Below are 277,137 nucleotides of genomic sequence, written 5' to 3'. Positions count from 1 at the left end.
CTGGTTGCTGGTCCGACTCTCCTGGATTACGGGGTCGATATAGGTGTCAGTGGGTCCAGTCCACCTCCTGTGCGCTGATCTTCATGCCCCTGCTTTGTTAATGTTCACATGGATAAAGTCATAATCTTTAGAATGTGTCATGATCTGCAGTGAAGGAATCTGGATGACCGAGGGGGTGAAACATCTCCTGTGTTGATGGTCAATCGTGTGACGGTAAGAGGGGAAGAGAAGCTCCCGACTTGCTGAGATTTAGGAGTCAGGGTCAGAAGAGTCAGAGCTGAAGATACTGAAGCAGTCATTGGGAAGAGAAGAACATAAATGAGGAGAAGTTTGGAGAGAAGGTGATGGAGGAGTGATGAGGAGAGACAGTGTTGGACCAGTGATGTTGGAGGTGAAGAAGAGGAGGACGACAGTGATGGCTGGTGAAGGTGATGGATGAATGATGAGGACCTGATGTGGCTACACCAGATGAGAAATATGGATGTGAACATGAAGAAGACGAAGGGAAAAATGCTGGTGAAAATGGCTTAGATGGAGGTGAAAGAAAGAAGAAGGGATGAAGAGGAATTTTCCAACCTGGAAAGTCATAGAAAACATGTGAGTTACTGTTTCTCCAGGAGGTGAACGGTGAAGTCCATCCCTCATACGGTGATTAAATTGCGTCCCTGTATCTGTAGCGCCCTCTGCTTGTCAATATCTTCCTGAATAGCTCCTTGTCCTCTGCTTCAACTGTAGCGACTCACATTTGGGTATCACACTCACCATCAAGAGAGGTTTTCACCCGTCGTGCAGAACTTAGCTCAGATTAAGAGTCTGCGATTTTCCTCGAATGGAAAACTACCCAGCAGCGTGTGTGAGATTATTCCACCTGCAGTGTTCCACCCTGCTGGAGTCGTTCCTCACACCAGGTGGCGCCGAGGCTCGCCACTGTTGACCTCTGAACTCCCTTATCGCTGCTCAACACCTGAGACCGTTTCAGACTCTCCCGCCGAAGAAGCCGCTGAGAAAAGAAAGCAGCATCGGAGCGGAGAATGAGCCGCTCACGGTGTTCGAGTTATTCTCAGGGTGGAACACCAGAGTGCCGCCTCACCTCATGACGTTGGACTTTGATCCAGTCTCTGAGGCTTTGGGTGTCTCCGGCCCCACTTTGGCCATCGCAGTTTTGCTGCCTCCAGCTGAAGCAACTCTGCTACTCCAACCTTCCTCTCTTTTCATGCTCCACATCTGCGGTCTCCCACAGACGCTCCAGGCGGCGGATGTGAAATCTCTCCGGCAGATCGGCACCGAAGGAGGACTGGCTCCCAGGACCAGAGCTAATTAATCTCCGTGATGAAGCCGTGAGAGAAGCTGAGTGAACCAATGTTCCTGAGCAGGTTGTCCGGTGGCGGAACATCTGCTTCCAGGAATTCCCTTCAGCGACTTCATTAATCGTTGAAATGTCTCAGCGTTAAATTGGATGGAGGGAGCTGGTGATTTGAATATGGACGTCTGAAATGAAGGCTGCTCTGAGTCACGGTCTCTTCCAGAACTGGGTCTTGATTCAGGTGTTGCCTGTGACATGCTTTATTCAGCAGCCACCTGGAACACACTCGTCAGTAACTCATCCGTCCTGAGGTCGAGAACGCTGCAACTGAAAAGGTTGAGCCTTCATCCGGACACGAGGTCTTCAGTGAAGAAGCTTCAGCAGAAATGTGCAGTCACCAGTCAGTTGGACCGTGACTCCAGGTGCCATCACATCTGTGAAACTTCATTTGTGTCTTTACTGTCGCGAGCCCTTACACCAACCCCCCGCCCCCGCTGTTGTCCCACGTCTTGGATGCGATAATGGAACTCCCTGGGAAAGTGAAATTGTTTTGAGTGTGCGGCTGTCTCCTCACTGATGAAACACATTTGTTTGAGAGAAAATAGGTCTCCTCTCAGTCCCTCCTCCGGCTGTCAGAGTCCAGATCGGCTCTCGCTAGGTCAGACTATCACCATCGGAGGGAGCACTCGTCTCCGCTCTCCCAGGCTACTGCGACAGTTTTTGTACATTCAAATGCTCTTGCTGTTTCTGGTTCCTGCTAACGTGTTCTCTCTCTCTCACTAAATCACATTTGCTCACCTGCTTTCTTCTGCAACTGTGTTCCCTCAAGTCGTCTCAGCTAATTTGGGATTTCAGTGTGGGTTTATAGCACCTGTCAGAACACTGACACACGTGAGGAAGCAAGCGAATGTGGTCAGAATGAGAATATCTCAGCCAAAGCAGAGGCACGCAGGAGAGCAGTTTCACGATACTGTACGTTAATCCGAGTCCATAAAAGTCTGTCTCCAGAAGTTGGAGGAGCATGTCGTGTTGCAGGTCTCCTCTGGCAGGCTGTCCCAGACTCAAGGTTCCCTCGACAGAGATGACTTTCTTGTCCCTCTAGATGTAGGTCTTCAGTCTGGGGTGACCCACCTTAGGGTTTGCATCTAAGGTGGTCTATAGAGGGAAGTGTTTGACAAACAAGATGAAGGCTATGTGTGTGTGATCAAGAGTCATGTTGTACAACCAAGACTGGAAGACAAACAAGCGTCATCTTTTGATGCATGAAAGCCGATGCTGACATCAGAAGGAGGCATTTAAATCACATGCCGCTGTCCATTTTCTCTTTACTCCCAAGTCCACACAGTGATGGCGGAGCTGAGCCCAAGTGAAGAATGAACTTGCACAAACACCAAATGATAGTTCACCATTGCAGCTCAAGCACTTTCAGATCACCAAAGCATGGTCCGTTCAAAAGCAGCTTCTGATGTCACTATGTCCTGGAGAGAAGTCAAGAAGATGCAGGAAGAGTCTGGGAGACATCATTTGGCTACTTCGGTTTCAAAACTCGCACTTGGAACTGGGCCAAATAAAGACACCGGCATAAAGAGGCTGAGTGAAGGAAGTCTGGACTCTGTGGAGGAGGGTCATGGTGTCTGAGACGCTGTAGAAGGACAGGAGCCCTGCACAGTGATCCAGGTACACTCCCACCATGGAGGACGGAGCACTGGAGACTTCACTTGTGACTCTGTTGTGTGTCTAAGCTCCAGGATTTGTCATTATATCCAAATGAACTTTCTTCTCCCAATCTGCTGATGTCCTTGTATGAGACTGAAAATTCGACTCCTCCTGTCCCCTCCACCTCCCAGTAACAACGTCCAGTCAGAGGCTCTTTACTCAGGACCTGGTGATAATCAATGAATCTGTCTGGATGATGTGGAGGAAACTGATCTTCTCTCATGTTCATCACGCTCCTGTTTCCTTCAGACAACCTCAACCATGAGTCTGCAGTGTTGGGATCCATGGTGATGTCCACAGAGTATCTGAGGAACTCATCTCTGGTCTTGGGCTCTGGAGCGAGCATCAGTGAGATGTTGGACCAGGTGTCTCTCAGAAGGTCCTGGAGTCGGGCTCTGCTGGCTGACACGACTGCTGCCACTTCCTCATGACGGACCTGAGGACGGACGTGGGTCCTAGAGGAGAGCGTGTCTTCACTGACCTCTGACAGTGAGGACAAGTTCTGGAGAAAGACCGTGTGACTGTCGATGAGTGACAGCTGCTGCAGCTCAGCATCTTTGCTCTTCAGCTCAGTGATCTCCTGCTCCAGCTGCTGCTGAAGTCCTCGGACTCGAACCATCTCTCTCTGCTGCTGGGATCTGATCTGCTGCTTCTCATCAGATATCATTCTCTGGAGGCTCTGGATCAGATGGTTGAGGGTCTCCTGACTGTCCTCCACTGTTTTATCAGCAGAGATGGTGATGTTCTTCTCCTCCTGCTGAAGCAGCTTCACAGCAGAGAGAGGAAGAGCTCTCTCTGCTGGATCCTTCCTCGACTCTGATCCACCTCTTTCTCCCGCTCTCTTCTCTCTGCTGCAGCCGTAACTGTGTCGTGGTCTTTGTGTTGGTCCTCAGCACAAAGGTGACAGATCAACTGCTGATCATTACGACAGAACATCTTCTTCTCCTCATCGTGTTGGGAGCAGATGATCTCCTGGAGCTGCTTGGATGGGTGGACCAGCTTGTGTCTCTTGAAGGCCAGAGCTTCTAGATGAGGCTGGAGGTGTTGCTCACAGTAAGAGACCACACACAGCAGACAGGACTTGAGGGCTTTCATCTTCCTCCCAGTACAGACGTCACAGGCCACATCTTCAGGTCCAGCATAGCAGAGGTCAGCAGCGTCAGTCTCTTTCAGCTGCTCCACTAAGTCAGCTAACACAGTGTTCTTTTGCAGGAGAGGCTTCGGTGTGAAGGTCTGTCTGCACTGAGGACACTGGCAGATGTTCTTCTCTTCTCCATTGTCCCAGCAACGTTCAACACAGGTCTTACAGTAGTTGTGTCCACAGGGAAGAGTGACTGGATCCTTCAGGAGCTCCAGACAGATGGAACAGGAGAGCACTTCTCTGGTCTTCTCCATGTCACCGCTGACTGAGTCACTTCCTTCACAGGTGAGCTGCTTTTAAAGTCACATGATCCTGCCAGAATCTGGTTCCACCTGTTGGTTCCACATATTTTTAGGCCTCCTTGAAACCACGTGATGTTTCTTGTCAATGATCCTGGTCTGAACTTGTTAGTTGCCAGCAGAGCTGTGGACTCAGTCACTTGACGTGGGGTCACGACAGTGAAGGCTGAAAGTGGGCTTGGGCTTGGAGGTGTGTAGCAGAGGGTCAGCGACGAGACCTTCCTCCCCTCACGAAACAGGTCAGTGCGTTTTATAATTGCACAGCATGACGCCGGGATCATTTCTGCAGACTGTCCAACACCATGACAGGAAGTAGGTCCGCACGCACTTGTGCCCACAGTGATGTTTGCTGCCGTCTCTCTCGCTGCTCTGCCGTGTTCCGCTTCACCTAACATCCAAACAAATTTCTCACTTCTGTCTTCCAGACCAGGGGTTCTTACCCTTTTTCACCTTTTCCAGAACAAATGAATCCATGTGAGAAATTGGGTAGTATTTCTTGGTGAGCTCTGCACCAGTCTGGCCCGGGCTGCAGTGGCATCCGATCTGTGCCTTGACAAGGGAACTTCCTGACCCCTCCACAAACATTCTCCCCTTCTTTTTCTTTGCTTTTCTTTCCAGCGTGTGGCCACAAGTAGCGTGAATGTGCATCATAGTAGACAAATAAAAATAGGAGGAAATAAAAATTAAAGAAAAACTCCCTCCTTTGTTTCGTGTTTCACATCAGCGGAAGCACAAGTGATTTATGACGGCAGAAGCATCCTCCAGTTACGTGTCCTCTAACTGCACCCCGATGACTTCAAACAGAAGTGCATGCAGGAGGATGATGGCGAACGCTGGGGACAGCAGGTCTGCCGCTTCAGGGTTTCGGCTACATGGATACAATGGCGGCTTAACTGAGCGCTACGTTCAGAATAATGATCTCTTTATAACAGATGAAATCTCATGTGCCCAAACGTATTGAAACAGTGGAAACATCGAAACAAGCAGAAAACACATCGCATCATGAAGATGGACTTGATGACAGAGTGTTTTTTTTTCTCAAAAAAATCCCAATAGAAACATCATGAAAACTGATGTTTATTGCTCGCAGAACTAAACTCGTTCATCCAGCTGGACAAATGAAGAGACGGAGCAGGTGAGGACAGCAGCAGACTGAAGAGAGATTCACTTCTCTTCATTAAAAACCAGCGTTTTTAATGTAATGTTGTTTATTGTTGTATAGTCAATTCAATAAATGTCAAATGTGGGTGGGTTGTATAAATGCATGTTGGGTGAACCATCGAAACACTGAAAGCAAAGTTGCATTGAGGATTCATTCATTCATTCTTATTCAATAGGCTTGTTAAAGCATGTTTTTAGTCACTATTTTAGCCGGGGAACAGTCAACTGGAATCAATAAACATTAAGCGTCTATGGAATGAAAGCAAGGACTCAAATGTTTTGACTAAAACCAGACTAAAATACAGTGAGCCTTCGTTTGACTAAAACTGTACTGGACTGTTGTGACTTTTAGTCGACGAAAACACAATGAACAAACATGATATGTGAATGAATAAATGTGACGTAGAAAACAAATTCAGGACTCAGCTTTGGATTGTATTTTGCAACAAGCAAATGGGAGCAGGAAAGGCCCATGGGTTCTGTTTCCGCACCAGTCCTGCGGCGACGAAACAACTACAACAACTGCTGTGGAATTGATCTGAAGTTGAGCTGTGGACAGGTGCGGCAGGTGAACTCTGAACAACTGACTCTTGAAGCACGCGTGACCACTCCTGGATTCTGTCCTCTGTTTGAAGTGGACTTTTGACCAAAGGTCTGCAGCGTGTTCGGTTTGGAGTTTCATTTTGCACTTCTACTTTGTTACTTCCTGTTGTCCCTTTCCGTGTTTCCTGTTGTGTATCCTTTTGTCTCCTGCTTAATGTCAACGCAGCTGGGACTCCTTCCGCGGATCACACCAGCATGTACATCTACCCTCGAGTTCCAGTCTGATTTGCCAGATGGTCATTTTCGTGTCCCATGGTAAAGTCTTTTCTCGTTGCTCCATTCTCTGGCGACCCTGTTTCTATCTCTGTTTCTCCTCCTCCTGGCTCTCTTGCCTGTCAACTCTCTCTCTCTTCTCACTCTTCGACTCGGTTCGACTGACTGTGTGTGAGTGTTTTAGTTCTACCGTGTGTTATTTATTTCCTCTGGTTTGTGCATGCGTGTAACCACTAGCGAGCGTTCACAGTTTAGCCTAGCCTCATACGGATAGATTCCGATTGCGTGTCTCACTTGTTTGTGTTCTGACACCTGCTTTTCTGTTTCAGGTTTATCCCCCCTTTCGTGTTTGTCCTCCTCGCTCCGCTTCTGGTGTCGACGCTTTCAGTTTTCAATATTGTCTGTGTATTTTTTGTGTTATTTGTATTAAAACTCGTGCTAACTGTCAACCTCGTTGTCCGAGTCTCCTGTGAATTCGCACCCATTCTGCATTTGGGTCAGGCTCCTTCAGCAAACATGACAAAACAGACGTCTTGAACCTGGAGGTGGGTTTGGGTTCATCCTGGTGGTCTGGATCATTTCAGCAGCTGAGGAGTCTGAAGTCACACACAGACACACAACATGGCTGGAACTGGACTCTTGAAAACACACTCTCACCTCTCTGTTCATCTTTTACAGGACGCCCCGCCTCCCTCACGGGGCGTGTTCCTCTGTCAGAGTGTGTTTCTGTGAGCAGGATCAGAAGGAGCTGAGCTCAGCTGGAAGATTCACCTGCAAACATGGACACACGTCTGCAGACCAGAGGAGAGCTGCTCACAGGTCAGTGACCTTCAGACTGTCCACACAAGAGGGTGAAGGGATGAATCAGGAGTGTGGTGGTGAGGTGAAGGGATGAATCAGGAGTGTGGTGTTGAGGTGAAGGGATGAATCAGGAGTGAGGTGGTGAGGTGAAGGGATGAATCAGGAGTGAGGTGGTGAGGTGAAGGGATGAATGAGGAGTGTGGTCCTGAGGTGAAGGGATGAATCAGGAGTGAGGTGGTGAGGTGAAGGGATGAATCAGGAGTGTGGTCCTGAGGTGAAGGGATGAATCAGGAGTGAGGTGGTGAGGTGAAGGGATGAATCAGGAGTGAGGTGGTGAGGTGAAGGGATGAATCAGGAGTGAGGTCCTGAGGTGAAGGGATGAATGAGAAGAGACTAATTCTCCACTGTTGATGGAAACTCAGCTGACAGCTGTTGAGTTACGGAATTGAATGAAAGAAGAAAACATGTAAAGCAACAGGAAGTGAAGTCAAGTGAACAAAGTCAGTGCAGAGCTGAAGTGTTCTCATCTCAACACAATCAGAGTTTATGACTCTCCTGACTGTAATAAACAGTTATAAACTTGGACTGTGGACAGGTGTGGCAGCAGCAGGTGACCTCTGACCCTGACTGTGAAGGGCTGACACTTCCTCTGTTCTGTGATCCTTGAATGAGTCCAGGTGAGAAGCAGTGATGGACTTCAGGTGAGAGAGAAGCAGGCGCTCGAAGGACTTCATGACCACAGACGTCAGTGCCACCGGTCTGTAGTCATTCAGTCCTGTGATCCTGGCCTTCTTGGGAACAGGGATGATAGTGGAGGACTTAAAGCAGGCAGGAACATGACAGGACACCAAGGAAGTGTTGAGTTCATGACTCTCCTGACTGTAATAAACAGTTATAAACCTGGACTGTGGACAGGTGTGGCAGCAGCAGGTGACCTCTGACCCTGACTGGGTTGTGAAGGGCTGACTCTTCCTCTGTTCTGTGATCCTTGGACTGAAGCAGTCAAAAGTGTCCGAGTGGCAAGAAGCTACATGGCTCAGGAGGCGCACAACTACACAACTCGCTGCACTACACTACAAGACACAACACACATCTACAGATCTTCCAGCTTTTAGCAAGGAGAGCAGCAAAAGTCACGTGTCTGAACACATCCAGTCAGACAGACATGGCAGGTCCAGTCACACATTGTCCATCTGGTTACACAGATTTTTTACCATACAAGTTGTGTTAAAGTAAAGTTGCACGTTTGCTAGTTGAGTTACACATTTATAGATCAAACTACACATTTACAAGTCATATACTTATACACTTGTTCCATGCATTTGCAGAGTTTAGCTACAATAATGGCTCCATAGTCAGACGTCATGTGAAGAACAGCAGCAGCGTGTTCTGCTCTCAGTCAGTCTCAGTGAGTGAACACATGAATGTGGATCTGAACACTGAAGAGAGTTTGGAGCTGATTGTGTTGGATTTGATTGATGAAGGTGTTTGAAGTGCAGCACCAGCTTCTATCCAAGTTTCTCTGCTGTGAGGACCCCAGACTGACACACACTCCTCAGGAGATCAAGTGTGTGCTCCTCTGTCAGGACGTCAGGCTCCTGTCCCAGTCAAACACCACAGAGATCAGATGTTTGACAGAATCAGAATCAGAATCAGAATCAGAATTAGATTTATTGCCATGGTCAGTGGGGCGCCCACTGACTAGGAAAGTGTCTTGGAATAAAGTGCAACAAAAAATAAATAAAATAAAATAAAATAAAATAAAATAAAATAAAATAAAATAAAATAAAATAAAATAAAATAACAACAAGGCTGTTCACAAATTCAACAGTGTGACGGCCGAGGGGAAGAAGCTGTTCCTGTGACGGGAGGTTCTGGTCTGGATGGACCGTAGCCTCCTGCCAGAGGGAAGAGGAACAAACAGTCCATGACCAGGGTGAGAAGGGTCGAAGGCTCTGATCCCACCTGCACGTCTCTGGGTCCTGGAGACATACAGGTCCTGAAGAGGTGGCAGGCTGCAACCATCACCTTCTCAGCAGAACGTATGATGCGCTGCAGGCTGCTCTTGTCCCTGGAGGTGGCGCTGTTGTACCAGACAGTGATAGAGGAGGTGAGGATGGACTGGATGATGGCCGTGTTGAACTCCACCAGCAACTTCGTCGGCAGTCGTAGTTTACGTAGCTGCCTGAGGAAGAACATTCTCTGCTGGGCCTTCCTGATGAGGGACCTGATGGTTGGCTCCCATTTGAGGTCCTCAGTGATGGTGGTTCCCAGGAAGCAGAAGGCGTCTACAATAGGAATGGGTGAACCAGCCAACATGAGAGGGGACAGAGGAGCTGTGACTCTCCTGAAGTCTATGACCATCTCCACTGTCTTCTGGGCGTTGAGCTCCAGGTTGTTGTTGCTGCACCAGGACACCAGCCGCTCCACCTCCCTCCTGTAAGCCGACTCATCTCCATCTGAGATGAGCCCCATGATGGTGGTGTCATCCGCAAACTTGGTCAACTTCACGGACTCGTGGCTGGAGGTGCAGCAGTTAGTGTACAGAGAGAAGAGCCATGGAGAGAGAACACAGCCCTGAGGAGACCCGATGTTGAGGGTCCGAGTGTCGGAGACAGTCGTCCCCAGCCGCACACGTTGACTCCGGCTGGTCAGGAAGTCTGTCATCCATCTGCAGAGGGAGTCAGGCACGTCCAGCTGGCGAAGCTTGTCTTCAAGCAGAACTGGAAGAATCGTGTTAAAGACAGAGCTGAAGTCCACAAACAGGATCCTGGCATAGGTTCCTGGACAGTCCAGATGCTCCAGAACGAGATGAAGGGCCTGGTTCACTGCATGGTCCACAGATCTGTTGGCTCTGTAGGCAAACTGCAATGAGTCCAGGAGAGAAGCAGTGATAGACTTCAGGTGAGAGAGAAGCAGGCGCTCAAAGGACTTCATGAGCACAGACGTCAGTGCCACCAGTCTGTAGTCATTCAGTCCTGTGATCCTGGTCTTCTTGGGAACATGGATGATAGTGGAGGACTTAAAGCAGGCAGGAACATGACAGGACACCAAGGAAGCGTTGAAGATGTCCGTGAACACTGGAGCCAGCTCAGCAGCACAATGCTTCAGGATGGCAGGGGAAACTCTGTCCGGACCCGCAGCCTTCCGAAGGTTCAGCCTCCTGAACTGAGTGAGCACGTCCTGCTCCATGATGTCAAGAGAAAGAGGGGGAGGGGGGAGGTGAGGGGGTGGCTCATCAAAAGTGACTGTGATCTTTGCTGTCTCAGTGACATCGTTGGTCTTAGTTGTGTCACTAAGAGACAGCACAGTCCTTTGTTGTGAAGTGGAACATGGGGCTGGAGAGACCACAGAGGTGTTGGTGCAAAATGGCTGCTCAAAGCGACAATAGAAGTTGTTCAGGTCCTGTGCAAGAGTGAGGTTGTTCAGAGTGTGGGGGGCACGTGGCTTGTAGTTAGTGAGCACCTTGAGCCCTCTCCACTTGACGTGAAGCCATGAATGGTCCGAGGCTCAGCATGAAGTTGAGCTGAGACCGAGGTCAGTGAGGTGACAGAGCACAAGCAGTGACTCAGATGAGCATCAGGTTCTTCCATCCACCATCAGACCACGCCATACTGACGTCACATGCGAGGGACTCTTCTGTCCACGTCTTCTTTCTTCTCTCATGACTTTGTTCTGCTGCTGCTCTGAACCTGATGACTGAAGTTTGCTTGTTGACAAGAAGCACCAGTGATGCTGCTGTTGTGTTGGTGTGAAGGTGTAGACAGAGAGGAGGAGCAGCTGGTGATAGCAGGGAGCCAGCTGAATATCTACAAGTGTCATCTTCTGCAATCTTCTGATCATGTGACTTCTCTCTTCATTCAGGAAGTGGCGCTGGAGTGTGTGCAGGGCGACTGAAGAGGAGCCTGCAGAAGAAGTTCCACAGTGTGTCTGAGGGGGTCGCTAGAGCAGGAAACTCTGCCCCTCTGAATCAGATCTACACAGAGCTCTACATCACTGAGGGGGGCACAGAGCAGGTCAACCAGGAGCACGAGGTCCGACAGATCGAAGCAGCAACCAGGCAGCAGACCAGACCAGGAACTACCATCAGACCAGAAGACCTCTTTAAAGCCTCACCTGACACAGACCCACCAATCAGGAGCCTGCTGACGAAGGGCGTGGCTGGCATTGGGAAGACCCTCCTGACACAGAAGCTGACTCTGGACTGGGCTGAAGACAAAGCCCACCACAACTTCCAGCTGGTGTTTCCTTTCACCTTCAGAGAGCTGAACCTGCTGAAAGAGAAGCAGTTGAGTTTGGTGGAACTTGTTCATCTCTTCTTTCCTGAAACCAAAGACTCAGGACTCAGCAGCTTTGAAGGAGTCCAGGTTCTGTTCATCTTGGACGGTCTGGACGAGTGTCGACTCCCTCTGGACTTCAACAGTCGGGTCCTGACAGCAGCTACAGAGTCCACCTCAGTAGACGTCCTGCTGACCAGCCTCATCAGGGGGAAGCTGCTTCCCTCAGCTCAGCTCTGGATCACCACACGACCTGCAGCAGCCAATCAGATCCCTCCTGAGTGTGTGGACATGGTGACAGAGGTCAGAGGGTTCACTGACCTCCAGAAGGAGGAGTACTTCAGGAAGAGGTTCAGAGATGAGGAGCAGGCCACCGTCATGTCTCACATCCGGAGCTCACGAAGCCTCTACATCATGTGTCACATCCCCATCTTCTGCTGGATCACTGCCACAGTTCTGGAGGACATGTTGAAGAGCAGAGAGACCAGAGAGCTGCCCAAGACCCTGACTGAGATGTACATCCACTTCCTGGTGGTTCAGGCCAAAGTCAAAAAGCTCAAGTACCATGGAGGAGCTGGGACCAACCCAGTTTGGGATCCTGAGAGCAGGAAGATGATGGAGTCTCTGGGAAAACTGGCTTTTGAGCAGCTGCAGAGAGGAAACTTGATCTTCTATGAATCAGACCTCACAGAGTGTGGCATCGACATCACAGCTGCTGCACTTTACTCAGGAGTCTTCACACAGATCTTCAGAGAGGAGAGAGGACTGTACCAGGACAAGGTCTTCTGCTTCATCCACCTGAGTCTCCAGGAGTTTCTGGCTGCTCTTCACGTCCACCTGAAGTGCTTCAACTCTGGAGTCAACCTGCTTGACTTGCAGCAAACATCCAAACTGGCAAAAATCTTCGGACATCACATAAAACAGTTCTACCAGACAGCCATAAATGAAGCTGTAGAAAGTCCAAATGGACATCTGGACCTGTTCCTGCGCTTCCTTCTGGGTCTTTCTCTGCAGACCAGCCAGAGGCTCCTTCCAGGTTTGTTGACACAGACAGGAAGTAGCTCCTGGACCCATCAGGACACAGCAGAGCTCATCAAGAAGAAGATAAGGGAGAGAGTGTCTCCAGAGAGAACCATCAATCTGTTCCACTGTCTGAGTGAAGTGAAGGACACTTCTCTAGTGGAGCAGCTCCAACAGCAGCTGAGATCAGGAGCTCTCTCCTCTCGTAAACTGTCTCGGGATCAATGCTCCACCCTGGCCTTCATCTTACTGTCCTCAGAAGAAGATCTGGACGTGTTTGACCTGAGGAAATACTCTGCTTCAGAGGAGGCTCTTGAGAGGCTGCTGCTGGTGGTCCAAGCTTCAAAGAAAGTCCTGTAAGTGGCTGAAGCACAAATCTGATATGGTTACAGCCCTAATGTGAACTGAACATGGATGTTTGATTTCCTTCTTCATTTTATTCAGAGTGAGCAACTGTGGACTGTCAGAGAGAAGTGGTTCCCTTCTGTCCTCAGTCCTCAGCTCTCCGTCCTCTAGTCTGACACAACTGGACCTGAGTGGGAACTGGGGCCTGAAGGATGCAGGAGTGGAGCTGCTGTCTGCTGGACTGAAGAGTCCACACTGTCACCTGGAGACTCTCAGGTCAGAACACATCATCTGTCCAGCTTCAGAGCTGAAATGTGAAAGTCAGAGGTGGAGACTGCAGCTTCAGAGAGTCACAGTTTTCTCACCACTTTGCTCCAACACTCCAGTGAGCTGTGTTGTGCTGAGTCAGCAGAGTTGGCATCAAACAGAACATGGTGTGAGGTTGAGAGGACCAGAGGAAGATTCTGATCAATGAGCAACTGAATGTAACGATGGATGATCAGAGACACATCAGCATTCAAGACTGATGACTCCGATTCAAGAGCCACACGTGTGTCCTCCACATTGACAGGGCTTTGTGTCACATCCAAATGAAGCACCACGCACTGCTCATCCAGAACAGCGCTCCTCCCCGCAGCAGTAATGGGTCGATGAGGCGTCATGAAACAGTAGTGCAGGCTTGATGAAGCAGTGTCCTGCCACTAGATGGTGCTCCTGGTTTAGAAATGATGTGAGGTGTCATTAGATTTGTCCTTCAAGTCCAAACATTTGACAGCAGACACCAGAGATGTGTGAACATCAAGAAGAGGAAGATTCAACAGTAGACGCTCCTACATTTCTACCACAATGATCTCCTGAATGGAAAGAGTTCAGTGGCTCCTCACATCAAGTCTTTCAAGTCTTGTCACAATAGAGGATTGAAAAAGTCTCACTTGTTGATGACACTCGTCTCTTTCACAGACTGAGCTGCTGTGGACTGTCAGAGAGAAGTGGTTCCCTTCTGTCCTCAGTCCTCAGCTCTCCGTCCTCTAGTCTCACACAACTGGACCTGAGTCATAACTGGTTCCTGGAGGATGCAGGAGTGGAGCTGCTGTCTGCTGGACTGAAGAGTCCACACTGTCACCTGGAGACTCTCAGGTCAGACATGTTGATCAGTATTTATTGATCTGGAAACACCTTCTGATGTTACAGCTCCATTTCTAGATTTCACTTCATCTTTGGCTCAGAAATTCACTTCCTCTTTATCTGCTCATTTTCTGATTTTTCCGAAGAAGTCTTTTTGAAACAACGTGGACTGTTTAGTGCCAAGTTCTTGTCCATCATATTGATAGGTGTTAGTCATGTTGCTGAGAAAACACTTGCGTTTACTACTTTACTGCAGTTTGTCTTTGTTTCTCTCACGTCTCCATTTCTGCTTCACACATTGATGTTGAGAACAATGTTCATCAACTCCAATATACGATAAGTATTTCACCCACGGCAAAACATGACTCGGCACTTGATGGGGAGCACAGCGGTCACCAAGTTTGTGCTGATCCCAGGGGGATTTTGGTTAACGCCACTTTGCAGGTCCTCTCTACATCCTGAAGATTTTGAGGCCTTTTCTTGGCAACTCGAAGCTTCCCCTCCCTCCTTAGATTCTCTATAGGATTAAGGTCTGGAGACTGACTAGGCCACTCCATGACCTTCATGTGCTTCTTCTTGAGCCTCTCCTTTGTTGCGTAAGCTGTATGTTCTAGGTCATTGTCCTGCTGAAACACCCATCCACGACCCATTTTCAGTATCCTGGCTGAGGGAAGGAGGTTCCCACCCGAGATTTCCTAGTCCAGGGGTGGCCAACCAGTCAGAGGCTAAGAGCCACATTGTTTTACTTTGTTGCTGAAAAGAGCCACATCCTACAAATATATAAGGTTGTAACGCTCAACCTGAACAGCTGGTCACGTGACTGAGCGTCAGTATAGTGGTTAAAGCTCATCCCTGTGGGTCACAAGGTTGCTGGTTCATGTCCAGCGTATGTCTCTTGTGCATGCATTTTTAAAATTCATACTTTTTACCGTGATCCTCCTTGAAATATCAACTGACGTAGATGGTGAAGAGCCACATGAAACTGGGAAAAGAGCCGCATGTGGCTCGGGAGCCATGGATTGGCCAGGCCTGTCCTAGTCCATGGCCACATTCATGCCCGCCTCGTTCAGGTGAAGTCGTCCTGTAAACTTTGCAGAGATGTTTCTTGAGGGTGGGGATGGTGCTCTTGGGTCCGATTCAGCTGTTTTCTCCCTCCAAGCATGGTGAGTCGGGTTGATGCCAAAGAGCTCAATTTTATACTCCTTTCAATGGCAAACCTCAGACCTCAGACGGGCCTGTACACGTGCCTGCTTGAGCAGGGGGACCGTGGGGGCCCTACAGGATTTCAATCCATGACGGCGTAGTGTGTTACCGATGGTCATCTTGGTGACTGACCTTGACAATTGTAGACAGTTCCTTTCTTTGTAAGAGGCTGAAGCACTTATTTTCCCCACTGCAATCATCATCTCTGCAGCTCATGTTCATGATGGAGCTGAGTTTGACTTTGAAATGTTTTGTCATCATCATCTCCATGTTTCTTTCCTCTTGTTGCTCTTTTGACCAATAACAGGAGCCAAAAACACTGTGGCCTCACAACAGTCGCAGTGTTTCACACGTGTTTGATCAAGTTGATCCTGACTGATATAAAAGTGCTTCAAACATTCCAACAATAATGTGATGATGATCTTCTGAATGGAAAGAGTTCAGTGGCTCCTCACATCTTTCAAGTCTTTCAAGTCTTGTCACAATAGAGGATTGAAAAAGTCTCACTTGTTGATGGCACTCGTCTCTTTCACAGCCTGAGCGACTGTCTACTGTCAGAGAGAAGTGGTTCCCTTCTGTCCTCAGTCCTCAGCTCTCCGTCCTCTAGTCTGACACAACTGGACCTGAGCTGGAACTGGGACTTGAAGGATGCAGGAGTGGAGCTGCTGTCTGCTGGACTGAAGAGTCCACACTGTCACCTGGAGACTCTCAGGTCAGACATGTTGATCAATATTTATTGATCTGGAAACACGTTTAGAGACACTTCAGTGATTCTTCTGATGTTACAGCTCCATTTCTAGATTTCACTTCATCTTTGGCTCAGAAATTCACTTCCTCTTTTTCTGCTCATTTTTTGTTTTTTTCCAGATAAATGATCCACTTTTCTGAAGTCTTTCTGAAACAACATGGACTGTTTAGTGGCTATTTCTTGTCCATCATAGTGACTGATGTTTGTCATGTTGCTGAGAAAACACTTGGTTTTCTCTTCTTGTCCAGGTGTTTTCTGCTTCACTACAGTTTGACTTTGTTTCTCTCAAGTCTCCATTTCTGCTTCACACATTCCTCCAGTGGATTTATGGATTGATGTTGAAGATATTCAAGATGTGTTTAGTTGTCAGCTGCACTCTCAACACAGCATCTGTGATACAATGAAAAGCTCAGATGAGGAGAACCGTTGAATAGCAGAGAACACAAAGTACGAGTAACATGCAATGCTAGTGCTGGAGAGATAAAATGGTGGTAAAGAGATAAAAAATGACAAGAAAAATGAAATAAAAACCTTCTTGCACACTAAGTGAGGTGGATGACAGATCCAAGTCAACATATCAAGTATCACCCAGAGTGGTCTATTGCAGGTTTAGAGTTCAGACGTCTGACAGCTCGGGGGTGGTAGCTCTTTTTGAGTCTCTTGGTCCGTGCAGGGAGACAGAGGGCAGCAGAGGGAAAAGTCCCTTGGCCCGGCTGTGTATTGTCCTTGGTGATGCTGCGTGCTCTGCGCAGACCCCTGCTGTGATATATGTGCTGGATGCCATCTCCTCTGCCGATCGCACTACCCTCTGCGGTGCTTTGCGGCTCTGGGCAGTGCAGTACCCGTAGCACACTGTGATGCAGCTCCTCAGCACGCTCTCCATGGTGCATCTGTAGAAGCTGGTGAGCATGTTGCCGTTCATGCCAAACTTCCTCAGCCTCCTCAGGAAGTCCAGTCTCTGTGGGCCTTTCTTCACCACGTTGTCAGCGTGTAGTGTCCAGGACAAGTGGTCAGTGATGTGCACGGCCAGAAATGTGAAGCTGCAGACCTGCTCCACCTCGACGCTGGTGATATGGATGAGGGGGTGCTGGCCTGAAGTCCACCATCATCTCTTTGGTTTTGCTGACTTTAGAGAGAGGCACTTCTCCTGACACCAGCTGCTCAGTGACTTTATCGATTGAGGACAATGTTCATTTGCTCCAATAGAATCATCATCTCTGCAGCTCATGTTCATGATATTGGAGCAGAATCACACTGTTTTTCATCTGAGCTCTTTTCTCTGTTGTGTCCACTGAGTTTGACTTTGAAATGTTTTGTCATCATCATCTCCATGTTTCTTTCCTCTTGTTGCTCTTTTGACCAATAATAGGAGCCAAAAACACTGTGGCCTCACAACAGTCGCAGTGTTTCAGACATGTTTGATCAAGTTGATCCTGACTGATATAAAAGTGCTTCAAATATTCCAACAATAACGTGACTTTTTCATTCCTCTATTGTCACAATAGAGGATTGAAAAAGTCTCACTTGTTGATGACACTCGTCTCTTTCACAGCCTGAGCAACTGTGGACTGTCAGAGAGAAGTGGTTCCCTTCTGTCCTCAGTCCTCAGCTCTCCGTCCTCTAGTCTGACACAACTGGACCTGAGCTGGAGCAACCTGAAGGATGCAGGAGTGGAGCTGCTGTCTGCTGGACTGAAGAGTCCACACTGTCACCTGGAGACTCTCAGGTCAGACATGTTGATCAATATTTGTTGATCTGAAAACACATTTAGAGACACTTTAGTGATTCTTCTGATGTTACAGCTCCATTTCTAGATTTCACTTCATCTTTGGCTCAGAAATTCACTTCCTCTTTTTCTTCTTCTTCTTCTGATTTTTCCAAAGACATGATCCACTTTTCTGAAGTCTTTCTGAAACAACATGGACTGTTTAGTGGCTATTTCTTGTCCATCATAGTGACTGATGTTTGTCATGTTGCTGAGAAAACACTTGGTTTTCTCTTCTTGTCCAGGTGTTTTCTACTTCACTACAGTTTGACTTTGTTTCTCTCAAGTCTCCATTTCTGCTTCACACATTCCTCCAGTGGATTTATGCTTTGATATTGAATATATTGAGAACAATGTTCATGTGCTCCAATAGAATCATCATCTCTGCAGCTCATGTTCATGATATTGGAGCAGAATCACACTGTTTTTCATCTGAGCTCTTTTCTCTGTTGGGTCCACTGAGTTTGACTTTGAAATGTTTTGTCATCATCATCTCCATGTTTCTTTCCTCTTGTTGCTCTTTTGACCAATAATAGGAGCCAAAAACACTGTGGCCTCACAACAGTCGCAGTGTTTCAGACATGTTTGATCAAGTTGATCCTGACTGATATAAAAGTACTTCAAATATTCCAACAATAATGTGATGATGATCTTCTGAATGGAAAGAGTTCAGTGGCTCCTCACATCAAGTCTTTCAAGTCTTGTCACAATAGAGGATTGAAAAAGTCTCACTTGTTGATGACACTCGTCTCTTTCACAGCCTGAGCTACTGTGGACTGCCAGAGAGAAGTGGTGCCCTTCTGTCCTCAGTCCTCAGCTCTCCGTCCTCTAGTCTGACACAACTGGACCTGAGCTACAACAGGGACCTGAAGAATGCAGGAGTGGAGCTGCTGTCTGCTGGACTGAAGAGTCCACACTGTCACCTGGAGACTCTCAGGTCAGAACACATCATCTGTCCAGCTTCAGAGCTGAAATGTGAAAGTCAGAGGTGGAGACTGCAGCTTCAGAGAGTCACAGTTTTCTCACCACTTTGCTCCAACACTCCAGTGAGCTGTGTTGTGCTGAGTCAGCAGAGTTGGCATCAAACAGAACATGGTGTGAGGTTGAGAGGACCAGAGGAAGATTCTCTGATCAAAGTCCAACTCACTCATGAAACAGTTGCTCTGCTGACCACCCACACAGAGGTCTAGTCTGTAGCAGGCTCCACTGCGCCCCCCAGATGCTGCTCTCTTCAACATGGGCACTGGAAAGTGAATTTGTTGAGGGGGACACTTCCTGTCTGGGACGGTTAGCAGGCGAGTGAAACCAGGACAAACGTCTCCTCACTTCATCACACCTGCTCCTCCACATATTCCTGCTGATCACAGATGGTTTCCGTCTGCTGGCAGTGTCCACACCTCAACAAGGACGGTTCCACTAACAGAGCAAGGCTGAAGCCACGTCCACCACTGGAGCAGTCCACATTCTGAACCTCCAGACACACAACATGGTGACATTCACACTTAGTGGCTTCAAGTTAGCGACTGAAGGCTGCGAGTTTTGGAGACGATTGAAGACTCGCTTGTTCTGATCAGAGCTGAAGTGAAACAAAAAGTGGATGGAGTTCAGAGAGTTCAGTCGACACAATGACCTCCACACATGCAAGAGAATCTTCACTCACTTCCACCACGTGATAAACACAAGAACCTTGAGATACTGTGGAGGCAAGCAGCCGGTGACCTGAGCACCTTCAAGTAGCTAGTTTCAAGTGTGATCATCAAGAAGAGGAAGATTCATCAGTAGAAGCTCCTACATTTCTACCACAATGACCTTCTGAATGGAAAGAGTTCAGTGGCTCCTCACATCAAGTCTTTAAAGTCTTGTCACAATAGAAGATTGAAAAAGTCTCACTTGTTGATGACACTCGTCTCTTTCACAGCCTGAGCTGCTGTGGACTGTCAGAGAGAAGTGGTTCCCTTCTGTCCTCAGTCCTCAGCTCTCCGTCCTCTAGTCTGACACAACTGGACCTGAGCTACAACAGGGACCTGAAGGATGCAGGAGTGGAGCTGCTGTCTGCTGGACTGAAGAGTCCACACTGTCACCTGGAGACTCTCAGGTCAGAACACATCATCTGTCCAGCTTCACAGCTGAAATGTGAAAGTCAGAGGTGGAGACTGCAGCTTCAGAGAGTCACAGTTTTCTCATCACTTTGCTCCAACACTCCAGTGAGCTGTGTTGTGCTGAGTCAGCAGAGTTGGCATCAAACAGAACATGGTGTGAGGTTGAGAGGACCAGAGGAAGATTCCCTGATCAAAGTCCAACTCACTCATGAAACAGTTGCTCTGCTGACCCCCCACACATAGGTCTAGTCTGTAGCAGGCTCCACTGCGCCCCCCAGATGCTGCTCTCTTCAACATGGGAACTGGAAAGTGAATTTGTTGAGGGGGACACTTCCTGTCTGGGACGGTTAGCAGGCAAGTGAAACCAGGACAAACGTCTCCTCACTTCATCACACCTGCTCCTCCACATATTCCTGCTGATCACAGATGGTTTCCGTCTGCTGGCAGTGTCCACACCTCAACAAGGACGGTTCCAATGACAGAGCAAGGCTGAAGCCACGTCCACCACTGGAGCAGTCCACATTCTGAACCTCCAGACACACAACATGGTGACATTCACACTGAGTGGCTTCAAGTTAGCGACTGAAGGCTGCAACTTTTGGAGACGATTGAAGACTCGCTTGTTCTGATCAGAGCTGAAGTGAAACAAAAAGTGGATGGAGTTCAGAGAGTTCAGTCGACACAATGACCTCCACACATGCAAGAGAATCTTCACTCACTTCCATCACGTGATAAACACAAGAACCTTGAGATACTGTGGAGGCAAGCAGCCGGTGACCTGAGCACCTTCAAGTAGCTAGTTTCAAGTGTGATCATCAAGAAGAGGAAGATTCATCAGTAGAAGCTCCTACATTTCTACCACAATGATCTTCTGAATGGAAAGAGTTCAGTGGCTCATCACATCAAGTCTTTCAAGTCTTGTCACAATAGAAGATTGAAAAAGTCTCACTTGTTGATGACACTCGTCTCTTTCACAGCCTGAGCAACTGTCTACTGTCAGAGAGAAGTGGTTCCCTTCTGTCCTCAGTCCTCAGCTCTCCGTCCTCTAGTCTGACACAACTGCACCTGAGTAAGAACTTGGGCCTGAAGGATGCAGGAGTGGAGCTGCTGTCTGCTGGACTGAAGAGTCCACACTGTCACCTGGAGACTCTCAGGTCAGAACACATCATCTCCTCTCTTCAGTTCTGCTCCACCACTGGACGGTTCTTCTGCTCTCATGGTTTTCTCCTTCATTACAGTCTGTCAGGGTGCATGATCTCAGAGAGAGGCTGTGCTTCTCTGGCCTCAGCTCTGACCTCTAACCCCTCCCACCTGAGAGAGCTGGACCTGAGCTCCAACCATCCAGAAGGACCAGGACTGGAGCTGCTGTCTGCTGGACTGAGGAGTCCAGACTGGAGGCTGGAGACTCTCAGGTATGGACAGAGCAGCAGAACTGACTGACTGAGCTCCAAAGAGCTTCAGACTGAACATGTGATCCAGGAGCAGACAGAGAGGATGTGGGTGTGTGAGGCTGCTCAGACTCTTCATCTGAACTGAGCACATGAATCCAAACACATGACATGTTCTCCTGCTGGACACCAGTGGAAGCACCAAGGAGACAGTAGAGACTGAGCAGCTGTTTAGAGATCCATCTTTGTTGTCATCAACACAGTCATGAAAGAGTCGTCCACTTAGCAGCAGGAGATAATAGTCCTGAAACATCTGAAGTCACATGGATCTGCTCTCATCCTTCTCTCTCTTTCTTCCTCCAGGCTGGACGACTGTGGACCAGGGTGGTTATAGATCTGACCAGAAGAAGTGTGAGTGTCTGATTGATCCATGAGAACTGCTGGACTCTGTCAGCTTCTAGTGGAGCAGCTGTGATGTTGGTGACATCATGTGAGCCTTGAATCTGCTGCTGGAACTTGTCTTCATCAAGTCCAGGTCACTGGCCAGAACACTGCTCACCAACATGGTGTCCAGCAGAAGCTGGTTGTCCAGCAGCAGCTAGTGAGGAGCCTCCGTGCAGATCTAGAAGCAGCACTGTTGACTTTCCTCATCATCACATATGGAGTCATTCACTCTCTTCACTCTTTGACTCCAGAGTCACATGAGTTTGGAAGATCATCACCTTCTCACTGGAGAAGATCTCAGTGTTCTTCCACCATCCTCACCACACCTGTCTTCTTCTGTTTCTATGGCAGTGACTCTCACAAGAGACGGAGGGAAAGAAGAGGAGTCTGAGTTTGGACACAAGCTTCTTCCTGGAGTCTGAGCTGCTCTGATGCTACTGGATAGAGGGTCTGTCACATCAGAGAGAACGTGTCATCAGGAGCTCACAAGTCTCTCACAGAGCAGCAGTGGGGATGAACTTTGACCTTCTTCTCTGTCATTTGTCAAGACTGACTCTGAGTCTCAGCAGCCACTCCGTCATCACGGAGAGTGTCCAGCTCTTCTGATCCAGCAGTTTGATGTGGACACTTTAGGAGCCTGTATTTCAGAGACATGAACTTCAAAAGTGAAATATTTTCCAGGGTGTGAGTCTTGGTGAGTCACTGATGTGGGGCAAAATTTGGTGTGATGGATCCAGAATCTCCGCCATGGACGATTCAGCAGCCACACGCTGACTGGTTGACTGTCAAGGTCATTGAATGACCTCAGTTTTGCACAGTGATCAGGATTATTTACAGATTAATACAGACGCTGCAAAACATATGAAACCAGAGGCAACAGGAAATGGACCAGAGATGAGCAGAGGAAGGTGGAACAAGTGAGGGCTCGTTGAAACGAGAGCAGTGTGGGAAGCATTCAGATGGGCAGCAATCCAAGCAAGGTTGAACCTCCTCCTCTGGTGTGAGCTCTCTGTGACCATCTCTGGTGTTAGTTACCAGGTCGGTTTCAACCTGTATCTTTCATCAGCAGCAAAATACACTGAAAAGAATCATTCATCATCCACCTTGTTTCTGAACTCTTTATTGTCTATTATTTTTGGGGCCCTTGTGCCTTTCTTTTGACACCAGACCCCGTGTTTCCCATATTAAAAAAAAGTGCCAAATGAACCTCCAGATAATAATAAATAATGAAAGTGGGGCAAGATAAAAAGGTCAGGAGACTCAGGTTCGAATCGTGATGTTCATTCTTCTTCTTGACACAAACGACCAACGCGTTTCCCCACACAGCCTCTGTATATCCCCTCGGTCAGGTCCCGACCCATCATCCCTCTGGGTGAGAGGCCACACCTCCCGAGTGCCCACCACGAAAGGTTATTAAGTGACCTGACTATCAGTGGATGCTATTGGAACACGCCCCTTACACGTGAGTTTGATATTATGACACTGGGAAGGCAACTACTAGCTGTGTTCCAACACATTGTTCAATTCACCCTGCCAACAATGGTCGCAGTATATATCACAGACCCAGTACAAAACAAAAATATCCAGCCCGTCGTACAGGGTTCGGTCTGAGCTGGTGATGAGGTCGAGTTTTTGTGGGTACAGTGTCATGTTCCGTGTTGCTGTCCATGCTTTTATTTATACGGTTTCCTTTGTTTTCCCCATCTTAATGGCCGCGCAGCTGGAGCTGGTCAGACACTCATCAACGATCCAGGAAATCTACACCCGAGTTCCAGACTGCGGAGCCAGGTGGTTGATTTGCATCATGTGATAATTGGATTTTCTCGTTGCCCTGTTTCTCAAAGGTTGCGTGTGTGCTTCACAACTTTCTCAGCCACCTCCTCAGTTTCTCTCACCCACTTTTCTGTCCCCCGTGTTAGAGTTTAGTCCTCGTGCGTCTGTGTGATTCCTCAGGTGCCTTTGCCAGTGCAGAGCGTTTTGTCAACATTGCGGGGTTTGTCGTGGTGAACATTGGCAAGTAGAACAGAGACGAGGTGAGCAGACCGTTCCATGAAACAGCGAAGCCGCGAAAGGTGAAAAGTGTTAGAGTGAACGTTCACTGTACTGCAGCGTGTCGCCAGACTCCAGTAATTACAACCAGTGATGCACAACCTTTTCATCCTGCATTCACTCTGCCTTTGCATCTGTCATCAGTAATCTCTGTCGCCACGGATCTTTGGAAGAGTTAAAGCTGTAAATATGAGAATATGAGCGTGAAGTAGAAAGGTTGGCATTTAAGATATTGTCTCCATCCTGCTCCTTTCCTTCCTCGGACACAACCGCTGCTGTACAGGGCGTGTGTGGAGTTAATATTGTGTACAGCCAAAATAAACGGTGATCATTGGCTCATGTTCTAGACCTTGTTATGAAGCTATGAAGGGCCCTTCAGTCCAAAGCCGTCACACTCTTTCAAAAAATTTAGAAAAATGATAAATGATGTGACAATATTTTGCAAGAGTGAATAAAAGTGGAGGCACTTGAACAGTTCTGTAATAATAATAGCATCAGAATCATGAGGTCACACCAACCCTCGGACACTTTTGTTTTGGGTTACCTGAGAGCACCTCGCTGTCAGGTAGCAGATAAAAGTAGAGGGGAACAGATAGATGATGAATAGATGTACTGCACTATATTACTTTCAGATTTGTGGCAAGTCTCAGTATTTTGATACACAATGAGTCTGTCACATTCAAGTGTGTGTGTGTGGCTTGATGCTGACAGACCGTTAAGTAAAGTACAGTCAAACATCATGAAGATTTCTCCCTGAAAATTTCATGAATTTTGTCTAAAACACGACATTGTTGTCATGAATGAGAAAAGACAGAGGGTGGTGTTGGGCCTCAGGTGTGAAGGGAGGACGGGGTCAGGGGAAGCTCCTTTACTGTGGTTTTGTTGTTGTTGTCAGTCACAACAAGCCCTCTATTCACTCTCCAAAGGATTCTCTTCCCACATCAGGAGGCTTCCTCAAGAGCTTCTCAACAGCACACACAACTGTTTCTTCAGCTTTAACAGAGCAAAACTACTTTCTCAAGTTTGAATGATGAAGTCAGTGGCTCACCTCAAACTTAGACTGGACTCACAAGAGCGAGAGCTGAGGTGGAGCATCACCAGGTCTCCACAGTTCACAGTTCTGATTTACTTCAGAAAAGCCACACACCTGACAGAAGCAGACTTCACTTGGCAGTGACTTTGGACAAGTAGTGAGGGATTTAAGATTGTGTAGTAGAGGGAAGGTTCCAGTCAAAATGGGACTTAAGTCAAGTACATGTGTTCAGAAATGTTGAGAAGTTCTGCACTAAATTGTCAGTTTTCTTTGGCCAATAAAACTGACCTTCAAATGTTAACATAAACGCGTCATAGAGAGTCTGTCAGAGATAAGTTTGTAAGATAAGCAGTGCGAGGAAAATACTACTCATGCTGCGGAGAGGTTTTCAACAAGAAAAATTCACACTAGCGATAAAAATACTGAGGCTAGATTTTGAAGGTGGGAATAAGAGTGTGGAGAAAAAAAAATCAGGATAAAGAAAAGAAACAGTGACGGAATATTTTTAAAACAATGAACTCGAAAAATTCAGTTTCTGTCATCGACATAAATATTGAAAGAGGAAAAAATAAATATAAATATAAAAAACATAATAATAAAAATAAATAAAAATAAAAAACATAACAATCACAACTGTAAATGCTTTTCACCCCCTCTACTCTTCACTCAGTCTCCTCCTCCGACCTCCTACTAATCACCATCTCATCCGCAAACATCACAGCAACTCCACCCTCACCTCATCCGAATTCCAGGTCTGCAGCAGCTGGACCTCATTGTCTCAACGACTTGATGGAACGCTGATACACGCTGGACCACGGGAGTGTGTGTGATAAATAATTCTCCTGAGCTTCTCCTGAGGTCAAACCGTCATGGTGAATAACACGTCTGCTGGTTGGCAGATAAATGATCCCTGCGCCGGCCCAAAAAGAGTCTGCAGCCCTGACCCCACCACCATGGTCCCACCTTGACCGAGACAGTCGATAGCAGCGGGGAAATCCCGACATTTCAGAGTCTATGCCTGCGTCAGATGAGTGTAGCCATCCGTCTGGCAAATGTTGTTGTGCTCTGCTCCGTCATCCTTCTCGGATGAAGAAGAGCATGTGGCTGTCGCTGGCTGCAGACGCATCAAGTGACCTCTGACCCTCACTGTCCACAGAAGAGGGGTCGGTGCGCACACATGAAATGGGGTCCCTGCCTGTGACGGAGGAAGAAGACCTGCCAGGGCGCGATCCACGCCGACATATTCAGCTCATACAGACGTGGAAACACACATCTCCATGTCCAGGACCTGGAGGGGACCTGCTGAGCTGGAACGCTGCCAAGTCTGGGATCAAACAAACACCATCACCTGGGAATGTTCCAGGAATAATGAAGTTTGAATCATCCTCATCTTCTTCTGAATTCAGTGGTGCCACGCGAGGATTGCTTCACACCAGTTTCTCTTTCCTGTTTAATGCTGACTCATGAATACGTCAGGAGCAAAACTGTGTTCTTCTCTGTACTGGTCAGAGGTGGAAGAGCACTGCATGTTGTTAGAGTAGAGGTAAAAGTAAAGGTACTGTGGTGAAAGGTGAAGTGTCCTGTGAGCTTCTGTAGTAGCTTGAGTAAAAGTTTTGAGCGCTGCCAGCAGGTAGATTCCTGTCTTCACAACCCACTGGTGCTTGGGTCATGTGATTCCTGTCAGTCCTGGTAAGCTCGGATCTTCTGTCATCTGGGGACCTACCGTGAACTATATAGAGCACATTCTGCAGCTGACTGAAGGGCTCCACCTTCCGCACTGTGAGGCAGATAAGCAGGGCTGCGGGACTGACTCCGCCTGCAGGGTCGTAGCTGATGGACCCAATTAGACTGGCTCTGCTCTGGCGTCTTATCAACATCATCCCTGAGAATGTAACTCATAAACACAGTTTCCTTAATGAATTGGAGGAATTAAGGAAGGTTGTTGAAAGCAAATGGAGAGGATGATGATGTTGCTCGACCAAAAAAAAAAAAAAGACGTGTCTTTCCGAATCGTTGCTTTTGCATAAAAATAAATCTCTGTCTCTCTCTCTCTTTATATATACATATATATATATAATTTTTTTAAGATTTGTTTTTTCCCGCTCGTGCTAATTTTAAAATAGTTTTGCCTGTCTTTTGGCTCAGCTCACTTTTCCTCACCTGAGTTTTGTGGTTTTATTCAATTATTTAAAAGTCCATATTGTCATGAGGAGTCTGGAGTCAGGAGTTTAATCCAAACTAAAACCTTTGGGGCAACACTGGAGGACGTAGTCAAACAAGTGGAGAACAGACCTAGACGTAGAAAAGACTTGACTAGATGAGACCAGATCAGACTATCACTTGACTTGACGTGGAGACTTGACTAAACTTGAGAAGAAGACAGTGGCTTCCTGAGGACTTGATGAACAGGGCAGATAAAGGGGAAACCAAGCAGGACACCAGGTCCAATCAATGAAGGTGACTAGAGGGGGCGGAGACACGAGAGACTGGGCGCTCACAGGAAGAGCAACCCTACCAAAATAAAAGCATGCATTAACAACAGAATGTTCAAACTAGCAGTTAAAAGTGACATTCAGTCTTTATTCTCGTTCTGTTGACCAGAGAGTTGCCACGATAAGTTACATTTGCTTAACGTCAGTGTCATATATTGTTTGGTTTTTTCCCCTGTGATAGAACAAGTGGTCTGTGGGAACTGGAGCTCTTCTGTGATGAAAAATGCTTCCATGGGAAAGTCAGTCTAAAAGCTTCCAGCGAGGAGACATGTCAGATTGATGCATTTCCTGCTCCGTCTCCTCCTCGGGGGAGTCCTGTCCCCTGCAGCAGGTGCTGCCAGGCCAGACAAACTGAGAGGGACCAGCTCCAACAGACTGACCAGCTCAGATATGAGGAGGCAGAGTGGCTTTACTTTGGACGTGTGTGAGTAACGCTGCTTCCCCGCCTTTCAGTCATGCCCAGTGTGACAACCGAAACCTAAGGTGAGAGAGGAACCTTCAAAGGTTAATGAGAAATTCAGAGGAAAAAATATGTTTATTTTAAACTCTTGGTCTGTTCATCATTTTGATATAATCCCTTTCCAACAAGATGTTTGACAGTGTTAAAGTCTTAAACTACTTCTGTAACTTAAAAAAGAATCAGCTCAAGACGCGACAAAGTTGAGTGAAAAGTGAGGGTGAACCTCGTCTGAGAATTGACTTATTTAGCTTTTACATTGTTTTTACATTCAGCGATTTGTCGAGGCCATCATTTTTAAGATTTTTTCACATTTTTAATTTAATCCTCAATCATTGGGTCACTTTTATTCTTATATTCACACACAAGTTTCCATCTTCTTTTGTTTCGCTGTCTCAAAATGATGTGTTGTTCTGGGCCAGAGGCAGGAATACACCATGGACAGGTCGCCAGTCCATCACAGGGCACACACACCATTCACACATACACAACTAAGGGTCAGTTTTACAGTGTCCAATTAGCCTAGTGAGCATGTCTTTGGGAGGAAACCAGAGTACCTGGAGAAAACCCACACAGGCACAGGTAGAACATGCAAACTCCACCCAGAAAGGTGAGTTGAAGCCAGAACCATTTTGCTGAGAGGCAGCAGTGCTAACCATTCCTCCACTGTCGTCCACATAAACATTTATATTTAAATAAAAATTCATAGACTTCACCATTGTTGGTGCACAGTGGAGCACGCATAACCATGGTAACCACTAGAATTATTCACATTCAGAATCCAAATCATCTTTATTGCCAAGGTCAGTCAGGATCCCACCAACTAGGAAGGGGTTTCGGAATATTGTCAAATAATAAAACAAAATCAATAAATAAACCACAAATACCATAAAATAAAAATAATAATAAAAAAATAAAAATAAACAATAATAATTGAAATAACTAATAAATAAATAAACCACAAACAGTCAAATTCATCGGTCTGACGGCGGAGGGGAAGAAGCTGTTCCTGTGACGGGAGGTTCTGGTCTGGATGGACCGTAGCCTCCTGCCAGAGGGAAGAGGAACAAACAGTCCATGTCCAGGGTGAGAAGGGTCAGCTCCGGTCCAACAACTTGCTTGTTTTCTAATCATGGATCAAATGAGACGTGATCCTGAAGGTCTTTATTTTGCAACAAAATCTCCATGAGGCAGCACAGATCCCTGTGTATGCACAGTTGATGAGTGAGAGCCCTGCTCCGTAAAAACATTTAGAGCTGAGTGAACACGTGAGAGTTTAGTCTACAGCGTGACTTCTCATGTGTATCTTCAGGGATTGTTTCAACGTGTAACCTTTACCGCAGACAGGGCAGATGAAAAGATTCTTCCCTGTGTGAAGTTTTAGATGAGAACGAAGGTTCCTGCCCTGTGAAAAGCATTTACCACAGAGAGAGCATCTGAACGGTTTTTCTCCAGTGTGCACTCTCATATGTAGCGTCATGTAATTGCTGTGCGCAAAACATTTACCACAGTGAGAGCAGATGTAAGGTTTTTCTCCAGTGTGAATTCTTCTGTGGGCTGTCAGCTGATATCCCAAGGTGAAACATTTGCCACACTCCAAGCATTGGAAAGGTTTTTCTCCTGAATGAGTTTTCATGTGAGTCTTCAGGATGCATTTCTGCGCAAAACATCTACCACAGTGAGAGCAACTGAAAGGCCTTTCTCCAGTGTGACTTCTCATGTGGGCTGTGAGCTGTCCACACAGCATGAAACATCTACCACACTGAGAACATTTAAAAGGTTTTTCTCCCGTGTGAATTCTCATGTGGGCCTTTAGATGTCCACGCCACATAAAACATCTACCACACTGAGAGCATTTGAAAGGTTTTTCTCCAGTATGAGTTCTCATGTGTCGCTTCAGCTCCCTGCTCTTCGAAAAACATTCATCACACTGAGAGCAGTTGAAAGGTTTTTCACCATGGTGCCTTCTCATGTGGGCCCTTAGCTGTTTACTCACCATAAAACACTGACCACACTCAGAGCAGCTGAACGGTTTTTCTCCAGTGTGACACCTCATGTGGGCATTCAGATCACATCTCTTTCCAAAACATTTTCCACAAACGGAGCAAGTCAAAGGTCCACTGCAGGTTTTCATGTGTAGATTCAGTCCAGACTTTGAGGAACATTTCCTCCCACATCCAGAGCAGATCAGTGAATCAGGATCATCATCGTTCTTTGCATGGACATGAACCTTTGGATTCTCCACAGACTTAGAACCTGACTGAGTGTCACAGGTTTCTCTCCAGTCCTCACTGTCATCCGTGTCAGAGTCAGAACAAGGCGACCTCTGGTGGTCAGGGAGGAGAGGTGTATCCAAGTCACTGGCTGCTTCTGCTCCTCCACAGGTGTCTCCATCAGCTTCTGTCTTCATGTGTTGAGTCCAGCTGCTGGTTGCTCCATCATCTTCACTCTTCACCTGGACCGGAGTGAGGGAGAACTGGGTGGCCTCTTCTTTGATTTGGTCTAGATCTTCTTCTTCTGGTTCTTCTTTAATGAGAGGAGGTTCTTGTCCCTCCTGATCCAGACTGGAGCTGCACTCCTGCTGCTCAGTAGCATCTTCTTCTTCTTTCATCACCAGCAGCTGCTGGACACCTGCAGGGACACACACACCAGTTACTCAGTCATGAAGCCTCTAAGCAGAGGCTGTTGCCCTCATCTCCGTCTCTGTTGCTCTCAGCAGCGTCTTGGATCAAGGCGCGGGAGCACATGAGCACATGACATGTGTGTCTTCGGAGCGCTAACTTTCACGTTAGAACGCTCACGATTCTTTCTTTGTACCATACGAGACTCCAGAGAGTCAAGACTTCAAGGCCCTCTAGATGTGACAAAACCAGATTTGATGGCCTTTACTAGTCCCACAGGTATCTGAATTAACAATAAGTGGCCACTGCAGGTTCTTCAGAGATTTACGAGTCTCTCTAGAAGCCTGAGCACACTTCCGAGAACAATGGTTAAGTTAGGTAACTCTTTACGTCACCTCGGGAGAGATGACTGTATAGAGAGAACTTCTTTGTAAAATGAACTTACCCAGAAAAGTTCGGGAGAGTTTCTTTGTTTTTAGCAATGTTTTAATTGACTGGTGCAACTTATACTGTGGATGGAGCCACACATAGTGATGTAAAACTGAGACTCACTCTGAGAAATGAAAAGTCTAAATGGTGGCACAAACGATCAGAATTGTTCTTCTCTCGGCTCCTTCCAATAGAAGAGTTGTTGTATGTTTAATGTAGGATTGAAATACACTAATAAAACCACTTCAAATATCCTTTGGATCGGTGCAGTGTGTGTGTGTGTTGATGTTCTCGTGTGAATCACCCTTTGACAAGACACTGATCTTATGAGGACGTTTTGCTTTGTCAGGACATTTTGGCCTGGTTCATGTGAGCCATGTTTTTTGGATGGTTAGGTTTAGGGGGAGAGGGTGATGTCAATGACGGTCCTCACTAAGATAGGAAGACGTGTGTGTGTACCTGCTCTCCGGGTCTCCATCTGCAGCAGGATCCTCTTCCTTCCGTCTCTCCTTCACAGCAGAGGAAGATGTGGTGGAAACTCGGCAGCAGATGATCGTCAGTTACCATCCGCCCTTTAAAGGAATCTGTCAAAAAACGGACGATCCACAAACAAAGAGCAGGAAGCCACTTCGGAGGAAAAGAAAATGGAGGAGTGGGCGGAGTCAAGCGCACAAACATCCGGGTAACTATCTGTCTTCACTCGGTATGTAAGAGTGGTACGTTTTGTTCTTTGTAGTTCAAAATAATCTTGACATTAATATAATCATTTTATTTTAATTTAAGTTATTCTTTTTTTAAAATCTGTGCTAATCGTGACGTTTCATTTCCGGGTGAGGGCAGCAAGTGACCCGGATGTTTATGCGCTTGACTCCGCCCACTCCTCCATGTTCTTCTCCAGAACTCTGCAGCAGCTTCGTGCTCTTTGCTCGTGGATCCTCCGGCGGATGAAATGTTCTTCAGAGGTGGAAAGATTCATAAGTGACGATCATCTGCTGCCGAGTTTCCACCACATCTTCCTCTGCTGTGAAGGAGAGACGGAAGGAAGAGGATCCTGCTGCAGATGGAGACCCGGAGAGCAGGTGCACGCACGCACACACACACACACGCGCGCGCACACTCACGCACACGCACACACTCACGCACACGCACACACTCACGCACACTCACACACGCACACACTCACTCACACACACACGCACACACTCACACACTCACACACTCACTCACACACTCACACACTCACACACACACACACACTCACACACTCACACACGCACACACTCACACACTCACTCACACACTCACACACTCACACACTCACTCACTCACTCACACACGCACACTCACACACACACACACATTCTCACACTCACACACTCACACACTCACTCACACACTCACACACTCGCACACTCACACACACACACACACACACACACTCACACACTCACACACTCACTCACACACACACACACTCACACACTCACACACGCACACACTCACACACTCACTCACACACTCACACACTCGCACGCTCACACACACACACACTCACACACACACACACTCACACACTCACACACTCACTCACACACACACACACACTCTCTCACACACACACGCACTCACACACACAGACACACACACATACACACACACGTAAATTATAATGCTAAACTATTGAATTCAATATTACTGTCTGCGTTAATAAACACCAGCCCTGAAATTCTTCTCCAACTCAGCTACGAAGGGTTTTCATCAACATTCTATCCGATTCCGCTACTTTCAGTTGATAAAAGAGCGAGAGAACAGCGTTTTCTATTCGTAAGCGACCGCACGTGAACCTGTATGAAAACTGGGGCTGCTGCTTCCTCGATGCTCATTTCACCCTGAATGACTCGCAGCTCAGCTTCACTTCCTCCTCCATCCAAACACGAGCATCCTTTATTGATGTTGAGGTTATTCTCAAGAGTAAGGATGCACCAGTTATCTGAAGCTGAAGATCATGGAAATAGCTTGGCTGAATACTGAATGTCCAGTGATCCAAAACATTTTTAAATGTTGCATGAATAGTCGAGAGCACATTTACATACATACATGATGTTTAAATTGAATTGAATGTTTTTGACATTTTGTGTTTGTTTCAGTCTGCTGTTCTAATAAGAAGCATCGCCATGCGACAGCGGGAATTGCCTCTTCAAACTTGACATCACGGACAACAAATAAAGAGGAAACATTTCCACTTGACTTGAAAGGCAGTGAAGTCGACTCTTGTTTTTCATGACCGATTGTTTGGTGCGTCACTACTTAACAATGTTCTTGACAGCATCTGTTGAGTTGGTCATTGGCCGCTGTGATGTTAACATGTTCCAAGTTAGATTTAGATTTGACTCAGCTTTGAGTGACTCTGGTGTGTGTGTGTCCCTGCAGGTGTCCAGCAGCTGCTGGTGATGAAAGAAGAAGAAGATGCTACTGAGCAGCAGGAGTGCAGCTCCAGTCTGGATCAGGAGGGACAAGAACCTCCTCTCATTAAAGAAGAACCAGAAGAAGAAGATCTCGACCAAATCAAAGAAGAGGCCACCCAGTTCTCCCTCACTCCTGTCCAGGTGAAGAGTGAAGATGATGGAGCAACCAGCAGCTGGACTCGACACATGAAGACAGAAGCTGATGGAGACACCTGTGGAGGAGCAGAAGCAGCCAGTGACTTGGATACACCTCTCCTCCCTGACCACCAGAGGTCGCCTTGTTCTGACTCTGACACTGATGACAGTGAGGACTGGAGAGACACCAGAGACACTCGATCAGTTTTGAGGTCGGTGAAGATTCCAGAGGTTCACGTCAGTGAGAAGAAAGATGATGATGAATCACTGACCTGCTCTGGATGTGGGAAGAAATGTTCTTCAAAAGCTGGCCTGACTCAACACATGAAATCCTGCAGGAGACCTTTCACTGAGTCTGGCGACGCTGATGACGCTGACGACAATGAGGACAGATGGAGAGAAACCAGTCACACTCGATCAGGTTCAAAGTCTGTGAAGAATCCAAAGGTTCGTGTGAGTGGGAAGAAAGATGATCACGAATCACTACTCTGCTCTCAATGTGGACAGTGTTTCCCACAGACTAAGGAACTGAAGGCTCATATGAAAAGTCAGCATGCAGAAAAACCTATCAGCTGCTCTCACTGCGGTAAACGTTTTTCAAGGGGATGGAGCCTGAAAACTCATCTAAGACTTCATACTGGAGAAAAGCCTTTTGTGTGCTCTCAGTGTGGTAAATGTTTTGCACAGAGTGGACATCTGGAGTCCCACATGATAAGTCACAGCAGAGAAAAGGCTTTTCATTGCTCTCAGTGTGGTAAATGTTTTGCACGGGGCGATTACTTGAAGATGCATATGAGAAATCACTCTGGGGAAAAACCTTGCAGATGCCCTCACTGTGCTAAATGTTTTACACATATCAACATCCTTAAGACTCACCTGAAACGTCACACTGGTGAGAGTCCTTTCATCTGTTCTCAGTGTGGTAAATGTTTTACGCGGAACCATTACTTAAAGAAGCATATTGAAAATCTCCATGGTGAAAAATCATTCAGCTGCTCGCACTGTGGCAAAGGTTTTTCACGGGCACATTCACTGACTGCCCACACACGAATCCACACTGGTGAAAAACCTTTCAGCTGCTCTCATTGTGGGAAAGCTTTTCAGAAGAACAATGCCCTGGCGATACACATGAGAAGACACACTGGAGAAAAACCTTTCAAATGCTCTCACTGCGGTAAATGTTTTTCAAGGAACGGGACCCTTAAGAGCCACATGCAAACTCACACTGGAGAGAGTCCTTTCCTCTGCTCTCTATGTGGTAAAAGTTTTACACGGAAAAGTTCCCTGAAGACGCACATGACGCGTCACAATAGAGACTAAACTTTCATGCGCTCTCATGGTGGTAAACGTTTTTCACAGAGGACAAACGTAAAATAAACATTTCCTCCTCTTAAATAATAGTTCAATTAAAGTATGTGTGTGACCTTGATGCTCAGAGAATAGACCGTCTGGGTGGTTGGTTTCACTGCAGCAGAAGAAATGTAACCGTCAACTCTGTGGTGAAAACTCGACAGGTGAGCGCACCTCAATGAAACCAGCAGGGCTGATGAACCAGCCCACCTTAGCAGTGGTTGGATTTTGGTGGTGTTGTATAGGTCCATTTGGATTCAGGAGCGGTGTTGAGCTTCCCCATTGACTTTTGATAGGTCAGGCAGCACATCTGGTCATGTGACCAACTCCAGTTAAACCCTGCACAATCACATTTCATGTGTCTATTGTGAAGGAAGCCAGATGCACCAATCATTTGATGGTTTTCTCTTGCTTCTGCCTCATTTTCTCATGTGTCTTATAGGAAGTTTGGAGTGTTACCGCCATCTGATGAAATACATGTAGGGCGATGATATTTTGGGATCAAGCATTCGAGCATGGATGTAAACGGGAGTCCTGGGGGAGGTTGGCGCCGTCCCATTGTCTCTCGAGTTCCCTCTTCATTTCAAACAAGTTTCATCCAGCTGCTGAAAACAATGAGTCTGAGACAACAATTGCCCGAACCAATGTTTTTGCAAGAGATGACTGAAATGTCAGAAGCAAGTCAACTTTTATTGTCCGAAAACTGGTTAAACAACAAAATGCAAACTCAGACCCTCAACAGTAGAGAGTGTGTTCTTTGGTTTAAAGGCATCACTCTTCTTTCTCCGGATGAAAGCCGCATCTCTGTGCCCCAAAAGCTCCATCTTTGTGTCATCTGACCACAGAACAGAGGGCCAGAAGCTTTGATCTTTCTTTACGTGTGTCTTTGCAAACACATCTGAGGTGGACACTGGTGACGCTGACGACAATGAGGACCGATCAACCTCAAAGTCTGCGAAGAATCCAAAGGTTCGTGTGAGTGGGAAGAAAGATGATCACAAATCACTGCTCACCTCACCTGCAACGTGACCATGGGGCGAGTCCTTTCGTCTGTTCTCAGTGTGGTAAATGTTTTACGCAGGACCATTCCCTAAAGTTCTCCATGGTGAAAAACCATTTCGCTGCTCGCACTGTGGGAAAGGTTTTACTCAGGTATGTCAGCTGATTGCCCACATGAGTCCACACTGGTGAAAAACCTGTCATCTGCTCTCACTGTCTGAAAGGTTCTCAGAAGAACAATGCCATGAAGATACACGTGAAAAGTTACATCAGAGAAAAACCTTTCAATTGTTTTTCCAAGGAACGGGACTGTGAGAGCCACATGCAAACTCACACCTCTGCTCTCTGTGTGGTAAAAGTTTTTCACGGAACAGTTCCCTGCTCAGAGGAGCTTGGCAACTGTTGATTCTGTTGAAAATAACAGTTACCTTCTGTGTTCTTATGAACGGATCGCAAACAGGATTTTCATGAACCACATATTAAAGACCAGAAATGAGATCAAAGTGTGTTTGCATTTTGAGGAAAGTCCAGTATCCAACATGGCAGGGCTTCAGAGTAACTCTCTGCATTGGTGGCATGTGACTTGTTTTGTTTTTTTATTTTTCAAAAATAAAGTTTTGCTGTTTATTAATTTTAATTCCTTTCACCTCACGACAGTAGTGGAGTTAATAATCTGGGTCAAGAACTGAGTTGGGCTGAGCTCCAATTCCTTCCTTAATCCTCGGAGTTGCACACTCTCACGTGGGGCAAGAACTGTCCCAATTCTCTGGAAGTTAAATTGAGGAACGTAGCTACCTCAGTTCTGAGGAACTCCGCGACCTTCGGTATTGAGGAACAGCCAGAATCCTTTATGTAGGATTCAGAAATAGTCACAATAGCTCAAGCTACATCCTTTAAAAATAGCCATATCTAAGTTGAATACGTCACTGAAAAAACCTGCCTTCTGAAGGTTTAGCAACGATCGTGAATCCAAACGGACCTACACCACCAAAACAAACCAAAGGTTTCCAACCAACCCTCAAAGCGTCATCGAAGAATATCGAGTTTTCACTTCAGGAAAATTCTCATGTGGGAGCACTTGGTGGAGGGAAACAGCTTTTCACTTGGTGCAGAAACAAAGTTGTTGTGTGGGATTCCTCAGCGAGCAGTGGCTGTTCCTGTGCTGCGAGTTCATGTTAGTCATATTTGTTTTATACAATGTCTTGCACATGCTTTGATGCTCTTAACCATGATCATGGTCATTATTGGCTCATGACAGCACAACTGGATTGTTTGCTCTTCATGACCGAAATGAGACGTGAACCAGAGTTCAAGTTCTTTATTTTGATAAAAAAAATTTCAATCATATATTTTTGCGTACACACAGTTGATAAATAAGGCCCCAGTTCTGTGAAAAACATTTACCACAGACACAGCACAGGAAAGTTTAGTCTCCAGTGTGACTTCTCATGTGTATCTTCAGGGAGTGGTTCAGCGTATAACCTTTACCACAGACAGAGCAGACGAAAAGATTCTCCCCGGTATGAAGTTTTAGATGAGACCGAAGGTTCCTGCCCTGTGAAAAACGTTTACCACAGAGAGAGCACCGGAACGGTTTTTCTCCGGTGTGAATTCTCATATGCAGCGACATGTAATTGCTCTGCGCAAAACATTTACCACAGTGAGAGCATCTGAAAGGCTTTTCTCCAGTGTGAATCCTTGTGTGGGCTGTCAGTTGATATCCCAGTGCGAAACATTTGCCACACTGGGAGCATTGGAAAGGTTTTTCTCCTGTGTGAGTTCTCATGTGAGTCTTCAGGTCCCATCTCTGCGCAAAACATCTGCCACACTGAGAGCAACTGAAAGGCTTTTCTCCCGTGTGACTTCTTAAGTGGGCCGTTAGGTGTCCACACTGGGTAAAACGTTTACCACACTGAGAGCAGACAAAGGGTTTTTCTCCTGTGTGCGTTCTTGTGTGAGTCTTCAGGTCCCTGCTCTGAGAAAAACATTTACCACAGTGAGAGCAGACGAAAGCTTTTTCTCCAGGGTGACGTCTCATGTGAAGATTCAGATCACGTCTCCTTCTGAAACATTTTCCACAAACAGAACAAGTCAAAAGTCCACTGCAGGACTTCAGGTGCCGTTTTATTCCAGACTTTGAAGAACATTTTGTCCCACATTCAGAGCAGGTAAGTGATTCAGGATCATCATCTTTCTTCTCACCGAAATGAACCTTTGGATTCTGCACAGACTTTGAACCTGATTGAGTGTCACAGGTTTCTCTCCAGTCCTCACTGTCATCCGTGTCAGAGTCAGAACAAGGCGACCTCTGGTGGTCAGGGAGGAGAGGTGTATCCAAGTCACTGGCTGCTTCTGCTCCTCCACAGGTGTCTCCATCAGCTTCTGTCTTCATGTGTTGAGTCCAGCTGCTGGTTGCTCCATCATCTTCACTCTTCACCTGGACAGGAGTGAGGGAGAACTGGGTGGCCTCTTCTTTGATTTGGTCTAGATCTTCTTCTTCTGGTTCTTCTTTAATGAGAGGAGGTTCTTGTCCCTCCTGATCCAGACTGGAGCTGCACTCCTGCTGCTCAGTAGCATCTTCTTCTTCTTTCATCACCAGCAGCTGCTGGACACCTGCAGGGACACACACACACCTCAGTCACTGAACAGTCCAAGTATTTATGAAGTCTTGGTCAGTCAATGACGATTAAGAGCTTGACACTTTAGAAGTGGTTGAGAAACCATCTTGAAACCATGTTGCAACTGAAGGTTGTCAGTCTCTCCCGTCAGATAAACGGCAACATGAAGTGTCAGACTTCGTGCTGCGACCCAGACCACATGGCCTCCCGGGCCTGTTATGCTGAAGCAAACCCTGCTGCATCAGCCCCTGTGGCGCCTCACCAAACAATGACAACCGAAGCTGCGGCACCAAGTCGCAAAAGTGGCTCCCATTGCAACAGTGGAGTGGACTGGCTTCATCCAGCTGCTGAAAACAATGAATCCGAGACACCAATTGCTTGAACCATTATTTTTGCAAGGGAGCTGCCCAGCGTTTCCCCCACATTGGAGCAGAATCTCGCACTGTGCAACCAACTCCTCCCCCTCCTGAACACAGGGTTCATTTCATTTTAAACATTGCAAGCCTGCAACAGCACCAGCGCCTGCTTTGCTCTGACAACGGAAGAAAGGTCGACTTAATAAACAGCTCCATGGCACATCAACACTTCTGTTTTCACCCGGGAATGAAGCAAACCACGCCTCCTCTTCCCTGCAAAACTGGGAGTTCGGCTGCAAGATGGTAATGTGTATGTAATGTACTGTATTGACTGAGAGAAACACAATGAGGAACTGCAGAAAACTAGTGTGGAGAAGTGTAACAACAAGATCATAAAGATAAATGATTCACTCACATTGTCAAAGGGATCATCATTTGTGCTCTCACTGTTTCTAACAATCCACACTTTCATTGACTAACGGGACGAGAAATCAAGATGGAATTCTTTGAGGAACAACTGCCATATTTTCTGGGTCATAAATGGCATTATTTTTCAAATGTCAACTGGTCCCGGGACTTACACTTGGGTGCGACCGGTCGTCTGAAAAACACTGCAAAGATGACAATCTGTCTGGGACAAGAAATGAGAAAAAGGGAGGCAGAAACGATAAGAATGGCTCTTCCCTCACGCAGCTCCCGTTCCATCACGTGGGGATGGAAGAGCGGTCCTGAGTTTGAAGCAAGATTGAAATCAACTTCTATTTCTACTGCTACTGCTCATATACCTTAAATTTGTGTAGCTCACGTTCGTGTGCGCGCGCGCGTGTACCTGCTCTCCGGGTCTCCATCTGCAGCAGGATCCTCTTCCTTCACAGCAGAGGAAGATGTGGTGGAAACTCGGCAGAAGATGATCGTCACTTATGAATCTTTCCACCTCTGAAGAACATTTCATCCGCCGGAGGATCCACGAGCAAAGAGCACGAAGCCGCTGCAGAGTTCTGGAGAAGAACATGGCGGAGTGGGCGGAGTCAAGCGCACAAACATCCGGGTCACTTGCTGCCGGAAATGAACCCTTGAAACTGCAGCTTCAAAAACAAACTATAATTTGAACAAGTTCGACAGCGGATCGTACTTTTGCTCGTGCTAGTTGATAATTACGTTTAGACGGAAACCGAAAGAGCAACGAGCAGCACAAATTCAAAATGCATATCAATGTGGACGCACCCAGATCTGCTTCTTCCACTGACTTATGTTCTGTTCACAGCAGTTCCAGTCGCGTTCTGGGAAAAAAAATGCTGTGATTTTGAATAAAAAACGGACATAGCGACAGACGGAGTAGAAGCAAAGACACGGCTTAAATACGCGACAGTCAAATGACAGTGACGAGAGAAAAGCGCGTCAGTAGAGAAGCACATCCACATCGATAACGGTTGTGTCATTGATGATAGAGGCGCCAGGTGGCGTCGTAACATACACACTGGGTGAGTACATTCACTCCCATTTACTCTGGGTCATTCTGAGGAATTTACATTGCGCCTTCATCTCTCGTCTTTTTCAAGCCACAGCCTTTTGGGAACGATGATATCGAAACTGAATACGTTTTCCTCCTCCTCCGGTGGAAACAGCAATGTGTATTTAAATGGGAAGCTAACACATTAAAGAAAGATTGGTGGCCGAGTCAGCGTTCGTGTTACGTAGAGTTTTGTTTTTCTTTTTAAAAACGAAGTAACTATTCGTCTTTAGTGTTTGAGCGCACCGAAAAGACGCAAAACTTGTTGGGAACTGGAGGAATATACACCTTTAATGTATCATCTACGTGTTTGTTTACTCGTGAGAATGACGCGTAAAAACCCACAAGTTAAAATCCAAAAGAATGTATTCCCTGACAGAGCTCTGGCTCCACAACTGCGCCTGACTTACCCTGAGCTCCAGTGGTGTAGAGTGACCAAGACTATCTCTCCTCTTGTTGTTGCCCATTTCCTGGACTTTTTTGAGTGGAAAACTGTAAACAGGTGATCCGGTCCTCTCCTCTGATTGGCTTGCTTCTGCTGGTGGACTGGCTGGTCCCATCTCTGCCTGGCTCCATCATTCCTCCTCCTGACCCATCGCTGTCCCAGAGGTTCCTTATCTTCCACATTCCTTCACTTGGGGGAAGGTAGATGTTGGTCCCCACAAACTCAGACTCAGCTCAAGCTGTTTGGACCGGTTCTGGGTTGGATGTCTCCTGGGTTCCTCCTTGGTCCTGTACCAGGTGGTTCCTGCCTTTCATGACTCACTCTTCCATCCAGGCATCTTTCCCACACTATCCTTGTCAAACACACACCTCTCATGCTGGACCAAACTGAGGTGACCTCAGCCATGATCACTGCGTCTGTTGGAGTCAATCTTCCATAAGCCCAAGAATTATAAAGCAGTTGATTCAAGAGCAGATACTTGATGAATATGATCATGAGTAACATATCCTGATTCCCAGAAACCGAAAATGAAATGTAAAACGCGACCGTCCAATGAGAGCTCGACTGTTTAGTCTTTTCCCCCTATTGGTCCCTCCATCTTCGTCCCGCCCCCTGGGCAGACAGCACGTGACACGGAAGACCAGAGGATCTAAAACACCGTTTCCTGCACGTCACAGTGGTGACGATCAAACTCACCTGACGAGGATTCATGCGCTTTGTATCTGCGCTTTGTTACGTCCCTTCCTCAGTAATAGGAAAATATCAAGAAGGTGGAGCTTGTGGTTTTTCAAGTTATTGAATCAAGAAAACGTCACAAAATTTTTACACAATAAAACAAAAACAAATAATCACAGATATCGAATAACAACATACATTTTGACCAACACACACACAAAAAATATATACAAATCAAAAGTGTCTCTTATAGTAAAGAGCCGTCCAGATTGGATCTGGATTTGGGGCTTTAACACTTGTCAAATCAGGAGGTGGCTGCTGCCGATTGGTGGGGGAGACCAAGGAGACCCGGCAGAACTGATCACGGTCAATAACCCCAAACAGAGCCGGGCCGTGACAGCTTCAACAGAGGAACTCAGGGTTCTGCTGCAGCTCGCGGTCGCAGGTCATGGCCCCGGTAACTGACATGGAGGTACGCGGATCCTGCTTCATGAAACCCAAAACAGGAAAATTCAGCTCACTTCCAGGAAACCCTTTTCACTTAACCACCTTTCAGCTCTTATATCAACAAAATGCAGTTACAGACACGAATTAAACATCATTGTAAAAATCATTTAAAGTTCTTCCTGTAATTCTAAACTGGAATATCTTGGAATATCTCTAAACTGCGACTGGTGATTGAGAGCAGACAAACGTTTTTTCTCCACTATCAAATCACAAGCGAGCCCATCAGTTCTGCCTCTGTGAGGGCAGCACAAAGGTTAGACTGCAGTGTGACTTCTCATGTGTCTGGTCAGTGAGTATTTCAGTGTATAACCTTTACCGCACTGAGAGCATCGGAAAGGATTTTCTCCAGTATGAAGTCTCAGGTGCGTACTAAGCTTCTTGTTCTGAGAGAAACATTTATCACAGTGAGAGCATCTGAAAGGTTTTTCTCCAGTGTGGCTTCTCATATGTATCTTCAGGGAACTGTTTAGTGCGAAACCTCTACCACACTGCGAGCATATGTAAGGTTTTTCTCCAGTGTGCCTCCTCATGTGTGTCTTCAGGTTGTGTTTGATTGCAAAACCTTTACCACAATGAGAGCATATGAAAAGTTTTTCTCCAGTGTGACTTCTCATGTGTATCTTCAGGTGATGGCTCAGAGGAAAGCATTTACCACACTGGGAGCATTTGAAAGGATTTTCTCCAGTATGAATTGTCAGGTGAATCCTCAGACTCCCGTTCTGAGAAAAGCGTTTGCCACAGTGAGAGCATCTGAAAGGCTTTTCTCCAGAGTGACATCTCATGTGAGTCTTAAGGTTTCCTCTCAGTGAAAAACATTTACCACAGTGAGAGCATCTGAAAGGTGTTTCTCCAGTGTGAATTCTCATGTGAAGATTCAGAAAACATTTCCTCAAAAAACATTTTCCACAAACAGAACAAGTCAGGGGTCCACAGCAGGATTTCAAGTGTAGAGTCAGCCCAGACTTTGAGGAACATTTCCTCCCACATCCAGAGCAGGTCAGTGATTCCTCATCATCCTTCTTTCCAAGGACTTGAACCTTTGGATTCTCCGAATACTCTGAACCCTCTCTCCAGTCCTCACTGTCATCCGTGTCAGAGTCAGAACAAGGCGACCTCTGGTGGTCAGGGAGCAGAGGTGTATCCAAGTCACTGGCTGCTTCTGCTCCTCCACAGGTGTCTCCATCAGCTTCTGTCTTCATGTGTTGAGTCCAGCTGCTGGTTGCTCCATCATCTTCACTCTTCACCTGGACAGGAGTGAGGGAGAACTGGGTGGCCTCTTCTTTGATTTGGTCGAGATCTTCTTCTTCTGGTTCTTCTTTAATGAGAGGAGGTTCTTGTCCCTCCTGATCCAGACTGGAGCTGCACTCCTGCTGCTCAGTAGCATCTTCTTCTTCTTCTTTCATCACCAGCAGCTGCTGGACACCTGCAGGGACACACACACCTCAGTCACTCAACAATCAAAAGTAATTACTAAGTCAAGTCAGTCAATGAGAAAGAAAGGGCTCGATACTTTAGAAGAGGTTTGGAGTTAAAGTTCCGGATAAGCAGCAGCAAACTGTCATTAAAAAGGTCCTGCCAAAAACAGATTTGAGATCAACAAATCTCTTCCGTCAGATAAAAGAGCAGCCTGAAGTGTCTCAGACCACACACTCTCCCCAGGCCTGTTACGCTGAAGCAAACTCTGCTCCAAGCTTCATGTGCGCTGGCAGTGCCTCATGAAGGAGAAGTGGCGTGATAGTCAGCCTGTCATAACAACATCTGCAGCTCGATGAACTGTCCTTAAATAAAGAAAACAATGATATGAGCAGTCATAAATAGATTATTATCAACGTGACTTTTAGGTACTATACACCACCTCAGATGTAACACTTTTAGTCGAGAGTCTAATACTTTGGAACTGAAATTCAATGTTGTTTCATTCATTACCGACACAAGCAGCGCGAGGTTCTTTTTTAAATCATGCAGCAGGGGGCGCAGTGCGTCGTCCTGTGGAGGAGTTGCGCTAGTTCACACCGACAGCCACCCGTTCAAAGAGACGTGGCCGGGATGTGTTCGCGACAGCGGCGGAGACGGACAGAGAGAACGCGTCTCCGCGGCATTAAAGCAGCACCTCACAGCAGGCTGGAGCGAGTGGTGCGCGGCGCAGCGGACTCCCGCCTTTAGATGGCGCCAACGCCACACGTTTGGAGCAAGTTCATTTCGAAATAAACGGTGACGCGCTCAGCAACAGCTCAGCCTTCAGTGACTGGAGCAGATCTCATGACTCAACTTTCCACTGCAGGCTTCCGAGGTCAGGACAAGAACCAGAACAAAGGCATTTTGGCTCCCTGGCGCCAAAAACTACAGGTATAAGTTCAGGTTGGGAGCTGCACCTGTTCAGGTTTGTAAACAAATAAATAACTTTATAAAGCTTTTTTTTTTGTTCTATGAATCACTCGTTTCTTTAGCTGTTACAATAATATAATACATTCTGATGAAGTCGAAGGGTTTTCTCAGCATTTTTTAAATCACACATTTTTAAACGCCTGGCAGCAGTAACTGAATACGTTTAAACTGTTGCTTCATTATTAAATTTTGTTGAATTGTGTATGTGTGTGTGTGTGTCAGAAGGTAGAAGGAGATGATCTTCACAGACCCGTCACCTCACACAACAGAGATCCTGAGGATGAACATCCAAGCAGACCTGTGCTCTGAACCTGACCAGATGGGGAGGAGGCACAGACCTCAGTTAACATCCAAGAAAACGGACTTTCCTCCGGGTCAGAATCCGTCGCACTTCGAGCCAACACTTGGCACAACTCTCAAGTTGCCTCTCCTACTGAAATTTTCTGACAGAAATGTTGACTCACATCTTTGCTTGTTCGGATATGTTGCCATTAAAACACAGCTAAAACTCCGCTCATTGTGATGTTTCAACATGAGGACGGTCCTCACGAGTTCGAGCCTGGAGGCTTCATGGTTGGGAGGTCATGGTTCAGGTTCACTTTCGAGTGGAACGGTGGGGAAAGCACCTGCTCTGCGGGTCTCCATCTGCAGCAGGATCCTCTTCCTTCACAGCAGAGGAATATGTGGTGGAAACTCGGCAGCAGATGATCGTCACTTATGAATCTTTCCACCTCTGAAGAACATCTCATCCGCCGGAGGATCCACGAGCAAAGAGCACGAAGCCGCTGCAAAGTTCTGGAGAAGAACATGGAGGAGTGGGCGGAGTCAAGCGCACAAGGAAACGCCCGGGTCACTTCCTGCCCTCGCCGGGTGTTTACAAACGTCCGAACGTAGCTGTCAATCCAGTCGCTCTTGATGGTTCATGATGATGTTTTGCTTGAACGTTTGCTCGTGTCGCAAAGGTTCGCTTCCGGGTGAGGGCGGGACGTGACCCGGATGTTTGTGCGCTTGACTCCGCCCACTCCTCCATGTTCTTCTCCCAGAACTCTGCAGCAGCTTCGTGCTCTTTGCTCGTGGATCCTCCGGCGGATGAGATGTTCTTCAGAGGTGGAAAGATTCATAAGTGACGATCATCTGCTGCCGAGTTTCCACCACATCTTCCTCTGCTGTGAAGGAGAGACGGAAGGAAGAGGATCCTGCTGCAGATGGAGACCCGGAGAGCAGGTGCACGCACACACGCACACGCACACACACACAGACACACACTTTACTAAAACAGTTATTCTTGAAGCTTTAACCCTTAAAACGAGGGTTAGTTTATTAGAAACTCTGGGTCTCACAAAGATAGAAACAGAAGGACACACACAGGAGTGAACGATCTGGACACAAAAATAATACTTATGCCACTTGTCTTCAACTTTCTATCCCTTAGTGCCACATGGCACTCACTCGCTCGGTGGGATGTGACTAAGAGCACCGCATCCTTTGCCACTTTTGTCTTTGGACCATGCCATTGAGGGCTTCATGCGTGGTGACGTCATCGCTGGAGTTTTAACGTCACAGTGGCTGAGGTCAGCGCGCAGTCAGAGACGTTTCCCTGCTGGGCAGCAGGACTGGCTCTGATTCTGTGCACGTCTTGGGTCACACCTCTCTCTCTGTCGACTTGCTTATATCACACCACTTTTCAGTTGTTGTTTCGCGAGGCATCGCATGGCTGATGAAGCTCGGTGCAGGCTTGGTCTAAGCGTAACGGGCTGGGAAGGCCATGTGATCTGGGTCGCAGCACGTAATGTGAGACTTTATGCTGCTGTCATTAGTGTTGTAGACAAGACCACACCAACCGAGACCAAGACAGTATCAAGACTGGGGAGCATTGGGACCGAGACGAGGCCAAGACATTTGGAGGTTGCGACTGAGATAAGACACGTCTGTATAAGGAGTCTCAGACTGAGCTGCAGGAGGAGCCAGAGTCCTTCTTTTACCAATGATGACGGTTTTCTCTGTTGGTCTCGGGCCGGTCTTGAATAGAGATCCCGAGTCCGCCCAGTCCGAGACTGAGACAAGGCCAAGTGGGAATGCATTCGAGACCCTAAAAAAGTGGTCTTGAGACCAAGACCAATCTACTACCACACCGGCTGTCATGAATGACAAAAGAGATGGGTAGAACTCAGACCCTCAGTTGGAACATGCTTTCAACATTCCTTGCAGAAGACAGTTTGGTGATGGTTATCTGGAGTTTTAACTCCGAACCAGCACTCAGGAAGAAATGGATTGTTAAATGATATGTGACTTGAACTACAGCGACTCAAACAAAAATTTATATTTTGACGTTTGACTGTTGAGTGACTGAGGTGTGTGTGTCCCTGCAGGTGTCCAGCAGCTGCTGGTGATGAAAGAAGAAGAAGATGCTACTGAGCAGCAGGAGTGCAGCTCCAGTCTGGATCAGGAGGGACAAGAACCTCCTCTCATTAAAGAAGAACCAGAAGAAGAAGATCTAGACCAAATCAAAGAAGAGGCCACCCAGTTCTCCCTCACTCCTGTCCAGGTGAAGAGTGAAGATGATGGAGCAACCAGCAGCTGGACTCAACACATGAAGACAGAAGCTGATGGAGACACCTGTGGAGGAGCAGAAGCAGCCAGTGACTTGGATACACCTCTCCTCCCTGACCACCAGAGGTCGCCTTGTTCTGACTCTGACACTGATGACAGTGAGGACTGGAGAGAAGCCAGTGACAATCACTCACTTTCCACTGGGGAAAAACCTTTCAGATGCTCTCACTGCAGTAAAAGTTTTACACTGAGCCGTTACCTGAAAAAACACATGAGATGTCACACTGGGGAAAAACCTTTCAGATGCTCTCACTGTGATAAAAGTTTTACACAGAGTCATTACCTAAAGAAACACACGAGATGTCACACTGGGGAAAAACCTTTCACGTGTTCTCAATGTGGGAAATGTTTTTCACAGAGTGGCCACCTACGTACTCACCTGAGAATTCATAATGGTGAAAATCCTTTCATCTGCTCACATTGTGGTAAGTGTTTTAAGATGAGCCATTACCTGAAGAAACACATGAGAAGTCATACTGGAGAAAAACCTTTCATATGTTCTCACTGTGGTAAATCTTTTTCTCAGAACGGGCACCTTCGTACTCACCTGAGAATTCATACTGGAGAAAAACCTTTCAGATGTTCTCACTGTGGTAAAGGTTTTTCACAGAGCACAAATCTAAGCGCTCACCTGAGAATCCATACAGGAGAAAAACCTTTTAGATGCTCTCAGTGTGGTAAACATTTTTCACAGAACACAAATCTTAGTACTCACCTGAGAGTTCATACTGGAGAAAATCCTTTCGTCTGCCCCCAGTGTGGTAAAGGTTTTGCACGTAACCATTCCCTGAAGAGGCACGTGAGAAGTCACACTGGAGTCTAGCCTTTGTGCGGCCCTGTTTCTCAGAGAGCCGGAACAAAAGGACTCTTTTGAGAGTTTATGCTGGAGAAGCGTCATCTAACTAATGGTGTCATGTGAAAGAGTCATGTTCATCCATGAGAAATATACCTGAAAATATTCCTGCAAAATGCGTTACCCCAGACAGGATAAGAGTCGGTTCATGTCTTGAAGCAAAGGATCATGGTATTGATGACGTCACTTCCAGCGAACACACTGAGGACCTTTTGACCGACATGAGGAGCTGCCCTGCAGGTTTGTGCTCAGTGAAGCAGCTTTTTCAATGTCAGAATCTGTGAATCTCTTCGCTGGAGCTGCTGTCACTGAAGTCAATACTGTGATTCTGCCACTTACTTAAACACCAATAAACTCCTCTTGGATGAGTAAAAGTGTGGACTTTATTGTGAATGAGGACAAACATTGGAGCTGAGGGAGGAAGAGAACATCTCCACTTGTGGACAGTGACAGAGATGGTGGAGATGGTGTCGGGTCACATGATCTCGCCATTACACGATCTTATGGAGCACAGCGATCATGGTTCATTGCTTCAAACTGGAAGGGACTCACAGCCATGACTCACTCCCCATGTTTGTATTTGTTTGTTGTCATGTTTTGAAAACATATTTGTTGTCCTTGTCCTGCTTTGTTATTCTGTAACACAAAATAGGAGGAGACCAGTACAGTAGCTCAGGATCCCAGAGTTACAGTGTTGAGATGAAGCGTCACCTTGACTACTGGAGCCAAATGACCATGTTCTTCCATTTCTGAGTAACTTTCTCCCATGAGGTCAAGCCGCCTGACGTCCACCTTGTCGTGGCCACTCCCGCCATGCTTTTGTTTTGTCAGCTATTTCCTGCTTCTGTGTGTGTCTTTCTGTCTTGACAGTGTCGGATGCGATCGGCAGCTGCCGTCAATGTCTCAGTGATGAACTTCCACCTCAGAAGGAGAAGCTGGAGGATGATGCCGCGCCAGATCGGGAATGCTTCTACACCCCGGTATGTGTTTGGACTCCTGTTTTGAACATTTTGGGACTCTTACTTCCCCGTTGTTACTTCTTGGTTTGCCCTGTTTTTTGCCTTTGCGCCTGAGAGTTTTCGTAAGTTTATTCTACTTTATGTTCTCTTGTTTCTTAGTTCCTCGCCACTCGTGCCCGACCTGTTGTGTGTTTCGGGACTCTTTTGATTGCTCCCTGGACTACAAGTAGCTCGCTCCGTTGGAGTCTCCCTTAGTTATTTATTTGGACTTGGGCCGCGTCCCATTTGTGTTGACTCTGTCGTTTTTTGTAATAAACTCTATTTGTGGACATATTGGTATCTGCCTTTCTGTACTTCCTGCGCTTGGGATCCCTTCATTGCCTGAGCCGTCACACACACCTGCTCTCCTGCGCAGGGTTGTTGATCGTGCAGACGGCTGATCTGTCAATGAGAGCTTCAATCTGCTTCACATTAGAGAGTTTTTCAGTCAGCAGCTCTCAAAGTCAAGATGAAATGAAAAGTGAATTATTGGTTCAGGCAACATTTTTAAGTATTTTCGCATGACATCAACCCCGTAACTGTTCCTGTTGCAGTAAAACAAACTTTTTTTTCCTCAGCATTTACTTACTTCAAAGTTCTTCTTCAACATCCACCACTGTCAGTGGAAGCCCCTCCAATGAGTGATATATATCCATGCACTACATCTGTGTAGTTGTCCGGTTTTTCAGGGGATAAATCACACTGGACATGCGGAGGGCTGGAAAACTGATCTATCAAATGTGATAGGTTTGGCATTAAGGGGTTCAAGAGTCACAGACAAGGCTGGGTGCTTTTGTGCTGGTTCAGGCCGCATCACCAGGAGGCACTGTGACCCTGCCTCCTCTCTCTCTCTCACTCTCTCTCACTCTTTCACTCTGTCCTCCTGAGTTACACCTGAGATGCTGAGCCGTGGGCTGGATCTCTTATTTGTCTCAGTGAGCATGGGAGCCTCTAAAACGTATCGAGCGTCATCAGAAATGGGGGAAGCAACTGAAAAGTACGGGGTCAGCCTTTGTGAAGCGACAAACCTTCCTGTGAAGGGACCTTTTGGCCTGAGAGTTTTCCTCCAATGGCTTCTGGAACCGACTGCAATGGATGGTTTTCAAACTTCAACAGCAACGTATCATCAGTGCAGGAAAAGAAGCGACGGCGTCAAGGGCTGCTTTTCAGCTGGGTGGAGCCATCATGAAGTACTGCAGCTCACATTCACCCCATCAGGCTTTCACTTGGATGTTTATCATCAGCTTCATGCAGTTTCTTTGTGTTTTTCTATAATAGAATCAACAAAATAAAGAGAACTTGGAACACAGTTTCAACTCAACCAACAGCTGATGAACACACTGCTGTGGCCATGTATGCATTTCTGATGATGGGAAACCTCTCAGGACGCCTGCGCTCATGGGGATATTGACATCTTCATTTCTCATCTTCAGGTGAATGAAAGTTGCAATATACCTCGCCACCACTTAGAGGAGCTGTTTCTGTCGGCTGCTTGCTCCTGAAATAAAGAACACGGTCACTTCTGAGTTTGAATCTCACATTTACAATGCGATTTCGGTCGGTTTGTTCACGGGTGCATTTTGTGTTTTAAAGGTCTGCGCGAGTTGCAACGCTTCATTTCCGGGTAAGGACCGGAAGTGACGCGGATGTTTGTGCGCTTGACTCCGCCCACTCCGCCATGTTCTTCTCCAGATCTCTGCAGCAGCTTCGTGCTCTTTGCTCGTGGATCCTCCGGCGGATGAGATGTTCTTCAGAGGTGGAAAGATTCATAAGTGACGATCATCTGCTGCCGAGTTTCCACCACATCTTCCTCTGCTGTGAAGGAAGAGGATCCTGCTGCAGATGGAGACCCGGAGAGCAGGTGCACGCACGCACACGCACGCGCACATGTTCTGTACAAGTACAAGTGTATTAACAGCGTGCAGTTACCTGGAGCTTATTCGAGCTTATTAAAGTTTCCATAAACGTTTGAAGTGAGGCGCGGCGTTAGCCGTTAGCTCTGTTAGCTCTGTGGCGCTGACAGTCTCTGGCGTCGCGGCTCCATCCTTCTGTGGTGAAGGTGTGTGTGGTCCAGTTAGAGTCGCATCAGGTTGGAAAAACAACTCAGCTGCGCGTTTGAGCGGCTTCTTCTCCGTGAGTGAGTGGGTGAGTGGAGAGGAGCACCACGCTCAGCTCCGCTGCCACTGATAGAGGAATCGCCACATCAGCATAGATCTATAGTGTATAGAAAGAATGTGAGTGAATCCACGTCATCTCCTGACGTTGGGAGGTGGTCAACATGTTCTAATGCTTGATGGTTTCCTGGCATCACGTCGCCCACCTCTGTCTCCGGACAAATGAGGTGGAACTGGAGTTTCCCGTGGCTCACCTGACCCAGTGTGTTGGTTGAAAAACGCCCCGAAATGATTTGTGCCAAACGTGTTGTAACATGCCAATACAATGTCATTGTTACAGGAAACCACAAGGTCCGGTGATGATGCAACTGAGCGAGAATGATGGCCAGGAGTCTAGTCAAGGCATCAATATCATGAATGAAAAGTGAAACACAACGTTGAATCCCCTTTTGGCAGCTTTACTGCAGCCTGTTTTTTTTTGTTTTTCATTTTTCATGGAGTCAAGCAAAACATCATTACATGAGGCTCCAGAACCGAGTAGGAGTTGTGTATCCTTCATGCAAATGTTGGAGATTATTCCACTAAGACTACTAACTGACTTTTGGTTTCATTCTTCCTTTCAATTCTGTTATGTCACTGCTATTTTGAAAGTATATGTTGGTGTCTACTCCTGTATTATTAGACAAAATAGCCTGGGTTTCATGGAGTTTAGACGAAAGTGAAGCCGATATTTTCAACCCTTTGAAGATGCTCTGTTGTGTCTCTGCTGCCAAACTGCAGCCTCTCTTTCTGAATCTGAACAATAAAAACAATATCAACTACTCTATACTTAATTATTCATGTACGTTTTGCATTTTTATGGTAAGTAGATCTACTGAAAAAACTGTGGGCTCCCTGTCATGTTTAGAATATTATATTTTGAAATATCTGCTGGGGAAAAGTTCCGAATTTTTCTTTTTGATGGTTATGTTGTTAAAGGTACATAATCTAATGTCCTCTGGTTGCATACTTTTCTCAGCTTTATTATAATAAATCAAGTCATATCACATATTCAGATAATGCAAAAAAAAGCATTGTGCGGTCAGATTATTGCATGTCGCCCTCCTCGACTGAGTTTCATCATGAAACATTTGAGCTTTCAACACAGTATCTAGTGAGTCAAAAGCATGTTGAACGGAAATGTGTTCATCTTGATTTCTATTGTTTATTGTGATGCTTTTCTAACCCATATCACTCATCCTTATGTTCAGTGACTGAGGTGTGTGTGTGTGTCCCTGCAGGTGTCCAGCAGCTGCTGGTGATGAAAGAAGAAGAAGATGCTACTGAGCAGCAGGAGTGCAGCTCCAGTCTGGATCAGGAGGGACAAGAACCTCCTCTCATTAAAGAAGAACCAGAAGAAGAAGATCTAGACCAAATCAAAGAAGAGGCCACCCAGTTTTCCCTCACTCCTGTCCAGGTGAAGAGTGAAGATGATGGAGCAACCAGCAGCTGGACTCAACACATGAAGACAGAAGCTGATGGAGACACCTGTGGAGGAGCAGAAGCAGCCAGTGACTTGGATACACCTCTCCTCCCTGACCACCAGAGGTCGCCTTGTTCTGACTCTGACACTGAAGACAGTGAGGACTGGAGAGAAGCCAGTGACACTCGATCAGTCAAGTCTGTGGAGGATCTAAAGGTTTGTGTCAGTGGGAAGAAAGATGATCATGATTCGCTGATGTGCTCTGTAGAAAAGCCTTTTGTCTGTTCTCATTGTGGTGAAGGCTTTATGCAGAGCAATTACCTAAAGGAACACATGAGAAGTCACACTGGAGAACAACCTTTCAGCTGCTCTCACTGTGGCAAATGTTTTTCTCGGAGAGCGAACCTGAAAACTCACATGAGAGTTCATACTGGAGAAAAGCCTTTTGTGTGCTCTCACTGTGGCCAAAGTTTTACACAGAGTGCTCATCTAAAGGCCCACATGAGAATTCATACTGGAGAAAAACCCTTCAGATGTTCTCAGTGTGGTAAATGTTTTTCGCAGAGAGGGATCCTTCGGACTCACCTGAAACATCATCTTGGAGAAAATGCTTTCAGCTGCTCTCAGTGTGGCAAAGGGTTTTCACGGAGAGGGAGCCTGGAAACTCATCTGAGAGTGCATACCGGAGAAAGGCCTTTTGTCTGCTCTCGGTGTGGACAAAGTTTTACACAGAGTGGACATCTAAATGTACACATGAGAATACATAGTGGAGAAAAACCTTTCCGATGTACTCACTGTGGTAAATGTTTTGCACAGATCCATTACCTGAAGATACACGTGAGGATTCATACTGGTGAAAAGCCTTTCAGATGCTCTCACTGTGATAAATGTTTTACACATGTTAGCAACCTTAGTACTCACCTGAAACTTCATACTGGGGTAAATCTTTTTGTCTGTTCTCAGTGTGGTAAAACTTTTACACGGAACCATGCCCTGAAAAAACACATGAGAGGGCACCTTGGAGAAAAACCTTTTTGCTGCTCTCACTGTGGTAAAGGTTTTACACAGGCGTATCTACTGACAGCTCACACACGGATTCATACTGGCGAAAAACCCTACAGATGCTCTCAGTGTGGTAAACATTTTAAGTGGAAACATTCTTTGAACATACACATGAGATGTCACTCTGGAGAAAAACCTTTCAGATGCTTTCTGTGTGGTAAAGGTTTTACGCAGAGAAATTGCCAAAAGATGCACATGAGAACTCACACTGGTGAGAAACCTTTCAGATGCTCTCAGTGTGGTAAAGTATTTAAGTGGAACCACTCCTTGAACATACACATGAGGTGTCACACTGGAGAAAAACCTTTCAGGTGCTCTCAATGTGGTAAAGGTTTTACACAGAGCTATTCTCTGAGGATACACACGAGAAGTCACACAGGAGAAAATCCCTACAGATGCTCTGTGTGTGGTAAAGGCTTTACGCAGAACCATTCCCTGAAAATACACATAGGAAGTCACACAAAAGAAAAACCTTTCAAATGCACTCAGTGTGGTAAATGTTTTTCACAGCGAGGGATCCTCAGTACGCACCTGAAACTTCATACTGGAGAGAATCTTTTTGTCTGCTCTCACTGTGGTAAAAGATTTATGCGAAATTATTCCCTGAAGAGACACATGAAAACTCACACCGGAAGCTAACCTTCGTGCTGCTCTCACTGTGGTAAGTGTCTCTCGCGCGGCAGGAACTGAAGGACTCTGAAGGAAGTCAGATTATCCTGAGTCTGGCTTTGGGCCAGAATTTCTTGAATTTTGTAGCCTGAAAAAGCTTCCTTAATATTCCACTCACCTCTGTGTAGAGCAACGCAGGAAGAACTTCAGATGACGTTGTATGTTGTTGAAATCATGAATGTCCATCTGCATGCTATGTTGGTCCCAGGTCTTTGTTGATATCTGCACTGAAGAGATCTGAGTTCTCATCATCAAGATAGCATGGAAAAGTGAATTATTGGTTTAGGCAAGTGTGACTGACGTGACAGGGCTGATGGAGAGGCCTCAGTTTAGTGATCTGACCACTGGGATTGCTGAGTCATCAGTTGAAGTTCAGAAGGTTTGTTTCGATATTGCCAGCTGAACTATAATAATGGAGATCTTTTAGATGTTGAGCTGTATTCAGTGGATTTCATTATTGCACTTTTTGTTTTTCATTGGTTTGAGCATTTATTTTATTCAGAGTATGACCTATATACTGCACTGTGTGATAGCCTTGTGTCGTTTTTAAGTGATATATAAATAAACATGGAATGGTAAGATGCAGCAGGAACAAATGTTGTAAAAGAAATGGACTTTTCTGCAATGAAATAAAGACCTTAAAACCCGGATCACATCTCATATGAGTCACGATTAGCCTAAGATCCAGTTGGCTAACGTGCGTGGACACCACACAGGAAGCCGCTGGTGAGACACACACTCTGGTGTGACCAGCCTCGGCTGAGGGGGCGCTGCGACACTCCGGTGACCCTGCGGTGCTCAACTCAAGATGGGTCCATCCATCTATCTACCCATCTATCCATCCATCCATCTATCTCACCTCTCTGAGCACCAGAGGTCGCCTTGTTCTGACACTGATGACAGTGAGGACTGGAGAGAAACCAGTGAAATCCAATCAATCCAAAGTTTCATGACCGTGGACAGAGAAGCAATGATCACAAATCACTGACCTGCTCTAGTGAAAAGCCCTTTGTCTGTTCTCAGTGTGGTCAAAGTTTTAAGCGCAATGGACATCTTATGATACACATAAGTCACACTGGAGAGAAACCCTTCAGCTGCTCTCAGTGTGGGAAGTGATGCATACAGAGTGAACATCTAAAGTTCATATGAGAAGCCACACTGTAGAAAAGCCCTTCAGATGCTCTCAGTGTGGTGAGCGATTTAAGCGGAACCATGAAAAAGCACATGGAAATTCATATGGCAGACTGACCTTTGAGATGTTTTCTCTGAGGTGAAGGGTTTTCACCAGGCACGAGCTGAAGGACTCTCTCGAAAGCCAGAGAATCTGAGTGATAGCAGGGTTTATTGCCAAAAAAATAAAGTCAGAAACAACAACAGGAGACACAAATAAAACAGCTGAGGAATAGAAACGGCTGAACAGAAAACCATGAGTGGTCATAGTTATACTTGTATACATTGAAACAGAGAACATGGTCGTGAGGATGGTGGCGCTTCTCAGTTAAACTTCAAAGATAAGAAGAGGAACTAGCCAAGGTGAAAGATTCAGAGATGAAACAAAGGGAGGAAAGTGTCAAACTAAAAGTAAACTCAAAAAATGCTCAGTGGAGATCTCAGCTCGGAAAGATAAGGGTCAGTACAGGCAGGGAGCAATGCTGAATGCTTTCACTGTTGAAGCTACAAGGATCTCATCGGCCAGTTGTGAGGAGACATTCGCCCACTTGGGAGCCAAAGTAAGAGTCAGGAATATGATGATACACTCAACGCCAGACGACATGGAAGCTGATGATTCATTGACTTCATGGGGGACCTCATCAAGAACCAGGTGGGACACAGTGAGAACTGATCGACTCTGCACAGAGGATCGGCCGGCTGCCTGCAGAGGGCGCCAGACCACGCCCTGTTTTTATGAAATTCCAACAGGAAGTGATGAAATCCAAGGTTGTCAAGGCAGCATGGCTGGCCAGCGACGTCACTGTAAACAGTCAGACCAGGAAAACACCCCACCACCATGACCCACACAAGGTTTATAACCACAGGAAGAAGCAAGTGGCGGTGAGGAAGTAGTTCCTGCAAAGTGAGGCAGCGGCACACATTCTCGCGAACTCCAAAGCTGTGGGTTCAGTTCAAAGAGGGTGGGCCTGGGGATCTACCAAACCCCAGAGGAGGCTGTCCGTGGCCACTGCGCATCACCAAAGGAGGAAAGCAAAGAGGCGGAGGATTGGAGGAGGAGTTCCACCTTCAGAAACTCTCTGAAGTCATCAAAAAAAAAAACGGTCAAAGAAGTTTAACAGCACGGTCATGATTCACTCACATGTTCAAGTGATCAGCATCTGTGCGATGACTGTACCCATCAATCTACACTCAGGTTTACTCACATGACTCTGGAAATGAAAATGGACTGAGATCAGAGACACTTGAACCAGTCTGGGTAAAAAGAAAATACAAAAAAGGGTCAGAAATGATCAGAACTGTTCGTCTCCGTGAGCCAGTGTTTCTGTGTGTTTGGTGTGGGATTGAAATATGTGTTCGTACTGGAGACACCGCCTGACCACGTTTGCTTCACAGTTTAGAAAGTCAGATTATATCCTCAGCCAGTGGAACTGACACAGACGTGAACTGAAGCAAGAACAGGAACAGCAGACTTGTGCTGTCACTGACGTCTTAACCGTGAAGGTGGGAGTGAGGAGCGAACTCCGTGCAATGGTTCACTACCTCAGTCACTCGTGCGCAGCCAAGCTCAGTGACGGCAATGAAGCGGCTGCTTTATATGAAGCGCTCGTCTATATATATGAATTATTAGCGCATTCATAAGACACACTGTGGTGCATTTCCAAGACCTCTTACACCAGTGACTCTCAACCAGAGGACAGAGGCCCATGGTTGGGCCGCTAGAAGTGTTTTGTTTTCCACCTCTGGGCCGTGAGACGCCCACTGAACTGACTTTGACAGCTGCAAATCTGTGACAGTTACCAGCTATGGAGAAGTTCCTGAGAAGAAAAAAATGATAAAGAAAGTGATGGCGCCCCCTACAGTAAAGACTATTCACCTGTTTTTAAAATGAATTAGAACATTTTATGGCAATACTTTCATTTCCACTTTGCTTATCTTCTATAGTTCATTTATAACAAAGAAAAATTGTTTATGCTATTTAGACGTTTGTTATTGTATTTATTTTATATATATTTTATGACATTTGATTTATGATGCAGTTTGCATTAAGTGTATTTTTTTTTCTTTTTTTCTTTAGGAAATTTGCTGAACATGACTTGCAGTTGCTTCTGCTGCTGGTTGGCCTTTTCCATGGCAAATATCTCGGCGCTGATCACATGGTTTCACATCATTTCACAAGGCTTTGGTTTAAATGGTTATTCTACACAATACAGCGATCACAGTAATGAATCAGATCTATTCCTTGAATGGGCAGCGGAACCATCTGTTCTGGGGAAGGTGGGCCCCGAGATCAGAGAGGTTAAGTCGCCGTGTCACAGACAACATTATGAATGTTACCAACAAGGTTTATAAAGCATCATCATAGTGTTTTCTAAAGTGTTACACAAGCATCACCAGCCACTCACAGTGAAAGAGCGACTCAGTTGTTTACTCCCTGGAATGACCTTGGCCTTTTCCTCGAGAAGCTTCGCTCTTCCAGCTCAACAGAGCTGCCACACACCTCCTGGGTCGGAGGTCGACTCCAGGTTTACAGCAACATTGGAGGAGCTGCGCTTGAGAGAATCATCTACATGTCCTCTTCAGTAGATGTCTTCGCTCTGGCCTGGGAACGCCTCGGGATCCCCCGGGAGGAGCTGGAGGAGGTTTGTGCGGACCGGGAAGTTTGGGCTTCCTTGCTCCGAATGCTGCCTCCGCGACCCGACCCCGGATAAGCGGCAGAAGAAGGTGAAGGTGAAGGTGACTGCATACTGACTTGTGCCAGTTTGGTCACTTTTATTCATGTAGCATTCACACAAGTTTGAATCGGTTTGTGCGCTCTCATAATAATATCACACTTACTCATTCCGCTTTGTCTTACTTGCACAGCATTTATTGTTTGTTTGGATCCTAGAGGATAAACGTTTGCTCGAGTTGCAAAGGTTCATTTCCGGGTGAAGGCAGGAAGTGACGCAGTCACCCCGCCCGCTCTGCCATTTTGTTCCCCAAAACTCTGCTGTCCGTGGATCCTCCGGCGGATGAGATGTTCTTCAGAGGTGGAAAGATTCATAAGTGACGATCATCTGCTGCCGAGTTTCCACCACATCTTCCTCTGCTGTGAAGGAGAGACGGAAGGAAGAGGATCCTGCTGCAGATGGAGACCCGCAGAGCAGGTACCGAGCTGCACAAAATCCCGTGTATATGAAACGAATCATCTTTTCTGGAGCTGTTTATTCAGATGACGAGAATAATGTCGAACACTATGCTCTCATTCTGCGACAGATGAAGCTCTCGTGAACTCGCTTTATTTCTAGTGGTCATTCTTGACTCCATTTCACGCGTGTCTGTCGTGTGATCAGTCGTGACAGAGACTCTGAGGAGTGTTGGAACTACGCGTGTCACGTTTTCCCTCTCATGTTCGTCATTGATCGCTGCGAAGTTATTTAAATTCAGCGGAGAGTCGAAGGACCATCACACGGCGCCACCGACGCTCCTGACATGTTCAGTCCATCGTCTGCGGTTGTTTGAGCGTGTTTTGGGTCCGTGGTGACACAACGACAACAACAACAACAACATCTGAGTCAAACGGTGGTGAACAGAGATGAACCCAGTAGCCGTTGCCATGGTAACACTCTCAGCTGGGCAGCTGCTTTACTCTGCTGACCCCGATTCATGGGAAAACAAAAATGTTTTGTTCATCTTCCATCATGTGTTTATGCCACATAAGCAACAGTTCTTTCAGCTGTGGCTCTATTTTCTAAACTTTCACACAGTTAAACACCCATTCACACCAAATATACTCTTGATTAAATAGAACCACTCCAACTTTGATCCCTGTTGAGCTCTCATTCAGCCACGGCGCTGAGGAGCCATGAGCTCCGCGTGGTGCTGCTGCTCACCGTGGAAACCAGGGGTTCGATGTGGAGTATGCAGCGATATCTGTGGATGCTCACAAAAGGCGTGGCGGAGATATTGTGTATTTCTATCTAGTAAGATCTGTCGACATTGTTGTGATGTGACAAACATGTTTTTTGGCAGGTTTTTTTGTGATATATTTGCTGATATAATGGGCCGCTGGATCCAACAGAACCAGCCCTGACTCAGAACTTCAGCATCTGCTAATGTGGTTATTGAGATTTTTTTGTATTTAAAATTTTGTATTATAAATTTTGTTTAAAACTACAATGACGCCTGGAGGACAGGCAGCAGAACTAAGTATGTGAATCGCCAAACAGTGACTGATGCAAGGCAGCGGAGTGTAGCCGGCCAGGAAGGTGGAGTGCTCAGAGTGGGGTGTCTTCTATGTGGGAGAAATAACCTACACTCCGCTGTAAATTGGCTTGATATTGATTGCTCAATAGACATTTTTCTATTGCACATATGATAAAAAGCATCGTATTGCAAGTGTTTCATTATGTACAGAACAGGGCTGTTCAAAATAATCATTGTTTCTCGGGATGATCCGATGGATCGGCCGATCACAACAACCGATCACGTGTGACATGAAGCATCGCGTGCAAGTGGTGATGCGTCCACTTTGTTTACATTAAGTGAAGTTTGACTTGCAATGTCGGCTCTGCAAACTCTGGTTTTTAAGGAAGAAGGTGAAGGAGAACCAAGAAAGATACATTGCTCTCAGTCATCCGTCCGTCCGCACCCTTCCCATTCTTCAGAAATACTTTGGATTGTTGAGTGACTGAGGTGTGTGTGTCCCTGCAGGTGTCCAGCAGCTGCTGGTGATGAAAGAAGAAGAAGAAGATGCTACTGAGCAGCAGGAGTGCAGCTCCAGTCTGGATCAGGAGGGACAAGAACCTCCTCTCATTAAAGAAGAACCAGAAGAAGAAGATCTAGACCAAATCAAAGAAGAGGCCACCCAGTTCTCCCTCACTCCTGTCCAGGTGAAGAGTGAAGATGATGGAGCAACCAGCAGCTGGACTCAACACATGAAGACAGAAGCTGATGGAGACACCTGTGGAGGAGCAGAAGCAGCCAGTGACTTGGATACACCTCTCCTCCCTGACCACCAGAGGTCGCCTTGTTCTGACTCTGACACTGATGACAGTGAGGACTGGAGAGACACCAGTGACAATCGATCAGGTTCTGCTGAGAATCTGGAGGTTCATGTCAGTGAGAAGAAAGATGATGATGACAGTGATAATTCAAAGACCGGACTGAATCTACCCGTGAAAACTTGCGGGGGACCTTTGACTTGTTCTGTTTGTGGAAAATATTTTGGAAGTAGACGTAATCTGATTCGCCACATGAGACTTCACGCTGAAAAAAAACCTTTCAGCTGCTCTCAGTGTGGTAAATGTTTCTCGCAGAGTAGACAGCTAAAGGTTCACATGAGAAGTCACAGTGGAGAAAAGCCTTTTAGATGCTCGCAGTGTGGTAGATGTTTTGCCCATAGCCAAGTCCTGAAGGCCCACATGAGAATTCATACTGGAGAAAAACCGTTCAAATGCTCTCTGTGTGGTAAAGGTTTTACACAAAAGAGTCTGTTGACAACTCACACAAGAATACACACTGGTGAAAAACCTTTCAGCTGCTCTCATTGTGGTAAATGTTTTTCACACAGTGGGTCCCTTAAGACTCACCTGAGACTTCATCCTGGAGAGAATTCTTTCACATGCTCTCAGTGTGGAAAGGGGTTTACACAGAGATATTACCTGAAGAGACACATGAGAATCCACACTGGAGAACATCCTTTCAGGTGTCCTCAATGTGGCAAAGGCTTTACGCAGAGCCAATACCTAAGTGTGCATATGCGAATTCACACTGGAGAAAAACCTTACATATGCTCTCAGTGTGGTAAATGCTTTTCACAGAGAGGGAGCCTTAGTACTCACATGAAACTTCATACTGCAGAAAGCACTTTCACATGCTCTCACTGTGGTAAAGGTTTTAGGATGAGCCATTACCTGAAGATGCATATGAAAAGTCACACTGGAGAAAACCCGTTCAGATGCCCTCACTGTGGTATATGTTTCTCACATAACAGGGGCCTTAGAATTCACCTGAAACTTCACGCTGGTGGAAACCTTTTCACATGCACCGCGTGTGGGAAAAGTTTTAAGAGGAGCTACACCTTGAAGGTGCACATGAGAGGTCACACTGGAGAAAAGCCTTTCAAATGCTCGTATTGTGGTAAAGGTTTTTCAGAGGGCAGGTACCTTAAGAGTCACCTAAAACTTCATACCAGAGAGGATCTTTTCGACTGCTCTCACTGTGGTAAAGGTTTTACACGGAAACACTGCCTGAAGATACACATGAGAAGTCACACTACAGACTGAACGATCATGTGCTCGGCCTGTGGAGCATATCTATCGCTGTGCTGGGGCCTCATTTACCAACCGTGCCTGCAAATAAATGTGCTGTACCTTGCATGAGGAAATTGCGATGCAAAGAATGGCATTCATTCATTTTTTGTTGCCCAGGAACATGTGTAAATCCACACACAGCTCTGATCATGCGTACAGACAGAAACTAGAAGCAGAGCGTCTAAGTTTGTGTGTCTGCCTGGAAAAGTCTGCAACATCATCTCAGCTTCACAACTTCACAGTCTGAGTGTTTCCCGATCTTTGAAGAGATCGAAAGTGTGCGCGAGGGAATAATCTCAAGACCCCTTTGTGCGATGATTTATTTATTTCACTCCAACAACTTTTTCTACGTACATGTTGGTCAATGTGGCTTTAGGTACTGCAAGTCTGTCTTGAGACTTGATTCTGGAGAAAGTCTCGGTTGACGTCTGTGCTGAAGAGGTCCACACGCTCTCAGCAGGGTTGTTGATCCTGATGTGGGCTGTTCTGTAGAGTCCAGCTTCAACCAGTAAATGCAAATGAGATTAAGATGCCATGGGACAAATGTTTTCATGTAATATAAAATTAAAATAAAGGACTTCAAATCCCAACGTCTCACTTGTGTCGTCATTAGTCCATGAGCAAGTTGTCATGTGACCTGAATAATGCAAAAATAAACTGGTGACATCAACAGCTGCTCTGTTCAAACCATGATTCAGCAGCTCAAAGTACGTGTAAGACCAAAGCGCGTGTTCTGTTTTTCCCAAACAGAATTCAACCAGATGTCTTGGAACATAGTTTGCACACTGTTGAGGCATTAAAAACGATTTGTTATTACATGCAAAGTTGTTCACAGGGGGTCGTAAAACGAAACACAAAACCAGTTAAGCTTGTATGGTACATTGACACAAAGCCAGTAAGTGGAGAGGAGACTTGATGAACGTATTGACATGGATATTATTGAGGAGGTGGAGGACCTCACCTCATGAGTCGACCCGGATGTGATATTATCAAGAGCTGATGAGGAGACAGGTGTGAATGGTTTGCAGTAAGCCGCACCTGAAATGGGGCTATCATCGTTCCAGCTCCCAGGGGGCGTCCTCAACTGGCTCCGAGTCTCTCCGGCGTGACAGAACTTCTCACCCTATCTCTCACCTGCCTCCTGTCGGAGAAATCTCATTGCAGCAGATTTTATGTGGGATCTCCTTCTTTGGTTCATGACCCACAGCTCATGACTATAGGTGAGGGTCTGGATGAATACTGGTCGATAAAGAGAGCCCAAGAGCTGAGTTCATCAGACAGCACACGGAACATCACGTTGGATCCGGTCACTGCATGAGTCATCTCTTTTGTGTGAAGGAAACAGGAGAGCCACAGACGTGTCGTGTCGAAATCCTCACCGCCCATTCAGTCGTCTTCATCTCCTGAGTAAAGAGGCTCTGACGGGATGTTGCTACTGGGTGGAAAAATACTGTTTATGTAGCTGTGTCATACAAGAATGGAGCCTCTGCAGTTGGATCGACCGTTGCATTCAGACACAACAACATTGAAACTGCAGTATCTGGCTCTCCCCGCATGTCTCGTCACGCTTCCAGGACGACTGCAACACCAGCATGTTTCCAGATCGACAGGGACACCACTGAATGTTTGGCTCTCCATCACAAGTTCTTCAAGCGCTTGAAACAGCCTTCATTCTTAAAGGGGACCTGCGTCATTGTGTTCTGTTGTGGATGGATCTCAAACACCAATTGGGACTGTGGTTCTCAGAGAAAATTGACCGTTGTGCAGGTGGTTGTCCAGCAGGACTTTGGACCCATTTCCTGAGAGCTAAGTATTGCAAAAAATATATTTTATATCTCATGCCTCTTGATAGCATACAGCAGCTTTTGGACCCATCTGGACCCATTTCCTGGAAACAATTGAGCAAATATCAGAAGTTTTTTCACCAACATGATTTCACAATGACAATGACGGTGAGAATTTATTGATGGTCCCGAACCAAGAGCGCAGCCTGTGAGACTGTTGGCCTGCAATTAGTGATCCATATTTGGGGACACGGCAGAGGACGACACGGCCAAAACAAGAGTGGAAGTATCCAATATCCTTCTGACTTCACCACAGTCAAACAAGTGCCCATCTCTCCAGTTAGCTTGAAGCTAATTCTATGCCTCAGTGTTACAGTAGTAGTACTGCCTCCCAGCGCAGTTCCAGCACAGTTCCAGTACAGTTCCAGCCAACTTCCAGCGACTGGAGTGACCCCCCTCTTCTTGAGGGAGTGTCTTGTGCAAACTGAAGGTGGCACTTTCTCTTCATACACAAAGTCCAGAGTGACTAGTTAAAGCTGGTCTCAACTGCAGTTGTGTTCTGAGTAGTGGTGGGACTTTAACAAGTTGATTATGATTCAAGAATTACAACATTATTATCATTAATTCATTACAACACATTTTAACATAATTGAACTGAACAGTTTGCTCTGCAGACGACAGGGAACCTTTGTCAGTGCAGGAGTTCCTGCTCCACTGATCCCACTGATGCAGCAGACACCTGACAGCTAGGATGAGAACAACAACAAACATGGAGGGATGTTTTTTGCTGCACAATGACCAGGGTTTCCACTGCTCTGAATGTATTTAAAATTCTTATAAAATTGAAATTCTGACATAAATATTTTCAAGACATTAAAAGAGCTAAAGTTTAAATAAGGTGATATGAAAACCACCATCGTGATTTATTGTGCTATTGTCAAACTGATTCGGTAATATACCAAATTCATTCAAATTGAAAAATGTGGCTTCAAATTCTCTAATTGAAAAGAGCCACATGCCACAAACATGTCAGGCTGTGAGGCTTCACCTGAGCAGCTGGTCACGTGACTTAGCGGCAGTACAGCGGTCCAAGCTCATCCCTGTGTGTCACCAGGTTGCTGGGTCACGTCCGGCGTACGTCTCTCGTGCATGAATTTTTAACATTCATACATTTTACCATCATCCTCCTTAAAATATCAAGCGGTGTAGATAGAAATGTGTGCACCATTTATTTTACTTATGTAAATATTTTTAAGTGGCTCATGCCACCAAATAACGCAGCCCCGCGTGTCTGTTTACTTGTGAGAATGACGACAGAGCTCTGGGTCCACAACTGTGCCTGACTCAGCCTTAGCTCCAGTGGTGTAGAGTGACAAAGACTATCTCTGGCCCGAACCCTTTTAATACACTTTTCAGTTCATCTTGAGGTGTAGTCTACGCAGATTGGTCCTGGACTCCCATTTGCCATGGTGCCAAATTCCTGATCCTGTGTTGACACCCCTTGGTTTGGAGCGACGTTGAGGGGGAAGGCAGATGTTTGTCCCTACAAACTCAGGCTCAACTCAGGCTGTTAGGACCGGTTCTGGGTTAGATGTCTTCAGGGTTCCTCCTTGGTCCTGGTACCAAGTGGTTCCTGTCTTTCATAACTCACTATTCCAAACTCATGTGACTGTGGAGTCAAAGACTGAAGAGAGTGAATGACTCCGTATGTGATGATGAGGAAAGTCAACAGTGCTGCTTCTAGATCTGCATGGATGCTCCTCACTAGCTGCTGCTGGACAACCAGCTTCTGCTGGACACCATGTTGGTGAGCAGTGTTCTGGCCAGTGACCTGGACTTGATGAAGACAAGTTCCAGCAGCAGATTCAAGGCTCACATGATCCACCAACATCACAGCTGCTCCACTAGAAGCTGACAGAGTCCGGCAGTTCTCATGGATCAATCAGACACTCACACTTCTTCAGGTCAGATCTATAACCACCCTGGTCCACAGTCGTCCAGCCTGGAGGAAGAAAGAGAGAGAAGGATGAGAGCAGATCCATGTGACTTCAGATGTTTCAGGACGATTATCTCCTGCTGCTCAGTGGACGGCTCTTTCATGACTGTTGATGACAACAAAGATGGATCTCTAAACAGCTGCTCAGTCTCTACTGTCTCCTTGGTGCTTCCACTGGTGTCCAGCAGGAGAACATGTCATGTGTTTGGATTCATGTGCTCAGTTCAGATGAAGAGTCTGAGCAGCCTCACACACCCACATCCTCTCTGTCTGCTCCTGGATCACATGTTCAGTCTGAAGCTCTTTGGAGCTCAGTCAGTCAGTTCTGCAGCTCTGTCCATACCTGAGAGTCTCCAGCCTCCAGTCTGGACTCTCCAGTCCAGCAGACAGCAGCTCCAGTCCTGGTCCTCCTGGGTGGTTGGATCTCAGGTCCAGCTCTCTCAGGTGGGAGGGGTTAGAGGTCAGAGCTGAGGCCAGAGAAGCACAGCCTCTCTCTGAGATCCGACACCCTCTCAGACTGTAATGAAGGAGAAGCAGTGTTTTAGAAAACCATGAGAGCAGAAGAACCGTCCAGTGGTGGAGCAGAACTGAAGAGAGGAGATGATGTGTTCTGACCTGAGAGTCTCCAGGTGACAGTGTGGACTCTTCAGTCCAGCAGACAGCAGCTCCACTCCTGCATCCTTCAGGTTCCTGTTCCAGCTCAGGTCCAGTTGTGTCAGACTAGAGGACGGAGAGCTGAGGACTGAGGACAGAAGGGAACCACTTCTCTCTGACAGTCCACAGAGTCTCAGGCTGTGAAAGAGACGAGTGTCATCAACAAGTGAGACTTTTTCAATCCTCTATTGTGACAAGACTTGAAAGACTTGATGTGAGGAGCCACTGAACTCTTTCCATTCAGAAGATCATCGTCACATTATTGTTGGAATATTTGAAGCACTTTTATATCAGTCAGGATCAACTTGATTAAACATGTCTGAAACACTGCGACTGTTGTGAGGCCACAGTGTTTTTGAATCCTATTATTGGTCAAAAGAGCAACAAGAGGAAAGAAACATGGAGATGATGATGACAAAACATTTCAAAGTCAAACTCAGTGGACCCAACAGAGAAAAGAGCTCTGATGAAAAACAGTGTGATTCTGCTCCAATATCATGAACATGAGCTGCAGAGATGATGATTCTAGTGGAGCAGATGAACATTGTCCTCAACAGTTTCTCGGCTGCATCACGGACGACAGGGGGAGGAGCAGGCCAGTGGAACTGTCCAGCGCAACATTTACGGACCAGTTTGATGCTGACAACACCACGCCTCCACGACACCACACATGGACAGCGAGGACGCTGTGCTCTGCACAGACACAGCCACTGTACGACAGGTGTACAAGAAGGTCAACCCCTGCAAAGCTCCAGGGTCTGACAGCATCTGTGGCCAGGTGCTGAGAGCCTGTGCTCATCCACTTGCCGGAGTGTCTACAGACATCTTCAGTCTGTTCCTGAGCCAGTCTGCAGTGCCCACCATCTTCAAGACCTTCACCATGGTCCCCATAACTCAGACCCCCACAGCATCCCGTCCTCATGACTATAGGCCCATCTGTCATCATGAAGTGCTTTGAGCGGATCATGAAGAAACACATCTGTGGCTCCCTTCCTAACACCCTGGACCCCCTGCAGTTTGGTACAGAGCAAAGAGGTCTCAAGCTTTTCATTGCATCACAGATGCTGTGTTGAAAGTGCAGATGACAAATAAACACATCTCGAATGTCTTCAATATCAATCCATAAATCCACTGGAGGAATGTGTGAAGCAGAAATGGAGACTTGAGAGACACAAAGTCAAACTGTAGTGAAGCAGAAAACACCTGGACAAGAAGAGAAAACCAAGTGTTTTCTCAGCAACATGACAAACATCAGTCACTATGATGGACAAGAAATAGCCACTAAACAGTCCATGTTGTTTCAGAAAGACTTCAGAAAAGTGGATCATTTCTTTGGAAACTGAATCAGAAAATGAGCAGAAAAAGAGGAAGTGAATTTCTGAGCCAAAGATGAAGTGAAATCTAGAAATGGAACTGTAACATCAGAAGAATCACTAAAGTGTCTCTAAACGTGTTTCCAGATCAATAAATATTGATCAACATGTCTGACCTGAGAGTCTCCAGGTGACAGTGTGGACTCTTCAGTCCAGCAGACAGCAGCTCCACTCCTGCATCCTTCAGGTCCCTGTTGTAGCTCAGGTCCAGTTGTGTCAGACTAGAGGACGGAGAGCTGAGGACTGAGGACAGAAGGGAACCACTTCTCTCTGACAGTCGACACCAGCTCAGTCTGTGAAAGAGACGAGTGTCATCAACAAGTGAGACTTTTCCTCGATTGTGACAAGACTTGAAAGACTTGATGTGAGGAGCCACTGAACTCTTTCCATTCAGAAGATCATTGTGGTAGAAATGTAGGAGCTTCTACTATTGAATCTTCCTCTTCTTGATGGTGACTCCTGAAACAAGCTACTAGACAGGACAACAGTCATGAAGGTGCTCAGGTCACCGGCTGCTTGTCTCCACAGTATCTCAAGGTTCTTGTGTTTATCACGTGGTGGAAGTGAGTGAAGATTCTCTTGCATGTGTGGAGGTCATTGTGTCGACTGAACTCTCTGAACTCCATCCACTTTTTGTTCCACTTCAGCTCTGATCAGAACAAGCGAGTCTTCAATCGTCTCCAAAAGTCGCAGCCTTCAGTCGCTAACTTGAAGCCACTCAGTGTGAATGTCACCATGTTGTGTGTCTGGAGGTTCAGAATGTGGACTGCTCCAGTGGTGGACGTGGCTTCAGCCTTGCTCTGTCAGTGGAACCGTCCTTGTTGAGGTGTGGACACTGCCAGCAGACGGAAACCATCTGTGATCAGCAGGAATATGTGGAGGAGCAGGTGTGATGAAGTGAGGAGACGTTTGTCCTGATTTCACTCGCCTGCTAACCGTCCCAGACAGGAAGTGTCCCCCTCAACAAATTCACTTTCCAGTGCCCATGTTGAAGAGAGCAGCATCTGGGGGGCGCAGTGGAGCCTGCTACAGACTAGACCTATGTGTGGGTGGTCAGCAGAGCAACTGTTTCATGAGTGAGTTGGACTTTGATCAGAGAATCTTCCTCTGGTCCTCTCAACCTCACACCATGTTCTGTTTGATGCCAACTCTGCTGACTCAGCACAACACAGCTCACTGGAGTGTTGGAGCAAAGTGATGAGAAAACTGTGACTCTCTGAAGCTGCAGTCTCCACCTCTGACTTTCACATTTCAGCTCTGAAGCTGGACAGATGATGTGTTCTGACCTGAGAGTCTCCAGGTGACAGTGTGGACTCTTCAGTCCAGCAGACAGCAGCTCCACTCCTGCATCCTTCAGGTCCCTGTTCTCACTCAGGTCCAGTTGTGTCAGACGAGAGGACGGAGAGCTGAGGACTGAGGACAGAAGGGAACCACTTCTCTCTGACAGTCCACAGCAGCTCAGTCTGTGAAAGAGACGAGTGTCATCAACAAGTGAGACTTTTTCAATCCTCTATTGTGACAAGACTTGAAAGACTTGATGTGAGGAGCCACTGAACTCTTTCCATTCAGAAAATCATCATCACATTATTGTTGGAATATTTGAAGCACTTTTATATCGGTCAGGATCAACTTGATCAAACATGTCTGAAACACTGCGACTGTTGTGAGGCCACAGTGTTTTTGACCCCTATTATTGGTCAAAAGAGCAACAAGAGGAAAGAAACATGGAGATGATGATGACAAAATATTTCAAAGTCAAACTCAGTGGACCCAACAGAGAAAAGAGCTCAGATGAAAAACAGTGTGATTCTGCTCCAATATCATGAACATGAGCTGCAGAGATGATGATTCTAGTGGAGCAGATGAACATTGTCCTCAACAGTTTCTCGGCTGCATCACGGACGACAGGGGGAGGAGCAGGCCAGTGGAACTGTCCAGCGCAACATTTACGGACCAGTTTGATGCTGACAACACCACGCCTCCACGACACCACACATGGACAGCGAGGACGCTGTGCTCTGCACAGACACAGCCACTGTACGACAGGTGTACAAGAAGGTCAACCCCTGCAAAGCTCCAGGGTCTGACAGCATCTGTGGCCAGGTGCTGAGAGCCTGTGCTCATCCACTTGCCGGAGTGTCTACAGACATCTTCAGTCTGTTCCTGAGCCAGTCTGCAGTGCCCACCATCTTCAAGACCTTCACCATGGTCCCCATAACTCAGACCCCCACAGCATCCCGTCCTCATGACTATAGGCCCACAGCACTTCCATCTGTCATCATGAAGTGCTTTGAGCGGATCATGAAGAAACACATCTGTGGCTCCCTTCCTAACACCCTGGACCCCCTGCAGTTTGGTACAGAGCAAAGAGGTCTCAAGCTTTTCATTGCATCACAGATGCTGTGTTGAAAGTGCAGATGACAAATAAACACATCTCGAATGTCTTCAATATCAATCCATAAATCCACTGGAGGAATGTGTGAAGCAGAAATGGAGACTTGAGAGAAACAAAGTCAAACTGTAGTGAAGCAGAAAACACCTGGACAAGAAGAGAAAACCAAGTGTTTTCTCAGCAACATGACAAACATCAGTCACTATGATGGACAAGAAATAGCCACTAAACAGTCCATGTTGTTTCAGAAAGACTTCAGAAAAGTGGATCATTTCTTTGGAAAAATCAGAAGAAGAAGAAGAAAAAGAGGAAGTGAATTTCTGAGCCAAAGATGAAGTGAAATCCAGAAATGGAACTGTAACATCAGAAGAATCACTAAAGTGTCTCTAAACGTGTTTCCAGATCAATAAATATTGATCAACATGTCTGACCTGAGAGTCTCCAGGTGACAGTGTGGACTCTTCAGTCCAGCAGACAGCAGCTCCACTCCTGCATCCTTCAGGTCCCAGTTCTCACTCAGGTCCAGTTGTGTCAGACTAGAGGACGGAGAGCTGAGGACTGAGGACAGAAGGGAACCACTTCTCTCTGACAGTCCACAGTTGCTCAGGCTGTGAAAGAGACGAGTGTCATCAACAAGTGAGACTTTTTCAATCCTCTATTGTGACAAGACTTGAAAGACTTGATGTGAGGAGCCACTGAACTCTTTCCATTCAGAAGATCATTGTGGTAGAAATGTAGGAGCTTCTACTGATGAATCTTCCTCTTCTTGATGATCACACTTGAAACTAACTGCTAGACAGGACAACAGTCATGAAGGTGCTCAGATCACCAGCTGGGGCCTCATTTCCGAAAACGTGCGCAGATTTCAGACTGAAATACGGAGGATGAACGAATGAATCTAGAAGCAGGAATCCAGGCACATTTTTTCTCTCATTCCCAAACCACGTGGGATTGAGCGCAGATGTTGGGCTCTCCAGATGTTGGGCTCCCCATCGCCTCCCTTCATTTAAACAAGCGGGTCACATGTCCTTGCGCTGAGATTCTGCTCTTTCACGAGCAGAAACTCCAAACAGTCGATAGAAAAATCATTTCATCGAAGGCTAAACAAGTGGCTGCACCATGACAATGTCACTTGGAGCCTCATCTGGCTCTGTGCTGGAGTGAAACACCGTGACTGAAACGCCTGACCATTGAACACCACTGCTGACACGCTGTGTTCAACAATAGACAGAGCGCCACCCGCTTGTTGAGTCTGATCCTCAAACCTGTAGTTTTTCTTCTTCTTTTCTCTCATCTGCCTGTAGTCAGTTCCAACCACAGAGGTGCTGAGAATGTGTGGATGGTGTGTTGAAGCTGCTCACAATGTTGCTTCATTGTGTTTGTGCATCACATTTCTGCTGCATGTTGATGGAATGAACATGTTTCCCCTCTTGACTCGCCAGTTGTGACGTCAGTAGTGGACAAAGATTCAAAGGAGCTGAAGGTCAGCAACACACAAAGGACTCGCACACGATCTCACACAGACACAAGTTCAGACACAACTACTGTTCTGAAAAATAGGGACAGAAATGATCAGAACTGTTCTTCACTCGGCTGCTTTTCACTCTCGGAATCAAGTCAGAAGAATTATAGACTGAACTGTATGCATTTGGATGTGACACAAAGCCCTGTCAATGTGGAGGACACACGTGTGGCTCTTGAATCAGAGTCATCAGTCTTTAATACTGATGTGTCTCTAATCATCCATTGTTACATTCAGTTGCTCTTTGATCAGAGAATCTTCCTCTGGTCCTCTCAACCTCACACCATGTTCTGTTTGAAACCAACTCTGCTGACTCAGCACAACACAGCTCACTGGAGTGTTGGAGCAAAGTGGTGAGTAAACTGTGACTCTCTGAAGCTGCAGTCTCCACCTCTGACTTTCACATTTCACCTGTGAAGCTGGACAGATGATGTGTTCTGACCTGAGAGTCTCCAGGTGACAGTGTGGACTCTTCAGTCCAGCAGACAGCAGCTCCACTCCTGCATCCTTCAGGTCCCAGTTCTTACTCAGGTCCAGTTGTGTCAGACTAGAGGACGGAGAGCTGAGGACTGAGGACAGAAGGGAACCACTTCTCTCTGACAGTCCACACCTGCTCAGGCTGTGAAAGAGACGAGTGTCATCAACAAGTGAGACTTTTTCAATCCTCTATTGTGACAAGACTTGAAAGACTTGATGTGAGGAGCCACTGAACTCTTTCCATTCAGAAGATCATTGTGGTAGAAATGTAGGAGCTTCTACTATTGAATCTTCCTCTTCTTGATGGTGACTCCTGAAACAAGCTACTAGACAGGACAACAGTCATGAAGGTGCTCAGGTCACCGGCTGCTTGTCTCCACAGTATCTCAAGGTTCTTGTGTTTATCACGTGGTGGAAGTGAGTGAAGATTCTCTTGCATGTGTGGAGGTCATTGTGTCGACTGAACTCTCTGAACTCCATCCACTTTTTGTTCCACTTCAGCTCTGACCAGAACAAGCGAGTCTTCAATCGTCTCCAAAACTCGCAGCCTTCAGTCGCTAACTTGAAGCCACTCAGTGTGAATGTCACCATGTTGTGTGTCTGGAGGTTCAGAATGTGGACTGCTCCAGTGGTGGACGTGGCTTCAGCCTTGCTCTGTCAGTGGAACCCTCCTTGTTGAGGTGTGGACACTGCCAGCAGACGGAAACCATCTGTGATCAGCAGGAATATGTGGAGGAGCAGGTGTGATGAAGTGAGGAGACGTTTGTCCTGGTTTCACTTGCCTGCTAACCATCCCAGACAGGAAGTGTCCCCCTCAACAAATTCACTTTCCAGTTCCCATGTTGAAGAGAGCAGCATCTGGGGGGCGCAGTGGAGCCTGCTACAGACTAGACCTATGTGTGGGTGGTCAGCAGAGCAACTGTTTCATGAGTGAGTTGGACTTTGATCAGGGAATCTTCCTCTGGTCCTCTCAACCTCACACCATGTTCTGTTTGATGCCAACTCTGCTGACTCAGCACAACACAGCTCACTGGAGTGTTGGAGCAAAGTGGTGAGAAAACTGTGACTCTCTGAAGCTGCAGTCTCCACCTCTGACTTTCACATTTCAGCTGTGAAGCTGGACAGATGATGTGTTCTGACCTGAGAGTCTCCAGGTGACAGTGTGGACTCTTCAGTCCAGCAGACAGCAGCTCCACTCCTGCATCCTTCAGGTCCCTGTTGTAGCTCAGGTCCAGTTGTGTCAGACTAGAGGACGGAGAGCTGAGGACTGAGGACAGAAGGGAACCACTTCTCTCTGACAGTCCACAGCTGCTCAGGCTGTGAAAGAGACGAGTGTCATCAACAAGTGAGACTTTTTCAATCTTCTATTGTGACAAGACTTGAAAGACTTGATGTGAGGAGCCACTGAACTCTTTCCATTCAGAAGATCATCATCACATTATGGTTGGAATATTTGAAGCACTTTTATATCAGTCAGGATCAACTTGAACAAACACCAAGTCAACAACACAGTGGTGATGAACGAGCGACTCAAGTGTTGTTGTTCAAGAGGAGACTTCATCTTCACCTCCCTCTCTAACACAGTGCAGCAGAGGTTTCTTCAGAAGAGCAGACTTTCAGAGCAACTACTGACTCATTGGTTCATGCTGATGTTTGGAACATGAGCAAGTGAATGTGTTCATGTGATGTTGGTCTGATTTGGATCCTCAAGATGAAGTGGAACAGGAAATGTTCTTCAATATTCAGTTTCAGAGAAGAAAGTAGCTCAAGATGTCACTTCAGCAGATGAAGGTCATGGTTGTCTACTTCCTCTGCAAAAGCTGTGTCTCCAGTCTTCAACTCAAACATCATTTCTATTGTGTCCTGCAGATGGAAAGGTCCATCTGGAGGAGGAGAAGGTTGGAGCATTTCTTGGTTCCTCTTTAGAACTTTGACTACAGGAGGAACCTGCTGAAGACTGATGCCACTGAGAATCAGCTGCTTCATTGAAGAGCAAACTGTGACTCTCTGAAGCTGCAGTCTCCACCTCTGACTTTCACATTTCAGCTCTGAAGCTGGACAGATGATGTGTTCTGACCTGAGAGTCTCCAGGTGACAGTGTGGACTCTTCAGTCCAGCAGACAGCAGCTCCACTCCTGCATCCTTCAGGTTGATGTTCTGACTCAGGTCCAGTTGTGTCAGACTAGAGGACGGAGAGCTGAGGACTGAGGACAGAAGGGAACCACTTCTCTCTGACAGTCCACAGTCGCTCAGTCTGAATAAAATGAAGAAATAAAACATTCATGTTTAGTTCAGATCATCAGAGATGGTTCAGTTGTTTGATCCACTTACAGAACTTTCTTTGAAGCCTGGACAATTGGCAGCAGCCTCTCAAGACCCTTATCTGAAGCAGAGTATTTATTCAGGTCAAACACGTCCAGATCTTCCTCTGAGGACAGTAAGATGAAGGCCAGGGTGGACCACTGAGCTGGAGACAGTTGATGTGGCAAGAGACATCCAAATCTCAGCTGCTGTTGGACCTGCTCCACTAGAGAAGTGTCCTTCACTTCACTCAGACAGTGGAACAGATTGATGATTCTCTCTGGAGACAGTGTCTCTTTTATCTTCTCCTTGATGAGCTCTGCTGTGTCCTGGTGGGTCCAGGAGCTACTTCCTGTCTGTGCCACCAACCCTTGAAGGAGCCTCTGGCTGGTCTGCAGAGAAAGACCCAGAAGGAAGCGCAGGAACAGGTCCAGATGTCCATTTGGACTTTCTACAGCTTCATTTATTGCTGCATGGTACATCTGTTCTGTATGACGTTTTTTTCTAAACCTTTGTTCTGAGTTCAACTGACTCAACAGGTTGACTCCAGAGTTGAAGCACTTCAGGTGGGCATGAAGAGCAGCCAGAAACTCCTGGAGACTCAGGTGGATGAAGCAGAAGACCTTCTCCTGGTACAGTCCTCTCTCCTCTCTGAAGATCTGTGTGAAGACTCCTGAGTAAAGTGCAGCAGCTGTGATGTCGATGCCACACTCTGTGAGGTCTGACTCATAGAAGATCAAGTTTCCTCTCTGCAGCTGCTCAAAAGCCAGTTTTCCCAGAGACTTCACCATCTTCCTGCTCTCAGGATCCCAAACTGGGTCGGTCCCAGCTCCTCCATGGTACTTGAGCTTCTTGACTTTGGCCTGAACCACCAGGAAGTGGATGTACATCTCAGTCAGGGTCTTGGGCAGCTCTCCGGTCTCTCTGCTCTTCAACATGTCCTCCAGAACTGTGGCAGTGATCCAGCAGAAGATGGGGATGTGACACATGATGTAGAGGCTTCGTGAGCTCCGGATGTGAGACATGATGGTGGTCTGCTCCTCATCTCTGAACCTCTTCCTAAAATACTCCTCCTTCTGCAGGTCAGTGAACCCTCTGACCTCGGTCACCATGTCCACACACTCAGGAGGGATCTGATTGGCTGCTGCAGGTCGTGTGGTGATCCAGAGCTGAGCTGAGGGAAGCAGCTTCCCCCTGATGAGGTTGGTCAGCAGGACGTCTACTGAGGTGGACTCTGTAGCTGCTGTCAGGACCCGACTGTTGAAGTCCAGAGGGAGTCGACACTCGTCCAGACCGTCCAAGATGAACAGAACCTGGACTCCTTCAAAGAGTCCTGAGTCTTTGGTTTCAGGAAAGAAGAGATGAACAAGTTCCACCAAACTCAACTGCTTCTCTTTCAGCAGGTTCAGCTCTCTGAAGGTGAAAGGAAACAGGAGCTGGAAGTTGTGGTGGGCTTTGTCTTCAGCCCAGTCCAGAGTCAGCTTCTGTGTCAGGAGGGTCTTCCCAATGCCAGCCACGCCCTTCGTCAGCAGGCTCCTGATTGGTGGGTCTGTGTCAGGTGAGGCTTTAAAGAGGTCTTCTGGTCTGATGGTAGTTCCTGGTCTGGTCTGCTGCCTGGTTGCTGCTTCGATCTGTCGGACCTCGTGCTCCTGGTTGACCTGCTCTGTGCCCCCCTCAGTGATGTAGAGCTCTGTGTAGATCTGATTCAGAGGGGCAGAGTTTCCTGCTCTAGCGACCCCCTCAGACACACTGTGGAACTTCTTCTGCAGGCTCCTCTTCAGTCGCCCTGCACACACTCCAGCACCACTTCCTGAATGAAGAGAGAAGTCACATGATCAGAAGATTCCAGAAGGCGAAGCTGATCAATCTTCAGATCGTTCTTCTCATTAGCTCATGGTCTTTCAAGCTCAAATGGACTTGTAGATATTCAGCAGGTTGAATGTTCTAATCCTCTTACTGCTCCACAGAACATCAGCAAGCTTCTCCTCCTTCATGTTCCTCAGGATGTTCATGAAGATCTGCATGAGAGCTTCTCTGCTGCTCCTCATCTGCTCCTCGTCACACTTCAGCTCTTCCTCACCATCCAGGTTCTTCTGGTCATCTGGACTGAGGAACCTTTGGGCTCTCTTCAGCTCCTTCTTCACCAGAGTCATGACAGTCTCCTCAAACAGCTGAAACACAAACATGTGACCTGATCATGTGACAGAGAAAACCTGTTGACCTTCAGAAGTCACCAGAATTCTGCTTCCAAATCCCCTGTAGGGAGGCAGGTCTAAGTCCAAGTCAAACATGGACCTGTTGGAACTGTGTCGTGGTCAGGTCACAAAAGAGGTCTCAGTTTCAGCAGAGAATGTTCTTTCTGAGGCAGCTACAGAAACTACGACTGCCGACGAAGTTGCTGGTGGAGTTCAACACGGCCATCATCCAGTCCATCCTCACCTCCTCTATCACTGTCTGGTACAACAGCGCCACCTCCAGGGACAAGAGCAGACTGCAGCGCATCGTACGTTCTGCTGAGAAGGTGATGGTTGCAGCCTGCCACCTCTTCAGGACCTGTATGTCTCCAGGACCCAGAGACGTGCAGGTGGGATCAGAGCCTTCGACCCTTCTCACCCTGGACATGGACTGTTTGTTCCTCTTCCCTCTGGCAGGAGGCTACGGTCCATCCAGACCAGAGCTTCAGTCAGGGCTCTTCTCCAAACAGGTCTAATGTCCAGGACTCAGAGCTTCCATGAAGCAGCAGAAGCAGCTGACTGGTGAGTTAGCAGCTGTTGGAGCTAGTAGGAGGAGCTAACACTTGAACGTACCTGCAGTGTGGAGTCCAGATCTGTCTGATGCTGCTGGACACAATGGAGACTGAGAACATCTGAGAGCTGCTGATCCTCTCTGTGAAGAACATCAAAGGGAGGCAGTGAAAAGACTCTCAGTGTTCAGAGCCAGACTCCATGACTCTCATGTGCACAGTTGATGGAGCACATTTGATTCCAAACTCTTCACCCTCTTCAGTCATGTCAACACTCTTTTATTTGTGCACTTTTCTGCTTGTCAGATGAAGGAGACAAACCAAGACTCCGAGACCAAACAAAGACTCAGAGTGAAGGAGCCTCAGAGACCTCTGTACAGACCCAACAATCCCATCAGTGGAGTCACAGAGGGACAGAAGAGCTCACCTCTCTCCTGAAGACTCTTGTCCACCTTTGAAGTCCAGAGGAGGATCCATCGACGCATCACTCTTCAGAGACTGACAGCTGAGTTCAGACTCTTCTGGTTTCTCCTGATGGATCCTGATGGAGACACAACTCTGATCAACACTTCAACCATCTGACCACGCGATGACCTCTCAGTGTTGCTCCTGCTCTGTCTCTCACCTGCTCCTCCTCTGATGCTCCTCTCCTCCTCTGAAGTTAATAATTCTTCCCATAGACGCATCACTCTTCAGAGACTGACAGCTGGGAGCAGGTCCAGGTCTGTGTCCTCGTCCAGCAGCGTCTGATGTGAGTGGCTTTGATCTGAACACACAGAAGTTGCAGTGTGGAAATGATTTCAAGTGTTTGGAGCTCTGACAGGAGAACTGATCTTCTCACCTCTCAGCTCTGGTCTGGCTGCCATGGTCCTCACCCAGAGGGGCTTTAGAGGGAGGAGCTTCCTCCTCTCTGTCCACACCTTCACACCAACACAACAGCAGCATCACTGGTGCTTCTTGTCAACAAGCAAACTTCAGTCATCAGGGTCAGGCTCAAACTCTCTTCGGTGATCAGATCCACGTTCACTGACTGAGAGCAGAGCAGCTGCTGCTGTTCTTCACATGACGTCATGTGTCTGGCCTGCCCTCAGGTCTCAGCCTCTCCAACATCTGTCTGATGTTCATTATGATCGGACCTTTCCTTCAGAGTCCACTGATCCAACTGTCTCTACTGACCTCACCACGGTTCCATCTGTCACTTGATCAGAGTTTCAGCTTCAAGACCACATGACTCACACAATCTCCATCAGCCTCTTATACTTGATGTGCGAGACTGTGTCTCCACCTCCAGAGTTTTCTGCTCAGGATGTGAAGGAAAACAGATTTCCAATGCAACAACCTTCAACATGTGTCAGAATGTTGAAGAAACAAGTGACTCAGTTGATCACAACAGACGACGTCTGTGGGACCAAATCTGAGGTGCAGCCTTTCAAAAGTCTGATATCTATTGTGTTCAGGAACCAAAGCCAAATCAATATTGTCTATTGAACCACCTCTAACTCTCCTTCTGTTTCCACATGTCTGTGCTCATGTTGTTTTCTTTCACATCTAGAGAGACACACGTTTGAGGAGGTCAGATCAGGACACCGTCATAGAGCAGGAGCTTCTCTGGAAATGACTTGTCGCCCAGTGCAGTGGAATATTGGAGGGAAAAGACACCATTCAATGGCGCCATTCAACCCTGCATGTTCATGTTTGCTGCCTTAGTTCACAATGTTCCACTGCACTGGCCCACGACTCATTTCCAAGGGAGAGAACAAACTCAAATACGTTTTTTCGAATGTCAAAGGTGACGTCAGACTCATGAGGCTCAAGTCAAACCAAGTCACTGACCTGTGAGCGAGGCTCCTCTCCTCAGTCTCGGGTCCATGTCGGAGCTCAGTTGTTCCGGTCCAAAGTTGTGAACTCAGATTGTGTTCGATGTCAGTGTGTTGATCCACAGCAGTGAGTCCCGTGTGTGTGTGTGTGTGTGTGTGTTCCACGACCGCCTGGATGATCGGAGCTGGAGAGACTGGAAATATTGGAGTGAAAAACAGCCTTCAGATCAGACGGGAATCGAACCGCACCCTCTGGTTCAGCGCGTCTCTTCCTTTCACTTTCACTCCCCTCCCCCACACATGTCCAGGAAACAGCAAGTCACTGCTGTAACTGTCGCAGCAGTGTAGTTGCACACATAAACGGTCTTTCTGCGGATGAAAACACAATCCCTGTATTCCTTTAATCGTTTTATTGCGTAATCCATGGAAATACGGATTTTAGTAGTAGTGAAGTATGTTGAACTTTGACCTCCAATTACTGAAACGTTTGCAAACCTCTGTCAAAACCAGCATCATATCCTGACAGAGGAAGGTGTGTCTGTCACATGACAACGTTTGGAGACATTCTACTGTACATTTTCAGATGTATAGGATTTGTAAAAGCCATCCCAACGTATCGCTTCACAAGACGCACAATGTTGCACACCTCGACTGAGTTGGCGCAGCGTCAGACTCGATTGACTCATTTGACAGCCACAGTTTCACAAAAGGCCTTACGACAATAATAATAATGTGTAGTGAGAATTGTATTGTGTCCTAATGTGATTGCCGTAGTGACTGGTGACGTGTGTGTCAGTACATGGACACTGGAGCGACCAGAAATCCACATGTGCTACCTGTTGTGACTCAAATCAATCATAGAAACCAACACGGCACGTCTCTTCTCATGACATCACGCGACTTTAAATCTCGTTTTTTAGTGACCCCCATTGCCCGTCGTAGCAATCGAGAACGTACATCTTTCAATTAAATTTTAATTCAGTGAAAACACGACGCGGTTGGGGTGACTTTCCTGCAGTACAAACTAAACATCGATAGAGGGCGGTAAGTAGCGTGTGCTCCCGATGGTGTTCCGTTTGACCACAGAAGAAGCGACGACGTCACCAACGTAGCATGTAGCGGCTGGAGCCCGCTCGCCTCATCTCTCAAACCAGAAGTGAATAAAATGCAAATTTGTCGGTTGGCGGTGAGCCTGTGCATCGGTGGCGATAGAATGGGCTCAGACGTTTGTGTTTACGCTCGCTGTGTAAATAGTCTTAGCTAAAGCTCAAGTTGGCGGCGGCGGCTATAATCGGGTCGCAACTCGTCCGATCCGCGGATTGAAGCCTACCGGCGGGGAGGCGATGTTGGACGCGTGGAGGTGAGTTTGTGGAGCTGTGCTGTCGGCCGGTGAGCGGGATGGACACCTGGACCCCCAACCCCCGAGCCAAGCCCTTCATACCCCGCCAGCAGAGGAGCTTGTACCTCACCTGGAAGTACAAACTGACCAACAAGCGCTCGCTCCGTCGCCTCTGCCAGGTGAGTCCTGGTCTCTCATCTGCGTGTGGGTCCGAACAGTCTGGGGAAACCCACTAAAGCATGACATTTGGTGGATGACTTTTTTGTGATCTGATCTTACAAGGCCATGGTGTGATAAATATACTCACCTTCACCTTCTTCTGCCGCTTATCCGGGGTCGGGTCGCGGAGGCAGCTTTCGGAGGAGGGAAGCCCAAACTTCCCGGTCCGCACAAACCTCCTCCAGCTCCTCCCGGGGGATCCCGAGGCGTTCCCAGGCCAGAGCGGAGACATCATCTCTCCAGCGAGTCCTGGGTCTTCCCCGGGGTCTCCTCCCAGTAGGACATGCCCGGAACACCTCCTCAGGGAGGCGTCCAGGGGGCATCCGGATCAGATGCCCGAGCCTCCTCAGCTGGTTCCTCTCGATGTGGAGGAGCAGCGGCTCCACCCCGAGCTCCTCCCGGATGACCCAACTCCTCACCCTATATCTAAGGGTGCGCCCAGCCACCCTGCGGAGGAAACTCATCTCAGCCGCTTGTATCCGCGATCTCATCCTTTCGGTCACTACCCAAAGCTCGTGAACATAGGTGAGGGTGGGAACGTAGATCCATCGGTAAATCGAGAGCTTGGTCTTGTGACTCAGCTCCCTCTTCACCACGACGGTCCGATACAGCGACCGCATCACTGCTGCCGCTGCACCAACCCGTCTATCAATCTCACGCTCCCCTTTTCTCTCACTCGAGAACAAGACCCTGAGATACTTAAACTCCACCACTTGGGGCAAGAACTCTCCACCGACCCTGAGAGATAATATACTCTGTTTCGTTAGAGACCCGCGTCACTCTAGACGGCGGACATCGTCCTGATCCCCTCGCGGGTGGTAATGTGTGTATTTCATTAGGTAGAAAAGCCGGGAATGAAATAAGCCATTTGCTACTTAGCTGAGACATCAGTGTTTGTCTGCAGGCTGGCGCCGTGCTGTTTCTCCTGGTCACAGTCATCGTCAACATCAAGCTGATCTTGGACACGAGGCGAGTCGCCAATGAAGAAGCAGCGCAGGAATATGGTGCGGAAATCGGTGATGCTTTTGACTGATTTTCATGGGCGGAGCTTCAACTTTGTCCTGTCTCCGCTCCAGAGGATGTCCTACCCAACATGGAGACGCCGCGCCGTCCGGCGAAAGGACGAAAGGTCCTGGACATCGAGGTGTACTCCAGTCGCTCCAAAGTCTATGTGGCTGTTGACGGAACTACTGTGAGTTCTCGCTCGCTCACTTTAAATCGGGGTATCTTTCCCTCTTTTCATCTTGGGGCCCACCTTTTCCAGGACAAATGGACCTGGGGCCCGTTCATGGAAGACAACTGATTCATTACTCTTGATCACAGTTGTCTCCAGTAAAACCATATTTACTCTACTCACACGTAGACAAACCAAAACCTCGTGAAATGACAGGAAAGCATGTGATCAGTGCAGAGATATTTGTCATGGAAAATTCAAACCTGCCACTGAACCATCTGCAAGTTGTGTTCATCAAATTCACTGAAGGGAAAAAGACTGAGTTTGTTGAGAAAACTGTACATCTGAATGTAACACAGATAATTAAACAAGGTCTAAATAGCCTGAAATAAAAGTCACATATTCTCCAAATAGTTTTCCCACTGCTGGAATAATAAGGCCATCTAATCCTTAAATCGAGTAAGAACTGCTCCATAGGTGGCAATAGTATCAAAAGGGCGCGTCTCAAGGCCCAGAGGCCTGAAACAATAAAACCTTCAGCGGCCTTCTCGGAGGCTCTGGTGGCCCAACCATGGGCCTCGGCCCTGTGCTAAGGCACCGCTGGTTCATTTATTACGTTGCATCCCAATGACCAGAGCTACAGAATTCTTCAGACAGGAAGTGGCCATAGACGTCTGAGCATGTTGAACGTCTGCTACACATTCATCAGCTCAAGTTAACATGTTTACAAAGACATTCATTTTGAAATGCTGCTGCAGGAACAGCAAGTGTCGTCCGCTTGTTGTTGTTGTTGTAGGATTCAGCGATGGAGTCAAATGCCAGAGAGTCAATGTCCCGCCCTCGGTACTGTTTTGAGGTCGAGGTGGAGTTTTTCTGACTCTGGGCCTCATTTGTTCAGGTGTTGGAGGACGACATGCGGGAACAAGGCAGAGGGATCCACGTCATTGTCCTGAACCAGGCGACGGTGAGTTCTCAGCTCAGCTTCTGTCCCTCTGTCGCTTGACTCCTCATCCTCCGGCGCTCTCTCACTTCAGTAAAGATGTCAGTCACCAGCTCTGTAGCCCAAAACTTGCCAGCAGCAGCAGCAGCAGCAGCTCCCATCATGTTTGGTGTTTCAGGGTCATGTGATGGCAAAGAGGATCTTCGACACCTACTCCCCCCACGAGGACGAAGCCATGATCCTCTTCCTCAACATGGTGACGCGCGGCCGAGTCCTCATCTTCACCATCAAGGTACGAAGACAGACTCGTGTGTCCGCCAGGGAGTTTTAACGTTGCTCTTCTCAGGATGAAGGGACGTTCCACCTCAAGGACGCAGCCAAGAACTTGCTCAAGGGCCTCGGCAGTCAAGTGTCCCTCAGCCTCAGCTGGAGAGACATGTGGACGCTGGTGGTGAAGAAAGGAGGTCAGGCGTCTGTTTTTGTTCATCTCATGTAGTCAATATATGTAGAGTAACACCTTTGCAAAGCAGCACTTTATGCCAAAAGGCCTTGAAAAAGTCATGACTTCATCGAACACCAATGGGCTTCATGGATTGGTTGCATTCAATGTTCTCAATCACAACAGGTGTTTGTGTTGACTGTGAGTGGCTGTTGCTCGTTTTCTCTCAGGTCAGGTTTATGGTGAGAAGCACTCCAAGTCTCCAGCTCTATCCACGTGGGGCGACCCGGTGCTCTTGAAGACGGAAGTGCAGCTGACGGCTTCTGAAGGTGAAACTCACAAACGTGTCCTCACCACGAACCTGCAGCTCAATTCCAACGCCGCCTGTTTCCGTGCAGAGGCCGAGTGCCACTGGGCCGACACGGAGCTGAACCGACGCAGGAAGCTCTTCTGCAGCAAAGTGGAAGGATACGGCAGCATCTGCAGCTGCAAAGACCCGGCACCCATCGAGTTCAACCCCGATCCAGTAAGACTCAGTTCAAGTGTCCGTTTGTCTTCCTCATCTCCAAAATTCTTACTCCCACGTGCTCCACTCTCCACAAACCGTCTGTCCTCCTTTGACTCTTAACTTCTCCATGTGTTCCCCTGATGTACTCATGTTAGTGACTCGGGTTGAAAACTTCAGAGCCCAAGTCACGTGGCCACAGTTGAATTCTTAGGTCATGAACCTTTGCTCTCTTCAGCTGCCCATCAACAACGTCTTCAACGTACCAGTTGCTGTCATTGCCGGAAACAGACCCAACTATCTCTACAGGTGAGTTGTTGTTTGTGTCCACTGAAGTGACAATGGACCACATGAACGTCTGTGCCGGCATGAACACAGTACGACTGCGGAAATTATGCCGCGGGTATGTTGGGGTTTTGTGGCCGTAGAATAGTCAGAAACATTTTCATGAGCTTTTTTCTCCTCTTTTTTTCCAAGATACATTCTTACAATTTACTGTATGTTGCTGTTACTGAACACTGTCAGGGTTATTCAAGTTATTCCGTCTGTCTGCTGAACTGATCGAGGGAGAACTCCAGTCAATGTCCCTGTGTTTTTAGCTAGTCTGTGTGGTGCAGCCTAGTGGTCTCACGCTCACCCATATTCACTGCATTTTAATTGAGACTGGAGTTTCACTCTTAATGTGAAACAGCGCTACACAACTTGCATTCCAACTAAAACCACATCGTACTGTGGGGAAAAAAGTAGAGTTCAACTCAAATACACTGGTCCTTTGTTAAGTGGTGACTGTTGAAGCACCTCTGGATAAAACATGATTTTATAAAGTTGTCAATGATATTGTATGGCCTTTCTTCCATTAACTGATATCTGTTTGTTGAACAAAAAATACTGTAAAATGAACATGCTAACATTTACTTGGGAAAATAATTCAGTTAGAGGCAATGAAGGAAGAAGATGATAAACTTAAAGTCAAGCACAATAATGTGCTTTATTTAGAATGAAAATGGTAACTGTATTTTTGCTCTGACCTCATGAGAGCTGTGTGACTTCACACCCCTGCACTGACCCTTGTTGTTTTTCAGGATGCTCAGGTCACTGCTGTCCGCTCATGGCGTCAACCCACTGATGGTCACCGTCTTCATCGACGGGTACTATGAGGTGGGTCGCATGGAACGCAAATCTTGTGAGGAGTCACACAAGTCGGTTGCTGCCTGCTTTGTGTGACTTGTCTTGGCCAGCTCCTGTCAGTCTCTGACAGAGGACTGAGCTCCTCTATAATGTGTGTGTGTGCGCGCAGGAGCCGATGGATGTGGTGGAGCTGTTCGGTCTGAAGGGAGTCCAACACACGCCTATCAGTATTAAGAACGCTCGGGTCTCGCAGGTGAGAGGTGTGTGTGTGTGTGTGTGTGTGTGTGTGTGTGTGTGTGTGTGTGTGTGTGTGTGTGTGTGTGTGTGTGTGTGTGTGTGTGTGTGTGTGTGTGTGTGTGTGTGTGTGTGTGTGTGTGTGTGTGTGTGTGTGTGTGTGTGTGTGTGTGTGACGTGAACTCAGTTTCATGTATGTGTGTGTCGCAGCACTACAAAGCCAGTCTGACAGCAACGTTCAACCTTCACCCGGTGAGTCTTTTCTCCATGACCTCGGTCCAAATCTCGTGACGGTCCAAAGGAGATCTAGGAACCTTCTTAATTCTCCAGGAGGCCAACTATGCCATCGTGCTGGAGGAGGATCTGGACGTCTCCATTGACTTCTTCAGGTACAGGTGTCCTATTCTACTCGCGTCACTCTGTCTGTTGATGATCGAAATGATATTTGCAGCCGGGTGGTTCTCCCCTTCGCCTCAGCAGCATAGGAGACTCCTCCCCTGCGAGTTCCGCCCCACCTTCTTCTGTTTCTCCACGAGGGGGCAGCAGACTCTTTACTTTACTCCTGTACTGTTCCTTGTTGCCGCGCAGCTCTGGCTGCTCTCATGGCCTCTCGAGTGTGTCGATGACTGATCATAGCACTGTGGATTCTTTGTTTGGCACATGCACAACAATGAGGAGGGAGCTCCCCAAAGCTTTCACATTCGCCAAGCATTACAGCGCAAACTGCGTGAGGCAGAAAAGAGCAATAATAGGGGAGAATATGAAATAGGAATGCGAATTGTAACGATGAAAACCTTCTGTAGAAAAAAAAATATTAAGGTAAAAGATATCTTAACTGATCCATCCCAGTCAGTCTCTGACAACATTTGGCTTTGGTCAGATTTCATTTGGTTATTCAAACCCTCTGCCTGTCTTCCTCTTCATCTCCCACACCCTTGGTCCTGTGCTCCCTCCTCCACAGGCCTCTGTCCCACCTGACTATGAGAACCTCAGTATCATCATCTGTGACTTTTCAAATCCAGAGACTCTTCACCGTCGCATTTTCTTCTGCCCTCTGACCCCCAGTTTCCTGAGTCAGACCATCCACCTGCTGGATGAAGACGAGAGTGTGTACTGCATCTCCGCGTGGAACGACCTGGTGAGTTTGGATCTCCTCAGCTGCAGACGGTGGATTGATAAGCTCTAATGTGTCACCATACAGTGAGTCTGTGCAGGTTAGATTTGATTGGGAACGTAGATGATGTTTAACAACTTGGTCGAAGTATTACCTGAGGACACTGTCCTCCACAAGATGCCTCCACATCTGGTTCTGCTCTGAGTCTCTCCCGGATGACTGAGCGTCTCTGTGAGAGAGTCCAGACTGAAACCCCATACTCCCACCCCAGCCCACCCCACCCCACCCCAGCAGAACAAACGGACCCCTCAGATATTGTTGAGGGTGAAGCACCAGTGCAGTGTTGACGGCCCACACTCTGGAGAACGTATTTATCCTGTGTGGTGTGATGGAATCGAAACACATCAGTATCTGCTCCTCACCTGCTCGCCCAGTCCTTTTCCACAATCGAGACACTGGGTGATGTAAGCTCTCAGCTTTCGCACGACCTGCAGGTGAAATCAAAGCAGGGTGCTGGATCTGGTTCTGCCTGCAGAGAATCCCAGCTTGATTTCATCCCTCTGACCTCCGTGCAGGGTTACGAGCATACGGCGGAGGACCCGGCCCTGCTGTACAGAGTGGAGAGCATGCCCGGCCTGGGCTGGGTTCTGAAGAAGAGCCTGTACAAGGACGAGCTGGAGCCCAAGTGGCCTACGCCAGAAAAGGTTCAGGACTTTCTTGTCAAGTTCACTAGATGGTTTCAAGAGTGAAGGTGTAAGTGTTTGCTTTGTGTTTGGTTGATCTGTCGCCGTGTGCTCCTCAGCTGTGGGACTGGGACATGTGGATGCGGATGCCGGAGCAGCGGAAAGGCAGAGAGTGCATCATCCCAGACGTGTCCCGCTCTTACCACTTCGGCATCATCGGGCTGAACATGAATGGATATTTCCATGTGAGTTCCCGGGTGTTTTTTTATATCGCGCCGCTGTTCGCCAGAGATGATTCGTGTCCTTCTCAACTCTCGTCCTGCAGGAGGTTTACTTCAAGAAACACAAGTTCAACACGGTTCCCAACGTCCAGCTGAAGAACATCGAAAGGTTCGTGGCGCATCGCAGGCATGCCGTTGATACATGTGGCAGGAACTGCTCCCAGAAAAGATGAGCGATCAATATATCTGTCGTGAGACCAGTTTATGATCATCAAATAGGCTCTCTGTGCTCATGAGACACTTCTGAAGGTCAAGTCTGGTGGCTGGCGATATTCCGCCTGCATTTAAAACAGGTGCTCTGCTTTGGTTCCCATTTGGACTCGAAGTGTTCAGTTGTCAGAGGCATCCGAAATGTCAGCAACAACCATGGAGTCCAGACAGAGGAGAAGTTAGTTGCCGAGTGACGGAGGAGATCTTCCATCCAATGTCTGGTGCTCGTCAGAAGTCATCAAGGTAGTGTGAGATTCTGGTGAAGGCCTCACAGAATGAAGAGATAGATGAAGCTGCTGAAGATGGCTTCAGTAAAAATCAACTGGTCATAGTTGTTCTGGGAACACACAATTTGTTGCAGCGTTCAAAACACATGAAGTGGCTCAGTTTCAACCAGACATTGAGTCTTGGTTTAAGTTCCTGCTGACAATGTTGTTTGTCATTCTGTTTCTCACAGCTTGAAGATCGACGCTTATGAAGTGGAAATTCAAAACTTGCTGAGGTAAGAGTGAAGTCACACAGCTATAACTCCAGGAGTGCAAAAAAAACCTTAAGCTCTTCTCACCTCACTTGGATGGTTTCGTAAGTTTGTTAGCTTGAATTGGGTCAAATGGACAGGGAAAGTCAGTCGAGGTGCGCTGTGGCGCAGCCTGCCCTCGTGCTGACTGTACTCACATTGGAGTGGAGGGCAAGCAGATGGTCTTCCCTGCCGTCCGAACAGCGAGCTTGGTGCCCGAGTGCTGCTTGTTGAAGGAAGTCTGTTCAATGGTGCCACCTCCTCCTCAGGCCATAATTCTGCCTAATACTGCAGAGAAAGCCTTTGTCAGTACAGAGTGGTGGATGTATTCCAGGAAGAGAGGAGATGACATTGTAAAGTAGAAGATCTCCTCATGTTGTTCAGAGAAATTCTCACCAGGTTCCCATCGAAAGCTCATGGGACTGGCACTTGAAACTCTCTTCAATCTCTTCATGGTGTCCCTCCAGAGAGGCAGAGGTCCTGGACCACTCCAAGAATCCCTGCGAGGATGCGTTCGTACCAGACACAGAAGGAAAAGTCTACATCATGTTTATCAAGATGGAGACGGAGGCGGACACAGCGACCTGGACCGAGATGGCTAAGGTACGCCAGACATTCCTGCGGAAACGGACCCGGGCACTGACTCCGGTCTCCTCTCAGTGCCTCCACATTTGGGACCTGGACGTGCGCGGATATCACCACGGTCTGTGGCGACTCTTCAGGAAGAAGAACCACGTGCTGGTGGTGGCCACGCCCATCTCTCCGTACTCGTGAGTCCCACCCACCTCGTACAACTGCGGATCGCTCTCAACAGTTGTGTACTAAATGTCACTTTCTAAACATCTCCTCAGTGTGAAGAAACCAGCCAGCGTCACCCCGGTTCACCTGGAGCCGCCACCCAAAGAGGAAGGAGCACCGATGGATCAGATGTAAACACACACTCACACTCGGGTGCAAGCCTTAGCACACTTTAGCGCGTCATGAACGGCAAGTCATACTGGATGATGGTCAAAGGTCCAAATCCGTCCAGAAGTGTGGTCACTTCCTGCCCCAGAATCAACCGCGGGACAATCTCCAACCTCGACTGAACATTCTCACACTACTGATGTCTCCATTCTGGTCTATTTATTTCATCCTGCGATCGCTCCCCGGCTCTCGTCGCGCGAGTCACGTGTACATACATGTAAACATGCCAAATCTATATTTTTGACAAAGAAGGATTCACATATTTTTCAGAGTTTGAACGATAAAAGTGACTTTCGATCGCGGCTTCATCAACGGTCTGTTTCAGTTGTCAACTGCCACTCAAAGTCCAGTATGAGTTGAACCGAAATATTTGATAACGTTGGCCACCCTCGACGGAAGGTGCAGACCTCCTGGAGCCCAGGACCGCAGCACCATGCGTGAGCTTGGAGCTCACATGTTGGACCTTCGCGAGGATTGGCCCCAGGTGTGGCCCGCGTCTCTCTCAGCATTGCTTTGTTTCCCGCTCCTGAGCGTCCCAAGGATCTGTACCACTGATTGGCCCGAGTCAGGTGCAGTTTGAAGTCAAGATGATGTCAACATTTGGACGAGACAACTGGTGGGTTGTCTGCTGCTTTGACTTCACCTGGGATCGGGATCAGAATGGCCCAGCAGCTGTGCTGTGCAGACACCTGCTGGAGCCAGACCAGGCGGTCCAACATTCAGGAGCAAGCCACTGGTTCTTTCTTGATGGGACCAGGTCACACCTTATCCACTGAGTTAAGGAAACTTGGACAGAACCAGCTCAGGTTGCTGCTTTCCTCGTCTTCGATAGGAAACCCGTGGTGAGACCTCAACCTCTGGAAGTGGCAGGCCCAGAACAAAGTGCCAGCGATCAAACTACTATGTGATGCAGGAGCCCTCAAGTCACCCGGTTATTGTTGGTCTGTCTCGGCTCTGACCTGCTGGGTTTTACGACCCTGACATGCTGCTTCCTGGAGCCAGCGCTCTGCCTTTTTATGGCCACAAACGCTCTCTCACTTCCTGGACCCAGGATCATTCTGCCTCTTGTTTCCAGTTTTATCTGTGAAAGGCTGCAGTCTGTGACTATTTGTTGAGAGAAAACTGCAAAGTGGAATGTCACATTTTTTGGTTACGAGACGCCCATTCACAAGGATTGCCCAGGGTCCCTCTGGGTCTGGGTCTGGCCCCCGTGTGCCCCCACGGAGAAGACCAGAGGGAAAGCTTATTTTAGATTTAATGACTGGAAAATAACTGCGAGTCAACATGTTTGTCTTAACATTTCACTCACCATTGATGCTCTGGAGACGCCAGAAGCTTTTATATGAGTGTCTCCATCGATCTTGGAAGCTCCGCTGACTCTTTCACGAGAGCTGTCGAGGTTTCGAGGTGTCGAGTTTTTTTTTTTTTTTTTTTTGCTTTGTTTGTTTTGATAGTTTGAAGTGCTGATCTGTGAAAGAAAGAGTTTTAAAGTTGTGTTAAATAAAGTTGTTGGTTTTCCACATGGTTTCAGAGTTGTTTTTCTCAGTCTGATGCTTGCACCTGCTTGGTTTAAACTTGCTGCTCCTGATCGGTTGGAAGTAGACCCTGCTCCAGCACTGCACTTCTGGGGTTCAGGTTGACGCCTGAGCTTGATGGCATAACCAAGGCAAACCAGCCATTGACCCAGTGTCTCTATATCTCTTGGAATGGAAAATTAAAACGGTGAAGGGGAAAGTGTGTTTAGAAAATGAGATGCAGCCTTACAGTATTTTACAATGGACCTTTGTTTTTCCTCTTCTGTGTGTTGTTTTACTTTTTTTTTCTGAGAAGAAAAAATACAAATTGTTATAGAAATTGTCTGAAAATGAGTGACTAAAACAAAAATGAATTAAAAAAAAAGTACCATTAAATACCACCAAGCGTTTTACCAATGACAGTAAAATCTCTTAATATGTTGGCGTAAAGTTCAAGTTGAAAGGTTAATTTAACAATGTAAGGGTAGAATTTTGAAACGCCAACTGCCTCCAGCTAAAAACTAAATATTTTATATATAATATTTGATTTAAAAAAATAATAATATATATTAAAAAAAAAATTATATATATATATATATATATATATATATATATATATTTAACAAATATATATTCGGATTAAAATTTTTGAACGTTTTCGTTTTTTTTTTTTGAAAGGTTATTGTTCATACTTTATTCATATGTATTCACGTTACAGCCTGCGTTAACTCGCCCGGTTCCCCACAATTGTCTTGTCAATCTGGGCGCTCCTTGGTGTCGCCCCGAGTCCAAGACCAGGTGGGGTTGCATGTCTGCAGTTGTTTTCCGCTGCAATGGAAACCGGTGCAGTAACCTAAGCTCGCTGATAGATGGCCCCAGGAGAGGCGGTCCTGTTCTGGTGGCAGGAACCGAACACAGCTGTTGAATACCAAGGCAGTATTCACTCCCAACCTCCAGCGCTCCTACTTCCCCGCTCTTGTGCGTCGTAATCCAGTGTAATGGAATGAGGGGACGCCTTAACGTCATTGAACACCAGTGGTTTCTTGTCAGTGTAGGAAGTGGCTTTATTTGATTTGTTTTGAAAGTCTCACCAGGTACTTTCCTGACCACATGAAGGAACAATAAATAAATAGATAAACAAGACAGGAGATGAGAAATATTTGCATGCGTAAGACTGGGCCCTCAGAGAGAAAATGTTTTCCCTGGTAAAATTACATGTTCATGGCTCGGGGACGGTTGTATGAGTCGAAGTAGCAGTTGAGGACAAGTAGTTGTAATACAAAAAGTTGGTGGTGAAGTTCTCGTAAAACAGTAGTAGTCGTAGTGGGATTAGCAGCAGCAAGGGGAGGGAATAGTAATACAAGAGGAAGATGTAATTATTGTGATAGCAGTGGAACAGGAAGATGTACAAGTACTTGTTCCCGCAGTGGACGTAGTTGGTGCAGAGCAAATGCAGTGTGAAGGATTGGAGTTGCAGTGCTTGTCGTACTGTGTTCATTTGAGTGTGAGTATTTCACGTGAGAGGAACTTTCTTACGCTGAGTTTAATGATCCACTCTGGAGACATGCACCCTCTGAATGCTGATGGTCCCGGCCCGCTGAGATGCCGCCGAGCAGTGGAGACGAATGAGTCCTCCGTCGCCAGTTTGTTTGGGGAGCGGAGGAGTCATACGTCACCTGGAGTCCTACCCGTGGAACAGTTGTAGAAAATCAGTTCTGCCTCCGAGCGAGTGATTTATCGCGACGCTTGACCCAAAAGTCACGGTGCCACATTTGTCCTTGCGTGGGAGTGTGGACTCCTCAGCCATTTGCATACATTTCCCTGTAGGCTTGTGCCGCTGGCTTATTGTCATCCTGACACACAGAGGCTGCTGGTTGGATTCCAGGAAATAGTGGAGCCACACTGTGATGAAGTACGACTCCGGGAACATGAAGTTCTGTTGCGCTCAGCCAGAACATTAGTTGATTTGTGTGGGTGGATCTGTTGTTTCTGTGCCTCCGTTTGGTTTGTCTCTTTCTGTCTGTTGATTTCCTATGTAATTCTTGCGTCAATTATTTGTGTTTTCTGTCATGACTTTTAGCGACGTCGACAGATTTGTGTTTATTTTTTCTACAATATTTTGGATTGTTGTGAGGGATTGATGTCTGAACCCCCTGCAGTTGTACAATGACGTGGCTAATATACGGATTTTTACGGGCGTACAATAATCTCCGACATATCGAGCCTTGTTACATCGAACCGATGACATCACAGGCGTTTTATTACCCTGAAGTGCACCTTCTCACTAGGGATACGCCGATTTGTCATGGATCATGATCGGCCGATTTCAGCGTGATCCCGAATGTCGATCGCTACCTGTCACTCCAGATCACAACAACTTATCACGTGTGACAGTGGTCGCACTGATGAAGCCCCGCTGGTCGTGATGCGCCCGCTCCTCCCCACTGGCTGCTCACTCAGCAGCAGCATGTCTGCTGTGGAGCTTCTTTCAGTCTCTTTCAGTTTGCATCCTGCAGCACATGCAGCGGACAGTGCTGTGCAGGGCAGCACTTCAAATGAAACACGCCATTTTAGGCTCCAGCACTTGACGGAGCACGGAGAGTTTTCTGGGCTCATGAAAGTGAGACCGCTGGTTCCTCAGCAGCAGGCCGTCAGCGACGGTAAGTAGCGCGTAGCAACACGTGCCAGTCCGAGCATGACATTCGGAACGCTAAGAAATAATGATTAATTTCACCGAGTTAGATGACCAGCTTTTCTCAGGTGTTGTTTACGTGGAGACGCAAACGGAAACGACCGGAGCCGTCGCCATTTTGTAGTCAGGTGCACCTGAATCTGAAACTTTAGAAAACGTCCGGAGCGGGAACTTTCATAAATGCAGTGCTCGCTGTCCTGCTACAGTATGTGAATATTTCACGGACCCAGCTCAGTCTCTAGAGTCTCACCTGCGACGAGAGTCTCACATCCAATGTTTCTCACTTGTCCTTTTGACAGAATAGCTGCTGCATTCAGCAAGGTTTTTATATATATATATATGTGTGTGTGTGTGTGCGTGTGTGTATGTATATCTCCGGCAAAAGTGCCCCTCAAGTACAGCTATTCGAGGAATGCACACACACGATCAATATTCCATGGCGAAGCTGGCCAGCTCAGAAATGACATTTAAAAGGGGAGTGGACGCAGGCACACTTTGACACAAGCCAGTGCCTTCTGACTGACAGTCGTAAATGAGCAGGATTGTGTGTGCGTGCGTGCGTTATACACCGGATGACAGACTTGCTCTGAGCACCGCGCAGGTGTGTAATTGTCTGCGTGGTGAGCACTTTGCTTGTTACTGGTGAAAACAAACTGACTGTGAGAACAAATAATCTTCATCGTCGCTGCTGGTTGTGTGTTTGTTCTCCGCTCGATCCATTACCTTCACTCAGATACACAACACGCTAACCACTGCAATTCACATCCCAGGGAGTTTTGAGTTTCCTTGCCATGAGTCTCTCACTGTGACGACGAGAGCACAATAATGACCTCCACAAAGGAATCTGATTATCTCAGTGCTTGAACGCAACATGCCAGAGACTTGAGAGTGCAGTTTTTTTGTTAAATATGTAAACCCTTTATAAGTGTTTTAGCATTATATATTGACATTCTGATGGGTGATTATATTTATTTTATTTTTATTTTATATTCATTTATATTATTGTTTGTTTTATTTATTCTTTTACGTATCCTTTTTATATTCCTTCATGTCTTACTGACATAACAGATTTTTTTTTCCTATTTTTTTCTTTAAAATGATTTTACATTTTTGTGTGGTGTTTTTTTCAAGAAATGGGTTTAAACCTATTTCATATATTTTGTTTTCACAATGACTCTGTCGATCTGAAAAGTTGGCAGTGAGCCGATGATGAAGGGGCGTTCCTCATTTCAAAAGACGTTTCCATCCTCAGAGTCACAGATAAGGCTGTGGAACTTCTGACTTATGATCATTTGTCTTCTACCAAGTTGGTTCTGTTGTGATAAACATAATACTAATTCAGCGCAGTGTTGCACAAAGCCAGAACCAGACACGCGCCACGATGGTCTCACGACAGTCGTCGGCTCCTGTCGCTGGTCCCTTAGCTGCAGGCAAACGAGCTCATCAGAACTGTTATGTGACGGCCCCTAAAAGATGTAAAGCCTCATAAGAAATGGGTGAAGCCACTTATCAAGAGACAACTGGCAACCATCGGCCTCATCAGTACCCTGCAGCTGTGCAGGAACCTTTTGGCCTCAACCAGTAGCAGTATCCAGGGTAAAAGAAAGACACGGCAGCGTGTGAGAAGCAGAGTCAAAACTCTCCTGGGAACGAGTAAGTCCCTTTGTTTACCCACACGCATTCTATGTTTTGTACGGGTGATCCCTTCCAGAACAACGCGGTTTGAATTCAAATAAGGCTGTTGTCTACTTGAACCTGCTCTTTTGCTTCAAAAAAAAAATTGTGAGACTTCCTCCTCTTCTGTGCTTGTCTACGTCACAAGATGTGTTTGACCCAGTTATGACAACCGAGCGCCACACTTGTCTGCACATTTTAACGGAAATATATATTTGAATCTCCGCAGAATAAAAACGCAGAATGTCACCTATCTATTTATGTCTTGATGCCGACGACCCTCTGTGAGTACAGTTTCTTTAACCGCATTCAAGCTCTTTGTTTTTCCCCCTCGAGGTGTTGACGGTGTGTTTATTTCTCTTCTGCCACTGAAGGAGGCCAGAAACGTGTTTGTGCACGAGCCGTTTTATTGATGAGTATTTACAAATCATGGTGGTAATAGGGAGGTGCACCGTCGTAGACCAGAAGATAAGTCGGCATCGCTGTCCAGTCGTCCAGCAGCTTAGGAGAACCTCTTGTCCAACTGCGAGAACAAGTATATGGCTGTGATCATGGCGCCGATCTGTGGAACAAACAAGTTTAGGATCTGGACTCCATTGGCGTCGGCCTGCCGTTACCTGTAAGCCGCAGATTCCTGCACCGATGCTCCCGACAATCTTGAAGTTCTTCATGACCAATGTCACGATATGGTCGTAACAGCCCTGTGGGACAAGACGCCGCGTCACTGAGCCGCCGCTAGGCCGGCACACCTGCCACACTTACCGGCAGATTAGCGTTGCTGGCTTCGGCGAGGGGGCAGGATGTGGCATCAGGCAGGCAGCATGGAAGTGGCATCATATCTGGTTGGTTCTTGGTGAACAGTGAACCCTTGAAGTCGGTGTAGTTGTTGAATCCACAGCACTTGAACTGAGCGGCAGAGGGTTACTGGGTCAGAGTGAGCGTGTAACTCTGTAAATACTCTCTACATACGCGAGTAATGTGGAGACTTGACCGCCTGGGCAATACTCACACCTGCTGCATCTGTTCTAAATGTACTTTAAAGGAGGAGGTTCTCAACACCATCTTACTCCAACAACCCAACGTAGCAGATACTGTCAAGAACATTCTCTACAAAGCCCAGCTCTACTTGTGACAAAAAGAGGGGAAACCATTGGGGAAAATGTGAAAAAAAAGTTAGAAATAAACAGGTTTGAATTTGCACAAAAAACCTGTCAAGAAGACATTTAAAAAACTTCTAACTTGGAGGTGATAAAATGAGAGAAACAGAATGTACAGTCAGAAAGTTGTGTTGAAGGTAGACCAGATAAAGTCGGCTGTCGAAAACAGAAAAAAGCAACAACCAGAAAATGAACAATGTTTGGAGAGAAAATTAAGCAACACGCAAAAGGTCTTTCACCTTTAAACTGGAGAAATAAAAGCAGCAGGTAAAAGGAAAGAAAAGAATGGAAAATGTACAGGGGGGAATACATTTGAGATTGTGTTATTATGAAGGAAAATTTGGGAAACCTCTGTTATTTAAAAGAGAAAATGGTTTTGATGGTGAAAATGATGTTGCGGAAACAATCTTAGAATGGATTGAAATTTGATTTTTTTTCCCCACATCAAATTAGTAGTAAGTACCAATATTTGGACGTGGCTCAGTCTTGTTGGAAAATGTAGCCAAAGAAAACAGAGGAAATGGTTATATATGTGGGAAGACTGCTGTTCAGGTGTCATGATAAAGGAAGAAAAAAGAAAAGGTGATAGTAAAAAAGTGTAAGAGAAAAAAAGCTGTCACAAAGATAATAAAGAAGAAAAAATGTTTTTTCTTTATCCCCTTCAGTAAACTCAAGTGAGCACGACTATTGGGAATCTCTAAGCTCAATAACGCTGTCAGTTTTTTTTTCCGGTGGCGAGACGAACCATTCTCATGGTGTTGTCCCACATCAGCGTCACAAACTCGTCGTCTGCGTAGTCTTCTTTCAGAGCCGACATGGCCCACTTTTCCAGGATGGACTCCGCCTGTCGGGGGGAAGGGACAAGTCCAAATTTGGTTGGAGTTTTGTCGCGGAGTATGTTGCGTCTGAATGCCATGAAAGAATGGTAGTTTAAGAGTCATTCAGGAGAGACTCCAAACACAACAACAAGCCAGTCAGGTTATCTTGTTTGGACTCCGTAATGAGGCGCCCGGTGGCTGGTGTCACTGGTCACGCAGCCCGCCACGCAGAGGCAGGGCTGGCACGCGAGAAAGCCCCGCAGACGTTTGAAAACTTGATAGATGTTGGATCCACATTCCGCCAAACCCAGCTCCGTCCACATATATTTAATAAATCTCTCGCAAGGCACCTGGGAAATAAACGGCCGTCCGGAAAAATGGAAATAAATCAAAGCTGAGCCGTGACTCCCCGTTTTTTTTAGGGAAGTAAACGTGCAGCATTTACATATATATTGATGCTCCTGCTGGTGGCAGTCAGGACACGTTCGGTCAGGTGTTTAGAGCCAGTCAGAGGGAGTCTTTTGTTGTGCAGGACTCGCAAACACACCTCTTCCGCCTGCGAGTTCCCCCCGATTTTGATTAATAATGGCGCAGACACACAAAGGCCGTTTGATGAAGAGTGTGTGTTGACTCCGTATGTGCATGTGTGTGGAGGCAATCTCGCAGGGCAGCATGTTCTCACGTGCCAGTGAAGGCGCCTGGGGGGCTGGGGATAGATGCCACAATTAAAAGTGCCCCCACAAGAAGCCGGGAGAGTGCTGGAGATCAGAGCGGGTTATTACCAGCCGGCTAATTCATCACTGTCACTCGCCGCTCGCGCCCCGCCACGTCCTGCAACGCACGCACACGCCTGGCAGGACAAAGGCGCCGCTAACACACCACAGCGTCCAGGCGAAGGGGCGATAACGCATCCATCAATACAGCCGCGATAAGAATCTTCAGCCGCGTGTCTTATTGATCTGCTGTTGGGCTTCCAGAAAATAATTGTTGGGATGTTTTTGGGGGGAATGACGACCAGTGCGCGACACCACTTGTACTTGTACTCCCCATGTCGGGTTAGGGGTAGTCTTGCTTACGCTAAGGAACTCTTGGTGAATTTTCTGGTCCCGTTTGACAAGTGGTTCCGACAGAGAAAGGTCTTGTTCCTTCGACTGGAAGTGCAGAGCTTTGTCTTTTGGCTCAGCTATTTCTTCCCCAGGGCTGAGCCGAGAAACAGCCGCCCACCCTTCACAAACGTCGCTCACATTCAACCGCACTGTTCGATGCTCACCTGCCCTCACCTGCCCTCACCCTGCCCTCACCCTGCCCCCGCTGCGATCGCTCGCCGCCCGCTCGCTCACACGTTCCACCTCCACATAGAAACCTTCCATTGGATCGCCCGCCAATCTTTCTTCTCCAACCCCAATCTCCTCGCAGCCCGGTGCTAATCTCAGGCGACACCTCTCGGCTTGCGTCATCATTGTTCGCACGCGGCTATTGATTGGCGTCCCTTTTAGAGCGCAGGTAATTGGTTTTAATCCGCTCCCACTCGCTGATGAGAAATTAAAGCAGCGATCAGCACCGGATTAGCTTTCTTAAGAGCACCTTCCTGCGGCGGGTCGGAGTGAGGCGCCATTCATTCAGCGTCACGTCACATCTATTTCATTAATCCGCCGTGATAAATCTTCGGCCTGGCGACTGGCCGATCAGGAACATCTCATAATGGCGGCTGGAATTGGTTATTAAATCTCTGTTATTCTGACCAGCTGAAGGTTATTGGCTCGCTGCTCGCACCCGCCGGCGGCCAAAAGGCAGATTTGCGTGGCGGCGGATAGATCAACACTTTATTTATCGCTTCCTTTGGTTGTCTGCGTCGCCGCCTCTTAGGTATTGACACAGGAGACTCATATATATGCTTATGAGATGTATAGCGGCCATATTCATTATTCTGTGTTTGTGAGTCTTATCGAGGCAGGGGACCGCTGAAGTCATATCCGCGATGGCGGCTGTGATGTCCTTTGTGTTTGCGATGAACGTTAGCTAACAAACAGCGCATTTAATGGACCCCGCCGTCTCCTTAACAAAGACAAATCCAGGAGTCCAGCATTTGGAAGCTGGCCACTGCGCCAGGTGGGGCGCTACGTTCACGAGTTTCTGCGTGTAGACCGGTCGCTACGTGTTGTCGGAAAGGTGTTGGACTTTTTTTTGTAGACGTGGCGTGGTTCTTAAAGGTTTGGATCGCTGCTGGATATTTATTTTTTAATGTTGAGATCACACCAGTGGTAGCTTTATAAAAGTTTGGGTGGTTTTATTTTACTTCTGGATGGACTCCTCAAGTTTAAGCCCCTGCAGATCTAACTAGTAACAAAACCACCGCAGATCTCTACATGATGGAAGCCACCTCTGATCGAAACTTTGTGAGGACCGCCACAGATCTGAATCATCCCGCCAGACTCCAATAAATCCACTACTGGTGGAGTTGTCCGTCAAACCATCACTGTTCAAAGCGTAAATAAAAACCAAAGTGCCACAGATGTGACCTGCAACCAAAGCCACCACAGGTCTAAACTTACTTTGACCCACCACGGACTAAAACAAACTCACATAAATCCACCACAGATGTTAAGGTTCGCTGAAACCACCGCTGTTCAAAGCAACCACGGATCACAAGCAAATTGAAACCCCCAAAAGAAAGGAACCATAAATCTAAACTCAGATGAAGCCACCACAGATCTAAATAGGTCACTGAATTGGAATTGAAGCTGAAGTGAGTCTCATGTGCTTGATCACATAACTGACTTGAGCGTCCCTACAGCTGGACCCCGTGGAACCTCCTGGTCCCTGGAGTCAGAGTTGATACAAACCATCTGAGCTTTCCAGAGCTGTTGTCATTTTGGACGTCTCACTTATCTGTCCTGTCTCTTGAAAGGGACGTGGCGGAGTTATTCTCTCCATCGCGACCTCACTCACTCACTCACTCACTCACTCACTCACTCACTCTTTTGAAATCCTTGTAATTATTATCCGCTAAATGGAAATGGAGCGTGTGAGAGAGGAGGCTGGGATGTAAATAGGCTGCTTTGCATATAAAATGCTTCAGCTTCAATATTCCAGAGTAATAAATTGCTCAAAGTGAGAGACAGCGGCGGCCGGGGGCGATCCGGAGTCATTAAGTAGCTCGACGTACTGAGGCAGACATAAAGAACCTAATTCAATGATGGCGGCGGAATTTACACGGAGATAAAACCCAGAGTGAGAGCAGGACGTGCCAGGGCAAGGGGGGCGCCGGGAGCCGCGCTGAAACAAAGAGAGGAACTTACAAATGAAGAGTAGACCGCCATGGCCGCCGCCACTCCCACCGCCGCGATGAAGATGATGAGAATGGCCGAGAAGAACTGCAGGGAGGAGACAGGTTAGAGGGGGGGGCGCCTGAAATCACCACAAGAGACAGCCGCCTGACCTTTTGCAAAATCACTAGACATCTGAACTAGCAGAGCCGCCACAGTGCTGAAGGGATTCGCTCAGATGCTTGACCAGGTTTGACCTCTCACCAAATGCTCTTCGGAGACGAAGGAGCTACGTACCGTCATCAGCAAGCACTTGTTCTCCTTGTGAGCGCTGCAGCCGCCCAGCAGGCCCAGCAGGCACAGGATGCCCCCGGCGGCGGTGATGATGTATCCCACGATGACGTACTGGAGGATTTGTTTGGGGAGCGGCCCCAAGAGCTGCAGCAGAGAGCGCTTGTCCACGATCACCCAGATCCCCGTGGCCAGCAGGACTGCGCCGCACAGCTGAGACACAGAAACCAGTTGATCAGCACAGCTGCCACCATTGCAAGTTAGGAGCTCGGCTTCAGCGTCAGACCACCAGACTGTAGTTGCACTTCTCTCAACCGCCTGAGTGGCAGTCATGAGCACAAGTGAAGTTGGACGTATTAACAAAAAATTTAATCTGGTAGAGGTTGCAGGTTCAGTGGCTACCAGGCTACAGTATTGTCGGATGTCATGTGATGTGCAGAGGAGCATAAATCCTTGACTCTCGGTGAGTTGTTGGCTCATAAGACCGAGCGAAAACATCAGAAATCGGGTGCAACTGGTGAAGCTGACCTTCTCGGACATGACTCGCTCAACTGGTTGACCAGGTTTCATCAGTTTGTGTCGAGTGAATCCTCAGCCACGCACCTCACCGTGAGTGAGCGGGTGTGGTATCGATCGGGAGCTGCTCTCACTGTCTCAAAGAGAATTTAAGTCTTTGTGTTCGGCTTCAACGTGACGCGGGGAATGTAGCGCCATCATCATTGCTGGTCAGTGTCAGGCCCCAGCTCTACGTTTCTTCCAGTTTCAGCCGCGTGTCGTCCTGGAGAGGAGCATTCGCGGTTTGGTGGCATTAGATTGCATCATGGCTGTTTGCTAATGCTGTGGTTTGTCATTGTGACCTTCAGTTCACACCTGCGAGTCTGACACAGCCATGACTCGTTGGAATCATTGGGGGTTTTACATTTTATTTGTTTAATCTTTTTTTTTTTTTCAGGTTTTGAAAACTGCTTCCTCTGCATTTCATGATTATTATTTTTTAATTGATAGATCAAATTGCAGTCTACTGTTCTTTAATTCAGCACATGTATCATAAAAACTTGATACACTGCGGCGACGCGTTGATGATAAGGTTACACCGACCAAACCCTGGATTATTTCTGCGGTCCTTTGTAATAGAACTTTGCCATGTTTGAGGCACGGTCTCTCCTCTCTTTAGCCCTCCGTTGCTGAATTTGTCCTCGAAGTTGAGGCTTCTTGTGTCTTGGATCCGCACTCGTCTCCCTTCTGGATACGTTTTGGGACTCGGACTGGTCCAGGTCGTGACTGAAGCCACTCCACGTGGCTGTGATGCTGGTGTCATCATGTTTACCTTCTCTCTTCCCCCCCTCCCTTCTCGGTGCAGACCTGATACAGTCTGTCAGACTCCATCAGCTTGGTCGCAGTCAGCAGAGCCCCAGTTCTTCATCAGACGCCTCCCTCTCGGGACTCGCTCCCCCTGCTCTCTGTCTCCTTCCCATCTATTTCAGAGGCTCTGCACCCTTTGCTGGGGGTGAATCTTTCCCTTCAGCGAGTGCTAAATGCGATCCGACAAGCATATTGCCGTCTGCATCCATCAGAGCTTCGCCAGGTGTAACCACGGCTGGCACTTTTTAAGACGGCTAATTCTTTTCTCACGTCTTGAGGCAGCGAGGGGGAGACGTGGAGCCTATCCACTTCTGGCCGGACAATGGAAGAGATGGGAAGATAAAGAGACAACACAGAGAACAGTCCGCTCTGACGGAAATGGAATTGCGTCCGAGAATGAGAGAGACGTCATCCATCCGCCTGATCGAAATCAGACTCTCCGCCAAACTAGGAGTCTTTTTCCGACACAAAGCAGAGACGTGGAAATTCTTGTTCGCTCTCCTCCGGGTTGAAAGTTGAACAAAGCATGTTTTGGAATGAGTATAGCTTGTGGGGCATCACAAACTCCGTGTGTCCAGTTTCATTTCCCAACAATTCACGAGCGGCTCCCAGTAAACACTAATTCGTGCTCATGCTAAGCTAATGGCGGGCATTTGGATAAGAGCGACCACTGAGCCATGGACGGCGACAAGGTCACTTTCATTGCCAACTGCAATTGGGGTTTTGTGTGACTCAACACTTGATCTCAGACAAATCTTTGGAGCTGTTTTTCATTTTCAAGCCCAATGTTTTTTAGGGAAAAAAACCTTTCTTTTATATCCTTCATTTTCACTGGAAACCTGTCTGGTGTGTCCCATGTCCTCCTCCTTGAACACCTCACTGTGTTAGCGGAGCAGAGGTTCTTCCCTGACTCTCTCCTGGATGACTGTGCTTCTGTGTCTCAGAGTGTCCTCTGGGTCACTCCGAAACTGGCCACAGGTTAGAGGAGAATCCCGGTGGCGAGAAGCAGTCTTCTGGCTCAGCTCTTTCTTCATTGCAGCCCGTCTGTCCATCTCCTGGACAGATGACTCCTCCAGTTAGGGAAGGATCTCGACTTCAACCTGTAGAGGAGGGTCCAGAACCCTCTCAGATTCAGAGGAGCTGATACTCATTCAGGTCTAAGCCGGCAGAACCACTCAAGGCGGAGATGAGATCCGCACCAAACACAGGACTCGCTACATTTTCTTTTGACTGTGTGGTTGTCGTTTTCTTGCTTTGTGGTGGCTTGCATCTCACCAACGACCACTGTCAGAGCTTCTTTGGAACTTCCACGAGGACAATTCTGTCACTTTCCACAATGCAAAGACCTCTTTATATCTGGTATATCATTGCACTGGAGCAAGACATCTCACCACCAGAGTGGGTTTTCGTACTTGGCCCACTATTAGCCGTTAACGTCGATGCCTCTGTGGCACTCCTTTCTTCTGCGGTTGAGACGAATGGGTCACCGTCTTTCAACTGAGATCTATTGGCATCATCCACTTTTCATGGCAACTGTATTTTATTTTGACACTGCACAACTAAAAAAGCAGACTATGTTTCATATATTACGTCGATCGCCGTCATTCAAGACTGGGGTCTAGTTTGGCAACGCAACGCTTTGTTCTGACTTTCATTTTAATTTATATTACATCGCATATTTTCATCACTTTCTAATTGGTTCATTTGAAGCTTCTTGCAGTACACTGATTTTACTCCTCATAAATGCACGAAATACATCTTTACTCTTGTTATTCTCCATTACTGCGTGAGAAACCCACCAAATTCAGCATCCAGTCATTAGGTTTGGTTTTATTTTTTTTTCTAATTTATTTATTTTTAGGATCTATTTTATTTGTTTTTTAGATGTTCTCTTTGTTTCTGCTGGGCCGGACATTTACTCACCGATATAAGAAAGTTGAAAACCATCATCATTAGCTTGAAGAATCCGAAGCACATCATTTTGATCTAAAAGGAGACGAAAGATTAGTTCTGGAAAAAGGTCCCTGGGCAAAGCGGCGTCGACTCCCACCTGAGTCCAGAGCAGATTCAAGCGACGGGTGTTGAGAAGGTAACTTGGTCAGGGGAGCCAGGGAGACTGCAGAGGTCCATTGATGCTGCGGTAGAAGTGCGAGGCCACCCAGTGGGCGTGGCCGGAGAGAAGGCTGAGGTGCAGCGGAGCGAAGGGGGGGGAGGGCTCAGGTGGCGGCTCTGACCCCTGCAGGTGTCACCGAATGCAGGAGGAGTTGAGGTTTCGAAAAGATGGTGTGGTTTAGCCGAGGGACGCTGCGGAAAGAAGAACAAGATGCTAAAAATAACTTTGAAGGAATGTGACGCAACACCGCCGGAGAGTCTGCGACCTGGTGACAAAGGAGTTGTTTCGTCTTTCAAAGGATTCAGAGCTCACATGGTAACAGAGTAACGGGTGGCAAAGCTTCCCTGCAGTAACCCCCCGCCTTGAAATGGGAATGGTTGCGCTACAACACAGCACGCCATCTTCCTCAGCAGTGTTGCGTTTTTCTGTGTGGATTTGTTTCATCCCTTTACCACGACTGCCGAACGCTCTGCCTCTGAAAGTTCTGCCGCTAAGCTCGAGAGATGCTAATCTCGCAAAGACGGCGGAACTGTGTCGATGGAGGCGCGGGGAACTTGGGAAGGTTCCCGTGTGGGAGATACTCACCAGATGAGTACTAACACAAGTTCCTGTAACTGAGTGTCCCGGGTGCGAACCGAGGGCCTTCTAGACATGGCGCCTGCTGACGTCAGCATTCATCTCCATGGAGTTCCTCGGGCACTGGAGGTCTATTCCCAGGTACTGAAATGTCGTCCCAACAGCTATGTGTTCGGGGGGCAGTCAGACCGACCTGGGTGTGTGAGGAACATATAGAGTCGCATACGAAAGGACACCGGCGAGTTCCAAGGCGCCGGTGTCGTCGTGACTTTGAGGTCAAGCTCATTAAAGGACAAAAGCATGAAAGAACCTGGAGATGGAAAGAGGCGGGTGCTGAGGCGGCTTCGTGAAACAATGGCCATATTCCCAGAGATCACAAGATGGCACCCTCTGCCCTAAAATCCTTGGCTTTGAACTAGCATTTCAGTGACACCTCACGTCGACGGACGGAGCTCTGAAAATGAGGAATGTCTCATGATGCGAAAGCCACTGTCGAAGTCGTCGACTTGTGTCCGAGTGTTTATTGACAGAAACAGGTGTGCAGTGTTGGTCAGAGTGCAGGGAGCCGAGGGTTTGAATCCTGGTGAAGAAGCTTTACAAAGGTGGTGGCTGGTATTTTGTGAATAGTCAGTCACTTTTCCATCAATGAAATGCTTGTCCATGCTGTTTCCTTTCTTAGTCTCCAACAGTCATGAGCTGCCCGTGTCACGCTTCGAGCTTTGACTCCTTACCGCCCCGGTGGTCGCTACCTAAGCTGTGTGTTTCACCTCAAATCATGGCTTGACTCGTTGTTAGGCTTGACTGACAGGTGGTTTAAACTTCAGCACTTGTGGTCCGTCCACAGAAATGAAGGCAGCGATGAGGAGAGTGCAGCAGGATGGATGATGGTGAAGGTGTCAATGGAGGAGGAGGATGGCAAGAGGTGGTGGAGAAAATGAAGGAGTTACTTTGGAAACTCATCCAAGGATGTTTACTACACTCTTCATACCATCATCAACGTCTTGGACCCCAGAATGTATTTAAAAAATATTTTTACGTTTGATTTCAAAGTACAAATGAATAATGTTTGACACTACGAAAGCTGAGAAGAACCATCTGCCTTTGTTCTCCTTTGTTCTTCTCAGGCTGCGGTGGCTCCCTCTGACCGCTAGAGGGCAGCGCTCGTCTTCTCTGACCACTTCCTTTGTGTCAGTCCTGTGAAGGAAGGCTTTGTCCCTCAACGTTCAAGCTTTACAGTAGGAACCTGTTTCCCGCCAGAATCCTCCAAATTCATTGACTCTTTGTCTTGTTCTCCTGCCGCACGTTTGAAAAGATAGTTGGAAGGATGTCGACTGGCTTCCTCTGTCCTCCCCTGTCCTCCCCTCACTCCTCCCCTCCATCCTCTCCTTCATTCTCCCCTCTGTCCTCTCCTCTGTCCTCCCCTGTCCTCCTTTGTCCTGCCCTCACTCCTCCCCTCCTTCCTCCCCTCTGTCCTCCCCTCACTCCTTCCCTCTGTCCTCCCCTGTCCTCCTTTGTCCTCCCCTCCATCCTCTCCTTCATTCTCCCCTCTGTCCTCTCCTCTGTCCTTCCCTGTCCTCCTCTCACTCCTCCCCTCTGTCCCCCCTGTCCTCCTTTGTCCTGCCCTCACTCCTCCCCTCCTTCCTCCCCTCTGTCCTCCCCTCACTCCTTCCCTCTGTCCTCCCCTGTCCTCCTTTGTCCTCCCCTCCATCCTCTCCTTCATTCTCCCCTCTGTCCTCTCCTCTGTCCTTCCCTGTCCTCCTCTCACTCCTCCCCTCTGTCCCCCCTGTCCTCCTTTGTCCTGCCCTCACTCCTCCCCTCCTTCCTCCCCTCTGTCCTCCCCTCACTCCTTCCCTCTGTCCTCCCCTGTCCTCCTTTGTCCTCCCCTCCATCCTCTCCTTCATTCTCCCCTCTGTCCTCTCCTCTGTCCTTCCCTGTCCTCCTCTCACTCCTCCCCTCTGTCCCCCCTGTCCTCCTTTGTCCTGCCCTCACTCCTCCCCTCCTTCCTCCCCTCTGTCCTCTCCTCTGTCCTTCCCTGTCCTCCTCTCACTCCTTCCCTCTGTCCTCCCCTGTCCTCCTTTGTCCTCCCCTCCACCCTCTCCTTCATTCTCCCCTCTGTCCTCCCTGTCCTCCTTTGTCCTGCCCTCACTCCTTCCCTCCGTCCTCCCCTTTGCCCTCCCCTAACTCCTTTCCTCCGTCCATCCCTCTGTCCTCCTTTGTCCTTCCCTCACTCCTTTCCTCTGTCCTCCCTTCCGTCCTCTCCTCAGTCCTCCCCTCTGTCCTCACCTCCGTCCTCCCCGCCGTTCCCCCCTCCGTTCTCTCCTCTGTCCTCTCTGTCCTGTCCTTCCATTGTCCTCCCCTCCATCCTCCCCTTCATTCTCTCCTCCGTCCTCTCCTCTGTCCTCCCCTCACTCCTTCCCTCCGTCCTCTCCTGTGTCCTCCTTTGTCCTCCCCTCACTCCTTTCCTCCGTCCTCCCCTCCATCCTCCTTTGTCCTCCCCTCACTCCTTTCCTCCGTCCTCCCCTCCATCCTCCCTTCCATCCTCTCCTCACTCCTTTCCTCCGTCCTTTCTTCCGTCCTCTCCTCAGTCCTCACCTCCATCCTCCCCGTCCTCCCCTCCATCCTCTTCTCCGTCCTCCCTCCGTCCTCTCGTCCGTCCAGCCCTCCGTCTACCCCTCCGCCCTCCTCTTTGTCCTCTCCGTCCACCCCTTTGTCCTCGCCTCCATCCTCCCCTCCATTCCCTACATCCACCCCTCTGTCCTCCCCTCCATCCTCCCCTCACCCCTCCCCTCAGTCTTCCCCTCTTTCCTCCCCTGTCCTCCCCTGCATCCTCCACTGTCCTCCACTCAGTCCTCCCCTCTGTCTTCCCCTCTATCCTCCCCCTCTGTCCTCCCCTCTCCTCCCCTCCGTCCTGTACAGTAGGAACGCTTGTGTTCCCCGCCAGGATCCTCCAAATTCTTTGACTCTTTGTCTTGTTCCCCTGCCACACATTTGAAAAGACAGTTGGAAGGATGACGGCTGGCTTCCTCTGTCGATGAGTTGCGCGCCATATCACTTGAATGGTCGTCTTGTGCGTTATGACAATCTCACCACGCTGTCGTTGAGCCGCCGCTCCTTCATCTGGGCCAGAGACGCACCTGTCTGGCTTTGTTAGCCGCTAAACCCTTAATAACCGGGGGTCTGCGGCCGTCCCTCCGCGCACACGCCCTGGCTTGCCAGGGTTAATGACCGGAGGCCGCTTCTTCATCACCAGTGACGGGAGAGACGGAGAAGCTAAGAAGCACAGGTCCTTTAATGAGGTCGGTATGATGGAGTGTAATCGGCGGCGCTGCAGGGCGACAGCCGCAGATCTCCCTCCTGAGCACTTGACACGACATGCGCGAGCGACTTGGTGGTCATTAAAAACCCCTTTCTGACTCGAGTTTCCTTTTTTCTTTGGAGAGTCGGAAGACTCTTTTGTGGAGTTTTAATGCTTCCCTGTTTGTTAAACCTGGTCAACACTGAGAGACTCACACCTGCTTTGTTCCGACTGCGAGTCATCGAGTCCCATATATGTATTTCTTTTGAGTCCGACTCTTTTTCTCAACTGAAAATTGAGGCTTCACTCGGCACTCAAGTCATGAGGACTCACCTCTGGGACTCACTTTCACAGTCTTCTGAGTCAATTGACTTGCCTCCATTTGAGTCATGCAAGGTCGTAGATTCACTCAGCAACATGACTCAAAAGAACCTGGTCAAGAAGCTGAGCGGGACTGGCGTCACGTGAGGACTCGCATGATCGGCGTGTGACTGCGCCAGAGATGATGATGATGATGATGGTGATCTATGCTCACACCGGTCCTGACCCCCGACGCCCCGCGGTGGCAGCGCTCCCACATAGACAGAGAAAAATGGCGACGGATGAACGTCCCGTCACGCCGCCCTCAGCCACAATAACAACTCTAATTGTCTCCCGCCAGTGACTTCATCACGCACTCCATTATCGTCCTTCAGGTCCTGGTGCGTTCTCCTGGAGCCCGGCATGCCAGGCAGCCGGTGTGGCACCTCTAACCTTCATCGTGTCCCTCGCGCTTCCATTTATCACACGTGAGCAGTGAATATGAATCCGCTCCATTAGGCGGTGGTCGGGTCCGGGACCATAAATCTAAAGTGTAAAGTGGTGGCTAATTGTGGCTTGAGAGGAGGAGGAGGAGGAGGAGGAGGAGGAGGAAGGGCTGATAGGAAGCGTGGTGCCGCTGCCTTGGGCCCAGCAGTCTCTTTTGTCCGCTGACTGATGGAGCGCTGCGCTGACACCGCTTTCAATCTCGTCATCTCCAGCGCTCGAGCGCACAGCTCCGATACCGTTTATTAGCCAGGAGGCTAGTTTGGTGTGATCTGGCTCAACGCTGCTTCCACCATCCTCCCCTGTCCTCCCCTCCATCCTTCCATGTCCTCTCCTGTCCTCCCCTCAGTCCTCTCCTGTCCTCCACTCAGTCCTCTCCTGTCCTCCACTCAGTCCTCCCCTGTCCTCTCCACCATCCTCCCCTGTCCTCCACTCAGTCCTCCCCTGTCCTCTCCACCATCCTCCCCTGTCCTCCCCTCCATCCTCCCCTGTCCTCCACTCAGTCCTCCACTCAGTCCTCCACTCAGTCCTCCCCTGTCCTCCACTCAGTCCTCCCCTGTCCTCTCCACCATCCTCCCCTGTCCTCCACTCAGTCCTCCCCTGTTCTCTCCACCATCCTCCCCTGTCCTCTCCACCATCCTCCCCTGTCCTCCACTCAGTCATCCCCTGTCCTCTCCACCATCCTCCCCTGTCCTCCACTCAGTCCTCCCCTGTTCTCTCCACCATCCTCCCCTGTCCTCTCCACCATCCTCCCCTGTCCTCCACCTAGTCCTCCCCTGTCCTCTCCACCATCCTGCCTGTCCTGACCCTGTCCTCCCCTCCATCCTCTCCTTCATCCTCCTCTCAGTCCTTCCCTCCGTCCTCCTCTGTCCTTCTCCATCCTCCCCTTTGTCCTCGCCCGTCCTCACTCATCCTCCCCTCAATACTCCCCCGTCCTCTCCTCCATCCTCCCCTACGTACTCCCCTACGTCCTTCCCTCTGTCCTCCCCTCTGTCATCCCCTCTGTCCTCTCCTCTGTCCACCCCTTCATCCTCTCCTTCATCCTCCTCTCCGTCCTCCCCTGTCCTCCCCTCCATCCTTCCATGTCCTCCACTCAGTCCTCCCCTCAGTCCTCTCCTGTCCTCCACTCAGTCCTCTCCTGTCGTCCACTCAGTCCTCCCCTGTCCTCTCCACCGTCCTCCCCTGTCCTCCACTCAGTCCTCCCCTGTCCTCTCCACCATCCTCCCCTGTCCTCCCCTCCATCCTCCCCTGTCCTCCACTCAGTCCTCCACTCAGTCCTCCCCTGTCCTCCACTCAGTCCTCCCCTGTCCTCTCCACCATCCTCCCCTGTCCTCCACTCAGTCCTCCCCTGTCCTCCACTCAGTCCTCCCCTGTTCTCTCCACCATCCTCCCCTGTCCTCTCCACCATCCTCCCCTGTCCTCCACTCAGTCATCCCCTGTCCTCTCCACCATCCTCCCCTGTCCTCCACTCAGTCCTCCCCTGTTCTCTCCACCATCCTCCCCTGTCCTCTCCACCATCCTCCCCTGTCCTCCACTCAGTCCTCCCCTGTTCTCTCCACCATCCTCCCCTGTCCTCTCCACCATCCTCCCCTGTCCTCCACCTAGTCCTCCCCATTCCTCTCCACCATCCTGCCTGTCCTGACCCTGTCCTCCCCTCCATCCTCTCCTTCATCCTCCTCTCAGTCCTTCCCTCCGTCCTCCTCTGTCCTTCTCCATCCTCCCCTTTGTCCTCGCCCGTCCTCACTCATCCTCCCCTCAATACTCCCCCGTCCTCTCCTCCATCCTCCCCTACGTACTCCCCTACGTCCTTCCCTCTGTCCTCCCCTCTGTCATCCCCTCTGTCCTCTCCTCTGTCCACCCCTTCATCCTCTCCTTCATCCTCCTCTCCGTCCTCCCCTCCGTCCTCCCTTCCATCCTCCCCTCCGTCCTCCCCTCCGTCCACTTTCAATTCCCACCTCCAGCTCTCCGCAGACTCGGCAAGTCTCACTCTGTTTAGACTCCGTTTAGTGGAGAAAACCCCAGGGAGGCTAAAGCTAGCTGACGCTCAGCGGCACTGGCAGTTAGCCGAGATACATGTTAGCACACAAAAAACACAGAGGCTGTTGACAGACGAGCCGGTGCTCCACAGTTGCCTCAGTCAAAACAAAGAAATAAAAATATCTCAATAAAATAATACATTTTGACTGTTGCGGGACATGGCTGCTGAGCACAAGGGTCTGCATCACAAATGGAAAATAGAAAATAAAAATCAATCAAAAATAAAATGTCATCATATTTAGGTTGATCCCAAAGCTTAAAATAAATAAGATTAATTATCTTAACAAATCATGACTGTAACATAATGAGAGTGAGAACCAAAAAAATCCTCAGATTTTGTTTTTCCAATTAAAAAAAAGCAAATGGAAACAGTTGACCACTGGAAATAGAAAAAAAAAAAAGTCAAAATAATTACATGAAAATATGAAATGAAGCAAATGAAGCTGTCTCGGAGTGACACTATGAACAGATACAACAGATGAATCCTCATCACCTTCAAAACTCAAGAGGTTGATGTCGGAAAATAAAAAAAAATAAAAATGCACCATCATCATAGAAACAATCAAATAAAATGCGGTATAAACATGGCCTGAAATATGGTGGCACTGGACCTTGTCCGTCCAAAAATGTCCATCAGAAAAGTCTAAACCTCAAAAAAAGTATTTGAAAATTAACTACAAATAAAATAATCGACTGGAGATCAAAGAAATTCAGGAAATGAAGCAAAGAAACATGAAAAGTGAGTGAACCTAAACCTCAGACTCACTCATATCACTCATCCTGGTTCTCAAGGGTGAATAAATAGATCAATACAAGTGGAACGTGGTGGTGCTGTTTTATTGCTTTGCACTGGCCACATGGACCTCGCTCTCACCTTCTCTGATGGAGATCAGGCTCCTCCCACCTCCATGAGGAAGGGCTCTTCCTCCTCCTCCTCCTCCTCTCTTTTGTTTCCGCTGTTTGTTTGTGATGCGAGTGAACACGCAGCTGATAACTGTAACTAGTTTTCTTCGCCTGGATGTGAGAGGAACGAGTCAAGCAGAACATGTGATGGTCCCCAACCCAGCCTCCACCTCTCTCACTCCCTTCCTGCTCTCCATCGCTCAGGTTTCACTTTCTGTCCATCCATCCATCTGGCATTCATCCAGCCATCCATCCATCCATCCATTATTCTTCCACATTCATCCATCCATCCATCCATCTACCCATCCATCATTATCCATCATCCACCATTCATCCATCCACCCACCCCTCCGTCATCCAACCACCACCCATCATCCATCCATCCATCCACCCATCCATTATTCATCCACCCCTCCACTATCCATCCGTCTGTTCACCAACCAGCGTCAGCCACAAGTATAAAGCCTCCTCCAGAAGCTGCATCTCCAAATAAAAATTTCATCGGAGAAGTGTGTAAAAAACACATTTGTGATTCAGTGGACACAAGGAGGCGGCTGAGGGCCGTTCATCACAGGACACATATAGCGGAACTGACTGCACTGGGCGCCGTATACTTGAAATATGAACCTCATAAAAAGCACGGCAGAGAGAAGAACGGAGAGATGCAGGAGCTTGTTTTTGATGCCACGGAGGAGGAGAGAAGACCAGCCCTTTGTCTGTCTCTGCGAGTGAGTGTCAGCTGCTCCACAGATGGCATTAGGCTCATTAACTTTAATAAATCAAACATCAATTACGCTGGAGGTGAGGCTGAGTGGGAGGAAACATGAGTGCGGCGGTGCAGACGAGAGCGTTGGCTGTCTGAAGGACAAAGGAGAGAGACCTGAGTGAAGAAAGTGCAGTCGTCGCATGCCGATCTATTCCCTTTGGATGAGTCTTAAATGTGGACCAAGACTCAGTGGTCCTCCAGGTTACTGCTCCTCAGAAACTCTGACTCGTTCTCTTCCATTCATCCATCCATGCACCTATTCACTCATTCACTTCCATCCATCCATCCATGCACCTATTCACTCATTCACTTCCATCCATGCACCTATTCACTCATTCACTTCCATCCATGCACCTATTCACTCATTCACTTCCATCCATGCACCTATTCACTCATTCACTTCCATCCATGCACCTATTCACTCATTCATTTCCATCCATGCACCTATTCACTCATTCACTTCCATCATGCACCTATTCACTCATTCACTTCCATCCATGCACCTATTCACTCATTCACTTCCATCCATGCACCTATTCACTCATTCACTTCCATCCATCCATCCATGCACCTATTCACTCATTCACTTTCATCCATGCATCGATTCACTCATTCACTTCCATCCATCCATCCATGCACCTATTCACTCATTCACTTTCATCCATGCATCGATTCACTCATTCACTTCCATCCATCCATCCATGCACCTATTCACTCATTCACTTCCATCCATCCATCCATGCACCTATTCACTCATTCACTTCCATCATGCACCTATTCACTCATTCACTTCCATCCATGCACCTATTCACTCATTCACTTCCATCCATCCATCCATGCACCTATTCACTCATTCACTTCCATCCATGCACCTATTCACTCATTCACTTCCATCCATGCACCTATTCACTCATTCACTTCCATCCATGCACCTATTCACTCATTCACTTCCATCCATCCATCCATGCACCTATTCACTCATTCACTTCCATCCATCCATCCATGCACCTAGTCACTCATTCACTTCCATCATGCATCGATTCACTCAGTCACTTCCATCCATCCACCTATTCACTCATTCACTTCCATCCATGCACCTATTCACTCAGTCACTTCCATCCATCCATCCATGCATCGATTCACTCAGTCACTTCCATCCATCCATCCATGCACCTATTCACTCAGTCACTTCCATCCATCCACCTATTCACTCATTCACTTCCATCCATGCATTGATTCACTCAGTCACTTCCATCCATCCATCCATGCATCGATTCACTCAGTCACTTCCATCCATCCATCCATGCATCGATTCACTCAGTCACTTCCATCCATGCACCTATTCACTCATTCACTTCCATCCATGCACCTATTCACTCAGTCACTTCCATCCATCCATCCATGCACCTATTCACTCAGTCACTTCCATCCATCCACCTATTCACTCATTCACTTCCATCCATGCATTGATTCACTCAGTCACTTCCATCCATCCATCCATGCATCGATTCACTCAGTCACTTCCATCCATCCATCCATGCACCTATTCACTCAGTCACTTCCATCCATCCACCTATTCACTCATTCACTTCCATCCATGCATTGATTCACTCAGTCACTTCCATCCATCCATCCATGCATCGATTCACTCAGTCACTTCCATCCATCCATCCATGCATCGATTCACTCAGTCACTTCCATCCATGCACCTATTCACTCAGTCACTTCCATCCATGCATTGATTCACTCAGTCACTTCCATCCATCCATCCATGCATCGATTCACTCAGTCACTTCCATCCATCCATCCATGCATCGATTCACTCAGTCACTTCCATCCATGCACCTATTCACTCATTCACTTCCATCCATGCACCTATTCACTCATTCACATCCATCCATGCATCGATTCACTCATTCACTTCCATCCATCCATCCATGCACCTATTCACTCATTCACTTCCATCCATCCATCCATGCACCTATTCACTCAGTCACTTCCATCCATGCACCTATTCACTCATTCACTTCCATCCATGCACCTATTCACTCATTCACTTTCATCCATGCATCGATTCACTCATTCACTTCCATCCATCCATCCATGCACCTATTCACTCATTCACTTCCATCCATCCATCCATGCACCTATTCACTCATTCACTTCCATCCATGCACCTATTCACTCAGTCACTTCCATCCATGCACCTATTCACTCATTCACTTCCATCCATGCACCTATTCACTCATTCACTTCCATCCATCCATCCATGCACCTATTCACTCATTCACTTACATCCATGCACCTATTCACTCATTCACTTACATCCATGCATCAATTCACTCATTCACTTCCATCTTGCACCTATTCACTCATTCACTTCCATCCATGCACCTATTCACTCATTCACTTCCATCTTGCACCTATTCACTCATTCACTTCCATCCATGCACCTATTCACTCATTCACTTCCATCATGCACCTATTCACTCAGTCACTTCCATCCATGCACCTATTCACTCATTCACTTCCATCCATCCATCCATACACCTATTCACTCATTCACTTCCATCCATGCACCTATTCACTCATTCACTTCCATCCATGCACCTATTCACTCATTCACTTCCATCCATGCACCTATTCACTCATTCACTTCCATCCATCCATCCATGCACCTATTCACTCATTCACTTCCATCATGCATCGATTCACTCAGTCACTTCCATCCATCCACCTATTCACTCAGTCACTTCCATCCATCCACCTATTCACTCATTCACTTCCATCCATGCACCTATTCACTCAGTCACTTCCATCCATCCATCCATGCATCGATTCACTCAGTCACTTCCATCCATGCACCTATTCACTCATTCACTTCCATCCATCCATCCATGCACCTATTCACTCATTCACTTCCATCATGCATCGATTCACTCAGTCACTTCCATCCATCCACCTATTCACTCATTCACTTCCATCCATGCACCTATTCACTCAGTCACTTCCATCCATGCACCTATTCACTCATTCACTTCCATCCATGCACCTATTCACTCATTCACTTCTATCCATGCATCGATTCACTCATTCACTTCCATCCATCCATCCATGCACCTATTCACTCATTCACTTCCATCCATGCACCTATTCACTCATTCACTTCCATCCATGCACCTATTCACTCATTCACTTCCATCCATCCATCCATGCACCTATTCACTCATTCACTTCCATCCATCCATCCATGCACCTATTCACTCATTCACTTCCATCCATGCACCTATTCACTCATTCACTTCCATCCATCCATCCATGCACCTATTCACTCATTCACTTCCATCCATGCACCTATTCACTCATTCACTTCCATCCATCCACCCTGGCACCTATTCATTCGCTTCCAACATGCATCTGTTCACTCGTTCACTTCCACCCATCCATCCATGAACACTCTTGCAGCCACGTTTCTATCCAACCATCCAAAGTCACTGAACCAAAAGAAAGACTCTGCTGAGCAGGAACAAAGCATCAGTGGCGATGTTGTCCTCTCTGATGGGCTGCCGTGATTTGAATGTTAATACAGCAAATGAAGTCTTCAGAGGAGCCTGGTGTTTGTGAGAGCAGCAGCTGGAGCTTCTCCAGCCGCCGCAGCAGCGGCAGAGTCTTTGTGTAAATATCAGGTCGGCTCCCACTGGACGGCCGGCATGTGAGGGGAGGGGGGTGAGGGAGATGATAACCATTAACAAGGGACTCGCTGGGTCACCCCTGATTTTATTAGACAACTGGAAATGGGATGTCGGTGGCAGAGGTCGCCGTCTTTGTTCAGGAACTTATAGAATCCTCCTGCAGGAGGTGGAGCCCACCCTCCCTCCATGCCCCCTCCTCAGATGCCGTCCTTCTCTTTGTCCTGTTCAAAACCAAACGTGGTTTCTGACGCCACCGCGCTGCGCTCCTGTGGCACAACCGGAGCACCGGTGTTTGGGGTTGGTCCACGGTGGAAAGTGAAACTAGACCTCCAAAGTCGCGTCGGCCATGCTTTGGAGGGTTCGGTTTGATCCGATTTCCTCCCTTAGTCCACTCAAAATCAGCGACCCTTTGAAGAGGCAGTGTTGGCCATTGTCCACGGCTGGGATGTGGCCCACGTGCCGAGAGTGGGTCTCTTGAGAGACCAGCCGGGATCTTCTCTCACGTCGCTCACCTGCCGAACGTTTTCTCCCCTGCTTCAGTGGCTTTTCCCTTCTTCTCCGCTGAGGTTTCCCTGCGCCGAATCCAAACCATGGTCTGATCCAGGAGCTGCTGACAAGTCACCGGGGGCAGCCACGTGACCGTGCTCATCTGGGGGTCCCTGAGTTCCTGTTTGCATTTCACAGGTCTTTGTGATCCATACGTTCATCGCCACTGGAGGCTCATTACAAGCTGGAATGTTGAGGTGGCTCCAACCTGCTGCTCCACACCCTCGTCCCAGGAGACCATCGGCTCTGGAGTTCCTCACGCTCCGGCTCTCTCCACCATCTGGACTAGGCCAGGACAAAGTACGGCTCGGGGGCCATATGCGGCCCTTTGCCTTCATTTATGGGGCCCTCACGAAGTCTGAGCGAAAACTGAGCAAAAGAGAGAAGAGCCATGGAGAGAGAACACAGCCCTGAGGAGACCCGATGTTGAGGGTCCGAGTGTCGGAGACAGTCGTCCCCAGCTGCACACGCTGACTCCGGCTGGTCAGGAAGTCTGTCATCCATCTGCAGAGGGAGTCAGGCACGTCCAGCTGGCGAAGCTGGTCTTCAAGCAGAGCTGGAAGAATCGTGTTAAAGACAGAGCTGAAGTCCACAAACAGGATCCTGGCATAGGTTCCTGGGCAGTCCAGATGCTCCAGAACGAAATGAAGGGCCTGGTTCACTGCATGGTCCACAGATCTGTTGGCTCTGTAGGCAAACTGCAATGAGTCCAGGTGAGAAGCAGTGATAGACTTCGAACTGCGAATCAAGTCACTTTAAAGAGTCACTCTTCTTGATGAACACGTGCATTGGGATAACAGGTCGCTCATTCTTTCCAGTCCTTAGGTGACATGAGTATCAGTGGGGTCATCGAAATATGAGTCATTCACTCTGATCTTCTTCAGTTGGCGTCTTCCAGATGTGAGACTCAAATCACTGATCGCTCAACGAGTCACTTCTATTTGAGTCACCAAGTGAGACAGATTCATTTTCAAACGCCCTCGATCCAGGGTGAACGAGTCACTTTGAAGTGAGCGAGTCACATGGCTCAAAAGTCGTGATGCAGTATCTGGAGATTTTCTCGGTGAGTGACTCACTTTTTTTGAGTCGTGTGACTCGCCTGACCAGCACTTGGAGGAAGGAGGTGAACACTCCAAACAACCAAAACCTCGATGACAGAAACCCAACTGGTGAATCATGCGAGTCAGTGAACCGCGCACGCACGCACACGCCTTGCATCGCCGGAATAATCAGTGTGTTTCACAGCAAAGCCATTAACGTGGAGGTTGTTGGAACAAACATTGGGAGTGTGACGTGTGTGTGTGTGTGTGAGTGTGAAAGAGAGCGCGCTAATTTTGTTCTCATGCTCGACCAATCTCAGGGGATTCACCCGTTGTACCTCTGTGGCGACAGTGTGCGTCAGTGTTGATACAACACACACACACACGGACACACACACACACCTCCCTGAGCCATCACAGGTACACGAGCTGCCTGTCTTCTGGTAAAACAGCTACTGAATCAACTCTTGACCAAACTGATCATGATGTTTGGGTCTGATCTTCAGCGTGTGCGCGCGCGTGTGAGCCTTTGTTCAGGAGCGACACCTGCAGTGGCGAGCGGGAACAAAGAAACGGCGGTTCCTCGGACGGGCAGCAGGGGGCGCTGTGGGACGCTCTTCCGTCAGGCACAAAGGCGCTGCACGGCAGCAGCCCAGTATAGGCGCTTATAGATGGGGAGAACAAAAGAAACTCCTCATCCTGCTGCCGCACAGAAAAGATCCTTGGAGGAGTTGAGGAGAACTTTGCAAGCCACAAAAGAGCAACCTTGTTGGAGCAACACTCTGAATGAATGGTGACCTGCCCCTGACATCCTCATCTGGCAGTAAAACAACTGAACAGAGGAGCGAAGGCAGCGACACAAAGATGCTTCTGTGGGAACAAAGAGCAGCGACCAACAGGCTTTCCTTGTCTCTCAACTCACAGGTTAATGAGTCCCTCGGATCGGCATCACCAAAGTGTCACCCCATTCTCACTCCAGTCTCAGAAGTGAGTCACTCCGTCATGAGAATCTTTGACTCACCTGAGTTTGCAATTCAAAAGGTGCCACTCCAATCGTTTTTGAAGTGTCACTTTGACCCTTGAATCATTTTCAAGAGCCTCTCATCTGGGGTTGAAGAGTCTGCACTTGGATCTGTCCAGTCATGTCATTTCAGATTCCAATCCCTTTTAAAGAGTCATGTCTTCTAATATTCTGATAAACTCTGGTTAATGAGTCTTTTTCACTTCTGAGTCACTTGGATCTATCTGTCATTTTAAGAGGCCGTTTTTTCTTTGTTTGTTTTTTCCATTGCTTCAATATACAACAGAATATTTTGTCTTTTGGCTCATTGAGGTCCTCCAGTATCAGGGATGTGCAGCTCAAACTGTTTTCGAGATTCCATTTTGTTAGGTTCGTGAATGGTTTTGATCCTGGGAGTCAGTTGGATCTGTCGCCAAGCAAGACTGTGAGACTCGATTCATCATTTCTAAAAGAGAAGCTCCAGCCACTGTGATCTGCTGAGTCAGTTTGTTTTGATACACGTGTCAGATAAACGATTCACTTGTGTCAGAACAATCATTTTCAGACTCGCTGTTAAGATTTCATTTCTCGAATTCACATAGTGAGCTTGTTGATGAGTCACTCTGATCCTGAGTCCACTGTGAGAGAGAGAGTTTACCACTGAGTCCCAGAATCTCTGGTCACTCGGATCCTTGGACAACTGTGATAATGCCTCAATACATGCGACTCAAGCAAGTCATTTTTCAGACTGCTTTGTCTTGCCAGGCGTTCAAATAGCGAGTCACTCAGGCTGTTTGTTGAGTCATTTATTTGAATTTACTGGTAACCATGTGCCAACGAATCACTTTGACCACCTGAGTCACCTCGGATGTGTCGGCTTGTGGAAGTAGAGCATCTCGAATCTCTGTGAATATTCCACAGAATAAAGATGTGGTGGAGAGTCGCCTTGATCTTTTGAGTCACGTGGATCTAGTAAACCAAATGGAGAAGACACTCCCCCTTAATACTGTATGATGTGTTATTGAGTCACTCTGATCTTTTGAGTCACTGGGGTTGGACAGTGCATTAGAGATGTGCAACTCATTGCCAAGAATCTGGGTTACTAAATCACTTGGATTCCCTGAGTCCCTTCTGAAAGTCAGTTTGATCACCTGAATGACTTGTTATCGATGAGTCACTTTGATCTTCTGAGTCATCCTGACTGACCGGCTCGATAGGCAGTATCGCTCTCTGGTGTTCCGCCACTCTCCTCCTGGTTCAGCTCATCTGTTCGCTGACAGCCGCGTGACTCGTGCAACACCGCAGCATTAGTGCGCGCGATCATTCCCACCGAGTCTGGGAAGCGACCCCGCGCGTTCCTGTGCGTGTCTGGTTGTGTTATGACGCCCACAAATCAACCTCGACTCAACAATGCCGCTGGAAATATGCAAAAACTGCTCCGGCATAGATTCATGGATGTGCGCACACAACTCTGCATATTTATGTCACTTGTCAACAGCGCATTCAATATTTAGACCCCTGATTTAGTCGGATCCGATAAATATTTGTTGTCAGAGAGACGCCGCTGGTTTGTGTCGCTGTGCTGCTCACCACAGCCGCGTCACCTGGACCTGGTCTTCCTGACCCACGTCCCGGGCCCATGCATTCACTGGCCTTCCAGTCCACCTTTTGGTGAGCACTGCTTCTGTGTTTCATATTTAAGGCGAGGCAGTTTTATTGTTGTGTAAAACCTCCCAAGTTGTCGAGCCTCCAGAAGGTGGTCGGACAACCCCCATATATCATATACCATTATATCAGATCAGATCTGACCTTGGAGGAGTATAAATGGCTGAGAGGCGCCCCCTAGACGCAAAGCTCGCGAACCCTCAAACAAGTGTTCCCCTCGAAGACAAAGAAGAGAGGCATGATGGGAATGGTGTTTTTCAACAAGTGGCAACACAGTAGTAAAGTTGGCGCCGGCTGTAGCTGAGTGTCGCGCAGGGAAGTTGGGGGACGACCGGTCAATTTGTGTTCCAGGACGAGAGGCCGTGTTCCTCCTCCATCCGTCTCCCTAATGACGGGGCCCCGGGCCGTGGCTGCAGGACGGATGGCCTCTTTGGCGTCTCCCTCACCGGCAGCTCTTTTTTACTCTGCATGTTTTCACAGTATTCCTCATCTCTATCTCAGGCGTGTCATAACACAGCGGCGCCGGCTTTCATCACTGCTCCGTGTTTACCCGCCCCTGTATGTCGGGGCGAGGAAATGAAAGCAAACATCAGACTGCTATATGATCTGTTGAGGGCTTTTCTCCTCTGCCTCCATATATTTATGGGAGATATGAAACTGCTGCATCTGTCTTCATGGTAAACCCCGTCGTCTGTAAAGTGCATTACACTTGGTGCAATTTGGTGAGCGGTTCTTCCAGCCCAGGTGTCTTTTTGCCTCAGTACTTTTTGTCCCGCCTGGTGTTGGCCACGCTGTGCAGCTATCTACCCGCCAAAACGGTTGATGGTCGATGGGAGGCTTGAATTTTGAGGTTGTCTAAAAAAAAACAAAAAGTGACTCCTTGTTCGGGAGGTGTCCTTGAATGCAGCACGGTTGTTTGTCTGCTGTGATCCAATGTGGGGGCGTTTTCGGAACCACTTTGCGAGCTAAACCCATCTGTGAAAGACGGCGCACGATGGCAGTCGGAGATGTACAGCGGTGCCTGGGTTAACTAGCACAACTGGCTCTGAAAAGACTTGTGACTATGGGAACCAATGGGCTGACACATTTCAGTCGCAGATGTTCAGTCCATCCTGTTTGTTGAGGGAATTATATTCCTTAACGTTAAGAGGGAGTGCCTGTAACCCAGTGGGGGTGCAGATGGGACAGAACCCAATCTGCAATAGCAGTGTACGTATGAGGACTAGGTGTTGAAAGTTCCTCAGAACTTATCACAACTGTGGAGCTTTGTTACCAGGTCGGACCGGTGAGAGGGCAGTGCGGATTTGTGGGGTTGGGTCTTCCGAGTGAGGTGGCACATTGACTCGAACTGTTTCCCTGCTCGGGGTTGAATCCAAATGCCTCCAAGGAATAAAGTTCTGTGTCTTCTGAGAAAAGTAGCTGTGTTTCTCCTTCCTTATTCGAGAGACATGTTTGAATGAAAATGTCTCCTGGCCAGACACATTAGCATGGGAGGTGGGTGGTCTCATGGAGCACTGGTTCCAGTTTCACCAATGCCAAGTTGGCGTTTCCAATGGCTGCCTCTCGCTGCTGTGTTCTTTGACGATCGTCCTCCCGGTTAATCCATATTCAAGGTGGACTTGTGTACATTGAACAAATGCAGGCTAGTTTGTTTCAGCCCTGCAAAGGATTTGTCGCCACCACAGTATGGCTACAGATGAGGAGTTACTGGTGGAAGACGGATTAAGGTCATCATTGGTGGTCACCGCGTTTTTAACAGTGAGGTAGGTGGATCGGTGGACTGAGTTCCCACTGAAGGCCCAAATGTACCGCCCGTCATTTGGTGGTGAGCCCAACAGACAGACAATCCAGGGTTTACCCGTCAAGACCCCCACGCATAGAGTGCTGGCCGCCAACTTACCGTTCTCCAGGCCTGTCTTTGATTTTCCTCGCTGCTTCTTTGGTCCTTTGTCTGGAATCTATTTGTCGTGTGAAAACCTCAGGTAGCTTTTAGGGTCATTGGAATGCTCAAAGCAGAAAGGTAGGGTCCCACAGGAGGGGACAGGTTATACGTCCTGGACGACTCCTAGGCTTGTCCAACAGGTAGGAGACCCTGGGGCAGACCCAGGACACATGTGAAAGACCATGTCTCTTGGTTGTCCTCGGAACACCTCTGTGTATCCTATAGGAATTTGAGGCAACTGATGGGGAGAGGGACGTCTCAGCCTCAGATGATCTGAGAATGCTTTCTCAGCCCGGGTGGTAGAGAGGCAGCTCAGGGCACAGGGCTTGCCATGACCACCTCTGCTCCAACCAGGCAGGTGGATTCCGGAACACGCTTAGTCCACATTGGTGTTGAGAAGGACAGAAGGAACTCGGGATGCAGCGCTTGGTCGTCTGCCCTCTGGATCTGAAATGCAGAAGCATTACGCCGGTGACGGAGGTAAACAACGTGAGTTCGTCTTGTCAGGGAACAAAGGAGGCAATACTCTTCAAGCATGCTGAAACGGAGGGTTTAGCTTTTGTTCAAGACCTCAGCTCTCCGCCTCCATCAGCCGCAAATATTGCACTGGGCAGCAAATATGCAGCCCGAGAGCCGATGGCATAAAGCTCGCGCTCAGCAATTGAATCCTAGTCTCACAGCGGTGCTTACTGGCTGCTGACTGACAGTCCGCCGGAGTCGCTGAGCAGGTGAATGTTCTCCGGACAAACTCCAAAACTCCAGTAAATCAACAGCAGCTCATTAGTGTCGATTCCCGGGCAAGAAGCACTGATTATTTCCATTCTTGCCCCAGGATGTTGGAGAAGTGCACTCGTGACAGCGGCGTGTGTGTGGCGTGTGTGTGTGTGGCGTGTGTAATAGAAAAGGAGATGTGGAAAGGAAGAAAGAGAAATGGGTCTCCTCCACAGGGACGGAAGGAAATGGGCATGTTGGGGTGAAAAAGATTGAGTCCTGACCTTGTCTGGAGGGACTGGAGGGTCCTGACTTTGTTTTCATTTAGAAAGAGCTGTGTGTGTGCGCGTGTGTGCGCACCAGCATGCGTGTGCACCAGCGTGCGTGTGTCAGAGCTGCTGCACTAACTGCTGCCATTAGGTGGCCGCACATCAAGCAAAGGGAGTTTTTAGTCAGAGGTTTCCAGGTTCCTCAAATGCACCCTGGAGATGTCTTTGTCTCTTGCGATGTTTTTGGCGCCAACAAGCTGCTGCTATATTAGCATGTTAGCACCATGATGTAACGTGGGAATCATATGTGATGTTCATATTAAGGGCTTTTTTGGTGTCCTATAGTCCAGATGTCTCCCACCCCCTCACTGCACCAAGAACTGAGTCAAACTCATGACTAGATATTGTCACGTATTTGTGTCTTATTTGTGCCTCTCTATGCTAACACCAGCTAGCAGCGCTAACTTGTAGTTTGCTAAGATGGCAGTTTATGTGATTGTGGATTTCAACGGTCAGTGGGTACCAAAACCTGCTGCTGTCCTCATGAAGACCACCGACAACGTCTGAATCTTCAACTTCATTACTGCTTTATTACCGGGTGTTATTGTGGAATAACAATGAGAATGAGATCGATTTGGATCAAAGTTTCTCTTCAGGAGGACAATATCTATCCAGCACGCCGGCGAGCCAGAGTCATTTACCGCTGACCTTTTCTCTCCAGATGGTGGCAGATATTTGAACTTGCTCAATCCTTCGTGATATTAGCCGACGTGTCTGCAGCCTTCCGTCATATAGAAGCAGCTTTCAGGCGGCGAATGGTGATTTTACATATGCAAATGACACATTATTCATATATGGTAAGCCAGCTTGTTCCCGTTATATTCAGCGCTGACATTTACATTGACTCTGACTGTTGACGTCTGAGATGTCTTTCGTTGTAATAACCTGGCTGTAGCTGGCTGAAGTTCTCATCCAAGAAAATGTCACCCAAGCGCAGCAGCAATGTGGAAGAAAAAAACAACTGAGATTTTGGATTGTAGAACCTTCTGACTTAAGTCGCCATGAGATGATTATTCTGCCACCAGACTTTCTTTCCATGTCTTCCAGAGATCCTGACAAGAATCTAGAGCCAACTCTAGCGTCAACAGAGGCTCCACTCCAAGTGCACGATATGACAGTGGAGCTGATGGCAGGTCGGGGTTCTGGCTGTGAGTTGTGGATGAGTCTGTGTAGAAGACCAAAAGGACATTTGTTTCGTGTGGACAGGGCTGAGGAACAAGGGCTTTCTTCGACTGGCCTGTTGAGCAGGTTGATGCCTCCTCTGACTCTGGGCACAGGTTTTTGTTGTTGCCTTCAACCAGGGCGCAGATATTGTCAGTGAGATTTCTGGAATTGAAAACATGACCTTGTCGTTGAAAGCTCATGCGATCGGGCGCTCAGTCGAACCTAGCATCTCCTCCCAGCTGGGCTTTCATGTCATGCTGGTGCTCGACTTGACTCTGAGAGCCTTGAACCACTCCTCCTCTTCTCCAACCAGGACAGGACCCTGACTGAGAGTCTTCTGTGTGTGAAACACGTCATACATGTCAGCACAAAAACAAAACAAACAAAGCCCACAGTTGAGATACGTAATCATTTTGGCTAATGTTCGATGTGTTGTGCGCCACCATGTGGTCAATAAGCAAATGACCAATAATGGAAATGCATTGTTGAGGCCATTCTACTGTGAACATTGTTGTTGTTGAACAAAATGATGTGATACATCATAAATGTGTGCAATGTACACAATGCTCAGGTGCACACGTGTATATTCTTATCTTGATATAGTTGGTGAACCTACATTCAATTGTGCACAATAGTAAATAGAGTAATTGTGTCCCCTCCTTTATTTCCATGAATATTATTATAACATTATTACAACATACAAACCTTTCTCCCGGACTAAACTAGACTAATATGTTACTGAGTTTTTGTCGCCCAAAACTAGACAAAGACTATTACCAGTCGACACGACCGAACTAAAACTGAGGCGGCTGCCTCGACAGCGCTGCTGTGTTCATCGTGCGTTTACCGTTAACGTTGGCGGTGACAAGATCTCCATGAGCCACCAAAGGCCTGTGGTGGTCATGTTACAGCCGGGTTGAATCCCGAGGACATTCCCTCCCTCATGTTCCCCCCACCGCCCCCCCGTGTAGGAACACGTGCAGCCTGAGATCACTTCAGACAAGTGGACGTGAAAATCCATGCCGCTCCCCGCACACACTCACACGCGGGAGGCGGCGGCGGCGCAGCCCTGCGGAGAGGGAGCCATTCATATAACGGTTATCGATACCTGCTCCACTGGCAAACGCTAGATTTGCGCGGATAACGATCTGGAGGTGTAATTAAGACTGTGGCTGCTAATTGCCCTGCAGGGACGCAGCCGCGAGGCTGAGCCACACGTTTGTTTGTTCCAGGCGATTTTTTTGAGATGTGGAAGATGGAAAAAAGTATTTCCCCTGGAGCTAAAAAGGAGCAGCGCGTGGCCCTTCCGCCCTGTGGATCCGGCCCTCTGCTGGCCAACAGGACTTTGCTTTTTATGGGCAGGAATCAGGACTTGGTCTTCCTCCTGTCACGCTCTCATTGTTGCGCTTTTAGTTTGTAACCTTCGGTTGTGTTGTGTTTCCTGTTTCCCTATGAGCCACCAAGACACCTCCCTCCCTCATCACACCTGACTTCCCTTCCTCCCCTCCCTTGCTTCTGCCTCCTTACTCTCAAGACCAACCGCTGTGTCATCAGCAAACATCATGGTCCGGGGGACTCCACCAGAGAGGATTGTAGCACCTGATACAAGGTGGGTCCAAGGAGCTTCAGTTGAACATTTTGGTTTTCATTCCCCTGGCACATGGTCACAAACGTGTGAACGCACCGCAAGTATCTCCCACAGCACCTTCTCATGCCAAATCTGAGCATGAATTTTGGCGTGCAGTTTAATTTTCCTTGGCGGAGTGGCCCGGAACGCTGAGGCTGTCAGGTGTGTGACGGACACCTGGAGATGGATGCACTCCGGGGATGGTTAAGGTTACGGAGGAAGTGTCATGGGGGAACTGCAGCGAGGGAAGCGTGAAGGATGTGGGAGCCCAAGGTGAAAGAGGTGTGATGGAGTGTTAGAGCCTGTGTGTGAGGGGACGGGTGAGTCTGATGGAGCAGGTCCAGGACTGTCTTCCCGCATCTCTTCTGCCCGCAGCACATTCAGGACTTTGAAGAAATCCCCTGAAGCTTGCGTCGATCTGAGCCATAATTCAATTAGAAGCAGCCGCAGTCTGTTGGGTGCTTCATTATTTAAAGGCAGAGAGCGCTTGGGGCGGGACATGCTAATTGGACCTGGAGAAACTCGCGAGAAGTGGACGCACTCTGGGGCAGGCTGCTCCCCTTGTGTTCGGGTCGACTTTTTCATTTTGAAAGATTCCATCACGGCCGATCAGGATGTGGTGTTTTCATTCATGCAGGGGCAGCTGTGACTCATTCCCCAAGCCTCCTCACCTGTCCTCTGATGGAGGAGGAGTGGGTCTACTCTCAGTCTCTCCTGGACGACAAGAGCTTCTCCCTCTAAGAAAGACAGAAAAACCTCTTGGGGTCACTACAAAGGGAGAAGGGACATCTAGACTTTTCATAAAACCCTGAGAGCTGTCCACCAGGGCTAGATCTGGTCTCTGTCCTGGACTGGACTGGACCCTCATCCCAGCTCAGAACTGACTGTGTTTTCTTCAACGGGCACGAGTTTTATCGTGGGCCATGGAAACAAATATTCCCCACACCTGAACTTCTCTTGCTCAGTGCTTCTGCATGAAAAAGTTTCCAGGCTTGAAAGAAACAATCTGATCGAAATGCGTCGGAACAGACGTCACGCGGCGGGAAGAGGGAGAACTAAACAAAGAGCTGCTGCCGCAGCGTGACGTTCTCAAACAAGACGTATAGCTGTTTGGGCCGAGCCAATAGAAATGGGAATTGCCTGAACTGGTCGGGGGGTATTGCGGGTGTACCTGGTATAATCTGATGTGGCGGCATCCCGGGAGTCTCCTGGGGTCCAGGGGAGTGAGAGATTGGCTGTCAAATCAAACACGGAGACCCCCCCCATCTGTCAGAGCCCGCAGAGGCGACCACAAACCCAGCAGCAGGGTGCGAGGAACGCTTCCCTCCTTTGCTTTTGTGTGACCCACTTCTGTGCTCCCAAAAGAAAGATGGAGGAAAATACTTCATTAAATATGATGCCCGTCAGTCTGCACCTGAAGCGTTTCAGTCCAGTTCATTCTAACAGGAATCCTGAGGCACGTCCCGCAGCTCTGCCCCCTTTTACTTACATTTAGGAGGTGAGATTTGGTGAGCAGATGAGCTCCCAAGTGTCCAAGGAATGTGGCCTCACACCTCCTCATCCATCCGTACGACCCAGGGAAATGAGCCGTTCATCGACCAAGAGGAGCCCACATGTAGTGAGTCCAACTGTATCCAGCCTCAGTCCTTCAGGTCCCACGAGCTGGCTTAGGAATCGGGCTTTGGTCTGTCAATGCTGCTGTCGATTCAGCACAGTCCGCAACCTTCCACACCCTTTGGCAGGTGGAGAATCAAGTCTTGGGTTTTGGAAAGTTTTGTCCACGAAAGCTGTGCAACCTTGGATAGGTGAGCCGTAAGATGGTGGCCAGAGGGAAGTCACGGTTGCAGACCCTGGTCCCAGAGGTTCTGGCCGAACGTTCAAACAGTTCTCATCTCACCGCCATTCAGACAATAAAAAGAATGGCTGAAATGGTTAAATACTCTCGACCCCTATAGACAAGGTTATCTGGGACTCACAGCCGCGCTGATCCACTGTAATTACAAACTGCTATAAAACTGCGAGGAAATCAATAGAGCGGCCATATTAGACAGAAGAAAATCGATGGTGAGGCCCACGGTCGCACGACGAGCCTAAACATCCTCATTTCTGGGATTCCACCAAACAGTTTTTTTGTGGAATACACCGCTTTAACAGACATGCCAGGCAACAAGTCCTTCATTGGCTTTTGGAAGGGGTTTCGCAAGTCAGTGGGACTTGTTTAACCAGCATCCACAGTCAGCATCTCATACCCAAGAGGTCATTAATGGGGAGCTCAGGGGGGTGGAGGGGTGGCTCAGGGTCGGCAAATGACTTCATGGCTGCTGTGACTTGGATCCAGACTCGGTAGTTGTCGCCACAAGATGATTTGTTTTTTTTCTCAGCGAGGATAAATAATCTATCGTGATGTGATCCAGATGGTTTTGGACCCAAAAACAGGAGAGAGAGGAGGATCAAGAATCCAAAACGAAAACCATGAGGACCGACACAAAAGGAGGAACTTGACAAGATGAGATCAGACTCGATGTTGAAAACACCTGACACGTCGTAACTTGACGATGACAATGACGTGAAAAGACATGACGTATCTTGACGTGACGGTGACTTGACTTGATGGTGACTAGTTGCTAGACATGAAGGCCTGATTTCACTTGACTAGAAAAGAGAAGACAAAACATTGACTTGACAAACTTAACTTAACTGGACGAGAAGAGAAAATGATTTGAGTTCACTGTGACTAGTCAAGATGGCACTCGACTACATGGTTATCCTACTGCTTTCGGAGCGTGTAGCAGAGCCTTGACCTGAACTGAAAATGGAAAAAGAGGCACTATTATACTGAACAATGAAAAAAAAAATTTGCAAAATAACTGCCTGAATATTATTTGACCAGATAATGGGACTTCTGCTGCTGAACCTCTGCACACAGCGTGTGGGAAGTCACCTTCATCATTACGCAGGACTGTCAGCTCCGTGGTTGAGGCCTGAGTCGCATGGCAACAGTTACATCCCAACATTGTTCTCTGATGTTGATCAGCCTAATAAAGGCAAAAACAGGTGAGTTCCCAAACATCCGCACGTGCTGCCGCGCTGCGCTCCTCCCCAGCACCAGTCTCCTGCAGCTGCGGCTGCTCACCTCAGTGTTCTGGGAGTTTCTTAAGTCGTTCTACAACCATGTCCGAAAGCCATCAGACCCTTTACCAGACCAGCATTCGTCATTTTCGCGTGGAGTCGCGCTGTACACATAGTCTCCGGCATCTAGTGGCGAGTCATCTGAGGTGAGAAGCTCACCCCACGCGGAGAGCTTCCAGAGACAAGGTGCAGCTCTCCACACCAGTCTGTCACATGTCGGACTTCAGAGCCGAACACAATTCTAAGCCCCGTATTTCCCCAAGCCACGCAGAGCCACAACATAAGGATGAAAGAGCCGCATGCGGTTGCGGAGTCGTGGGTTGCCGACCCCTGATTTGGGGTCATGAAGCTCTCGGTCCAAGCTGCAGACCCTCCCGCAGCAGGCAGTGTGTCTACTGTGCTTCTCACATTTGGATCACGCACCATTTACCCCTGAGCTTTCACAGATCTGATCCTCTGACGTGGCTGGAGGTGAAAGCCCTTCCTCAAACAGGACTCGCCCCGCAGCACCCCGCTCTCAAGTGTGGTGGAGTGGGACAATTAATAATCTGCAATGTGTGTTTGTGTAAGTGGATGTTGATGCTTCCTCACTGGAATGGACTCCATTAGCGCCGGCGTGATGGATGTGACCCTGCTGACGGCTTCTGGAGCACCATTTGACACAGATTACATTACCCACACGGCAGGTGCTCAATCCGTCTCCTGCCGTCGGCCACTGCTCATGGCGCTCCTCCTCCAGAACGTTGCTGCTCTCGGATTCATAACAGCAGCCGGGACAAGCAATTAGCCGCTGCTAATGCCGCGCTCTTCGATCCCTCACCCGCACGTGTTTGCCGCGGCTGGAGACTGATCGATACGCTTTCAGGAGGCGCGAACATATCGCCGCCACTCAGGCACGTACGGCTGCCGCGTCAAACACCAGTCGGGAATTAGATCTGAATCCGACCCGACGAGAGTGGATCTCAAACCGAGAGAAGATCACTCTCCCTCCAAGAATAAAACCAGCAGCCAGAAACTCTGTTTGAATATGAATCCTAAATGTGTTTCACTTAAAAAAATATATTTAAAATAACGGTTATATTATAAAATTCAAAAGCATTTGGCAGAACAAAATGATGAGAGAAAATCTATAAAAAAGTGAAATATATAATATAGTGAAAAGAAAAATCGAAATAAATCTTTTATTTATTTATTTGTTGGATACAACAGGAGAGATGGAGAGGAGAAAAAAAGGAAGAAAAAAGTAGGAACTTGGAGGAAAAAAGTTATGGTGGAAAAAGGAAATGCTATCATCGTGATGTGATACGGTTGAGATTACATGGATTGAAAAAAACAACAAACAACAAAGAAATAAAACAAAGAGTACAACGGCCCACAGAGTAGAAAATATATTAAAAATATTATTATAACTATTTGAACGCTAGCGACCGCTACCGTCTACTGTGCCTCCACTTCACTGCTGAAATGGATGGTTTTTCCTTCTCTTTTCCTTCTCTGTCACCGTAGGAGCTGGCCTTGCACCGTGAGGGGTTTTTCAACTCTCACCTGGACGCTACACACAGCTAAGTTTGTGGCACGTATTAGCTCATCAACACTGAATTTAACATGCTAATCAGTCGTGCATCTCAAAAAGGAGGCGGGGCTACTGCTACCAGTAGCACAACAAAGCGTGAGCGGCCCTCCATCAGGCGCTACAGTGTTAGCATCTCCTTTGTCCTTGGACACGTTTCATACAAAATCTCATGCACTGATTTGCTTTCATTGTTTTGGGAAAAGACTGTCATGTTCTGTGTTTTCCCTCGTGCTTTTATTTTGTTGTTGCCTGTTCGTTTCTGTTTCCGTTTCCTTGTTTTTCCTCAGCTTCCCGAGCCACTCGGCTGGGATTCATTTGTGGATCAACCTCACATGGATTTCAACACCTGGGTCCCAGCTCGTGTCGCCAGATGGTTGCTTCGCTTCCTCACGGTAAACTCCTTCGATCCTCGCGTCTCTTGTTCTCCTGTCGTTCCAAATTCCGTGCGCGTCTTTTCTCAGCCGCCTCCTTAGTTACTCTCGTTCCTCCGCCTTTATTGCTTCTTGCTGCTGCTGCTGTGCATGTGAGTGTTTTTTATTACTTTGATCACTTTTTCTGTTTCTCCGCGTTATAGTTATTCCTCGTGTATGTGTGTGATTAGATCCACTGCTGAGCACTTTTTGTTACCTGCACCTCCGAGTGCATCTTCAGTTGTCCCTCTTTGTCAGGCTTCTTATCAATCTCCTGTTTTCTGTTTCTCCAGGAGTTTGGTAACTGACGGCCTTGGTTTACCGTTCCTGTTCGTCTATTGTGTTTATATTATTCATATTAATAAATTGTTAAATCACTCTCCCGAGTCTAATGTGAACCTTCAGCTACTGGGTTCCACATCCTTGACAAGCCATGACTTTCTTTCAGCAGCACATCCGAACCACCTTTAACTTCCTGGAACACACAGACAAGTCGACAGTTCCGACTGATGAAAGGAAAGATGGAAGCCCCGCAGGGCACTTGAGGTCTGTCGCTGGCACCGTTGCTATGTTAGCGACGGCTTCATGAACAGCCCGTGTATCCAGGCGCTTTATCAGAGCCTTTATCGCCGCACTTCTGTTAGCAAAACTTGCCCTAAAAGGCTGGAAATGCTCTCTGTTCAGGTGTGTGCTAAAGCAGCGCCATAAATGATCACTCCACTTCGACAACTCTGCTCCGCGAAACCAGCAGTAAATCTCAAAAGACAAAACTGCAGCTGGCGTTGTGTAGACAAAAGGCTCCGGGATGAGTTGATGCCTCTCGTGTCATTTTTAAAGAAGCAAGACACCGACATGTCAGCGAGGAGAGCAGGAAGGAGAAGGCGATGAACAAAGGATGAGCCGCTGCTGCTGCTGCTGCTGCTGCCGCTGCGGAGATACCGGGGGATGAGCTCTGCTCCGGGGATTATAGGGACGTCACTCAGTCACTTATAGGGACGTTTGTTGCCACACCAGTCTTCATTTTGAAAGCTGTTAGAGACACGTGGTTCTCCAACTACCAAGGAGGAAGAACACAGATCTGCTGGCAGCATCAAGGTGTGGCCCAGGGCTCGATGTTGGAACCACTGTTGTTGATGGATCCATGTGACCAGACATCACATCATTGCTGTTCAACTGAGGACAAACCCTTGACTTCCTTCAGTCTGTGTTTGATGAGATTCAATTCGATTGGATCGGATCATATCTGAACTGGATGAGATCCGATTGGATCAGACTGGATCGGATTTATCACACCGGCTAATGACAACCAAGACGCTGACACACACTAAAGACATTACAGACACACAACAAACATCAGAGACGTTAAGCTTCAGCATTAAAAAAGTGATAATAAATACCCGTCATATATGAACACATTTCATGACGAAAAAAATAAATAAAATATAAACAGTTATAAGTGACTTGATAACATATTGAATATGATGCAGTATACATAAAACCATACATAGATAGATAGAAGATCAGTTCAACTCAATTCCATCTCACTTCAGTTTTCAAGCAGACGTGAAGGTTCCTGCCACTCAGGAGACTTGAATATACCTGCCAGGCCTGTAGGTATTTCAGGCTCCCATCAGGGCTTGTTCTGATGTACTTTCCACATTCATCTGTGGTCAACACAGGAATGTTGTTTTCTTTACTTTTTTTAAGGAAAAAAAAAAAAAAAAAAATCATCAACCTCACAAAAACTTCTTGCTCATTAAAAAAAAAAAGCCTCAGACAGAAGATGTATCCTCAAACGGTACAATTGAACTGAATCTGTCCAAAATATTTGCAGAAAGCTTCAGTCAGAAGCGGTTAAAGAATGAAACATTTTCAAAATTGACGTATAAATGTTCATAACGTCATCACTATCGTCACCAAAACAACGACAAGAGAAAACAAAATGTGGATACAAAGATGGCTGTAGAAAAAAAATCCAAAAAGACGTCACTAAAACATCAAGAAAAAAATAGGATGAAAATACGGTGCTAGTTTCATCTTGAATTTCCATTTATGAAAAAAACAAACACTTTACTCTGGATCATCAAGTCAAGAAAAATGGTGAAGCTAATCAGCCAATGTGGTTCAGAGTTATTGTTTTGGCATTTTTAAAAAGTTGCGTCCCTGCTGATGATTAAAGAAGATGAGAATCACAGAGAAAAGAGACGATCAGCGGCAAAAAAAAAAGTTCTGACAAAGGAAAGGAAGGAAGGAAAGCAAAGGAAAACCATTGAGCACTCACTTCCTGAACCAGAACCAAGGCAACACACAATCATGACAGGTTAAATCCGGTCGGCAGTCTGAGCGACTCGTGTCGCCGGGGTGTCGAGTGTCGCCGGGGCGGCGGATGTGCGGAACCCACAGGCCTCGCCGGCACATCAGCTCTGGGCCGACAGGAAAGCGCCCCTCTGCTTGCTCTGACCGTTTTAGGAAGCCTTCTTTTCACCGTGGGCCTGTTTGTGTAACGGCGCCTGTGTGTGGTAAGCAGATGCCACCCTGAGCACCGACCCTCGATCATGGGCGCTTAATAGACCATAACAATAAAAGAGGCATCTCAAACCAGCCCAGGGGAAATCAGCAGCCAAGACCAGGGAAAAACACAGCGGCCTCATTCCACGTCTGCACTGTTTCACTTGGGTCTCTTGCTTCCTGTTTTTCTCGTCTGATCACAGTGACTTACGACTTCTGCAGCAGGAGACTGTGTGTGTGTGCGTGTGTGTGTGTGTGTGTGTCGCTGGGTGTTGCATTATGCAGCGCACTTGTTAACATCCGTCGCGACAGTGCTGTGACTCCCTGCGCCGCTCAGCGGCTTCATCAGAAAAAGGAATCAAAACAAATAACAAAAGGAATTTAAATAATTCAAAATAAACACATTGACAATAACAGATGTTTTGAAATACAACACACTAAATTAGAAATGCAAAAAATATTTCCAGTCATACAGTAAAAAAAAACCATCTCAAGGGTTTTCAGTTAAAATTGCACAAAAATGATACAATAAACAAAATCATAAAGCATGGAAATGTAATGATGCCAAATGTGAATATGGCAAATCAATAATAAATAATGAAAAAACAAATAAAATTAATTCATTAAAATGTTCAGTATAATTAATACTACTACTATAACTACTACTAATAATAATGTTTGCTTTGAATTACAAGTAAAAAGAAGTCAAATAAAAAATATTAACTAAAATATAATTTAAAATAAGAATATAACATGATGAAAAAAAAAACGTGTTTTTTAAACCCTACATTGCGTTTAAACTTAAAATAACAATGAAAACTTTGGGTCATAAAAAGAAAGCAATGTGCTATTAAATCCATTAAAAGTACCAGAGAAAGTTCTGCAGTTCTCTCGTGCCACCAGCAGGGGCGCGGGACTTGCCTGTGTTTGACTGGTCGGCTCGCGTGCGCTTCATTTATCAAGCTGGCGCTGGAGGGTGTGAACAAGTGGCCTCTCCAGACGAGCGTTTGCTTGTGTAGCCTCGCATCAGCTGAGTAACCGTCATAAATATTGATCAGCGGCCTGACGGCGCTGGGCTGGACGTATGACCCTGGATTCCACCGCTGTCAGTCTGCACGCAGCCGCCATGATTGACAGCTTGGGCTCTGACAGTGATAAACAAGCGTGCGCACCGTGACCCCCGGCGCACTGACGGATGATGAGATTCAGGCCCATGTTAAAACAAGAGGAGTCCCTGCTGTCGAAGGCAGCATGACTCCTCCAAGTCACCTTGTTTTAGTCTCATTCAGGTTCCGTTTCCGTTTGTCTTTGGTGGGAAACACAACTTCTTGAGGGCACACCATGGGGATGTTTGTGTTGGTCCCCACAGGTTAAACCTCAATTTGAAGGTGAAGACTAACTTGGTGATTCTAACTGGGTTTCAGTTTGGTCCAGAGTCCTAGTTCAGGTGAGCCATGTGTTTTGGATGGTTGGGTTTTGGGGGGAGGCTGGGGAAAGGGTTATGGCCAGGAGAGGTCCCCACAAAGTTGTGTGTGTACAAACGATGACTTTTCGATGACTAGCTCGTGTGTCGCTGGATGTGTTTATGTGACGTTTGAGAGTCACCTGAATTTATTCTGTCCTGACTCGAATGACTCACAGGACATCTGAGTCTCTTTGATGGCTGATGCAGGCCGGTGTCCTTGAGACCATGTGAATTGTGACCTGGCCAGTGAGTCATTGTTTTGCTCAACCACTCGCCAAACGAGGATCAATGATTCCTGTGACTCAGTCCAGAGTGACTCCTCCAGACAAGAGTGCCACAGGCGGTCGGCCAGGTTTCACTCCACAAGCCAGTGGTCTGTGGCAGGATACTAGCAAGTGCTGGGCGAGTCACGAAAGTCAGCAGAGATTTTGATGTCAAGGTTGTATGATTCAGTCCTGAGTCAGTTCAGTGACTCGTGTCCTGTCTGGTAACTCCAGAGGACAGAGTGGCCATGTCTCTCACGAGCCAGTGACTCAGTCACAAAGGGACCAGGGTGAAGGTCCATTTGTTTCTAAATGTTGCTCTTGAGGCTAATTGGACAAGAGTGAAGAAGCAAAGAAGAAAGGAGACACGGTCAGTAGAGCAGAGCGGCGTGTCAACGAGGGTTGGCACTCGCTGTTTTCTCTCTTCTTCTGATGCTATTCGGGACATTAGCCTCTTTCATCTGGTGCTCAGCTGAAGTCCCTCTGAACGCCCAGGTGGAGGGTCGAGCCCAGGTCCAGCGGGTCGCAGAATCCAGACTTATTCTGTCATCCATCGCGCTTGCGTCGTCACGTGGGCTGGATTACTCCATATTCAAGGCCACGGCTGCATCTGAACCCGCGCCTGCCAATCCCTTTCAAATTTGCCATTAAGCCGTGAATAGGGCCGTGGGGAATGAGCCGCAGGCAGCCTGTCTGATGGAGAGCTGACCCTCGGCGTCTGCGGCAGAGGCTCGCTAAATTGAACGGTCCAGAGGTTGCAAATTGAGACCGGGCTTTGTTTGGCAGCCGATAGGCCCGGGTATGATTCATGGGCCCATTATCATGCTGCTCCAGATACGTTCGGATCCTGCCACGACCGTAATGGTCCGAGAGGCGCAAATGGAGACGTGTGGTGCGTCGCTGTCGGGCTGATGGCCGGATTCTCGCCGAGGCTTTTGTGCTGCCGTGTGATGAGACGGAAGATTTCCTCTCCTCCATCTTCACCTTGGGTCGTCCGGCAGCAGCAGCAGGCGCCAGACACCGTCGCACCGTGTGGTCAGCGCGCGGAGAAATCGCATTGTGCTGCCGCTAATCTAATGGCTCCTGTGTGTCCTCTGCGCTTTCATTGAGTTGCGGCTTGTGCGACATCCGTGTGACTTGATGTCTGAGTGAGTCATTTCAGAGGAAAGACAATCGAATCAACCTTCCCTTCTTCTCCGATCTGCTCCGACCATAGCCGAACTGCAGGTCCTTGTTATAGCCGTTTATAACATATAACAAATGCACCTACACCAGTCACAGACAGCTCAGTGAATCCTACTCATGGATCAGTCCCACAGGGCTAAGTGAGTCCCTGTGACACCTCCAGGTGTCAGTCTACCTGGGTAAGGTTCAACTTCCTCCCAAAAAAATCTCAGGCAGTGTTTTCTGACTCTAGAAAACTCAGAAATGAAGGAACAGGAAGTGATGGCAGCTGTATGATGTAGCTTGATGCCAGAGAGAGAGGCACTCAAGTCGAGTCAGAGTAGCAAACTTTCAAGTCTCTCAGACTCTTGACAAACAGCATCATCTGATTCTACACTCCTCTGAGAGAATAAACACTGATGACAAAAGTTTTATTCTGAAGCCCAGTGACAGGAAGTGATCTCACCTATATGGTTTGAGAGTCAACAAAGGTCAAAGGGGTTTGTCACATAGCAACTCTTCAGGAGGAAATTCTCTTGGAGTGGAACAAGACTAGTCTTGTCATGTCATGGAGTCATGACTGTGACTCATCGAGACTCTTAGTATCTGAGAGTCGCACAACCGAGTCAGTCTCAGTGACTCAAATTATGTCATTGTTTATGTGTTATTTTATAACTATTATAGTTTGTTTATATTTACTTTACTTTTATTTATAAATACTATTGATATACTTTTATTTATTTTATTTTACTTTTTTTCTTTTTCCCCACCAAATTAAGGGCCCTTTTCTCCGCCCTTCAGTATTTTAGCTTGACGGCCCCTCGCTACAGTCACAGTATATCACGTGGCCCCTTGGTGAGTAGAACTGCCCTCATTTTCAAACGTTCCACGTGAGTCACGCTAGTGATCGACTCAGAGCAAGTGAAGTCATCCTGGAGTCGGCAACTCCTGAAATGACTCACAGGTACAGACAGAGTTAACGACTCCTCAAACCAAGTCGGCTCTGTGCAGCGTGATGCTAGCCAGTGACTCTCGAGTCAGAACAAGTCTTTCTGAAGGAGGAGTTACATGACAGTGTGGTGAGACAAATGGTTCAAGATGTCTCAACCTGTCATTGACTCATTGATTCAACCAGGCACCTTCCGTCTGGCCTTCTTCTTCTCAGCGGTCAGGTCAAGGAACTCACGTTGGTTCCCTCCTGCCTCCACTGTCTGTTATGCTGTCATCTGAAACACAGCACAAAGTGAAGCGTCCTATTTCACTCAGTTACCAGTCTGAGTCCCACATGTGTGATGTCACGAGGAGACGTTAGACGCGCCATTGTCAATGTTGATCCGATGCCGAGGTCGGCATTAATTCCAGTCCACCAACTGGCTCCTGACCTTCACTCGTCGGTCACGTGGTGCTTCTGCTTCATCCGTTAATTGTAGCCACGACTGCGGTTGTGCTCCGCTCCACTCTCTACACAAGTTCAGAAAACTCACATCTGCGCCTGGCTGAAGGAGGGCTACCGTTTCCAGTCCAGCTGGAACTGGTGGGTGGAGATCCTGGTGGCCTGTCAGCGATGCCTTCTGTCGGCTCTCCTTTTGGTTCTTTGGAAGAGGATCTTGATATTTTCACAGCACCAGCTTACTTTGAATTTGAAGCGCTCGTAACTCTCAGGGCTTCAGGCCAGTGCCTGGGCCGAGGATCAGCACCTCTCATGTTGTCGGCTGTGGGGGGAATGTCTCTCTCCTCTCTGGACGCTCTGCAGCGCCGTCATTCATGAGGCCTCGGAGGTGTGTGTGGTGTGTTGTTTGGGTTGTGAGAAAAACAGCAAGGTTTGAGATGGTAGAAATGGAGGAGGTTTTCTGGTCAGAAGAAAGTCTCAGCCTGTGTATTTCAGCTGCTGCCCCCACGGTTTGACACTCAGACCTTCATGTTGAAAATGCACGCCATAACAATATGACCGCCGAATTCTTGACCGGCATGTCGAAAGCCTCCTTCCAGTCTTCAGTGTTTGGAGCCCGAGAATAGTCCAATTAAAACAGCAGTGTCACATTGGTCCTCACCAAACTTCATGCACCCTCTCGCCTGAAGGTCTCATTAGGTCACTTTTCAACATCTCCGTGTCAGCGTCTCCCTGCAACACCAGGAAAGCCTGCGCCTCACACACACGCCTGCTGCAGGAGGCAGCGACCGACGTGTCATACTTCATCATCGTCCCCTCACCTTCCCCAGCAGCCCAGCCTCATCACACACACACACACAGGTGCAGGTATATATATAAATATATATATATATATATATATATATATATAGAGAGAGAGAGAGAGAGAGAAAGGTCCAGGCAAATAACAGGGAGCAGAGGGGAGCGGAGCCTGCCGGGATAGTGATCTGATGACACTGTGACAGCACCGGCCCCGTGAGACAAATGGACAACATTATGACCAACATCAAAAGTGAGTGTGAACGTGAGGGGGGTGGTGTAGGGTTTGCAGGAGAGGCCTGGGTTGGACTTGTCTCCCCTTCCTTCCTCACGGAACACGCTCGCCTGGCTTCCCTTCTTTGTCTGCAAAATGGCACGGGTTCCCATCGATAAAAATGAGGCTAAGCTAAGCAGCATACTGGAACCTTTTTAGTGTCGATCCATGGCACAAGACCTGCTCTTCAGCTTTCTGCCAAGATCCAGTGTCACTTTAAGGGAGCAGGTGACTCGGCAGGTCACCCGGAACGTTAGTGGAGGACAGTGTGTTTCTGCCCAGTGCTGCAGTCAAAGGCTTCCAAGAAGCGATAATGTCAGTGATGGATTCTGCGGCTGCACCTCGCTGCTTCCTTCATCAGCTTGAAGGACACTTAATTAAACACACAAAACGTCGAGTCTTGTCAGAGCGCGTGTGTGTGAGCCAGAGAGCAAACACTCCCATTAACTGCTTCACTCACTCATGCTCACTCCCTCCACCAGCCTGATACCTCCTCTGGGCTCCCACGGCAACATCCTTTCAGACCGATCCTAGCAGCTGCCATTTCATTTGGCCATTCCCACCTAAAGCTGGCCCCATGACGCGTAAGGCTAGAAGCGATCTGCTCTATGGACCTGAGGCCTAGTAGGTGAAGTCACGCCCTGCTTGTGCAAGCTTTTAGCTAGGAGGGCGTCTGGGCGTCTGCAAAACATGAAAAGATGGACGCCCGATTCTCATCCGTAGCTTGGCCGCCAGATTACGCTGGTATATGGATGAGAATCAGGCGTCCATTTTTTCATGTTTTGCAGACGCCCAGACGCCCTCCTAGCTAAAAGCCTGTGCTTGTGGATGGTAGTTTGCTGGAGAGCCTTCAGCTGGCAAGGGCCAAAGACCACACTGTCTTCTGACAGTTATAGGAGACTGGAATGCTTTGGACTGAGAGGTGCCTTCCCATCACCTCCTGCTCCTTTGGGGGAATGGGGGAATTCCTCGGTCAGCCCTCGGACTTCCACCCAGCAGAAGAACTCATCAGTCTGGTAGACAACCAAAACATCTTATTTCCTTTGCCGACAGGAACAGCACAACACTTGGGACGTAGCCTGGTGCTGCACGTCGCTAAAGACACGTACATGGTTTCTGTGGGTTGCTTGGGTCAAACTTCAAAGTCGATCTGGTTGTTTCACATCGGATCTTTGATTGTGTTTTACTGGTGAAATCGGCACCAAAACTGTTGAGAGAAAAACAACACAAACAAAGAGAGAACACAGTCAAAGAGGAGTCACCTCCCATTCCTCACACATTTGTAGCCAAGTAAATCCATGAATCAATTCCATCGGTCCTTCAAACAGGGCTGGAAGTGACAGTGAGCAGGTCCAAAGACTTCTGGCGGACGCCACTGTACGACAAAGGAAGTGGCCATGTCGGGCTGGACCAGTCGTAGCTGGAACTACATGAAGTCTTAGGCCAAAGTGGTCTCTCCATTCAGCTACTCTAAGCAAATGCACATTCTTCACTTCACTGTCCAGTTTAATTCTTTAGGGTGGGTCGGTTGCCAATAGTGGGTTTCACTGGGACCACAGCAGTTCTGCAGGGTCTCTACGGCAGGCTTGCGCATTTAAATGCACACTTGGGTTGCTGGAAATTCTGTGACTGTAGAGAGGGCGGAGAATCGGGTCAAATAGATGGACACTTCTGGGGTGGATGCTTACATTCTTCTATTGTTGGACATTCCTTTGAATTTGATGGGCAACCTTATTGACAGGTAAAGGTAGCGTTTTTGCTCCTGTTGATGCAAATATAGGGTTCTTTAAATCGTTGAATTGACTGTCTCTGCCTCCTCTTCAGTGCCACTGTGGCCCCCCCCAAGTCCGGTGTACGTCTTCAGCTGTCTCTCCTGGATGACTGCATCCACCGGTCAGTGGAGAGCTCAGCTCGTTCTTCACCATGATACGTGGTCCTCAAGACCGAGCTGAAGCTTTTGAACAAGTCCCTGCTCCTCCACCTATGGGAGGCCCTCATCTCCAACGTGAACAGCACATTTGGCTCTCCAAACACATCTTGGTCTCGCTGGCGGACGTCTCTGTGAATTGATGCTGGAACCGCTGTAATAAACCCTGAGATATCAGAACTTCAGCCGAGGAAAACTCTCCCGCACATGAATAACTGCACTTCAGACATCCTTATCAGTTCCTCGTTGCTCCACTCAAGATCACCTTTGTCTGTAATCCTCAGTGATGATGTAGTTTGAGGAGGCCGGGAGACAAATTGGTGGTGATTATGGCGGAGATGCCCTTCACTTCTCCTCCTCCTCCGTTGCCTCAGACAATCATGATTCTTGTGGAACACAATCGATACACACACCTGCTTTCTCCTGCTCACTCTTATTCCCCCAGGTTGATGTAATCTTCCCCTGATGCAGAGTCATTCATCCTCGCCGCAGCCTGGCTCCTGCGGGAATAGCTCAGATAGACGGTGGAATTTTCCAGCTCACGGAGTAAAACAATGAAGTGGCTCTCGGAGAAAACAGTTCACCAAAGAAGAGCTCAGCCAAACACGATAACGGGACCTTGTCAAGAGCGAGACACACACGGATGGATGCCAGGGACCTACAGCAGGGACCTGGGCAGGTTGGCTCTTCCCAGGGAGCCGACTGATGAAGAGTCTGGCAGTTCATCTGTTCATCTTCACCCGGAAAAAGTCTGTCTGTCATGGGCTCGCCAAGGTTTTTCTTTTCCAACAACAAATGCCGAGATGTCAAAAGCATACGAAAGCATCTGCCACTACCTGTGGAAGCTCACCAGCCTTCTTGAGGAGCAATGAACCAAAATTTCAGCCGCATTCTCTATAGACTGAGCTAGACTCCACACGTGCCACGGTGATGGAGCAGAAGACTTGAACTGAACGCAAAGTCACGAAGACCCTGGACCTCGAGAGTCGAAGGTGTTAGAGACACATTAGCTGAATTAGTTGAGAGACTGCAGCGTCCAAATTGTTTCTATCTGGTGAACTGAAACATGACGGAAACCACGGGAATTTTATTGCGCCCACCGACTCCTGGGATCCAAACTACAAGATGGAAGGACGCTGTCACGAACCCCCACCCTCACTTTGGTTTGAACTGCTTCCTGCTCCCGCCGATCTCGCCGCTTCTCCTCTTCCCGCCACACACGCACCTGAATCGGATCCTGCAATCATCCGCTTCACTATATGAACGTCGGCCAAATGACAACCGGCGTCAGTTTGTCACATGTGTTCTCGCTGGTATGACCCTCCGTGTTCGTCTCGACATCTTGAATGATTCATCTCCGGACCATGGACATTTTGCCATGCGCAAGTTCGTGAGTTTTTACTGATTGATCTCCTATTGTTTTCGGGTGTGTCCGTGCCTGATGACCTGGTTCCTCTTCCCGCAATCCTGTGGACTTTCCTCGTTTCCCTGGATTTGTTACGCGCTCTTGGACGCTTGTTGTTGTATCTACCTTTGTCTGTTGGACTCTTTCGCACTCAGGGACGCCAGTTGAATGTATCCAGTTGCTTGTTCTGCCTTTGTTGGTTTGGACTCGGTTGCCATCTCGTGTTGAGCTTTTGTACCGCCTTGTTTTTCCTGACTCCTTCTGGTGTAGACGTAGAGTCATTCTGTCCAGAAGTTGAGTATTCGGTTCATTATTCAATTGTTTGATTTAACCTTCGGACTAAGTCTCCTCCCTGCTGCACTTGGGTCTCCCCGCTACGTTCCTCACAGACGCAATGGTACGTCTCCATGGAAATCATGTGAAAGACTTAAGTATTCGGTAGGCTGGAACTATGAAGTACCGCAGCGCACAGATACACGTTTACGAGGAGATGATGGAAATGCAGCAAGAACAAGGGTGCAGTGGCCAATTTGTTCACCCTGGGACTTTGACCGACTCTTGTCCCACACTTGAAAACAGAGGAAGGAGGCATCTGTTCGTGTCCCACTGCATTCAATTTTCACAATGTGTCTTGGGCTCTAAAGTTTGGAGATTTTGGTTCTCAAAGACTGTTGTTGTTTGTGAACCAGCTGCTGGAATCCCTGCTTCTCTCTGTGCACTGCAGCTCAGGGTCCCATTTCACTGACCACTAAAAGGGTCACCCAGTCTCCTGGGAGGGAGGCCAGGTAGAACAGGACCAATGTGAAGTCACCAATGAGGCGGAGTCTGAGCCGTGCGCCGAGGGCCAGCCGTTGTTCTGGACTTGCCTGCGACTTGCTAGACTGTTCCTGAGCAACAGCAGGAGCTCCACTGGAACACGGGTACCAACTGCAGGGAGGTCACCATCGCTGGTTTACTGCGAGTCCACCTGCTTTCCGCATCTCCACTCTGAATTGCCCTGTTTAGCCATGAACCTGGAGGCAGTTTTGTGTGTTTGACCACAGCCACATGTTTTGTTCGCTCAAGCCTAAAGGTCACTGATGTGGTGCCAATTGTTGCTCTAATGAATCGATGGGGAACAAGCAAAAAAACAGCTCTGACATGTGGTTGTGATGCTGCGTTGTTGACCTTTACCGGCCGTGTTTGTAGAGAAATTAAACAGCCACTCCAGCGATCAAATCTCTGCGGGGATTATAAATCCAATCTGCCGCTCCTTTCATACACAAACACGGAGCAGATATGCTAACGGTGCAGGCCTCACCTCTCTTTTGTGTCTGTGCAGCCGGCGGCGAGCTTTAGTGGCAGTGTAAAAGAGCATAAATCATTTGATCTCTTTCCAGCTGAAGGATTTTGTTTGTCTATTCAGAGGCGTTTTCATAAGGCTTACTGCGCCTTCTCATGGAAATGCCTCTCTTCCTTTTCCAGCTCATCCTTTGTACAAGTTCTGCAGCAGCAGAATGCTTTGACTTCCCTTGTCCAGCATCTGACGTCCAGGCCGTCTGGTCCCCTGAGTTCCCACCGGGGTTCTGGACAGATGAGCTGGCCCTGCTGCCGTTTGTCCATGTCGGGGAGCAAAATCAATGCTGCTGCTGATCAGCGTGGCTTCAGCCCCTCCAGAGAAAACCGGACATCGGCATTCCCCGCTTGTGGGTGACTACCTTGACCCCGAGTTTTCAGTGTAGCTGGGGAGAACAGCTTCGTACAGGAGAGCTTGCTCTTTCAGACCAAGCATCACTGACCAGATGATTGCTGAGGAAGCATCTTCATAGTCAACCACCTGAGCACATCCTCCTCAGTGGGACCTCCAGCTCGTGGCCCAGCAGAACACCTGGAGTCCAGGAGACATCCTGAGAAGGTCCATGATCCACGTCTACTGGGTCCAGCTGAGGTTCTACTCGGAGTCTGGAACAGATAAGAGTGGAAAAGGCTCAGCTCCCCAACACAGATCCAGCCTCGATGACTTGAGATCCGTCTGTCCATCGCCAACTTTGCTGCACTCATGAGCGAGACATTCCAGAACCCTCAGACTTGGAGGCGCTCTCTCCCCTCAGGTGTGGAATTCAAAAAGGAGCAGATTTTACTGTTCCATTTCCATGAAACCGAGGAAGGAGGCAGGAGTCTCGATTCAAGCTGCGTGAGTGCGAGAGCTGGCCGCCTGCTCTCACACACACACACACGGACTCGTGAGTTTGAGGGCTGACTAATTAACATTGATGATCACACGTCGTCCTCACTTTAGCGGTGTGTGTCGCGGTGACTAATTGCTACATGATCACAGCAGGAACATGGAGGATGAGAGCAGGGACTCATCCAGTCTGTGTCTCACAGTCTCACTCATACACCAGCAATGACACGCTTTTTGCAGCTCGGGAGTTCAGCTGTCTCCGTCAGCGTGTGTTTAACTCTGCAGCAGAGGTTTTGCTTTTCTCCTTGCCTTTGATCTTCAATAAACTGATGAGGATCCTTTTATTTTCTGTTTCTTTTCTTCAGTTTTCTCACATCATTTTGTTTATTGGATTAAAAGCTTGTTTTATGTTTCCAAAATGAATCAGAATTCTATTATTATTTTTATATCAAAAAGCAGTGCTTTGTTCAGTTAGCCATCATGCTAGCTCGCTAGCTTTGCTCTGTGTCAACGGAGATGGAAACGGCTGAAGCTGTTACGGTTTTGTGTCGGATGCAGTGTTGGACGTGACTCCAGACTGCTTTGGAAAACACTTGAAGTGAAACTGAATGACAAACAGAGCATTTCTTATTTTGTTTTGGGACACAAAATCATCATCAAAGGAGATGGAATTAAAGGGAAAAAGACGGTCCTCTGCCTGGCTCTCTTCCGAGCCTCCACACACGTGAATCATTTCCAAAGACGGCGGCGAAGCGATTTTCCCTCCCAGGTGCGACGCATGTAGGCCAGCGGCTTCAAAGCAGCTCTGAGTCTCACACACCTCAAACTTCACTCTGGAACGTCAGAAATCTCACCAGGAGATTGTTAGGGAGAGTTCTGTTGAGGGTCGTTGAACCGCGAGAAGCTCGGGACAGTCATTGATCCATGATCTGAAGAAACTTGCACCTCCATTTTTGGCCACAAATCTTCATCTAATTCAAATGCATTTTTAATCTACTCCGGCTCGTGGTCGCTCATTAAAATTCACAGTGAAGGAGGCGCTAAATTCGCTTCCTGACAAAAGCCATGATGTAAAGCAGAACATCAGCCGCAGTTTTGAGGAGATCTTCACATGCATTCGTCCCCCTCTCCTGGTTTGATGGTTTCCCCCTCTCAGCAAATTAGAACGTGACCCAATTTCGCTCACTTTTCAGCAGACTTTGTCTTTTCCGCGGCCGCCGTCTGTGGGAGTTAGATAACGCTGGCGCGCTGCCTCCTGGTGGGCGTGAGGCTCCCGTCGCTGCGCATGGCCTCTAAACGTGCAGGATTCAAACATGCACTATTGATACGCCGTTGCATCATTCAGAATCCGCAGGCAGGCAGGCGGCGCCGAGCGCACGACGTCCAGTCCTAAGTTGTGTGTGTTTGAAGTGCGACCTCGCTCGATCAATCCCTCCCGACTTTCATCTTGTCTCCCTGGACTCCTGCTGCGCCTCCTCTCTTCCAACCGTCCAGCGAGCCATCATTACCGCGGCTGCATGCTGGGCCTCCTGTTCCCTTCTATGCCCTCTTCATCGTCTGCCAGGCGAGTGTCACCGATGGCTGAAGCACATGTTGTGGCGAAGCAGGCGTGGAGTCATCAAAGGTCGAACTCTTTGCTGGGGAGGGACGTCTTTCCCACCAAGCCAGGTGCGTCTTCTGATCACAGTCATGTTGGCACCGGGGTATCAGCCACAGGAAGCTGACTCAGCATCAGTGACACCACACGAGGCCTGTTGCTGGTGGACGCCGATGGGACTATGAGTGCAAGGATTCTGCCGGAGCGCTGACCACGGATCACGTCCTTCCTGCCAGGAATTTCACGAGATCACAGCAAGCCAAGACAGCGCTCGCAGCACGGAGGCGCATCAGTCGATGGTGCTTTGTGTCCCGTAAGACTCCAGAAAGAAACATCATCCTGACTAAATGGCAGGGTCATGCTTGCTCCTGGCGACACCCAGAGATATTAGGGGCTGTAAATATTGCACATGTTTAGCATTTATGACGGTTTTCAGAGTCTATTTATTACAGTGACGCTGCCCAGGCATCAGGAGTTTCCCATCGGATAGTCTTAAAAGAGTGACGATAATGGGGTGTTAACCTTCCATTCTTGGTCAGGAAAGAGCAAAACCCAGTTCAAAACAGCTGACTGACAGTCATCCTGTGTGTGGCCCCTTAAGATTGAGTTCTGGAAGGCCCTAAACTGTGAGCAGCTCCTCCTGCTCACCGTTGCAGCAGACGACCAGACAGCGATGGAGGTGGAGACGACTTCCTTTTTCTTGTTTCTTTCATGATTGCTTCTGCTGCCACTTGCCAAACCAGGGAAAACCTTTGCCTTTGGTCACACCGCCCATCGAGACCAGGAACACAGCAGAGGAGCAAGAATCCACCTGTAGACTTGATATCTATTTCACTGTTTGCGTCTTGTTGGTGTGACTTTCTGTCTCACACTTTGTGTTTCATTACTCCGACTTTTTTCTTCCACTAGATTCACGTCCCTTCGAAGGTGAGCAGCTAAACAGCTAAGCAGCGAACAGCCTCCGAAAGATTTGTTTTCAGAGTGGAGGGTAATTGGGAGTGGGATCACGGATTGCACCTGATTTTCTACGTTCTCAAGCGAAAAAGTATTGGTGGTCTTCACCATGAAGAATTGGAAGATGCACTCTAAATTCCCAAAGAGAATTCAGGGTTTGGTCCATGAAGATAAAGAAAGCTCACTGGCGTTTTGCATGCTGCAGTACTTAATATACAGCGCTACAAGTTTAGCATTTAAATTGCAAACCTTGGATGCTGAGACGAACCACACTCCCAGGTTAATTACGCTCCCTAACCTCGGCCAGCCACCGAGCTACTCTGCTGCAGCACATCGCGTTATCGTGTCCGGGCCGCTGGCTGGCTGCGCATCTCACTCCTTTGTTTCACAGAACTGGCAACACGCCATCGCCGCTGATGCCGTCTCTGCTGCTGCTCTGGAATCAATAAAAATCGCTTCTGCGGTTTCCGTCCTCGATTTCCTCTGAGGGTTTCTCCCGCGTGGAAATGTGGCTGAGCGATGGGAAACGGACGCGGAGAATAATTGCTACCTTTGAAGGGAGAGTGAAGACGTGAGACCTTTTCCCTCCGTCCCCCAAGACCCGTGATTCATATCCGAGACGCTGCCGGACTGAGAACGGCCAGGGCTGCGTGCCAAAGCAGCAGCTCTCGAACACAAAACACACAGAATGCTGCGTGTTGATGACGACCGCTTCCACTCCACACATTGAAATCCACTTCCTGTTGAACTAATGTGAGCCGTAATGACAGTGTGAAAGGTCAAGTGATTCATGAGTACGGTGCATTCCATATGCGCTGTACCAAGAACTTGACTTGTCGGACTGGATGCACTACAGTTGGAGCCGCATGAGAGAGAGAGCTCAGACTTGAACATGACGTTAAACAGTTGCAGGAACAGAAAAGCACCGTCCACATACAAACCAGTCCCTCCGTGATTTACAGACTGTTTTTATCGATTGTTGCAGCCAATTTTGCAGCAGATTATAAAAACATTGCAGTGAAAGTTGAGATCGTATTTGGTTCTGCAACAACATGCCAGCAAATAAGGACCTTTGCAAATGAGCTTGTGAAAATAGAGTCATTTTTTTGCCTAAAAAAATCTCCCACCCCCCAAAAAACAGCTCCTCACCAGGGCGGAGCCTGACAGGGGTTTGACAGGGGTTCGCCATCTTCTGAAGCGACTGAATAAAGAGAACACAGGGCGCCACCAAACTGGGAGTCGAACAGACAAACCAAGTCAAGGACCAGAATTTGACACCAAAATGAGGAGAGAGAAGAAGCCTCTGGGGGGTGCTGAATGACTCACTGAGTCAGTTGAAAAAGTAGCTCATGGGTTAGTGTACATATCCATATGTCCAGTCAGGTGTGGCGTGGATGCTAATGTGCAGGCAGGAGAAACTGACACTGACAGAAGACAAGGTCAGAATGAGTACATTTCAGAATGACTTCTGGCAGGACTTGGAATGTATCTGAAGATGATCTGGTGATGAACTTTAAGCATATCTGCTTCTTCATATATTGCAGAAAGTTCTGGACAAAGTTCTATTCTTTCTTGGAGCACCATGTTCCTGGCCTTCAGGAGAGGAGGGACGATCAGGGTGCTGTGGTCTCTGCTTATTATGGTCAATTATTAGTGACTCGTGTCCAGATGTGTGTGAAGACAGGTCTGTCAAGAGTCGCCATGCAAGGTCTCATATTCCAGTCAGCTGCCATTGACAAGCTGAGTCAGCAAAACGCTGTCTTGGCTTGACGTTTGCGCCACTCGCTCTTGAGAGAACGTGAGAACCATTTGAATCCAGAGAAAGCCACTGACGACCAAAAGAGGAACCCTTCAGCTCACCCAGTCTGGAAGGCAGCATCACGTGACTTCTCATCTGTGCTTCGTGTCCTCCTCAGCTCCAGCGCCGCTGATCCATCCCGTTTAGTGAGGCCATACACAACAGTATGAACTTCACATCCTCATTTCCTGGGGTTCCTCTCCTGTATTTCGCCCTTCTCCTGCGCTGACTGGAACAAACACACACTTGTTTCCCATGGCTGCCTATAGGAGCTAAATGTTTGATGACACTATTGCAGCAGCTTCCTGTCTTCAGACGGGATGCTTCGCTGATGGAGTGTTAATGAGACGAGGAGGCGGCTCTTGAAGTCCTGAACACTTCGCCAGCGATGGGTGGCGCACGGAGGCATTAGCAGCAGCAGACGGAGGAGGATAATCGATGATGTTGCAGGCACCCCTCACCCCCCTCTGTGATTTCTGAGTCAGCATTTCATGGCCTGTCCACTGCAAGAATGAACAACTGTGTAGCTGTTTCGGCGGAGATGTTGGCACGGGTCATTGGAGTGGACGGATGATGTAAGCAGATGAAAACACCTCCACTCAAATCTAGTAATGTCCTGGCAACCTTCACACGGAGGTCTAATGGAGTCGATATCCAAAATGTCAGAGGGAGATTTTAGCTGCGTGAACAGTGGAAATGGATGGATGGTTGATGGGTAGATGGATGGATGGATGGATGGATGGTGAATGAAGGGTGAATGGATGGATGGATAGATGGATGGAGGGGTGGATGGATGGATGGATGGATGATGGATGGATGGATGGATGATGGATGTACGGATTGATGGATGGATGGATGGATGGATGGATGGATGGATGGCTGGATGGATGATGGATGGATGGATGGATGGATGGATGGATGGGTGGATGATAAAAGGATGGATGGATGGATGGATGGATGGATGGATGGATGGATGGATGGATGGATGGATGGGTGGATGGATGGATGGATGGATGGATGGATGGATGGGTGGACTCAGCCCACTCTGCATGTGGATGGTGGTTCGTCCAGTAGATCACAGATCAGGTCAGTTCTGAAATGGTGGCTGAAGCGGAGGAGTCTGACGTCCAGAGACAGATGCTGTTGGGTCTGTAACTTTCCTCTCTGCCGCTCTCCCACACACCAGCTGGCTCTCTCGAAGTGAACCCATCAGTCGGCCACTTGATAAGAAGTTTGTGAGTTCTCTGATCCGGCTTCTCCGCGGCTGCTCTCTGGCGATTGATCTCCCGGTGATGGAATCATCTCACAGCAGCTCTGGATGAGCCGTCTGAGCCAGAGATTAGCTCCCAAACACAGAGAGAATTAAAAGCCTCATTAGCAGCCGACAGCCTTGTGAGCGAAGCACAGAGAGGCTCGATCTGCAGTTTCCTGCTTCAAACTGAGAACAAAGCTCAGAAAGAAAGGCTGTGCTTGGACCCATGAAAGTGATCCGACTTCCAGAAACCTTCACATCCTTGGGAGAGGATTGAAGTTGTGCAGCGTGATGGGGATGGTCAAACCCACTGAACCTTCTTTGTCATGGGGCTCGACTTTTGAACGTGCTGAAGCTGTCAAACGTGGGGTTGAGCGCCCCCTCAGTGGAGCCGCCCTCCTGGCTGGCCTGGCTTCCATCTTCGTTCGCTGTTGAGAGTAGAAGTGCTCCAGTCAGTGGACAAGCTCTGTCTTTCCTCTCCACTGTCCTCATGACTGGACATGCAGCACTGCTGTCCCTCTGTCTCTCTCCACCGCCCCAAGGTCTCGTCTCATCTGGCTTTGATTTGGTCCCCACCGCGCTTCACTCTGCGCGTCTCAGAAGCCTGAAACGTTCCTCCTGCTTATTCAAGAGCGAGTCGTCCCCTGACAAACGGCTAAACAAGAGCAGACGACATACAGAGGCTACATATGGAGCAGAGCGATAGCAGCAGCATGGGAAACGGCTGGAGGCGACTTGGGCCTGCGTGTGTCTGTGAGCCGTGCAATTAGTGGCAGAGAAACACATTTGGCGCGTGCACACCATCCATATCTCACTGCTCGCTCTAAGTGAATCAGCTCTGACGGTTTTCTTGGAGCCGCCGGCGCCGATCTGACAGGCGGAGTTCATCAAAACTTTACGGCTGATGGCAGCCTTGCTTAACTCTGAGCAGAGGAGGAGCTGAAGATCAGAGATGTTAGCGCCTGTCGAAGGTCGGCTCCCTCCCAGGACATCTCCCACTGGAGTATAGCTTTGGGCAAGAGCTTGGGGGGACACTCTGGACAGGTGTCCAGTCAGTCACAGGGTTGTGTAAACCTCTTAACCAGGTCTTTCTCCTTGAACAAGTTGGTTCAGACAAGGCGGATCCCAAGCACAGCGAGTCGTCTGGTTGGCTTCAAACCACGGAGGATCAAATGATTCCTCTGGCGAGTCTGACGTCCCGCTGAAGAGGGGGAGAAGCGAGGACGTCTCCCTCGCTGTGCCAATCCAGCGACCGCTTTTCGTCCGCTGCTGTCGTCAGACGTCGGCGTGTCAGCGACGAGTCGCCGTAAATAACAACGATCTGATCAGTAGAGATGGGATAAGATACAATTGTGAGGAGTCCGATTTGGATACTGCTTAACCATTCGGCTCCTTAGTGATGCCCTTATTCTCAAGGACGAGAAATAGGTCAATGAGGACCAATAGATTTGTTTTCAGATTAGAGCAACTCCATTCATGATGCCACTTACTGAAACTGTTTCAAAACTGTTTGAAAAGCTCCATGGCTTCAGCATCAGAGAAACAGGACTGAGTCCCATACAGAAATGGCGCCTGTGACGCCTGAACCGTGGAACAGTCGACAGAGAGCTGCAGCTCTGTTCATCTGAGCTCTTCAGCGCCACGCTAACTGTTAGCATACCTGCTAGCTCTGCGGTGTCCACCGTCACTGATCCAACACTCTTTCCATCACCAGACCACTGAGTCCTCGGATCAGGAACGGCCAGTGCTTCCAGTGCTTCACCTCCAACTCTGAAACTAGTCACTCGTCTCTCTCCCAGCTAAGGGGGCAGAGAGTGAACGGTAAATAGCGAGTTCTACACCACCACTAATTCAGGAAAAACGCTGTTATGATGCAAAGCCGGCGCTCTGGAGCCAAACAGAATTAACGCTCCTTTGATGTGCACAGACGCTCGGAAGCCAGAGGCAGGATTTTCAGACAGCTGTATCCGTGTGACTCATCCCTCCCCTCCTGTCTGATCCACTTCAGGAGCACAGCAACAACTCTTTCTTTCCACCTGTGCTTTTGCCTCCGCTTCGTCCTCTGGACTGTTTTTTTGTCTCTGACCAGAAAGGTCTGGCTCACTGGCAGCTGCCGACGTCGACCTCTGGCAAGGTGCTAATAGTGTTGGATGGTTCATTAGTTTCATTTCATTCAGTATGGAAATTTGTCTTTCAAATTCAGTTGGCTTGAATTAGCTTATTTGAGAGGGTTGGCTAGTTCGTCAGCATCATTATCATTAAAACCGCATCTCATGATTATTTATTTTATGTGACATCACTTTCCTCTGAATCTAAAGGCACAACTCCCATATACGTGTCATTCATACTTCAACGTTTGGAAGGTCTGTCCTCGGGACTCCTCCTTGGTAAGACACGTTGAGTGGGTTTCCACCACCAAGTAGGGGGCGCTAAAGGCCCAACACGAGTAAAAACGAACCATGAATTTGTGTTGAGTACGTCGAGGTTTCTCGTCCCACTTCGCCCCACGTTGGGCGCCAACCGTGACAGTTTAAGAGGAAACATCTTGGCAACAGCCATCAAACACTCGGCACATATTTCAATTCTGGCAGCAGGCGTTTCCCTGGGTGAAGTTCCCTGCCGTGTTCAGAATTAGCATTACGCCTTTCTCCGCCACTATCGGGTGTTGGCTTTCAAGTCAAGCCCGATCATGTCAACTCCTCACCAAGCGCCAGAGTGGTAATGTCCGGTCCCTCACTGGTGGCAGGAGATTAGACCTCCAGGTGTCTCCTCATATCCTGTGACCTACTTCCACATCAAAGACCGGGCCGTCTCCACGCCGACCCACGCTTGATGGTTCATGCATGTATTCTCTGTTTCCGTCACATCGCAGGGGAAACTCCCGGTGTTTTTGAAATCTCCATTCTCCTACGACACGGCGCACATCAGGTCCACGCTCAGAGTGAGAACTGCACAACGTATAATTACGTGGAAGAAAGGGTGTGTGTACAAAGAAAGAGAAGACGCCATGGACATGAGAATGTAGCAGACTTGTCTGTAGACACGTTTGGACGACCATTAAGATTTATTCTTCAGGTGTTGAGCCCCCCGTTGTAGAATTGAATCGCATATAATAAGCCTGATTTTATGTTCATTTTATTTTATTTGTCACTATTCCTTCAACTCTTGTCATTGGTTTTATCTGGGTTTGTTCCGAACCCCATGTATGTCCATAACTTTGTGAGCAAAATTGTGAATTGTACACAGTTGAATAAAAAGAAAACACCACGACAGGAGGAGCAAAAGGCAGAGCGGCGCTGGTCATAATCGTGGTTTAGTTTAGTGAATCGTGTTTATGAGTGATGACTTCTAGTCTCTCCAACCCAAAAGCAGATGGTCACATGACCCGGAAAAACAAGTTGTCACAAGATGGGAATAAAGAACGAAGAAAGAGGACAATGAAGACCTGAATTATTTTTATTTTTATTTATTTGCACTAAAAAATAGCAGACGTATCTCAAACACTGAAAACAGTGTTGCTAAAAGATAGTAAATTAAATTAAATTAAATTAAAAGCAGGTTGTTACAACATAAGTCTTTAAGCTTGACTTCAAAAAAGCAATGAAATAAAGTAAAATAAAATAAAATAATAAAGGCAAGAATAAATAATAAATAAAAAGAGTCGACCAAAGAGAAAAATAAAATCAGAAGTCAAAACAAGTGAATACAAAAATGCACGTTTGTCATCAGGAGTGTCACAAAAGTCAACCTTACGTGCCACTTACAAGAAAAGAAAAGAAGTGGAGGTAAGAGAAAAAAAAACTCAACTAAAAAAAAAAACACCCAGAAGTGACAATAAGGCCCAAACCAAGCCTCTGTGCTGTGGAGTTGTGACGTGTGGATCGATAACTGTGAGGTGAACGTGTCCTGGAGATAATCCTGGAGTGATGTGGGCATCAGAGTGTGTGAAGGATTCTTCAAATCCCTCCGATTAATCCGGACCTGCCCGAGGGTTCCGGTCTGGTGCTCCTGCATGTTTGCTGGAGATAAAGCAGAGAGCAGGAGCGACGGGTCTTGTCTGGCCCAGTGGTGGGGTCAGGACCACGTCCATACTCGCACCAGGGCACGTGCACGTGAGTGGGCATCGACGCGAGAGGCAAAGGGGTGTCAGACGGGTCTGCTGTGGAGGCCCGGATCAAGGTGACCAGGGTGAGCCTTGACCTCCTGTTGAGGTCAACACAGGTGTGGAACAGAGGTCATCACTGACAGGACAGATGAAGGAGGTTCACTGTGTCCTCCGTCACCACAGGGATCCATGAAGAAACTCTCCCACTTGAAAACAAGACGTGTTTAAAACCAGCCATTTTACTTTCACGTGGTTTCCTTTCATGCCAGCCTCGAGCGGTGTTCCCCAGGGCTCCAGTCTGGGGCCCCACCTTCTCTGCATCCACCTCCTCCCATTCATGACCACCGTCCTCCGTCACTGCCTCTGCACCAGCAAAAACAGAAGGTGACATAAAAACTTGAATATAGCCACCATGGTGGTTTATTGTGCTGTTGTCAAACTGATAAACAATATTTGCTTGTTTAAATGGATGTACGGCTCCATCATTGGTTTCACTAATATTCTGATGCGATTACACTGCGATTTGAGATGAATAAATGACAAATTCGCTAAGTAACTAGATGTATTTATTTTGTGATCGCATCCCACCCCGAATACACGATCAGAAGAGGAAATGACATGGAAATAATGGGAATCATCATTGGAATCCATGGCATGAAAAATAAAATACACCTGTCCATTATCATATCAAAAGTTAGAAAGAGAAAAAAATCATCAATCGTTGAGAGGAAAACATTTTCTGACAAATAAAAGTGATCAATAAATAAAACAGAAAAACATCGAATGATGCTGTATAGTAGGAAATCATACGAGGCGCGATACACGGACCCTGGCACCCGATGAAACAAAATAATGATAATAGTAAGTGAATAGTGAACATAATGAATCTGAGCAAAAACACGTCGACAACAGGTCAGAAACCAGAGAGTTCAGGTCTGATCTGACACACGTGTTCCCGCCAGGATCCTCCTCACCTCCATGTTCAGCTCTGCTCCCCTGCTGTGAGCCACAGAAGCCCCTCCTCTGAAGAGGCCTCGCTCCTGTGAGCAGAGACTGGAGGGATGAAGCCGCTCAGCTGGAGGACTCCCTGGAGCCCCGGCCCTTCCTCCTGGGTGGGGAGTCCTGGCTGATGGTGGAGACATGAGACTGTCACTGCTGCCCCCTGAGCCTGGTCCAGAGCTGCTCTCAGACATGTGATTCCTCTGACCCAGTCCCAGACCTGTCTTCCTCTGGAACCCACCTGATATTCATGCTTGTTATCACACATTCTAGGTGTCACGAGAAGAGACGTGCCGTGTTGGTTTCTATGATTGATTTGAGTCACAACAGGTAGCACATGTGGATTTCTGCCTCATGGAAAACCCGCTCCGGTGTCTATGTACTGACACACACGTCAGTCACTACGGCAAACACATTAGGACACAATACAATTCTCACTAGAATAGGTTTGGTGGGTCGACCAGAAATGATGCTTCACTTTGGTTCTCACATCACTGACGCTGCACCGGCACTGCACTACGTGGACCATACTATACTGTATCACTATATGCTATTAATCACGAGTACGACACTGTACTGTACTGTACCGTGCTGTGGCAGACCAACTATAACAAAGGCAGCTTCCCTGTAGTCGATTCAAAGAACTATCTCACCCACTTTACTGACTGGGTTATATACTGCGTGCCATAAAACTATATAGCTGTACTGTGCTGTACCAACTCTGCAAGCTGCTGAATAGAACGCTGCACTCTCTGCAGCTACACACTGGACCGACCCAACCAGACTTAGGCTACACTATACTTTACTATGCTACACTATGCTATTCTGTACTATTCTATTCTATACCATGCTATGCTATGCTATGCTATGCTATGCTATACCATGCTATGCTATGCTATGCCATGCTATGCTATACCATGCTATGCTATGCTATGCTATGCTATGCTTTGCTATGCTATATCATAATGTAAAAGTGAATGTTTTGGGTGCTTTGTTAACTGGTTGTGCATTGTTTGTTGTTGTATTTTATTTTGAAAGTCTCTACCGGAAAGTACATTTTTTATTGCTTGACAAAGACGAAAGAAAGTTTGTTTCCAGTCATCCATTTTTTGTTGAGGTATTTTTTACTCCGCAAAGAAGAATTGCTGTGCACGATCCAAGTCTGCCGTTGATGCAAAGGAGACCAAAGTGGTTCGTTCGTCTATATTTTGCGTTATATTTCCGTGACAATTGAAGTTGTTCTTTGACTGAGCTAATGCTAATGACTGTGTCTGGCATACATAATGTACTGTGCTTCACTATGATAACACACTGTACTATACTATACTATACAGTATGATACAATATTACAGTGTACCATGCTGTGTTGTACTGTTTCATACTATAGACTGTACTATAGAATAGTATAATTTTCCATAGAATACTGTACTATAGTCTACTCTATTTTTCTATAGAATATTGTATTATACTATAACAATACTATATCCAAACTATACTGTTCTATATTATATGATGCTCTACTATAACTATACTACACTGTAGTGTATGATATTAAAACATACTATATCATTCTGTACTGCAGTACTGCACTACAGAATACTGTATTACTCTTTTCTGTAGAATACTGCACTTTACTATGTGATCCAATGGTGAGTGATCCTGCATGCTGCAGTGTTTGTACTGAAGTAAACCACATTATAAAATAATGACCCTTGCAATTCTTGTATTTACAAAAGACAGGATACTAACAACACTGTACTTCAGTGAAGGTACTATGCCAACCACACTGCATCATAAGAACTGGACACTGACACAGTCACTCTCATAAACCTCACGTCTATATCGCAGTACTCCTGTAATATCGATTCTTTGCAGGGCTGTACACTCTGATCATAGTACACCACATTTAGCCTACGATCTTCTATACCAGATGGAAGTGCACGGCAGCTCAGACTCATCGAAGTTCTCCGTGCGTCTCCAACGCATCGAACTGCTCAGCACTTCTGACCTCCAGCGCTTAAACGGCCAGGTGCCGATGTAAAGTTGAAGCCAACCGAGTGGTGTTTTCGGTGAGAGGAGGGGGAGGTGGGGTCTGCGCCTCCTCCGAACACTTTGTCCCTGAATGTTCTTCCAGACATGTGATGACGCAGCAGTCTGTCTGCTGTCTGCTGCTGCGTCATGAGCGCAAATCCTCCCCAAAAACTGCACCGCTCCCTCTCAGCATCCGCCGACCGTCCTCCTTCACTTTTATTTCCCTCTTCTTCAGGAATCCAGCGGCAGAAGCTCTCCGCGTCTGGATTATTGTGGCGGGATCAAGACGCGGTGCCATGCGGTGTTTTGCAGCAGCAGCAGCGGCGGCGCGCCGCAGCGCGCTGTCCCGTCCCCGCCGCTGGATGCTGCCGGCATAATTTCCAGACGGCGGCGGGAGGAGGATGGTGGAGGAGGAAGGTGGGGTCTGCTCACATCGCCGCTCGCCTCAGCACCGTCTAACCATCCGCCCGGCCGAGGTCTGGACCGGCGCTACGGAACGGACACGTGGTCGCGCAGCAGCAGCCGCCGCCAGTCTGGAGGTCCTCTGGGGTGAGTTGGAATCCAGGCTCACGCCAGTCATGCTTGTCCGCTGCTCTCCGTCATCTGCTCTGCCACCCCGTTAAATGGCTTATAAAAGTTGACGGTGTTAAAATGAAACTTTCATTTGAAGTGGTGAGTCTTCAGGAGACGTCCCAGACCAGAGCCAGGACTCCAGACTCAGGCGCACCTTCTCCAGCTCCCCATCCCTCCAGATATCTCCTGCGAGAAGTGTGACTCTTTCACGTGGACGGGCCTCGGGCAGCTGCGACTCTCACTCTGTGGATTTTCACATGGTGAAGACTGAGTCTTGCAGGGATCAAATCAGAGCACTATTTTTGTGGATTTAAAAAGAATCGGGTGTGCTCTTCAGGGTTTCTGTTTGGGAGCAGACTTTCCACCTCAGGGATCAGACGCTCACCATTTGGAGCGCGTAATCCGACAGACACAAATCTCAGGCGGAGGTTCTCAGGGATCTTGAACTTTCTGTGACCGATCTCAAACCCAGGCGGTTAAATCTCAGGCGACGTCTGTCTTCATCAGCTTCGGGGGCGGCTCATGCATCAGGATGGCGGGCGACAGCTTTCAGTTCCGAGCGCTCTTCGAGTATCGACGGCAGCACGGTGATGACATCAGCCTGCAGCCCGGCGACCTGCTCACCGTGGCCAAGGCCTCGCTGCCGGAGGAGCAGGAGGGTGCTGAGCGCAGCCCCAGGGGGTGGCTGCACGGGACCAACGACAGGACCAAAGAAAAGGGCGACTTCCCGGGGACTTTTGTGGAGTATGTCGGGGCGTTGAGGACTGGCCCGCCTGTGGCGAAGACCTGCTGGCCAAGGACTGTGGCGCTGACCACGGAGAGCCTCGGAGCGTCATCGGGTAAGTCCATGTTACTGTGTTACGGTCTGGTTCTTGCAAGGTTTCTGCCTCTGCTCTGCTGAAAGCTGAGGCGACTCCCCTTGGTGTCACCTCCTGGCATCGGCCAGTGGAAAGCTTCAGGGGAATGTTGAGGTCTGCAAGGTCCTCAGGTGGAGAGTCACAGTTCAGGGTTCATGATGAAAAATGCCATTGGACTGAATCCTATGTCTGTCACGAGCAGGAGACCATGAGCCTCGAGTTGAGAGCTGGACCCGCTTCGCGGGGTCCACCTGAAGATCTGAACTCGTTGTTGTAAACCAGATCAGGTCCGTGGACTGGGCTCACCAGCTGAGACACCTGGAGAACTGGGTGGTCAGTGTGTCAGGTGGTCAAGCATCGCCTCACACTGGTGACTTCCCCAGTTGGAGCGAGGCTTCGTGCATGAGGAGGAGGTGACACGCTGAGAGCGAGATGAAGCCTGAAGCGGCCGGCTCTTGAGCTGAAGTGCTGACTGCTGTTTGCCTGTTATCTCGTGTCAAGATGTGGAGGACACGTCCGATTAAATGGGTCACATTTGCTTGTTGAGGCTTCACTTGGAAGCCGAACGTCACAGGGTGCGGATTCACTCTCGCTCGACAAGAGCTCAGCCATTTGCTTTGACTCATAGCAAACACAGAACCTCTGTTTTTGAGAAGACGTTCCGAACCTTCCGTTACTTCACGAGGACGACGTCCTGTGTCGCAGCTCTTAGACACAGTTGGACTTGCTTCATTAACAATGACTCGTCAATGATCTTTGCTGGGTGTGTCACACTGAGGTGTGTGAGGCTGCTTGTGGGGACCTCTCATGGCCATCACCCTTTCCCCAGCCTCTCCCCCTAAACCTTATCATCCAAAACACATGGCGAAACCTGAACCAGGACCAAACTGGAACCCGGTTCTTTTGAAGTCTTCATCCTCAAATTGCCGCTACACCTTGTTGGCTCCGGCAAAACACATAAGGGCCCCACAAGGAGGTGTTTTCCCCAGATATTGGACCCCTCTAGGATAGATATGCACAAACAGAAACATCTTTGAGTCCATTATGACGATACGCCATCCGCCGTGTTTATCGTCCTCTGCAGTGTTGTAGGCCGAGTCCATTCACCTGCAAATATGGAGCCTGATGTAGTGACTACATGACGCCAGCAGGGGGCAGACACCTGGAGCAACACTGCTGGGCGGTAGGAGCCTGGGCAGGAGCGATATATACGATATATAATAGCAGCACTGGGGTTCAGGCTCCTTCTGTAAACAACATCGTCGTCCTCTCTTGAGAGATAAGGAAGCGTGTCTTCAATGCAAAATCCGTAAAACAATGTCATTCATATTGGCGCCACCTGGTGACGTCACAGTAGACACACAAGGTGATTACAGTGAATGAATATAAAGGATGGGGAGTTGGGCGTGTTGTCTATAAATAGCAGTAAACAATAATATATCAGGTTGAGGTAAGATAAAGTGAAAATGGCTGCGATGGCGGTACGTTCATTATTCTCATCAAAACAACGGTCTTTTCCATCAGTTCTGACTGTGTGTTCTGGCAACGTGCATCCCCTTTCAGACGGGGTGAATCGCGTGTGGTCACGTGACTCCACCCAGCCATCCAGCCAGAGAAAGAGGGGAACGTTCAAGATACGAACATCGCTAAATGAACGTGACCGTTCACCCATCGGGTCATGCAACGACAGTGATCGACGTCACGATGGCGCTCCGCCTCCACAGCGCAGCCAAACACTGACCTTGTTTCATGCTCGATCGACAGCTGCAGGCTGTCTAACCGCTTTTGTTTACGTCTCTTGAAGGCATCACAAATACGTCCGGGAACATGGTCAACGGAGCAACCAGCCGAAATGTTCATTTTCAGATCCAAGTCAAACAATAACTTGAGGAAATGGTTAGCACAAGGACCCACGTGTGTGAAGCTACTCGCCTACTGAAACACTGAAAAGGAACTTTTACTTATCTCGGGACAAAATGGATGGTTTTTATTAATTTATGGGGATACTGACAGGAGGTCATATCGAGTGAGAAGAAACTGTTATGCAATGAGAAATTACATGAAAAAGTAACTCTTCTCTGTGCCCAGTTTGACACTCATCTCTCGAGGGCCCCCGGGAGTCACCCCTGGATTCTGGCTGTCGCCTCTCAACACGTGTCTGGGCGTCAGTTCAGCAGCTCCTCCCGCATTAATACGCTAATGTTGTTAGCCGCTATCACGTCTTCAACACCAGGTCGATGAGCTGCTGAATTCTTAGTTCACCACCATCGGCGTGTGGAATGAGTTCCTGTGACGGTCGTAAACCTTCAGTCCATCAAACGCGGCGCCTGCGCGCGACTTGATTCTCAGAAGGAATCGATGCGGAGACGAGGCGAGGGCTGATTTAGAGCCGCGACCACTCACGACAAATGTTTCAGCGAGGGAGATATACGGTCATCGACCCGTAAACTCCTGATTATTCCGACGTCATCTGAGCTCGGCTGCTCGCAGCATCCATCTCTATTGAGCGCTGAACGCACGCGAGTGCTTCACTTTAAGAGCCACGTTCATCTTGTTGCATGTTAATGACCTTCCAGCTGCCAGGAAGCTCATCTTTACTCCGTCTGCAGACGACACACCGACTCACAAAGGAAGATTCACAGCCTGGATGCAAACTTCGTTCTCTGGAACTGATGTTGTAGCGTCGGCTTCTTTTATCAAGGTTTGACTCAAATCTTAAACGGCATCGTCTGAGTCCGTTGTGGGATCATCGGCGATGAAGATAAACCCGCCTGTGCCATGTCACTCATGGCTTCCTGACGCCACACAATCTCACCGACCGTAGCTTGCTGCTAACGCTAACTGGCGAGTCAGCAGGGGAGCGATAAGACTTTCTGTTTTCTGAGCCGCTCCACCGTGCCGGCGCCGCTGTCATGCTGATCAGCCTGGCGATGAGAGGAAATGAGGCCAATGTTGGTCTCGACGCAGCAGGAAGTGTATGCTCGGCAAAAAAATCCCTTATTTATTTCGTAAAGTGAAAACTTTAGTTGCGTTTGGAGTGGAGTGCAGTCAAACTGGTAGATATCCTTGTTGGAAGCAACATTCAAGACATAGACAAAGCACAGAAACACAGTGAGCACTGTAGTTACAAAGGACATAAAAAATAAATGAATGAAAAATTGAAAACATTTTTTTTTTTAAACAAGAAAATCTAAATAAAAAATGAAGAATTAAAAACAATCCAATAAAAAATAATGGACATAAAATAGAACCGTAATGTGCAGAAAGGACCAAAACGTGTGTCTAGTCCAAGTTACATCATTATTCTTTTTCTTGTTAAAAGTCAAAGAGAGTCATAATGCAAAACTTTCACTGTGGAACTGATTTTTTTTTTTTTTTTTTTTTTAGCGCAGTGCGTCAGAGCTGCAGGTCAGTGAGCTGCTCGCTGGAGCGACAAAGTTCTCTTTCCTGACCTCCATATCAGACACAGGAATTTGGGATTGAAACAACTATTTTTTTTATGCAAGATCAGAGAGCCCACAGTGAGGGGTTCTATTCAAATGGTTTTTCATGAACGGCACCTGTTCATTTCAAATTTCAGTGACCTACAAACATTGCCAGACTGACAGTATAGAACATGCGCAGCTTAGATCTACTTGAGGAGCCGTGTTGGGGACGAGCCGAGGAAGGGGAGGGATGGGGGGGTGTTCCTGGCCATACACCTTGGATTTTTATTCTATACTTTCACTCTGTGTGCCTGTGTTTTATGATATATTTATTTATTCTTGCATTTATATGACAGTCTTTACTTCTATATATTACGTATTACATTTTCAAATTACACACACACACATGGTCATTGTGTCACCCTGGTCATTGTGTAGTGAAAAACCTCCCTGAACCAAAGCAAACAGCTGCTTTTGTTTGCTTTTGTTCAGGGAGGATTCCTCCATGTTTGTTGTTGTTGTTCTCATCCTAGCTGCCACGTGTCTGGTGCGTCAGAACTCCTGCACTGACAAAGACGAAGCTCTCCGCTCCACTGGATGCTCCAGGCGAGGGAAGCTCGGTCACCTGAGAGGGACTTGGAGTAGAACTGCTCCTCCAAAGAACAATCAGTGTTGGGACTCTGAAGAGGAGAAGGTTGAGGTCACGGTCCAGTGTTTCCTCACTCATTCTGTTGGGGTCACTGTTACCTTGTCATTGTGGACGTTGCAGGGCTCTGATCTATCCCAGGCGGACACCCTGGACAGCTCTCCACACAATCAATCCCTGGCGTCATGACCCCTGTGGGAGGAAACCAGAGTGTCCGCATCAGAACGCTCACCCTTCCTGCAGTGAGGCTGCTGCCGTCGCCTTGTGGTTTGTCGGCGGGAGATTTACGGCTGTGCTCGGCACGTGGGGCTGGGGACTCACTGCAGCAGCAGCAGGGCATGATGGGAAAGCTGCCCACACCGTCCGCCGGCCATAATGCCTTTGTTTTACCAGCGACTTAGTTCAGCCTGGAGCCGCTCGTCAGTCGCTGGATTTACTCGCCAACAACACGCATGTGTTATCGATCCTCACGTGAGCGGTGTTCATCGTGGGGGTTCGGTAATTGCCGCCGTAAACTCCCAATTAACACCAGCGTGACGCTAACGTCCTGAGTCCCTGCCTCCGCGACGGAGCTTGAATTATTTTTACAACGGCCGGAATTAAAGCGGGCAAACGACGCGCGGCCGAGTCGATGGAGTCACTTGAGGCCGTAAAAACACGGCGAGGAAGATGAAGACGAGGATGGATAGAAGGAGAGAGGGAGGTGGAGGGGGAGGAGGGGGGGTGGGAGGGGGTTAAAAGCTTGCAGTGGAGGAGGAGGAGTCTCTTCTGATGTCCTTCTTCATTTCTTTTTAAACATAAAACCTGCACTCCAGTCACTGCACACGAGTCAGGATTTACAGACGCCACTGCATTTCTTTCTTTTTTTTTTTTCTTTTTTGTACGGTCCATTCAGTTGAGGCTTTCCCCCATCCCATCCACGTATGGAGAGGAGCATCAAGGACAAGTCTCAGGAGTCAAACCTCGGTAACAAAAGAGAAATACTGGTCATACAATGGTGAACAGTCAAACATAAAAAAATGGATAAATATAACTGAATTGAAAAGAAGAGAAAGTGGCCGATTACACAAAAATAATTTAAAAAATCAAAACAAAATCGTGCACAGAGAGACTATAACAATAACAATAAAAAATAAATAACAATAATTATAATAAACAGTGAAGCACTTTGGTCTGACAGTGGGAAAAAAGTGCCGAGAAAATACATGAAACTGACACGTTTATATGTGAGAAAAGAAGTTAAAACATCTTAAAGAAGTGAAATGAAATGTAAGATTTTTGCCAAACTAAAATTCCACCAAGGAGAGGTTTCCCTCTGTATTTTGAGTCGTCACCCATCCTCACTCCCGTGGCGTAATGTTTGGACCTTGGGAGAGCGCCCTCAGCGCCGCATGTTGACGCATTAGGAATCCCATGTTGTTGCTGAACTTAAGAGCTTCAGCTGGTGATTCAACGTTGGAACTGAAATGTTACGACCATTCAGTCAGAGTTTGAGGCTGCTGATCTGCTGGCTCTGCCACACGTCCTGAGAGCAGCTTGTCTCTTCTTTGTTATGAAGGTTGACTCTTTGCTGCCTGATGCCTCTACCTCCTCCTCCTGCTCCTCCTCTTTGCCTTCCTCCTCCTCACGGACTCAGAGTTTGTAAGATTCTGACTATGAGCTTTAGAAAGTCCTTGCTTTGCCCTTTTTTCTGTCACGCTGTCTGTGCTCAGGTGTGAGTGTGTTGCGACCACGTCTTGGTCTCCACCAGCCCGAGTTCTGGCTGCGGCCTGGTGTCTTCACAAATTTCAGCGGTTCGATGCGGAAAGAAGTTTCCAGTTAGAGTTTCAAAATCTGTCTCCAACACCAACAAGTCATGTCCAACACCAACAACCACAACAGAGTGGTGATGAACCTTTGACTTCAATGACGCGATGCTTGATCCAGTCATTCCTCTCATGGCACCGCTTCCGCTCATGGTTCTGCTCTCGATGAACCCATTGGAAAAGTGCCGGCCTGGTGCCGAACTCTCCCTGAACCCACCGCCTCGGACACACACTTGCTCTCGGGTTGAAGTCCACTGATGTTGCGGCACTTTCTTCTCCGTCATTCTCTTTGTTGTCGCCTGACTGTCATGTAATGGTCGCCCCCCTCCGGCCCTCCACTGTGTTAATATTGGATGACTTCCTGTCGTTTCTGGGCCCAGTGCGTTGAAATGAATTGAGTTTGTCGGGCTTATATAGACTCTCCAGTGTGTGCTGACGTCTGTGGGAGGTGTGGTGGGTCGACCTGTGGCATCATTACCATTTCTTTTTGGAGCGTTGCGGCTGTTTGAAAGAAAGTTGTGGTCATTTATGGTCATGGAACAACATGATGGGAAATTTGCAAATGAGCTTGTGAAAACTAAAGTCAGTTTTTCCCTTCAAAAAGCTCTAGATATCAATGATTTGAACCAAATGTGCAAAAAGCGATGAGTGTTTCCAGTGCAAAGAACACACACAATAAATAAATAAACGTTCATACCAGAAAAAAAAAAAAAAGATAAAATAAGTCTTTTTCATGGCGATGTTCCGTGAGTGCCCTGACAGCGTGCAGTGAGCGCTGCTCACAAGGGCGGAGCCTGACGGAGGTTTGGATGGGCGGAGTCTGAGAGGTAAAGGTGTGTGTGAGCGGCTCACTAAAACAGCAGCTGCTGATCTGTTCCACAGGGATGTAGAGCTTCAGAAACAGCCTGGGGGGAGACGGATGTGGAGCTCAGCCATGTTTGTTTATATCCGCCCCGTACTGTACAGTGTTCAGGCGAGGCTGTTACGCTTCTTAGTTCTGTCACCAAAGCGACTTCCACCTGCCTCTTCTGGGGCGTTACACCTGGGAGGTCCATCTGTTCGGGGCAGCGCTGTTGTTCGTCTCGGCAAGAGGCTGGTATGTTGCCTTCTAACCCGACAGACTGCTCCTCTTGTCTTCGACTACATGTCCAGGGAGCGTCTGGGCTCCAGGTGCTATTACTGCTCGTGCAAAACAATAATAAAACAATAACAATAATTCGCCTGAGGTCGGCTCCGGCTAGCTTTCGCTTGGTTATCCTCTTGCTAACGCTCAAATTCGAATCTTTTTTTTCATGCTGCGCCGTCCTAAGTGTGAGCTGCCATTCATCTTCCTGGACGGAGAAGTGTTGCCAAACAGAGGCTGCCTGCCGCTCACGTCCACACCTGCAGGCTACAACAAGCCGTGTGACTTTCTGGAGAAATGCCCGCTGCGTTCCGTCATTTTCACAGTGTGATGTGAAGTTCTAAAACATTTCTCACCATGTGTAAATATAAGCAGCTGAATAACCCAATAACCTCACCTAATTTTGCTCCCCTTTAACATATTCACATCGGCTAAATCCGCGCGCGCGCCTTTGTCTCGGCACATTAGCACAGCCATGCGTCTCCTCCGCCGGCCGCGTCCGCAAAAGATTCAATTACTCGCCATTTTCAGGACAACATCCGCGGCTCTCTCTTTTTTGAAGAAGCACTCGTCGTGTTATCCACTCCGGCTCCTCTGGACCGAGTGCTCCCGCCATCTCTTACGCTTCTCATTTAATAAAGCAGCACTTCACTACGCCATTACCTCCAGAACAATCTCCGGCTCGTTCATCTTCCGCCGTCCCGCCCTCGCTACCTTATCTCATCTCAATCCTTGTTATAAAATTTTGTTATACGTCTTGCATTCAGCAATTTATTTTCCCCATTTATCATTGCGATTCCTGGCGCCCGGGGCACCCCCTCCCCACCTGCGCCCCCCTCGTCTCCAGGCACTTTTCTTTCTGCTAGTTTGTAGCCGCCTGGCTGTTTTCTCAAATCAGGATCAGAAAGTCGGTGATATTTCGACTCCCGCCGTCTTCATTTCACACCTAACTGGAGTTTATCTCTCCGCTGCTGCCGCAGGAGGAAATGAGGAATTCATGTCTGCCATTTCACAGTTACATTAAGGGGGAAAGCGTGAAACTGTCTGAAAGTTTTGGTCAAATATGTTTTAATTGCATGTGAAAAAATGATACCAAAATGTATCAAATATTTAGAGAAATACTCAAGTTATTATTGTATAGATTTTCTTAATTATAAGTGCCTACAGAAATGAAAAAATATGGATACAACCCCATGAACGTGTGGATGAATGTCCAAAAAATATATATTTTTTTAAGTCACAAAAAAGGGAGTAGATGTATTTATTTATCATTCCGTAAAAAGGATTTTGTGAAAAAAATTATTAGCTGGGATATATTTTCATAATTACAATTAAATCAAAATATTTATTTACCTCAGGTAAATCATGATAAAAACAGATGAAAAAATATTATTCTAATTTAATTGTATTTTTAAAAATACGAAGAAAGAAAAGAAAAACAGAAAACATACAATAGGAATGAAAACATATCTGAAGGATTAAATAATAATTAAATAAAGAATATGAATGAATTCATAAAACAGCTGGCTAATAGTTGATCTTGACTACACAGCACCAGTCGCTTATTGTGGTATTTACAATGATATGATATTTTCAATGAGCAGTTGCTGATGAGGAAACGTCGTTTATAGCTCCCCCTGCAGGCTGATCCGTGTGCGGACACACACACAGTCCTAAGAGTCTCATGTGTGAGTCCTTCAGCTGCCACCTCAAAACAGGAGCAGGCAGCAGAGACGCAGCAGAGACGCAGACACAGCGTGGAGACATGACAGATGGGAGGAGGAGCAGCAGGCCTGTGTCTTACAGTGTGACTGCAGTTCGATTTAGATCTTGAGAACCTGACTCCCGCATGATTCTCTCTCTAAAGCAGAACAGCTTCACTGGTGGAGTTTCACAGCAGAGGCGAGGAGGATGAGGATGGTGATGAAGGTGTGGGCTGGTATTCCTCCCGCTCTCATCCAGATTTCATTTCTTTAACCTGTTAGGTAAAGAAGGGCTTGTGTCGCTCGAGTCTCTTGTTGTTGTTGGTTCATCGTGGCGGCCGACTCACACACACACACACACACACACACACACAGTTTAATATGTATGTAAATAAGGTGTCGTCAGGACGTCTGCGAGCTGGTGCTGTCTCTGCAGGCTTCATGTCAAGCTTGTGACACGTGTGTACCTGGTTTAGCTGGGGACATTTTCACCGGTCCCCACAAGTTCAAGCCTCAGTTTGAGGATGCAAACTTCAGAATAACAGGGTCTTTTATAATTGGGTTTCAGTTTGGTTCAGAGTCCTGGATCAGGTGAGCCATTTGTTTTGGATGGTCAGGTTTAGGGGGACAGGGTGATGGCCAGGAGAGGCCCTCACAAGGGTATGAATACAAATGTGTGTGTGTGAGACAGAGATTTCTCCTTCCATCGTTACGCAGCATTTTCAGCAAGGCAGCTGTTTTAGAAACTTCATAAGGATTCCATTTGATGCCAAGGTGTCTTCGATTTCTGGACAGCTTTATTTGGGCCGCTGCCCCCACGACGTGACGGCAGATGACTTTGAGAAACGGATGGGACTAAACTGGTCTAACACTTCTGGGGTGTGGGCTCAGAACCAAGACAAGCACCAGTCTTCGATCATGGATTCCTGGAGTGTGAATCGGATCAGTGGCTCATGGGTTAATGGCCGGACGCTGGGCGAGTGAATGGGCTGGCAGCTTCTGCATGTCTGGCTCTGTGAGGGTTGTCAGTCCCTCCATGTGTAAATGTGTGAGTGTGCAGTCTATCACAGCCATGTTTCAGTAAACACAAACACCCTGAAAGCAGAAGCTCTCCTGATCGGATTTACTGCAGGCTGGAATGTTTGACCCACTTCCCAACTGCCGCTCTCCCAGAGTCCCCTGCAGCTGAGAGAGGGACTCAACTCAAGTCTCCGCTACACCTTGTTGAACATATTCCACAGCCCCCAAAGCCCCAAAAACACGAGTGAATCAGAAAGTGCTTTCAGTGAGGAGAAGTGAGGGGACAGCGAGGGAACTGGACTTGAGGGTCCAGGAGGTTGTTTTTCGGCAGGTGACCGCCCAATGAGGGTGGAGCTTCGAGGAGCAACAACTATAGTTGAAGGTCTGGGATGTTGGATTAGATGGAGCAGTTGTAGTTGAAGACCCACCTGGACAGATGTTGCTGTGGTTGGACTCCCCACAGGAAGGAGTGCTTGTTAAATGCAGAGGTTGCTAAGGACAGAAATTGTATTTGAAGGTCCATGAAAACAAAGGAACCACCAGGACGTAAAGAAGGTAGCTGAGGTGGGCATCGAAAATGTCGAGCTGAAGGTCACGGAACTGAGGCCGAAGGAGAGGAGTCACACAGGAGATGGTTCGTGGACTTTGTTTGGAGCTCGCTGCTACTGTAGTAGAAGGTTGAAAAGAACGTTGGAGGACACGTATGTGCTGAAGGGATGGACGTTTCAGGACCTGCCGTCGGAGATGGAATTTCTTTCACTGGCTCCAGGAGAGGACTCCTGAAGTTCAGGGAGTGGTGCTGACGATTAAAAGGTCTTGGAAGTCGGCGTCTGAGAAGTTGAAGTTGAAGGAACACGGGAACTCTTGTTGAGGTGGATGGTCCCTCTGGAGCGTGTGTGGAACAGATGGCAGACGGTTGAGGAAGAAGCAGTTGTTCCAGTCTCTGTGCTTGGAGACGGAGACGCCGTGGAACTTCCACGTGACGCTCACGAACACGGGGTTAGTGTCAGGCAGCGGTGTCTCCTCCAGCTCTCTGGAGAACAATCTTGCTGCTGGTGTCACTCAAACTGCTGCTCAATATTCCAAACAGCAGCTTTTATTACAGACTCAACCACCAACCTGATAACACTAATTGCTGCACGACAACCCAAACACTTTCACCTCAGACACACACACACACACACACACACACACACACACAGCAGCTGACAGGCCAGACGATTGCAGCTCTCCTGCTAATTCCTTATCTCTGCCTTCAAGCCAGGATCCTGCTTCTTTTCTCATTAATGCCTCTTAACTCCCTCCATCCCTCCATCGCTCTGCTCGCACGCTCCACTCTCTCTCAGCTTAATGACAATTCCACCTCCAGATTACTTTCCTTTCACACTGACACGGTGGAAACTGTAGTGCTGACTGACGCAGCATGAACTCAGCCGCTGCTTGTTCTTCAGAAGAAAAAAAACACCCCAGTTCCACCGTGGGACCCCGGTCCCTGTCCTGACAGGAGGAGATAAGCTTCTCGTGTTTCAGCGCCTGATATCACAAGCACATAGGCGACAGAGAACGAATGGAGGGTTTATTCACCGCCTTGAGTCACAAAGTGTCTTGACACCTGGCAGAACTTTTGAGGAGGGGATCCATATTTCTACACAAGATTTGCTTGCGTCCTATCCCGGACCCCGCTTCTGTGACCCCAGTTCTGAGGTCCAGGTGTAGGCAAGGTGGCACCCCTTGTTGGGTGGCTCCCTGTTTCTATCTACGTCTTCTAAGATGTCAGCATGAAAACTCACCTCGACACACTGGTTTACCTCTTACCACATCTTTCCTCTGCATGCAACATGCTGTTTCTGGCAGCAACCTGTTGGTTTCTCTATCAACGTTAGGATCTTTATATGGGTTTATGAAGTTCATTCTCTTAGTAGAGGCCAGATACCTGAACAACAACCCAAGCCCACCCCAGGTGTTGATATTGTCTGTCATTTTTACAAACACTGTCTTCATACCGTATTTACTGCCTGAATTTCAGGAAGGTACTCTATGACTTAGAGGTCCTCCAATACATCGCTGAGGCCGATATACCATCTGTATATTCTCGGTTCACACTGCTATCAGCCTCCATCATATCGGTCCCATCCGATATTTGCCCAGTTGCAGCCTCTTCTGTTAAGAATATAGCTGGCTGCTCATCGTCTTCTGCAAAGAGCAAGTGAAATCGACTGCCTTTTTTTGGGCCACTGACTGAATTACATGTGGTTCAGAGGGGTTATTGAACGGTTTTACCGTTCAACTTAAGCAGCAAAACCATTCTCCTCCATGTAACCAAAGCCAAATCTGGCATCAGGCCAGAAATTCTGACAGATAATGGTTATCGTGTTTCCTAGGCCACCAGATGTCAACATCGGTATCGACCCTAAAAAGGGCGTATTCGTCGACCCCAAGTGTGGCTTTATACAGTGTGTATCGCCCACTGTTTTATCTGGTGTTTCCCCATTTGTTCCGCCCAGTCTGGGACATTAATAGGTGGCGCTCTGGTGCCATTTGATGGTTGGTCCCGGTTTCCTTGCCAGCGGCCACAGTCCTTGTATATAGACCCAGATTTGGCTCCGTAGACAGGTAGTCCCATAACAGCACCACCTCATGTCCCCTCATATATGCAGGATGCGTGTGTGTGTGTGTGTGAGAGAGAGTTTATTTTAGAGAAAACAGATGACAGATGAGAGGAAGTCATGTGAGCATGGTGTCGGGCATGTAGGAGGTCTTTAAGACTGAAGTGAGGAGGTGATACCAGCTCCTCTTTGTTTGCCATGCTGACGGACAGACTGAGTGACGACGTGAGAGAGTAGTCCCTGTGGACCATGATGTCTGCGGATGATGTGGAGAGAGTTGCTGAGGGTGTTGTTGGGAGTGACTTGAAAACACAAGGTGGAACAGTTCTGAGACAGAGTTAGACAGACTAGATGGTTTGGACACTTGGAGAGGAGAGACAGTGTTGAACTGAGAGTGTTGGAGCGGAAGACCACCGATGAAGTCCAGAGGAGAGGAGTGATTGGGATGGTGGGAACCCCAGATGGCACAGACCTGAGAAGAAGAGCAGCAAGTTGTCGGTGTGTTTGGGAGGATGGTGTTTTTAAAAAGTGCAGTCATTATTCCAAACTTCAGAACCCTGTGCTCCTCAGAGCTCCTACCAAGCTCCAGGAGAAGATACCTTCAGTGAGCAAACCCAAAATGATGTCTCCTAAAACGTTCCCTCCACTTCCACCCCCTGGTCCCCACTGGACAGGCAGTGGTCAGAAACACATACTCATGACTGGCTCAGAATAGATGTTTTTTTTTCTCTCTCTCTCATCCATTTTTCATGCCTCTCGCCTCCCGACACTTCGCCTCTCTCCCTCACACATGTGGCACACCACCAACCAGCATAAATATTGGATGTCCTAGGTCCTCTGCTTGCAACAACACTGTCAGACCTCAGGGACACACACACACCTTCTGCTGAACGTTCTGTGTTGGTGCCGTTGTGGGTTTTTGATTCCAAGTTGAAGCTCAAGTGTCAGCATTCGCCCCCATTCAGACCACGGTCTCTGTCTTAGAGAAGCTCATCCATCTTCCACCTTTGCAGCCTGAGAAAGTTGGGCCATAGACATAATGAACAGAACCAGGGACCCAGCTGGTTTGTGCTGGAGCTGGTGTCGGCCGACCTGTTTGGGTGTGACATGAGGGAGTGCGACGCCTCGTTCACTGTCTCGCCAACACCAGCGCTCCACTTTATTCACGTCTGCTTTGGATCCAACTGACTCGTAAATACTGCACATCCCAGGACTGAAGTCAGGGAGCTGTGGCTCCGGGCGTATTCTGCTCAACGCTCTCATGCTGAGCGGCTACATTTTTACAGGTGAAGTCGCAGCCCGCTGCTCCGCAAGCTCACTGCAAACTGTGCCATGGACTTCTAAGGCACGTCTCTTGCCTCGCACCACTGTACAGTGCAGAGATTTCAGCTGAAAACATGAAGCTCTTGGATCCGTCATCATCTCGCCATCAAAAGCTTTGGTATCAGAGCCCCACACCGGATCAAGTCGTGGGCAAAACACTTCATTTTAGTGACTCACTTCATTAACTCTCCTTCAGGAAAAAGAACTCATCTTTTTTTGAGTCTTACAGGTCTTAGACACGCAATACTGCGATTCAATTGTAATTGCAGTTGGATTTAAACGTCAATTTAATTGACTTTACCAACATATTACAAATAAAACAAAGTGTCAGTTAAACAATTTTGACCACATTTAGCAATGTTCTGTTTACAGACACACTGCATGCAGTTTACTGCTTGAATGTGTTTGGACATCATTGCATGGTATCAATGTCCAACCTCAGAGCCTCTGATGCCTGAGTTAGATTCATGCATAACAACCATATGAACCTTGAGAGTTGGCCTGGTGTTTGGCACCATATGAACAAGTAAAAGCTCAGCAAAATATCTCCACTGAGGGAAGAACGCAGGCACTCTCACCAGGAAGATTTTAAAAACAGTTTTTTTCAAAACTTAACAAGAGTAACGTAAAACAAATGACTCTCTCCAGCACATGGAACAGGTTCTGCAGCGTCCTCCTTGACACCCCACAGGAACAGGGTCAGAGAGACAAGACACACACTGCACCAGCAACATGGTTTTAGCAGAGAAAAAGTACCTGCAATGGGATCATACCCCCTGTAGAGCCCACATGTATTTTTGTGTGAGGTCTGGCGAGGCGCAGGGTTGAAAGGGGGAAGAGACAGAGAGATGGGGCCACAGGGAAGGGAGGGCACCCCAGATGAATGGGAAATGGCTTTGGACATTGTCACCATTCTTCAACCCCGCTGCTGAACGCTAAGTAGTTGAAGGTTTTGAATGAACGTCAGCGACTGAACCACATTTCTGTGGTCATTTTGATGAGAGGAGAACTGTGCCAAAAACAAAGCTCTCCAACTTAAACCGCACCTGTAAAGAGTCTGCTGGACTCCCAGATGAGAGAAGTGTGTTCCACGTGTTACGTACAGTCTTCAGCCGCCACCATTGTTGGAGAACCGCAGCTGGAGAACCGTGGCTCACACCGACTGAGCACGCGGGAAACAGAACTGAACCAAACTGTGAACCAGTCGTTCTCTGAACGGGAAACAGAACTGAACCAAACTGTGAACGAGTCGTTCTTTGAACGGGAAACACAACTGAACCAAACTGTGAACGAGTCGTTCTTTGAACGGGAAACAGAACTGAACCAAACTGTGAACGAGTCGTTCTTTGAACGTGAAACAGAACTGAACCAAACTGTGAACGAGTCGTTCTTTGAGCGCGAAACAGAACTGAACCAAACTGTGAACGAGTCGTTATGTTCGGGAAACAGAACTGAACCAAACTGCGAACGAGTCGTTCTTTGAGCGGGAAACACAACTGAACCAAACTGTGAACGAGTCGTTCTTTGAATGGGAAACAGAACTGAACCAAACTGTGAACGAGTCGTTGTTTGAACGGGAAACGGAACTGAACCAAACTGTGAACGAGTCGTTCTTTGAACGGGAAACAGAACTGAACCAAACTGTGAACGAGTCGTTATGTTCGGGAAACAGAACTGAACCAAACTGTGAACGAGTCGTTCTTTGAACGGGAAACAGAACTGAACCAAACTGTGAACGAGTCGTTATGTTCGGGAAACAGAACTGAACCAAACTGTGAACGAGTCGTTCTTTGAACGGGAAACAGAACTGAACCAAACTGTGAACGAGTCGTTGTTTGAACGGGAAACACAACTGAACGAAACTCTACACGGGAAAGTTAGTCATGACAAGACGTCCGGTAGTGCCTTTCAAAATTCGCTAAAAAAATGACGGTGACGTGAGGAAACCGTATCTGCGCATGCGCAAAAGTGAACTAATCACTCCGTGAGATGACCCGTAGTTCTCAGTTCATTTTGAAGATGAACAAATTCGTTCAAATGAACGACCCATCACTAGCCCCATCCCTAAATGTGAGCATTACGCTGACGCTCGTGGTGGCGCTAGTGTGAGGGTTTGGATGGTTTGGCAACGTTACCGAGATGTAATCCTGCCGACCTTCCAAAAAGATGCTGCCCACCGCCACGTTGACAGGATATGGAGGGACTTCCATGAGCAAGAGAGGATTCCTGTCTTCAACTGGCCGCCATATTCACCAGACCTATCGAACACCGATGGGACGTTCTGGATAGGTGTGTCCACTTTCGTAGAACGGCCGGCAACTTTAAGTGACTCTGCAGGAGGAATTTGACAACCCACTGATGTCCATGTGTCGCGACATACATACATATGGGCACGCGTTAAATTCAACCATCGACCCCCGTTGTGTTCTTCCTGCCGTTACTCCTGGATTTTTGTTTGGAAATGGGTGGTCACAAATGACAAAACACTTTTCGATAAAGTTGTACCGTTACTTTTGGATTGTTACTCCATTTTTGAAAATGTGTGTGTTGATATTTTTGTTGAGTGAAAATTCAATCTGCAACAAAACTATTTGAACCTTGGTCCTCAAATCTGGGGGACGTTGACATGGAACTCGAGCTCGGGGCCAACTGTCGTAGACAGTCAAGATGTTCGGCATTTGTGTGCGGGGAGGGTCGACTGCTTCTGTAGTCGATCAAGAAGAAATGGGGAAAAAAAACGAAAGCGTTTAAAGTGAGTCCCAGCTTCTTGGGGCTGGAGGCAAGGGACACTCACTCACAAGTCATTTGTTCACCTGCGGACCCTGCTGCTCCCTCGCTCTCCCTCTCGCACACGACCCGCTGAAGTGAATGAAAAGCTGCGGTGTCGGACAAAAGATGAGAAGATGAGCCCTAATGGTTTTAATAGTCCAACATCAGCCCATTAAGACGACGACACACGCGCGCACACACACTCCGTCACGTGTGACAGGGACAGACGTTTCAAGGTTGTGCTGCGAGTTACTTGCATTTCCTGCCGCGGGAGTCTTTTCCACTAGGTCAGCATTAAAGTCGGGTCTTAAGGAAAGTGACGTTAGCGATGATAAATGACTTACATGTTTCATTAATCACGCGGCTGAAAGGTGTGCGGAGGGGGGAGGGGGGGCGGGGGGAGGCAGGCGAGCTGCCGAGACGCACAACTGCTCCTTTGGCCTCTCTTTGTTTGTGGAAGCGGGCGAGTTAAGGTGGCGAGAACCTGCGATCAAAGTGACAAAGTCAAATAACCGCCGGCTTGTTGGTGATTAAAAAAAAAAAAAAAAAATGACAGAGATTACGTGACTTGAATTCGCTCAAGTCGAGCCAATTAGTGCGACGGCCGAGTCGTTTAAGCGACAAACGCCGGCGCTTTTCCTGTGCGTGTGTTTGAACCCTGTCATGCAGCCGGGTGACGGGAACGTCTGGGTAACACCAGCGTTCCAGTCCGCTCCAGTCTGAATTCGTGGCCGAGTCGCTGGAATATGGAGGAAGGGTTTCTTAGCATTCTGGAACGAGTCTGGGCTTTTTTGACTAGTTCAATCCACTAAAGTGGAGACTTGAACTGAGTCACTCCTGAGATGTGATGGGCCGAGATCTGTTCCAGACTCCACGCTGATAGAGTCATAGTAATGAACCAGAGAGTGGAGAGCTGAAGACAACAAGTCATTTCTGTGTCTACCTCAGCTAATAGAGTCAAAGTAGTGAACCAGGGACTCAAAAGCTGAAGTCAATGAGTCATTTCTGTTTCTACCTGAGCTGATAGAGTCATAGTAGTGAACCTGGGACTCAAAAGCTGAAGACAACAAGTCATTTCTGTGTCTACCTCAGCTGATAGAGTCATAGTAGTGAACCTGGGACTCAAAAGCTGAAGTCAATGAGTCATTTCTGTTTCTACCAGAGCTGATAGAGTCATAGTAGTGAACCTGGGACTCAAAAGCTGAAGTCAATGAGTCATTTCTGTTTCTACCTGAGCTGATAGAGTCATAGTAGTGAACCTGGGACTCAAAAGCTGAAGTCAATGAGTCATTTCTGTTTCTACCTGAGCTGATAGAGTCATAGTAGTGAACCTGGGACTCAAAAGCTGAAGTCAACGAGTCATTTCTGTTTCTACCTCAGCTGATAGTAGAGTCCGAGTGATGAACCAGAGACTGGAGAGCTGAAGTCAACAAGTCATTTCAGTTTCTACCTCAAGCCAATGGTAGAGTCCGAGTGATGAACCAGAGACTGGAGAGCTGAAGTCAACAAGTCATTTCAGTTTCTACCTCAAGCCAATGGTAGAGTCCGAGTGATGAACCAGAGACTGGAGAGCTGAAGTCAACAAGTCATTTCAGTTTCTACCTCAAGCCAATGGTAGAGTCCGAGTGATGAACCAGAGACTGGAGAGATGAAGTCAACAAGTCATTTCAGTTTCTACCTCAAGCCAATGGTAGAGTCCGAGTGATGAACCAGAGACTGGAGAGATGAAGTCAAGGTTCTTCCCTGATAGTTTGACTAGTTTTCAAATGATGTTCTCGACGTCAAATCAAGAGTAACACGTTCCCTTCGTCCTGGGGAGAGCCCTGCGAGTCAAATCTGTTTCCACCCAAAACGGACTGAGTCTCAGACATAAGGAAGTCTTGAGAGCTGAACTGAATGAGTCAATGTGAGTCGCTAACAGCGAGGCTTTGGCTCCCCTCCCCCGCTCGATTGCCTAAATCCCACGTCCCAAAGTTGGCGTCAGCCTGACAGCCAGATAAGATGTGGGGTTGAACTCCAGTAAACACAGCAGATTTATTTGGAAGTGACGTGTCGCCGCTGTAATCTCCGCATCGATAAAGCGCTGGGATGGAAAGGCACACGGGATTAGTCTCTATCGCTGGCGCTGGTGGTGTGGAGGGATGGATAAAGTGTGTGGATGCAACATTCAACGTGTCAAGCATAAATACATTCTAGAAAGGCAACCAAGAAATGTTACCAGCTGAGTATTGGTTCTCCTACAGTCCAGCCTGGGTACTGCAGCCAGTCAGGCGCCACTGTTGGAAGGAACGGAATGGCATTTTTACGGATCAAAAGTTGGTTTGGAACTGAAGGCTGGTGACTCCAGGTGAAGGAGCAGGCATCCTCTGGTCAATGGACTGCTCAGTCTTTTGGCTCAGCTCTTTCACCACAGACTCAGACCAACCAAACCCGGGACCTCTAAACCAGTTCTAAACACGTGTCCCCTCAGAACAATCCCTCTCAGGCTGACACACTCTCGTCCAGAGCTCAGAAGTGCGTAATAAGCAGCGGACCCCCTGCTGAGAGGACAATGAAGCTCTTCGTGTCGACATCTTCCTATTCATCTCGCTGGCAATTTAATGGCCCATTTCCCGACCAGAGGAGGCGGCTCCCCGAAAAAGATGAATCCCCATCTCCGCCTGGGGGAGACGCCGCCGCCGCTCCTCGGCGAGCGTGCGTGCGTGCGTGTGGAAATGAAGCAAGCAGGTGTGGTGGGAGATAGACTTCAGAGAGGTGAAGGTCTCCCAGCGACTCGTGGAGGTTTAGATGAGCGTGATCCTCGCAAATTGACCAATTATGCCACGGAAGAATATGGAGTGCCGGCGGGAGACCGTGAGATGATCCTGAAATGCAATACAAAGAGGGTTTGTTCGGTTTTCAAAGAAGCTTGGAGCCGACCGCGAATGGGACTGGGTCTGACCTGTGTGACCCAGATGAAGTCAACACGTTCCAGTACCCGCCGGACCACCTCCCACGTCCACCAGAGTGGTGTGTGGCCGAGCAGACACAGCAGGAAACGTGGCTTGGACAGTGAAAGTGCAACCCTGTGTACTAAGCAGAACCTGGAAATAGTTTCCACATGAAAAGGTGTCACTTGGTGTAGAACTGAGAGGGGATAAATCCATGTGGCAGCCAGTGCACCATCTCTGAGCCATGGTTTGTCTTTGCCCAGCTGGACCACAGAGGCATAGATTCAGGTTGACTCAGTAAGTAAGTAAAGTGCCCTGTGACCTGTCCACCTAAAACAAGGATTGCACTGAAGCCATCCAGGTTTACATTTCTCTGCTGCCTGTCTGTTGCAGCAGGACACCAGACAGTGATGAAAGAGGTGGTGACTGTGGGAGTGGCATCACCAGAAGGTCCAGCCCTTCAAGGCTACATCAGAAGAACACCCTTTAGAAGAGCTTCACTGAGGTTCTGATATGGTTTCTATAGCACGGTTGCCTCCTGTGGGGAGGAAGAAGCATCTTGTTTTGCTCACTTGCCCCAGGACTCTTGCTGTGGCGGGAACGCAGCGTTGTGCATTTGACTTAATGAATGTGCTCAGAGGAACTTCAGCACTGCAGTTGCATGAAGAGTCTCCTCCAGGGGTCGATCCGTGCGCAGGCTCGTGCGTGTCCCGAGAGCTTCCCGCTCCACTGCTCCCCCGGTGACACCACTCGGTAGCTTCCTACACGTTCTGCATCAGAGCAAGGACGCTGACCTTGCTCTGACGCCAAAGCCGCGGCGTATCACCCGAATGTAAACGCTGTGAAACAGAATCTTCAATTTAAAATCTGGATTTCACATCCGGGCACCAGGGCCGCTGCCAATGAGGCTTCTGTATTGTCTGAGCAACATTTTTTTTAATTCATGTTTTAGTTCTATCTTTTTCTGTCACACTGGTGGCAGAGACACGCTGGAGTTTTTGCCTGCGCTGCTTCTCCGGCAGATTTGAAGTTTCATTTACATGCAGACGGATGACGTGCAAACTCATGTCCTGACACAAAGCATGAGGATTAAAGAGGCGCACACTGTCCAGCCAAGGTCCGCTGAGGCCTTCATATATATATATATATATATATATATATATATATATATATATATGTAAAATATTGTGATTTTTTTCCACTTCAGTTTTATGTATTGTTTATATGACGATTGATAAACGACGATTGATTGTTTAGTCCTGTGTCTATGTAGATACCTGGGCAGTAATGAAGGACCCAGCAGGTCCACTGACACTGTCCCCAAAGTTGGGAACTTGGATTCACTTTCTCTCTCTCTCTCTGTCTCCGCTTGTCAGCTGTCATCTCTCGCCGCCGGTAAAGCAGGACGAGGTCAGGGAGCCGTGATGGGGGTCAACAGCAATCTGTCACCGTGGGCTGGGGTGAGGGGGGGGGGAGGGGAGGCGCCCGTCGGGTTCATCTGAAGAGAAAAACGTGGCGAGAAGGAAAGATTGTAATCCTGAGTGATTACAATCACAATCGTTTGGTTTGGGTTATGTGGAAAGTTAAACCTGGTCAACATTATGAGCGACTTATGGAAGAAAGCAAAAGCTCCGGGGGAGGAGAGCGAGATCCTCCGCGTCCCAGCAAGTCTTCAGAGGACTGGCAGGGAACCCACCTCCTCTGGGCCCCGCCCACACTCGTGTGTGTGTGTGTGTGTGTTGTTGCACCTCAGCTTCTCTAACAAGCATTTTTGTCTGGAACGTTTTTCGCTTGACAGATTATTGTTCCAACGTCGACACATGGCCTGGAGAGGCTTAAATCTGCGAGTGTTCCTGCGCGTGTGCGTGTTATGCTAATGCAAATCACGTCTCCGTCACACACGGTCTCACATCAGAGGCCGTTGACTGCCGAACAGAGGATCTCACACATGCACCAGCCAGACAGACAGCGTTCCCTCCTCTGCAGTCGCGTTCATGTTGGGCCTACCGAATGAAACACAGCAGAAAATCCCACCGTCTTGGGTCCCGGGGGCAGCAGCTGAGTTGAAGAGGCCCAGACTCCCCAGACACCTCCACTCGGGGAACACCGGGTCCCTCCAGGAGCCGCGCTGGGATCGACGTCACCATGATAAGCCTGAAGCTTCAAAACCTCAGACACTCCCTTTCATCAGGACATGAAGGAAGCCTGGTCAGAAGCAGATCAAAAAACTTGTCTCCTGCCCCACAAGTCCATGGAGAGGTCAGCAGGGGTCAGCAGAGTCGTGTGCCAGCTGATGAAACTGTTCTAACTGGCCTCTAACTACTCTTCAGTGAGTGGAGACCCAGTGTGGAGTGTTAGTAACTCAGCAGCAGCTCACGCCGTCGGACATGAAACCAGGAGTTGTCTTTGAGAATGAATGAATTACGTGCGGTCTCTTCTGGTCATGCTGACTAAAAGAAAAAGAAAGCTCCACAAAGCCTCAACAGTTGTTTTTTTAACCTTTTTTTTTCAAGATAACATAAGAAGAATGAAGATGAAGGTTGAAGGTCTCTCCTTCTTCTTCAGACATTTTTACTGAATAGTCTGTGACAACTTTGTTCGTCTTTAACCCAAAACATCGATATATTTGTATTTATTGTAAATATATTATTTATTCCAAATTAATTTATAATTTATTTGGTGTTATTTATTAATTACATTTCTAATTAAATACTAAAAGTTTAATTCATTCTTTTTTATACAATTTTTATCATTAGAAAATGTATCTAAATACTAAAAAATGTTGTTTTATATAACGTTGAACTTCATTGATGATATATTGTGAACATTTGTGTACTTTTTTTGTTGCATTTTTTTATTTTTCATTATTTACCTTTAATAATTATATATATAAATAATTTATCACACTATATTTATGTATTTCTTTTAAACCATATTTTTAATATCCTTTTTGTGTGCTCTTGTTTTGGGGGAAAAAACATAAAACAAAACCATTGTATCTGAGGTCCAACGACCGTCGACTGGAAGCCTGACAGTGACTTGTACGGAGTTCTGCTCCTTGCTGTGGCAGAGTTACGGGAGCTGTCATGTGACCGGCTTCTGGGAAGAAGTTGGAAAAGTAAAGTGTGACCAGATGGATGGAGGACGGACGGAGGAGAGAGTCAGGGATGAGAGGGACTGGAAGATTAATCTGGACGGAGCTGGACGCGAGGGTCCGAGAGCGTAACTCAATTTTAGACTGGGATGGATCCTGTGCATTAATAACTGTGTGTGTGTGTGTGTGTGTTCTGGTGGCTGATGTGGGATGTCTGAGTGGCTTCTATCGATCCGCTTCTGTTTGCATTCCTTTAGGAGTAAACGCCACATCACTCAGATCAATGAACTGTGTGTGTGTGTGTGTGTATCATGTTACTGCTGGCTAAAGTGATGAGATTGGAGGAAAGTGTTCCATCATGGTGGATTCCACCACACGCACGTGTTCGTACACCACCATGACGACACAGTCGATCACATGAGCAGGGAGTTCTGCTCTCCTGGTCACTTGTGGTTGTCCTGTGACACCTGGTCCAGGTGTGTGTCCTCGCGCACGGCTCCAGGTCTTCTGGCCAGTGATTCAGAGCAGGAGGCCCATGTTGAAGTCACATGATGTCACAGCGACTAGCAAGCATCTCCGCGAGTCGCCGGGTCCAGCACCTGCGACCCGCAGACAGAACAGAAGTGGCTGCAGCTGAGTGAATGAGCTGTGGAAATCCACTCACCAGAGTGGAACCAGCGACCCCTCGGGCCCCTTAACAGCCGTGTGATTGAGAAGTAAATGTTCCTCTGTCCAGATGAAGGGACTCACGTGCCAGCAGCAGGTGAGGCGAGCGGTGAGCGGCGGAGCGGCCGCGACCCTCCCGACCGCTGAGGCGTGACGTCCACTTCCTGGCGCTGATCTGAAGGCTTGAAATGACAATCTCCTCTCTGTCATCCTTCAGCTCGCATCACCCCACCTACCCCCCGCCCCCCGCCACCCACCGCCTCTTTGTTCTCTCGTGTTGTCGCCTCAGAGTGGATCCATGAATGTAGCTCGGTGAACGGCTGATGAAGGTGTGGTGAGCGTCACGTCTCCCGCCATCGTCAGAAAGCAGAAACAGATTTGACCCTCAGTGGAGACTTCACTCCTTCACTCACTACCTGAGGAAGAGGCTGTGGCCACCAGTCGACGTGGTCAACACTTGAATTGCTCGATGACAAGTCGACTAGTCGTGACTCTCTGAAGGCCACGAGGCCAGAGTGGCCCAAGACCTGGAGAGTAGGGGTCCATTTCTCCAAGGACACTTCACTTTTACACCACATTTTCAGCTGCTAAATGAATGAAAATCTGAAACAAATACAATCAAATGAGAAAGAACACCTGCCAACATGCAGTAGCAATGGTATACCAGTCATGACAGTATGTTTTTGGACAAAAATGAGGAAAAATGGAACTCGTCACAAAAACAACTCAGCCATAAACAAATTAAAATAATGGGTTAAAAAAACTTTTAATTGCTATTAATTTCTATTTTTCCTGTATAATACCTATGTTTCCAAGGGCTCGACTCTTATTTTTAAATTTTACAGTAAAGAGACAAAAACACTGTTCAAAACTAAGAAGTTTACTGCTACATTTAATTGTAAAAAGAAAGAAGGAGAAATGGAAACTAAATGAATCCTAAAATGAAGATGAAATGAAATGAATGAATTCAAGAAATAAAAAAATATATTAAGCAGTGAAGCAACAATCCTCATCACTAACCTGACAGCATTAAAACACACTTCCACGTTCTGTGAGGGTTATGGAAAAGAGAGGTCCCCACAAGGACAGGCATACAAACCCATGTGTGTGTGTAGCCGAACATGTGCCGCTTGTGTTTGTCTGAGCGTGTTTTGTGCTCCGGCGCAGTTGCTTTTTGTTTGTTTGTTTTGCACCTGCGTCGCGCTTCAGCTTCTCTTCTTGTTCTTCAGTGTACAAAGTGGGTCATGGTGCGTCGGCAGCCATATGGTCTCTATAGGAGCCACTAAATCCACCAGCGTCCGTCTGCTGCAGTCGCTCTTCGCTTCTTCATGGTCTCTCTGCTCCTCATCCCTCCTGTCTTTGTTCTCTCCTGCCTCTCTCTCTCTCTCCTTCCTTCCTCTGTCATCTTTAACATCTCGTTCCTGCTGTCATTCCTTGTCCGGCACCTCTCCTTTGTTGCTTCTCTGACCTGCTCTGTTTCCTTCCCTCACTCCTTTCACTCCATCAGTTTTCAGTCACGACATCCCTCCATCCTCTCTCTGTTCCTCCCGTTTCACCGTTTCTCTTGTGTTTATTTCCTTTCTGTCTTTTCTAACTTGCTGGCTTTTCCTCTCTTCCTCCGCCGCGCTCCTTTGTCCTCCGCTGTCTTCTCCTCATTCCCTCTCTCCCTCCTCCGGCTGAGATATTGCCTTGGTGATACGTTGTGACAGTGATGTTAATGGAAGCACTGTACATTTAACCACTGGGATCTCCGGAGTTTTCCTGCTGCCACACACACACCTCCTCACACACACACACACATGAAAAAAAGGGATAAACTGGAAGACACAGGTGTGTTCATCTGTAAACAAAGGCTCTCTGGTTGTTTTGACTTGACAAAGATTGAATATGATTTTGTGTGTGTGTGGGTGTGTTGTTGTACTTCTATCTTTGTGAGAACCTGTGAGAACAGGTTTTTTATTGACTGAAGTGAGGACATTTTGGCTGGTCCTCCAGACCAGAACGACAAAATAGCTCAGTTATTCTGGTCCAGAGTCCTGGTTCAGGTGAGCCATGTGCTGAGGGGGAGAGGCTGGGGAAAGGGCGATGGCCATGACAGGTCCTCACTAGATAGGAAGACTAACATGCGTGTGTGTGTGTGTGTGTGGTGGCTTCTTTATCCCACTTTGTGGGGGACCAATTCTTGACAAAACATGATCCTTGTGAGGACCTTTTGCCAATGTGGGAACCATTTGGCTGGACCCCACAAGGTGAAGCCTCAGTTGGAGGGTGGGAGTTTGGTCCAGAGTCCTGGTTCAGGTGAGCCATGTGTTTTGGGTGCTTAGGTCCCGGGTGGGAGGTCCCCACAAAGGTGGTGCGGCAAACGTCTGTGTGAGTGTCACTCCACCGTGTGACAGCCAGGGTGAGTTGCACGCACAGAAGTGACACGTCTGTCAACACACAACAAAAGAGCAGGAGGCAACAAAGAGCTGATGGAGAGAGTGGGCACGTGAAAATACCACGCCTTTATTTGACCTTCAATTAGCCTTTGTTTGACCTTGTTAAGATTCAAGCATAGCCTTCAAAACACCAGCCAAACAGAAAGTGGATGGAGAGCTGTGGAGCTGTTTGAGATCCGGCAGGACTGGAGGCTCATCTGTGATCCTGTGTTTGTGCCTCTGAGAGAGGAACACGTGTGTGTGGGTGTGGCAGCACGCAGCACACTGTCACACACTTCAGCTCGGTCGTGTTATGGATGAAGAAAAAGAGTGACAGTGCAATGGAGAATACTTCCATATTTACTGAATACTTTATCCATCGCTATGATGAATATAGAAACACTACAAGAAGTACTATTTTTCATGATGGTTATTGGGTCAAAACAACTTTGAAACATTGATGTCGTCATGAATAAAAGACTTGTCGGGAACACCACGGTAAAATAATTCATGATTGTTGTTTTAATGTGAATCTTTCATGTGTCCCGCTCGCAGGTGCGGAGGCGGAGCCTGTGTCGGAGGCGGCCGTCGTGGCGGTCTGGAGACTGGCGGACGCCGTTGAGAAGCACGGTGAGAGCAAAACCACCTTCTCATCCAGAGGAGTCAAATCCAGGTGGTGCAGGTAGAGGGTTTCTAGTGGTCATCGAGGAGTCTGAAAAGGAAATGTGAAAAGAATATAGATCTATAGTTTCATAACAATGTGGTCTATATACGTTATTAACTGGATTGTATGGATCTGGGATGTTTGAATATGACCTATGTTTGAAGACCAATTCCAGGTCCTTTAAAATGCCCCCGTCCTGCTGCTCATCCTCTCCTCTTCTGTGTCCCGTCCAGGTCCAGACTGTGCGTCTGTGTACGCAGCCGGGCCGAGCTCCGGCGCCCCCGCAGAGCTGCGTCAGGCGCTGGACTCAGGTGAGACTCTTCCTCTCTCAGAGGCACCAATACGATCCAGCAGAGGTCCTCAGTCTGTGACTCCGGGCTGAGTCTCAGAGCTGACTCGAGAAATAAAGTCGGCCCACCTCTGACTGGTCATGATGCTCACCAGCGTGAGTGAGCGAGTGAGTGAGTGACTGAGACTCGGCTGTGGACCTCTGTCCTGTTTCCATGACGATGACGAGCAAACCGGCCTCATCCGAGCCCAAAACAAGTTGCAGCTGAAGTTCAGTTCTGGCTCCACCAGGGAGTGCTCTGACTCTGCACTTTTATTTTGGGGCTTCCAAACTCCTGCAGCGCAGAGAGGAGGGGGCGCGAGCCAGGAGGGCGGCTGCCTGTGCCTGTGCTTCTCTGCTCTGCAGCTCTTCACCTCTTCTGAGGACTCTGATGAATGATGCATTTGTGGAGTGGACAGGATGAATAACAGGGAGCCTCTTCATACGCATGACACCTCATTAATATCCTCATCGTCGTCTTCCTCGCTGGACGTCTGAGTTTAAACCTTCAGTCAATCTTGACCAGCGACATCAGCTGCTCTCTGCGCTCCAGCGGGTCCAACAGGCTCCAGGTCAAGTCCGGCCCATGGACCAGTCGCTCGTGGCGCCAAGTGCCGACCAAGGTCTTGCCTCAAATTGGAGTCAGTTCCTGGACGGAAAGAGAGTCTCACTGACAGAGTCATAGTGAAAAACAGGTGTAGCTCAGCGAGTCCCACTTATCTGAGAGAGTCTGACCGATGGATCGGAAAGTGCCTTGTGGAAACGACTCATAACCGAGTCAGTCTCAGTGACTGAATTTTGTAAGTTTCGAATGAGCTGGTCTTGAAGCCAGTAAATCTGAGTCTGTGATTGTGACACTCCTTTCAAGGTGTGATATTGGTTTGACTCCTGTAGTAGTTCAGATCGCAGGTGAGTTTTGATGACTCGGTTTTCACTGGACGTGAGTCAGAATCGTGGGAATGGAGTGATCCAAAGGGACTTGATGGTTATAAAGAAGGCTTCATTCATCTGACTCAGCTGTGGAGACAAGTCGAGCTCAAATCTGAGGGAATGAAAGACTCCCTCAGACGTGGGAGAAGACTCCACCATGACAGTCAAGTCTTTGACTTGAGTGACTTGTGAACCATGGCCCGTAGAATTTGAATTAAGTCCCACGGTGATCTGCACTGAAGTGATAAGGCAGAAAAGGAGTCAGACTCACCTATTTCAAGTTTATAGGCGAAAGTGTGACTCAAACCTATGATTAGACTCCCTGATGTTCCAAACATCTAGGGGAGCTCTCGTGACTCAGGTGTCTAGGCAATGTGAGTGAAACTGGTTGGTGAAACTCAAAATAATGTTAGGAGGTGAGTCATACTCCTGGATTCACACGGCATCATGAATTAGCAGTGAGCTAGTTCCTGATGGGTAGTTCTTCTGCGACTCGCTGTTAAAATACATCCCAGGTGAGGCCAAGTGGTTGAATGAAAGAAGAATGTGACTCTGAGTCCTGCAATTCTGGGGGATTTGAAGGACTCATAATGATCCCATTCCCTGAGTCAGTCTGAGTAACTCAAGTAGATCGTTGAGTGAGTCTTTGTTTAGCGTGAGTTAAGTGATTCAAGATGAGAGGTGAATTTGGTGACTCTGACTCATCTCAATCTGACACGTCCAATCACTGAGGCTATTGAAGTGGATCTGCAATGTCAAACTACGTCTTGCACCAGGCCCCGGGGGGTCGGCATGGGGCCGGAGATGTTCAGAGCGATCACCTGACACGACCTGACAGGTGGGCACCCGCGGGAATTTACCCTGCAACCTTGAGAGGAAGGGGCCGCGCGAGAAGGCAAAGTCCCTCCGCCTCCTCGTCCACCTCGCTGCTCTGATGCGCACAGACGGCTCCTATGGAATATATATGAAGAGCGGAGGAGTCGAGCTGAGGGGAGGTCACGTGACCACGCGCAGGAGAGGCGGGTCCGAGTGCCAAGTTTACATGTCGGGAGGCATTTTATGCTCTGATTGTTACATTACGACCGGCTCTTGTTTATTCCACAGCCGTGGTCAGTACCTGGGCTCCATGTGTTTGCTGGGTCTCCGGGGCCTGTGAAGACTGTGGAGCTACATCTCGCAGGGGCTCATGTTGGTGTTGGCATCACCTCTTTGGCGCTCTTCAGTACCCGTCGTGCCTGGGCCTCCGGAATAAGCCCTCAGACTTGCTGATGCTCTGGGGACCTACTGTCGAGCGTAGCCCATCCCAAGTCCTACCAATACAATAGACCTTTTGGTCCAGACTTAGGACTGGATAGGACTGCAGGTCTGGCCTGGGGACTTTGGGGGTCTCCCAGTTTCAGTGGCCTACACTGACTGTCCGACTCCTGCAGCTGCTCTAGTCCAGGTCACACTCCTCAAAGGGCATCATTGGTGGCTCTGATGCCGTGATGTTCCAGGTCTGACTGTCGACCGGGGGACTGTGAGGACCTCGGACCAGAGCGTGTTTGCTGCATGAACCCGTTGACTTGCTTTCGTTCCGCCGCTCTTTGTCTGCGCCTCCGGAGTGGAGTGTTACATAAGAGCGGCTGTGAAGCGCCGCAGCCGAGATCCTGCCCACCTGATCCAGATTTACCTCCAGCGTGTTTATCTGGTCCCACTTGGCCGCCCATGTGCTGTCTTCGCTGCACAAGTGTGTGAGAACAGCACCTCGTCCCGTTGACCTCCGATTGGTACGCGGCCCGGCGTTGCCATGGCGACCTCCAGCCGTTTTTAGCAGCTCGGTTCTGCCCAGCCCACACAGTGAGTGAGTGTGTTGGCCCAGTAACGGTGTGTGAAGGATTGCTGGTGTTGCGAGGACCAACACAGTGTTCACTGTGTGAAGTTCCACATTCGGCTTCAGTACACAAGTATTTTTTGGGAGTAATGGCACCACTGTGAGTGAAGACGTGAAGTTTTTCTTCATGAGCTGAACCCACTTGCTTGAGTCGGTGGCCAGGACTCGCTCCAGTTTGTTGCGTCGGTGGCCATGACTCGCTCCAGTTTGCTGTTCGCCGATCCGGGACCTGAACCAGGAACTTGACTCACAGGTTCACCTCGGGTGAGATGGAAGTTAAACCTGGTCAAGAGTGTGTAGAGTATTCACCCTCTCTGAGCCCTACCAAGTTCAGTCTAGCAAGTCATCACCGACATGATATTTTAGCCCATGAGTCTCACACACTTCCTGTCTGGCTCATTGAGCTACTTAAGCTTTTTTTTTATCTCTGAATCAAGCTTCATGAGTCATACTCACTTCCTGCCCAGCCCCTCACTCGTGAATGGGGCATTTTGACTCGGACCTAATTGTGAGTTCAAGTTGAGTCACAGAAAGATGTTCTGTTGAGCTCAGAAGTCTGCAGGACTCGCTGGTGAGGCAGACCATTTACACGCAGGTTTCTTTTGAATCTGCTGAGAGTCATTTCAGAGTGAAAGTCACAGAGCAGCATTTGATGCAGAGGAAAGTTGGAGTAGTTGTCATGACAACACTCGCAGACACGAAACACGAAGTGAATGTACAAGTGGACCACGCGACTCTCAGCGAGGGCGGTTTGGTCGTGTTGCTTGAAGTCTTGACTGACCCCAATCGTGAATCCTCGTCGGCCGGAGTGAGTCATCGACTCAAAACACAGACATGTCGGTGTGTGTGTGTGTGTGTGTCAGTGGACAGATGGACAGCAGCGCGGGTGTGTTGTCTCGGTGTGTGTGTTAGCTTCTACGTTTATTTACACTGTGTGTGTCAAGAGGAAAGTGATGTGTGGCAGGGAGGTTGTTTTTCCTGCTTTATGGGGACCAATTATTGACAAAAAACTATCCTAATGAGGACCTTATGCCAACGTGAGGGCCGTTTGGCTGGTCCCCTCAAATCCAAGTCTCAGTTTGACTGTGAAGATGTAAAAATAAGTGGGTCATTATAACTAGGTCTCAGTTTGGTTCCTGGCTCAGGTGAGCCATGTGTTTTGGATGGTTAGGTTTCGGGAGAGGTCCTCACAAGGACAGAGAGAGACAGATGTGCGATTCTACTGTATGTGTGTGTTTTACAGGCATGTTTTGCCACACTTGTGAGTTCTTCTTATGAGGACATCTTGCTTTGTGAGGACATTTGGCCTGTCCTCACAAGGTTTAGAGGGTTAAAAGAGGATGATTCTTGGGTGCAAGTTTGGTCCAGAGTGCTGGTTGAGGTGAGCCATGTGTCTCGGATGTGTTTATGGGGAGAGGCTGGGGAAAGGGTGATGGCCATGAGAGGTCCTCACAAAGATAGCGTTGTGTCTACACGCTCTGACTGAGCCAACATGTCAGCACTGAGTGGGCAGTCTGTGTTTTGGAAAATATGACGCATGCTGGCTACAGTGGACACACACACGCGCGCACACACACACACACAGTCACACTCCCACACGCTCCTAGAATCGATAACAGTTTGTCAGAGTGCAGCGCTCCTCCGTCTGCGTCTCACGTCCAGCGTTGGACTCGTCCCCTCCGATCGCAGCCGTGGAATCATTAAATCACCTTCTATTCCTCTCCTCTTCTCTCGCTCCCTCCTCTTTTTATTCAGCCGTTCATCACTGGCTCCTTTCCTCCTCTCGCTGCCGCCGCGCTGACAGGAGTCGCTGAGTTCAGCAAAACACAAATTAAAAGTGCAGCTGTCCTCGTGGCTCCTCATCCCTCCATCTCCTCATCCCTCCATCCTCACCGTCTCAGTGTCCACCCTCACTCTCCTCCGTCGCTGCTGCTATTGGTCTGAGGTGATGTCATCATCTTCCTCTCCGCGAGAGGCTTTTTACTCGCCACACACTGACACGTTTGTATTCCCCTCTTTGAGGGGACCTCACATCCCTCTAAACCTAACCCTCCAAAACATCTGAACCAGGACTCTGGACCAAACTGGAACCCACTTATTTTGAAGTCTTCCTCTGAAGCTGAGGCTTCACCTAGTGGGGTCCAGATAAAGGGTCCCCACATTGACATAAGGTCCTCATAAGGATAGTGTTTAGTCAAGAAGTGACAAATGAGGATCAACCAGGTAGACACACACACACACACACACACACACAGACTAGTTTGTATTTCTGTCTTTGTGAGGACCTCTGGTTGTCCCCAGCCTCTCACTCTAAACCTAACCCTCCAGAACACATGGCTCACCTGAACCAGGACCTGGACCAAACTGGAGCCCAGACCCAGTTATTTTGAAGTTGTGTCCCCACAAATCACGAGTCCACACACACACACCCTCAGCTCCAGTGAGTCCTGCGGCGACACCTTCTGTGGCTCGCAGACTCATGACGTGATCTGCCACCTGTAACTGTCTCTGCCACACAAGCTTCCTGTGGCACTGAAGGGGCGGAGCTTGACTCTTGAGGCTTCTCAGGAGCCTTCACTTGTTCCGTGGTCTTCATCGTGACCGCTCATGACCCTGGACAAACCACTAGCATCCTTTTGTTTGTTGTCAAGTTGCAGGGGCAGCAGCTGGAGCAAAGAGGCCCAGACTCACATCCCCCCGCCACCTCAACTGGAGCAGAGTCTGAGTCAGTCTCAGTCTGAGTCCAGAGTCCCGCTGGGAGCAGCTGATCCTCTCCCCAGACTATTTTTTAAGATCAGTTTTATCCACACAAAATAAATAGTGAGGAGAAAGAAAAGAGTCAGAAGTGAATTCACTTGTCATTTTTGTTCAGTAAGTCGTTCTGGACTCTTCAATGAGTCCTGACTTGATCCATCAGTAACTCCGAGTCACTGATGTTGGCTGGTTCTGCTGCCCTTCTGTTGAAGATCCGTGACTCATGAGTTAACAAGCACATCCAGAGGTTTAAATCGGAGAAAAAGGTGTTGAGTTGACAGTGAGTGAGTGAAGATGAACTTCAGATCCAAACTGTTCACGCAGCAGCGAAACGAAAAAGGAGCAATGCCCCGGAGCGCTCTCACGGCCGGATCCAGACTGGGCTCCGTTTGTGTAATCTGAACCGAGAAACAGCTGGAGGGTTTGACCCGCTGCTGAGCTGGAGCAGCTTCTCACAGGAGCCGCGTGGAAGCAGACCCAGCGTGGTCCCCAGGGCGAGGCCAGAGCTCCGACTCTTTCACCAGGCAACACCGAGAGCAGAGCTGTGACGTGATGTCGCCACCTCTGCTGAGCTCTGTGGCTGGAGCTGCATGTTTTGAACCTAAGACCTTTTCGAGATGAGCATCAGCTCCAGAATCTTGGAGGCGAGAGCTTCGCCAGGTTGTTCAGGTGAAGAAAGAGCTGAGCCAGAAGGCAGGCTCTCCTCTGACGTGTGGATCTCTCCTCTCACCCAAAGAGACTCCTGCGGGTGTTCCACTGTGGCAGAGCTTTTCTCAAGCTGCTGCCCCTGCGACCTGGCCTCAGCTCAGGAAGGATGGATGGATAGACATCACACACACACGTGCCGGAGTCGGAGTGTGTGTCGCCTTCCAGAGCGTCGTCTGTCGTCACCAGCAGAGACGACTCTCGTCCTTCAGTCTTTGGCTGGGCACCTCCCTCCGGAACACTCTGGACCCCCCGACCTTCCCGAGCCGCCCGTTGTACCTGCGTCCCAGCTCCTGATAGCAGCGGCGGCATGACGTCGCTGTGACCTCGCCAACAATCTCAGGAGGATCCTTCAGACAACAAGGGGACGTCCTCCACTGCCCCGATACCCTCAGAGCCTTCAGCTCAATTCCCACTCTGCTCTGACTCTCAATCCCTCAGGAGCGGATTCAGATCTGATCCAATCTGCCGCAACATATTGAATTGATCCTGAACCCATGAAGTCAGTGTACAGCTGACTCACTTCCCTGTGACTCGAGTTACTCCGCAAGACCTTGAAAATGAATCTCACAGAACCGCAAGAAACACTTTCTAAATAACAGACTTGAGTTGCTAAAGTAGCTTGAACGTTTGTCTCACTTAAGTTGCTGCTCTGGAAGTTGTTGTGACACAAAGCAGCTTGACTAGACTCGTGATCTCACTGACTCGCTCTTGAAACTGGAAGTGATCCCGAGTGGCGGCTCAGTTAGTCAAAGATTCAGATGCACCTGCGACGTCTCGAAATGAAAGGCGTGGCGAGTCATGGATCGAGTCTTTAACTGAAGTCAATTCCTGCCAGTGAGTCTGTGTGGCTGGAGGTCCAAGAATCTTCTGTGGAGCGTGAGTCGATGACTCAGTCGAGTGAGTGTCAAAATGTTTGCGTGGAGTCGTCACAATCTTCTGCAACAGAACCCCGTCTTCCACCTCCGACTCCCAATCCTTCGCGTCCATGTGGAAGTTGTGAGATGCTGCCTTGGATCAAGGTTCTGTTCCGGACTGTGACGAATGATTCTGCTACCTTTGAAAAAATACACTTGACCTTTCGGCGTGGCACGACGATCCATATCCAGGCCGATCCCGGCCGGTCCAGCCGTCCTGCCGAATGGATCCGGCTGAAACTCACTAATCCAATAAGCATCTGGACTATTGACCCGGCGCCTCTCCGATCGGCCGCGCGGCCGTCCGTCTGAGGCGCCGCGGCGGGACACGAGGTATTGAAGGAGAGATGCGGCATGATGGATGGTTGTGAGGATCGAAGAGGAAGTGACCGCTTCAATTTGTAATTTGTTCCTTTGAGGTGAGATGAGAAAGAGCGGCCGCACTTGTCAATACATCAGCACTCAGACGTGAATGAGATCAATCATCAGGCCCGAGCGTGTGCATGTGTGTGTGTGTGTGCGCGAGTGTGTGTGCGTGTGTGTGTGTGCGTGTGCATGTGTGTGTGTGTGCGTGTGTGTGCGTGTGTGTGTGTGCGTGTGTGTGTGCGTGTGTGTGTGTGTGCATGTGTGTGTCTGTGTGCGTGTGCGCGAGTGTGTGTGTGCGAGTGTGTGGATGTGTGTGTGTGTGTGTGTGCGTGAGTGTGTGTGTGCGAGTGTGTGTGTGCGAGTGTGTGTGCGTGTCTGTGTGCGTGCGTGTGTGTGCGCGAGTGTGTGTGCGTGTGTACGTGTGTGTGTGTGCGTGTGTGTGTGTGTACGTGTGCGTGTGTGCCTGTGTGTGTGTGCGAGTGTGTGTGTGTACGAGTGTGTGCGTGTGTGCGTGTGTGTGTGTACGAGTGTGTGCGTGTGTGCGTGTGTGCGTGTGTGTGTGTGTGCGCGAGTGTGTGCGTGTGTGTGTCTGTGTGTGTGTGTCTGTGCGCCTGTGTGTGTGTGCGTGTGTGTGTGCCCTCGTGTGTGTGTGCGTGTGTGTGTGTGCGTGTGTGTGAGTGTGCGTGTGTGTGAGTGTGTGTGTGTGTGCGTGTGTGTGTGCGTGCGAGTGTGTGTGCGTGAGTGTGCGTGTGCATGTGTGTGTGCCCTCGTGTGTGTGTGCGTGTGTGTGTGCCCTCGTGTGTGTGTGCGTGTGTGTGTGTGAGTGTGCGTGTGCATGTGTGTGTGTGTGTGTGAGTGTGCGTGTGTGTGTGCGTGCGAGTGTGTGTGCGTGTGTGTGAGTGAGCGTGTGCATATGAGTGTGCCCTCGTGTGTGTGTGCGTGTGTGAGTGTGCGTGTGCATGTGTGTGTGTGAGTGTGTGTGTGTGTGTGTCTGTGTCCGTGTGTGTGTGTCTGTGTGTGTGTGTGTGCGTGCGTGCGTGTGTGTGCAAGTGTGTGTGTCTGTGTCCGTGTGTCCGTGTGTGTGTGTGTGTGTGTGTGTGTGTGCGAGTGCTTTGATGGCAGTTGACAAGCTCTGTCTTGACATCCATGTTGGCAGCATGTGCCCGGCTGGTGCCTAATGCTGCGCAGCACTGACCGCTTCTTTCTTTCCTGTCAGGGAAGGAAATGCAGAAGAAAAGTCTGTGGGAAAAAATAATATCTGCTGTTCATAAACTCGTCTCATAAAAAGGAAAACTCTATTGTTTAAAACAGTATGGTGTATTTTTTGGTTTTTTTAATGACTTATAAACTATTTATTCAAAATATTGTTAACTGTTCTGCGATTATTTCACTTTTTATTTTATGTTTTTTATTTTGCACTTTCTCCTTATTGATTCTGGGAATAGAATTTTCCAATATTCACGGAGAAGGAAAGCAAATGCTTTTGAATAAAGTCATGAAATATCTGAGAAGACTTGTGTTGATGAATGAATTTATTTATTTATTAAAAGCAAGCATTTTCAGTTATTTGTCTGATAGCCATTTATTTTTATTTTGTTTTCGATATTTAACCTCTTTCCTTTTGTTAATTTAGTTACTTTATATATATATATATATATATATATATATATATATATTTTTTTTTTTTTTTTAATCTTGTCTTTTGACCAATGCCTGACACTGGCCCTCACATCCATGTGTGTGTCTGGACAGTCTGACCTCTGACCTGCGCCACCTCACGTCATCAGCAAGTGTCGTGGCGGTAGCTTCCCTCAGAAGCGGCGGTTGCCGGCGGCGACTGAATCGTCGTCTTTCCTCCTGGTGGCGACTTCAGAGCGGTCATGTGCTTCTCCTGAAACAATGGTGTCTTTCTGCGGCCGGCGTGGGAACGGCTGGTGTCTGGAGGCGAGGCTTCGCCTGTACTTGACCAATTGCTGACTCATCATCAGCTGACTCAGCAAACGTGTGATTTCTCCGACGCCTTTTTGGTCCGTTCAATATTTCTGAAGAATCTATAAATATGAGCTGAAGAATGTATCATTTTTGTTTTGATATTGTCAAAAAACAAAACCTTTATGGCTGTTAAAACGTATTTATTGGGCTTTTTTAGGGGAAAAAAATCACCATGAAGAAACAAATAATAGTCCATCTATGAAGTAACAAGAGCTGTTTTCAGGATTTCTAAGTGGAGAACAAATAATGACATATATGTCATGTATGTCATTTGACACCATAGATTTTTCCACTCACAGGACTGGAGAAAGTGAGAGGTATGCATCTTTGTTGCGAGAATAAACGGCAGAAAAAGCAGCAGAGTTCCAAAGTCACGACGGCAACATTTTTGGAAATGAAGAGGTCGAAGAGTTCTGGTGATAGTGAGCGTCGCAGCACCTCGTGTGGGTCCCCTGATTCAAGCCGAGGAGAGTCTGATAAGAGATAAGCAGGAAGTGGCCGTTCCGGGAGGCAGAGGTCAGCGTGGATCAGAAGGTCGCGGGGAAAGACGGAGGACAGAGGGTGTCCTGCTGGCGCCGTTCCGACCGTCCTCGCCGCCGCTTATCAGGCGTTTAGTCTGCCGAAGGTGCCGGACATCGCCTTATCTGAGCGCCGCCAGAGTTGAAACCCAGCGGACGTGTTGGCCTCACGTGCTGATGTTTGGCATCCCTCCATTTGAACCTCACAGTTCACTCATTCCCCTCCTCTGACGCCTGGTTTCACGCCCTCATCTTGAATCATTCCTCGTCTCCCTGCGAATCACTACGTCATCAGCAAACCTCATGGTTTCTCATCCTTTCTGGCCTGTCGTTTTTGAGTCTCCTCTCACCTTTTGGGGACGTTCCTTTTACTTTGCTCCAGAAAAGTTCAGCTGAAGAGGTTTTCTAAAATCCTTCAACAGCGGGAAGACTGTGAAGGCGTTCGCCGTCTCGGCGTTCTCTTCAAAGCGCCCCACATTTCTTTGATGCTCTAACAACAAACATAAACCGTCTCGGGAGTTTGCCTATCCTGAAATGTCCTCTATCTCTTTACAAGTCTAAAGAAACTCTAACAATAGCATCCTCTATTGTTTTCCTCTTAGACCCGTTCTCCGTGGACCTGGATCACTTCGACCTGTCCTCCCTGGCCGAGGCTCTCTGGGGCCTCCTGCTGGATCTGCCGGCCCCCGTCCTTCCCGACTACGTCTACAGGGAGCTCCTCTCCACGGCTCAAGGTGCCACTTCCTGTTTACACTTCATCACTTTAGCTTTGACCGACACATCTGTGCAAATACACGATAGGTGGCCATAATCTTGTGGCAAAGTAGTGCATTGTCTGACTGAATGTTAAGCTAATTTGACTCATTTTGACTCCGTTCTTTGCTGAGCTGGCGTCAACAACAGTCCGACCCACTCACCCTTCCAGAAACGTGTCCCGACTCGTCCGCCTTGCAGGACTTCTCCACGTCACTACGGCGTCCCGAGAAAGTGACCCGTAACTACTGCGACCTTTGGAAACTCGAGTCTTCCCGTGGGACCTCACGGCGCCATTAAGGGTCTGGGACTCGCGATCACGTCAGTGGGCATGAGCACGACGGCCGTCTCGTCCTGACAGAACTGAGCCAGGACCGGTGGTTTCACGCGACTGTAGCGTCTCATCAGCGTCACTGCTAACCGACTCCACACAACAGGAGTCTCCGTCCAGTCCCCTCCCCCCTCGCTGTTGACCCCCATCCTCAGCCACTTACCTGCCGTCCTCTCACGCTCTCAGCAGCACTCCTCTCCAGTCTTCATCAACCTCTGTGACAATAGCAGACGCTTGTAAAACAGTGCTCCCTCACATTAGCTCCAGATAAAAACCTTATCTCTGTTCCACCGAAAACCGTCCCAAACAGAAAACCTCCTCAATAATGCAGTGTCAGCGCTCTGGCTGTGAAATGGCGGCACTTTTTCACTTTCACTTATTTATGAAAGCTTTTTCTTTTCTGCCAAGTGGTGCAAACTGCCGTTTAAACTGCTGACTTCCTCAGTGAAATAACCCGTGAGTCAGGACTCATTTTCCCACCAACAGAAGCGTGAAGAACCCAACTGTGTGAGGTGATGATGATGTGCACCTGCTGAGTCAAGTCATTTGTTCTGGTGACTCGGAGAACTCAGGTGACTCCATGGCAAGTGATTCTCTCTTTGTGAATCGAACCCGTCCACGGAATTGCTTGGTTTTCAGCTCTCAGAAAGTCTGTTAACAAGCTCCGTCGTTCCACTATTCTGACTGAGTCAATGACTCATGTGTCACAAAGACTTTACAGAATCCCATGTGACCAAGTTTCTTTCAGACAAATCCACTGTATAAATTCAACAGCTCTGACTCTGACTCTCTGTGGCCTCACATCACTTCCTGTTGCAGGAGTGACTCCGTCGAATTATGACTCGATGTGTGTGACACAGAACAGTGTGAATCTTGTAAGGCACAACTTCGACCTGAGTCATCCGTGCACAGTGAATTAAACCGTGACTCATGGCTCTTAAGAGTCATATATTCAGCTTGCTGTGTTGACATTTCTGGTCCAGAGAAGACACAACACATGTGAAACAAAGTGCCTGACAGGAAGTGAGACTGACTCATGGAGTCAATCTAAATGAACGGATTCAATCACGAGAAGAACCTCTGACTCGTTGAACTCTTACGAGTTCAAGTGAGTTCCTGTGACTCGAGTTGTGACACAGTAAACGTGTCACACAATGTCTAGACTCCAGTTATTGGAATGAAGTGGCCCAGGCACGAGTCTCTCTGATGTGATGAGCAGGTTTACTTCCTCCAAGACTCCCACACGCTCTTTTTCTGGGACACACACGTTAACCCTGGATGGTGTCACTGTGGACTGGAGGTCAAAGGACTCCGGACTGCGCAGCGTCCATCTGGTCCTGCTGGACCGCCGTTACAACGAGCACCTTTTGTCTGGAGGTCTCGGACCCTCACTGAGTCGCCCCTGGTGCTGAGGCCCGAGCTGCTCCTTCACCAGACTGATCTCTTTGACTCAAGATTTACTGCCGTCCTGCAGACACGGTCCACACCCCCGTCATGCCCAGACCCCTTCTGATGGCCGTGACCCCTCCCCCCCAGCAGCCTAACCCCCCACTGTCCAGTTGTCCAGCCGCTCAGAATCTCAAGGTCCCAGATGGACGAGCCAAGTTCTCTCGCCAGCCTTGACCCCTATTGACCGGCCGGGTCACCAACAATCCATATTGGCCCTGTGTGTGTGTGTGTGTGTGTCGCTGCTGTGCCCTTCATCAGGCTGGTCAGACATCCATCACACACACACGCACACACAGACACACACACCCCGGGGGCTTATGAAACAACAATAAAACATCTTCTAAATTATGGCTTGTAATTACTTTTTGTAAGACGACCACCTGACATTGACTCCGCCCCCACACGTCTCCATCGCCTCGGACCTGGACCCTGACCTTTGACCCCTGACTCCAGCCACACACAGAGCCACTGTGGTCAGCGATGCTTTCGTTCCTTGGTTTCTCCCTCCACACGCTCGACTGCTGTTACCACGTCTTTGTCACTCGACACCATTTGGAATTTCGTGCTGGAGCCGCACTGCTTCTCTCCTCTCTCACTGTCCGGGACTGTCAGAAGGAGCCACTTCTCCTCTCATCTGGGGTCACCAGCTGTGTAGAGACCCAAAGAACAGGGCTTTGCTGGACTCTGTCCTTGAGAGAGAAGCTCCGTCCCCCAGTGCAGAGGAGGTGGCTGGCCTGCTTCGCTTGACTCGGACTGAGGCGGGACCTGTTGATGCTGCTCCGATCGTGGCCGTCGCCCCACTCTCTCGTCATCAGTCAAGCCACCTGTCAACGCTTCTGTCAGCACTCTCTGTTATTGACATCGATTCTGCTCGCCCCAAATACACACGAGGCCCGAGCCACGGATCGATGTCGCTGCACAGTCACCACACCTGAGAGCGGATGCCGTCGTCTTGACATGGTAAATCACCGCAGCGTGAGCGAACATTTCAGGCCTCGTGTCAACGCTGGTCACTCACGGGTCCAAGCTTCTGGACGTGAGGACAGAAGGATGCCAGCTTTCAGACCTTGTGCTGACTTGCCATGTTTGAGATGCAGTTCATTGGAGGAGTGAGTGACCTCAGCACGTGTGTGTGTGTGTGTGTGTGTGCTGAGAACCCACTGTGTCACGGCAGAAAATGGCTGTCCAGGGTGAAGAGAGTTTGCTCTTCCTGCCACAGGACCCAACCTGGGCTTGGTGCTGTTCACTGGTCATCTTCCTCTTCTTGGTCCAACTCTGTCTTCTCTCCACTCTGGCAAACCATCTCCCCAACTTCCTCCCCAAACTTCTCCTCATGTCCCTCAGACTCGGACTGGAAAGTGTCTGACTCCGAGGTGTTTTAAACGGTCTCCCCACTCTCCTTGTGTGCAGAGAGTGAGAGCGTGGACGAGTGCGGGCAGCGGCTGAAGAGCATCCTGGAGTCTCCCGGTCTTCCTCAGAACAACCACCAGCTCCTGGTCCACCTCAGCAGGCACCTGAGCCGGGTCAGCCGTCACCAGCAGGTCGCACCCAAACTGCTGGGCCAGTCCTTCGCAGAGGCTGTTTTCAGGCCGTCCCACCTCAGGTACGCCGGCGGCTCAGCTGGAGTTTACCAGCTTCCTTGAACGCACCTGAAGATGGTGTTAGGATGAGAAAGTAGTCCATCATAGTCCTTTTTACCTCAACATCCTCCTGACCTTTTGTTTTCATTTTCATTTGACAATTGTTGTGTCTTTAGCCTTTAAACACTGACTCATTTGTTTTACTGACTGACCTTTCTTTCTGATTATTTTATTTTAGCATTTTAAATTGTTGTGTCTGTCTACAACTCCTACCCAAAATGGAACTAGATTCATCTCAAATGCTATTGTTATCTCTTTTTTTTACTATTTTTGTATCGGTTGTCCAGATCTTTTTCAACATTTTCATCAGGATTTTCATGTTTTTCAATGCTTTCAAAGGTTGTTATTGTTCTGCTACTTATATTTAATCAATAATTGAACAAATACTTGTTCTATTATTGATTCTGTTTCATTCATTCACTTTACTTTTCTTTTTTCCTGTCAATTAATGTGGGCGATTTTTTTTTGTTCGATTTGGAGGTGGTTTTGTTTTGCAGTTCGCAACTTCTCTTGTGGTTGAGTTTTATTCATTTGTCTGATCAACTTTCCTTCTGAAACCTTAAATCATTGTCTCCTCTCTCCGAAAACTGAGCTGGCTTCCATCCGTCACGAGCGATGTCAAGTGAAACCTTGATGTGGCGGAGCGCCTGGAAGATGTGCGTCCCTGCTGTTGTGTTGTGGTGCCAGCAGTGACTCGCGTTGCTTGCTGCAGTTGAAGAAAGCAGCTCATATAGTTGAGGTGCTGCAGAGTTTATGAGACACGAGGCCTATTTGTCCGTTACTACTGGAGAGTGAAAAGCTTGTCACAGACAAACAAATGGGCACCAGCTTTGTGGTCTCTCTCGGCTAGAGGTGACTCCTCCCGAAGAGCACAAGAAGAGGTCTGATCTTCCTAGATTATCCTGGTGGCGCTCACGGTTTTATTCCTCGACCACATTTCAACTTTACGACTCTTCGCTTCAGGTCACCGACGCTCACTTTTCCGTCCTAGTTGATGTGAAGATGAGCTGCTTCAGGCTCCGCCCTCCGGCTGTGTGGCTGACCTGCCTCGGCGCTTGTCACACGCTGGCGGTCGTGAGGTGAATCCGAATCACTCCAGACCCGTGTTGATGGAGGTGTCTTCCCCGGGGCCTGTTCTGATGGTCAACATTCCTCCTCTCCACAGTGTCTGCAGCAGCAACAAACACATTTCTAGCTGGGTGTCTTCCAGCCAACCAGGTCGGGGACCTCAGTTGCCCTCTGAGCTTCACTCCTGGAAAAGAGTTTTATTGCTTTGTCTGCATTCACTGACAAGTGGAAGCAGTAGTCTGTCATGGAGCGGAGACCTGTCCAGAGTGACCTCTCGCCCCAGCTAGCTGGGAGATGCTGCAGCACCCTTCTTTTTTTCTACCGACTTTTGAACGTTGACATTTGACGACTGACTTTTTAAAGTTTCTGTGTCAGTTTTGATTTCTCAATCTTTTTAAGTTTAGTTTTCAGTTTTCTTCTTTTTAACCTCAAAAAATCAATTCTTTTCACTACGTTGTTTGTTGTTTTATTTCACTTTTCTTTCTCAACAATCTGCTTTTTGTGTGATCGTTTCTTCTTTCTCTTGGCTTCATTACTTTTACATTGTACCTTTGTCAACTTTTCGTTGTTCATTTCATTATATTATTATTACTAGCAGTAGTAGTGTTTTTGTTGTTAAGACAACAATGATAATAATAATTGACAGAAAAGACAATTCAAAATAAATATAATATATAATATATAAATATCCAGTGTTGATATTGTTTGAAAACGTTTCACATTTTATTTATTTGCTTGTCTGTTTAACCAACTTCATTTTAGGGTCTTCACCTCGAAGTCCTTCATTTATTATTTATTTCTATTTTTTTTACGTGGTCCACATGTTTTTTCAACCTCTTTTTTATTCCTGGTTTCTGTTTGTCCTTTCTGTGGTTGGAAAAAAAAGAAAAAAAAAAGCGCTTGAAACTTTACTTAATATTTATTTTTTAACTTTGATTTTTCCAGTGATTTAAAGAAAATGTATTTATTTATTTCACAAACAAGTCTTGGACACTTTTACCCTGCTGCTAACACGTGTAGGATTGTGTCTCTTCTCACAGACTTCTGACCTGTGGTCATCAGCTAATGTCTGACTGTGGGAGGGAAACGGAGTGCTCACTCTGTCATGCGCTGCCATGCTACTATTGTCCGTATCTTTCATGCTTAAAAATGTAGCTGGAGGTTAGCGTCTCTAGCAATGTGAAATGAAAAATTGAGATGACACTGATGGCCGTTTTCACAGAGAATAAATGAAGTGCTCCTTTGTGTCTCCACATGTTTCTCCAGCAGAGACGTGAACCCAGAGCATCACGTCAGGATCTTGGAAGCTCTGATTACAACCGGAGGCCTGGAGGAGATGCAGCCAGCACCAGGTAGGACGTGAGCTCTGAAGCGGCAGGATGGTTTTTCTGGGTGAGTCTGGAGAGCAGCTTGTTTCCATCTGCAGCGTGGAGCATGTTTGGGTGATCATTTGGGCAGTGAGCATGAAGACAGTGGCGGCGGGGGAAACAAAACACAGCACTTTCTTGTGTTTGTCTGGATGTGGTGAGAAGAGCAATGACGCTGGCTGGAGTGTTTACAGTGGTGGTGGTGAGCACCACCGTGGTTTTTCTCTCCATGGCTTTGTGTGCTGGGAACCTTTTTTTTTTGCTGCTCATATTCTATAACAAGAAAGTGTCAGAACCACGGAAAAACTTGCTGAGGAGCTCCTCAGCAACGATCCTCAGCTGGATTTGAACCCTCACCTCCAGTGTGCAGTGCTCGGATTGTTTTCTGTCGTCGGGTTTTGTGGTTGTCGAGCCACAACTGCCACCACGAGTGTGGCTCAGCTGCATCCTGTTTGTGCTGCGCTCACTGTTGCTAAGTAACGCAGTCGTGACACTCGTGTGGATGGAGCTGGGGAGACGTGATGTCATCACCACTCCTCACTGAGACACAGATCGAGTCGTCACGACTGAATCTGTTCAGGTAGCTAATGCAGTGCCAATGCTAAGTTGCTACTTTGGTTGTATTACAAATATGCTGAATGCTAATATACTGTATATACTGTAGAACTGATGAAACAGAGCGAGAATCGCTGACAACAATGCTGCTGTGATGCTAAAGAGCCGAGTGAACTGAGCTGCGGTGATGGTTCAAATATAAGCATCGCTAAATTGCTAATGGTGTGGGAGCATTGAAATGGCTAACACTAATGTTGCTTCATGGAAAGGTAGCTGATGTCGCATTTTGCTAAAACTGAGCGGGGTGACACATTGACGTGGGTGGAGGATAAACATGGCGAGAGATTCCGACCTAGCCCTGCTGCTAAAATGCTAATATTGGCGATGGGCTGTTCTCTGTCGCCGTTACATGGAGCACTTTAATCCGGATCAATTCCTGATCTGTGCTTCATGTAAACACCTCTTTTGGTGTGAGAGGGCCCGATTGTGCCGTGCATGTAAACACCACTGTTGTCTTCAGCAGCCGTCCACACAATATCAACTCCTGGCTCCACTTGAGGCAAACCTGACAGCACCGCGGTGCATTCAGGACGCCGCTCAACGTGGCGCTCTGCATTCATGAGAAGTGCATTTCAAGGGAGGGATGGCCTCCTCCTCCACATGGAACTTCTTCCTAGCCCCCCGTCAATGAGTGAATAAAAGAGCTTAAATTGTCAGAGTGATTGTCGGACTGTGGTCGGCTGTTCCGAGTCCCGCAGCGGTCAAACATACGAACCAGCCGTACATCCGGGATCGATAACAGTGCTGAAGTTGAAGGATCTGAAATTGAGTTTCATTTTAGAGACCACAGCCGTGTGTGTTTGTGACCGAGACCGAACACACAAAGGTCAGACAGCAGCTGTGTACTTGATTGTGAGAGCGGCCCGCACCGCTGAGGTCACACGCGTGGGTCGCCGTGTGAATGTCAGCAGGTCGCCGTGTGTGAAGGTGTCGGGGAGCGATCGGGGCTCGCTGTTAAGGCCGCAGGTCCGGACTGCAGATGAGTCTCAGCTGGTCTGCACTGATCCAGGCTTTATAGCCTTCGCAGAAATGTGGGACCGGATGATGATGACAGTACATGTGTCAGGAGAGGTGTAGATCTTTATGTTTTCTTTTAGTCCACCTCTGGTGGAGACAGAAATGAAACTTTAAATTGAATGTTTTAATGTTGAGTGTGGAAATTTGCAAGCTGAGGAAAGGAATCTTTGAAAAAGAAATTTAATGATTAAAAACAATACAAACAAAAATGTCAAATATTGGTGGAAAAAAAGAATTTTTTTAAATGAAAAAAAAATATATATAGATATATATATACAGGGAATGAGGTGGGATTGTTTCTCTCTTGAATTCACGTGGATTCAGTTGGATGTGTGGGACTCCACATCACAATGCCTTGAGTCAGGTTCATGGGATTGATTTATGGGTCCATGACACTAAGAGTCTCAGTTGCAGGCCATATCACCACCTATTAGAAGCGCTTCCCAACACAAGGTTGGACTTGTGGGACTCAGCAGATTCATGACTCATCGCTCGGTGAGTCCACACCTCTCAGTGATATCGCAGATGAAACTCAGGAATGTGCAGCGAGGCCTCTCCATCCACTGGATATTGGATTCCTGTATGCGCTGCGGCGGACAGCCAGGATCAATAGTTCACCTGCTGGCTGCAGAGATGGACCGGAGGCATCAGGGACTGGATCTGATGCTGCTGCGGCGGCGGCGGCGTGAAGGTGTTCTGAAGCGCTCGATAGAAACAGGTAGCAAATAGCAGCGTCTCTTCAGGATTCAGAGCAGCGCGGGGTTAAATCAGTTCACTGAGCCTGCCAGCGCGCGCGTGTGTGTGTGTGTGTTGGCAGACCAGCGCGCGGCAACAACAGGAGCTTTTGTGCGATCTTTGAAGTGTGTCTTTTGTAACATCTCTTACACAACCCTCTCGCTCCCTCTGCGCAGGCCGTCGGAACACAAAGCCCCCGCATGCTTTGTAACGGTGAAGTGAATCCAACTGATGTAACCCGCTTGTTCGATTTCCGTCTGATTTTCAGTCGCATTCCTCTCATCTCCAACACCGTCGAGGTTTTCCTCTTCAGCCTTACCTCGGATGAACTCATTTCACAATCCACAACGCTCCGATCGGCGCGGAAACAGCATGTCGGCGGTCACCAGGAGCAGAGCGGCACCCGAGCCGGACTCCCTCTGAACCAAGGTTAAATCATGTGGTAGTGGCGTCAAAAGCGTGAGGCTTGTGTGTGTGACTCTCCATCGCAGGTCCCTCTGTTGCGCCTCCATTAGTCCCGCACCATCACAGTGGAGAGTGACAGTCAGCCAGAGAAACTAACCGGAGCCAAGACAAGCCACCCGACTGACAAATATAAACAACAGTAGAATAGAGAGACCTTACTGTGACCTGAGAATAAGACCAGTCTAAATAAATAATACATTCATGTTAGCTGCCTTGTGGAGATGGAAAACATGCAGGATGTTGCATTAGAGGTTTGGAAATAAAGAGAGCAAAATATTGCGAAAAAATTCCAATGTGAAATTTAGAGTGGAAACATATGTATAAGCAAAAAAAATGGGGAGTGACAGGTGGGTGAAAAAAAGAAAAATAGTAAAACAAAATCACATATTTTAGTATTATGTTTATTATGATTATTGTTATATTATTGTTTTGTTGTTATTATACAGTGGTAATAATCACCAAACAGACATTGGCTCCAACTGCTGCAGTAAAAGGACCATTTAGTCACAAAATCAAAAATGAAATAAATAAATGTTCAGAGAAATTGTAGGTATTTTAAGGGGGAGTTGTTGAAGATGATTCTTTTCTTTTGCTAATTCATGTATTTGCTGGATCATGGAGGTGGAACTGTGCATCACAGAGGGTTTGAAATAAAAAAGAAGAATTTTTAAGAAGTTAGTTGTGTGTTGGGAAATATATGACATTTAGAGTAAAAAATGGAAGGTAGGAAAAAGTGACATAAGATCAACAGGTGGGTCGAAATAAAAAAATACTGTTGCTCCTGAATAAGTACAGAAAGTGGCTCCGACAGCCGCAGAAAACAGATGAGTTAGTCACAAAAACAAACTCGATTAATGCAATTGAATAAAATAAAACAGTTCGGAAAAGTGAAAATGTGGGAAGGTAAACATTTTTAATAGGTGTTGTTAAAAATGGCGGACAGAAAAAAACGTAGAGCAGAATTCTGAAAAAAAATAGTATGAAATTGGAAAAAAAAAATCAGAAATTTGGACCAGGAACAAAATGGAAAAGAAAATGAACGTAGGAAGAAAAGTGAATGGGATGTGTCTGGTGGATCACACAAGCGTCTGAACAATAAGTGCCGAAAGATCAACAAAACAGAGAGTGAAAACATGACTTAAAAAAATGTATTTAATGTAATAAGCATAAAAATAGCAAGTAATACATAAATAAAGGAAAAGGCATCATGTAATATCTTGAGGCATGAGAGTAGAGTCCAGCAGAACGAGGGAAAAATGAAAGAACACTGCGGAGGGATTGGACCAGGCTGACAGTGGTGGCGTGTGGCGTGCCAGCCAAGGAAAAGGGCCCATCACAAACAGAGCGGGAGTGTGTGGGCTGCGTCTCGGCCCCGTGTGCCGCTGGCTGACAAATTAGCTGGATGAGAGCGGAGGGCCTCACAGCACACACACACGCACGTCACCGCGGCCTGTCAGACAGGCGCTGCACACACTCCTGTTTAAGGGTTAAAATATCGCCGAGAGGCACTGGCTCACCCTTGACCTCCGCTAATGCTGCCTGCAGGGAGGTGAAGGGGGAGGAACGGCTCACACATCAACCTCTTTGTTTTAACTCTCTGACAGCCGCCGCGGCCTCTTCGCCTCCCGCTCCATGTTTCCCCCTCTTTTTTGTGAGCTAGGGTCGACTCTGTGAATCCCACACGTCCAAGTGAGTTCCTGACTCTTGTGCGGCTGGACAGGAAGTGAAGTCAGAGAATTGTATATCAATGACATATGCAGAAGAAAGGCACTGAATCCCTCTCTCTGAAGAGAGTCAGACACACACACACACAAGTGCAGAGTCATCAAAAATAGCTGTCGAAGAGGACTTGAGAAGAGACGCAGGAGACCACGCCACCCCGCGGATGTCAAGCCTGGCTAGCTCGTGGCTCTTCACCACTACATGAGCCCAACCAGACTTGGACCGCCGTCAGCTCCACGATCGACACGATTTAACATGACTTGGCTGCACGTTTCTCTTTGTCGTGACCTAAACTTCCTGCGACGATGATGATGCGATAATCGTCTTGCACCGCGCCTCGTCCCTGTCAAACTTGCCCGGTGGGAAGCTACTCTGCAAGGCGCAGTGAGGCCACGACACCAAGGGAGCCCCTCCGTACGAGTCAGAGTGAGTCAGCAGGAGCTCAAGTTTACACGGCGTGGGGGATGCTAATATTAGCCACCGTTAGCGCCAGATTCAGTCGTCTGTACAACGGCGGCATGGTTTTCAGCGTCAGAACCTCCGAGGAGCAGAAGCTCATCCAGCCTTCTGAGTCACAGCAGCTGCTTGTTGGAGATGATTATTTGGAAGTGGATCAAGGCGACTCAACCTGAGGCAGGCGTGAAGAAACCAAGCGCTCCTTGTCGTTCATCACGCTGCTGAGACGCAGGGAGATTAGTGCTCAAATATAGAAGTTTTACAATGAAAGGAGTGACTTCCTCTCTCATGGTCTCATGAAAAATGATGAAAAAAAAATCTTGGAATGTGAAATCACAGCTCACAAACTCGGAACCACCAAAAAAGTCTTTGAGTCCAGTTGAACTGGAAATATTGTCTTCGGTGTTCTCTGATGCCAGACCACACAGACCGGTGTTTGGAGGGAGAAACATTGAACCTATACGTTGATGGTTAAATAGAACTGTGACATTGTGATTTACATCTTGACATGGATCAGGATCCCGGTAACATGGATTCGTTTGAAAATGTCATGTGTTCAGGTGAGCCTTGTCTGCCACACCTGCATATTTGTAGGAAGAAATGTGGCTCTTGGCCTGCGACTGGTTGGCCACCTCTGGTGTGTGTCATCGCCGTGAAGTTCCTGTTTGACTTGTGTCTGACTCACGCTTGTGGGATTCAGCCAGTAGTTTCTGATGTCAGGGGCCGACGCAGACATAACTTTTACTATTCCACCTCCTGCAGCAGCTTCTTACGGCTAGTGCAGAGAAGGTGAGCCTGAGGTGGCGCTGGCGGCAGGTTGGTTCATGCAGGTCAGGAGGCAGGTGTGTCTGGGGAGGGTGGGTTGCTGAGAGCTCTGGCAGCCTGAGGCGGGACTTGCAGCGCAAGTCTGCCTGTTGTCCCGAGGGCGTGGGATCAAGATAGAAGACAACACACCACACCCACCCTCAACCAACAATGGGCAGTTAAGGAACATTCTGGACGTTCCCCAGCGTCAGGGCCCTTTCGGAAAGTGTGACGTCATGGAGCTCATGAGGGGAAATTTCATGAAGGTCTAGTTCAAATCCACACACACAGAGTGCGGAGGTCAGCGTGTGTGTGTGAGCCAGATGAGTGTGAGAGGCAGAAGCGTTACACGTGTGCGTTTTACATATTCAGCGTGTGTGAGATCCTCTCGCTCTCCTTGTGGGCGGCAAGCCTCCTCTGTAATCCCCGGCTAGCTGGGTCAGCGCGGGGTCAAAGACAGTCGCTGTTGTGTCATGTGATCCGCTCAGAACTGTGTTTACCTGATGGGACCTTTTTACGTTCCGATGTAGAAAAGCACTTGGAAATTTCCACACCGAGTTCTGATGATGCTCTTGAGCGCCCCCTTCATTGTTGACTCATTCAAGGATCAGAACACTTTTGTCTGTTTAAACAGGTAGCATTTATTTCCTTTATCTGGCGGTCGAGTTCACGGCTCACAACTGTTTTGAATCCTCCGCCACGAAACAATAAAAGATGGACAAGAGGGGCAAGTTTTGTCACCAAAAAAACGGTTGGTTTCTAATCATGAGAAGAGCTTCTGTCTGCCTTCTGTCCTTTTTTCAGGATCTTTCCACGAACATGAATACGCAGAAAACCGTCATCTTCACCTCCACCTCCATGATGTGTTACGCGTTGTCTGGTTGTTTCGATGTTTCCACTGTTTTAAACCATTTGATCACGTGAGATTTCATCTTTAACAACTGATCATTTGTCTGCTGCACCGCCTCACTAGTTTAGTTATGTGGTGCAAACCCTGACTTTGCTTTCCTTTCTGCTGTTTCTTTTTTTTTCGATCCCTGTTTTTCTTTCTTTCTTTTTTTATCCAGGTATTTTTATTTTTATTTATTTTATATATGTGTTTATTGATATTTTTTATTGTTTTTTATTTGTTTTTTTATGTGATCGCATTTTTTCAGTTTTCTGTTTTTTCAGTTTTCACCTTGTTTTGTTTCCTCTTCCTCTCTCTTCTTTTCATTTCATTGTGATTGATTTTCTTTCTATTCTTAGATGTTTCATATTTTTTCTTTATCTCTAAGGTCTGTTTTCCTTGTTTCCATACTGCTCTCTTTTTTTTTTTGGGATGACTTTCGTTTCTTCCATTGTCGACTTCTTTCCGTTGGGCGACGTTTGATCTGGGATCTCAGACCTATTGGTCCGTAATCACGCTGGTGATGCGAGCGGCGAGCCAGCAGCGTCTCCTGAGCTCTGAGCGACCGGTTATGATCCTCAAAGCTCCTTCTCTCTCACCTCACCACAGGAGTTTTCTAGTCTCCTGTAGCGACTCATTGTCAATTACCACAATTCATATCCACACTCTGGCTTTCACACACACTTTCTCAGACCACAGCACGAGGTCAGAGGTCATAGCGGGGCGAGTTGTGAGGGTAATGGTCTCTGAAATGACTTGGTTAGCTGGAAGCAGCCAGACATGTGACCAGGTCAATGCGTGGATGAGGAGGTCAGGGTCACGCGCACGTGTTGTTTTTTGTTTCTTCTTTCTTTTTTCTTTTGTGTTTCACATCAGAGGCCGGTATTCACATGTCACACGTCTCTGCCATCTGCAAGACTGATCCAGGAAAGAAGCCAGCTTCAACCCATTTAGTGAGTGGGTGTTCATTCAGGATCTTCTCGTCGCTGTCCCTCCAGGACACTCATCTCTGAGTCCAAGTCCGGTGTCAGCCTGCCGTGCCGTGACTCGCAGCTCTGCTGGCAACTAACACGAGAATACAAGAATCATCACGTGGTTTCAAGGAAGTCTGGAAATATGCGGTAACAACGTGCCACGCCCGATGCTGGCAGGATCATGTGACTCAGAGATAAAAGCAGCTCACCTGTGAAGGAAGTGACTCAGTCAGCGGTGACATGGACAAGACCAGAGAAGTGCTCTCCTGTTCCATCTGTCTGGAGCTCCTGAAGGATCCAGTCACTCTTCCCTGTGGACACAACTACTGTAAGACCTGTGTTGAACGTTGCTGGGACAATGGAGAAGAGAAGAACATCTGCCAGTGTCCTCAGTGCAGACAGACCTTCACACCGAAGCCTCTCCTGCAAAAGAACACTGTGTTAGCTGACTTAGTGGAGGAGCTGAAGAAGACTGACGCTGCTGACCTCTGCTATGCTGGACCTGAAGATGTGGCCTGTGACGTCTGTACTGGGAGGAAGATGAAAGCCCTGAAGTCCTGTCTGCTGTGTGTGGTCTCTTACTGTGAGCAACACCTCCAGCCTCATCTAGAAGCTCCGGCCTTCAAGAGACACAAGCTGGTCCACCCATCCAAGCGGCTCCAGGAGATCATCTGCTCTCAACATGAAGAGGAGAAGAAGATGTTCTGTCGTAATGATCAGCAGTTGATCTGTCACCTTTGTGCTGTGGACCAACACAAAGACCACGACACAGTAACGGCTGCAGCAGAGAGAAGAGAGCGGGAGAAAGAGGTGGATCAGAGTCGAGGAAGGATCCAGCAGAGGATCCAGCAGAGAGAGGAAGAGGTGAAGCTGCTTCAGCAGGAGGAGAAGAACATCACCATCTCTGCTGATAAAGCAGTGGAGGACAGTCAGGAGACCCTCAACCATCTGATCCAGAACCTCCAGAGAATGATATCTGATGAGAAGCAGCAGATCAGATCCCAGCAGCAGAGAGAGATGGTTCGAGTCCGAGGACTTCAGCAGCAGCTGGAGCAGGAGATCACTGAGCTGAAGAGCAAAGATGCTGAGCTGCAGCAGCTGTCACTCATCGACAGTCACACGGTCTTTCTCCAGAACTTGTCCTCACTGTCAGAGGTCAGTGAAGACACGCTCTCCTCCAGGACCCACGTCCGTCCTCAGGTCTGCTATGAGGAAGTGGCAGCAGCCGTGTCAGCCAGCAGAGCCCGACTCCAGGACCTTCTGAGAGACTCCTGGTCCAACATCTCACTGATGCTCGCTCCAGAGCCCAAGACCAGAGATGAGTTCCTCAGATACTCTGTGGACATCACCATGGATCCCAACACTGCAGACTCATGGTTGAGGTTGTCTGAAGGAAACAGGAGAGTGATGAACATGAGAGAAGATCAGTCTCCTCCACATCATCCAGACAGATTAATTGATTATCATCAGGTCCTGAGTAAAGAGCCCCTGACTGGACGTTGTTACTGGGAGGTGGAGTGGACAGGAGGAGTCGAATTTTCAGTCTCATACAAGGACATCAGCAGATCAGGAGAAGAAAGTTCATTTGGCTATAATGACAAATCCTGGAGCTTAGATTGTGACAACTTTGGTTGTTCATTCACACACAACAGAGTCACAAGTGAAGTCTCCAGTGTTCCCTCCTCCAGAGTGGGAGTGTACCTGGATCACTCTGCAGGGCTCCTGTCCTTCTACAGCGTCTCCGACACCATGACCCTCCTCCACAGAGTCCAGACCTCCTTCACTCAGCCTCTCCATGCTGGACTCTGGGTTGGACCCAACGCCAAGTGTGAGTTTGTGTTTCGAGAGCTTTAAGGTCAATAAAACGCCTGTGATTTCATGGGTTTGACGTGACAAGGCTCAGTATTTTGGCAGCATGAGGCTCTTTGGCCTGTAAAAATCCATACATTAGCCGCGTGGTTGTATAAGCCGTATATGGTTTTATGGTTTCAATCCCACAGGTTTCAGTCTAACACAAGAATACAAGAATCATCACGTGGTTTCAAGGAAGTCTGGAAATATGCGGTAACAATGTGCCACGCCTGATGCTGGCAGGGTCATGTGACTCAGAGATAAAAGCAGCTCACCTGTGAAGGAAGTGACTCAGTCAGCGGTGACATGGAGAAGACCAGAGAAGTGCTCTCCTGTTCCATCTGTCTGGAGCTCCTGAAGGATCCAGTCTCTCTTCTCTGTGGACAGTGTTCACTTGCACAGTATGAAATCGTTGTTTATGCTATGATTTATGACAGCCACATTGAATAAAGGATCCTAAACCCAATGGTTTTGTTTATATTTCATCCAAATAATTCCTTGCAGTGAATCCTCAACACTTCAATACTGTCGCCAGCACGTCATATGGACGTTTCCTCCATCAGGAAGCCTCCAGGATTTGTTGTCTTGGAAGTTGTGAAGACGGACCGTATAACTTTGGGGGGAGATTTGGCTGGATCTAGCCTCAATGTGAGGATGACAACTGGGTCATTGTAACTGGGTTCAGTGTGGTCCTGGGTGCTGGTGAGCCATGTGTTGTGGATGGTTAGGGTCAGGGGGAGAGGCTGGCCATGGGAGGTCCTCACAAAGATAAAAAGACGAACGTGTGGGGGAGTGTGTGTGCCCGCGTCCTCCCGAGGACTTCAGCCACCGAAGCCCATAAACCCTGAGGCGAGAGAAGGACAGGTGAGCCCTTCTCTTTATTGGCGAGCGAGGGGAGAGAACCATCGCCCTGCGACTCGTAATCGCCCGCAGCTTTCATAAAAAGCGCCCTTGACCTTCCGGCGATACGAGGGTGCTGATGGAGCGTCGTAATGGGGCCGTTAGCAGTTTCCGTGTGGCCGATCACGCGGAGCGGCGGAGCTGGCAACAGATTAGCTGCGTTGCTGTGACTCGACCAGATCATAAAACATCAGGCGACGACAAGAGAGGACATTCAGCCTGTCACATGCCACCGGGACTCCACGAGTCTCACCCGCTTCCTGTCTGAAGGTGGCGACTCACTCTGACTGCTGGAGATCCATGAGTCAAAGCTGTCTCTCCCATGCCATCGTGTTTTGAAGGCCATGACGCCTCTGGTCATAAGGTCGTGTAAAAGAGTTGTTGAGGTTTGTGTTGAGGACACGTGTTGAGGACACGGCGAGATCTCACAATCATGTTGCCGTTGCGTCTCAAGCACTGTTGTCCTCCTGGTGTTTGTGTGGACACGTTCTACGGAAGAGTCGGACATTTGCAAAAATGACCTGGCGAGGCCAGTGGACTGATTCTAAACAAATGACAAACAAATGAGTCTTTAAAAAGAACCAGGGCACGAGTCAGAGTGAACAGAGGACGTGCTGAGTCAGCACTTTTCTGACTCCAGTGTTTTCGGTGCCTTTGTGCAGAAACTGCTGGTGACAAGTTCCCCACCTTCTTCTCTTCACACCGACAGCAGCAAAAATCAAAGCTGGTGAACGTGTTCATCCAGCTCCTGTGAACTGAGAGGACGCCTTCGATATGATCTGATCGGAAGTCAGAATTATGTGCTCCTCCGTCAGGAGACTCTTGAGACGCTCAGCCACAACAGTAAGGCAGGATCTTCAGTTCCCTCAGTGAATAGCATATAGTACTGTGTCAGCATATGGCACTCAGAAGTCGGAATATCCAGAGACCAAGTCGGAAGATGATTTACTGAGTCAAAGTAGGAAGAAAGAAGATATTGAGGAAGAATAATAAATGAGATACAAGTGATGTTTGACACTGAATGGTTGGTCAGAATATGGAGGTCACAAGTCGGGATTCTGTGATATTGAGTCATAAATAGGTGCAGAACAAAGAAGAGAAAAGAAAAGTGAGGCGCTCGGCTTGTCATTCACTTACATTACACTTACATCCTCAGAAGAGTTAAGATGCTCAACAAAATGAATCCTTGTTAGAGTTCAAACTTTGATAAAATAAGTCAGAATAATGAAATATTGAGCGTGAATCAAAACAAAGTGGGAGCCGAACCTGGACCGAGACGGTAAAGTCTTGCTTCAGCGGCCGGATCCTGACATCAGCGCTTGTTTTCTCCACCTGCCGGTGCCGTCTGGTGGTCAGCGTCTGCCCGGCTGTTCTGACCTCATCTCTGGCCAGGAGTCACTTCCTCCTGTGGAGAGCACATGTCCTCTCACTCGCCGCGCTCTACCTCACGGACGTCTGTTCTGACTCACCTGTCTGGCCCTGAAGGTTCTGGTCACAGCCCGGCATTACGACCGGTGATGGGTTAGCTCGACAGGCCCTGTTCGGTTTATGGGGCTGGTTTGAAGAGGACTGTCAGTCTGTGAAGGTCAGGGCAAGGTCGTAGCCTTGGACCTCAGGCTGTCTCTCGGGTCAGAGTGGCGCAGGAATGTCCCAGTGTGTGACGGGTTCCGGACTCCCTCCTGCACGACCTGAACTGACCCAAAGATAATACAGTATGTGACTTTCTTCCACACAAATGATGTCAGTATCTGTTTCTGGAGCCACCAGAAGGTCTCATGCCGTCACCTGACTTCAGTCAAAGACCTCATTGTGCTGCCGAGCAGCTGAGACCGGGTGATCTGATCAGCCTTGCTGTGCTCTCCAAGTGTCCAGACCCTGCCTCTAATCCTCTCAGCCTCACTCTTGACCCACTTGCCTGACTCAGAGGGTTTCCCCAGGCCGTCCGGAGGAGGGGGTCAGGAGTCAAAACCAAACAGTGGACTCACTCTCCAAGTCTCAGCCAGGTCAGGCATGGTGCCACACTTGCACCGGGACTGAATGTTTGTCATGGACGGTCCTGTGAGGACCAGCTAGCACACCAGGTTTCACGGTCTTCTGGTCCATGAGCTTGGAGGAGTCGATCCACAAGGCCTTCAACACTGTGCCTGTAGCGTCCTCAGGAGAGAGGGTGGGATTCTGGACAGGTGAGCTGGTCCTTCCTTGTATGGGTCCCCTTGAAGGTAGCATGACTTTAGTGGCTTAGTTTCCTCACAGCGGCCGTCTGAATGCTGGGTTTCAACCTCGAACCTCTTCTGTTTGGTCTTGGTTTCTTCCTGCAGTAAACTGAGGCTGAGCCTAAATTGTCAGTGTGAGGGGTTGTATGGCAACGTGTGATGGCAGCCTGTCCAGGGTGTCCCTCAGCCCTCACATTATGACCACGCCCCATGAATGGACAGCAAGTCTACACTTGATTTAAATTATCCATGAAACGTAATATGGTATTTGAATTTTAGTGTTTTCATCATCATTTTGTCATTATATTTCTGCCTTATAAGTTTATTCAAGTCCGATTATTATTCATTACTCATAGAAGTCAAATAAAAATCAAGTCAGGACTGTAAAAGAGATGGATAAATCCATAAAATAATAGAATAAAATAAGAACTAACATGAAAATGTAATGAGAGCAAGTGGGGGAAAACTACGTCTAACTCTAATAATGATAATAATAATACTAACAAATCAAGTGCTGCAGACAAAAACGGGAAATATTGAAGCCTTATGATCGGTTTAAAGATGATTTTACAAAATTACAAAATGCTTTGCTCAAAAATCAAAACAAACGAAAACATTTTTTTTGAATGTCAAGAATAGAAGAAAATAGAAAGCAAATTCAGCAGCAAAAGAGCAGGTAAATGAATCATTTGTCATCTTATTTCTGCCTTTATTCAAGTCTCACTATTATTATTATACCGTAAGACAAATACGAAGTAAACAGAAAATATGAAGTGACAAAATTACCATGTAAAAAAATAAAAATGGATACTTTGTAAAACAACAAACAACATGAAAAACAATATTCAGTTCTATGGATACATAAAATCAAGTATATATATTTGTCACATTTTTTGATCTTTCAATATACAGTGGTACCTGGGTTCTCGACCACAATCCGTTCCAGACGGCCGTTCGAGAACCGATTGTTCAAAATCAGAATCGATTTCTCCCATTACAATGAATGGAAAAAGCAACAATGCGTTCCAAGCCTTAAACTAGTCTTTTGTAGGAGTGAATGTAGAGTGTCTGCTGCAGGTGGCTGTTCCTCTATGTGTGTGGCCGCTGCATGTGGGAGGGGTTGCCGAGTGAGTGACGTCTCTCCAGAAGTGAAGAGGTGCCCAGTGCGTGTCCAGCTCTGAATGTGCGCTTCTGTGCAGTTTGGCTGTGACAAAGTCATAAACCAAGTCACGCTCTGTCCCAGACTGGCCTCATCCCTGTCCCAGCTCCAGCCCACAACAGGACATCAAACCCTGGAGTGAGCGCTCCAGCACCTCCCCTGTGACACTCTACCACGCTCCAGTGTGGAGACAGGAAAGGTTTTACACCTCAATATGAAGAAAAAACAGTCAGTAAATGGAGCTAACGGGACAATAACAAAGCGCGTCGTGGGTCAGCTGATCAGTCCACGCACATTATGTTTTTTCCGGCTTATTTCGGGGGCGTTCTGGATTTTCATTCAAAATCCGAAGCAAAAAAATCTCTAAATTTTTGTTCCAATTCCGAGACGTTTGAAAACCGAGGCACCACTGTATTCATTTTTTGTTTTACTTACAGCTCTAGATTTTGAGTAACTTGACTTCAATGGTTTGAAAGTTTGCTCCACTATTGGGTTGCTTTGGGCACGTAAAAGCTCCACCATGCACCAACAGGCCTCTACCCTGAACCAGTATTGACCAACAGATGGGCTATATCTTCATGTTTCAGGCACCTTGTATCAACGAACTGATGGAGGGAGTGGAGGTGAAAGAGGGCTCACGCCTCCTCACTTCTTCGCCGTCGATAGTTCCGACCAAATTGTTCGTGGGTCCGGGGCAACCTTTTCTATCCATCGATCCGGAGGAGAATCGACCCCTGGCTGCGGAGGCGCCGAGCGAGTCTGCTTTCATCTCTGAAGCCGCGTTTAATAAGTGATGAGTCGGCGGTGACGGAGGTCCGACCCGCTTGTGGAGACGATCCATATCTGATATTACACTCACCGCCGCCTCAGAGGCTCAGACAAACAAGAAGTTTGGATCTCAAACGAGTCAAGCTGGCAAACATAGCCGCGTGCAAAGGTTCAGGTTCAAATTCAAGCAGCCACATTTCAGCTGCTGTTTTGTCCTGGACAACTGAGAACGAAGCAAACAACCGTTGAATGTTGGCTCAGGAGGACCAGACCCAAAAATCGTTGTGAAGGAACACTCGGACCAACGAGAGGAAGGTTTAAATAACGTCATGAACAACAAAGGAAAACTCAAACATGAACAATAATGGAAGAAAAGAGACAAACCAGGAAAGCATCCAATCAAAGTCAAGCCTAAAAACAAGGAGACTCATTCAGTCGACCACACGAGGCCCAAAGAACAGAACAGACAAACACGTGATTGCAATCCCTGTGAGGTTTCTCATGGCCATCGCCCTTTCCCCAGCCTCTCCCCCTAAACCTAACCCTCCAGAACACACGGCTCACCTGAACCAGGACTCTGGACCAAACTGGAGCCCAGTTATTTTGAAGTCTTCCTCTGAAGCTGAGGCTTCACCTCGCGGGGTCCAGATAAAGGGTCCCCACATTGACATAAGGTCCTCATGAGGATAGTGTTTAGTCAAGAAGTGACAAATGAGGATCAAGCAGGTAGACACACACACACACAGACTAGTTTGTCTTTGTGAGGACCTCTGGTTGTCCCCAGCCTCTCCCCCTAAACCTAACCCTCCAGAACACGTGGCTCACCTGAACCAGGACTCTGGACCAAACTGGAACCCAGTTATAATCACCTTGTTATTTTGAAGTCTTCATCCTCAAATTGAGGTTTGGAGCTGTGGGGACCGGCAAGAGGTCCCCACGAGGATAGTGTTTTGTCAAGAATTGGTTCCCACGAGGAAAAAAAAACGGAGAAAGCAAAACGTGAGTAAACAAACACTCACCTGAGAATCACAGCAGAAGCAGAAAGTCAGAAAGAGGCAGAAAACTTGACAGGCACGCACAATCCACTGATGCAGTACCAATGAACAGGAGAAGTACTACACAGGAGGGAGAACTTTACCAGAAGACCAGACGCCACCATCGGGCAACGCAGGTCGGAACCAAGGTGCAGAAATCAGGAAGGCAGGGCCCAGCTGCGTTGCTGTGAAGCTGGAGGAGGAAAACAAAAATTGTCTGGGGAACAACAAAATTAAAGCAGTGAAGATGGACGGTTTTGACTTCACCTTTGATTAATTACTCGCCATCCGGATTAGAAGACGGCAATTAGCGCACACGCTGGAGCCTTGATTAGCAGGGTTAATGAAGACGACCTGCGCGAGTGAGTGTGTGTGTTCCACGTCTTTCGCTGCAAATGCCATTTAAAAATGTCAAATCTGAAAATAATCCGACCCGTGCAAATGAAAACGGTCGGCCTTTTTTCATCAATGAACATTTGGGATCAACGTTCGGCCGCTTCTTAATCTGCAGGTTATTTTAATGAAAGGTCACTGGATTATTGGGTTTCACAGTCCCGGACTATAAATGCCATGTAAATGAGATTTAAAAATCTTCATTATGACTCATTTGACTGGGCTGTAAAATAGATGTAGCATATGCCACAAAAAAAAGAACCAGAAAATGATGACGGTGAATGTTCAGCTGACACAAAGGAGAACGGCGGTTTTTGAAAGTGATTCATTTTACTAAAAAAAAATGAGGTAAATAGTGAGAAAATACAACAAAAAAAGGTGAACTTGTGAATAAATCATTCTCGTATCGCAGTCAAATTAATGCTTCAAATATTTAGTGTTAAAACCTGGAGGAGAAAAAAACACTCCCACTTCAGTTGAAAGAAGAAAAAATAGCATTAAATAGTTTTTGTAGCAAAGTCAAACAGGCAAAAGGAAACATCCATCACTATAGTGATTGGTGGGAAGAGAGATGGTGATGAAATTATCTCAAAGAATAACTGTGATAAGATGCAGAAATCAGTTTGGGGGGATGATGGGTCATAGTTGGTTTAATAAAGTCACTTGTATTGGTAAAATAGAAGTTTGATTCTGTTCAGTCAATACAAAGTTACTCTGCTCATAGAAGTCTGATGAAAATGAAGGCAGGACTGTAAAACAGATCCATGAAATAATATGATAGAGTAAGCCAAAACAAAAGTGAAAATGTGACCAGAGCAAGTGGAAAGAAAGTCAAGTCTAACGCTAATAATAACAATCATAATATAGACCGAGTGTTGCAGATGAAAACAGAAAGCATTGAATCATTCTGCTCAGGTGAAGCTGTTTTACAAAGTAACAAAATGCTTTGTGTCAGAAAAAAAAGTTTGGGATGTGAAAGAAGAAAATAGAAAGCCAATTCAGCACAAGAGCAGGTACATGAAAGAAGATGGCTGTGAAAAGGAGAAGCAAAATATTCAAAGAGGGGGGCTGAAAGGCAGAAGGTCACAGCGGTCAGGAAAGCTTTTGCTGCTCTCCAGTCAAGTTCAGAAACCAAGTGGGTCTCCCTCCTCATCTGACTTCATCAAATCATTTACCTCTCACTCTTGCTACTGCTGTGCTTCTCGCCTCCGGCGACGCAGCGGGGGTCACACTTCCTCCCACTCCAAACAAAAACCCGGTGATATCTGGACCCGACAGCCCGGATAAGTGGTCCGCTCTCGTGGCGGCGCCAGCATAACAAGGTCGCGCAGTCGGACTCCAAACAAAGTTAAGAAAAAAAAAGAAATGTCCAAAATTGTCAGGCGCGCAGAAGAAGACGAGTCAATCCGAACACGGACGCAGCAGGTGATGCAAAGCCGCACTGACAGGTTCGACCTTTTCGGAGCGCAACAGAACTTATTTTGTCACAACATGTCTGACGGTTTGTGTGCGAAACTCTGACAGGACGTGAGCGCGCCGCGGCCGTCCCAGGAACAAAAGCTCTCTGGAGATGACTCAGACAGAGGCCCTTCAAAATAAACGCACCTCCGAGTCACTCACGCAGAAATGACTCGTCCCCTGCCTTTGTGGTTGCTAGTGGTCCTGATCCGAGTCTCTGAGACTTGAGAGCCTACTTCTCCAGTGTCCAAAGATTTTTCCAGCCGGTACCAATTGTGCTGTGATGTTCACAGCAGACTGCTCTCTTGTCAGAAGGTCCCGCCCGCTGGAGCGCAGTCACCATGTGTTCTGTGCCGAGTGTTTTCATAGGGTATATACGTCATCCCTACGCAACATACTGCAAGTGTTCTGTAAAGTGACTGGCGGCGCATCTCCAATGTGCCACGAATATTAACGGCTCTTTATTCCAAAGCACTTTCCTAGTTGGTGGAACCCTCACTGACCATGGCAATACATTCTATTCTGAATGTAGCCGAGATCCTCCATAAACATGCCGCGAACACCGCTCAACCTGACATACCACAAACATACCTGAGGCACTAATGGAACCAGATTTGGGTAAAAAAAATAATCCAACCTTTTTACGTTGCAAATGAAGATTTTGAAAAATATGCATGTAAAAATCAAATACGTTACATATGGTGTGTGAGACGTTTTAGTTTAGCAGCTACATGCTTGTAACAGCATATATAACGTATTTGAGACTGACACTTGGAGTACTAGAAGCCTGGTCAAACTGACTGTAAGGTTCCTTCCCAGTGGAACTACATCTGGGGCACTGAGCCAATGAGGACGCATTCCTCACAAGGCCCGCCCATGCAAGACGTTTGAGTCAAAAGTCTCAAGCAAAAAGTCAGCAAAAGAGCAAAAGTCCGAGCAGCGAGGAGAAGAATTGAGAACTGTAAACAAAAAAATGAACCGCACAAAAGTTAAAAAAAAAAAAAAAATCATTGAATGTAATGTGTTACTTTACTACGTTTTTTTGTTTGAGTCAAATTTTTCGTTTGCAATCTAAGAAGTTTTGTTTGGTTATTATTGACCCCAATGTGATGCCGTACCACCAGGTGTGCCAAAACAGTGCCAATAGAAGGAGTTGTGATGAGTCAAGACACATGTGGGACCCGAGTGCAGTGATGAGGAAACTTACAGGAGGCAAGGAGTGGAGCAAGGTACAATATTTAGTCATTAAGCAATAAAACCAGAACAGAAAGAGTCACCGCACCGGGAGAAACAAAGTGAAGTTGAAATTGTCAAACCGGGAGAAGTCCACAGGTACGAGTAAGAGTCCAAACGTCACCGAACCGCGAGAGTCAAACAAACTTAAATCTGTAAACAGAGAGACAAAAACACAATGAACAGAAATAGTGAATCACAGAACAAACCAGGAAACACGCAGAAACAGAGGAAGGAACAGAACATGAACTCAGGCACCAGGGCTTCAGAGCGAGTGGTCAAAATTGAGCAAGCTAGCAGGCAGAGAGAGAAGGAAGGAGGAGAGCCACTTTACCTCAGAACTCAAGGAGACCATCTGGCACACGTTGCTGGAGTCCAGGTGTTCTTCTCCACAGGTGAGCAGAGGGTGATCGGCTCCAGCCGTGTGCCACGCAAACAGGAAGGAAGGAGGGAGAAACAGAACTAGGAGTCTAGGGAAAAGCGGATGATGACAGGAGTGCCGCGAAAACAACGTCATGCAAACACATTGAGGCTGAGCTGGGACAAAGGCCCTGGAGCCCACCCTGATGAGGCCTCACAACCGTCAGGTGCCCCATGGTTTGGCGTCTCAACTAAAGTTCAAGGCCGTCCTGGTGGACAGGTGTCGTGAGGTCAGGTGGACTTTGACCGGCTGGGGTGCGCTGTTGTTGTTCTTTTGTTGTTGTTTACGTGGCCAGTATTAGCATTGATGCTATTAAAGGCAGCCCTGCTGACTCACAGATCAACACCCGCCTAAAGCCGATCGTAAAGCTGATCCTGACCGGGGAAGTCTGACCGGAGGTCAGGCGAGGACGGAGACAAACCTTTGAACCCGCTGACTCGTGCTGGACTTTCACGTGTGTGTTGGCTCACACATCCGCCCGGGAACAGTGCGACCGCAGGGAGACTGACAGGCAGAGTGGCGCGGGGTTTTTTCCGAGGGTGACCTCGCCCTTTGCGGTAGGTCGGAATGACATGAGGTTTGCCAGGAAAACATGAGCGGAGGGAGCGTGTTGTCTTTGGAATCATTATGACAACTCCTCACACGCTTGATTTACTCGCCGTCTGAGACACAACTGTCAACACCATCCAGGTCGTCTTGCTGTCTGCTGTGCTGCTTCCACGTCAGGCTCATATTTGTTCACTGCTGTTACATCACCGCGGCCAGAATGAGGTCAAAAGGTCGTCGCATCCTCTTCCGAGAGTTTTAGCCGAGTAGACGAGGGATTACCAATTTTAGCTTGTATTTTTTTTTTTTGCTGCTCATGAGGATTGTAATCTGAGCCGTGACGCAACCCAGACCAATCCTCATCAGGCCAAACAACAAGTCAGGCTCCATCATTTTAGTGACAAGTTCACCTGATCTCCGCTTTACCAGCGCCCGGGGTTCCCAAGGCGGGACAGTATTCTGCTGAGTCGGCTTGTTATTCTGGACATTCTTCTAATACCTATAGAGTTTTCACTTTCTGTGGTCAACTCCCTCACACACACACACTCACAGGGTGGTCGCATTATCTTTGTGGGGACCGCTCATGGCCATCACCCTTTCCCCAGCCTCTCATCCTTAACTTAACCGTCCGAAACAAACAGATAAACTTGACCAGGACTATTGAAGTCTTCATCCTGAAATTGAGGAGAAACCAAAAGGCTCCCACAAAGACATATGGGCCCCTTGAAGGAGGTGTTTTCCCCAAAACTGGACCTCACTATGACACATATGCTTAAACACACACACACACAGGCTGAGTGTGTTTGTGGTTGCACAGCCCTGTTGCGTGACAGTCAGCTCCTTTCAGCTCTTCCGCTCGAGTAGTTCACTCACTCCAGGAAAAGTGTGTGTGTGTGTGTGTTTTGAAAAAAAGCAGAGGGCTAGTTACGGATCTGAGCCGTCGCTCCTCTGCCCATCTTTTCCTCACGCTCCTCCTTTCTCTCCCCATCATCATCATCATCATCATCGTCGTCTTCCATCTCTCCACTCCTTCCCTCCTCGTCTTCCTCTCTGTTTATTGAATTATCTCACATTTCTGTCCTTTTCTCTCTTTGGCCTGTTCTTCCGTCTATCACCCTGGCTTCCTCCTCCTGCCTTTCATTGTCCTGCCTGATCCCTTTCATTTCATCCTCTTTGAACTTCATCTTTCTGCTTATACGTTCTTCCCCCGTTGTTCGTATTTCCACTCTTGTTTCTTTCTTTATTTCCTTTCATTCTTTTTGCATTATGATCTTTGGTTTCTTTCTGTTGATCATTCCTTTGTATTCATTCATTATCTTGTGCTTTTTACTTCTTTCACGCCGGAATGCACCGATCATTCCCCATCATGTTCGGCCGAATAGTGGAAATAAAGCAACGTGACTCTTTGGCACAGATGCCGCGTTGTTGTCCTTATTTTGAACACTGACGGTTTTCACTTCTGATCCACAATGCAATAGAATTTTTTGATCCAAAAATGCGCCACGGAGGTGAAATGTGAGACCGCTGATGAAATTCTGGCAACCCACTCCCTCACTCTCAAAGGGTGGATAAAAACCTGGCAACACGATCCTCCACTGCCGCGGCGACAGCACAGACTTCGCAGCTAGAGACCGGACAGGAGCCGTTCAACACAAGTGAACTGCTTGTGTTGAAGACGACTCCTCTTTATTTGGTCCTTTCTTTGTTGCCCATGATGTCAAGTGTTAACGGCCGAGTCTGACCGTCACCATGGCGACACTTCAACGTCCAACGTCTGCATACAGTGCAGAAGTTTTTGGTTCTTTGAAAGTGTTTGGAGAGCGAAAATAGAATCGCAACGTTCAAGTGTTCAACCAAATTGTCTAGAGCCTCTGTTTACATTCACTCTGCTATATAATGGGGAATTGTGTTGTTCACACACACACACAGACCGGAGACTGAGGTGCTGAGAAAAGTCAAAGGTAAATGCCAAAAATATCTTAACAAAAACTCACTTTGTCAAACATGTTAGTAAATATGTTATTCATGCATCATCTTTTTTAAAAAAGAATGAACAACATTTGATTGTAGTATATTCAGTATCATTTGCGAGGGCCTCAAATTTTCAATCCCTACCGTCCTCAACTTTTCCTCTGGCCCTCTACTCTTGTTTTTCCCTTCATTTTTGTTGTGCTTATTCACTTCACATCATTCCATCCACATCCCTTTTGCATCCCTTTCTTCCTCTCGTCCAGCAATGACATGTCCTTTCCAAGTCTCCTCCTCTCTTCATCTTCACTTCAACTTCCTGCCTTCCTTCTCTTTCCTTCTCTACTCCCAGGACGATCTGCTCTTGTCTTGACAGCTCAGAGGATTCATGGCGCACAAGAGTTGTGTGTGTGTGTGTGTGTGTGTGTGAGAGAGAGAGATCTAATGCATTTCACACACCAACACACTCTCTATCAAGTCACTGTCTGCTGGAGAGACTCCAGAGGAGGTAAACACATGTGGTGAAGTGCTTTTTAAACACACACACACTCACACTGGGGAATGAGCTTGCGTGCCCTCCTTCACTCGTCCGTGGTGTCGGTGGAGGAAGCGGCGAGCTTCAAGACTCATTGCGTGACACCAGATGTAGCAGCAGTGCAGAAGTCCAAAACAATTCTGGGGTCAACGATTCAGACCAAAGTCTCTCACCTTACTCAGTCGTCAGGCGGAGCCACATGACTCGAGTGACTCGTACACAGATATCCTCAGTGACTCGCTCCAGTCTTTAACAGGGAGAGTCGTGTCTGGTTCTGACTCATGTCACGGCTCGAAGGTCTGGCTACAGAAATACTAGGACGTGATGAACCAGCAGGTCAAACCCCAAGCAAGTCATTTCTACTTCCTGTCTGGCAGCAAAAGAATGAGGTGGGCTGAAGGGTTTCAACAGCATGTCTGAGTGACGAGGGCGAGGCGCTGACCACCTGTCTGCCCTTCCTCACATGGATGATGTCCGTCAAACTTTGATGCGGAGACGTGCCACAGAAGAGAAGCGTTTGACCCTTGAGGATGAGTTGAGACTTCCTGCCGCTCTGAGGAGTTGGTTCTGTGTGGTTTGGCATAGCTTCAGCACAGAAAATGGTTGAACCCATAGGCACCTTTTCATCATCTCTCCCAGTTTCTTGTTTCTTGAGCCTGAAAAAGGAGTCCACTTTTGTTTCATGTTTGGATGAAAGACAGCGAGATGTGTTTGGCGGACACAGGGACGCATGGTCTCAGACTTGGATGGCTCTGATCCTCAACCCTACCAGTGGACGGTTTTGGTCTGACCTCATGAGATGAGACTCCGAGGTCACCAAACCTTCTGTGATCCAAGAATCAGGTCCTTGAAGAGAAAACCTCTCATCAGGGTGTCTCTTGGATGCTGTAGCTGGGAGGAACAGACCCAGGACTGGATGGAGAGATGGTCCATAAGATGGACAGATGGATGGATGGAGGACTAAATGGATAAATTCAGAGGGCTGACCCTTTGATTGAAAGATCCGACTGGGTAAAACGACCGCTGATCACTGATCTATTTCTGGACTCCTCCTCTGGTCTTTGCCCGTCGACCCCTCGGGACTCTGATGCACTTTAACCCGAGCTCAGTTTCGTAACGCCGCCTAAGCCCCCGCGGCGCGACGTGTATCACTGCTTTCAATCTCCCTGCACTTTACATTGCTAAAAGCTTTGCTTAAATAGGATTGCGAGTGTCTGGCGTGTTTTCTGCCTCCATAAGCTCCGCAGGCTTTCAGCTGCGTCAGCCGTCTGGGTATTGCCGCGCGTCCCGGCCGCGCAGGGCTACAGGAAAGCAACACGCCAGAGTGCGCAGAGATCAGCGAGGGTCAGTGGGCTTAGCTCCTGAGAGCTCGCTGGTGGTTTTAGATGCACCGGAGGGCCGCCTGGATGTCACGCTAAGCTGATTAAACCTTCACACGCGGGGTCCAGTCGAGCGGCCTCTCCATGTCCCCGACTGAACCGCGGCCAGCACTTAGAGCTCGGTGCCAGGCGCAGGAGGCCGTGCCTCTGATTGATTCCTGTCACTCAGGTGCAACTCAGCGGATTCACTGATCTCACGCTTCTTTCTTGAGGCGGAAATTTTAGCGCCTCCAAAGTGGGATGAGGTGGTGACGTCAGATGGAAGAGGTCCGTCAGGTCAGGCCCTGGTCGAACCCAGGTCCTCAAACCACTGGAAGGTTGCAAAAGACTGACAATATGATAGTGGAAAGAAAAGAAACCTATAACAGAACAAGAAGAAAAAGCACAACAAGAAAATGTTAGACGGGGGAAAAACAGAGAAGATACATATTTGGAAAAACCCAGACTGGGAACAAAAGCAAACAAGTTTGTTGACAGTCAAAGAAGAAATATTCAAAAGCCAGCTGCGGAAAAGAAAATGTCCATAAAGTTAGACGCAAGATAGAAAGTCGGTCAATGTTTTGTCTGTCATGTGTTCAGATTTATCTCATAATTGAGGTTAGCATTTCAATAAAGAGCTTATGAACATTTGACTGTTCATGTTGACAAATGAAAAGAGGAGACTACAGAAAGAAAATCAGCTGTTTAAAGTAAATAAAAAAAGTCATCTTATTTCTAGGACAAAGTCCAGGTGTCAGTCAGTGGTGAGATCTGGTCCGAGCTCATGTCCTCCACCAAGGAGGTGATGTTTTCCACGCCGTCCAAAATGACTAGAAACGTTTTCCAAAAGGTTCAATTCAAGGAGTGATCCGTATCACCGCCTTGGATCCGGCAACCGTTTGTGTTTGGGTGGACTCAAGCTGCTCGGCAGAGGTTTGTGCATTTCTGCTTGCTCACGCTCTGTTGCCGCGCTCAGATGGTGACCGTCCTCAGACCACCACTCGAGCCTCAGCCACAAAGCCGCAACTATTTTAGTGAAATAATTCAGAATAGAAGCTGATTTTGTTTCCGCGAATCCCATGGAGGCTTTGACATCTCCTCCTGAACTATCTTTGGCCGGCGGGTCGAGCATGTGTGAGATAACAGCGGCAGCCATCTGTGTCGGGGCAGATTACTGGGATGAAGCGGCAAGTTTGTGCTCCATACGTCCTCATTCTGCAGGTCAGCCGGGCTGCCGGTGAAAGCGCTTCTGAAGGGTGAGTCTGGGACAGCCGTGGCACACTTCTGCATCCGTGCAGACAGAGTGGCAGAATTAAAGTTTCATTCTTGAAAGGCTGAATTATGGATACGGGAGATTACAGCACAAGATTTACATCCGACCAGGAGGACGAGTTAGAAAACCCTCTGTTGGAATGTTGGAAGTGTTTGTGTCAGCCGTCACAAAGTGGAAAATCTGCTGAAGAATAAGAAATCGTGTTCATAATGGTGACGTTCGGCAAGGTTTATAAAGCATTAGATTGTGGATTTAACTTTATCTACGTGTAAAGACACACGCAAGTCCATCACGCTGAACCCCAAACTTACAGGCACGGTATTTAAAGATAAGAAATATGGTTTTTCCGACAAAACCTGTCTGTCCTTTAGCCCCGTCCTCTCCGCGGCATCATATTCCCTCCATCCTTGTTGAGATGGAGTCATGTGCGACACCAAACGCTCATATCTGTCCACAAATCTTGCCACCAAAGGTCGCGACTCGGACTTGAAGGATCCTGAATCCTAAATGTCCAAATTCCCATGATGGAAATGTGGACTAGAGGGAAGTAAAAAGTAGTGCTGCGTCACCTGAACGCTAGATCGGGCGGAGGTAAACAAGCATGGCCGACCTCCAGATCCATCTCTCTCCAGGGTATTTCTCACCCTCTACATCCCGACACTGTCCAACAGATCAGCAGCGACATTCGACATCGGCTGGATTCCTTATGAGCAGCTCCAGAACAAAACACGACACACTGTCAGACCGGAACCTACTCACGGAATATCATCATAAAAATACAGACAAAAGAAACATGTCTGGTGGAGTGTAGATACAGTTTGTGGTTCTTGAAAATTCATGAATCTTGCTTTTGCATCTGTTGGCTTGACTGACATTTAAGCTCTAGAGAGTCCTGATCTGCTCTGGCACTGGAGCCTCTGCCACCACCATCTCAGGAGTGCTGAGTGGACAAGCTTGAGATCAACTCCAGGGATTAGAATCCTGCCACTCACGGGTCACTGTCACCCTCAGATGAAGCAGAGGCTGAACTGAGCGTAGACTGTGGATCCGAGTTCAGGTGCGGAAGCCTGGTCAGCAGCTGAAGTGACTCGTCCCTGGTCAGTAAAGCTGCTTCCACTCAGAATAACTAGAAGTCAGCGTGTGTTTCATGTTGAAGGTGTTAAACTGAGCAACTCATGAGAGACACTGGAGCCACAGCAACTCCTCGGATGTGCAGTGATTCGTGGTCGTCCAGGGTTCGTGAGAAAACCAGACAGGAAGTGAGTCATTCAAAACAAGGAAGTCACGCAGAATCAGTCCAACACAAATCTTACTGACAACTATGAACAAAGGATTTCCTCCCCCCACCCAGTCCTGCTGAGTGACTCGATATGAGTCTGACTTGGCTGCGCTGGAGCTAACGCCACTTACTGTCGAGTCGCATGCTAGTTTTGGGAGCTGCAGGTTGACCTGAGCCACTCAGGTCAACTTCCTGTTGAGTTGTCTCGGTTCCTGACTCCAGGATTTTTCCGCTTTTTCAATGGTAGTATTTTTGTAAGCGACAGGGTGAGTTGGAGTTGGAAGTCAGAAGACCCATGTTGCTCCTTCATTCAGTCATCCCCTCTCACGTTGTCTTTCCCTAACATCAGTGGGCCAGTTGTTCCGGCTCAGTTCAGCGCAGCAATGACTCTCATCTGTCAGACTCAAGGGTTAACTTACAGACGGAGATGTCACCCTCGTCCGCTGACCGATGACATCGCAGGTGAGCCATGCGGACGATGAGGCCGAGCGTAATGGCCGCTCAGGTCCGACCCTGAGCACATCCCGGCTAATTAGGCGCGCAGGATAACAGCCAGCGCGGAGGAGGGAAACTGATCCTGGGGTCAAGAGAAATGGACCTCACGGAGGCAGGACTGTGACAGTGATGTTGAACCTTGACCCCGCAGCCTAATAGCGCGACCCGTCGACTGGGGGAGTCAATAGAGCGACGGGAGACCACCAGTTAAGTACGAGGACGAGTGGATTTCTGTCTGGCTCAGACTCTTCAGGACGTGAGTCGCACGTTCTACTGAGTCTCTTCACGCCTCCAAACTCATTGAAGTGAGTCGCATGTCCGAGTTATTGCAAGAAAAGCTGTGTTCGACTGGATGAGTCTGAGTGACTCGATTTGCTCTCAAAACTTCATAGAATCACTGGCATGAGTGACTCACAACCATGGAAGTGGTTTGACTGAAAAATCGGAGTCGTCCGAGTGTAACGCCAACATTATTCAGACACATTAGTATAATTCAGGGGTGGCCAACCAGTCAGAGGCTCAGAGCCACATTGTTTTACTGTGTTGAGAGCCACATGCTACAAACAAGTCAGACTGTGAGGCTTCACCTGCACAGCTGGTCACCTGACTTGGCGCCAGTATAGTGGTTAAAGCTCCTCCCTGTGTGTCACTAGGTTGATGGTTCACGTCCGGCGTATGTCTCTTGTGCTTTTCAAATCCCTCCGTTTGACCCTGATCCTCCTGGAAATATCAAACGGCGTAGATAGAAAGGTGTATTTGACTCCTCTCTGTTTGGACGTGGCTCATGCCGCCAATAACATGGCCCCGGTCTGTGTGTGTGTGTATGTTGACTGGAGCGTCTCATCTTCACAGACTTCAGCACCATCAACAGTGAGTCACAGGTGAAACACATGCCAGACCTCTAGTTGAGGGAAGCACAGAGTCAAACCTGGAACTGAGTCATGTCAGTCCTGTTGATGGTGGTTGATCTGATGAGTCTGAGGACTTGGCGCTCGTGAGCTTGTAAGGCTTATTGTTTGTGTTTCAAAGTTCAATGCAAGTCAAAGTCTTTGAACACTATTTGGGCATTTTGCGGGAATAGCTCTGACTTATTTCCTGTATAAAGCATCGTCTCAACAGCAACTTGACCAAAACAGCAGCCAGTCCAGCGGCTCATTTGGTGAAGAGCCGCGTGAAACTGGGGGCAGAGCCACATATGACTCAGGAGCTGCGGGTTGGCCAGGCCTGATAGGGGCTGACTCCTATCTGACTCTCTTTGTGTCCTGAGAAGATTTGACATGGTCCAAAACAAAGAATGCTGATTCGGGGAATTATGGGCAGGTGGGCGCCCTGATGAGTGTGAAGATGAGCCGAGACGCTAGCTAGCTAGCGCAAGGTTAGCCACGGGTGAGGATGGTATGAACCTGGAGGGTGAGGAGAGATGGATGCATGCCACTCTCCACAACTCTCCACAGTGAAGGCCTGACGATGGCGCTCTGGGCGACCAGCCGGCGGCAGATCCATGACACATTATGTACCGGGATGTGTTTGGAAACACTCCTGAGGTTCGCCCGAGCGGTCGACCTGATCTAACTCCAGTGGTCAGAGACACACCACAGAAGGTCTTTTTTCAAACCCCTGACGTGTCAGACCAGACCTGCAGTGGGCCTTCATCGTCTGTTGAGCCACCTCAGGACTAGGTCAGTCTCGGAGTCTGGACCCCCAGATCTATGCTGAGCCGCGGCCCGGAGCAGCCCAGGGTGAGAACGTGCGTCCAGATGGACGAGACCGACAGAGGCAGAGATGCTTCTGTCGTTCACCAAGGGGTCAAAGGTCGAACAGACGCCTGTATTGTGTGGAAAAAAATCCATTCATTTTTGGGGTTGGGGAGATTCAACTCATTTATATTTGTAAAGCTGCTCCTCAAAGCTAACAACACAAAACGTCGTGTTTGTGTCAGTATGTCAGTTCGATTTATTTATATTTAGAGTGTCAACCATTTTCAAAATATTGACTTTTCAAATGATTGTTTATTTATTGTTATTTCAATGCAAACGCCAAGGTTCTTTATCTTCCGCACTGAACAGCAGCAGATTGAATCTTCAGTGCTTCCTTCAGTTGTAGGACTCGACAGCGACAAGTCAGTTGTGACTCTGAGAGTCAGGTCTGATTTGTCCTGCGTCATGAGGACTCACTGTAATCGCTGGGACTCCTGGGTCACTCAGGTGTGTTGGATTCGCTCCGTCCACGAGTTGATTCATCTGTCCCACTTGCAGGTCACAGGGACTTGGTGAGGTGTGTGGAGTCCACGACTCAAACTAATTTCCAGTCCGCCACACTGGATCTTGATCTCGCATAAATGCTGACTCGGCATGTGAGCTGTGCACTCTCCCGTCACCGCTGAACGTTCTCGCGCCCTTGAACACCACCGTGTCGGATCCAGAAATAGCCCGCGAGTTTGGTCTGCGGGTGGTGTTTGGGCTGAAGCGCAGGTGCTGATCTGCTGGTGTTGAGTCTCTCGGGTGATGGTCCGCAGCTCCACCTGGAAAGGTCCCCGATAACACAGATGTTTTTGAGGAACAGGGTTTTGATGCTGTGAGGGCAAGGGCAGCCGGGTCAGGTGGGCCTGACTGGAGGTGTGGGACCGGTTCTCTCTCAGCGTCGCTCACGCTCAGGCTTCTTGTTTATCATTCATTGTGAGGTGTGTCGCCTGTTTTCTTGTTTTCCAGACAAAATAAAAATGTACAAAGAGAAAGTGATGTGTGATATTAAATGAGGAGGACAATAAACAGCTTGTTGATCAATAATGTGCACAGTAGAACAGTAAATTATCAGATGGACAATGGAAAGTTGAAATATTTGTGGATGAAATATGAATCCCAGTCTGACTGACAGTTCATGTGAAAGTCAAATCTTTCATGTGAAAACTCAGACGTACACAATGGTGGGATCCAACGTTCATATAATTATTCATATAAATCAAACATTTAAGGAGATGCATCAAAAGAAAGATGGAAAGAAAATGAAGGTTAGGAGGTCCGATTTAAAAAGAAGAGATTACGGCACATTATAATCTGATAAATTCAATTTTTACATGTGTAAAACAGAAGCTAGGGATTAGAATCCTGTTTTTGCCTCCTTAGATTTGAACTTTCTACCATACACTCATGATGTGTTAAAGGTTAGAATTGATCTTCTGCATCCATGAGATAGTCTGAAGTCTTTTAATTTTGCGTTTCTACATTTTTTCACTGGTGGAGTTTCACTCTTGTGTGGAAGGATCATCACCTGTATTTGGATTATGATCCCACAGAGAGTCACAGGCATTGTAATTCTGATTTTTAGCTCACTTCCATTCTGTATTGCTCTCTCGTCTGATATCATCTTGAAACATTTTAATCTCTCGATGACATCTGTGAAAGCTGAACATGGTTGTGATGTGATCAGGAACGAAGTTAAAACGGAGCAGCAGATGTTGGCTCTTGGGTTTGTCTTCAGCTTCCCCTCCGCTCTTCTGGCCTCCTCCCTCTTTTTTTCCCATGAACGTCCGTCACACACACACACACACACGGCCGTCACGTGCCCAGGAGGTGGGCGTCGGTGCATCTGGTGACTGTCAGAGTCAGAGACGTCACCACTTCGCTCGCTGTCAGTGTGACACCACTTTCAATCCCTTCATTTCCATATTAAATCTGGTCACATCTTCTGCGTATCATTTGGACTTTTAGGCTCATCATTTCAAACTGTGTTTTAAAACATGTATTTTTCACTTTCCTCTCACCTGCCTTCCGATCCTACTGCGATCACAAACCGACCTCAGGCAGGTCAAGGCCATGACATCATCGGTGAGAATTTCAGTGCATGTTTTCTGTCTGCGAAGAGTTTCCTGTTGGTCAGCTAGTGTTCTGCCATCTTTTGTTCGAGGGTTTGTTGGGCACATAAGTGGCAGAACGCTAACCAGCGTCGGCGGGTAATTCACGGTGTAAATGATGCGCTAGAACAAAACGCACAAAGCGACAATATTAAGGACGAGTCGGGGGCGGGGGGGCAACAGCGCTGGGCATTAATAATTAAGAGTGTGACACTCACACACACGAGTCGTGACACAGATAGAGGACAATGCCCCCAAACACACACACACACTCGCGCTGCTCCAACCATATCAGGCTTATCGGGAGGTCGCAGGCGCCGCCGCAATATCATTATTTACACCCAGTTGGAGGCTCTCTATTGAGAGCCGGACCCCCGTGACTGCGAGTCACAGATAGGCCAGGTCGAGAGGGGGCTGGAAGGATGGGGGGGGGGCAACAGATTTATTTCCGCCCGTGTCTTGACCTCATGACCTTTCAGTCCAGAGAAAGATCGGGGGTGTGTGGGGGCCTGCGGAGGGGCGGCTCAGACAGGGCCCGTGGTGGGAGTAATTGAGGGATCAGTGTTGGACAGTTTCAATTAGGAGCCACAAAAAAGTGTCTTCCTGGGGACCTCTCATTGCCATCACCCTTTCCCTCGCCTCTCGTCTCAACCAAACTGGAGTCCAGTTAGAATGACCCAGTTATTTTGAAGTCTTCATCCTCCAGTTGAGGTTCAGATTTTTGAGGTCCAGTCAAATGGTCCTCTCTGGGAGGTGTTTTGTCAAGAATTGGTCCCCACAGTTACTCAAGTCCTGGCTGCCTGGGCCCATGTTCCCGGGTCACAGAAACCCACAGATGGATCACAACGTCCACAGTCATGCTCGTGCCTTTTGTTCAGTTGTCACTGTCCTGTGTGTTTGTCTGAAAAGGATTTGAGATTCTTTCAAGCAGAACTCTCAACTTGTGAGCTGTATCGGGATGAAAGTGAATTTAGCCGTCAATTTCACTTTTGTTTTTCTACTTTTCCATGGACAACAAGCATAGAGCATTTCTTTCCGCCATCACGCTTTTCAATTGAATTTATTGACCTGTGTTAATACACATTAGCATCACTATTATCGCTGAACTGCAGCTGATGTTTATGCCATTATTTTATTTTATTTTGGGATTGATATGTTTAATTCTCCCACATTTTTCACTCACGTTCTTCTTCTCAAGTGGGATTTTGACTTATATCCAGCCACACACAAGCCACATACGGAGCATACGGAGGGAGCTGTGCGTGGTGCTGTGAGCGCTAACTGAAGCAAACTTGCTTGAAAAGCACATGGCAATACACAAACAACCTCAGGAGAGCTGCTTCTGTGGAACATCCAGCCGCAAGGTTGTTTCACTTTATAAGACAGAGCCGCTTCAAAGGCTGCGTGAGCAGGTGGTCATAATGTTTTGGCTGATTCTTGTGTATACAAACATACTCTGGTGACCAGTTGTGGTGGCGTCTCTGCCTCGGGGCAAAGCTTTCATGCTACATTTCCACCAATCCTCTGAAACCCTGCTTCTAATCCATCTCTCTGGACACACACAGTTATGATGATCTTTCCCTCATATTCTCATGAATGAATACAACCTGCTCTGTGGTCAGTCGGTGGTCCGGCGTCACTGCCCGCAGGGCAGGAGACAGCTGCTCCAGCAGATAAGACCTCTGGACACACACACACACACACACAGAAGATGTGTCACCATCAAGTGTGTGTAGAGGACCACATGTGCTCAGGCTGGGGTTCACCTCGAGGTCTCAGGCGGGCCACTTCACGCTCTCACAGACCTCTGATAGCAACACTCCAGAGTCAGGGCTGACATCGTCTCCATGTGCTAATATTCTGCTGTGGACCAGTCATTGACAAGTCACTGATTTGATCAGGACATTTTGGCCGGTCCCCATAGAGTTTTGAGGGTGAAAACATCACCAAATAACTGGGCCATTCTAACTGGGGTGATGGCCAGGAGAGGTCCTCACAAGGACAAAGAAACCTCAGCTGCCAACTGGTGAGAATGTGGATGATGAATCAGGTGGCAGCCGTCACACAAACAAACAAATGTCCAGTGTCCCTCACAGAGGCGTGTGTGTGTTTGATCCTGATTCATAGATGTTACAGTCGACCTCCATAATCTTATTACACAATCTGAACAGAAAGAAGAAGCCATGTCACACACACACACACACGCACACACAGACACACAGACACACACACGCACGCACGCACACACACACGTACACACACAGACACACACGTACACACACTCGCACACACGCACACACAGACACACACACGCACGCACACACGCACGAACACATGCACACACACACAGACACACACAGACACACAGACACACACAGACACAGACACACACACACGCACACACGCACACACAGACACAAACACACAGACACACATACACACACACAGACACACACACACACACTTTATGGGACCAAGCCAAAGGTATTTAAAGAGCCAGGAAAATGTCACATCTGGATACCAGCTAATGCTAAGCTAAGTTAGCTTTCAGTGCTAACCTGCTAACTTCTCAGTTGGAGACCAATGAAAAGTTCAAGAATAAGCTTGGTGACCTCCAACCTCACCTCTCCGTCAAATAAGTGTTTTTTGTATTTAAATGTAATCTTTGGCCATAAATGATCTTCGACTGTTTTAATTTAGTTTATTTTTTTTCAGTTGGTCTTTTGTAGCTGACCCATGATTCGTTGACTGTAAGTGAGTCACTGATTGGTTAGTTGACAAACCTTTTCATTTCGTCCTGATTGATTTCAAAATGAGCTGTGCACATCTGTGACTCAGACTTGTGAGTCAGTTCAAAGCCTTCTCCAGCTCGATTCACGTTTCCAGACGGTGTCTAAAACTCAGCGTGTTTTCGTACATTATTCAGGTGGTAAAGTGAATCTTCTCGCCACAGAAACAAGCTCATTGAGTTCCAAGGAGTGAAATATTAATGGAGTCAATAAACGCTGCCAACTGTTTGTCTCTTTTCATTTGCATTTGTACGAGTGACACCCACTCACTCCTGCTGCAGCTCTTCAGAGTGTGACGTGGTGTCCCAGATCCGACTGAAGCGCACAGAGCAGCAGGAGTCCTGGAAGTGTGCCAGACTGAGGGGCCCGGGTGGGTCCCAGAGAAAGTTCCCTTCTGTCTCCCGTCGCTCGATCACGTCGCCGTGATGACGACCAAACACGTACCAAGCGACCTGCAGTCACCTCCTGGTGTTTGGTCGGTACACAGTGGAGAACCGGTCGGGTGAGTCTTGGGTTTCAGCCCCAGCAACAGAACCGGCAGCTTCAACTAATCGAGTCAGGGAGCAGCTTGCGGATTCGCACGCTTCCCTGTTTGAGTTAGCCAGGCAGAAACACGAGGAGATTAGCGTCCAGGATCTGCACGTCTTCCATCACGAGTGGTGGAAGACGTCTGCGGCTCAGCTGCCCCACAGTGATTCCAGTCGGAGTCCAGGGTTGCTTCGGTGTCCTGGACACTAGGCACGAGGAGATTCTGCGCATGAACCCATGAGTCATTCCAATGGTCTTATCATAGGTGACTCTTCAGTTCAAAGGCATTGTGTCTAAATGTTTACGAAACTAATGTTTCCTGGAGCAGATCTGGAACATTCATGATTTTATTCTTTCTGACTGTCGTGTGGATGATTGAGAGGTTCTATTGTAAACGCACACAAAATTCTGAATCAGATTCAGAAGGGAATCCTTGAGATTTGGAGCCAAGGCATCACGATTTTAAAAGGCAGAGACAGAAACGTTTGGCTTGTTTTGTTTGAATGGTGTTCACTGCTGAAGGGGAGTTCCATTTTCCTACAATGAAGCTCCGACTCCCAAATTCGTGGACTGTGATGTTTGAGGATCATATAGTGATTTGTAGTGAGCGACTGAAGATGAGGGAGGTGAAGAAGAGACTGCAGGCAGGGTGGAGACGACGGTGACTTCAGCGATGGAGAAGCTTTTAAGGACATTAGTGGTCACTGATGTCTCAGTCAGAGATGAAGATTGGGAGCTAGTCATTGGGAGAAAGATCATGAATGATTCTATCAGAAGGACATTTAAGGACGGCAGAGGGGAGACGGTGTAGGACCCGGTAAGAACATTGGAGATGAAAGGGAGGACAAGATCGTGATGGATGGTGAAGGTGTGATGAGAGGATGGTGGAGTAGGACGTAGGGAAACCAAACAGGTGGCCACGCAACACGAGTCACATACAGAGTGCTATGAAGCCATGGCACGGAACAACCCTCAAGCTCCGCCGTTTAAATCTCCTTCTTTGTGCTAGCATCATGATTCTGTCCCGAGCTGAACCAGCCTGAAGAATCCAGGCCAGCCTGAGTGCCTCCGACCAGAATAGAGTCTTGTGCTGTAAGAAGCTCCCCGTCACGTAAGCGGGTGGACCGCTGCATGTGCCCCACAGCCAAACTGTCCATTTACCACCAAGTGACAGTGGCGCTCACATTCACAGGGATCCCACCAACAACTATTGTAATGAATTTGACTCTTCTTTCTGCTGTGACTTGATTTTTTTTAAATTACAAATCTAATATTTTAAATCCAGATGTCTCACAGTGCAGCGTGACCATATAAAATCTGGTGCTGCTACTTTTGTGAGCAGAGTGAGCCGGATGATGATAGGATCAGAGGGACAGCACATGTGCTCAGGTGTTTAGGAGACCAAGTCAGAGAGGCTGGATGGAGATGGTTTGGACATGTACAGAGGAGAGAGAGAGAGAGAGCCAGTACATTGGTAGATGAAGATGTTGAGGTTGGAACTGCCTGGCAGAAGGTGGAGAGGAAGGCCACAGAGGAGATTGATGGAGGTGGTGAACTAGTTTTGGTGGCCAGTAATGACACCAGTTGCCACAGTAACTGCTACTTTTTTATTTGTTATTTACGTACTCTTATTCCCAGGCACCTGGGAGGAAACTTGAGTCCCCCAGAGGAGTTCTTGTTGAGCTTGGCGACATCTATTACCCAATAGCTGCCACACTCCTTGTCGTTGGTGCAGATGGAAAGGAAGCCAGGCAGATTCACGTAACTCCCATCATATCTCAGTGAGTTCTTGTGTGTCTCAGACTTTTGCTGGACATTCAGCTCTTGAATTGTCGTGGATCTGATGCAGATTCCCCAAAACTCAACTATGTTGCTTTAAAGACAGAGTGTAAGGCCCAATCCCATTTATCAACCTTAACTCTAGCCCTATGAGAAGTGATCGACATCCCTGACGTGACCCCTTACGTGTGTCGTACTCAAGTGTTTTGTTTCCTGTGTATCGAGTGTTGGAGACGTTTTGGAAATAGCAGCTCAAGTCTTTCTGCAACCGCTGATAATCTGTTTGGGAGAAATGGGCGGAGCCGAAGCCGGCTGTGCTTCTATTTCGCGGTGATACGTCTGTTAGCGGGGCGTCAGCCCTAGCGTTAGCCTGGATGCTAGCCCACTGTTGTTTGCTAAGAAGAAATAACAACACACTCATTAATGTTGTGTTGTTATTGTTGTCGGACACGGTTGACCCTTCAGGACGTCTGACACGAGGAGAAAGTCAACAAACAGAAGAGTCACCCTCAAATGTCCCTGTTATTCACTTCACACATTGGTGTCCTGGGAGTCTGTTCGCACTTCAGCGCCGCACTTGAGTTCATGTCTGCGGGGCCTCACTTTGAAGGGATTGTTTCAAGTGGTGAGCGGCGAGTTGGTCTCTGGACATGTGATGCGCAACACCCAGTGTTAGGGCCAAAAACGAGTGTTAGGGTGAGAATTGGGACAGGCCCCATGTCATGGCCTCTTGGCTCGGGGAAGAAGCGCTTCGTCCCTATCAAAGTCGCTATTGTGGCCTGTGTTGATGACACAGTGTCTACTGTGCACCACTGCTTGATCTGTGTTTTGGGATGCATGACCTCCTCATTCAGTTGTCCGACGTGTCCGCTCTAATACACTCGGTGACCTGACGTGGTCCATCCTGGCCATCATGACCCGCAGCACAGCTCTTCCGACTTGTCAATCAAGTCATAAACCCGGCGACAGAATGTTTTCCTAAAGCTGTGTCTGACTGGTGTGTGTGTTGTGAGAACACAGCAAAGCAGAGGTAAACAAGGTCACGCTGAAGCCTCCCAGCTATTTCCAGAGTTCACCTCCGACTCCGGAGGTGTTAGTGACATCTTCAATAAGACCATGGAAAACAAGCATTTTAGGAGAGAGAATTGTGACAAGGTTTTTCACCACACAAGACAAAGGACTGACAGTTTGGATCATGATCTGGAGAATAGACTCCATGATCATTTCTCCACCTGATGGTTTCTCATGTTTCTCCAGTAGCATCTAGGAACTGTGTCCAGACTGCTCCATAGTTCAACTGTTCAGAGACATGAGACACAGCAAACAGACAGACAGACGGCTCAATTGAAGCAGCCTGTCAGACACCAGCGGCTTCTACCAGAGACCTGAAACATTGAGTTTCTCATCTCTGCACTGAGTTCACTGTTCTTTTGAGACATCAACAGACCATGGTGTTGGAGACAAACTCCACTCCTGAGTTCCATCATCAAACAGTGTCAAGAGAGACACTAGTGTCCAACACATGGAGGAGAATGAAAATGTATTTGTTGTGAGAACTTGTTTTGTCCCCTTCCCTAGACTGAACCCACAAGGACTACTGCTCTCTAGTCTCTTGTCTGTAAAAGAGTCCTTGAGGCTTTGAGTCACGAGCTTGTGACGGAGGTCACATATCTAGTCCCAGTCATGGGTTTTCAACACCTACACGTCAAAGTGAGTCCCCGCAACTGAAGTTGATGCATTGATTGATCAAATTTCACTCGTAAGTTCTTGAAACTCAAGTTTGCAGAAACAAATCTAACCTGACCCTTGGATTGTTCATGACAAGTCATTGACATTCTCCAGTCAAACATCAGTCAGACTGGAGTTACTATAAGGGTTGTGAGTCCACCTCGGGAATTCGGCCTGAAGATTCAACAGGAAGTGACTCAGACTCACAGCTTTGCTGAGCGCCAGCGTTCTTTCAGGAGTTGATTCACGGGTGGTTTCTGCTTCTTGACAGTCATGTGGAATGACTAGCGTGGTCCAAGGTGTCATGGAGATACAGTAAATGTGTGTGCACGGCTTCCATGGAGATTTATGTGTGTTTGTCAGGGGGCAGATCCTTTGTGCTCACTGTGTGACAAATACTACTGGAGATTCTATTTGCTCACCTGCTGCACGCACAGGAAGGTTTGTGAGGGGGGCGTGTGTGTGTTTTCCTCTGACCCCAGTCTTTGGCTACCCAGCAGCAGAGCCACCAGACGTGTAAATCATTTCACCTCCTGAACTGTTTTTGCAGCTTCACAGGACGTAAAAATGCCTAATTCAGTTGTGTCGTCACAATAGTTTTGGTCAGTGATGGTGCAATACCTGACCTGCACAGTGGGGTGTCTCCGTGGCAAAGCAGTGTTGTAGCTATAAACAACACAATGATTGACTGAGCGGAACCAGCCGCCATGTCATAATAAAGACGGCTGACTTGGACTGAGGGCCCTGTGGAAGGGGGTCCAGTGTCCCCATAAGCTGCACCCAGAGGGAGACAGTCAAGGGTTAAAATGTTAAACTCTCTCAGCTGGCTGCTCGGCCGGCTGCCCCTCAGGTCGCCTGACTGTGTTTCTGCATGAATAATGCTGAGCAATGGTGTCCCGCTGCCATGACAACCAGTCTGGAGCGGGGCAGGAGAGGAGGAGAGGGACGGCAGAATATTGATGAAGAGACGGCAGAGACCACAGAGAGATATTAATATGTGCTCTCTTGGAAACAGAACATTCTGAGAAGGCGACTCAGCAGTTTCACACTGACACCAGAGCATTGCATCATGGGACGGGGGGGAGGGCCAGCCCTGGGAGAGACAGAGATAGGGATTGTTCCCATCTGTGCTGTCAGCCGAATCCAAATCTTAAACCCTGATCTGCACATGAACGCAGAGCACGGGGGAGGAGGAAGGGAGGGAGGGGAGGGGGGACGGCATGATACTGCAAACTGAAAATGAGAGCATGGAAGAGGGGGGTGAGGAGATGTTTGTCGTCCCTCTCCCGTTCAAATCCGTCCCCCACTTGGCTTCCGACTGAAACAGGAGCAGGTTGGGAAGCAACACGTCGTCTGTTCTCCTGGAACAAAACGCTTAGACTCCAGAAAAGGTGATGTCACTTTTAGCAGTCTAGTCAGCCGCCAAGATGCACGCGTTACACTTTCAAACAATCACTCTCAATGTTAGCGAAAATGCATTTAGTTTGGCAACAGGTTCCACCAAATGTAAGCAGGTGACCAAGTGTTCCATGCATCTAAACCAGGCCGCCACCCACATCCAAATGCTTAACTTGATGTTACGTCACTCGCGCTACAGTACCGTAACATCAAGGTGGAGGTGGGACTGCACCAAGGCTCAGCTCTGAGCCCCTTCCTCTTTGCCATGGTGATGGACAGGTTGACAGATGAGGTTAGACAAGAAACCCCTTGGACCACAATGTTTGCAGATGACATTGTGATCTGTGGTGAGAGCAGGGAGCAAGTGGAAGATCAGCTGGAGAGGTGGAGGTTTGCCTCAGAAAGGAGAGAATGAAGGTTAGCTGCAGTAAGATGGAATCCATGTGTGTGAATGAGAGGGAGCAAAGTGGACAGGTGAAGTTACAGGAGTTACAGGCCAGCAATGTTGTATGGTTTGGAAACAGTGGCACTGAGGAGAAGACAGGAGGCAGAGCTGGAGGTAGCAGAGGTGAAGATGCTGAGCTTCTCTCTGGGAGTGAGAGCAGGATGATGATAGGATCAGAGGGACAGCACATGTGCTCAGGTGTTTAGGAGACCAAGTCAGAGAGACTGGATGGAGATGGTTTGGACATGTACAGAGGAGAGAGAGAGAGAGAGACAGTACATTGGTAGATGAAGATGTTGAGGTTAGAACTGCCAGGCAGAAGGTGGAGAGGAAGGCCAAAGAGGAGATTGATGGAGGTGGTGAAGGAGGACTTGAGGTCTGTAGGTTTGAGAGAAGAGGAAGCAGAGGACAGGGGGAGATGGAGGAAAATCAGCCGCTGTGGCCACCACTGAAGGGAGAAGCCCAAAGAAAAAGAAGGAGAAGAATGAGTCATGGAATACTTGTAGCTCATGTGAAGCACCTGAACCCAAGGCAGCTCCCCGGGTGATGTCATTGGTGTTTCCAAACATGACATTTCTCATCTCACCCTTTTGAAGATCGCTCTTGTTAAGAGTCTCGAAAATGCTGATACATTTCCTCGGACATTTGTCCAAAAAACGATGTAGGTGCCAGTGATGACATCACTCACCTGACACTGCAAAGAGCAGTCGATTAGTTTTGTCACTCGGCTAATGACCAAAGTGTTTTCTCTTCTGGTGAAATGCATACAGTACTACATGGTGGAAAATCTCCTAATGGTCGTAATGTTATGGCTGACGGTGCATGAAATCAGGATTATCAGAGAATCTGCCAAAAAAGGAAAGCGTGCGAGTCGAGCCCTCGAGAACACCGGAAGAGGGGATCACAAATTAGCAAGGCTGAAAGAGTCTGAAGCGTCACATGACCGCGGCTGAGCGAGAACTCCCTCAAACCAGAAGTACCGACGTTCGTGAGCCGCCCGGGAGGTTAGAAGGCATCAAAGAACTCATCAAAGCCGCCGGAGCGATGTGAACGGCAGCGTGGCGTCTGGTCCACGATGTTCCTGCTCACCCCAGAGATGATGGAATGCACCTAGCCGTGGGGGATCTGGAGCGGGGTGGGGGTGTGGGGGGAGCTTCTCTTTGTTCTGAGAGTCAAGCTTCGTGGTTTTTTTAGAAATAGTCAAGATCAAACCAAGAACGGCATTTAGTTTTCGTCGAATCGACGAAGAAGCCAGTTTTAGTCTCCAGCAAAAGCTTTCTAAGTCAAGTAGAATGTTCAACACAATGTGAAGTAGTTCTGAACAGATTTAGCCAAATACAGATATTTACTTTTTATGCAACAAAAGTCAAGTAATAGCCCTATGTTTTCCTGAGAATGAATGAATGAAAAAAATCAAATTTGTCATGACTCACCTCCCTAAGAGTGCGCTCACCGAAAACATCAGAGGTTATTCTTCCGAAGCGTTCGTCCCTAGTCAGCATCTCTGACGTTGAGGAAAGTAGGACCGAGCTGTGGGTCACACTCGGGTGACGACTGCAGGCGCTCCGCCCGCAAACCTCCCCGCAAAAAACCTATGCATAATGAATGTAAGTGTCGCAGCGGATTACGCAACAGCTGGAGTGTGTGAGGCGGCCGACACGCACGTCTGTGTTTGCAGCCGCGCTGTCGCCCGTCTGCGCTTTTTACAGCTGTCACGACGACATACAGTGTCTCCAGTGAATTTTTCAATGAAAATGCTTCTGAACTTTTTTTTTTGTTCGTTTTTATTAGTCAACCAAAGAAATTCTTCAAGCTTTGTTCAATTCCCACCATTGGCATCAAGATGAATGACATCGGACGTCACTTCCTGTTTCAGGATTGCAGCGTAGATGACAGTCCATTTTGCAGACGTTTCTGTGACCGTGACCTTACAAAGTCACCAACGCTATGATGACGTTCATTTACACGTCAAAAATCAGCCTCATCCACTGTCTGGTTTCTGCTGCGCCCTCCTGTCCCACGGATAAATCTGAGAACTGCCTCCTTCCACATATTCATTTGGCATCTTAAAAACCTGCCTTGCAGCCGGCGGAGCTTTCCAGTCTACAGCGGCGTCATAAATATTTCACGGCTGGGACAGAAAAGCTTTTCATTAAATTTGCAGGAAGCCAATTTCTCTTAAAAAGAAAGAATGAAAGAAAAGGTTTGGCAGATTTAAAGAACAAGAGGGTCCACTGTCCCGGAGGGTGTCGTGGAGCGGTATGCTGGAAACCCTGGGTCGGCCTTGAACGTGTTGGAAGGCTGCCACGAACAGCTCTATCCCGAGTCATAGTTTAGCTGCCTGGATCTTGTTGCTTACAGCTGAAGGAGCCTTCACCTGTAAGCAACACATCGATTGGTGCCAAATGTTCGTAACCAAGTTGTCGGGTTGAGTGGGCAAATTTTCCTGTTCAGGTTGGAGGAGGTCTGAAAGACAAAAGACAAAGCGAAAAGTTGTCGAACGGGTGTCTCCTGTGAGAAGAGTTTTCGTGAGAGAGGGGGGTCAGATGCAGACTGTGTCGGACCGATCAACTGACTTGGGAACACCACTGGTCTCTGGAGAGAGGGAAGCCTGGACCTCTTTAGTTGGGCAGCTGCCCCCACGATCTGACCTTGTTTGTGAGGATGACAATGGAAGGACTGTCTGATTTTGTGTCCCTGGAGGAGCCTCATGCAAATTAAGGATGATAGAAATTCTGATCTGTTTGCATTAATTGCTCGCACACACACACACACGCACCACAGGTGGAGTCGGGTCAGGGCGGCGCTCTCCTCATGGTGTCTGGCTGTTTTCATCTCACTTGACAAAAGCACAATAGCAAACGTTCAGTGGGCACATTGAAGCGATGGTGTGTTCCTGTGTCGGCGCGTTGTCTCGCGGGGAGGGCAGGTACTTGACCTCAGTCCCAGGGCGAGATAGTGTGGAACCTCTGCTCACACTGGAGTCAAACGGTCCCTCCATGTTGTCACAATAATATATAATGGAGGGAGCCAAACTAAATAGTTTGTACCTTCTGTAGCCATTAGCAAGTGGCTAACCTCTCTAATGTACCAGACTCAAGCGGCACAAACATCAATAAAGTCGCCTCTAATACGATCCAAAATAATAAAATCTATTTCATGAGTTGGAGCTCAGTATAAGGTTGCGTCTTAAGCAAACATTTGAATTACATTCATTTCAATAATTATTATCAATTTAACAGCTAACAACAAAAAGCTAACCTTTTGGTTTTCAGGATCGATTCGAATGGTTTAGTGTTAAAGTTGTTTCATTTTATTCGACGGGCAGATTTTCATCAGAAGAATGTTTATTTTTGGAGTCTGCAGTCTTCACCAAATTGAAACCCAAATGTATGCTAATTTGATGTCGCTGCTAAAATGAGACATCTGCTACCGCCCTCCGTTTGGAGCACATTTCATGTCAAAAATCGAATGTAAATGGAATACCGGGTGGGGTCCAGGGGTCAGGGGCTGCATGTGCGTCGGGGTTGGGGGGCTTGTTGCGGCTCAGTAGGTGGCCGGTGCTGTGAGCCTCCAGACAGCGTCTTTATCTGCGGCTAAAGCCTCTTTAAATGAGACATTGTTAGCGCCTGACTGGAATCACTTGTCTCCATGGCGACAGGAACTGCCAACGCCTGAATCCCTCGACTCACCTGGTCTGTCTCACACGCTCGCGCAGGTTCTGCTACGATGATTTGGGTGACACCACCTGCGGAGGTGTGCAATAAAGCCGGGGATCGTCAGCGTAACTGATCATCCCAGTCTCCCTGGCTGTTTAAATATTGACGTGAGAACCTGCCAGCAATTATCTGGAGGGCTGTTCCTGCCCCAGGTGCTGCCGTCCTCCCCCACCCCGCTACTCTGGAACCAAAGAGACAGGTTCACCTGTGCAGCTCTCCAGACGCTGTTGGCTCAGAGTCGCTGACTGAATATTCTTTCACTTTCCTCTTCCACTTTATACAAGTCCTCCAGTCTCTGTACGGTGTGAGTCTCTGCTCCAGCCAATGGCCAGCTAAGTGAACATGGGCAGATGCTTCATAAGAGTTTCTTTTGTTTGTTTGCGAGTTCAGTTTGGAATACATAGTTCTCTTTGTAGAGATTTTTAATCAACTTGGGATTTTTTTCTGCGCCATTCTCCTAGATTTTTTTTTTCTGGTTGATGTATTGGTGCATTCCAGTTGCATAAGTGGGAAGTGGGACTTGGGATTTACATCAAAGCCGAGTTTGATACATTTCAAAGTTGTAAAACAAGAGAGCAATGTCCACAAACCACCACCTGTTGAATAGACATTCATTGAAATTTCAATTTGATCAGCATATTCAACACATCGACTTCCATTTAAAGCCATCTTGTAATGCCAACCTTCCAACAAGGGAAATCCTACAACATGTGACCTCATCAGGGGGGTGATCTTTTTTAAAGACGGAATCTCGCCTGATCAAACGTTATTAAAACAAAGTGGAAACATCATAACGCAGGTAACGCAAAACATCATGGAAGTGGTCTTGGACCTGACAGTTATGGCTGTGTTTTTCACTGCAAAACTGTCAGAAAAATCACATAATGACTGAAGTCCCTTGCTCAGCGAACTCATGAGGCACATTCCGGCCAGACATACGAAGTTTGGACTGGAGGCGGATTTACTTCTCATGATGAAAAACTTTATGCTGTCACCAATTGAGTAAGTGACAAAACGTTTCCCACGTTTTTTTAGTGTCTTGTAGGGGGGTTACAGTCGGACTGAAGGCCTGGGTGAGAAATACATGGCCCGAAACCAATCTCTATGGATGCTGGAGGTGGATGAAGGAAGACACCCCGTAAGGCACTCCAGATAGCAAGAATACTGTTTGTCATCTGGTCCAGAGCAATGAGGCGTCCACAGCTTGGTTTAATATTTTGAGGATTGAAACTTAATTACACTTTAAATTCAGAGTGGGGAGTGAGGGGGGGAGTTTGGGGGCTCAGCGTCTCAGCGACGCTTCTCATTTGGTTATGCATTGCATATATGTAAATAGGCCACTTGAGGCCTATCTGTTGGGAGGGCTGAGCGCCGAGCTGTGGGCTGCTGACGGTCGGCGTTCCCATCCCACACACACACACTCACTTCCTCTGGCTGTGTGCTCCATTATACAACGTGGGGCAGAGTCAGTTCCTGTGTCATTGTTAGAGATCCATCTGTCTGGCCACACACACACACACGTATGCACAAAACGAGCAGCAATTAAACCTGTTTGACACACTTGACAGAGACAAGCTTTGGGCTCTGTGTGGGTGTGGGTGTGTGTGTGTGCGTCCGGCACGAGCCATCTGTGAGACACACACCAATGTTTCATGAAACAGCTTTCATTCCCCCCCCCCGCGCCTCTCTCCCTCGCACACTAGCTTGGGTTTCTCCTCCCACCTCCTCTCCCTGATGATAGACAGTTCAGGGATGAATGGATGAAGGGGCGGAGGGGGCCGGGTGAGGGGCGATGGGCAGATTGGGGAGCAAACCTTTCATTGACGCCACCTCCCTGAAGTAGGACACCGGGCAGACGGGGAGACTGTAATTACTGCCCTTCCCTGTCTGAAGCTATTCTATTGACACCAGGCTGCTAACAGAGATTAGCGACCGGCCGGACCCCCAGTCCGGCCACGTCTGGGTCTGTGGCGAGCACTTTGGGCTGAGTGATCTCCATAATACCATTGTTCTCTCTTTTTTTTCTGCAGAGCCGTCTGCTGTATGTAGCGTCCCCCTCCTCCCCACAAGTATTTCATCTGCTGTCAATACTGCAGTCACCATACAGATACAGTCTTTTGAAAAAAGAATTCTGCCCTTTGAAGACTTTCCTTTCACAGTTATGCTGGAACCTCGCCAAGGTGTTCACCAACTTGTTCAAAATCTCTCAAGTATCTCAGTGATACAACTAAGTATTCCCTGGTCTTGGAAGAGTCTGTTGTCTTCCTAAAGTCTTTGATGGTCTCTAAAGGAGTTCAATGACCTAAAAGTGTCCCCCTTTTTATATTCTCCAAGCACTTCCTTGGTCTCTCAGTAGTATTCTTCGACCTTACAAAATGTCCACGTAACTCATGATCCGTGCATTTCATCATTCTGAAAAAATATTCTTTCACCTCACAAATGTACGAGGTGCTTTGATCTGAAGCAATGTAGAGTTTCTAGGATTTGAACCCTCAACTTCCTACTTCCTGCACAAGCAAACCAGCCACGAAATTATTCAGTAGTCTGTGTGTTACATCACCTAAGTACATTCTCCGTGAGGCAAGAATACTCCTGCATAGGTCTCAGTGAAGTGCCTGCTGATGGGCTGTTCCAGAAAGTGTCTCGTGATCTTGTAGATGTAGGTTGTGATCTGGCAAAAGTAACACAATATCCACTATATTATGAGCTCACAGATGGTGTTCAGGGTTCTGGGGAAAGTTTCTCCCTTGGTTGGGGGAATTTTAGAGAGTGATGTATCAACTTTGAGCCGTAATGAAAGTGCCTCCTTTAACATGATGCTTCCTGTCAGCACCAGAGGGGAAACGGATCCCACCCGAAACAAAACCCCGAACCTTGAGAAGATCCAGCGGTCTTGCAGGAGTCAAGAAGTATTCCACGGCCATGGTTTTGGGGTACAAATGTACTGGTCCCCCTGCTTAGTGAGTGTTCTGCGACTCACAAATCAGTTCCACGATCTCAAAAAAATCCCCTGTCCAAAGCCGAGAGTCCTGAATCATCAAAGACTTGACTCTCTGGGCTCCAGATCTTGTTGTGCATTTGCAACACCCCCTCTCCCCCAACCCGGCCAAGTCATTTCACTAAGGTATGAAAATCAAGCTGAAAGCGACTCTTCCAACTTCCAACCATTGCTGTGTTCCACCGTCACTGTTGCTTTGCATGTGAGCAGGGACACACAGGGGAGTTTTGTTTAAAGATTGCTCAGCGCCTGTCAGAGGAAACAAACCATTGATGACCTCGCTGACGTCTCACTTCATCACGTTCCGCATCGGCACTCCGCTGCGATTAGCTGATAACATGCAAATGAACTGAGCGGGAAGATCGCGCGTGTCATGATGGATGACTTGTTGGGAGATCCACCTGGGACCATCATTTGGATCGGTCCAGGAGAATGTCTTTTTGTTGGGACACACTGTAACTGTTCACAGTCCTCAGTCTCTAATGTGGCATTGAGAGCGGTGACAGCGTCGACCTTGTGGAGTAACAAGGATGTTCTCCAGAGATTCTTCAGGGTTTCATCAACAAAGCGTCGTGTTCTCAGAGATGATAACAGCGAGCGAGAAAACGAGTCCCACAGAGGTTACACATGTTGACAGCGTTCAGTCCAGGTCCTGGGGCGTTGGGTCTCACAAGCTCATCATAGCAGATTCAAGGGGTTGCTCCTCCTGGTCCGACTCTCCACACTTTATCCTCCTACACCAAATAGTTCATGCTCCTTCCTGAACACCCCACGCTGAACAAGCCGGTGGAAGAACATCTACATTGCTGAAGGAGTTCACTGTCTGTGGAGGTGATGGACACGGAGGTCTGCCATCCAACCAGAGGTCTTTTGCCCAGTCAGTCCAGACTTCACTCTGTGTGGAGCAGTGGTGAGGTGTTTCCGGCGCCGCGGTTCTGGGAGACATCCTGACATTGAACACAATTCCAAATTTTCAAGTCTTCTTCAGAAAAATTGTGTTTCATATTTAGTGGTTCAGAAGAAGGTCTACCACTTTATTGTTCTGGTGAATGTAGAAGTCCATTTCTGGTGAAGTCCATATTTAATGTCTCAATTTAATGTCTGTGTCCTACTTCTTTCGGGAAAGTATTTAGTCCGGCAGCAGAAGCAGCAGGGAGTTCGGGGAGCTGGGGAGGATCTAACACAGAGAACCACAGAATTTGTAACAGGCTCTTCAAAGGCTTCGCTCCTTTCCCTACTGGCTTCCATGCAGCTCGTGCACATGGGCAGCGCGGCTCGCCTGGCGCCGTGCCGGCTGCAGGCCGGTGTGCCCCTGTGACGGGGGAGGGGCGGGACAACTGGTGAATGCTGAGTAAGAAACGCTGATGTCGGCCTCACGTCGGTCAACTCCTATTGTAGTCACCTATTTTCAAATGTTCTGGGTTTGGACTTCAGGGATCAGAATCTTGGAGTCTCCTGATTCCACACAGTAATAAAACAAACAATAGAATCAGTTGAAGAATAGAGATGGCAGTGACTCAAAGTACACAAACATGATATTGCAGGGTGACCCTGGAGTTTAAAGGTCATCCCTACTTCTTCACTCTTTTGGGACAAACCCTTTTCATCATATCTTTAACCCTGAACCCGTTCACCTGTGTAAAGCTCTTTGTGCTGGTACACAACCATGGCAGTGTAGCTGGGCAGCCACAGCGTGCGTCAGGGCCGTCACCTTCTGATGATGTCACGAATCACTTTCACCCGCTGATTGTTTGCTTTTTCATTATTAACTTGTCATACGTCACTTCAAATTAACGTTTTCGCTCCTCATGAAACACCTTCAACCCTGTGAAAGGGAAATATGTCTCTGGTTGATGGCATCACTGTCTGGTTCAGCCCAGTTCAATACATTTCAGAGGACAAAGACTGAGGTGGGCACTCGTGCGCTGCAATGGAGAGTCATGTAGACAGTAGAGTCATGGTCCCTCGACTGAGCTAAATGGGTTGATAGCCACGGTAGAACAATAGGATCTTTGGGTCCAGTTCTCCGGTCACCATGGAGAAAGAAGAGCCACAAAAGCAGCACAGCTGAACAGCACCTTTCACCACGCTCGTCGACACTTGCTAGGTGGGGAATGAGTCTAGAAAGTGAACCGTTTTTGAGGGGGTTCTTATTTTCAATTTTACCTAGTTTTGTTCCTTAAATTGTTCCCTCAATAATGTATTCAATAGATGGTCTAAATAGAGAGTTCTTGACAGTCTCACCCTTTGTAGCTGGGATCAGCTGTTCAGACCTGGGTGTCAGAGTCCATCAAGAAAGGAGCCAAAATGTGTTACGCAATTCAGATCAGGGGCCAAACAAGGTTTTATGACATAAAAAAGGACATCTACTCTGATCTAATCTAAAGTGCTGAAAGCAAAAGCAATCTAGCATTTCCTTTTTTTCTATGAGCTAAGAAAACAGAGAGATATTATGACCCCCTTACTGCAAAGTTTTATTCATTTTTTAAAGTCTTTTATTTGTCTCACCGATTTTTTAAAATATATATATATATATATATATATATATATATTACGTATCATGCACTGCATGCATGGACTGAAGACAGCAGACATATCAACATGCATATCAAACATATCACGTTCAGATAAGAAGCACTCCTTTATCAGAGTCAGAAAAGTGTATGAATGCCATGTTCGTCTCATGCTCTGTGCACAACATATCACAGAAGAATGACTAATATCATACAGCGCAAAAGGTAATACAAAAGAGCTTAGAAGCAATGTGCAAGAAAATGAGGACAGAGGACAGAGTGAACAGAAATATAGAAAACAGAGATGCTGGAGATGATCAGGGGATAATAATCTGGAATACAGCACAGATTATTTCGTTATCTCACATCAGCCAGTGCGTTGATTCATGACCGCCGTCTGTTCCTGTCTGGAAATGGACCAACCCAACCTCCCCCTCTCTGGATGGTGCAACATGGTTCGGTCCGGTATTGTCACCTCCAGCCTTCCGTCTCTCCGTTCTGTTCTTCTCAAAGATGGACCGAGCCAGCCGGTGCTGTCTGTGGTGGCCAACTCTCCACGAGTAGAGCCGGGATTTACTTCTCCCCGCGGAGCTCTCTGAACCGCGGCCGAGCGCCCACCTTCCGCCCGCCGAGTCACCGAGACTAGTATGTCGGAAGCGGCAGCCCGGAGCTCGCCGTGTCCCCGCTCCGACACCGACCAGGTAGACGGATAGATCCTTCTCCCACTGACCGCTCGCCCCCAGACATGTACAACACGGTGTGGACTCCCGAGAAAGCTGGAGAAGAGGCGGACTGGCGGGACACGATGATGCCCTACTCCACGGAGCTCATCTTCTATCTGGAGATGGACCAGCCGCCAGGTGAGGGCACCGGCCGCGGCGCGGCGAGCTCGTTAGCCGGCGCAGGAGCGCCATCGGCGGGGTGGAGGGGCGGAGGGGGAGGTGTCTGCGGGAAAGTTTCGCATCACATCTCTTCTCCTCTCCAGTCCTATTAATGACCATTCGGATCCAATTGGCTTTTATTTATTTGCCAAGTCACCCTCTTGGTTACGGTTTAGCTCTTTAGCTTAGCATAGCACTTCAAACACAAGTCTGTTCTGTAAATATATCACTTGTTTTTCACCTGAAAATCGCCTCGTTTCAAACCCAGATGATTTGTATTTTCTGCTGTCATTGACAGACTTGCTCCGTCGATATTAAAGTTAAGACACCTACGCAGTTCTCCGCACTTTCAATGCCGTTTTCTCACACCGAACATTCACCTGCGACCGCGCCGCCTCCAACTGGAAGAGAATATGATCCACGCAGTTCCGTTTTTGAAGCGTGTCATCGCGATTTTCGGTCGATTTCGTGCGAGTTAATCAGCTCTTTCTGGAGGAGACGTGGGGGATGGGACCGAGAGTGAGTGGGTGAGTGAATGAATCAAGCCAAACCGGTGCTTCACTTCACCCAATCCACTCCATAAATCCGTCCTCGCTTGTGTAGCTCCGAGTCCATTTGCGCCGCTGTCATCGTCATCTGTGCCTTTTCATTCCTTCATTCATTCATTCATTGTTCTTCCGTCACTTGACACCCCCCCTCCTCCGCGTCTTGAATGGATCATGGCGCAGACATGGGACGTTGTGATGGTTGCAGGAGGCGCAGTTGGTTACTGTCCCCTCCGCTCTTCCATCCAGGTCTCTGGACTCTTCTTTCTTTGCACTCATGACAGGAGTTCACTCTGAGAAAAAAATCATATATCAGTGCACTGCTGCTGACAAAATTCTCTTTAGAAAGTAATTTAGTTTGTGCTTATTGTTGCACCAGTGTGTGTGACCTACTAGTGCAGTTTACAATGTTAGTCATTGCAAGTCAAACTCTCATTTTGGGGTGGAAAATGAAGCGGAACATGTGTTTTATTTTATATGACAACACCGAAAATACCCACCAAGCAACCTTTCAATAATTATCATGCATATTTGATTTTTCTTTTTCAACTCATTTTTGCAACATAAACAAATCATGGGCTTGTGGTGAAACTATCCTTGTTCTCTGTTCAAACAAAGGAACGTGCATCTTTGCTGCAGTTCTCCTCCTCAGCTGTCAGATTTCACATCACTGCTGTAAACAGGAGTGAAAGAGGTGTAGCTGAATCACATCAACGCCTCCTGCGCTCATTGTCCTCTGAGGTGTCGGTGCAGGGCTGCGCTCTCCTGGAAGTTCCCCACACCGCTGCACAATGGTCTGTGTCAAGCACATGACTCGTCTTTGTGATCAGTGACAGAGATGGACGTTGAAGGTTGGAGGAGCTTGCAGCGTCCCGCAGATGGTCATTAGAATATTTATTACTGAGGAACACGTCAACTCGGCTGCAGTTATAAAGAACCATGGTTAACACAGGTGGAGCGCCGTGGTCCCCCCTCACCCCCCCCGGCCCTGGGGAGGGCAAAGCCTTGCGTTTCCACTGGCAACTTTGTGTGGATGTGGGTTGACCGCCCGAGCTCGACTTTCAGTGGAAAATCACCAGCGATGCTGGTTGAAAGAGTCTCTCCTTCTCTTCTCTTTGTCTCCTCTAACACATTCCCAGTCAACATGGATGGATGTGGAGCGTCACTTTGGAAGGGCCGACTTTCGTAATGTGCTGCATGGTTACGTAACTGCTGGAGAACAATGAAATTAAGCTTGTTAGCAATACTTGGAAGTTTTCTCGACCTCTTCTGTGACGGACCAAACAAAGGCTCATTACTTCGTCGAGGACTTTTCTGGGCGATTGGCAATCTGGTTTTTAAGGTCTTTTTTTTTTTTTTTTGATTGTGAAGCCTCTTCACTTGGTCTTCTCTGGGGATCTTTGTTGTTGATGCACACGAAGACCTGATTCCTGATGTTATTTTGAAGTACAGTCTGGTGTTCATTGACCACTTTTTATTTTTATGAAACAGAAAGCTGTCTATCATCTGTTGGGGTGGCAGAAGTTTCATGTGACGTATTAATTGTGCTTTTTGTGTACTTTTGTATTTTGGCCATTCAGGTGTAACTATCAGCTATTTCAACTCTTCGATTCTTAAAAAAGATCTGCAGCATTGTTCTGGCAAGTTCATCTTAATAGGCATTGGTGAGGTCGTCCTCAAACATTACTGCTTCACACTGGTCTGTTTCTCTTCTGCTTCATCAGAAACACTGTTTCGATGTGCAAATGTGGCTTGTGAGGTTTGACATGTAGAGCAGTGGAACAAAGCTGCAGCGGAGGAGGAGGAGAGGATGCTGCAGCACCACTTCTGGTTCACAGTGAAGCCTCTTCATGCATGTATTCTGCCATATACATGATTCATCTGTGCCTCCCAAATCCCCCTGCTTCAGTTGTGAAGTCGAAATTCCACGTTTGAGTCACTGACGGATGACGCTTGTCGAGTTGCAGCGCGCTCTAGTGGTCAGAAACGGTAACAGCGCTGAACTACTTTCTTTCAGGCGGGCTGAGATTGAAGGTGGTGATTGTTGAGTCAGTCGTTTGCTTGGTACTCGATTAACGGCTGAGATTTAAACGGTTTGAGTTGAATGAAGTACTGGTGACTCGTCAATACGATCATTGCATCGTCCCGACGGTTGTCATGACAACAGCTCGGTGTTGTCAGAGAAACCAGCTCGGAGTTGCGCTGCTCCTTGACTGTTTTTGACTCGGCAGGCCTGGTGAATCATTTAGCTGCAAGCTAAGCTGAAGGTGGCGCTGTTTTGTTGAGATGTACATCTCAGAAACTGAGAGACAATGAGAGCTTCCTTGAAACTGGAGAGTCATTCAGCTTGACAGCAGGTATCCTTTGCTCGAACCATTCTATTGTTTACATTCGCTGCAAACACGACTCCTGTTCCGGAGAACAACGGAACAAAGAATGGCTTTTTTTTTTTATTTTATATAACAGAACCAGAAACATACACGTTGTCCTCTACAGTTCTCACGAGCAAAGGTGACAAAGAAAAGCTGTCCTCTCACGGTCATCTGGTCGTTTGGACATTGATGTTGTACGGTTGCTTGGTGTGGAGTTACAAACAGATAATTAAATTGGCGATGAATTAATGGAGCTGCTGCTGCTGCAGCAGCGTCGGTGCTTTGTCTCCCGCTCAGCTGACTGCGAGGAATCCTCCCTCAGCCTGCCTATAGAGTCAAGCTGTAGCCACGCCCACTGTTCCTTTCTTCCCCTCGTTAGCTCCGCCCCCCGCCACCGACGCCACGCCCAGCCCCGGCTCCCATTGGCTGACGGGGCGGGCCTCCGCTCTGGGATTAGCCGCCCCACGCTGCTCCGCGTCTTTTAGGGTCGAGCCTGCGAGAGGCTGCCCCTCAGTGTGTCTGAGCGGCGGCGGACGTGGAGCGTGAACGGGAGCGTGAGAGAGGAGGAGGGAGTGGAGCAGCGGAGGGAAGGATGCAGCTGACCGAGAAGCTGGAGGACGGTAGGAGACGCATCTCACCGTCCGCTCCTCTGATGCAGCATCCTTGGCTCACACTTCCTGTTTCAAGACGAAGTGATTCCGGTTCTTTTATCCTGTCAAACTTCCTTACTGGCTTGGAACTCTCTCTATTAGAGTTATTTATGGTCTCATTTGTTAGCTGAACACAGTCTTATCACTGATTTTTAACGTGCATGAATATAAAAAAATGAGTTTCTTTTTATCAGTTTTTTCAATAACGCAACTGTTTGTTTTCTTTATTTATTATTATTGCTCATGATTTAATGTTGTTTTTACTACTTGGACTGGTGTCAGTGGTTGACCTCCGTGTGTTTTGTTCGTGGTGATGCTTGAACACACCCACCTCCTGTGGCAGCTCACACACTTGGACACACGCACCTGCAGCGGAGACTCTCAAATGAAGGCAAATTTAGCGCATCACTGTCACATGATTGGCAGACCAAAAGTTGCAGTGCGTGTCACATGACTTCTTGAAAGCGCTCGACATACACTGTCGCTTTGTGTGGACTTTGTCAGTTGGTGCTAACGGCGCTCATTGTTCACGATGTTTCTGCAGTGTGTGATGACAAGTGGTGTCACTCCGCGCGTGTGTGTGCGCGCGCGCGCCCGACTGAACGCTGCTCCTTTGTCTGCCGAGGGGGAGGAGGGGTTGAGGAGGAGGGGAGGGGGTGTGCACTCACGATCGCCTTTGTTCACGTCCTTGGAATCGCAGTGTTAGTTGAAACTCGTCGTATTTTTAAACAGTCTCTTGCGTTCAATGTCTTGTTTTTCTCGGTGACACGTTTGCTGTGCGTCTGCTGCCGTCACGCGGACAGCTGTCATCCAACACTTTTCTCACGTTGCGCTGAAATCCGCTGTTTTTCTGAACGACTGCAGCTGAGAAATTAAACGTGTTTCAGTGACACAAAGGGAGAAATCGCACGAAATCGGGTGCATTTTAAAGAGACATGTTCCACATGAAAAGCTTTTGTTGTAAATGCTGCCAGCTACTATCATTCACTTTGTTTGAGTGTCTTCACACTATAAATGTTGTTTCATTGAAACAAACTCCTTATAACTTTACTTTTATGAATCTCTGATTTTTTTAATTGTTGTTATTGAATTGTTAATGACGGCTGCATTTGGATTCAAGCTGCAGCGCTGAAATCCCAGTGCATTCAGCTGATGGAAAGTGGCTTTTTGTGGTGTTGCGTGTGCAGTTCTGCACATGCTCCGCTGCGTGAGAAAGTTGAGAAAGTGCTGACTGAGCGGAAAGCTGCAGCTGCTCTGTGACAGTTTGGGCTGAGAGAGAGAGAGAGAGAGAGGGAGGCTGAGGGAGGAGAGCAGGAGCGTTGGGGCGAGAACAAAGAGCTCCGATGTCGATGCGCACCTCCAAGTCTTTGTGTCCTTCCACTGTAAAATGAACTCGGCAATCACAAACAAGCGTCTGTCTCCATGTTGTAGTCAAGTTCCCAAACTCTTCTGGAGCCAAACATTGTCCCAAATCTCCTCAGCAGTTTTGTGTGTTTCTTTTTTCTTCGTGGCACCGTCTCTCAAGAAGATTCCACATTCATGAAAACTTTTGAGATGGTTCAAAGTCAAGTTTCACAAAGAACAGTGACACACACATCAACAGCACCAGAACAAAGCCCTTAATGATGGGCACTGTTTCTTGGCCTGCAACGTGAAAGAATCACTGTGGAGGATGAGTTTTATGAGTGTTTTATGAAAGTGCTCTTCAAGAGTGGGAGTGCTTTAGAGGTGCTCAGCTCAAAGGACACACAAGCACACACCTTTCATTCATCTTCTTCTCCTCACTGACACTCTGGACGGCATGTTTTTTTGGGTCAGGCCGTTGCACATTGTTTCCTGTGGTGAAAATCATTAGCAGCAGTTTAGTTCTGAGGTTCCACGGTGTGTGGTTGTCACTGTGTTGGAGGCCTGAACCTGGCAGGACCTGTGTGCCTTTAGTCTGATGTTGAGCCAAGAATCGGCTTTTGTATGACTTTTAAAGCAAGTAATAAATTAAGCACTTCTCGACTGTTAATCGAATGTGGTTCAAAGAGAAATTTGTTTTAACAGAATATAACAATTTGAAAAATATTTGACTATTTGTGTACTGTTTATTTCATTTCCTTATTTTTATATCTTATGAGTTGAGTTGATTTTTGTGTTTTTTTTTGTATTTTTGTTTATTGAAGTTGTCAGTAATTTAATTTTAAAATTAAAGTCAGTTTTTTATTCAATTGTCATTTTTTTCAATCTGCTAAAATATTGATTTTTTTTCCCCCATCAGTTTTGACTGAAAATTCAATGGTTTATTCAGGAAAAAATGACAGCATTTGATTATTTTTTTCCCCTCAAAAATAGTGAGAAAATAGAATATGTATATAAATAATTATTACATTTTATTATTGTTTGTTTTATTTGTTCTTTTTTATAATATGAAATAAATTCACATTCTGACTCATATGACTTTATTGTTCTTTCTTATAGGCATATAAAAGCATAGACGTTACATGAATCATTTGTATATGTCTGTTCAAACATTTTTACTTAATCTATTAATAAGGAAATACTTAAATCATTTGTAGTTTGTTGTCAACTATTTTTTCAACTTCTCTTTTTCCCGCAGCTCTTCCTCCCAAACCGGCCAAGTCCCAACAGTCCAGCTCCATCAACGGCACCAAGGAGGCAGGCTCCTCGCTGCAGGAGGCCGAGTGGTACTGGGGCGACATATCCAGGTATGGCCTTTGTTCGGCTGCTCCTGGCTCCACAAAGGAGGCGTGTTTAGTATGTGACGCTCGGCTCTGCCATCGAACAAAACGATTCCACCAGAACGTGTCATCATCCCCACTCGCTCTCGGCTGGAGATCAGATCCAAGGCCTTTCAAACGCTTTGCAGCAGGAAACGGAAAGTCGCTGCTGGATCAGGAAATTTCCAAAATTATATTTGGCTTTTCAGCTCTGATCATCAAAGATTCTCCAGAGTTTTCGGGGGCTTTGTTTGCTATCCAGAAGAAGATCACAAAAATTGGAGCAGAAACACTGGGAATGCGGAGGCCGGATCTCCGTGTTGCCAGGGCGAGCAACAAAGTTTAGCTTTCCCTAAATGCCTGGAAAACATGAGCTGTGCTTCCTTCAGGTCTCGATCACGAGTGAGACATCAGATCATTTATTTTGCAGTTCCTCAAACAAAAACTGGGACATTCCTGGGGTTGTTGAGGGGTTTGTTTAGTCGAGATCAGGTGTCTCAAACCGGCCCTCATAGGGCCAACCAGGTGTCTGATGATGTTGCTGCTTGTTTTGGCTGCTCCTGATTGGTCAGCCTGCGTGTGTGTGATGTGTAGGAACAAAAACCTGCAGCCCCTTTGTGGATCGGTTTGAGACGCCTAGTGTAGATGGTGATCTGCTCCACTCTGGATCTCTCATAGATCCACTTGTAGGTCGCAACTCTTCCAAGAACACTTCTCTGAGGTCAGGTTGTGGGGGCAGCAGCCAGAGACCCAGACTCTTGTGCTTCCTGGGTGTGCCCCGGGGCCTCCTCCCAGCACCTCTCTTGGGAACCCAAGTTCACCTCTCACTTCTCCGCAGGGAGGAAGTCAACGACAAGCTGCGAGACATGCCGGATGGAACCTTCCTGGTCCGGGACGCGTCCACCAAGATGCAGGGCGACTACACGCTGACGCTGAGGTGAGCGCGGCAGCTCAGAGCCGACCGTGGAGCAACCTCCGAGTGGCCTCTGAACTCCGCCTCCTCTGTGTTCGCAGGAAGGGCGGCAACAACAAGCTGATCAAAATCTACCACCGGGATGGCAAGTACGGCTTCTCGGACCCGCTGACCTTCAGCTCGGTGGTGGAGCTCATCAGCCACTACCGGCACGAGTCCCTGGCGCAGTACAACACCAAGCTGGACGTCAAGCTCATGTACCCCATCTCCCGCTTCCAGCAGGTTAGAGCCGACTCCCCTCACCTGAGCTAGCTGACCTCCACTGGAGCCTTGCTGACGCCTGAGCTCCTCACAGCAATGCTGAGCCGGACTTCTCCTCTCTGTCTCAGGACCAGCTGGTGAAGGAGGACAACATTGATGCTGTGGGCAAGAAGCTCCAGGAGTACCACAATCAGTACCAGGACAAGAGCAAGGAGTACGACCGCCTGTACGAGGAATACACCAAGACTTCGCAGGTACGTCTGCACTCAGCTGCGTCCCAGCGTCCAGCCTCTGACGTGTCTTCTCTCTGGCAGGAGATCCAGATGAAGCGAACGGCCATCGAGGCCTTCAACGAGACCATCAAGATCTTCGAGGAGCAGTGCCACACGCAGGAGCGCTACAGCAAGGACTACATCGAGCGCTTCCGCCGCGAGGGCAACGACAAGGAGATCGAGCGCATCATGATGAACTACGAGAAGCTCAAGTCACGGCTGGGCGAGATCCACGACAGCAAGGTGCGGCTGGAGCAGGACCTGAAGACGCAAGCCCTGGACAACCGGGAGACCGACAAGAAGATGAACAGCCTGAAGCCCGACCTCATCCAGCTGAGGAAGATCAGGGATCAGTATCTAGTGTAAGTCACCCGCCTTCTCCAAGTGGATCCTGCTTTAAGTGTGTGTGGAGGAGACTCGGCTCTGCTCGACTTGACTCCTCAGTCGAGCAACGCTTCCTCTGCTGTACGTGTGAATCGCAATGAGCCTCCTGATCTTCGACAAACATGCCTGGTTTGTTGGTTCACCTGGAGAATATTGATCCCGAGATCAGGCTTCTGGAACTGGGACCGTCTTTCAGTTTCGCTCTCCCCACCAGAGCATATTTACCAAGCGTCTCTGACTCGGCAGTGGAACCCGTCGGCTCGCACGCTCCCCCCTCAGGGAGAGCCGTCCGCTCTCACGTCACCAGCAGACTCGGTGGCGCTTCTCACGCCATCGACGGTGAACTGTCAATATTTGTCGACTGGCTGTGTTTGATCGGAGCTGGTCGTTGCATGAGCACACAGACTGCGGGCGCACGTGCGACTCGCTTCTTGAAATGCCGAGTCATGTTGGGTCACTGGATCCAGAATCGCTGTGGATCTCGATGTCGCGGGGCGTCTCGACCCGGCGCCGGTTAAGATGACCTCTGGTCTGGTCCTCACGGTTCAGGTTCTGACTTGGCTTTTCTCTCTACAGTTGGCTCAACCACAAAGGAGTTCGTCAGAAACGGATCAACGACTGGCTCGGCATCAAGAACGACAACACTGACGAGTAAGTGAGGAAGAGGAGGAGGGTGGTGATGAAGAGAATGATCAGAATCATGATGATGAGAAGATGATGATGATGATGGTGATGAAGATGACATTAGCAATCATCATGATGAAGATGATGGTGATGAAGATGAGAGTCATGGTATTGATGATGTTATGATGAAGATGATGATGGAGGCTCAAGGTGGTGGTGAAGATGACAATGAGAGTCATGGTATTGATGATGTTTGTGATGAAGAGAACAATGATGAGATTCATGATGGGGAAGAAAGTGATGATGATGATGTTGGTGGTGGTGATGAAGAGGATTCTGGAACTCAGCCACGTGCGTCTCCTGTATGGTTGCACAGCGGCTACTTTGTGACGGAGGAGGACGAGAACCTGCCGCACCACGACGAGAAGAGCTGGTTTGTTGGCGACGTCAACAGGACGCAGGCGGAGGAGCTGCTGACTGGGAAGCAGGACGGAGCGTTTCTCATCCGTGAGAGCAGCAAGAAGGGCTGCTACGCCTGCTCCGTCGTGTGAGTACCTGCTGCCTCCTGCTGGTGTGGAGAGGAAATGTCACACATTTTACTTTCCATTCCACTGAGAGTCAAGTCGGTGCTGCGGTTGTGGAAAGCGTCCAGCGTGTGACGCGTCTCTCCTTGTGTCTCCAGCGTGGACGGCGAGGTGAAGCACTGCGTCATCTACAGCACGCCGCGAGGCTTCGGTTTCGCCGAGCCGTACAACCTGTACAGCAGCCTGAAGGAGCTGGTGCTCCACTACCACCAGACCTCGCTGGTGCAGCACAACGACTCGCTCAACGTGCGCCTCGCCCACCCCGTCTACGCACAGATGCCCTCCGGACGCAGATGAACCGGCTCACCTCACCAAACACGGACAACCCACCCCGACTTTTTTTCACCGGGGAGAAGAGGAAACTCCAGGAGAGAGAGAGAGAGAGAGAGAGAGAGGGGGAAGCGCTCACGGCACCGCGCACGTCGGCCATCTTTGGAGTTCCATATATTTTTACATGAAGTACTCGGGAGGGCATTCTTTCTAACGACTGCTTGATTTGCACAAGGAAGTTTTAAATGTTTGTGAATGTGAAGAAATAAATAAGCGACCGAACGGAAGGAAGACTTCAGAGTTTCAGGTTGGACCCGCTGCTACCTAAAACTCCAGCTGAGACTTTTCACCTCGACATTCCCTGCTCATCCGTGCGTTCTGTTGGTTAGTGACTGGAGTTCTGTTGACCCTGTGGGAAGCTGGAGGAGACCACCACGTCCCGACGAAATGTAGCATAACAAAGATGGAGGCTGCTCCGCCGCCACAGCTGCTGTGGGGCTGGAAGGGGAGGGGAGGGGAGGGGAGGGAAGGGCTTTTCTACTGACCTTTTTTTTGGGCTTTGCAGTTGTCACGGTGATGTCGCATTTCCGAACTAGAGACCAAAGCTGAGGGACAAATGGTGGTTGAGAGTTTTTGGAGTTGAGTGGGCCTTGTTTTTTTTTCGGGGGGGGGACAAGACATGCACTTAAATGTTCTCAGTGCAGCACGTCGTCGCACAAGTTTCCCCAAATTTGGCAAAATTAATGTTTTTGTTTTTTTTTTTTTGTTTTTTTTTAATCAAAAAATGGTCTTGTCAACACAGGAACCATGTCCTATAATTTTTTTTTCTAGTATTTCTCATTTTTCTATTTTTGGACATGCTTTCATTTGTTTTTTGTCAAAATATTAAACAAAAAATATTTCAGTAGGTTTAACTTTTTTTAATAAATTAATGTTTTGTGTAAAAATAAAAGTGCTCTCTTCATCATATTATCTTTAATTTATTATATATATTTATATATATATACACACACGCTTTGTTAAAGTCGAACATTTTTATTGTTAGAATATTGAACCATTTCGTGTCTGATTTACAGGCACCGGTTTATTTTGGGAAACTTGTGTGACTCAACATCCGCTGACATGAAAACTGGAGACGGTGGGAAGAAAGTAAAATTGTGATTTGGACCTGGGATTATTTTTATTTAAATCCAGGGTTTGTTCAAAACGTGGACTGTTACTTTCATTTATTTGAAGTCGGAAGGAATAAGCTTTGATACAAAAATGTTTTGGGCTGTGGCGCCGGCTTTAGAAGAAATACTGAAAACTTGAACGGACGTGCAATCGAGCGTGTTGGTTGAGCCGAGAGAGTGAGAGCGAGAAAGTGATGCACTAAAACGGTCCCAGAGGTAATCTGAGGATCCGTTACTTTATCTGTTTAGATTATTTTTCCTTTCTGTCAGCCGCTGGGCTTCATTACCAGCCCCTTCCTGTCAAAGGTTTTACAAAATAAAAGCATCAGGGGAAAAAAAAACTTCCCCCCCAAAAAATCATCCAGAAAACGGTTAAGTTGATTCCGATTGGCTGGCTGCAGGGTCTTAGTGCCACCCACGTTAAGGAAGGATTTGTGAGTGGATGTGCTGTTGCCGAGCAACGTTCTTAAAAAGACGCTGGTTCCGAGGTCCAAACCTGCTGTTGTGTATCGTGGTGAGAGAGCGGCGTGAATGATGCAACGTTGGTTGTAGCTCACCACAAATTTATCTACACCCGCCTCGACGTCCTCCCCAAGCCGCACCGCACCGCTTCGCTACATGGTCACGCAGTTTGAAAATGTTTCATGTATCCGATACATGTGGAGCTGAAAGCCATTACCTGCGGGGAGTCTTCTTGTTTTTACCGTTGGTAACACTGTGGGTTGGCATTTTCACGCTAGCGCTCATCTCCCTTTTTATGCCGACAATGAACTAAACGTGTCAGCTGTTCAATACTTTTGGGATAAACTTCGTACACAAGTTTTATAAACAAATTTTTGCATTTCCTTGAAAGGTTTGCGACACCATTGGCGTCAAAACTAGAATTTGTCAGTTGAGTGGAATCTATATTTGAAAGCTGTTTTTAATGTACCAGTTTTGATTCAGTGCTTCAAATATTCCGTCACGATCAAACCCTTTGGAAGCCTCAGCAACTGCGAGATTAAGTTCTTGTCATTTAAAATTCGTTGTAGGATTTGCAGAAGGAGTCAAATGTAACACGAGTTTGTTTCAACCCAGTTCCATTAATGGCCGAAATAATGAGCAAACAAATGCGAAAAAAAAAAATTCCAAATGTTTTCCAAACAACAAACTTGTCCAGTCGTGATGGAAGTCATATTTGTTTTGTTACTATTTTGGAGGCTAGTCCTTTCGCAACCTCAGTCTGTTTACCGATAATTCTGATCCTGATGCTTGCAGATGTCCCCGTTTTATCCGCTTCCTTTCCACGACCTGGTTGTGCGAAACATGGGGAGACAGCAGGGCGGAGTTTGTGGATAAAATCCTGAATGTATAAACGGATCAGTCCGGGTTCGAATTAGAGCTGCCGCCGTTCATCGTAGAAACAGGGCCGTCGGTTGCGGTTCATCAGGTCTGGATTATCACTGTGATGGGTTCTTGAGTCGCTTCGTAAAAGAGCAGTCAACGGCCGCGCTAAGTTCCACGTCTAGTCACTGGAAAAATAAAACAAATGTTGCAACTGTTTTGCGCTTCATAATAATTTCCCACCACACGCAGCTGTAATGGAAGGACTTTTCTTCCTCCTCTCTTTCGTAGTTTTTATTTCTCTACGCTCCATTGGCTCTTCGGTGAGACGTTGGGACATTGACCCTCAGGTGTTTACATGTTTACCTAAAAAAAATAACTTGCCTACCAGCGATTTCAAACACGCAGCAAACAAATCAGGGTTTTTTCTGCAACGAATCTTCAATCACTCAGTCGATTAAGCTAAAGTCGTCAACTCCTTCCCGAGCACCACACTCCGACGTTATCACTCCAGCGGGAATTTCCGAGCATTACTTGAACTACATCACTGTTGAATGTCTTTATACAACGACAAAAAAAATATATTTAACAAAAAAGATTTCACTTTTCCTAATTTTATCGTCAAGGCAGCGGTTTTGTTTTAGAGTTTTACGACAGATGTACAGTGTTCGGATTCAGGATAATATAAGATGCGACTTTCGGAGACTTTTACTCAGAGAAACGTTTATTTCCTTTGCAGGTCGGGAAATAGCACACGTGGTCATCTGCCAAGAGTCGCGTTGATATTTTACTTATGCATCCCGTTTTACGCAGAGATGTCAGAGCTATCAGAAAGAAATCTATATATACGTAAATATTTATCGTATGCTACAAGACGACAGTTTTTTTTTTGTTCCTCAAGTGTTTAGACCAAAGATTTGAGTTCCTGTTTTTCCGAAGTTTGTTTGATGTTGTCCAGTTTGAGCGACCCTGATGTCCGATTTGTAAAACAAAAAAACAAAAAAAAACTTTGGTCGCTTGCTCGGACGATTCTTTTTTTGATGACAGGAAAAGACATAACGTGTGAAGTTTCTTTTCTTTTTCTTGAGGAATATTGTTCTCGGAGTTTGATGTCGGGATGTCAGATACTTGTCTGTACGTGGATTCTAAACGTGTCCTGCAGGAGTGCGCGAAATACTACGTCTCTGAAACTGACCTTACAGCCTTGAAACTTCCAAAGTCACCATTTGAATTAAAAGGTACTTTTCTCCCAATCACAGTACAGTGTAAGTACATTCACAGGAAGAACTACAAACGTGTACACTGGACAAATATGATTTAAATATACATAATTATGTATGTATATATATATATATTTTAGGTCATCTTTAATTGCATAATTTTATTTAAAATAAGCAATTAAAAATCACTAAATATTTAGATTTAAGCCCGTCGATATTACTCAATTGAACATCATACGACTGTTGGTTTGCACAAAGAAAATACGTAATATGGATTTTTGTGTGTGTTTATGCATAAAAGGTTTTTGACTGACTTTACATTTTAATTCATCCATCAAATTTTATATAAATATTGAATTCAAATGTGCTTTTATCAATAGAATTTCTGCTACGTATTTATATCAAAGCAAATGAATGCATCTGTTTGAAAAGTAACGTGAGCAAACCAGCGCCAGTATTTCAGAAGGAGAGCTTTGATTGACAGCTTCTGAATCTAAGCGCTGATCGACCACGTTTCATCGACGTTCCTGCAGGACGCGTTTCCGCCCAAGGTTCCGGTCAGAACCTGCGTCCGTGTTCTGGTTCTGTCTCCTTCAGCGTCCGGTCTGGTGACGGCTGTCGGGGCCCTTGTTCCTGGAGGAGTCTCCAAACGAGCCGCGTCTTCTGCTCGTCATGTCTGTCGGCGCGGATCCGCCTCACCTTTGTAAATACGCGCGCCGCCGACTCCGAGCGCGGCGCTCCGATTCCCGCCGACTGTTACGACCTTTCCAACGGTGCAGTCTCCGCGACACTCCGACTGTTACTATAGCAACCGTCTGTGAGCTGATCTGCAGAGTTTTATTTGCAGCCGATTGTCACGTGTTGCGTCTCCGATCACATGACCCAGCACAGCTTCTGAATCCACTGCGTGGGGATTGGAATCATTGAAAAGTGTAAATGACGCCTCGTCCCTGTTTCCCGCCCTTTTTTGACGGATCTCGCATGCAACTTTGGTACTATTGACTGTTGTTTTTTTGTGTAGAAAAGTCAAATAAATGTCTTTGGAGAAACAAACTGCTGGTTTTGCACATCCTCTGCGTGACTGCAGGTGGCCACATGACTCGGTGCCGACCGGAACAGTTCAGGAGGCAAACAAGTCTGGTTCTGAGGAAATACAGACCGATGCTTCGACTTAAAACCTCGTGCTTAGAACTGGCACTGTTAACAGTCCCTCCGGGGGGACTCTTCCCTTGATAATAGAAACCGTCTTGCACCAACACACAGGCTCAGCATGGACTCGCCCCATGTGGTCTCCCCATTCACAGCACAAAAACTCGATAACACGAAAATTCTGACACGTAAATTCAAGCAACACAAAAACTGTGGCAACACAGTCCATTCCAACATCACGATAGCTCGGACAACACAAAAAAATCAGATGACACGTACACTCGGCCAAGACATAGCATTCTGACAACGCAAAATTTCTGACACCTACACTTCGATAACGCCTAACATTCTGACAACACCTAAACTTCGATAACGCCATAACTCCAACAACACAATAACTCCGACCTCCAAACAACATGTCGAACTTTGTCACGTGCATCTCTTGGGCAGAGAGTGACACATGAAAAGCTTCAAGACAAAGACCTCGAACACAAAGAAGTCAGACTCAACTCGGTCGACATATAAACACTTTTCCTTCCAGCGCTGCACACTGGCCCGAAATCACTCAAATTCCACGTTCCCCTCAAAACCACCAGGAGTGATGGAGTGATTCTTCCAAAGTCCTAATTACCGCGGAGGAAATTGAAGCACATTAGCATCAGGCTCCGCCTGTGAACTCGCTGGGCGGCGCCAGCCGGCTTGCTGCAGAAGAGATTTGTCCTGGGAGAGTTGAAGCTTTTGCTTATTGATGACGGTCGCAGTAATGACATGTCACACGCTCCGTCTGCATGACGGAAGCCCTCTCGTTTACGCCAGATGCTCACTCCTTCAGCGGCTAACAAGCGTTTCCGTGGGGCATGGCCTCCGACGGATCCCTTCTTTAACTCCCAGACATTTGGAATGGTTCCGTTTATAACTAACTGTTGAAAGTTAGAATTTAACTTAAAACAGTGGCCAGACTGTTTCCTCTGAACTTGAAAATAAGACGTGAAATACACACATCGCACATGACCTCTTTAGTATTTTCTATTACAGAAATACATATAGATACATTTTATGTAACGTATTCAACAAGTCTCCGTCTAAATTACGATGTGTTTAGGGAGCTTCCGACCGCTGGCCTCTCCACAACATCAATGACAGGAACCTCACGCAAAACTTTGTCAGCACTGACTCGAGTCATCCTTGAGTCACTGCTTGAGTCAGCTTGACAACCTCCATCTTTGACTCAAACTCTTGGGTTAATCTTCAGACGAGTGCTCTTTGATGTCCAGACAGAGAACCCCCTCCTCCCTCTCCCTCCCCCTCCTCTTCTTGAATCAGCATGATGAGCTGCAGCTGGGAAATGACTCATGACACCCGCAGTCCGAGACCATGCAGAATCAAGACTACAAAATAAAAAAAATTAAAAATCTGTCTATTAAACAAATGCATTCACTGCAGCAGGTCGCCCTCTGGTGGACACGGACTTCACCACGGATGTGATACCAACAAGAACGTGATACTGAGTCCGTGGAGAAGCAGATTTGTGACTCACGGGTTAATGATTCAGATCTTTCAGCAAGGCCTCCGTCATACCGAATATTGCAACATTTCATAGATAAACATGGCTTTTAATAATAATCTTTAATCAAAAAAATATTGATATTATTTAAATCAGTCAACAAAAAAGGACAAAAGTGAATAACTAATCAGCAGCTCGCCAAACACTTGGACTTGCATTTTTATCTCGAGGCAGAAGCCTTAGAAAAGTGCAGTCGCAGACAGAAAGCCAACTGAGGACTGCGTGCGGCGGGAATGTTGGAGAAAATAGGGCGATTCCTGCGAGAAGGAGAGGAAGGTCGTCCCCGGGATCTTCACGTCAAAAGACTGCGCGGGAACCCAAACACGTATGAGAGTCTGTAAACATGTTTGGACAGAAAGGCAACGCTCGAGCAGAGTTCAGTCGACTGAAAGCAATCGGCGGAATAACTTTCATCTCCTGCCTCCAGCCTTCCCAGGACGGCTCGGGCGGAGATGCGTGTCGGCGCAGTAACAACGCCTCTCGCTGAGAGTGAGACCTTATTGGTCTGTTTCTTCAGAGAGAATAAATGAAAAATGGATGGATGGTGGATGGACAACCATGATGACAGACGGACAGATGGACAAATACATGGATGAATGGATGGATGGATGAATGATAAACAGAATAATGGATGGATGGATGGACGGCAGATAAAGGGATGCAGGATGATGAACAGATTAATGAAATGACGGATGGATGGATGGATGGATGGATGATGGACAGACTAATAGAACGACAGACGATGGGTGGACGGACAGATGAATGGAAGGAGGCTCCGTCTGCTCCTGCTTCTCTCTCTCACTGCAGAAGATGCTGCCGCCACAGTGAGGGAGAGAAGCAGGAGCAGCGTGGAGTTCACCAGCAGGTCACCTCCACAGCCTTTCATCTCCACAGTCACAGCGACCCCGCAGGAGTCGTCCTCACAAGTGCCTGACTCACATGATGTTGCGTCACCCCGCTCGACTCTCCCCATGATCCCGCCCTCACCCGCCGGCGTGTTTCCAGCCGCGTCCCCCACATCCCAGGCTCTGTCAGACGTGGACCGGGGCGGGTCAGCGCCGGGTCAGACAGGCCTTGGTGAGACTGGTGCTGGATGAGGCGTGTGGGACCTCACAGGCTCGCACAGCGGCTCTAATTGTCTCCTGCGAGAGTCGACTGGTTAGGTCTGACGGCAGCAGTCCTGAGGTAACCCCGGCTCTGTGGCGCAGACTCCTGGCTCCTGTTTTCGGAGGAGTCCCAGGAGCCTCTTTAGCTCCCATCAGCATGTTTACAGCAGCGTCCAGTTTTGCCTCCTGCCAGACGCTGGCTCACAGTCACCTATTTGATGTTTCCTGGACGGATCAGAGCAACTTCCTGTGACGAAGGCATGTTCGCAGCACTTCCTGTCCGCAGATCAGACTTTTGTTTTTATTTATTTTAATTTATTTATTTCGGATATATATTGATTTCTATGATTTATCGTTGTCCATGATGGAGTTAGATTTTTCTCCTTTGAGATATTTGTTCAACTTTGCTGTGTTTTTGAAGGACCAAATAATCTGTGCTGCACGGGTTTTATTTTATTAACCAAGTCACTGAAGCCATTTTGCTTGCTTGATTCAGGAATTTCTTTCTGCCTTTATTCCTTCTAAATTTATAACGTTGAGAATTTACTTGTTTATTTTACTAGTTTACACATCATAGTGTAACTATTACCTTTATTACTGTGTATTGATGTGTCCATATTTTTTTCCGTCTTTATGTTTTTTCCTCTGATTTTTTTAAAATTCATGTACTTTTTGAAAATTTGTTATGACTTTATTCTTGCCTCTCCCAGGTACTTCAGGGTCATGTGAGCGAACAACACTTCTCTTCCCCTCCTGGTTCCCCCGGCGCAGCTCACACAGAGATTTGTCACCTGTCTGCTCTCATCTGCTCCATCTTTCAGAACATTTCCAATATTTCCCCCCACACTGACAAATGTGGGAGTCAAACTCAGGTCAGCGGCTCGGGAGCAGCAGAAGTCTGGAAGAGCGAGTCGGCTCCGCTGCGTTGCTTCTTATCTCGGAGTGAATTCTGACACGCGGCTGGGGAGGAAGGAAGAAACATGCACCTCGTCGGATGCTGCGATGCGGAGTTCACGCCGAGGCCACCAGATAAGGAGGGGGGGGGGACTCGCTCCCCCTCCTCCGCCCCTCCTCCGCCTCTGATCCGCTCTCGGGTCCAACAGTGAGGGCCAGAAGTGGCAATTACCCGGAATGATTCCGACCCGTTTGTTGTCGATGATTCGCCATAGAAATACATTTCTCAGTCTATTAAGCAGCTCGCCGTGTCTGAGCTTCGGTTCCTGCCGGAGCCGATCGATGGACGGGGCCCGGGGCCGCCGCTCTGTCACGCCAGGACTCGCTGTCAATCAATGAGGAACGCACTCTCAGGGAAGTGGGTCGATGGAGAAGGTGACTGGACTGGGAGAGGGATTCTTCAGAAGCGGAAGCGTGTCGAGTCAGTGACTCTGTTTCTTCCTGGCATCAGTGTTTCCCTGCAAACCAACCGTCACTCAGTGGATTATAAAGAAAAAACACATTCATTTTCCGGAACATGTATCACACGGCGCGTGGACAAATGGAGGAAGGTCAGGTGCGGACGTGCAGCCCATTCAAAAGGTCGAGTGATTGGCCTCCGATTGGTCCCGTGAGGACGCGTCATGTGACCTCCGCCTGAGCGCCACAGTGATTTAATCTACAGTTAAGATGAAGGATGGTGATGCCGAGGTGTCAGGGGTCGCATCCCTTTTGGATGTGGCGCCACGCCGAGCTGTTTAACCTGGCGCCCCCCGGGTGGAACGGCTGACCGCAGCTGCCCTTCACAGCCTCAGATCTCAGGCTCGTGACCTCGCAAGGCCACGTTCACATCCATGTGTCGGGCTCGTGCAGCGACGGCAGCGGCTAACAGATGGAGGAAGTGCCCTTCTCCCATGGTGGAAGTGCCCTTCTCCCATGGAGGAAGAGTCTTTCTCCCATGGTGGAAGTGCCCTTCTCCCATGGAGGAAGAGTCTTTCTCCCATGGTGGAAGTGCCCTTCTCCTATGGTGGAAGTGCCTTTCTCCCATGGAGGAAGTGCCCTTCTCCCACCGCTGCGGTTTACAGATGAACTTGAGAGTGAAGCACGGAAGAGTCTGAAACCCGCGATGATCAGATTGAAGTTTTAGTTGCCTGCGACCAACCATAGCGGCTACTCAATACTGCAGGTGTAAGGTTCGCGGCTGGAGACCAGAACAAACAAAAACAAAACTCCACTGAGTGGTTGCATCAAATGTCACGTTGAAGAGGTGGGTCAGTGCGCTGGGGGCGGCTGTCCAGGAGGGTGGCGAGTCAAGATGGCGGCTCAGAGAGGCAGGATTGTAGCCCTTTGTCTCCTGTGGAAGCGTACTGAAGCTGCAAAAGAGTCGGACGCTAATCGGGAACTAAACCTGCGACACAAATGTGTTTCAGCCCTGCTCCCATTTTGCGCCCCGGTTTGTCGCACGTCACCACACGACACAACACTACACTGCTATTCAGTCGCTTGTGCAGCTTAACTCCCTCTCGGCGTGAACGTTCCTCACCAGGACCAAGCTTTAAAGCCTGGGCTGGAACGAGCTGCTTGGCGAGGCCTGCTGTGTCCAGGCACTGAGAGGAGCCAAAACTCCCCAGGAGTCAGACCAACACACCACTCGAGGATGTCAGTGATGAGCAGCGGGGAAAAAAAGTGTCACTCAAACGTGACCTCAAGTCTGTTTCAACGCTCCGTGGAGTCGACTGACTCATAGTAAAGAGTCAGAACACATGGCGGCGGCTCGTCAGGCAGATGATGTCACAGCTGTGTGGGGTTCGAGAGCAGCGTCTGCAGACCTGCTCTGACAGGAGGGAAACACGTCTCAAATATGTGTGTGTGTGTAATCGGTTTAGCTGGACTTGTGGGGACCAAAAAAGACCCCGCACGTTTACGGCTCGATTTGAGGATGAAACTGGGTTCCAGCTTGGTTCAGAGTCCTGGTTCAGGGCAGCCAGGTGTTTTGGATGCTTAGGTTTAGACTGATGGCCTGGAGAGGTCCCCACAAAGATAGAATGTGTGTGCTTGTGTGTTGACTCCAAGAATGTTTGACCACTGTCACGAGTAACGGCTCCATCACCTCCACCTCTCAGGGACTCCCACTGATGTGTGGGACTCTGCACTGAGCACTGAGAGACGAAGCTAGCACCAGTCTGAACCACTTCCTGTCAAACATCTCGAGACTCTCAGATGAGACTCTCCTCTCACTGCTGTGAAGATGATTTTATGGTCTGCAGTGAGCCTCCCGGCTGGTGTCTCAGTCCGAGGCTGAGGTCAATAACCGCCTGTGAAGGAGCAAGTCACAGTGCATGTGAACAATGGATCAACGGGCCGAGGGAGGAACGTCCAACCTCAGATGACTTCTGGGATCGAATCTTTAGCGGAAGAGGCCGCGGTTTCGCGCGGCGCTCCATCGATTATCCGATGTGGGCGCTGATCGATCAAGCGGGCGAACAAAATATGACCGTGTTGAAGGTGCGTCGGCCCCAAACTCAAGGTCACGTCTCATGAGATGAAGCAGACTTTTACAAACTTACAAAAGCATGTGTGTGTGGTCCCTGTCTCCTCTCAGGCAGTTGAAACAAAGGTGGAGCGGCTGAGAGCGATGGATTGACTTTGTGGCATTTTAAATGAATAGAATCGCAGGACACGTAGCTTTACTTCTTCTTCCTGCTAAAGTGCCCCCAGTCCCGGAGTCGCATTCTTTACAATTGAATTACGTGTGCGTCACGAACCGGTGAAGCTTCTCTGACTTTGAAGCGATGAGCTGGTGTTCCTTGTTCTTGGGTTGACTGGCAGGTTGAGTGGGACAAAACTGCTCTGAAATAGCAATATGCCTGTCGCAGAGTTAAACCCCTGTAATTGGCACGAGTCGCAGACACACACACATTTGCTCGCTTTCACCGCAGGCTTTATTTTTCCGTTCCCGACTTCATCTCCTCCATCTACTCCTCCGCTGAAGCTTCCGGGCGGAACCCTGTCAGAACCATCATGTGGCGGGACGCTGCGCTCCGAAACGCCACGCTTGGCGTTGCCTGATTCCTGCAGCTGTTAGCCACGGGCGCAGCTCGGCCCTCGCACGTGTGGCCTCGCAGGAGCCAGAGTTGCATGGAAGCATGTGCTGTGCTCGGGGAAGGTCTGGAATTCTGTTCCGTAGTCCACATCAGAATTAAGCAGGAGGGCCACACAGGAGGTGGGACACACACACAGTACACTGGACTCCTAAAGGCAAACACATTAGCGACGGCAGGCTAACTTTAGCGGCTGAACCCGACACTCAGGTGGTTGGAACTGCGATATCTGCACGGGAGCTCAGCCTGGAGAGTGTTTGTGTACGACGACACACTGAAGCAGGCGTCGGCCCAGGGGTTGGGGGTCTGCATTGCCTCTGGGCGAGGAAGACCCACCGAAGACGACGCACTCTGCCATGGACAGCCAGGCTGTGCCATTGTTACGGGTCGCACTTGGCTACAGCTCAACAAAAATAATCCAAAAATCTCCGAGAACCAGAACCGAGTCGGTGTGAAAGGCTTTTTCCAGCGAGAGCCAGTAGTGCGAGTCTGAGTCACGAGTCTTGGGTGGGGAATGGATCTGACTCGTGGAAGCGCAGATTCTGTGGTCAGATCTTCGGAACTCTGATGTAGCTTAGCTCCTCAAGTCCCAGCACTTCAGGTGTCAAGGCTCAAGTACGACTCAAGAATCCTTTTTATCACAGACACGACAAACTCCAAAGCAGCACTGACCATCACTGATCACATGCTTCCATGCTTCCTTACGTTGCTGTTCATCCATATATCCACCAGGGGGAGCAGCCCACCATCAGAAGTTTATGACAGCAACAAACTCCCAAACCAACACGGCGACTGTGGAGTCAGCATTGATGGTGTAGCTCTTGCACAGAAGAGGAAACAGAGGCAGTGTTGTAGGAGGCGCTGGTCGGTGAGGCTGTCAAATATATCTCCACCGGAGGACGGAGAATGTCCACCATTGTTATGCCTTATTCGTGTCTCATTAGAGCTGCGTATTGGGTAGCAACAGTAACACTGCCCCCCAGGGCTTTCTAGTGGTACTGCTCCGCTCGGTCCAGACCCGTAAACTTTGTGGAAAGGTGCAGAAATACGGAGGAAATGAAGGCAGAGTGAGGACAAAAGGATCCATCCATATCTACCGTTGAGCACAAATGGGCCTCCACTGCCCTGATGTGGATGACTCATCAAAAAAAAACGAAGTCACATGGTTATCAGACTCCCAGTCACCGCACACAGCGGCGTAGTGCACAGCAGCCTGAGCTGACGCCTGTGATTTATGATTCCCGGATCAGAACACTGGCCGTCTCGTGTCCACCCCGCCGCCCGGGCCGTCTCTCTGACTCAGGACGGATCTCACAAAGGCCGGCGAGCGCGGAATAATGGAGGCGCTTCTCGTCTCCCACCATTCAAATATATACTCACGGCTGCATGAATAAGTAAAGGCTCCATTTCAAAGCTGTCTCTTAAACACATGGAGCGGCAGAGATGGATCACCGTTGTTCCCGCGGTAACAAGCGGCGTCTGGTCCACACGGTGGAACGAGAGAGTCCGTGACCCTGGATGAAAAGGACGACGGGAACAAGTCCGTCAGACGGATTGCGGAGGCGATTGGCAGAGACGTGGAGGCTCCGCTGGGGATTCAGCCTGGTGACTTCATGGAGTGGCGGGGTTTCCCTCGCCGAGGATTGATCACCTGTGACGTCCAGTGCTCGGTGTTCAGAGTCCACTTCAACCTCCAGGTGGAGCTGGACATCACTCAGACCTAATCCAGAGCCTCACATTGACCCATGAGTCACGGAGTCGCTGTTAGTGAGTCACACAGCATGGATCGCCCTTTCTTTTTCACGGCTCCATCGAATGAGTCCCACACCTCTGAGTGACTCTCTGTGACCGGATTTCTTTTCAAGTTCAGCTCCCTCACAGCTGCTTGAACCTGTGCAGGGGGATCCATTGGACTAGGAATCTCAGCGAGTGCGAATATTGGAGTCTGCTTCTCTTGCACATGATTAAGATTTGTGAGCCAGGAAATGTCGAATCACTGAGCTTCTAAACTCGGATAGGGTCGACTCATTAAAACGGCTGAATCCCACAAACCTGAACGAGTCAGTGTGACTCCTTGCTGGACAAGAAATCTGTGGGTTCTCATTCGTAAATGAGTCAGCAACACAGGAAATAGTCCAAGCAACCACTGAGTCCCACACACCCAGAGGAGTCCCTGTGAGTCAACATGTGAACTGAAATAACACAGCTCGTGACTCAGGAAGTGATGCGGCTTGAGGCTCGCAGGTCGCAGGTGGAAGAAACGAAAGAGTAAAAACAGAGAAAGAATAAAACCTGAAGTGACCAGCTTGAATGAAACTCCAGCTCCACACAGTCCAGAGAGTCTTCGCTCTTGGGAAGGTCAAACCCTTCGTTTTCAAGTGAAGGTGCTCGGTATTCACTTCCAACCTTCCAGCCGTGTTTTACGCCAGTGGAGCCGTGACCCCACCCGAGGAACACACCGGGACAAGAGCACCGCCGGACTGAAGTGGAGAATCCAGAGGAGCCGCAGTGAAGTTAGGCACGGAACTAACAAGCTCTCCTCATGGCGCCCAGAAGCATGTTCCAACACTGGAAATAATACCGTGGCCTTCCGCACTTTTCTGCCCACAAAGTCAAATTTCACTTGAGCGAAAACACTTGTGGCCCACATGGCCTCCACACAGACCAGTCAGAGAGAATTCAGAGACCAGTCTTTCAAGCCCAAAGCAGGGGGGTGCTGGAGTTCAAACGGAAGAGGTGAACTTCCGTGACATTTCGCTGTCTCACCAAATGATCTCGCCTCGTGGACTCGCTTCTCCCAGTCAAGAGAGTGAGACACTAACTCCACATATCCCCCCCAACTGTATCCGTGACCCCATAAACTACGGACATTAAAATGTCCCTGAATATTTTCTTTGTTTCTCGGGGCAACATTGTGGACGTTTCCATCAAATAGAGTTTGAAACCGAGCCCCCGTCGACCAGAGAGGCAGCAGTTTGGTTCTGGGAGCAGAACTGATGAAGATCATACTGGACAGAAGGAGCCACAAGCTGCACATGCTGGAGCTTCACTGTGTCCGGCGACGCTACGCTCCAAATGGAGAAAGATAGCGTCAGAGAAGGTAGAAGCCCTGGTGGTCACAGTGCCGCTGTAAGCATCATCAACGATGCACATCCACCACCACCATCATCATCATTGTATCTCTAGTCCAGGCGTGGCCAACCAGTCAGAGGCTAAGAGCCACATGGTTTTACTGTGTTACTGAAAAGAGCCACATGCTACAAACACGTCAGGCTGTGAGGCTTCACCTGAGCAGCTGCTCACCTGACTCAGTATAGCAGTTAAAGCTCATCCCTGTGGGTCACAGAGTTACTGGTTCGCGTCCGGCGTACGTCTCCTGCGCATGTCTTTTTAAAATTCATACATTTTACCGTGATCCTCCTCGGAAATATCAAGCGGTGTAGATAGAAATGTGTGCACCATTTATTTGACTTCAAAGTTAAACACAAGTCAAAGTCTTTGAACAATATTTTGACATTTCGCTGGAACAGCTCTGACTTTTTCATCTTATTTCCCGTATAAACAGTCATCTCAACAGCAACTTGACCAAAATCGCAGCCAGTTTGGCGGCTCATTTGGTGAGGCCTGCTCTAGTAGATCAGATATAATGTTATATAGTGTACTTCACCATGGCCGCCGCCAGGTGACGTCATAACCTACATGCATCATATTAGATGGGTGAATTTACTTCCATCCCACCTGCAACCTTTTGAAACAGTGGAATGTTTATTTATTTATTTATTTTTATTTCAGAAGTTTTCCAAAAGTTTATTTTGCATTAGCTTGAACATGTTGGTTTGATGGTTTTTTTTTAAATGTCCATAAAATGCAATAATAATTCCATAATATAGCGACGTCAGTATAAAACTATGAAACATACATATATGACCTAACAGAACAGAAATCCCCCTCCTGGTGGCGAACACGGTCTGCTGAGATCCTTCTCGGAGTCCATGTTTCTCCGGGTCTTCCCCAAACATTTCCGACACGGGAGGCAAACGCACCGCAGATAAACTCTCGTTTATGTAAGTGTGCGGATAAAGACCGTAGACCAGGAGATGAAGAACTCAATTCTCTGGAGAGCAGAAAGTTGTTTATTCCAAACTGTTTCGGTATCAAAAATAATTATAATTCAGTTCAGAAATTTAAAAATTTAAATTTACTTCTTCTGGGTGGATTTGGGTTCATTTATTGACCAGAATATTTCTGGCACTGAGCCGGAGTTTGGCGGGGTTGTAATACATACGATAACCGCTTGATGTCGACAGTGTGCACTCGAGACTCACTCTCTCTACCGTTCTTCTCTGCAGCGCCTTCTGATGAAAGATCTGGAGATGGGAACGAAGAGATCAGGTACTTGGACGGAGCGTGTGTATTCAGCGTGTAGGCGGGAACTTTAGTCTCCGAACTTGATCTTCTCAGGAAACGTGGGAGGTTTCAGATGGGAGTCAGAGGCGCACAGATGCAGTCTATAGCTGGTTGAACAATGCTCATGTGGATGCCGTCGCTGTCCTCAGATGTCTTGTTCTCTGAACTTGGTGACGCATCCATAATGTCCTCCTTGACTGCTCCACTCATGAACATGGATCTGTGGCTCTGACTCCTCCCACTCCACCTTCCGCTCGCCCTTCATTGTGTCCGCCCACTTGCTAGGTGAGTGTAGCTCCAATGTTCACACAGAAATCTTTGTATTCTTTGCTTCCACCCATCTTAGTGCCTCCAGTGCCCATGAAATTAGCTCTCTGTATTGTTTCACTTCTGTTTTCCAATATTCTGTGGAGTATCATCCAGGTTTCCCTGCAGATGCTCTTGTTCTCCTCTAGTTTCTACTCCACTTCTCCTTCTTTTTTCCTTTTCATCATATCTGATATCTGCTTGTTGGAAATAAAATAAACATTCTAGGCATAAACATCTGGTCTGGCTGTGGTGGACAAGTCAAGCATCCCTGCCTGTCACTCGCAACTCGCTAAACTCTTTGGATTGTCCTCTCTGTCTGAGTGAAACTGCAGGGCCGGATGAAGCGCGCAGAAACTGCCCTGTGGTTTTTATTGGAGACTGAAGTCGTGCCATCTCGGCTGCTTGTGCTGCCTCCCTTTTTTTTCTCTCGTCTGACGCCAGGAGCAGCTGTTTTACTCAGTGTTTTGTTTCGGGCTTCTCAGACCTCGGCAAAGCTTTTATGAGCAGAGATCCTAAATCAGCGCTGTCAGTCCGCCGCTTTTTGTCGACCACATCCCCCAGACAAAATAAACTGGAGCCTGTTTTGCAGAGGCACTGCGACACTTTATTAACATCGAAGAGCAAACAAGAGTGGACACTTGGGTGAGGATCAGACAGTGATGTCAGTGAACACGTTTCTTGCCGTGGATCATGCTCGCGGCTCAAACCGGAGTTTCTAGCTGCAGGTCTGCTGAGGCTGGAGACAGATGGGACATCTCCACTTCCTCCGCAGCTACTGGGAGCTGCTCTCTACTCCGGGTGCTCCAGACTGCAGCCACAACAGCAACACACATCACCATGATGGCAGCACTGACCAGCACAGACCTCACTAGATGGTGGTCAACCTCTGGCTCTCGGAACATCAGCAGGGTCTTAGATGTGAACACACAGAGGTTGCGTTCCAAAATCACACACCAGAACTCTCCACTGTCCTCCACAGAGACGTCAGCGATCACCAGGCTCATCTCAGTGCGATACTTTTTGTCTTGTTGGTCATAAAAAATGA

The 277,137-nt window shown here is 48.0% G+C and overlaps 11 protein-coding genes, 1 long non-coding RNA gene and 1 pseudogene across 22 annotated transcripts; 8 read left to right on the top strand and 5 right to left on the bottom strand.

Annotated features, from left to right (window-relative positions):
* Nucleotides 1–2,842: 2,842 nt before the first annotated feature.
* LOC128752477 (tripartite motif-containing protein 16-like) lies at nt 2,843–4,414 on the bottom strand (annotated as a pseudogene).
* A 7,499-nt stretch (nt 4,415–11,913) lies between these two features.
* LOC128752271 (ribonuclease inhibitor-like) lies at nt 11,914–22,856 on the top strand. Its single transcript, XM_053853333.1, has 11 exons — nt 11,914–12,890; nt 12,979–13,155; nt 13,840–14,016; nt 15,743–15,919; nt 17,508–17,681; nt 18,481–18,657; nt 19,639–19,815; nt 20,797–20,973; nt 21,058–21,231; nt 21,571–21,618; nt 22,003–22,856. The coding sequence occupies exons 1-10, from the start codon at nt 11,929–11,931 to the stop codon at nt 21,599–21,601; spliced, it is 2,403 nt and encodes an 800-aa protein (XP_053709308.1). The 5' UTR covers nt 11,914–11,928; the 3' UTR covers nt 21,602–21,618; nt 22,003–22,856.
* A 10,148-nt stretch (nt 22,857–33,004) lies between these two features.
* Nucleotides 33,005–34,940, top strand: LOC128752518 (gastrula zinc finger protein XlCGF28.1-like). Its single transcript, XM_053853806.1, has 2 exons — nt 33,005–33,027; nt 33,163–34,940. The coding sequence occupies exon 2, from the start codon at nt 33,183–33,185 to the stop codon at nt 34,650–34,652; it is 1,470 nt and encodes a 489-aa protein (XP_053709781.1). The 5' UTR covers nt 33,005–33,027; nt 33,163–33,182; the 3' UTR covers nt 34,653–34,940.
* Nucleotides 34,941–36,751: 1,811 nt separating this feature from the next.
* Nucleotides 36,752–38,134, bottom strand: LOC128752760 (gastrula zinc finger protein XlCGF8.2DB-like). The gene has a single exon (XM_053854365.1). The coding sequence runs from the start codon at nt 38,071–38,073 to the stop codon at nt 37,108–37,110; it is 966 nt and encodes a 321-aa protein (XP_053710340.1). The 5' UTR covers nt 38,074–38,134; the 3' UTR covers nt 36,752–37,107.
* A 1,891-nt stretch (nt 38,135–40,025) lies between these two features.
* On the top strand, nt 40,026–42,882 carry LOC128752842 (uncharacterized). Its single transcript, XR_008413712.1, has 3 exons — nt 40,026–40,136; nt 42,419–42,574; nt 42,706–42,882. It is a non-coding gene; the product is annotated as an uncharacterized LOC128752842 (long non-coding RNA).
* LOC128752696 (oocyte zinc finger protein XlCOF6.1-like) lies at nt 41,426–45,121 on the bottom strand. Its single transcript, XM_053854184.1, has 2 exons — nt 44,804–45,121; nt 41,426–43,215 (listed from the first exon to the last, which is right to left on the bottom strand). Exons 1-2 carry the CDS (start codon nt 44,820–44,822, stop codon nt 42,047–42,049), a joined length of 1,188 nt encoding a protein of 395 aa, XP_053710159.1. The 5' UTR covers nt 44,823–45,121; the 3' UTR covers nt 41,426–42,046.
* Nucleotides 45,122–52,036: 6,915 nt separating this feature from the next.
* On the top strand, nt 52,037–54,573 carry LOC128752424 (gastrula zinc finger protein XlCGF57.1-like). Its single transcript, XM_053853626.1, has one exon. The coding sequence runs from the start codon at nt 52,053–52,055 to the stop codon at nt 53,913–53,915; it is 1,863 nt and encodes a 620-aa protein (XP_053709601.1). The 5' UTR covers nt 52,037–52,052; the 3' UTR covers nt 53,916–54,573.
* Nucleotides 54,574–59,964: 5,391 nt separating this feature from the next.
* LOC128752577 (zinc finger protein 501-like) lies at nt 59,965–61,990 on the top strand. Its single transcript, XM_053853943.1, has one exon. It carries the CDS (start codon nt 60,035–60,037, stop codon nt 61,382–61,384), a length of 1,350 nt encoding a protein of 449 aa, XP_053709918.1. The 5' UTR covers nt 59,965–60,034; the 3' UTR covers nt 61,385–61,990.
* Nucleotides 61,724–78,754, bottom strand: LOC128752252 (NACHT, LRR and PYD domains-containing protein 12-like). 5 transcript variants are annotated; one of them, XM_053853295.1, is made up of 16 exons: nt 78,487–78,754; nt 77,495–77,573; nt 77,279–77,419; nt 77,081–77,194; nt 76,718–76,796; nt 75,868–76,081; nt 73,941–75,720; nt 73,687–73,863; nt 72,750–72,926; nt 71,575–71,751; nt 70,042–70,218; nt 68,505–68,681; nt 67,335–67,511; nt 65,807–65,983; nt 65,535–65,708; nt 61,724–65,197 (listed from the first exon to the last, which is right to left on the bottom strand). In XM_053853295.1, exons 1-16 carry the CDS (start codon nt 78,521–78,523, stop codon nt 65,167–65,169), a joined length of 3,888 nt encoding a protein of 1,295 aa, XP_053709270.1. In that variant the 5' UTR covers nt 78,524–78,754; the 3' UTR covers nt 61,724–65,166. The 5 variants fall into 5 exon arrangements, 3 of the variants coding, with proteins under 3 accessions (XP_053709270.1, XP_053709287.1, XP_053709296.1); XM_053853312.1 differs by lacking the exons at nt 70,042–70,218; nt 71,575–71,751; XM_053853321.1 differs by lacking the exons at nt 70,042–70,218; nt 71,575–71,751; nt 72,750–72,926.
* A 589-nt stretch (nt 78,755–79,343) lies between these two features.
* Nucleotides 79,344–105,027, top strand: pomgnt1 (protein O-linked mannose N-acetylglucosaminyltransferase 1 (beta 1,2-)). 3 transcript variants are annotated; one of them, XR_008413657.1, is made up of 23 exons: nt 79,344–79,988; nt 80,933–81,032; nt 81,105–81,220; nt 82,101–82,166; nt 82,321–82,434; nt 82,489–82,606; nt 82,812–82,910; nt 82,980–83,107; nt 83,325–83,395; nt 84,169–84,244; nt 84,384–84,467; nt 84,659–84,700; nt 84,779–84,837; nt 85,514–85,586; nt 86,138–86,266; nt 86,365–86,490; nt 86,571–86,635; nt 87,194–87,238; nt 87,721–87,856; nt 87,914–88,023; nt 88,105–88,182; nt 104,527–104,697; nt 104,807–104,923. XR_008413657.1 is itself a non-coding variant. In XM_053853508.1 (22 exons), the coding sequence occupies exons 1-22, from the start codon at nt 79,869–79,871 to the stop codon at nt 104,880–104,882; spliced, it is 2,031 nt and encodes a 676-aa protein (XP_053709483.1). In that variant the 5' UTR covers nt 79,344–79,868; the 3' UTR covers nt 104,883–105,027. The 3 variants fall into 3 exon arrangements, 2 of the variants coding, with proteins under 2 accessions (XP_053709483.1, XP_053709475.1); XM_053853508.1 differs by lacking the exon at nt 104,527–104,697 and having other exon boundaries at nt 104,807–105,027; XM_053853500.1 differs by lacking the exon at nt 104,807–104,923 and having other exon boundaries at nt 104,527–104,754.
* Nucleotides 94,479–103,914, bottom strand: LOC128752815 (tetraspanin-1-like). Its single transcript, XM_053854459.1, has 9 exons — nt 103,692–103,914; nt 103,044–103,297; nt 102,917–102,979; nt 99,638–99,844; nt 99,374–99,448; nt 96,002–96,100; nt 94,862–95,005; nt 94,717–94,800; nt 94,479–94,661 (listed from the first exon to the last, which is right to left on the bottom strand). The coding sequence occupies exons 3-9, from the start codon at nt 102,971–102,973 to the stop codon at nt 94,602–94,604; spliced, it is 726 nt and encodes a 241-aa protein (XP_053710434.1). The 5' UTR covers nt 102,974–102,979; nt 103,044–103,297; nt 103,692–103,914; the 3' UTR covers nt 94,479–94,601.
* Nucleotides 105,028–156,593: 51,566 nt separating the features above from the next.
* Nucleotides 156,594–260,605, top strand: LOC128752306 (phosphatidylinositol 3-kinase regulatory subunit gamma). 5 transcript variants are annotated; one of them, XM_053853387.1, is made up of 15 exons: nt 156,594–156,958; nt 157,490–157,821; nt 183,922–183,996; nt 184,264–184,341; nt 195,016–195,147; nt 198,357–198,549; nt 200,921–201,006; nt 256,380–256,488; nt 257,339–257,437; nt 257,515–257,695; nt 257,803–257,928; nt 257,989–258,308; nt 258,907–258,981; nt 259,331–259,501; nt 259,637–260,605. In XM_053853387.1, the coding sequence occupies exons 2-15, from the start codon at nt 157,515–157,517 to the stop codon at nt 259,833–259,835; spliced, it is 2,151 nt and encodes a 716-aa protein (XP_053709362.1). In that variant the 5' UTR covers nt 156,594–156,958; nt 157,490–157,514; the 3' UTR covers nt 259,836–260,605. The 5 variants fall into 5 exon arrangements, with proteins under 5 accessions (XP_053709362.1, XP_053709354.1, XP_053709370.1 ...); XM_053853379.1 differs by having other exon boundaries at nt 157,080–157,821; XM_053853395.1 differs by having other exon boundaries at nt 156,594–157,821; nt 200,924–201,006.
* LOC128752466 (tripartite motif-containing protein 16-like) lies at nt 203,808–225,086 on the top strand. Its single transcript, XM_053853703.1, has one exon. The coding sequence runs from the start codon at nt 208,939–208,941 to the stop codon at nt 210,550–210,552; it is 1,614 nt and encodes a 537-aa protein (XP_053709678.1). The 5' UTR covers nt 203,808–208,938; the 3' UTR covers nt 210,553–225,086.
* Nucleotides 260,606–277,137: the final 16,532 nt, after the last annotated feature.

Source organism: Synchiropus splendidus, chromosome 1 (genome assembly GCF_027744825.2).
Source record: "Synchiropus splendidus isolate RoL2022-P1 chromosome 1, RoL_Sspl_1.0, whole genome shotgun sequence".
Lineage (NCBI taxonomy): Eukaryota > Metazoa > Chordata > Actinopteri > Syngnathiformes > Callionymidae > Synchiropus > Synchiropus splendidus.
The sequence above is the reverse complement of the archived record's forward strand: the minus strand, read 5'-3'. Positions and strand labels throughout refer to the sequence as shown.

Coding starts and splice junctions, on each gene's coding strand:
- pomgnt1 (XM_053853500.1), top strand. CDS start 79,869: ATGGACACCTGGACCCCCAACCCCCGAGCCAAGCCCTTCATACCCCGC. Junction 86,267..86,364: donor AGTGGCCTACGCCAGAAAAG/GTTCAGGACTTT, acceptor TGTGCTCCTCAG/CTGTGGGACTGGGACATGTG. Junction 86,636..87,193: donor CAGCTGAAGAACATCGAAAG/GTTCGTGGCGCA, acceptor TGTTTCTCACAG/CTTGAAGATCGACGCTTATG.
- LOC128752518 (XM_053853806.1), top strand. CDS start 33,183: ATGAAAGAAGAAGAAGATGCTACTGAGCAGCAGGAGTGCAGCTCCAGT.
- LOC128752577 (XM_053853943.1), top strand. CDS start 60,035: ATGAAGACAGAAGCTGATGGAGACACCTGTGGAGGAGCAGAAGCAGCC.
- LOC128752466 (XM_053853703.1), top strand. CDS start 208,939: ATGGACAAGACCAGAGAAGTGCTCTCCTGTTCCATCTGTCTGGAGCTC.
- LOC128752424 (XM_053853626.1), top strand. CDS start 52,053: ATGAAAGAAGAAGAAGATGCTACTGAGCAGCAGGAGTGCAGCTCCAGT.
- LOC128752306 (XM_053853387.1), top strand. CDS start 157,515: ATGGCGGGCGACAGCTTTCAGTTCCGAGCGCTCTTCGAGTATCGACGG. Junction 256,489..257,338: donor TACTGGGGCGACATATCCAG/GTATGGCCTTTG, acceptor ACTTCTCCGCAG/GGAGGAAGTCAACGACAAGC. Junction 257,696..257,802: donor CCATCTCCCGCTTCCAGCAG/GTTAGAGCCGAC, acceptor TCTCTGTCTCAG/GACCAGCTGGTGAAGGAGGA.
- LOC128752252 (XM_053853295.1), bottom strand. CDS start 78,523: ATGGACCCGAGACTGAGGAGAGGAGCCTCGCTCACAG. Junction 77,195..77,278: donor GAGCATCAGAGGAGGAGCAG/GTGAGAGACAGA, acceptor TGTCTCCATCAG/GATCCATCAGGAGAAACCAG. Junction 68,682..70,041: donor TGTCACCTGGAGACTCTCAG/GTCAGACATGTT, acceptor TCTCTTTCACAG/ACTGAGCTGCTGTGGACTGT.
- LOC128752815 (XM_053854459.1), bottom strand. CDS start 102,973: ATGATGTGCTTCGGATTCTTCAAGCTAATGATGATGGTTTTCAACTTT. Junction 99,449..99,637: donor ACAAGTGCTTGCTGATGACG/GTACGTAGCTCC, acceptor TCCTCCCTGCAG/TTCTTCTCGGCCATTCTCAT. Junction 96,101..99,373: donor TGGCGGTCTACTCTTCATTT/GTAAGTTCCTCT, acceptor TCCCCCCGACAG/GCGGAGTCCATCCTGGAAAA.
- LOC128752271 (XM_053853333.1), top strand. CDS start 11,929: ATGTGTCACATCCCCATCTTCTGCTGGATCACTGCCACAGTTCTGGAG. Junction 14,017..15,742: donor TGTCACCTGGAGACTCTCAG/GTCAGACATGTT, acceptor TCTCTTTCACAG/CCTGAGCGACTGTCTACTGT. Junction 19,816..20,796: donor TGTCACCTGGAGACTCTCAG/GTCAGAACACAT, acceptor TCTCTTTCACAG/CCTGAGCAACTGTCTACTGT.
- LOC128752760 (XM_053854365.1), bottom strand. CDS start 38,073: ATGAAGACAGAAGCTGATGGAGACACCTGTGGAGGAGCAGAAGCAGCC.